At 46.0% G+C, this 286,833-nt stretch overlaps 8 protein-coding genes, 1 long non-coding RNA gene, 1 other non-coding gene and 1 pseudogene across 10 annotated transcripts; 6 read left to right on the forward strand and 5 right to left on the reverse strand.

Moving 5' to 3' along the window:
* Positions 1-69,355: 69,355 nt before the first annotated feature.
* LOC126011389 (uncharacterized) lies at positions 69,356-75,348 on the reverse strand. The gene is given in 10 exon segments (XM_049775191.1): positions 69,356-69,584; positions 70,032-70,080; positions 70,083-70,227; positions 70,229-71,039; positions 71,041-71,369; positions 71,372-73,022; positions 73,024-74,046; positions 74,729-74,828; positions 74,908-75,040; positions 75,226-75,348. Coding segments are annotated over 10 exon segments (4,593 nt in total).
* A 17,391-nt stretch (positions 75,349-92,739) lies between these two features.
* On the forward strand, positions 92,740-105,764 carry SLC31A2 (solute carrier family 31 member 2). Its single transcript, XM_049785023.1, has 4 exons — positions 92,740-92,814; positions 99,758-99,824; positions 103,331-103,520; positions 104,976-105,764. The coding sequence occupies exons 2-4, from the start codon at positions 99,758-99,760 to the stop codon at positions 105,142-105,144; spliced, it is 426 nt and encodes a 141-aa protein (XP_049640980.1). The 5' UTR covers positions 92,740-92,814; the 3' UTR covers positions 105,145-105,764.
* Positions 105,765-107,891: 2,127 nt separating this feature from the next.
* FKBP15 (FKBP prolyl isomerase family member 15) lies at positions 107,892-178,551 on the reverse strand. Its single transcript, XM_049784462.1, has 28 exons — positions 178,403-178,551; positions 165,550-165,665; positions 160,083-160,167; positions 159,475-159,544; positions 150,907-150,981; positions 150,531-150,629; positions 148,531-148,680; positions 147,039-147,107; positions 145,461-145,607; positions 142,218-142,360; positions 141,378-141,435; positions 139,364-139,471; positions 138,696-138,798; positions 137,892-137,998; positions 135,535-135,649; positions 132,610-132,719; positions 132,213-132,320; positions 128,065-128,159; positions 125,860-125,962; positions 123,242-123,413; positions 120,102-120,238; positions 116,830-116,985; positions 115,619-115,771; positions 113,107-113,232; positions 112,525-112,632; positions 111,466-112,145; positions 109,937-110,033; positions 107,892-108,452 (listed from the first exon to the last, which is right to left on the reverse strand). Exons 1-28 carry the CDS (start codon positions 178,453-178,455, stop codon positions 108,375-108,377), a joined length of 3,621 nt encoding a protein of 1,206 aa, XP_049640419.1. The 5' UTR covers positions 178,456-178,551; the 3' UTR covers positions 107,892-108,374.
* Positions 178,552-178,773: 222 nt separating this feature from the next.
* SLC31A1 (solute carrier family 31 member 1) lies at positions 178,774-215,090 on the forward strand. The gene is made up of 5 exons (XM_049784967.1): positions 178,774-178,907; positions 208,204-208,373; positions 210,478-210,550; positions 211,901-212,069; positions 214,225-215,090. Exons 2-5 carry the CDS (start codon positions 208,236-208,238, stop codon positions 214,424-214,426), a joined length of 582 nt encoding a protein of 193 aa, XP_049640924.1. The 5' UTR covers positions 178,774-178,907; positions 208,204-208,235; the 3' UTR covers positions 214,427-215,090.
* A 572-nt stretch (positions 215,091-215,662) lies between these two features.
* LOC126024834 (uncharacterized) lies at positions 215,663-217,383 on the forward strand. Its single transcript, XR_007500938.1, has 2 exons — positions 215,663-216,457; positions 216,674-217,383. It is a non-coding gene; the product is annotated as an uncharacterized LOC126024834 (long non-coding RNA).
* A 260-nt stretch (positions 217,384-217,643) lies between these two features.
* On the forward strand, positions 217,644-226,600 carry LOC126011489 (vacuolar protein sorting-associated protein 28 homolog). The gene is made up of 9 exons (XM_049775297.1): positions 217,644-217,648; positions 219,795-219,857; positions 220,204-220,295; positions 221,269-221,282; positions 222,238-222,345; positions 222,462-222,485; positions 222,573-222,675; positions 225,885-225,891; positions 226,483-226,600. Exons 1-9 carry the CDS (start codon positions 217,644-217,646, stop codon positions 226,598-226,600), a joined length of 534 nt encoding a protein of 177 aa, XP_049631254.1.
* Positions 226,601-232,503: 5,903 nt separating this feature from the next.
* CDC26 (cell division cycle 26) lies at positions 232,504-241,523 on the reverse strand. The gene is made up of 3 exons (XM_049785108.1): positions 241,422-241,523; positions 239,029-239,139; positions 232,504-232,900 (listed from the first exon to the last, which is right to left on the reverse strand). The coding sequence occupies exons 2-3, from the start codon at positions 239,107-239,109 to the stop codon at positions 232,724-232,726; spliced, it is 258 nt and encodes an 85-aa protein (XP_049641065.1). The 5' UTR covers positions 239,110-239,139; positions 241,422-241,523; the 3' UTR covers positions 232,504-232,723.
* Positions 241,524-244,445: 2,922 nt separating this feature from the next.
* LOC126033393 (uncharacterized) lies at positions 244,446-244,734 on the forward strand (annotated as a pseudogene).
* A 3,142-nt stretch (positions 244,735-247,876) lies between these two features.
* PRPF4 (pre-mRNA processing factor 4) lies at positions 247,877-270,677 on the forward strand. Its single transcript, XM_049784619.1, has 15 exons — positions 247,877-247,980; positions 248,889-249,066; positions 252,591-252,777; positions 257,956-258,043; positions 258,462-258,541; positions 259,788-259,881; positions 261,351-261,445; positions 261,953-262,011; positions 262,815-262,938; positions 265,197-265,286; positions 267,547-267,669; positions 267,784-267,891; positions 267,982-268,100; positions 269,672-269,914; positions 270,109-270,677. Exons 1-14 carry the CDS (start codon positions 247,951-247,953, stop codon positions 269,863-269,865), a joined length of 1,569 nt encoding a protein of 522 aa, XP_049640576.1. The 5' UTR covers positions 247,877-247,950; the 3' UTR covers positions 269,866-269,914; positions 270,109-270,677.
* Positions 250,163-250,265, reverse strand: LOC125996202 (U6 spliceosomal RNA). The gene has a single exon (XR_007491230.1). It is a non-coding gene; the product is annotated as a U6 spliceosomal RNA (small nuclear RNA).
* A 6,222-nt stretch (positions 270,678-276,899) lies between the features above and the next one.
* Positions 276,900-277,481, reverse strand: RNF183 (ring finger protein 183). The gene has a single exon (XM_049784975.1). It carries the CDS (start codon positions 277,479-277,481, stop codon positions 276,900-276,902), a length of 582 nt encoding a protein of 193 aa, XP_049640932.1.
* Between the last annotated feature and the right edge of the window lie 9,352 nt (positions 277,482-286,833).

Below are 286,833 nucleotides of genomic sequence, written 5' to 3' on the forward strand. Positions count from 1 at the left end.
TGAGGCAGAGCCAAAAGTAACTCCTGAGCATCGCCAGGGGAGGCCCAAAAACAAACAAACAAAATCTAGGAATGAATTCATAGTAACCGCAGAGGAAAAGTGGTGTTTTCAGCGAATGCAAAGCAAAAGCCCTGCTTTGAGGACTCAAGGAGCAGACAGTAAAGTACCAGGCCCACAGGTTCTCTATGCCCAGCATACGGCTGGGACCTAGCACGAGACGCACTAGGAGAGGAGATCTAAGTCTCTCAGGAGCCTTCAATAGCCCTCACCCTTCCCAGGGCTCTCAGGTTTCTATTCTCAGAAGTTCGGGCTCACTCGCTCTTCAGAGACACCCAGGCCTGCTGACAACTACAGCAGGAGACTGTGGACCTTGGAAAAGACACACCAGTTGGTTCCCAGGATCAGATCTCTCAGTACAGACTACCCAGACCAGGTCCGACCAGAGAGGCTGTATCTGCCCTGACAGACAGAACACACTGGTTCCCTGTCTCTCTGTCTCTTTCTGTCCCTATCTCTGTCAATGTTTCTTGCTGTTTGTCTCTTTCTCTCTCTACGTCTGTTTCTATGTCTCCATCTCTATCTCTGTCTCTGTCTCTCTCCCTCTCACTCTCTCTAGATACAGGTTTCTGTTCTCTGTATCTGCTCCTACTTCTTTTCTGGACATCCTGCTGTTCCAATTCTCACAATCTCTCTCTTTCACACACCTGCTCCCACTCACCACAACCCTTGTTTTCTCTCCAGGCCTGTTATCTTTGAGAAGGGCAATGTCAGGGGCCCTTAGTCTGTCTGAAAGCTAAAGGCTGACTTGAACAGACCTAGTTCTAATGTTCTAGTGTGGGCCCAGGGATGGTTCAGTGGGCAGCAATGCTGAGTCCGGGATCTGGACAGAAGCTGGGGTTATTGCCACACTCCTGGGGGAAGGGGTACCTAAAGGCACAGACACTATTTAAAACCATGAAACTCCAAAGTGACCTGAGTGACAGAAGCCTTCCCTTTCAGACGTGACTGATATCCAGGCAGTGTCTTAGAAGGTTCTAGAACCATTGTGAGGTAGAAGAACCATTGTGAGGTAGAAGAATCTGACTCGGGGAACAATTTATCGCATGATAATCCCTGTGTGGAAACTCCTGCCACCACTCACCACTTCTGTTACAAAATATTCAACAACCATGTGAGATCGAAGAACCTGACTTAAGGGCTACTTTTTATACAACAATAATAATGTCTTTGTGGAAAGTTCGCCACCATTCACAGTCAATGTGATTCTTCCTCCCAAAGGCTGCTGGGAATGGTAGAGCCTCCAAAATGCCCAACAACATGCTGTGTCTCAGAGTTCTGACTTTGACTCTGTCAGAAATGTGGAACACTTAAATGAATAGGACAGAAGTGGAGGCAGAAATGTCTTCTTTGCGGGGAGTAAGGAGTGAACATGGGCCAACCCATATTGGAGGAAGGAGGTGGAAAATGGAGGCATGTACACCTGAGTCACAGAGACAAAGGGCAGCCTCACAATGACTTATTTCTCCCCTCCAAATCTTAGCACTTACATAGTGGACAATGGGCCTCTCAGAATCGGCATGCAGAGAGTGTTGTCAGATTCTAATGGCACTGATGGTTTTGTTTATAGGCACAGAGGAGAGAAGAGGATCATGGAGCTGTGAGGTGGCATGATCACATGTTCCTGCACATATCTGACTCCCCTCCTGGCTCAGTGGCCCCAGGACTCGGTAGAGCACTGTTAGTAGCAATTAAAAAGGTATCAGGAGTTTCAAGATGCTGACTGAGAAGTCCTGAAGTAATTTTCATGAAAGCAGGGGTTCTATGTTTTTTTTTTTCTACTTTGGTTCACAGAAAATAAATATCTTTTATTTCTATGGAGTAATTTGGTTTAGTATGGTGTTAAAGTTGATGCTTTTGGTGTCCAATGTTCCTACCTCACACCCACCAGCACAGGACATGGACCCTCCATCACTGTCCCTGGGTCCTAGCTAGCAACCTTCTCCCCACCCCTTTCCCATCCCTACCCCTGCAGGGTAACTTTAGTTCTGATATTAAAGTATGAAGTTAGTTTTCATTAAAATCTCCAATTTCTGGCTTTGTTTCGAGAGACCATGTTGAGCGAAATGATCCAGTATTTGTTCTCCCTTTTGACACCTTTTTTTTTCTTAATTATTTCTTTGTGAGTAAGCAGTGATCAAGTATTACTTCTGACGTTGCACTCAGGGATCATTTCAGGCAAGCTCAGAGGACCATATGTGATGTGGGGGATAAAACCTGGGTCACCTGCATGCAAGGCAAGTTTCTTGTCTGCTGTATTATCTCTCTGGCCCCCCTCCTCACATCTTTCATTTATATGACACTGTCTACCTCTATGAACCTTTCGGTAAAATGTGTATTTCCATGGGGCTGGAGAGATAGCATGGAGGTAAGGCGTTTGCCTTGCCTGCAGAAGGACGGTGGTTCAAATCCCGGCATCCCATATGGTCCCCCAAGCCTGCCAGAAGCGATTTCTTTTTTTTTTTTTTTTTTTTTTTTTTTTTTTTGTGGTTTTTTGGGTCACACCCGGCAGTGCTCAGGGGTTATTCCTGGCTCCAGGCTCAGAAATTGCTCCTGGCAGGCACGGGAGGACCATATATGGGACGCCGGGATTCGAACCGATGACCTCCTGCATGAGAGGCAAACGCCTTACCTCCATGCTATCTCTCCGGCCCCCAGAAGCGATTTCTGAGCCTAGAGCCAGGAGTAACCCCTGAGAGCTGCCAGGTGTGACCCAAAAACAAAAAATAAAAAAAAATAAATAAAAATGTGTATCTTCTTGGACCGGAGTGCTGGCGCTAGAGGTAATGTGTCCGCCTTGCAAGCACTAGCTTAAACAAGCCGAGGTTTGATCTCCCAGCATCCCATATGGTTCCCCCCAAGCCCGGGGCGGTTTCTGAGCACATAGCCAGAGTAACCCCTGAGCATCATCAAATGGGTGTGCCCCCCCAAAATGTGTACCTCCTCACTCCTGAGAGTGGAGTCAGATTCCTACAGTTTCTCTGCCCAACACTTTTTTTATTGTTTTTGTTTGTTTGTTTGTTTGTTTGGGGTAATTGTTTGAAGTAATTGTTTGGGGTAAGCCCTGGTGATACCCAGGGCTTACTTCTGACTCTGTGCTCAGGAAAGGCTGCTGGGAGTACTTAGGCAACAGTATGGTTTAGTAATGATAATTAAGCCTGTGCAATGCAAGTGCCCCACCCACTGTACCCTTGCTCCAGCCCCTGACCTACAACTTCCTGATCTGCTCCTCTGATGCCAGTCCCAGCAGCTCTTTCCAAATCCTGGCATTGGAAAACAGAGAACTGAGACTAAAGAGAAGATTTTTCCCACTGATCTTCAGCTCACCTCCTCTGGGTATTGGTCAAACATCAAGACAGTGACCCAGTGGGTTCTTCTCCCAAATAATGCCGTGACCCCAGAATCTAACATGCTGATGATGTGCAGAGCTTGTTGGTTTTTAGGGGCTTCTGCATTTGAAGGTGCTGTCCTGAATCCTGAGAGAACTTGAAATCCTTCCTGTCCTGGGAGCCTAATAAAATGGTGTCTTCCACCCTGTGAAAGGTTCTTCATGCTGAGCCATGAATGTTCAGAGGAGGAAGGAGCATCTACCTGGAGTCACACACCATCCGAGTCAGGAGCAAGAATCAAGCCTTTAAGATTTGCATGAAGATCAAACAAGGACAGGAGGTCACAAACCATGAGTGTAGAGAAGGTGACAGCCCAAAAAGTGCACAGGTACAATGACCATGAGATGCCTAAACAGAATGGGAAGTGCTTCCAGGACAGGTTCAGTGTTGAATTAAATAATTAACGATGGGGCTGGATGGCGATGGATTTCTCTCTGCCATCCCAGGCCACGTGGCTCCACAACCCCCATCCAGCCGGTGGGTCTGGGGTTCAGGAAAGCAACGGGTATAGAACTCACTCACAGGCAGGCATTAGGAAGCATCATCTTTATTCATGCCCTAACCACCACAGGTGTGTGGCCTATCTCATAACCTTTCAAGCATTCGGCCATTCTTAGCCCTGCATCTTATAATTCAGCCATCTTCCTTTGGCCTCCATCCTGGTCAAAGACCAAAAGAGGCAAAGAACCTAAAGCCCGCAAGCGCAGCAGGGCTGAGCCCTAATCCCCAGGCTCCAGGGTTTATTTACCTATCCCAAGACCCCTCCCAGGAATGGGCGGGGTCTTGCAGGTAAGGTCACACCTAAATCCAGGGTGGAGTTACAGTTCAGGTGGTTAGGGGCACAATGGCCAGGCATGGGACTTAAGTTACCTGAAATTCTGGCCTTGGGGGGAGGCACCACTAGCCTGAAAGGCCCTGACTGCTGCAGGATCAGGATCACCAAGATAGTATCTGAAATTCTGAACTCAGACTTTCCAGTGTCTTTGGCTCTTCTCATCACTGATGGTTGCATTTCTCCTGGCAGTTTTGGATGATTAGGGTCACACTAGGTGGTACTGAGGATCCACTTCCAGAGTATTAGGAGACCATGTAGTGGTGGGATGACCCTGGATGAACCCTGCCCCTCCAGTCCTTTGAATCTTCTCCCAGGTTTCATGAGCATTTGCCATGTGTCCACCATTTCCTGAGGAAGGGTTTAAAGCACTGAGTGTGTAGAAGAGTGTTGTGTATGTAAATATTTTAGGGGATTATTATGTTACTGACCCTAACCTGATTGGTGATTGTGCCCTACCCTAGGGTGTGACCTGGCATTCTGCCCCCACCCTAGGGTAGAACCTGATTCTGCTTCCACCATTGGTTGCTATCTGATCCCACCATTGGGTGGTACCTGATTCTGGGGGATAAAAACAAGGGTCTGTGGAAGGCGAGGGGCTTTTTGGCAGGAAGTGATGCTGAGGCTTTGGACTTCAGTCTTGTCCACCGAATAAAGCTAATATTTCCACCTGACTGTCTGCGAGCTGTTTACCCGCCGTTTCACCTCAGAACCGTCGGCTAGATAGGGTGGCAGACGCGTGCTCAGAGCTGAAGGGGAAAGACCTCATCCTCCATCCCTCCATCAGTCAACCTCTTCAGGGGCTGACTTGCAACAGAAGAGCCTGTCTTTCTTTGGACCGGAACAAAGCGGATGTTTAGATCTAAGGAGATTCCAAGAGAAACTGTTTGCTTTTGGCAAAGAGCTCTGAAAGCCATTGGGTTTACTAGGAGGGTAATAAGGATGGTGTCTGTGATGTTAAAAAGGAGACTCTGAACAGCACTTGGTGACAGACTCAAGGTTTGGCATCAAATTCTTAGACCTTTTGCTCCCATCTCCAACCTTCCTCTGACCTTTGGCTGTGGAACTGGACTGGAGATTGGCTCTCTGCTGTCTTCATCATGAATCCTCATGCAAAATGGTTTTCAGAGTGGATCTGGCTGGGCAGCTGATGGAGCCAGGGGAGTAGAAAGACCATGGAGCTCTGTGCTCTTCTCCATGTCTCTTCCTGATCATCTTCCTCATCTCCTGATGATGCCACTTTCTAGCCACATCATCTATGAGCTCATGTGGTCTCTAAAACCTAGTCAATGAGATTCTATGAATTCACATGAGGCTGGTCAAAATACCTGCCTGTGGGGTGGACTATTTAATAGGGTTGTGTGAGACAGGGCGTTTTATTGGGGAGTCCAGAGACAGAAGAACCCCTCATTATCTACCCACCTAACTCTGATCCCAGCTCCTTCCTGATGTTGGTGACAACACAATGATAAAAACACTGACAAAGTCCTCCCACAAGTGTAAATCAGAAAAATCAAGGACTGAACCCATTCCCCTAAAGAATTGGGGATCTCTGGGCACAGGATGAGATATGAAGAAACACAAGAGTAGGTCTTGTGTGCAAGTAAATCCTATATTCCAGGAAGGAGTTTCTAGCCCTCACTATCAGGGCCTCAATAGAGCTGAGACCAGGTAGTTTGCAGCTGAGCCTGAAGCATCCAAGTTCCACATCAGACCAGCCACACCATCCCACCCAGCCGGCAGCAGCTGGGAGGAACATGAAGCCCATAAGAACACACAGCTTTGCTTATGTACAGACTTTATTTGTCATTTATCCAAAGAACAGTAAAATATTAGCGGGAGAAGTTATAGAAGAGTCCACTATGGAAACAGAGTCTTCTCCTGAACAAAAGATAAAAAAAGGGAGCTCCTTATATTTCTGCTCACTCCCCTCAATTTGCGAGACAGGATCTGCTTGCCACACTGCTGTCCATAGAAAGTTCCCTGCCTCACAAACTCCGGGGTCCGTGTTCAGGGAGGAATGTGGGCAAGCTTCTCTTTCAGCTGCACGATGCCACCAAGGACTCATGGGGCAGCTGCCTGAAGGTGGGAAATCAGTCTCATTTCGTCCCTAGGCAGGTCTGAATGGAGGATGCTGAGGGCAAGCAGGGTCTTTGTGCCTTCCTAGCTCCAGGCGCCCTGCAGGAAGGACTGCTGCCCCTCGGGTCAGGGCTGCTGTGCCAGCAGGGTGTCCAGGGCACTGAGGGCCCAGTGCAGGTCGAAGCCCGCCTGTGCCAGCTGCCAGGAGAGCCAGGCACGCTGCAAGGCCGAGGGCTGAGGGGCCTCAGCGGTCTCAGACTCAGGCAAGGGCAGGAAGGCGCCCCCAGGAGCCCGCAGCTCCTCCAGGGCCACCTGCAGGGCACCCACATGGATGAGGAGGCTGGACACAGGGGCCGCACAGGACTCTTGGGCAGATGGACACGGGGGTCGGCGGCGCTTGCAGGGAGCAGGCCTGGGCTCCAAGCTGTCATTGCTATGGCCCGAGCTGGCGCTGCCTGCTGGGGATGTGCACTGGGCCCTCTTCGTGGTGTTCGGGCACCCAGGAGGATGAGCACGACCTGGTGGAGAGAGGAGAAAGAAAGGTTTTGAGTCAGACCTCAGGATCCCTCCCCCACAGGCTCCTTCCTCCCTGAATGCGGATCTGAAGCCCCCAGCCCCATTCTCACATGCTCCTTCCCATCAGTCAGGAACAGGAGCAGGTCCTGGTCAGGCCTCTCAGCCCTTTAGGCCTATTGGAGAGCATCTCATCTGCTTCCCTCCACTTCGCCCAGTACTTACTAGCTCTGCGAGGCCGCCCTGCTCTTCTGGACTCAGCCTTGGGCTTCTCTGCCCCTGGGTAGGGCGCGAGCTGACCCCTTGCCTTCTCTTCCTGGGGTCCATATTTTCGGGGGCCACCGCTGTGGCTGTCATCCAGACTTCTGCACCGCTTGTATCTGGCGTCTTGGGACACAAGGCAGGGCCTGGAAAGGGCTGTGGGTAGAGAGGGGACAGGAGTCAGGGGCAGGTGCTGGTGAAGGAGGTCCACCGGGGGAACACCCTTCTCTCCTACTCTACCCCCAAGCGCAGCCCCACCACATACCCACAACCAAGAGGAGCCCCCTCCTGTCTCTCCCCTGAATCTCAGCTGCCTGCTCGAGCTCCAGCCAACCATCCACAGCCTGGCTCTGCTCTGGGTTTTATTGGGGAAGGAACCCGTCTTAGCTTGGTCCCTGCTCCCCTGAAGTTCCTAGATCAGGGACCTCAGGTCTGGGGCTCTACCTCCCAGCAACCCCTTCTCTGGGAATTTCTGGCTTAGGCATCACCACAAAGCGTCTGTGCATATCCCGGGGTCACTCACTCACCTCCAGTGTGCCCAGAGCTGAGCCCGTGATGGCCAGGTGCACGTGGCCTCCACCCTTCTCCTCGAGGTGGGGCTGCTCCCCTTTCTTCCAGGGACAGCTTTCCCCTAGGCGAGGAACCTGTGAGGGACCCAGGGCAGGAATTCTGCCTGCGAGGGAGCTCCCGGCTTGCCCTCCTGCCTCTTGGATGGGCTTCCATGGTCTCTAGCTGCCCCAAAGCAGGAGTGCTCAGCTCTGAGCAGCAGAAGAGACAGTGGAAGGGGCCTGCTACTTGGGCCTTTTATGGCAGCTGGAGACCACGCCCACGGTGCTGGGCGGGGCTGGGGCCCCAAATTGATTGAGTGTAGGGTGCACAGCTGGTGTTTGGACACTTGTTTCTGAGAGAGAACACGGGAGCCCTAGGGCTTTGGGCTTGCACAGAACCCAGAAAATGCGCCGCCTTGGCCTTTCACCCTTCCTCTCTGGGTTCTGTGTTGTGTGCTCAGAGTTCTATCAGCAGGTGCATCTCTGGAGCTGGGGATCCCCCACCTTCTTGCCTGCTCCTTTTTCTCTTCTCAGAAAAGAACCTGAGCCTACCAGGAGGGATTTCTGAGCGCAGAGCCAGGAGTAACCCCTGAGCGCCGCCTAGGTTGACCCCAAAACCAAAGCACAAACAAATCAAACTGGAACCAACCAGTGAGGCCACCTGGGTGTGGCTGTCTCTAAACACTTGGGAGTTTAAAAGCAGAGTGAGAAGTGGAGGTGCCAGTTGAGGGCACCAGACAGCAGAGCCCACCCCCCCCATGCCTGTTTTTTCCAGATACCTCCAGACCTCCCCACCTCCTTTAGGACTTGAATGGCCTGAGGTTTCCTGCTCCCACACATTCTCTCAAGCCCAGAGGATGAGTCAGCTGGCTCCAGTGCTGATCATGGATCCCATGGACGCTCCATTTCTTAGCAGCGTTATAATCTTCTGGAGCCTTCTGCTTCTCCTATGCTCCATCCAATTTCTCTCTCTCTCTCTCTCTCTCTCTCTCTCTCTCTCTCTCTCTCTCTCTCTCTCTCTCTCTCTCTCTCTCTCACATGAGTTTTTGGTATCATAACACAAGTTTATCTCCTCTTTCCACACCATTGATATATATTTAATCAAACCTTTAAAAAAATAAAAGTAAGTATAGTTATAATTTCAAGAGACAATAGAGATAAAAAAAATTGGAGGACCAGTGATGGTAGGAAGCTTGGCACAAAGAGCTGTGAGTGCCGTTAGGGTTGAGAAGAGTCCATTATGACAATGATATTTGGAACTGATCACTCTGGACAAGAACTGGGCGCTGAAAGGGGATAAAATGATGTGCATGGTAACCCTTCATTAACAATAGTGCAAACCACATTATTAAAAAGGTGGAAAAAGAAAGGGAAGTAAAATGCCTGCCTTTGAGGAGGTTGGTGAGTGAGTGGAGGGAAACTGGGTAATTGGTGGTAGGAAAAATCCACTCCTGAAATGTGGTATTCATTGCATGACTGAAACTTCATCACGACTATTTTGTATGCACAGTGCTTAAATAAAGTTAAAAAAAAAAAAACTACCCAAATATTTCCCTAATATAAAAGATTTTTAAAGGTAGAAAACACAATTATTTCATTGATTTCTTCAAATCAAATACTGCTAACTAGCGTTACTTCCTCTCATGCATCATGACAAATAAAAGGATAGCTTCCTTGCTATTTTCAAATAATACAGTATACAAAAATCAAAAAAGTTAAAATTTAAAATGCACCCTGATTAATTATGTACACTGGTAATTTTTTTAAAGCATAACTAATAATTTGATTCCTTTCTTCATAAAATAGAAATTTAGACATTTCTCCTGATAATCTTGAGGTTATCATTATTTTATGAGTAGCACAATGTGTGACACAGTTTCGTCTAGAAAGTCACCTTACACACCTCATGGAACAGAATGTACATGACAAAATGCATCTAGTCAGACAATACGTGATAGAAAGCATGTTTCCAATGTAAGGCAGCGGCGAGGAGGGTCTAAGTTTTTGTTGTTGTTTTGATTTTTGTTTTTTTGGGTCACAGTCGGCAGTGCTCAGGGGTTACTCCTGGCTCTATGCTCAGAAATTGCTCCTGGCAGGCTGGGGGGACCATATGGGATATAGGGATTCGAAACACTGTCCTTCTGCATGCAAGGCAAACACGCCCCTCATCCATGGTATCTCTCCGGCCCCAGGCGTTAGTCTTTTGAGGTTTTGCATTATAATTGTGGCATGAGATTAAGTACACAGAAAATACTCTTTCTTATACACTTGAACCTGAAGATAAAAAAATAATCGCTGCTTGAAAAAATGATTCCAGGTAGCCGTTGGTTTGCTTCTGGAGAAAGTGAACCTACGCAAGCAAGCTTCGTGTCTGCCTAGAGTGGAATATGCCAATTCACGTCAGTCAGTCAGTCAGGTTCGCGACTTGTTTCACGGTGACCGTGCTCGAGGCCCAGCAAGGCCTCTTCTCCGCAGCACTGCAGCCTCTCAGGGATCCCCTAGCCGTGGCTTCCCTTCCCGCCTCCAGGTTAGCTGTGCTTCTGTGTTACTACTTGTCTTCTCACCCTTCATCCTCTCTGGCCCTTCGTCCTGGTGGTTCATCAGACCTTTCAGAAGATCCTCAGAGAATTCCCTGATGGGAAGCTCCTGAGACCCAAGGGAAACTCAAGGGAGGTCGGTTGGAGATGGGAATGCCCTTGGCCTTGTCCTGTTGGCCCGAAGCGGCGGCGGCAGGCTCCAGAGCTCCGATTTCTCGACCAACTGAGTCCATGTCCACCTCCAGCTCCTTTTCCACCTGGCTCTTGCAGAGCCTGGGCCGCTCGGCTCGTAGTAGCCGCTAGTTCTCCTTCAGTCTTCGTTCTCGGCCCTGAGGAGCTCCGCGCGCTTCTTCAGATGAGCGATTGGGGTGGCCCGCTCCTCCATCATCGTCTTGTCGTCCTTGGGGCTTTGGGGGCGTTGCTGCCCCGGCCGGGCTCGGCCGCCTCGGTCTTCCGCTGCAGCAAGATCAGGAGCGTGCCGGGATCCCGGTCCAGCCGCCCTGGATGGATCTCGGGGAGGCGCTTGCTTCTTTCTCCGCAGAGGGGCCGCTCGGGTGGAAGACGAGGCAGCTCTGGCTCTCGGCCTGCTGGTCCAAGGGCTCGAGGGCGGCCTGCAGCCGGGCGGCGGCTTTCCCGTCGGTGTTCTGCTGGGCTTCCAGCCTCTTCGCCCGCTTCCCCGCTCCCGAATGAGTCGCAGCAGCTTCCAGTGACTGTCCCGCTGCAGCTCCATGACAAATGAGCCTGCTCAGACTTTGTCAGCGCCATGGTTCAGGAAGATCTGCTGCAGCCTTTTTAGGACGAGAAATAGCCCCTTCGCACTTCTCTGCAACTGAGGAGCGATCTGCTTGTCCGCTCTGTTGATGAGCCAGGTTGACGGGTCCTTGCATCACTTCCCTAGACCCCGGGAAGGCGCGCGCGCGCCGGGGCCAAGGCGCATGGGGCGGCGGGCAGAAGACGAAGGGGCGTCCGGAGCGCCGAGTCGCCAGCGCAGAGCCCGGGAAGCTCGGAGGGGCGCCCCGGAGCAACCACCGCGCCAATTGCTCCTCGAGGGCCGCGCCTGCCCCCTGCGACGCTTCCTAACATAAAATTATTATTAACACAAAATTATTTTTGGGGAGTGCGGGGAGTTTGGGCCACAGCCAGTCAAGCTCAAGGGTTGCTCCTGGCTATGCGCTCAGAAATCGCTCCTGGCTCGGGGGACCATATGGGACGCCGAAGATCGATCCCAGGTCCGTCCTGGGTCAGCCACTTTCAAGGCAAACGTCCTACCATTGTGCTTCGCTCTGGCCACCTAACAAAAATTTCTAACTGCAAATTGATTCGTGTTCCTTTCAGCAAAGCTCTTACCTCTTTTATGCATTCTGCCTTTGGCCTTCAATTAACCTGAACTTTTACCAAATTTTCCCTGAAGAAAGAAATCTTTTGTTTGTTTGCTTGCTTGTTTTGTTATTGGGTCACACCTACCCTCGCTCAGGGTTTACTCCTGGCTCCGGGCTCAGAAATCGCACCCCATGGCAGGCATGGGGGACCGTCTGTCCTGCATTGGCTACATGCAAGGCAAACGCCCTGTTGCTGTGCTAACTCTCCAGCCCCACATGGACCATTTTTTGAACATTTTTAGAAAGTATTTGTTACTCTGAAAATTTAAGATATTAACATTTTGATATATTTCTGTGCTACTCTGGTGATGCACTCAGAAATTAATCCTGGTGAATTTTGGGATTTGGAGATTGAATATGGGATTTGGATATTGAACCTGGTTTGCTGTGTGCTGTTTCTAAGTCCCCAGATATTAGTGTTTTTAGGACAACTTCCTTTAAGGTAGTATTTCATGAATGACTTCTGTTGTTGAAATTAGCTTTCGTAAGAGGGCATTTGTTTGTCTTGCATTCAACCCAGCCTGGTTCCCTTCCTAGATTCCCACAGAGTTCCCCTAGTCTGCCAGAAATAATTTCTGAGGAGTAACCCAGGAGTAACCCCCGAGCGAGGGCTACCTGAGTGCCCAGGTGTGCCCCTACCCCATCTGCAAAAATAAAATTTTTATTGAGCGTTAAACCAAACTGTCTTTACTTCATATAATAATTAAGTGTTTCAAGACCATATACTCTGCGTGTTGCTTTTATCCCAACAATGACTGAGGAACACTAGGACTATCATTGTCAACATTGGTAATGCACAAAGCCAAAGGGGACTGTGAAGTGGGGGAGATATAGGGGGGGAAGTTGGGAGTGTGGAGGGATGTCACAAATAATTAAGAATGTAGAGACAGTCATAGCACAGCAGTGGGCACACATTCAACATGACCATTATATGCCTAACTAGTTAGTGAGGTGCCTCTTCCTGGACAGGTCCATGCTGCTGGGGCACAATTGACAGTCTTAGGACCAGGGTTAGCTACAGGGTTGGCTCTCCAGAGAAGGCTCCATCAGCCTGAAGGCAGAGTCAAAGCTTCCTTTCTAGGGCCCTGATTGCTGCAGTGCCTGATGGGAATTGAGAAAGGCATGAACGAAGCTGAGATCACCAAGACAGTATCTAAAAATTCTGAAGTCAAGGCCTGAGAGATAAAGTGTTTGCCTTGCATGCAGAAGGACGGTGGTTTAAAGCCCGGCATCCCTATGGTCCCCTGAGCCTGCCATCGGCGATTTCTGAGCATAGAGCCAGGAAGATCACTAAGTGTGTTGTTGGGTGTGATCCAAAAAACAAAACAAAACAATAAATCTGAATTCAGACTTTCCAGTGTCTTGACTTTCACATCACTGGTGGTTGATTTTCTCCTGTAAATCTTGGAGAATGAGGGTCACACTGGGTACTCAGAAACACAACCAGATCCTCCAAGATACCTGCAGTGCTAACAGCCCTCTGGGTCATCTCCCAGCTATCAGGAGTGTTTTCATGAGTTTCCTCTATTTTCAGGAGGGGTTTGAAACACTGAATGTGTGGATGGGCCTGATTCCCAACATGCAGGGCAGTAGGGGAGTGTTTAATGCCATTGTGTTAAATCAATGTTGGTGGGGATTCAATTCTAGCCACTGAAGATCACATGGTTTCCTCCACTCTAATGGGTTTCCAAGAGAAACTGTGTTTTATTTCTTTGCTGGCACAGAGTGCTGAAACCCACTAAATGGTGCTATATGGGCTGGACTGTGAGGTAGGTGTCTCTGATGTTAAAAAAGAGACGCTGGAGCAGCACCCAGGTGAACCCAGGTGAACATAGCATCTTTGTTTAGCACTAGAAGATTGTCCACTTTCAGGCCTCCTGGACATTCAATAGTGGAGAGGGAGTGAATGGTTCAATTCTGATTCATCATGAATCTTTTGAATCCCCATCCACTGTTCTCATTGTTTTTTGTTTGTTTGTTTTTGGGTCACACCCAGTGATGCATAGGGGTTATTCCTGGTTTTTTGCTCAGAAATAGCTGCTGGCAGGCTCCAGAGACCAAAATGGATACCGGGAACTAAACTTGGGTTCATCCCAGGTTAGCCCCATGCAAGGAAAACACCTTACTGTTGTGCTATACCTCAGACCCATCCCTACCCACTGTGGATCTGGGTGTGGAGCAGATTCAGACTGAGGGACCACAACAGGCTGTCTGCCCTTTTTCCTTGTATATCTCTGCTGCACAAATAAAAATGCTTGTCTGAAGCTGTTGCTTTGTATTGCCATTCATGTAGTAACTCATGTATGATTTCAGAGCTGAGAATCACCACAAGAGATCATTTGAAACACCTGCACATGTGATAGGCTTTTAAATTGTTGTGTGAAAGAGTGTGTGAGGGTGTGCTTTGTGCTTTTTTGGGGAAATAAAATCAATGTTTTAATATATATCCACGCAAACCTCAATCCCTACAGGATTGGATAAAAAAAACTGTCAGAAGTCATCAAAGTATCGAATCTATTTTGGATTTAGAGACTTGACATTTCTATCCCTGCTGATCGAAAATCAGGGCTGAAACCATGTGCCAAAATGTTTAAAGATCCGTATAATACAGCCTAAGAGGGGGGAAATGTGAGGCTGTGGCACCCTATCAAATGAGTGGAGGGCCAAGACACTTTCCCAGCCTCTGCTATCAGGGCCTCTCTAGCCCTGAGACCAGTGGTTTGCAGCTCAGCGTGAAGCATCTCAGTCCAATGTCAGACCAGCCACGCCCTCCAACCGAGCTAGCAGTAGCTGGGAGGAACATGAAGCTCATAAAAACACACAACTTTACTTCTTTTTTTTTTTAATTATGTGAACAATGATGGAACTTTGCTTTTGTACAAACTTTATTTGTCATTTGTCCAAAGAACAGTAACATATTAATGGCAGAAGTTACAGAAGATTCCACTGTGGAAATAGGATCTTCCCACACAGCAATTCTCCTAAAGACAAAAGACACAAAAGGGAGCTCCTTATATTTCTGCTCACTCCCCTCAATTTGCAAGACAGGATCTGCTCACAACACTGCTGTTCAAAGAAGAGTTCTCTGCCTCACAATCTCCGGGATCAGGTTCAAGGATGAATGTGGACGAGCTTCTCTTTCGGCTGCAGGATTCCACCAAGGACTCCTGGGGCAGCTGCCTGAAGGTGGGAAATCAGTTTCATTACATCTCCAGGCAGGTCTGAATGGAGGATGCTGAGGGCAAGCAGGGTCTCTGTGCCTTCCCAGTTCCAGGCGCCCCTGCAGGAAGGGCTGCTGCCCCTCGGATCAGAGCTGCTGTGCCAGCAGGGTGTCCAGGGAGCTGAGAGCCCAGTGCAGGCCAAAGCCCGTCTGTGCCAGCTGCCAGGAGAGCCAGGCATGCTGCGAGGCTGAGGACTGAGGGGCCTCAGAGGTCTCAGACTCAGGCAAGGGCAGGAAGGTGCCCCCAGGAGCCCACAGCTCCTCCAGGGCCACCTGCAGGGCACCCACATGGGTGAGGAGGCTGGACACAGGGACTGCGCAGGTCTCCTGGGCAGATGGACACAGGGGTCGGAGGCGCTTGCAGGGAGCGGGCCTGGGCTCCAGGCTGTCGTTGCTGTGGCCCGAGCTGGCGCTGCCCGCTGGGGATGTGCACCGGGCCCTATTCATGGTGTTGGGGCGCCCAGGAGGATAAGCAAGACCTGGAGGACAGAGGAGAAAGCAAGCTGGTGAGTCAGACCTCAGGAACCTTCCCCATAGGCTCCCCCTCCCTGAATGCGGATCTGAAGCCCCAGCCCCATTCCACATGTCCCTACCTTACCTTGGCACCTGCCCACCCCTTCCCGTCAGTCTGGAACCAGAACAGGTCCTGGTCAGGCCCCTCAGCCCTCTAGGCTCATTGGAGCATCTCACTGGCTCCCCTCCACTTTTTCCACAACTTACCAGCTCTGCAGGGCCGCCCTGCTCTGCCGGACTCAGCCCTGGGCTTCTCTGCCCTTGGGTAGGATACGAGCTGACCCCTTGCCTTCTCTTCTTGGGGTCCATATTTTCGGGGGCCACCGCTGTGGGGGCCATCCGGACTTCTGCCACGCTTCTGTCTGCTGACCTGGGACACAAGGCAGGACCTGGAAGGGGCTGTGGGTAGAGAGGGGACAGGAGTCAGGGGCCCTGCCTGGTTTCTGGCAATCTGGCAGGTGCTGGTAGAGAAGGTCTATGAGGGAACACCCTTCTCTCCTAGTCTCACCCCCAAGTGCAGCCCCACCACATACCCCACTGCCTTAGGAGCCCCCTCCTGTCTCTCCCCTGAGTCTCAGATACTTGTAGGACTTCAATCAACCCTCCAGAACCTGGCTCTGCCCTGGCCTTTATTGGGGGAGGGAACCTCCTTAAGCTTGGTCCCTGCTCCCCTGAAGTTCCTAGATCAGGGACCTCAGATCTGGGGCTCCTCCTCCCAGCCTCACTTCTTTGGGGATTCACTGTCTAGGCATCACCACAAAGCATCTGTGCATATCCCGGGGTCACTCACTCACCTCCAATGTGACCGTGATGGCCAGGTGCACATGGCCTCCACCCTTCCCCTCGATGTGGGGCTGCTCCCCTCTCTTTCCAGGACAGCTTCCTCCTGAGCCAGGAGCCTGTGCAGGCCCCAGGAAAGGAATTCTGCCTGCGAGGGAGCTCCTGGGTTGCCCTCCTGCCTCTTGCATGCGCTTCCATAGCCTTCAGCTGCCCCAACGCAGGAGTGCTCAGCTCTGAGCAGCAGAAGGGACAGTGGAGGGGGCCTGCAACTGGGTCTTTTATGGCTGCTGGAGACCACGCCCACAGTGCTGGGCGGGGTGGGGCCCGAATTGATTGAGTCTAGGGTGCTTGGACACTTGTTTCTGAGAGAGAACACAGGAGCCCTGGGGCTTCAGGCTTGCACAGGATCCCGAAAAAGTGTCTCCATGGCCTTTCGCCCTTCCTCTCTGAGTCCTATCAGCAGGTGCGTCTCTGGAGCTGGCGATCCCCCACCTTCTAGCCTGCTCCTTTCATCTCAAACAGGATCCCCCGAGCCTGCCAGGAGGGATTTCTGAGTGAAGAGCCAGGAGTAACCCCTGATCGCCACCTGGTTTGACCCCAAAACCAGAAACTAATCAAACAAGAACCACCCCAATGAGGCCACCTGGGTGTGGCTGTCTCTAAACATCTGAGAGTTTAAAAGCAGAGTGAGCCAAGAAAGTGCCAGTTGAGGGCACCAGGCAGGACAGCTCATCCCCCTGTGCCTGTTTCTCTCCAGAGACCTCCAGACCGCCCCACCTCCTCAGGACTTGAATGGCCTGGAGTTTCCTACTTCCATACATTCTCTCAAGCCCAGAGGATGAGTCAGCAAACTCCAGTGCTGATCACGGATCCGAACATAAATGGTGGTGGACGCCCGTATCTTAAGAGGGTTATAATATTCTGGAGCCTTCTGCTTGTCTCATGTTCCATCAAATCTCTCTCTCTCTTTCTCTCTACATATAAAGAGTTATAGTACCAAAACGCAAGTTTTTCTTTCTCTTTCCACACCATTGATAAATATTTATTCAAACGTTTAAAACGTAAAAGTCGGTATAGTTATAATTTCAAGAGACAATACAGAAAAAGTCAGGAGGACCAGTCCATGGTAGGAAGCTTGCCACAAAGAGTGGTGAGTTTAATAAGAGTCCATTATAACACTGATATTTGGAACTGATTACTCTGGACAAGAATTGGTGTGAAAGGGGATAAAATGATATACATGGTGGGGCCGGAGAGATAGCATGGAGGTAGGGTATTTGCCTTGCATGCAGAAGGACGTTGGTTCAAATCTTGGCATCCTATATGGTCCTCTGAGTTTGCCAGGAGCAACTTCTGAGTTTAGAGCCAGGAGTGTTGTATTAAATAATTAATGATGGGGCTGGATGGCGATGGATGGAGGTGAATTTCTCTGTCTGCCATCCCAGGCCACGTGGCTCAGCAACCCCCATGCAGCCGGCGAGTCGCCCAGGTGAAATCACTCACTCACAGGCAGGCTTCAGGAAGAATCATCTTTATTTAGGCCCTAGCCACCACGTGTGTGTGGCCTATCTCATAACCTTTTAAGCATTCGGCCATTCTTAGCCCTGCATCTTATAATTCAGTCATCTTCCCCCGAGCGCCCAGCAGAGCCAAAAGGCAAAGACCCCTAATCCCCTGGCTTCCGGGTTTATCTACCTATTCCAAGACCCTTCCCAGGAATGGGCCGGGTCTTGCAGGTAAAGTCACACCTATTATCCGGTTCCCAAGACCCCTCCCAGAAATGGGTGGGTCTCAGATAAGTACCCTACACAGGAGTAACCTAAAAACCAAAAAAAAAAAAAAAGAGAGATGCAAGGGGGCAGGAGTGATAGTGCAACACTACAGCATTTGCCTTACTTGGGGCTGATTAAGGACGGATGTCGGTTAGATCCCCAGCGTCCCATATGGTCCCCAAGTCCCCAGGAGCGATTTCTAAGCGCATAGCTAGAAGAAACCCCTGAGTGTCACTGGGTGTGCCCCTCCCTCAAAAGATATTCATGGTACCGCTTCATTAACAGTAGTGGAAACCACAGTGTTTAAAAGGAGGAAAAAAAGAGGGAACATCTGCCCCAGAGGTGGGTGCTGACTAGGTGGAGGGAAACTGAGTAATTGGTGGTGGGAAATATCCACTGCTAAAGTGTGGTGTACTTTGTATGACTGAAAACTCTTGTATGCACGATGCTTAAATAAAGTAAAAAACAACAACAATAACAACAACAACAACTTAAAATCACCCAACAAATTTTCTCCTAACATAAAATTATGTTTAACATAAATTTCTAACTGCAATTGATTTGTGCTCTTTTCAGCAAATCTGACCCCTTTATTTGCATTCTGCCTTTGGCCTTCAATTAACCGAAACCTTTATCAAACTTTCCCTGAAGAAAGGGAAATTGAGCCTAACCTTTCTTCTATCTGGTACCCTGAGCCTACCAGATTTATGACGCAGATCCAGGAGTGACCCCCGAGCATCGCTGGTGTGAGCCCCAAAATTGACAAGGAAGAGAGTACAGTGGATTAATGCTTGCCTTTTACAGAACTGATTAAGGTTCCATCCCTGACTACAGTTATGATCCCCTAAATTCACCAGGAATAATTCCTGAGTGTAGAACCAGAGTGAACCAGCAGGTGTGACATAACATAAAACAACAACAACAACAAAGTGATTTAAGATAGAATATCATTCTAGGAACAGAATGACATATTTTGAAAATTAGGAGGCCAGAGAGACAGCACAGCAGGTAAGGTATATGCCTCCCATAAGTTAGATCCCAGTTCAATACCTAGCATCCCATATGGTAGCCAGAACCTGCCAGGAGTAATTTCTTTTCTTTCTTGTTTTGTTTTGTTCTGTTCTGTTTTGTTTTGTTTTGTTTAGGGGTCACACCCGGTGATGCTCAGGGATCACTCCTCTCTCTACACTCAGAAATTGGCCTTGGCAGACTCAAGGTACCATGTGGAATACCAGGAATTTAACCACCATCAGTCAGGGGTTGGCCGCATGCAAAGCAAATATCCACTGCTGTGCTATCTCTCCAGCCCCATCCAGGAGTAATTTATGAGTGAGAGCCAGAAGTAACCCCTGAGCAACACCATGTGTGCTCCAAAACCAAAAAAAGCAAAAATAAAAGAATACGATACCTAATCTACAACAAGCTATCACAGAGGGGAGCAGTTACACTAGCAGTCCAGGTGGCAAATGAAAGAAATATGGGATGTTGGGCCCAGAGAGATAGCACAGCGGCGTTTGCCTTGCAAGCAGCCGATCCAGGACCAAAGGTGGTTGGTTCGAATCCCGGTGTCCCATATGGTCCCCCGTGCCTGCCAGGAGCGATTTCTGAGCAGACAGCCAGGAGTAACCCCTGAGCAACGCCGGGTGTGGCCCAAAAACCAAAAAAAAAAAAAAGAAATATGGGATGCATGCTGGGAACAGGGGTGGAGTGAGGACGACACTGGTGGTGGGAATGGCCCTGATTCATTGTCACTATGTAACTTAAATATTACTGTGAAAGATTCATAATTCACTTTGGTCACAATAAAAATTATTTAAAAAATAAAAGAATAATAAAAATTATTACCTTTATCACTGTTTTTATTTTTTTATTTTTATTTATTTATTTGGTTTTTGGGCCACACCCGGCGGTGCTCAGGGGTTACTCCTGGCTGTCTGCTCAGAAATAGCTCCTGGCAGGCACGGGGGACCGTATGGGACACCGGGATTCGAACCAACCACCTTTGGTCCTGGATCGGCTGCTTGCAAGGCAAACACTGCTGTGCTATCTCTCCGGGCCCACTGTTTTATTTTTGACTTATTTTGACTCACTATAAACTACTAGCAATAGCCCTATTACCAGTCTTACTTGTTTTAAAAGACAACATTCCTGTAAAAAGAAAAATAAATCATATAGAATTACTTGTTTGTTCTGTAAATAAAGAAATACTAAACAAAGAAACCCTTATAAGAAAATTGGGATAGGGCCTGGCATGTGGCGCTAGAGGTAAGGTGTCTGCCTTGCCAGCACTAGCCTAGGACGGACCGAGGTTCGATCTCCCGGCATCTCATATGGTCCCCCAAGCCAGGAGCGACTTCTGAGTGCATAGCCAGGAGTAACCCCTGAGCGTCAAACAGGTGTAGCCCAAAAAACAAAACAAAACAAAAAAATTGGGGTAAAAACAACAAGCAGAGTATATGGTCTTGAAAAATTTACATATTATATAAAGTAAATACAATTTGGTTTAATGTTCAGATAAAATTTTATTTTTGCAGACGGGGCAGGGGCACACCTGGTAGCCCTCAGGGGTTACTCCTGGATTACTCCTCAAAAATTATTCCTGGCAGACCAGGGGAACTCTGTGAGATGCTAGGAAGGGAACCTGGGTCAACCGGATGCTGGCAAACAAATGCCCTACTCACTGTGCTATTGCTCCAGTCCCTAAAACTTTCTTTGTGGTCTCTTACAATAGCTAATTTTTAAAAAAAGAAGTCATGGGGCCGGAGAGATAGCATGGAGGTAAGGCATTTGCCTTTCATGCAGGAGGTCATCGGTTCGAATCCCAGCATCCCATATGGTCCCCTGTGCCTGCCAGGAGCGATTTCTGAGCCTGGAGCCAGGAGTAACCCCTGAGCACTGCCGGGTGTGACCCAAAAACCACACAAAAAAAAAAAAAAAAAAAGAAGTCATATATGGAATACTACATTAAAGGAAGTTGGAGCCGGCAAGGAGGCGCAAGGGGTAAGGTTTCAGACTTGGCCGCGCTAGCCTAGGATAAACCACAGTTCAATCTCCCTTTGTCCCATATGGTCCCCCAAGTCAAGAGCGATTTCTGAGAGCATAGCCAGGAGTAACCCTGAGCATCATTGGGTGTGGCCAAAAACCAAAAACAAAACTAAAACAAACAAAAAAAGGAAGGTGTCCTAAAAAAACTGGTATCTGGGGCCTTAGGAATAGCACAAAGGATAGGTTTGCCCTCTAATCTCATCAGGATTAATTCCTGAGTGCATCACAAGGAGTGGCCCAAAACTAAACCAAAAATTAGTATCTTAAATTTTGAGAGTAACAATACTCTCTGAAAATTTGCAAAATGGTACATGTGGGGCTGGAGAGATAGCACAGCAGCAGGGCGTTGGCCTTGCATGTGGCCAATCCAAGACAGATGGTCCTGCATGCCTGCCAGATGCGATTTCTGAGTGCAGAGCCAAGAGTAAACCCTGAGCAAGGCCAGATGTGATCCAAAAACAAAAACAAAAATGAACAAAAAAACTCCTCCCCCCAAAAAAACAAAAATGATTCCTTTCTTCAGGGAAAAATTTGGTAAAGGTTCAGGTTGATTGAAGGCCAAAGGCAGAATGCAAATAAAGAGGTAAGAGCTTTGCTGAAAGAAACACGAATCAATTTGCAGTTAGAAATTTTTGTTAGGGGGTCCGGAGCAATAGCACAGTGGTAGTGTTTGCCTTGCACGCGGCTGACCCAGGACGAATCTGGGTTCGATCCCCGGCGTCCCATATGGTCCCCAAACCAGGAGTGATTTCTGAAAACATAACCAGTAGTAATCCCTGAGACTGACCGGGTGTTGCCCAAAACTACCGCCCCCCAAAAAAAATATGTTAGGAATAATTTTATGTTAGGGGAAATTTTTTGGGTAATTTAAAGATTTTTTTTTTTTTGCTTAATTTAAGCACTGTGCATACAAAATAGTTCCTGATGGAGTTTTAGTCATGCAATGTATACCACACTTTAGCAGTGGATATTTCCCACCACCAATTACCCAAATTCTATTCACCCACTTGCCACCTGTTGCAAGTCAGCCCCTGAAGAGGTTGACTGATGGAGGGATGAAGGATGAGGTCTTTCCCCTCCATCTCGTAGCACACGTCTGCCACCCCGTACAGCCAACGGTTCTGAGGTGAAACGGCAGGTAAACAGCTCGCAGTCAGGCTTGTGGAAATATTAGCTTTATTCAGTGGACAAGACTGAAGTCCAAAGTCTCAGCCTTAGTTCCAGCAAAAAGCCTTCCACAGACCCTTGTTTTTATCCCCCAGAATCAGGTACCACCCAATGGTGGGATCAGATACCACCCAATGGTGGAAGCAGAATCAGGTACCACCCTAGGGTGGGGGCAGAATGCCAGGTCACACCCTAGGGTAGGGCACAATCACAAATCGGGGTAGGGTCAGTAACATAATAATCCCATAAAATATTTACATACACAGCAGCCACCCACCTCTAGGGCAGGTATTTTACCTCCCTTTCTTTTTCCTCCTTTTTAACACTGTGGTTTGCACTTTGTTTATGAAGGATTACCATTCATATCATTTTATTTACTGTCAGCACCCAGTTCTTGTCCAGAGGATCGGCTCCAAATATCATTGTCATAGTGGACTCTTCTCGACCCTAACTGCACTCACCAATCTTTGTGGCAAGCTTCCGACCATGGACTGGTCCTCCTGACCCTTTTCTTTATTGTCTCTTGATATTATGACTATACTGATTTATTTTTTAAAGGTTTAAGTATTTATCAATGGTGTGGAAAGAGGAAGATAAACGTGTGTTATATTAAAACTCTCATATGTAAAAGAGAGAAAGAGAGAGAGATTGGATGGAGTATGGGAGAAGCAGAAGATTATATCCTGCTAAGAAATGGAGTGTCCACCATTTGTGTTGGGATCCATGATCAGCACTGGAGCTGGCTGACCATTCTCTGGGCTTGAGAGAATATGTGGGAGCAGGAAACCCCAGGCCATTCAAATCCTGAGGAGGTGGGGTCTACAAAGCCTAGAGGTCTCTGGAAAAAAACAAAAATAGCTGGGGGGGGGGGGCGGATGAGCTCTCTCCTGCCTGGTGCCCTCAACTGGCACCTCTTCTGTTCACTCTGCTTTTAAGCAAACTCTCAGGTGTTTAGAGACAGTCACACCCAGGTGGCCCCACTGGGATGGTTCATGTTTGATTTGTTTGTGTTTTGGTTTTTGGGTCAAACCAGGCAGGACTCAGGGGTTACTCCTGGCTCTGCGCTCAGAAATCCTTCCTGGCAGGCTCGGGGGTTCCTGTTTGAGAAGAGAGAAAGAAGCAGGCAAGAAGGTGGAGGATCCCCAGCTCCGGAGTTGCATCTGCTGAGAGGACTCAGAGCACACAACACAGAACCCAGAGAGGAAGGGCGAAAGGCCAAGGCAGCGCATTTTCTGGATCCTATGCAAGACAGAAACCCCAGGGCTCCCGTGTTCTCTCTCAGAAACAAGTGTCCAAGCACCACCTGTGTACCCTGGACCCAACTAATTCGGGGACCCACCCCACCCAGCACTGTGGGCGTGGTCTCCAGCAGCCATAAAAGGCCCAAGTGGCAGGCCCCCTTTACTTGTCCCTTCTGCTGCTCAGAGCTGCGCATCCTGCATTGGAGCAGCTAGAGACCATGAAAGCCCATGCAAGAGGCAGGAGGGCAACCCTGGAGCTCCCTCGCAGGCAGAATTCCTGCCCTGGGGCCCGCACAGGCTCCTGGCCCAGGAGGAAGCTGTCTTTGGAAGAGAGAGGAGCAGCCCCACATCAAGGGGAAGGGTGGAGGCCTCGTGTACCTGGCCATCACAGCCTCAGCTCTGGGAACACTGGAGGTGAGTGAGTGACCCCGGGGTATCCACAGATGCTATGTGGTGATGCCTAAACCAGAAGGTCCCAGAGAGGGGGGGGGCTGGGAAAAGGAACCCCATATCTGAGGTCCCTGATCTAGGAACTTCAAGGGAAGAAGGACCAAGCTAAGAAGGTTTTCCCTCCCCCAATAAAGCCAGGGCAGAGCCAGGTTCTGGAGGGTTGGCTGGAGCCCATGCAAGCAGCTGAGATTCAGGGAAAAGACAGGAGAGGGCTCCTACTGCCTGTGGGTATGTGGTGGGGCTGCACTTAGGGGTGAGACTAGGAGAGAAGGGTGTTCCCTCATAGACCTTCTCTACCAGCACATACCAGACTGCCAGAAACCAGACAGGGCCCCCTGACTTCTGTCCCCTCTCTACCCACAGCCCCTTCCAGGCCCTGCCTTGCGTCCAAGGTCGCCAGACAGAAGCGTGGCAGAAGTCGGGATGAGAGTGGCCCCCGAAAACATGGACTCCAGGAAGAGAAGGCCAGGGGTCTGCTCGCGCCCTACCCAGGGACAGAGAAGCCCAAGTCTGAGTCCAGCAGAGCAGGGCGGCCCCGCATGGCTGGTAAGTTCTGGGAGAAGTGGAGGGGAGCAGAGGAGATGCTGCAATGCGCCTAAGGGCTTAGAGGTCTGACCAGGACCTGTTCCTGTTCCTGAATGATGGGAAGGGGTGTGTGAGAATGGGGCTGGGGGCTTCAGATCCCCATTCAGGGAGGAAGGAGCCTGTGGGGGAGGGATCCTGAAGTCTGACTCAACAGCTTGCTTTCTCCTCTCTCCCCAGGTCATGCCCATCGTCTTGGTCGCCCCAACACCATGAAGAGGGCCCGGTGCACATCCCCAGCGGGCAGCGCCAGCTCGGGCCACAGCAACAACAGCCTGGAGCCCAGGCCTCCTCCCTGCAAGCGCCACCGACCCCTGTGTCCACCTGCCCAGGAGCCTTGCTCGGACCCTGTGTCCAGCCTCCTCACCCATGTGGGTGCCCTGCAGGTGGCCCTGGAGGAGCTGTGGACTCCTGGGGGCGCCTTCCTGCCCTTGCCTGAGTCTGAGACCGCTGAGGCCCCACAGCCCTTGGCCTCGCAGCGTGCCTGGCTCTCCTGGCAGCTGGCACAGGCGGGCTTTGGCCTGCACTGGGCCCTCAGCGCCCTGGACACCCTGCTGGCACAGCAGCCCTGACCCGAGGGGCAGCAGCCCTTCCTGCAGAGCGCCTGGAGCTAGGAAGGCACAGAGACCCTGCTTGCCCTCAGCATCCTCCATTCAAACCTGCCTGGAGAGGGATTGAGACTGATTTCCCACCTCCAGGCAGCTGCCCAAGGAGTCCTTGGTGGCATCGTGCAGCCGAAAGGGAATTCTATCCACATACCTCCCTGAACTTGGACCCTGGATTTTGTGAGATAGGGAGCTCTTCTATGGACAGCAGTTTCTAGAGCAGTGGCTGTCTTGCAAATTGAGGGAAGTGAGCAGAAATATAAGGAAACTCTACTTTTTATCTTTTGTCTTCAGGAAAAGACTGTTTCCGCAGTGGACTCTAATATAACTTCTCTCGTTAATATTATACTGTTCTTTGGATAAATGACAAATAAAGTTTGTACATAAGCAAAGCTGTGTGTTCTTGTGGGCTTCATGTTCCTCCCAGCTGCTGCTGGATAGTGGGAAGAGATGGCTGGTCTGACAGAAGACTGGGATGCTTTAGGTTCAGATGTAAACAACCTGGTCTCAGGGCTAAGATGTCCTGATAGCAGGTGCTGGGAAAGTGTCTTGGTCCTCCACTCTTTGATAGGGTGCCACAGCCTCACATTTCCCTCCTCTCTGGTTGTATCACATGAATCATCAGACTTTTTGGCACTTGGTTTCATCCCTGATTTTCGATCAGCAGGATAGAAATGTCAAGTCTCTAAACCCAGAATAGGTTCGATACTTTGACGACTTCTGACAGTTTTTTTTATCCAATTCTGTAGGGATTCAGTTTGCATATATGTGTGTGTGTGTGTATTAAAATATTGATTTAAAATAAACATTGTTTTTATTCCCCAATAAAACACAAGACAAACCCTCACACTCTTTCACACGCACAACAATTTAAAAGCCTATCACATGTGCAGGTGTTTCTGACAGAAAACATGGATTCAAATGATCTCTTGGAGTGATTCTCAGCTCTGAAATCATACATGAGTGGGCGTACAAAGCAAGCACTTCAGACAAGATTTTTCATTTGTGCAACAGGGATAAACAAGGAGAAAGGGCAGACAGCTTTGTGGTCCCTCAATCTGCTCCACAGCCAGATCCACTCTAAAAAATGTGGCTGGGGATGGGCCTGAGCAATATCGCAACAGAAGGGTGTTTGCCTTGCATGGGGCCAACATGGGATAGACCCAGATTTAGTTCATGGCATCCCATATGGTCCTGGAGCCTGCCAGGAGCTATTTCTGAGCACAAAATCAGGAGTAACTTCTATGCATCACCTGGCATGACACAAAAACAAACAAACAAAAAACAATGAGACAGTGGCTGGGGATTCAAAAAATTCATGATGAATCAGGATTGAACCATTCACTCCCTCTCCACTATTGAATGTCCAGGAGGCCTGAAATTAGACAACCTTCTAGTGCTAAACATAGATGCTATGTTCACCTGGGTTCACCTTAGTGTTGCTCCAGGGTCTCTTTTTAACATGAGACATCTATGTCACAGTCCTGCTCACTTAGCGCCAATCAGTGGGTTTCAGAGCTCTGTGCCTGCAAAGAAGTAAAGCACCGTTTCTCTTGGAAACCCATTAGAGTGGAGGAAACCATGTGATCTTCAGTGGCTAGAATTGAATCCCCACAAACATTGATTTAACACAATGGCATTAAACACTCCCCTATATGCCCTGCATGTAGGGCATCAGGCCCATCCACACATTCAGTGTTTCAAACCCCTCCTGGAAATAGAGGACACTCTTGAAAACACTCCTAATCCCTGGGAGATGACCCAGAGGGCTGTTAGCACTGCAGGTATCTTGAGGGTCTGATCGTGTTTCTGAGTACCCAGTGTGACCCTCATTCTCCAAAATTTACAGGAGAAAATCAACCACCAGTGATGTGAAAGTCAAGACACTGGAAAGTCTGAGTTCAGATTTGTTTTCTTTTGTTTTGGTTTTTTTGGGGGGGTTTTTTTAGTTTTTGTTTTGTTTTGTTTTGTTTTTGGGCCACAACCAGTGGTGCTAGGGAATACTCCTGGCTATCTTTTCATAAATAGCTCCTGGCAGGCACTGGGGACCATATGGGACACCGGGATTCGAACCAACCACCTTTGGTCCTGGATCGGCTGCTTGCAAGGCAAACGATGCTATGCTATCTCTCCAGGCCCTTTGTTTTGTTTTTTTTTGGGGGGGGGGGATCACACCCGGCAGTGTGCTCAGGAGATCCCCTTGGCTCTACACACAGAAATCGCCGATGGCATGCTCAGGAGACCATAGAAGACGCCGGGATTCAAATCACCTTCCTTCTGCATACAAGGCAAACGCCTTAACTCTTCGACTTTCAGTTCAGAATTTTTAGATACTGTCTTGATGATCACAGCTTCGTTCATGCCTTTAGCAATTCCCATCAGCAAATGCAGCAGGCAGGGCCCTGGAAAGGAAGCTTTGACTCTGCCTTCTGGCTGGTGGAGCTCTCTCTGGAGAGCCAACCTTGCAGCTTACCCTGGTCCTAAGACTGTCACTTGTGCCCCAGAAGCCTGGACCTGCCCAGGAGGAGGCACCTCACTTTCTAGTTAGTTATATTGGTCATGTTGAATGTGTGCCCACTGCTGGGCTATGACAGTCTCTACTTTTTTGTTTGTGTTTTTGTTTTTCAGTCACACCCCGAGACGCTCAGGTGTTACTCCTGGCTATGCGCTCAGAAATCGTTCCTGGTTTCGGGGACCATATGAGACTCCGGGGGATTGAATCCAGGTCCAATCTAGGCTAGCTCAGGCAAGTCAGATGCTTTCCCGCTTGTGCCACTGCACCGCCCCCACCCCATCTCTACATTCTTAATTATTTATGACATCCCTCACCACCCACCACTCCCCACCCCACCCCAACCCCATCCCTGTTGGCCTTGTGCACAACCAATACTGACAATAATAGTCCTAGGGTTCCTCAGTCATTTCTGGGATAAACACAACAAGCAGAGTATATGGTTTTGAAACGCTCACTTATTATATAAAGTAGAGACAATTTGGTTTAATGCTCAAATAAACTTCGAGGCATTTCCAGTAGCTCTCAGGGGTTTCTACTGGGTTATTCCTCAGAAATTATTCTGGTGGGATGCTGGGAAGGAACCAGGTTTTTCAAAATGCAAGTTAAACAAACTGTGATATCATTCTGGCCCCTTTATCCCTTACATTATCTAATTTCGACAACAGAAGTCGCTCATAGAATACCACATTAAAGGAAGTTGTCCTAAAAACACTAATATCTGGAGCCTTAGAAATAGCACAAGGGGGGCCGGGCGGTGGCGCTGGAGGTAAGGTGCCTGCCTTACCTGCGCTAGCCTAGGAGACGGACCGCGGTTCGATCCCCCGGCGTCCCATATGGTCCCCCAAGCCAGGAGCGCCTTCTGAGCGCATAGCCAGGAGTAACCCCTGCGCGTTACCGGGTGTGGCCCAAAAACCAAAAAAAAAAAAAAAAAAAAAAAAAAAAAAAGAAATAGCACAAGGGATAGGCCAATGGCCTTGCACACAGCCAATCCAGGTTCAATCTCCAGTAGTTTATAAGGTCCCCTGAAATTCAACGGATTAATTTCTGAGTGCATCACCAGGAGTGCCACAAAAATAAACAAAAAATTAATATCTTAAATTTTGAGAGTAACAAATACTTCAGAAAAATCTGCAAAAATGGTACATGTGGGGCCAGAGAGATAGCACAGCAGCAGATATTTGCCTTGCATGCAGCCAATCCAAGTCAAATGGTCCCCCATGACTGCCAGGTGAGATTTCTGAGCACAGAGCCAGGAGTAAACCCTGAGCAAGGCCGGGTGTGACTCCCCCGTCCCCCCAAAAAAAGATTCCTTTCTACATGGAAAATTTCGTAAAGGTTCGGGTTAATTGAAGCCAAAAGCTGAATGCAAGTAAAGAGGTAAGAGCTTTGCTGAAAAGAACACGAATCAATTTGCAGTTAGAAATATGTTAGGGGGCCAGAGGAAAAGCACAGCAGTAGTGTATTTGCCTTGCACACAGCCGAGCCAGGCTGGGCCTGGGTTTGATTCCAGGGATCCCATCAGGTACTCCAAGTCAGGAGCAATTTCTAAGTACATAGCCAGAAGTAACCCCTGAGCTTGACCAAGTGCAGCCCAAACCCCTAGCCTCCCAAAAAAGAAATTTACATTAGAAATAATTTTATGTCTGCGGCCGGCGCAGTGGCACTAGAGGTAAGGTGTCTGCCTTGCCAGCCTAGTCTGCTAGCCTAGGATGGACCACGGTTCCACAGTTTGATCCCCCGACATCCCATATGGTCCCCAACAAGCCAGGAGTGACTTCTGAGCGCATAACCCCAAGAGTAACCCCTGATTGTCACTGGGTGTGGCCCAAAAACAAAAACAAACAAAAAAGAAATAATTTTATGTCAAAAAAAGAAAAAAGAAATAATTTTATGTTAGGGGAAGAATTTTGGGTAATTTAAAGGTTTTTTTTTACTTATTTAAGCACCTTGCATATGCATACAAAATAGTTTGTGATAGAGTTTCAGTCATGCAATGTATACCATAAGTCAGCAGTGATATTTCCCACCACAAATTACACAGTTTCCTTCCACCCACCCACCGACCACCTCAAAGAGAGGTATTTTACTTCCCTCTCTTTTTCTTCCTTTTTAACACTGTGATTTGCAATATTGTTTATGAAGGAATACCATGCATATCATTTTATTCCCTTTCAGCACCCAGTTCTTGTCCAGAGTGATTGGTTCCAATATCATTATCATAGTGGACTCTTCTCTACCCTAACTGCACTCACCGCTCTTAGTGGCAAGCTTCCTCCATGGTCTGGGCCGCCTGACCCTTTTCTCTATTGTTCATTGAAATTATAACCATACTGGCTTTTATTTTTTAAAGGTTTGATTAAGTATATATCAATGGTGTGGAAAGAGGTAAACTTGTGTTACGATACTAAAACGAGAGAGAGAGAGAGAGAGAGAGAGAGAGAGAGAGATTGGATGGACCTTGGGAGAAGCAGAAGATTCCAGAAAATGATGACCCTCCTAAGAAATGGAGCGTCCACCATTTGTGTTGGGATCCATGATCAGCACTGGAGCTGGCTGACTCATTCTCTGGGCTTGAGAGAATGTGTAGAAGCAGGAAACCTCAGGCCATTCAAGACCTGAGGAGGTGTTGTGGGGGGCGGGGGGGGGGGGGGATCTGTATAAGGCCTGAGGTGCCTGGAGAGAACAGGCATGGGGGATGGGCTCTGGGTCTGGTGCACTCAACTGGCACCTCTTCTGTTCACTCTGCTTTTAAACTCCCAGGAATTTAGAGGCAGCCAGGTGGCCTCACTGGGACGCTTCCTGTATGATTTGTTTCTGTTTTGTTTTGTGTGTGTTGTTTTTTGTTTGTTTGGTTTTTGGACAACACCTGGCTATGCCAGGGGTTACTCCTGGCTGTCTGCTCAGAAATAGCTCCTGGCAGGCACGGGGGAGCATATGGGACACCAGGATTCGAACCAATCACCTTTGGTTTGATAGGCTGCTTGCAAGGCAAACGCCGCTGTGCTATCTCTCCGGGCCCTCTCTTTTGGTTTTTGGATCAAACCAGGTGGTGCTCAGGGGTTACTCCTGGCTCTGCACTCAGAAATCCCTCCTGGCAGGCTCTGGGGTTCCTGTTTGAGAAGAGAGAAAGGAGCAGGCAAGAAGGTGGGGGACCCCAGCTCCAGACATGAACCTGCTGATAGGACTCAGAGCACACAACACAGAACCCAGAGAGGAAGGGCGAAAGGCCAAGGCAGCGCATTTTCTGGATCCTATGCAAGACTGAAACCCCAGGGCTCCGTGTTCTCTCTCAGAAACAAGTGTCCAAGCACCACCTGTGTACCCTGGACCCAACTAATTCGGGGCCCCATCCCACCCAGCACTGTGGGCGTGGTCTCCAGCAGCCATAAAAGGCCCAAGTTGCAGGCCCCCTTTACTTGTCCCTTCTGCTGCTCAGAGCTGCGCATCCTGCATTGGAGCAGCTAGAGACCATGAAAGCCCATGCAAGAGGCAGGAGGGCAACCCCGGAGCTCCCTCGCAGGCAGAATTCCTGCCCTGGGGCCCGCACAGGCTCCTGGCCCAGGAGGAAGCTGTCTTTGGAAGAGAGAGGAGCAGCCCCACATCAAGGGGAAGGGTGGAGGTCTCGTGTACCTGGCCATCACAGCCTCAGCTCTGGGAACACTGGAGGTGAGTGAGTGACCCCGGGGTATCCACAGATGCTATGTGGTGATGCCTAAACCAGAAGTTCCCAGAAAAGGGTGGGGGGCTGGGAAGAGGAACCCCATATCTGAGGTCCCTGATCTAGGAACTTCAGGGGAAGAAGGACCAAGCTAGGAAGGTTTTCCCTCCCCCAATAAAGCCAGGGCAGAGCCAGGTTCTGGAGGGTTGGCTGGAGCCCATGCATGCAGCTGAGATTCAGGGAAGAGACAGGAGAGGGCTCCTACTGCCTGTGGGTATGTGGTGGGGCTGCACTTAGGGGTGAGACGAGAGAAGGGTGTTCCCTCATAGATCCTTCTCTACCAGCACCTGCCAGACTGCCAGAAACCAGGCAGGGCCCCCTGACTCCTGTCCTCTCTCTACCCACAGCCCCTTCCAAGCCCTGCGATGTGTCCAAGGTCGCCAGACAGAAGCGTGGCAGAAGTCGGCATGGCAGTGGCCCCCGAAAACATGGACTCCAGGAAGAGAAGGCCAGGGGTCTGCTCGCGCCCTACCCAGGGACAGAGAAGCCCAAGTCTGAGTCCAGCAGAGCAGGGCTGCCCCGCATGGCTGGTAAGTTCTGGGAGAAGTGGAAGGGAGCAGATGAGATATTGCAATGCGCCTAAGGGCTGAGAGGTCTGACCAGGACCTGTTCCTGTTCCTGAATGATGGGAAAGGGTGTGTGAGAATGGGGCTGGGGGCTTCAGACCCGCATTCAGGGAGGAAGGAGCCTGTGGGGGAGGGATCCTGAAGTCTGACTCAACCGCTTGCTTTCTCCTGTCTCCCCAGGTCATGCCCATCGTCTTGGTCGCCCCAACACCATGAAGAGGGCCCGGTGCACATCCCCAGCGAGCAGCGCCAGCTCAAGCCACAGCAACAACAGCCTGGAGCTCAGGCCTCCTCCCTGCAAGCGCCACCGACCCCTGTGTCCACCTGCCCAGGAGCCTTGCTCGGACCCTGTGTCCAGCCTCCTCACCCATGTGGGTGCCCTGCAGGTGGCCCTGGAGAAGCTGTGGGCTCCTGGGGGCACCTTCCTGCCCTTGCCTGAGTCTGAGACCGCTGAGGCCCCTCAGCCCTTGGCCTCGCAGCGTGCCTGGCTCTCCTGGCAGCTGGCACAGGCGGGCTTCGGCCTGCACTGGGCCCTCAGCGCCCTGGACACCCTGCTGGCACAGCAGCCCTGACCCGCGGTGCAGCAGCCCTTCCTGCAGGGCGCCTGGAGCTAGGAAGGCAGAGACCCTGCTTGCCCGCAGCATCCTCCATTCAAACCTGCTGAAGACGAATTGAGACTGATCCCCCACCATCAGGCAGCTGCCCGAGGAGTCCTTGGTGGCATCGTGCAGCTGAAAAAGAAGCCTGTCCACATTCCTCCCTGAACTTGGACCCTGGATTTTGTGAGATAGGGAACTCTTCTATGGACAGCAGTTTCTAGAGCAGTGGCTGTCTTGCACATTGAGCAAGAAATATAAGGAAACTCTACTTTTTATCTTTTGTCTTCAGGAGAAGACTCTGTTTCCACAGTGGACTCTAATAAAACTTCTCTCGTTAATATTATACTGTTCTTTGGATAAATGACAAATAAAGTTTGTACATAAGCAAAGCTGTGCGTTCTTGTGGGCTTCATGTTCCTCCCAGCTGCTGCTGGCTAGTGGGAGGGGATGGCTAGTCTGACAGGGCACTGGGATGCTTTAGGTTCAGATGTAAACAACCTGGTCTCAGGGCTAAGATGTCCTGATAGCAGGTGCTGGGAAAGTGTCTTGGTCCTCCACTCTTTGATAGGGTGCCACAGCCTCACATTTCCCTCCTCTCCGGTTGTATCACATGAATCATCAGACTTTTTGGCACTTGGTTTCAGCCCTGATTTTCGATCAGCAGGATAGAAATGTCAAGTCTTGAAACCCAGAATAGGTTCGATACTTTGAGGCCTTATAACAGGTTTCTTTTTTTATCCAATTCTGTAGGGATTGAAGTTTGCATATATATATTATATATATATAATATAATATATATATTAAAACATTGATTTAAAAAAACATTGATTTTATTTCCCCAATAAAACACAAAACAAACCCTCATACTCTTTCACATGCACAACAGTTTAAAAGCCTATCACATGTGCAGGTGTTTCTAACAAACAACATGGATTCAAATGCTCTCTTGGAGTGATTCTCAGCTCTGAAATCATACATGAGTTACTACATGAGTGGGCATACAAACCAAGCACTTCAGACAAGACTTTTCATTTGTGCAACAGGGATAAACAAGGAGAAAGGGCAGACAGCTTTGTGGTCCCTCAATCTGCTCCACAGCCAGATCCACTCTAAAAACAGTGGCTGGGGATGGGCCTGAGCGATATCACAACAGAAGGGTGTTTGCCTTGCATGGGGCCAAGGTGGGATGGATCTAGATATAGTTCCTGGCACCCCATATGGTCCTGGAGCCTGCCAGGAGTTATTTCTGAGCACAAAACCAGGAGTAACTCCTATGCACCACCTGGCATGACCCAAAAACAAACAAACAAAAAACAATGAGAACAGTGGCTGGGGATTGAAAGGATTCATGATGAATCCGGATTGAACCATTCACTCCCTCTCCACTATTGAATGTCCAGGAGGCCTGAAATTAGACAACCTTCTAGTGCTAAACATAGATGCTATGTTCACCTGGGTTCACCTTAGTGTTGCTCCAGGGTCTCCTTTTAACATGAGACATCTATGTCACAGTCCTGCTCACTTAGCGCCAATCAGTGGGTTTCAGCGCTCTGTGCCAGCACAGAAGTAAAGCACAGTTTCTCTTGAAACCCACTAGAGTGGAGGAAACCATGTGATCTTCAGTGGCTAGAATTGAATCCCCACAAACATTGATTTAACACAATGGCATTAAACACTCCCCTATATGCCCTGCATGTTGGGAATCAGGCCCATCCACACATTCAGTGTTTCAAACCCCTCCTGGAAATAGAGGACACTCTTGAAAACACTCCTAATCCCTGAGAGATGACCCAGAGGGCTGTTAGCACTGCAGGATCTTGGAGGGGCTGGTAGTGTTTCTGAGTACCCAGTGTGACCCTCATTCTCCAAGATTTACAGGATAAGAGCAACCACCAGTGATGTGAAAGCCAAGACACTGGAAAGTCTGAGTACAGATTTGTTTTGTTTTGTTTTGTTTTGTTTTTTTGGGTCACACCAGGCAGTGTGCTCAGGTGTTCCCCTTGGCTCTACACACAGAAATCGCTGATGGCAGGCTCAGGAGACCATAGGGCACGCCGGGATTCAAATCACCTTCCTTCTGCGTACAAGGCAAACGCCTTAACTCTTCAGCTCTCAGTTCAGAATTTTTAGATACTGTCTTGGTGATCTCAGCTTCGTTCATGCCTTTCTCAATTCCCATCAGGAAATGCAGCAGGCAGGACCCTGGAAAGGAAGCTTTGACTCTGCCTTCAGGCTGGTGGAGCTCTCTTTGGAGAGCCAACCTTGCAGCTTATCCTTGTCCTAAGACTGTCACTTGTGCCCCAGAAGCCTGGACCTGCCCAGGAGGAGGCACCTCACTTAAAAGTTAGACATATATTGGTCAAGTTGAATGTGTGCCCACTGCTGGGCTATGACTGTCTCTACTTTTTTGTTTGTGTTTGTGTTTTTCAGTCACACCCGGAGAAGGCTCAGGTGTTACTCCTGGCTATGCGCTCAGAAATCGCTACTGGTTTGGGGGTCCATATGAGACACTGGGGGATTGAACCTATGTTCAGTCTAGGCTAGCGCGGGCAAGTCAGACTCCTTCCCGCTTGTGCCACCGCACCACCCCCAACCTGTCTCTACATTCTTAAATATTTATGACATCCCTCACCACCCACCACCCCCCCCACCCCACCCCAACCTTGTCCCTGTTGGCCTTGTGCACAACCAATACTGACAATAATAGTACTAGGGTTCCTCAGTCATTTCTGGGATAAACACAACAAGCAGAGTATATGGTTTTGAAACGCTCACTTATTACATAAAGTAGAGACAATTTGGTTTAACGCTCGAATAAAATTTTATTTTTGCAGACAAGCAGGGGCACACCTGGGCACTCCCAGTAGCTCTTGGGGGTTTCTCCTAGGTTATTCCTCAGAAATTATTCTGGTGGGATGACGGGAAGGAACCAGGATTTTCAAAATGCAAGTTAAACAAACTGTGATATCATTCTGGCCCCTTTATCCCTTACAATATCTAATTTCGACAACAGAAGTCACTCATGGAATACCACATTAAAGGAAGTTGTCCTAAAAAACACTAATATCTGGGGCCTTAGAAATAGCACAAGGGATAGGCCACTGGCCTTGCACACAGCCAATCCAGATTCAATCTCCAGTAGTTTATAAGGTCCCCTGAAATTCAACAGGATTAATTTCTGAGTGCATCACCAGGAGTGCCACAAAAATAAACCAAAAAATTAATATCTTAAATTTTGAGAGTAACAAATACTTCAGAAACATCTGTAAAAATGGTACATGTGGGGCCAGAGAGATAGCACAGCGGCAGATATTTGCCTTGCATACAGCCAAGCCAAGTCAAATGGTCCCCAATGACTGCCAGGTAAGATTTCTGAGCACAGAGCCAGGAGTAAACCCTGAGCAAGGCCGGGTGTGACACCCCGCCCCCCCAAAAAAAGACTCCTTTCTACATGGAAAATTTCGTAAAGGTTCAGGTTAATTGAAGACAAAAGCTGAATGCAAATAAAGAGGTAAGAGCTTTGCTGAAAAGAACACGAATCAATTTGCAGTTAGAAATATGTTAGGGGGCCAGAGGAAAAGCACAGCAGTAGTGTATTTGCCTTGCACACAGCCGACCCAGGCTGGGCCTGGGTTTGATTCCGGGGATCCCATCAGGTACTCCAAGCCAGGATCAATTTCTGAGTGCATAGCCAGGAGTAACCCCTGACTTTGACCAAGTGCAGCACAAACCCCCCACCCCCCAAAAAAATTTTACATTAGAAATAATTTTATGTCTGGGGCCGGCGTGGTGGCACTAGAGGTAAGGTGTCTGTCCCATATGGTCCCCAACAAGCCAGGAGTGACTTCTGAGCGCATAACCCCAAGAGTAACCCCTGAGTGTCACCGGGTGTGGCCCAAAAACAAAAACAAACAAAAAGAAATAATTTTATGTCGAAAAAAGAAATAATTTTATGTTAGGGGAAGAAATTTGGGTAATTTAAAGTTTTTTTTTTTTTTACTTATTTAAGCACATTGCATATGCATACAAAATAGTTTGTGATGGAGTTTCAGTCATGCAATGTATACCGTAAGTCAGCAGTGATCACCACAAATTACAGTTTCCCTCCACCCACTCACCAAACACCTCAAAGACAGGTATTTTACTTCCCTCTTTTTTTCCTCCCTTTTAACACTGTGATTTGCAATATTGTTTATGAAGGATACCATGCATATCATTTTATTCCCTTTCAGCACCCAGTTCTTGTCCAGAGTGATCGGTTCCAATATCATTATCATAGTGGACTCTTCTCAACCCTAACTGCACTCAACGCTCTTAGTGGCAAGCTTCCTCCATGGTCTGGGCCGCCTGACCCTTTTCTCTATTGTTCATTGAAATTATAACCATACTAGCTTTTATTTTTTAAAGGTTTGATTAAGTATATATCAATAGTGTGGAAAGAGGTAAACTTGTGTTATGATACTAAAACTCTCATGAGAGAGAGAGAGAGTGAGAGAGAGTAAGAGAGAGAGAGAGACAGAGAGACAGACAGAGAGAGAGAGAGAGAGAGAGAGATTGGAAGGACCTTGGGAGAAGCAGAAGATTCCAGAAAATGATGACCCTCCTAAGAAATGGAGCGTCCACCATTTGTGTTGGGATCCATGATCAGCACTGGAGCTGGCTGACTCATTCTCTGGGCTTGAGAGAATGTGTAGAAGCAGGAAACCCCAGGCCATTCAAGACCTGAGGAGGTGTTGTGGGGGGCGGGGGGGGGGGGGAATCTGTATAAGGCCTGAGGTGCCTGGAGAGAACAGGCATGGGGGATGGGCTCTGGGTCTGGTGCACTCAACTGGCACCTCTTCTGTTCACTCTGCTTTTAAACTCCCAGGAATTTAGAGGCAGCCAGGTGGCCTCACTGGGACGCTTCCTGTATGATTTGTTTCTGTTTTGTTTTGGTTTTTTTTTGGGGGGGGTTGGTTTTTGGGCCACACCCGGCGATGGTCAGGGGTTACTCCTGGCTGTCTGCTCAGAAATAGATCCTGGCAGGCACGGGGGACCATATGGGACACCGGGATTCGAAACAACCACCTTTGGTTTGATGGGCTGCTTGCAAGGCAAATGCTGCTGTGCTATCTCTCCGGGCCCTCTGTTTTGGTTTTTGGATCAAACCAGGTGGTGCTCAGGGGTTACTCCTGGCTCTGCGCTCAGAAATCCCTCCTGGCAGGCTCTGGGGTTCCTGTTTGAGAAGAGAGAAAGGAGCAGGCAAGAAGGTGGGGGACCCCAGCTCCAGACATGCACCTGCTGAGAGGACTCAGAGCACACAACACAGAACCCAGAGAGGAAGGGCGAAAGGCCAAGGCAGCGCATTTTCTGGATCCTATGCAAGACCGAAACCCCAGGGCCCCCGTGTTCTCTCTCAGAAGCAAGTGTCCAAGCACCAGCTGTATACCCTGGACCCAACTAATTCGGGGCCCCACCCCACCCAGCACTGTGGGCGTGGTCTCCAGCAGCCATAAAAGGCCCAAGTTGCAGGCCCCCTTTACTTGTCCCTTCTGCTGCTCAGAGCTGCGCATCCTGCATTGGAGCAGCTAGAGACCATGAAAGCCCATGCAAGAGGCAGGAGGGCAACCCCGGAGCTCCCTCGCAGGCAGAATTCCTGCCCTGGGGCCCGCACAGGCTCCTGGCCCAGGAGGAAGCTGTCTTTGGAAGAGAGAGGAGCAGCCCCACATCAAGGGGAAGGGTGGAGGCCTCGTGTACCTGGCCATCACAGCCTCAGCTCTGGGAACACTGGAGGTGAGTGAGTGACCCCGGGGTATCCACAGATGCTATGTGGTGATGCCTAAACCAGAAGGTCCCAGAGAGGAGGGGGGGCTGGGAAGAGGAACCCCATATCTGAGGTCCCTGATCTAGGAACTTCAGGGGAAGAGGGACCAAGCTAAGAAGGTTCCCTCCCCCAATAAAGCCCAGGGCAGAGCCAGGTTCTGGAGGGTTGGCTGGAGCCCATGCAGGCAGCTGAGATTCAGGGAAGAGACAGGAGAGGGCTCTTACTGCCTGTGGGTATGTGGTGGGGCTGCACTTAGGGGTGAGACTAGGAGAGAAGGGTGTTCCCTCATAGATCCTTCTCTACCAGCACCTGCCAGACTGCCAGAAACCAGCAGGGCCCCCTGACTCCTGTCCCCTCTCTACCCACAGCCCCTTCCAGGCCCTGCGTTGTGTCCAAGGTCGCCAGACAGAAGCGTGGCAGAAGTCGGGATGGCGCCGACAGCGGTGGCCCCCGAAAACATGGACTCCAAGAAGAGAAGGCAAGGGGTCTGCTCGCGCCCTACCCAGGGACAGAGAAGCCCAAGGCTGAGTCCAGAAGAGCAGGGCGGCCCCGCATGGCTGGTAAGTTCTGGGAGAAGTGGAGGGGAGCAAATGAGATGCTGCAATGCGCCTAAGGGCTGAGAGGCCTGACCAGGAACTGTTCCTGTTCCTGAATGATGGGAAGAGGTGTGTGAGAATGGGGCTGGGGGCTTCAGATCCGCATTCAGGGAGGAAGGAGCCTGTGGGGGAGGGATCCTGAGGTCTGACTCAACACCTTGCTTTCTCCTCTCTCCCCAGGTCGTGCCCATCGTCTTGGGCGCCCCAACACCATGAAGAGGGCCCGGTGCACATCCCCAGCGGGCAGCGCCAGCTCGGGCCACAGCAACAACAGCCTGGAGCCCAGGCCTGCTCCCTGCAAGCGCCACAGACCCCTGTGTCCACCTGCCCAGGAGCCTTGCTCGGACCCTGTGTCCACCCTCGTCACCCATGTGGGGGCCCTGCAGGTGGCCCTGGAGGAGCTGTGGGTTCCTGGGGGCGCCTTCCTGCCCTTGCCTGAGTCTGAGACCGCTGAGGCCCCTCAGCCCTTGGCCTCGCAGCGTGCCTGGCTCTCCTGGCAGCTGGCACAGGCGGGCTTTGGCCTGCACTGGGCCCTCAGCGCCCTGGACACCCTGCTGGCACAGCAGCCCTGACCCGAGGGGCAGCAGCCCTTCCTGCAGGGCGCCTGGAGCTAGGAAGGCACAGAGACCCTACTTGCCCTCAGCATCCTCCATTCAAACCTGCCTGGAGACGAATTGAGACTGATTTCCCACCTCCAGGCAGCTGCCCGAGGAGTCCTTGGTGTCATCGTGCAGCCGAAAGAGAAGCCTATCCACATTCCTCCCTGAACTTGGACCCTGGATTTTGTGAGATAGGGAATTCTTCTATGGACAGCAGTTTCTAGAGCAGAGGCTGTCTTGCAAATTGAGGGGAGTGAGCAGAAATATAAGGAAACTCTACTTTTTATCTTTTGTCTTCAGGAGAAGATTCTGTTTCCACAGTGGACTCTAATATAACTTCTCTCGTTAATATTATATTGTTCTTTGGATAAATGACAAATAAAGTTTGTACATAAGCAAAGCTGTGCATTCTTATGGGCTTCATGTTCCTTCCAGCTGCTGCTGGCTAGTGGAGGGGATGGCTGGTCTGACAGGGGACTGGGATGCTTTAGGTTCAGATGTAAACAACCTGGTCTCAGGGCTAAGATGTCCTGAGTGTCTTGGTCCTCCACTCTTTGATAGGGTGCCACAGCCTCACATTTCCCTCCTCTCTGGTTGTATCACATGAATCATCAGACTTTTTGGCACTTGGTTTCAGCCCTGATTTTCGATCAGCAGGATAGAAATGTCAAGTCTCTAAACCCAGAATAGGTTCGATACTTTGACGACTTATGACAGGTTTTTTATCCAATTCTGTAGGGATTCAGTTTGTACATATATATATACAATATATATATATATTAAAACATTGATTTAAAAAAACATTGATTTTATTCCCCAATAAAACACAAAACAAACCCTCACATTCTTTTACACGCACAACAATTTAAAAGCCTATCACATGTGCAGGTGTTTCTGACAGAAAACATGGATTCAAATGACTCTTGGAGTGATTCTCAGCTCTGAAATCATACATGAGTGGGCAAACAAAGCAAGAACTTCAGACAAACATTTTCATTTGTGCAACAGGGATAAACAAGGAGAAAGGGCAGACAGCTTTGTGGTCCCTCAATCTGCTCCACAGCCAGATCCACTCTAAAAACAGTGGCTGGGGATGGGCCTGAGCGATATCACAACAGAAGGGTGTTTGCCTTGCATAGGGCCAACATGGGAAGGACCCAGATTTAGTTCCCGGCATCCCATATGGTCCCTGGAGCCTGCCAGGAGCTATTTCTGAGCGCAAAACCAGGAGTAACTCCTATGCACCACCTGGCATGACACAAAAACAAACAAACAAAAAACAATGAGAACAGTGGCTGGGGATTCAAAGGATTCATGATGAATCAGGATTGAACCATTCACTCCCTCTCCACTATTGAATGTCCAGGAGGCCTGAAAGTAGACAACCTTCTAGTGCTAAACATAGATGCTATGTTCACCTGGGTTCACCTTAGTGCTGCTCCAAGGTCTCTTTTTAACATAAGAGACATCTACGTCAACGTCCTGCTCACTTGGCGCCAATCAGTGGGTTTCAGAGCTCTGTGCCTGCAAAGAAGTAAAGCACCGTTTCTCTTGGAAACCCATTAGATTGGAGGAAACCATGTGATCTTCAGTGGCTAGAATTGAATCCCCACAAACATTGATTTAACACAATGGCATTAAACACTCCCCTACTGCCTTGCATGTTGGGAATCAGGCCCATCCACACAGTCAGTGTTTCAAATCCCTCCTGGAAATAGAGGACACTCTTGAAAACACTCCTAATCCCTGTGAGATGACCCAGAGGGCTGTTAGCACTGCAGGAATCTTGGAGGTTCTGGTCGTGTTTCTGAGTACCCAGTGTGACCCTCATTCTCCAAGATTTACAGGAGAAAATCAACCAACAGTGATGTAAAAGTCAAGACACTGGAAAGTCTGAGATCAGATTTGTTTTGTTTTGTTTTGTTCTTTTTGGGTCACACCCGGCAGTGTGCTCAGGTGTTCCCTTGGAAATCGCCGATGGCAGGCTCAGGAGACCATAGGGGACGCTGGGATTCAAATCACCTTCCTTCTACATACAAGGCAAACGCGTTAACTCTTCGGCTCTCAGTTCAGAATTTTTAGATACTGTCTTGATGATCTCAGCTTCGTTCATGCCTTTCTCAATTCCCATCAGGCAATGCAGCAGGCAGGGCCCTGGAAAGGAAGCTTTGACTCTTCCTTCAGACTGGTGGAGCTCTCTCTGGGAGAGCCAACCTTGCAGCTTACCCTGGTCCTAAGACTGTCACTTGTGCCCCAGAAGCCTGGACCTGCCCAGGAGGAGGCACCTCACTTACAAGTTAGACATATATTGGTCATGTTGAATGTGTGCCCACTGCTGGGCTATGACCATCTCTACTTTTTTGTTTGTGTTTTTGTTTTTCAGTCACACCCGAGACGCTCAGGTGTTACTCCTGGGTATGCGCTCAGAAATCGCTCTTGGTTTTGGGTGACCATAGGAGAAGCCGGGGGATTGAACCTAAGTCCAATCTAGGCTAGCGCAGGCAAGTCAGACGCCTTCCCGCATGTGCCACTGCACTGCCCCCACCCCGTCTCTACATTCTTAATTATTTATGACATCCCTCACCACCCCCTACTCCCCACCCCACCCCAAACCCATCCCTGTTGGCCTTGTGCACAACCAATACTGACAATAATAGTCCTAGGGTTCCTCAGTCATTTCTGGAATAAACACAACAAGCAGAGTATATGGTTTTGAAACACTCATTATATAAAGTAGAGACAATTTGGTTTAACGCTCAAATAAAATTTTATTTTTGCAGACGAGAAGGGGCACACCTGGGCACTCCCAGTAGCTCTTGGGGGTTTCCCCTGGGTTATTCCTCAGAAATTATTCTGGTGGGATGATGGGAAGGAACCAGAATTTTTAAAATGCAAGTTAAACAAACTGTGATATCATTCTGGCCCCTTTATCCCATACAATATCTAATTTCGACAACAGGAGTCACTCATGGAATACCACATTAAAGGAAGTTGTCCTAAAAAACACTAATATCTGGGGCCTTAGAAATAGCACAAGGGATAGGCCACTGGCCTTGCACACAGCCAATACAGGTTTAATCTCCAGTAGTTTATAAGGTCCCCTGAAATTCAACAGGATTAATTCTTGAGTGCATTACCAGGAGTGCCACAAATATAAACCAAAAAATTAATATCTTAAATTTTGAGAGTAACAAATACTTCAGAAAAATCTGCAAAATGGTACATGTGGGGCCGGAGAGATAGCACAGCAGCAGACATTTGCCTTGCATGCAGCCAATCCAAGTCAAATGGTCCCCCATGACTGCCAGGTGAGATTTCTGAGCACAGAGCCAGGAGTAAACCCTGAGCAAGGCCGGGTGTGACCCCCCCCCTCAAAAAAAAGATTCCTTTCTACATAGAAAATTTGGTAAAGGTTTAGGTTAATTGAAGCCAAAAGCTGAATGCAAATAAAGAGGTAAGAGCTTTGCTGGAAAGAACACGAATCAATTTGCAGTTAGAAATATGTTAGGGGGCCAGAGCAAAACCACAGCTGTAGTGTATTTGCCTTGCACAAAGCCGACCCAGGCTGGGCCTGGGTTTGATTCCAGGGATCTCATCAGGTACTCCAAACCAGGAGCAATTTCTGAGTGCATAGCCAGGAGTAACCCCTGAGCTTGACCAAGTGCAGCCCAAACCCGTCGCCTCCTAAAAAAAAAATTTACATTAGAAATAATTTTATGTCTGGGGCTGGCATGGTGGCACTAGAGGTAAGTGTCTGCCTTGCCAGTGCTAGCCTAGGATGGACCACGGTTCCACGGTTTGATCCCCCGGCGTCCCATATGGTCCCCCAACAAACCAGGAGCGACTTCTGAGCGCATAACCCCAGGAGTAACCCTTGAGCGTCACCCGGTGTGGCCCAAACACAAAAACAAACAAAAAAAAAAACAAATGATTTTATGTCAAAAAAAGAAATAATTTTATGTTAGGGGAAGAAATTTGGGTAATTTAAAGTTTTTTTTTACTTATTTAAGCACCTTGCATATGCATACAAAATAGTTTGTGATGGAGTTTCAGTCACACCGTGTATACCATAAGTCAGCAGTGATATTTCCCACCACAAATTACACAGTTTCCCTCCACCCACCCACCAACCACCTCAAAGACAGGTATTTTACTTCCCTCTCTTTTTCCTCCTTTTTAACACTGTGATATGCAATATTGTTTATGAAGGGATACCATGCATATCACTTTATTCCCTTTCAGCACCCAGTTCTTGTCCAGAGTGATTGGTTCCAATATCATTATCATAGTGGACTCTTCTCGACCCTAACTGCACTCACCGCTCTTAGTGGCAAGCTTCCTCCATGGTCTGGGCCGCCTGACCCTTTTCTCTATTGTTCATTGAAATTATAACCATACTGGCTTTTATTTTTTTAAAGGTTTGATTAAGTATATATCAATGGTGTGGAAAGAGGTAAACTTGTGTTATGATACTAAAACTCTCATGAGAGAGAGAGAGAGAGAGAGAGAGAGAGAGAGACAGCGACAGAGACAGAGAGAGAGACAGAGAGACAGACAGAGAGAGAGAGAGAAAGAGAGAGAGAGAGAGAGAGAGAGAGAGAGAGAGAGAGAGAGAGAGATTGGATGGACCTTGGGAGAAGCAGAAGATTCCAGAAAATGATGACCCTCCTAAGAAATGGAGCGTCCACCATTTGTGTTGGGATCCATGATCAGCACTGGAGCTAGCTGACTCATTCTGTGGGCTTGAGAGAATGTGTAGAAGCAGGAAACCCCAGGCCATTCAAGACCTGAGGAGGTGTTGTGGGAGGGGGTGGGGGATCTGGTATAAGGCCTGAAGGTGCCTGGAGAGAACAGGCATGGGGATGGGCTCTGGATCCGGTGCCCTCAACTGGCACCTCTTCTGTTCACTCTGCTTTTAAACTCCCAGGAATTTAGAGGCAGCCAGGTGGCCTCACTGGGACGCTTCCTGTATGATTTGTTTCTGTTTTGTTTTGTGTGTGTTGTTTTTTGTTTGTTTGGTTTTTGGACAACACCTGGCTATGCCAGGGGTTACTCCTGGCTGTCTGCTCAGAAATAGCTCCTGGCAGGCACGGGGGAGCATATGGGACACCAGGATTCGAACCAATCACCTTTGGTTTGATAGGCTGCTTGCAAGGCAAACGCCGCTGTGCTATCTCTCCGGGCCCTCTCTTTTGGTTTTTGGATCAAACCAGGTGGTGCTCAGGGGTTACTCCTTGCTCTGCGCTCAGAAATCCCTCCTGGCAGGCTCTGGGGTTCCTGTTTGAGAAGAGAGAAAGGAGCAGGCAAGAAGGTGGGGGACCCCAGCTCCAGACATGCACCTGCTGATAGGACTCAGAGCACACAACACAGAACCCAGAGAGGAAGGGCGAAAGGCCAAGGCAGCGCATTTTCTGGATCCTATGCAAGACCGAAACCCCAGGGCTCCCGTGTTCTCTCTCAGAAGCAAGTGTCCAAGCACCAGCTGTATACCCTGGACCCAACTAATTCGGGGCCCCACCCCACCCAGCACTGTGGGCGTGGTCTCCAGCAGCCATAAAAGGCCCAAGTGGCAGGCCCCCTTTACTTGTCCCTTCTGCTGCTCAGAGCTGCGCATCCTGCATTGGAGCAGCTAGAGACCATGGAAGCCCATGCAAGAGGCAGGAGGGCAACCCCGGAGCTCCCTCGCAGGCAGAATTCCTGCCCTGGGGCCCGCACAGGCTCCTGGCCCAGGAGGAAGCTGTCTTTGGAAGAGAGAGGAGCAGCCCCACATCAAGGGGAAGGCTGGAGGTCTCTTGTCCCTGGCCATCACAGCCTCAGCTCTGGGAACACTGGAGGTGAGTTAGTGACCCCGGGGTATCCACAGATGCTATGTGGTGATGCCTAAACCAGAAGGTCCCAGAGAGGAGGGGGGGCTGGGAAGAGGAACCCCATATCTGAGGTCCCTGATCTAGGAACTTCAGGGGAAGAGGGACCAAGCTAAGAAGGTTCACTCCTCCAATAAAGCCCAGCGCAGAGCCAGGTTCTGGAGGGTTGGCTGGAGCCCATGCAGGCTGCTGAGATTCAGGGAAGAGACAGGAGAGGGCTCTTACTGCCTGTGGGTATGTGGTGGGGCTGCACTTAGGGGTGAGACTAGGAGAGAAGGGTGTTCCCTCATAGATCCTTCTCTACCAGCACCTGCCAGACTGCCAGAAACCAGCAGGGCCCCTGACTCCTGTCCCCTCTCTACCCACAGCCCCTTCCAGGCCCAGCCTTGTGTCCAAGGTGGCCAGACAGAAGCGTGGCAGAAGTCGGGATGGCGCCCACAGCGGTGGCCCCCGAAAACATGGACTCCAGGAAGAAAAGGCGAGGGGTCTGCTCAGGCCCTACCCAGGGGCCGAGAAGCCCAAGGCTGAGTCCAGCAGAGCAGGGCGGCCCCGCATGGCTGGTGAGTTCTGGGAGAAGTGGAGGGGAGCAGAGGAGATGCTGCAATGCGCCTAAGGGCTGAGAGGTCTAACCAGGAACTGTTCGTTTTCCTAAATGATGGGAAGGGGTGTGTGAGAATGGGGCTGGGGGCTTCAGATCCGCATTCAGGGAGGAAGGAGCCTGTGGGGGAGGGATCCTGAGGTCTGACTCAACACCTTGCTTTCTCCTCTCTCCCCAGGTCGTGCCCATCATCTTGGGCGCCCCAACACCATGAAGAGGGCCCGGTGCACATCCCCAGCGGGCAGCGCCAGCTCGGGCCACAGCAACAACAGCCTGGAGCCCAGGCCTGCTCCCTGCAAGCGCCACAGACCCCTGTGTCCACCTGCCCAGGAGCCTTGCTCGGACCCTGTGTCCAGCCTCGTCACCCATGTGGGGGCCCTGCAGGTGGCCCTGGAGGAGCTGTGGACTCCTGGGGGCGCCTTCCTGCCCTTGCCTGAGTCTGAGACCGCTGAGGCCCCTGAGCCCTTGGCCTCGCAGCGTGCCTGGCTCTCCTGGCAGCTGGCACAGGCGGGCTTTGGCCTGCACTGGGCCCTCAGCACCCTGGACACCCTGCTGGCACAGCAGCCCTGACCCGAGGGGTAGCAGCCCTTCCTGCAGTGCGCTGTGGAGCTAGGAAGGCACAGAGACCCTGCTTGCCCTCAGCATCCTCCATTCAAACCTGCCTGGAGACGAATTGAGACTGATCCCCCACCTCCAGGCAGCTGCCTGAGGAGTCCTTGGTGGCATCGTGCAGCCGAAAGAGAAGCCTGTCCATAATCTTCCCTGAACTTGGACCCTGGATTTTGTGAGATAGGGAACTCTTCTATGGACACCAGTTTCTAGAGCAGAGACTGTCTTGCAAATTGAGTGCAGTGAGCTGAAATATAAGGAAACTCTACTTTTTATCTTTTGTCTTCAGGTGAAGATTCTGTTTCCACAGTAGACTCTAATATAACTTCTCTCGTTAATATTCTACTGTTCTTTGGATAAATGACAAATAAAGTTTGTACATAAGCAAAGCTGTGCATTCTTGTGGGCTTCATGTTCCTCCCAGCTGCTGCTGGCTAGTGGAGGGGATGGCTGGTCTGACAGGGGACTGGGATGCTTTAGGTTCAGATGTAAACAACCTGGTCTCAGGGCTAAGATGTCCTGATAGCAGGTGCTGGGAAAGTGTCTTGGTCCTCCACTCTTTGATAGGGTCCCACAACCAGTTGGAGGATCTGGTCGTGTTTCTGAGTACCCAGTGTGACCCTCATTCTCCAAGATTTACAGGAGAAAATCAACCACCAGTGATGTGAAAGTCAAGACACTGGAAAGTCTGAGTTCAGATTTGTTTTGTTTTGTTTGTTTTTTTGGGTCACACCCGGCAGTGTGCTCAGGTGTTCCCCTTGGCTCTACACACAGAAATCGCCCATGGCAGGCTCAGGAGACCATAGGGGACGCTGGGATTCAAATCAACTTCCTTCTGCATACAAGGCAAACGCCTTAACTCTTCAGCTCTCAGTTCAGAATTTTTAGATACTGTCTTGGTGATCTCAGCTTCGTTCATGCCTTTCTCAATTCCCATCAGGCAATGCAGCAGGCAGGGCCCTGGAAAGGAAGCTTTGACTCTGCCTTCAGGCTGGTGGAGCTCTCTCTGGAGAGCCAACCTTGCAGCTTACCCTGGTCTTAAGACTGTCACTTGTGCCCCAGAAGCCTGGACCTGCCCAGGAGGAGGCACCTCACTTACTAGTTAGTTATATTGGTCATGTTGAATGTGTGCCCACTGCTGGGCTATGACTGTCTCTACTTTTTTTGTTTGTGTTTTTGTTTTTCAGCCACACCCAGGGAGACGCTCAGGTGTTACTCCTGGCTATACGCTCAGAAATCGCTCCTGGTTTGAGACGCCTGGGGATTGAACCTAGTTCCAATCTAGGCTAGCTCGGGCAAGTCAGATGCCTTCCCGCTTGTGCCACCACACCGCCCCCACCCCATCTCTACATTCTTAATTATTTATGACATCCCTCACCACCCACCACCCTCCACCCCACCCCAACCCCTTCCCTGTTGGCCTTGTGCACAACCAATACTGACAATTATAGTCCTAGGGTTCCTCAGTCATTTCTGGGATAAACACAACAAGCAGAGTATATGGTTTTGAAACGCTCACTTATTACATAAAGTAGAGACAATTTGGTTTAACGCTCGAATAAAATTTTATTTTTGCAGACAAGCAGGGGCCCACTTGGGCACTCCCAGTAGCTCTCGTGGGTTTCCCCTGGGTTATTCCTCAGAAATTATTCTGGTGGATGACGGGAAGGAACCAGGATTTTCAAAATGCAAGTTAAACAAACTGTGATATCATTCTGGCCCCTTTATCCCTTATAATATCTAATTTCGACAACTGAAGTCACTCATGGAATACCACATTAAAGGAAGTTGTCCAAAAAAACACTAATATCTGGGGCCTTAGAAATAGCACAAGGGATAGGCCACTGGCCTTGCACACAGCCAATCCAGGTTCAATCTCCAGTTTTTTATATGGTCCCCTGAAATTCAACAGGATTAATTCTTGAGTGCATCACCAGGAGTGCCACAAAAATAAACAAAAAATTAATATCTTAAATTTTGAGAGTAACAAATACTTCAGAAAAATCTGCAAAAATGGTACATGTGGAGCCGGAGAGATAGCACAGCAGCAGGTATTTGCCTTGCATGCAGCCAAGCCAAGTCAAATGGTCCCCCATGACTGCCAGGTGAGATTTCTAAGCACAGAGCCAGGAGTAAACCCTGAGCAAGGCCGGGTGTGACCACCCGCCCCCCCCCCCCCAAAAAAAAAGATTCCTTTCTACATGGAAATTTTGGTAAAGGTTCAGGTTAATTGAAGACAAAAGCTGAATGCAAATAAAGAGGTAAGAGCTTTGCTGAAAAGAACACGGATCAATTTGCAGTTAGAAATATGTTAGGGGGCCAGAGCAAAAGCACAGCTGTAGTATATTTGCCTTGCACACAGCCGACCCAAGCTGGGCCTGGGTTTGATTCCAGGGATCCCATCAGGTACTCCAAGCCAGGAGCAATTTCTGAGTGCATAGCCAGGAGTAACCCCTGAGCTTGACCAAGTGCAGCCCAAACCCCTCTCCTCCCAAAAAAGAAATTTACATTAGAAATAATTTTATGTCTGGGGCCAGCACAGTGGCACTAGAGGTAAGGTGTCTGCCTTGCCAGCGCTAGCCTAGGATGGACCACGGTTCCACGGTTTGATCCCCCGGCATCCCATAAGGTCCCCCAACAAGCCATGAGCGACTTCTGAGCCCAAAACCCCAGGATTAACCCTTGAGCGTCACCGGGTGTGGCCCAAAAACAAAAACAAACAAACAAAAAGAAATAATTTTATGTTAGGGGAAGAAATTTGGGTAATTTAAAGGTTTTTTTATTTATTTAAGCACCTTGCATATGCATACAAAATAGTTTGTGATAGAGTTTCAGTCATGCAATGTATACCATAAGTCAGCAGTGATATTTCCCACCACAAATTACACAGTTTCCCTCCACCCACCTGCCAAACACCTCAAAGACAGGTATTTCACTTCCCTCTCTTTTTCCACCTTTTTAACACTGTGATTTGCAATATTGTTTATGAAGGGATACCATGCATATCATTTTATTCCCTTTCAGCACCCAGTTCTTGTCCAGAGTGATTGGTTCCAATATCATTATCATAGTGGACTCTTCTCGACCCTAACTGCACTCACCGCTCTTAGTGGCAAGCTTCCTCCATGGTCTGGGCCGCCTGACCCTTTTCTCTATTGTTCATTGAAATTATAACCATACTGGCTTTTATTTTTTTTAAGGTTTGATTAAGTATATATCAATGGTGTGGAAAGAGGTAAACTTGTGTTATGATACAAAAACTCTCATGAGAGAGAGAGAGAGAGAGAGAGAGAGAGAGAGAGAGAGAGAAAGAGAGAGAGAGAGAGAGAGAGAGAGATTGGATGGACCTTGGGAGAAGCAGAAGATTCCAGAAAATGATGACCCTCCTAAGAAATGGAGCGTCCACCATTTGTGTTGGGATCCATGATCAGCACTGGAGCTTTCTGACTCATTCTCTGGGCTTGAGAGAATGTGTAGAAGCAGGAAACCCCAGGCCATTCAAGACCTGAGGAGGTGCTCTGGGGGGGGGGGGGGGGAGGATCTGGTATAAGGCCTGAAGGTGCCTGGAGAGAACAGGCATGGGGGATGGGCTCTGGGTCTGGTGCCCTCAACTGGCACCTCTTCTGTTCACTCTGCTTTTAAACTCCCAGGAGTTTAGAGACAGCCACACCCAGGTGGCCTCACAGGGAGGCTTCCTGTATGATTTGTTTCTGTTTTTGTTTTGTTTGTTTGTTTTGTTTCTTTGGTTTTTGGGCCACACCCGGCGATGGTCAGGGGTTACTCCTGGCTGTCTGCTCAGAAATAGATCCTGGCAGGCACGGGGGACCATATGGGATACCGGGATTAGAACCAACCACCTTTGGTTTGATCTGCTGCTTGCAAGGCAAACGCCGTTGAGCTATCTCTCCTGACCCTTTGTTTTGGTTTTTGGATCAAACCAGGTGGTGCTCAGGGGTTACTCCTTGCTCTGCGCTCAGAAATCCCTCCTGGCAGGCTCTGGGGTTCCTGTTTGAGAAGAGAGAAAGGAGCAGGCAAGAAGGTGGGGGACCCCAGCTCCAGACATGCACCTGCTGAGAGGACTCAGAGCACACAACACAGAACCCAGAGAGGAAGGGCGAAAGGCCAAGGCGGCGCATTTTCTGGATCCTATGCAAGACCGAAACCCCAGGGCTCCCGTGTTCTCTCTCAGAAACAAGTGTCCAAGCACCAGCTGTGCACCCTAGACTGAATCAAATCGGGGCCCCACCCCGCTCAGCACCGTGGGCGTGGTCTCCAGCTGCCATAAAAGGCCCAAGTAGCAGGCCCCCTCCACTGTCCTTCCTGCTGCTCAAAGCTGAGCACTCTGCATTGGGTCAGCTGGACGCCATGGAAACCCATTCAAGAGGCAGGAGAGCAACCCGGGAGCTCCCTTGCAGGCAGAATTACTTTCCTGGGGCCCTCACAGGCTCCTGGCCCAGGGGGAAGCTCCTTGGAAGAGGGGAGCAGCCCCACATCAAGGGGAAGGAAGGGTGGAGGCCGCGTGCACCTAGCCATCACAGCCTCAGCGCTGGTCACACTGGAGGTGAGTGAGTGAGTGAGTGAGTGACCCCGGGGTATACACAGAGGCTTTGTGGTGATGCCTAAGCCAGAAATTCCCAGAGAACGGGTGCTGGGAATAGAAGCCCAGATCTGAGGTACCTGATCCAGGAACTTCAGGGGAGCAGGGACCAAGCTAAAGCGGTTCCCTCCCCGCCTAAGGCCCCCTGAGAGAGCCAGGTTCTAGAGGGTTGGCTGGAGCCGGTACAGGCAGCTGAGATTCAGGGAAGAGACAGGAGGGGGCTCCTAAGGCAGTGGGGTATGTGGTGGGGCTGCACTAGGGGGTGAGACTAGGAGAGAAGGGTGTTCCCCCGTGCACCTCCTCCACCAGCACCTGCCAGACTGCCAGAAACCAGGCAGGGCCCCTGACTCCTGTCCCCTCTCTACCCACAGCCCCTTCCAGGCCTTGCCTTGTGTCCCAGGTCGCCAGACAGAAGCGTTGCAGAAGTCTTGATGGCACCCACAGCGGTGGCCCCCGGAAATATGGACCCCAGGAAGAGAAGGCAAGGGGTCTGCTCAGGCCCTACCCAAGGCTGAGTCTGCTGAGTCCAGCAGAGCAGGGCAGCCCCGCATACCTCGTAAGTGTTGGGAGAAGAGATGGGGAGCAGAAAGGATGCTCCAATGTGCCTAGAGGGCTGAGAGGCCTGACCAGGACCTGTTCCTGTTCCTGAATTATGGGAAGGGGCCTGTGAAAATGGGGTTGGGGGCTTCAGATCCGCATTCAGGGAGGGAGGATCCCCCCGCTTGTGTTGGGGGGATCCCGAGGTCTAACTCAACAGCTTGCTTTCTCCACTCTCCCCCAGGTCGTGCCCATCTCCTGGGCGCCCCAACATCATGAAGAGGGCCCGGTGCACATCCCCAGAGGGCAGCGCCAGCTTGGGCCACAGCAACAACAGCCTGGAGCCCAGGCCTGCTCCCTGCAAGCGTCGCCGACCCCTGTGTCCACCTGCCCAGGAGCCTTGCGCGGACCCTGTGTCCAGCCTCCTCACCCATGTGGGTGCCCTGCAGGTGGCCCTGGAGAAGCTGTGGGCTCCTGGGGGCGCCTTCCTGCCCTTGCCTGAGTCTGAGACCGCTGAGGCCGCTCAGCCCTTGGCCTCGCAGCGTGCCTGGCTCTCCTGGCAGCTGGCACAGGTGGGCTTCGGCCTGCACTGGGCCCTCAGCGCCTTGGACACCCTGCTGGCACAGCAGCCCTGACCCAAGGGGCAGCAGCCCTTGCAGGGCGCCTGGAGCTAGGAAGGCACAGAGACCCTGCTTGCCCTCAGCATCCTCCATTCAGACCTGCCTGGAGACGAAAGGAGACTGATTTCCACCTCCAGGCAGCTGCTCCATGAGTCCTTGGTGGCATCGTGCAGCCGAAAGAGAAGCTCGTCCACATCCCTCCCTGAACCTGGACCCTGGAGTTTGTGAGGCAGGGAACTCTTCTATGGACAGCAAGTGTCATGAGCAGAAGCTGTCTTGCAAATTGAGGGGTGTGAGTAGAAATATAAGGAAGCTCCCTTTTGTATCTTTTGTCTTCAGAAGAGTTGATGTGTGGGAAGACTGTTTCCACCGTGGAATCTTCTATAACTTCTGCCATTAATATGTTACTGTTTGTTGCAAGTCAGCCCCTGAAGAGGTTGACTGATGGAGGGATGGAGGATGAGGTCTTTCCCCTTCAGCTCGGGTCACGGGTCTGCCACCCTGTCTAGCCGACAGTTCTGAGATGAAACGGTGGGTAAACAGCTTGCAGACAGTCAGGCTTGTGGAAATATTAGCTTTATTCGGTGGACAAGACTGAATTCCAAAGTCTCAGCCTCAGTTCCAGCAAAAAAGCCCCGGCCTTCCACTGACCCTTGTTTTTATCCCCCAGAATCAGGTACCACCCAATGGTGGGATCAGATACCACCCAATAATGGAAGCAGAATCAGGTACTACCCTAGGGTGGGGGCAGAATGCCAGGTTACACCCTAGGGTAGGGCACAATCACCAATCAGGTTAGGGTCAGTAACATAATAATCCCCTAAAATATTTACATACACAACAATTCCCCCGTTTGTTTTTAGTAAACAAACAATATTGTCTACAATTTTTAAAAGAAAAACTAGTAAATAATAAAAGAGCGGCTGTTTGCATAAGCACATCACAGGAAAATGTAAAGAAAAACTTCTAACCTAAACACAGGGTGCCCCTCCCTTAATATAAATGAATGATAATAAGCTTTTGCAATCCTGACTCTGCCTTTAGCCAAAGGCAGGTAATATTTCCATAGCAACAACGTAATAAAGTGAAAATCAACATACTAGCCTTTTTCAAAAATATAACATTTCTGCAAAATATACCATACACCTGTAACTTAAAATTCTTTCAATGCTTTCTACCAAGCACTATTCTGGAACTTCTTTTTGTTCCTATACCTTTAAACTATTTTGGGGAACTTTTTGTTCCTATTAACCTTCCCTACACACAAGCACAAAAGCATAAATACAGAACATACATTTTGAAAACAGACTAATACATTAAAATACACAGTAAAACATTTTGCAATTGAAAATATTAACTATGAAAAACAAAACACATTTAAATTATAAAGAAAATGACTTAATCAGGACAGTTAGATGCAGGCGGTTAGAAATCAGATCTTTAAATGGGCTAAGATGTTATTACTCCCCCCCTTTTTTTTTAATTTTTTAAACCACTAACTAAAACTTATCCCATCACCAACTATGTGTAAAATATATGACTACCCACTTAGTCCCTACACCTAAAACCATAAGTCCAGATGCTGGTTTGTCCCATGCTAATTTCACCATGTGGCTTCTTTAAATTTTCTGCAAAACGTTTCAAGTGTATTATAAGTACTGGTGGCAGTTTCCATAAGTACGTTTTCTTTGAATATTGTGTATGTAAATATTTTAGGGGATTATTATGTTACTGACCCTAACCTGATTGGTGATTGTGCCCTACCCTAGGGTGTGACCTGGCATTAGGGGATTATTATGTTACTGACCCTAACCTGATTGGTGATTGTGCCCTACCCTAGGGTGTGACCTGGCATTAGGGGATTATTATGTTACTGACCCTAACCTGATTGGTGATTGTGCCCTACCCTAGGGTGTGACCTGGCATTCTGCCCCCACCCTAGGGTAGTACCTGATTCTGCTTTCACCATTGGTTGGTATCTAATCCCACCATTGGGTGGTACCTGATTCTGGGGGATAAAAACAAGGGTCTGTGGAAGGTGAGAGGCTTTTTGGCTGGAAGTGATGCTGAGGCTTTGGACTTCAGTATGTCCACCAAATAAAGCTAATATTTCCACAAGCCTGACTGTCTGCAAGCTGTTTACCCACTGTTTCACCTCAGAACTATTGGCTGGACGGGGTGGAAGACACGTGCTCCGAGTTGAAGGGGAAAGACCTCATCCTCCATCCCTCCATCAGTCAACCTCTTCAGGGGCTGACTTGCAACACTGTTCTTTAGACAAATGACAAATACAGTTTGTACATAAGCAAAGCTGTTTGTTCTTGTGGGCTTCATGTTCCTCCCAGCTGCTGCTGGCTGGGTGGGAGGGGGTGGCTGGTTTGACATGGGACTGGGATACTTCAGATGCTTCAGGCTCAGCTGCAAACTACCTGGTCTCAGTGCTAGTGAGGCCCTGATAGCACGTATTGGGGAAGTGTCTTCTTGGTCCTCCACTCATTTGATAGGATGCCACAGCCTCACATTTCTCTCCTCTCAGGCTGTATCACAAGGATCTTCAGACTTTTGGGCACTTAGTTTCAGCCCTGTTTTTTCATCTGCAGGGATAGAAATGTCAAGTCTTTAAATCCAGATTAGATTCAATACTTTGACAACCCCTGACAGTTTTTCATCCCATCATGTAGGGAAAGGGATCAGCATGGCTACATATTGAATACATGATTTAGGCTTTTCAATAAAACACAGAATACATCCCTCCACTCTTTCCCACTCTTAAAAGTCCATAACGTGTGCAAGTGTTTCTGACATACAACATGGATTCAAATGATCTCTTTGAGTGATTCTCAGCTCTAAAATCAAACATGAGCTACTACATGAATGGGGTGCAATACAACATCTTCAGGGTGGCCAACCATTTGTGCACAAAGGGCAATGCAAGGAGCTCTGTGGTCCCTCAGTCTCAATCTATTCCACAGCCAGATCCACTCTAAAAATCACTGGTTGGGGATGGGTTAGAGAGGTAGCACAGTGATAAAGTATTTTTTTTGCCTTGCATGTGGCCAATCTGGAATGGACCCAGGTTTGGTCCCGGGCTTCCCCTCTCCCCCCGAGCCTGCCAGGTGCGATTTCTGAGCAAAAAGCCAGGAGTAACTCCTCTGCTCTATCGGTGTGACCCCAAAACAAACAAACAAACACAAAAACAATAACAACAGTGGCTGGGGGTTCAAAGGTTCATGATGAATCAGGATTAAATCATTCAGTCCCTCTCCACTATCGAAGGTTGAGGGAGGCCTGAAAGTGGAAAATCTTCTAGAGCTAAACATGGTTGCTACGATCACATGGATTCATCTGGGTGCTGCTCCAAAGTCTCCTTTTTAACATCACAGACACCCTCCTCACCCCCCTCCTCACTTTGCACCATTCAATGGGTTTCAAGCTCTGTGCCAGCACAGTTTCTCTTGAAAACCCATTAGATTGGAGGAAACAATATGATCTTTAGTGGCTAGAATTGAATCTCACATACATTGGTTTAAATAGGGGTTTCAAACTCAATTTACCTGGTGGCCGCAGGAGGCAAAGTTGGGGTGATACTTGAGTGCAAAGTCAGTAGTAAGCCTTGAACATTGGGGGGTGTGACCCAAACAACTAAAACAAAACAGAACAAAAAAAGATTCCTCTAGGGCAGTGCCACAAAATGTTGTACGGAGTGCCATTTGCAGCCCTTGGGCCGCGAGTTTGAGACCCCTGGCTTAGGTGCTCTGAAATAATTTCATGACAGTTGGGCTCAAATTCATGTTGGGAGATCAAGCCCATCCACACATTCAGTGTTTCAAACACCTCCTGGAAATGGTGGACACGCATGAAAATACTCCTGATACATGGAAGATGACCCAGAGGGCTGGTAGTACTGCAGGTATCTTGGAGGAGCTAGTCTTGTTTCTGAGTACCCAGTGTGACCCTCATTCTCCAAAACTTACAGGAGAAACTCAAGCACCAATGATGAGATGCTGGAAAATTTGAGTTCAGAATTTTTAGATACTGTCTTGGTGATCTCAGCTTTGTGCATGCCCTTCTGAATTCCCATCAGGTATTGCAGCAGTCAGGGCCCTGGAAAAGAAGCTTTGACTCTGCCTTCAGGCTGGTGGAGCCTTCTCTGAAGAGCCAACCCTGCAGCTAACCCTGGTCCTAACCTTGTGCCTCAGCAGCCTGAACCTGCCCAGGAGGAGGCACTTCACATACTAGTTAGGCATGTAATAGTCATGGTGAATGTGCGCCCTCTGCTGGGCTATGACCGTCTATCCTTCCTTCCTTCCTTCCTTCCTTCCTTCCTTCCTTCCTTCCTTCCTTCCTTCCTTCCTTCCTTCCTTCCTTCCTTCCTTCCTTCCTTCCTTCCCTTCCCTTCCTTCCTTCCTTCCTTCCCTTCCTTCCTTCCTTCCTTCCTTCCTTCCTCCCTCCCTCCTTCCCTCCTTCCTTCCCTCCTTCCTTACTTCCTTCCCTCCCTTCCTTCCTTTCTTCTTTTTTTCTTTCTTACTTCTTTTGTTTTTGTTTTTGTTTTTGGGTCACACCCGGCAGTGCTTAGGGGTTACTCCTGGCTCTATGCTCAGAAATCACTTCTGGCAGGCTCAAGGGACCATATGGGATGCCGGGATTCGAACCACCATCCTTCTGCTTGTAAGGCAAATGCCCTACCTCCATGCTATCTCTTCGGCCCCACAGTTTCTACATTCTTAATTATTTGAACATCCCATCTCAACCCCCAACCTCTATCCCACCCCCAATAAAACTGCCTTCTGCACTACCAATGTTGACAATAATAGTCCTAGGGTTCCTCAGTCATTGTTGGGATATGGTCTTGAAACGCTTACTTATTATATGAAGTAGAGACAATCTGGTTTAACGTTAGGATAAAATTTTATTTTTCCAGAAGGGACAGGGGCACATCTAGGCATACCAGGTAGCCCTCAGGGGTTATTGGTTTTTGGGTCACACCCTCAGTACTCTGGGGTTACTTCTGGCTCTATGCTCAGAAATCGCTCCTGGCAGGCTCGGAGGACCATATGGGTGCCGGGATTCCAACCACTGTTCTTCTGTGTCTAAAGGCAAACGTCCTACCACTGTGCTATCTCTCTGGCCCCAGACCTATTTTTTTTTCACAGGAAAGTTTACATGCACAAAGCCTCTGTCAGAATAAGAGCTGAATCCTTATCCTTTTGGTGAAGAGGATAGAGATATTTCTCCTGATACCTATGTGAGAGCTAGTGACCATGTGCTTTGTTTATTTTGTGTTCTGGTCTGTATTCAGTGGTGGGTTTTTTTGGTTTTTTTTTTGTGGGGGGGGGGGTGGGTTTTTTTTTTTTTTTTTTTTGGTTTTTGGGTCACACTCGACAGCACTCAGGGGTTACTCCTGGCTCTACACACAGAAATCACTTCTGGCAGGCTCAGCCGGGATTTGAACCATTGACCTTCTGCATGCAAGGGAAACACTTTACCTCCATGCTATCTCTCTGGCCCCCTACTTTTAGTTCTGCACTCAGAGACCACCCCCTGGCAGCGTTTGGGAGACCATATGGAGTGCCAGAGATTGAATCTGGGTCAGCAACTTGCTAGACAAATGCTTGCCTGTTGTATTATTGCTTTGGTCCTAAGACCTATCTTTCATACCCTAGCCAATATCAGAGCTAACATACTCTTAGACATACAGACTTTCAAAAAGGATAGGAGAGCCCAGCACTCCTAAAGATACTTAAATGTAACAGCAAAACCTCATGCTACAATAAACAAAAGTTAAATTTCTCTCTCTGAAGGGAGAAAGATACAATAGCAATTATAATTGGAGAATGTTCAGCTTGGAAGAAGGAATCAAATAATTAGGCAGACAATAAGCAAGGGAGAAAAGATTTAAGTTGCACGATTTAAGTCGTGGCCACATAGGGAAGTAGAAAATAGAAATAAATGTCCCTCAATACTGCTGCTGTCCTAACACAAGGCTTTATGGGATCTTAGGTCTTGATATTGTATGGCTGTTCCTTTAAATTGCTTGTAGCTAATCACTTTAAGCATACACCTTGTTTTAACGTCCAGAGCACATACACTGCTTTTCCCTAATCCCTTTACCCTGTTTTAATCCCCTCTCACATCCGACCCTATTGGCTGACAGAGTCCACACCTTACTCTCCACCTTACTCTCCCCTAATATAAATATCCCTTTCACATCTACAATAAACTGAGTTACTCTCCCACGGTGGCTGGTGCATGCTTCTGTGTGAGTGCTTCTCACTTGAGATCTGAACTACCAGTGAGTTCTACATCTTGGAATCTAACCTTACCAGCTTCATTTACATCAAGAATGTCTTTTTTTGTTTGTTTGTTTGTTTTTGTTTTTGAGTCACACCCCAGGCGCTCAAAGGTTAGTCCTGGCTCTGTGCTCAGAAGTTGCTCGTGGAAGGCATGGGGGACCATATGGGATGCTGGAATTTGAGTCACTGTTGGTCCTGGGTTGGCTGCTTGCAAGACAAACGCCCTACCACTACCACTCTCCTATCTCTCCGGCCCCAAGAGCTTGATGTGGGCCAGAGGGATAGCACAGCAGTAGGGTGTTTGTCTTGCATGCAACTGACCCAAGACAGACCTGGGTTTGATCCCTGGTGTCCATATGGTCCCTCAAGCCAGGAGTGATTTTTGAGTGAAGAACCAGGAGTAACCCCTGAGCATCACCGGGTGTGGCCCCAAAACAAAAACAAAAAAAAGAGTGTCTTGATGTAAGTCACTCTTGTCATCAAGATTTAATTCAGAAGCCAGATGCCTTATGCACTGTCCCCAGCACACATTCCTACACCATTGTTGAAGACTAGGATGCTATTTGGACTTAAAAAAAAAATTTGTGTGTGGTGCCAGAGTGATACAGCAGTAGGGAGTTTGCCTTGCACACGGCTAACCCAGGACAAACCCGGGTTCAGTTCCTGACATCCCATATGATCCCCTGAGCCACCAGGAGTGATTTCTGAGCACAGAGCCAGGAGAAATCTCTGAGTGTCACCGGTATGGCCCCAAAACAAACAAACAAACAAAAATAAACTTTTGTGTTATTTGTTTTGTAGTTTTCATGATTGTAATCTTTGTTGAATCTCTTGTTATGGACATTGGGTTGGACATTGGAGTCTTTGCCCCCCTATATTTTCCCCAAGGGCAAAGGTTATGGATATGACAGAAAATCAGATAGCCACACACTTTCTTCTGATATGAACTTTTGAAAAGATGCCCCATTTTTGGTGAGGCTAAAATGGGTGGGTTTCAACCTTTCATGGCTGATATATTGAGAAAAGAAATGGCCAACCAGGAGAGCTTGTCTGAAGCTTCTATCCAGTGGGTGTGTCCTGGATTGGGATGAATGGCAATGGTGTTGGCAGAGGTGGAAAGAGGGTTGGTGGTGATTTATCACTTTATATAGTCTAGAATTAGTCCTGTCTAAAGAAGTTCAACCCCTCTCCCTTGCCCCTAGCTCCTAATACAGCTCCTCTAAGCCTTGAACTGTGCTTTATGCCAGATAGTCCTTACTAAACACGTGACTTGTGAAGAACCCCTTGAACCAAGTAGTGTCAGGTTGACAACTAGGAGGGGCTGGAGATAAAGGTCAACCCACAGGAACAATTTTCCATGTTTATATAACTGTCTCCCAATGAAAGCACTGGACACCTAGAGCTAGAGTGATAATACAACGGGTAAGGTGCTTGCTTTGTGAGCGATTGATCCTGGTTTGATCTCCAGCATCCTGGGGATTCTTAAGTGATTCAGGAGTAACCCCTGAGCACTACCATGTGTGCCCCCCCAAATAAGACAAAAAGAAAACACTGGACAGAAAAACTTGACTATAATTCTCTAGTAAGAAATGTAATATTGTTGGGACACATAAGCACCCTGCATACAATTACATGGCTGGGGATGTGCAATAGAGGAAGCTTATACCTAGAGCTCTTCAAGATTCTGCTCTGTGTGTTTTATTTTCTTGGGCTATTTTTACTCTGTACTTTTTCACTGTAATAAACTATAATAGTATAATTGCCCTTTTTAAAAAAAATGAATCCTGGGACTGGAGAGATAGCATGCAATATGGTGTTAGCCTTGCACATAGCCTATCCAAAATGGACAGTGGTTCAAATCCTGGCTTCCCATATGGTTTCCCCGAGCCTGCCAGGAGCAATTTCTGAACACTGAACCAGGAGTAACCCCTGAGCACAGCCGGGTGTGACCCCAAACAAAACAAAGCAAAACAAAACAAAAAAAGTGAGTCCCAGGGACTAGAGAGAAGAAATAACAGTCGGGCATTTGCCTTGCATGCAGCTGACCCAGAAAGAACCCAGATTTGATTTCTGGCATCCCATATGGTCCCCTGCCAGGAGTGATTTCTGAGCACAGAACCAGGAGTAACCCCTCAGTGCTGCAGGTAAAGGGTAAAGGAAAGATGAGGAATAGAGTTTTATAAACTTTGCTCTCTGAGAGGCCAGAGGTCACCTATAACATGAAGTTATCTTTACTGGAAAGAAGAGCTACCAATAGAATTTAGGAAAAATAATCCCAACTCCCAAGAAATTTGCCCTCTGGATACATAGGAAGTGAATTATAACAAGGTGTAATAGATCTACAATTATTTGTGGTTATTTGTGGTGTGGTAAATCAAAAACAAAGGAGAGCAGAAGCCAAAAGGAGATACAGAAATTAAGTTAGAAGGTCCTTGCTTTAAATGCAGCTGATACAAGATCAATTCCATACCACACAGAGTTACTGAGCACTCCAACAGTAACACCACTGAGTGTGGTGCTCCAAAAGTAGTTAAGAAAAGTATTGGGATCAAATCCAAGCATGGAGTTTATTTTAAGCTATAGCCACAAGGGCCAAACTGTCACCACAAAGAAAAATTATATATTGCTAAGGAAATTTGAGGAAATTTGTGAAGAGAATGGGGTAAGGCAAGAAGCGAGCTAAGGAAATCATTCCAGCAGGAGAGAAATTTTATTTTTATTTATTTATTTATTGGTTTTTGGGTCACACCCGGTAATGCTCAGGGGTTACTCCTGCTATGCACTCAGAAGTAGCTCCTGGCTTGGGGGACCATATGGGACGCAGGAGGATCGAACCAAGGTCTGTCCTAGGCTAGCGCTGGCAAGGCAAACACCTTACCTCTAGCGCCACCGCGCTGGCCCCTGGGAGGAAAATTTTAAATAAGAAATGAAACATTAGGGGCTGGAGAGATAGCACAGTGGTAGGGCATTCACCTTGCATGAAGCCTACCCAGAACCCATGATTCCCAACATTCCATATGGTCCCTCGAGATTGCCAGGGGTGACCCATGAGGGTTGCTGGGTGTGACCAAAAAAAAAAAGGAAAAAAGAAATGAAACAATGGAGCCCAGAGAGATAATACAATAGGTAGGGTAATTGCCTTGTATGCAGCTGACCTGGATTTGATCCATGGCATATTATATGGTCTCCCTTGTACCACCAGGAGTGATTCCTGAGCACAGAGTCAGGACTAATCCCTGAACAAAACCAGGTGTGGCCCAAACCACCATCCCCCAAAAATGAAACACTTGTGAGTTGGAGAGATGTACAGTGGGTAAGGCATTTGCCCTGCATCTAACTTTGGCTAACCTAAGTAAGATCTCCAGTATTCCACCTGGCCTCCAGAAACAAAACAAAACAAAAGAGATGAAACATTCTGAAAAGCATGTAAGATGGTATAGACACTATATAAAAACAGCCCTTTAAAAGGTAAACATAGGGGCCGGAGAGATAGCACAGCAGTGTTTGTCTTGCAAGCAGAAGATCCAGGACCTAAGGTGGTTGGTTCGAATTCCGGCATCCCTTATGGTCCCCCGTGCCTGCCAGGAGCTATTTCTGAGCAGATAGCCAGGAGTAAACCCTGAGCGCCACCGGGTGTGGCCCAAAAACCAAAAACCAAAAACCAAAAAAAAAAAAAAAAAGGTAAACATAGCATTGATATATGGTTATTTTTTTTTTTTTTTTTTTTTTTTGGTTTTTGGGCCACACCCTGTGACGCTCAGGGGTTACTCCTGGCTATGCACTCAGAAGTTGCTCCTGGCTTCTTGGGGGACCATATGGGACGCCGGGGATCGAACCGCGGTCCGTCCTAGGCTAGCGCAGGCAAGGCAGGCACCTTACCTCCAGCGCCACCGCCCGGCCCCGATATATGGTTATTTTTATTTTGGCGGGGAGGGGGGGAGTCCACACCCTGTAGTGCTCAGGGATTACTCATGGCTTTGTGCTCAGAAATCACTCCCTGAGGACCATGTGGGATGCTAGGCTTTGAACCCAGGTCAGCAATGTGCAAGGCAAATGCCCTCCCTGTTGCGCTATCGCTTCAGACCCTACCATATGGCTATATAATTCAATTCCTGAATCTATACCCCCATGAGGAATGAAAACATACATTTACTCAGAAACTTTATATATATATATATATATATATATATATATATATATATATATATATATATATATATATATATTGGTTTTGGGGCCACACCCAGTAACGCTCAGGGGTTACTCCTGGCTATGTGCTCAGAAGTTGCTCCTGGCTTGGGGGACCATATGGGACACCGGGGGATCGAAACGAGGTCCATCCAAGGCTAGCATAGGCAAGGCAAGCACCTTACCTTTAGCGCCACTGCCCGGCCCCAACTTTTTATATTTTTAATTCATTTTTATTTTGTTTTGTTTGAGGGCCCTGCAGAATCCAGGACCATGAACCATGAACTGAGTTTATGGTCCTGGGTTCAATGCCCTACCTGCTGTACTATTGCTCTGATTCCAAATGAAAATGCTTTTAACAACAGCATCACACTGGCCAAAAGGTCTAACAAACCTGATTAGTCATCAGTGGATGAATTGATAAGTTGTGGGATGTACATTCACTAGAATGTTATTCATCTGTAAAACTGCTTTTATATAATATAAGTTGGATGCACCTAAAAAAATTATACTGGGACAGGCCCAAACACAAACTGACACGCCAACCATTATATCAGTGACAGAATTTAGATACCCCCCACAAAAATCCACATATTACCATATTTTTCGCTCTCTAAGATGCACCTGACCATAAGACACACATAGTTTATATATACATATATATGTACCTGACCATAAGACGCACATAGTTTATATATACATATATATGTATATATGTATGTATGTATATACATATATATAAGACGCACATAGTTTATATATACATATATATGTATATATGTATGCATGTGTATATATATATATATATATATATATATATATATATATATATTGGTTTTGGGGCCACACCCAGTAACGCTCAGGGGTTACTCCTGGCTATGTGCTCAGAAGTTGCTCCTGGCTTGGGGGACCATATGGGACACCGGGGGATCGAACCGAGGTCCGTCCAAGGCTAGCGTAGGCAAGGCAAGCACCTTACCTTTAGCGCCACTGCCCGGCCCCAACTTTTTATATTTTTAATTCATTTTTATTTTGTTTTGTTTGAGGGCCCTGCAGAATCCAGGACCATGAACCATGAACTGAGTTTATGGTCCTGGGTTCAATGCCCTACCTGCTGTACTATTGCTCTGACTCCAAATGAAAATGCTTTTAACAACAGCATCACACTGGCCAAAAGGTCTAACAAACCTGAATAGCCATCAGTGGATGAATTGATAAGTTGTGGGATGTACATTCACTAGAATGTTATTCATCTGTAAAACTGCTTTTATATAATATAAGTTGGATGCACCTAAAAAAATTATACTGGGACAGGCCCAAACACAAACTGACACGCCAACCATTATATCAGTGACAGAATTTAGATACCCCCCACAAAAATCCACATATTACCATATTTTTCGCTCTCTAAGATGCACCTGACCATAAGACGCACATAGTTTATATATACATATATATGTACCTGACCATAAGACACACATAGTTTATATATACATATATATGTATATATGTATGTATGTATATACATATATATAAGACGCACATAGTTTATATATACATATATATGTATATATGTATGCATGTATATATATATATATATATTGGTTTTGGGGCCACACCTGGCAATGCTCAGGGGTTACTCCTGGCTCTGTACTCAGAAATCGCTCCTGGCAGGCAGAGGGGAACCATATGGGATGCCGAGATTTGAACCAACATCTGTCCTGGATCAGCTGCATGCAAGGCAAATGCCCTACTACAGTGCTATATCTCCAGCCCCGCACACATAGTTTTTAGATGCTCTCCTCCCCTGTACTTAGGCTTCAACTCCAGGTGGCATTCGCTCCATATGATGCATCTTTGGGGAGAAAAAAAAATGTGTCTTAAGGTACAAAAAATAAAGTATATGATTCCTTTAATGTGGTATATCCAGAACAATAAAATTTCATAGAAATACAAAGAACATTGTGAACATTTTTATGAATGGGGCAGGGGTTGGGAGACAGGGAGATAAGGATCCGTTACTTGATAGGTACCTGATGTTTTTTAAAGGAAGTTTTAAAATGAGTGGCTTCACAACACTATGAATAAGCTATACACTATGAATTGTTACTTAAATACTATGTGAATGTTACCTCAATAAAATTGTTTTAATGTGATGAGTGAAGAGATCATGGATGAAGCCAAGACTCTGAACAAAAGTCTAAGTAAGTGAAGGATACCTGGGAGACTGAGCATGTCCATGGGAGTCAAGAAAGGCTCATTAAAAGGTTGCTTTGTTCTATTTGTAAAGAATCTTTAAAGCGGGCCCGGAGAGATAGCACAGCGGCGTTTGCCTTGCAAGCAGCTGATCCAGGACCAAAGGTGGTTGGTTCGAATCCCGGTGTCCCATATGGTCCCCCGTGCTTGCCAGGAGTTATTTCTGAGCAGACAGCCAGGAGTAATCCCTAAGCTCCACAGGGTGTGGCCCAAAAACCGAAAAAAAAAAATCTTTAAAGCAAATATGAGGTGAAGAGATAGTATACGGATTAAAGCACTTGCTTGCACCTGGCTGACCCTAGTTTGATCCCTGGGACCACTAAAGCTCTTCTGAACCCATCAGGAATAATTCCTGAGCACCACCAATTGGTGCCCTCACCCCCATGACAGTAAGAAACCTGATCTCAAAAGACTTGGGCCACTGGCCATACAAATTAACAGGCATAGAAACCAAAGATAAGGGGCAGAGCGATAGCACAACAGGAAGGGTGTTTGCCTTGCACGAAGCTGACTTGGATTCGGTCACCACATCCCATAGGATTCCCTGAGCCTGCCAGGAGTAATTTCTGAGAACAAAACCCTTGAGTACAGCAGTTTGTGGCCCCAAACAAACAAAATTAAAGAGCAGGGAGCCGGAGAGATAGCCTGTAGATAGGACATTTGCCTTGCATGCAGAAGGACGGTGGTTAGAATCCTGGCATCTCATATGGTCCCCCAAGCCTGCCAGGAGTGAAGAGCCAGGAGTAACCCCTGAGTGCTACCAGGTGTTGACCCAAAAAACAAAACAAAACAAAAAAAGAACAGACCAGACCAGAGAAATATTGTAAGAGTTAAAGTACTTGCCTTACAGGCAGCTGACCCTAGTTTAATCCCCAGCACTCCTATATGATTCCCCACTCAAATACCACTACACTAATTAGCAGAGAGTCATGAATAACCCTGAAACACCACTCACTGGATGTGTCCCAATCCGTCCTCCCTATACAAAGAAGAGAATTGAGAAAGACCCCTTACTTCAACCCCTGACTTAGTCTTCAAAGCCAGAAAAAGATGTAGATGAAACAACCCAAGGGCCAGAGAAGCATGTTTCTGGTAGTCCCTGACAGGGAACCCAGAGCAAATGAGACTCTAAGCTCACTGGTGGCCTGAAGAACAGCGCGACCAAACCCAGTCTAGCCACTCACCAGGCAGAGACCGACATTGGAGACAACAGGTGGTATGAGAAAAACAGGTTTATGCAGGTCCTAGGAACCTGAGAACAGGGAGGATTTGTCCTGAAAAATCATGTTACTCTTGATGCATGGTTGGGTTTTCCCAAGGGCTGATGGAGGAAGGAGGCAAAAGCAAAAAATGGTGGATGGGAGGAGGGGTCAGTCCTGTTCCAGGTCGTGCCAGTGATTAATCCCAGTGATTAAGGAAGTCACAGGAGGAGTAGACTGTCTAGCCCTTGGTCTACAGGTGGCGCCATTGCGCCAAGCCAGCCTTCAAGGGTAACACACTCATCCGTGTCCTCTCAGTGTCCTCAGCAGTGGTTGGATCCATGCCTGCCCAAATACAGGATAGAAGGGGGGGTGGGGGTGGGGGGAGATGTTGGGCCATACCCGGAAGTGTGGATGTGGATTATTCAGGCTTTATTCCTTCAGGAATCACTCCTGGCAGACTCAGGATATCATATGGGATGCCAGGAATCAAACCTAGGTTGGCTGTATACAAGGCAAGCACCCTATCCATTGTACTATCACTCCGGCCCCAGTGTTTTATTTGGTTCTTGGGCCACACTGAAGGACCCCCGCAGGGAGACCCTCTCTCTAGCCTCAGGATCTGCGCCGCACCCAAAGAGACTCAGAGACCGAACTTGCTGCAATCACACGAGGATTTATTCGAGCAGAGAATCACACCAGCATGCTGGGACCAAATCTCATACCTCAGAGTTGAGTAGAGGAGATTCGGCCCCGTTCCAGAATTTAGCAAAGCTTTTATAGGGCAAGAACCATACATATCATAAAAAACATACATGTCAGGAAGGAGGTATTTTTCTTTTTTTTTTGGTTTTTTGGGCCACACCCGGTGACGCTCAGAGGGTTACTCCTGGCTATGCGCTCAGAAAGTCCGCTCCTGGCTTGGGGGACCATATGGGACGCCGGGGGATCGAACCGCGGTCCGTCCTAGGCTAGCGCAGGCAAGGCAGGCACCTTACCTCTAGCGCCACCGCCAGGCCCCTAGAGGTATTTTTCTTATCTTACGCCATAGAAGTAGTTACGTGTCAGAGTCCAGGAAGGAGGTAGCTTGTTTATCATGTGCAACAGATGGGGTTGTGTCCTGCCCCTGGGGGCATGTGCGTATCTATGCCCTTCCCCTGACGACATGTGCGTACCTAAAGTGGGTTAGGGGCTTTCCAAGAATTGTTGCCCAGATCTGGCTATCTGGCATTCATTTGGTCAGTTCAAAGGGAGGGGGGAGGTGGGGAGTTCTCATTCAAAGGGTGGGGAGGTGGGGAGTTCTCATTCTACTTGTAATTTTCCAGTCCTTACTTTCATTTCACACTCTTTCATTCCCCACTTTTTTTTTTTTTTTTGCATAGCTCTAATCTTAGAGCGACCCTTCATCCTGCTGTAAGGTATGGTATTGTTGTCTGAAGAACCATTACATGGACTGTATCTATTCTTTGTTTTACAAAACTAACTAACTTATTTAAAATGCAAGGACCGAAAGTAAGCAGGAGGAATAGAATTATCAGAGGTCCTGTCAAGGTGGAGATGAGGGTTGTAAACCAAGGGGACTTGTTAAACCATCCCTCAAACCAGCCTTGATGGGAGTCCCTTTCTTTTTGGCATTTGTCCAATCTTTCTCTTAATTTTGCCATGGAGTCTCTGATGACTCCGGAGTGATCTGCATAAAAACAACATTCCTCTTTCAAGGCTGCACACAGCCCTTCTTCCTTTAAAAACAAGATATCTAGACTCCTTCTATTTTGGAGGACTACCTCTGATAGAGATGTGAGAGATTCTTCGAGCTTAGTGATGGACTGCTCTATTATTCCTAAGTCTGCATCCATGGCAGCACGTAGCTCGTTGTAGTAGTGGGGCATTTGCACTAGAGCGGAGGTCCCAGTTCCTATCCCTGCTGCGACTCCCAAGCCTAGAAGGACTGCCAGGGTAATGGTTAGAGGTTCCCTCTTCCAGCGGGTTCTCCTGTCAAACTCATCTACAAAAGACTCACTATCATGATACAAGAGTCGGGGGACTAGCTGAACTAAAATACAGTAATCCTGAGATTCGTTGAATACGCTGGTGGAGATACATGGGGTGAGTCCTGTGTTACAGGCCCAGACCGTGTCTGGAGGGGGGGACGAGGTATCGGTCCCAATTGAAAGATGATTGTAGGATTGAGTTGCAAAGGTGCTGTCTTTCGGGGGAACTGTACCCAAACAGAGGCCTTGCCCGAACACAGCAGCTAAGGTTAGCTTTCTGCTCCCTCCCCAGGCGCATACAGAGGAACTTTCACTTTCGTTGAAGGTCCTGTTCTGAGCAATCCCCTCATAGTAAGGGGGGCCTGAGGCATAGCAGAGCCAACAGGATCGGGTGATATCAGGATTAGTTCGGTTGAGTACCAAAAAGGCTCCTTCTACTAAGCTTAAAAGGCGGTTCTCCTTCCCGGGGGGGGGGGGGTGGCAGGGGTGTCTCCAGGTGCGTGGGTTACTGGGTCCGAGTCTAGCGGCTTTAAGGAAGCAGGAGTAACAGGGACTAGTGTAGGCTTAGGTTTGGGTAAAGGCTGGGTGTCCGTTAGGATGGGGTTGGGCCCTACCGGTTGAGAGGGAGGATTTTGAATTTTTAGTCTAAGTTTGAACGTGAACCCTGGATCGGTTCCAGAGACATAAAATCTAAGGCCCCACTGTTTCCCTTTTATCCAGCCGCTTTTCCCCCCCTCCCTTTCTGTGTGAAGGTGATGTTCAGGGTGTCACCCTTACTGCCTCTAGTTACTGTAATAACGTCCCAGCTAATGAGGGGTTCCAATAAGTAGTGCCGGTGGTTTCACATCCCCATGCTTTACAAAAGAAACTCTATTCCCCCACACTGGCGACCCTCCTTCTTAGACTGTTTTTACCTAGGACAGACATAGAACGTTGCCTGTCGCAACTTTCTCTGCTTGGCCAAGGTACTGCACCCTGGCAAGTCTGCCACGTACTGGCCTCCAGTATACACCCCCTGTGTGAGAGCCCATTTCTGAAAGACGATTTTTTCCTGGGGAACAGTTTCAGATGACTCTTCAGGGATGTCCCATGCCTCTACACCAGCAATGAGGGTGCAAACCTCTGGGTGTAGGGGTGGCCACCAAGTATATGGGGGGGGGCTACCTTGGAAGTGCTCCACACAATGTCCCCAGCTTGGGAAATGACTTCCCAGGTCAGAGTCATAGGAGCGTGGGGATTACCGTGCTGGGCAGGGGTGATGGCGTAGGTGAAGCGTAAGAGGATTATCAGTTGTCTCCACATTCCATTCATCATCAAGCTCTCCGGGAGGGGCTTTCTTTGCGTGTGACTCGTGGACCCAGGCAGCAATCCCATCTACTTTCACAGCTGTTGGGGTGGTCAACAGTACCAGGTAGGGTCCCTTCCACCTGGGCTCGATGTCTCCTGACCAAGACCAGGTCGCCGACCTGGATCCCGTGGGGTACGGCAGGAGTCCCAGGTGAGTAGGCTTCCTTAATCTGGTCCCAAATCTGGGTGCGGACAGCCTCTAGAGCTTTAAGGTGAACAAACAAAGCAGAGGGTGAATGGGAATCTAAGGCGGGGTTCAATACCCCGTCTGGTCTGGCCAAAGGGGGAGGTCCCCCAAAAAGGATCTCATAGGGAGTAAGCCCGAAACGTCCGGGTGTGTTTCAGGCTCTGAGGAGCACAAAGGGAAGGAGGGCCACCCAGTCTTTCCCGCCAGTCTTAATAGCCAATTTAGTGAGGGTCTCTTTTAGAGTCCTATTCATTCTCTCTACCTGTCCTGAACTCTGGGGTCTATAAGCACAATGCAATTTCCAATTGGTCCCCAGTTGTTTGGCCAGTCCCTGACTTACCTGGGCGACAAATGCGGGCCCGTTTTCAGAGCCGATTACCTTGGGGTATCCCAAGCTGGGGCAGAATTTCTTCTAGAATTTTCTTTGTGACTATCTGGGCGGTTTCGGACTTTGTAGGGAAAGCTTCAATCCATCCTGAAAAGGTGTCTATGAAAACTAAAAGATACTTATTGCCATATTTACCAGGTATGATCTCTGTGAAATCTACTTCCCAGAAGACTCCTGGTCTGTCTCCCCCGCAGCCATTTTCCTGGTTCTACAAGCAGGTGGTGGGCATTTGTTAAAGCACAGGCTTCACAAGACTGAGTTACTTGTTCTGTTATAGTCTGTAGTTTGAGTATGTGATAATTGGAAGCTTTCACCAGTTCGCACAATTTCTTTCTTCCTAAGTGTGTCAGGTGGTGAATATTTTTTACATAGGATTTACCTTCTTAATAAGGTAAAATGCTCTTGTTATCTTTATTTTTTGCAATCCCGTGGCAGTCAAATCCGCTGGATAATCCTTTTTCTTTTAGGCTTTCAATTTCCTCACAGTCCTTTGGTGTGTAGTTTAGACTGAAATTATCTTCCTTTGGTGGAGGGTTTTCTTGTCGCACACATAAGGCGCAGGAGACAGTTCCTTGTGCAGCTATCTTAGCAGTGTGATCTGCCATTCTGTTCCCGGTTGCCACGGAGTCAATTCCTTTTTGATGTCCAGGACAATGAATAATAGCTACTTTCTTCGGCAAATGTATGGCTTCTAAGAGAGCAAGGATCTCTTCCTTGTTTTTAATTTCTTTTCCAGCGGATGTGAGGAGCCCTCTTTGTTTGTAGATTGCTCCGTGAATGTGAGCGGTGGAAAACGCATATCTGCTGTCAGTGTAGATGTTAATAATTTTGCCTTCTGCCAGCTCAAGGGCTTTTGTCAGGGCTTGCAGTTCAGCTTTCTGCACCAAAGTTCCTTCAGGAAGGCTGCTAGCCCATATTACTTGCTTTCTGTCCACTACGGCTGCTCCGGATTTCCTTTTTCCATCCACTATAAAGCTACTACCATCTGTGTACCAGTTCGGTGCCCCCCTGCCAGGGCAGATCTGTCAAGTCTCTCCGGGTCCCAGTTTCCTCAGCTAAGATGTCCGTACACGAGTGTACTGGCTGGGATCCGTCTGCCTCTGGGAGCAGGGTGGCGGGGATGAGGATGGCAGGTGGCCCGAAGGTTATGCGGTCGTTTAGCAAGAGACTCTGGTAGTGTGTCATTCGGGCATTGGTTAACCAACGGTCAGGGGGCTGCCTGACTATACTCTCTAATGTGTGGGGAGCGACTATAACAACATGCTGCCCCAGAGTAAGTTTGTCAGCGTCTTTTACCAGGAGGGCAACCGCCGCTATTACCTTTAGACATTACCTTTAGGCAATCCGCTTGCCACTGGGTCAAGTTTCTTTGATAAGTAGGCTACCAGTCTTTTCCATGGTCCCAAGGTCTGGGCTAGCACTCCTCGAGCCACTCCTGCACATTCGTCCACGTACAGGGTAAATGGTTTAGTTAGATCCGGCAGAGCCAGGGCCGGTGCTGTGAGTAAAGCAGTCTTGATTTTTTTCAAAAGCTTCTTGATGCTTTTGTATCCAAGCAAAGGGAGCTCGGTCCTGTGTAGTGGATACAGGGGAGCGGCTAGAGAGGCGAACCTGGGTATCCAAAGTCTACAGAAACTGGCTGTCCCCAGAAATTCCTGTACCTGCCGTGGAGTCTTGGGGACGGGAATGGTGACCACAGTCTTTTTCCTGGCTTCTGTGAGCCACCTCTTGCCGCTTTTCAGGACATACCCTAGGTATGTCACTTTGGTGTGGCACAACTGAGCTTTCTTGGCCAACACCCGGTAGCCCAACTCACCCAATTCCTTTAGGAGTTCTCTGGTTCCTTCTTCGCATGTTTCCTTGGTGGAGGCTGCGAGTAACACGTCATCAACATACTGAAGAAGGGAGATTTGGGGGTTCCAGGTCCTGAAAGGGGCCAGGTCTCTATGGAGCGCCTCGTCGAAAAGCATGGGGGAGTTCTTAAATCCTTGGGGCAATCTAGTCCATGTTAGTTGCCCAGTGTGTCCCCCTTCTGGATCTCTACACTCAAAAGCAAACATCAGCTGGCTGCTGGGGTATAATTGGAGACAGAAGAAAGCATCTTTTAAGTCTAGCACTGTGTACCAAACCCGCTCTGGTGGGAGAGAGCTCAGTAGATTGTAAGGGTTAGGCACAGTAGGGTGCAGATCCTGGACCCTTTTATTGACTTCCCTTAAGTCTTGTACTGGCCGGTAGTCACCGGTGTCAGGTTTCTTCACTGGCAGCAAGGGCGTGTTCCAGGGAGATCGGCAGGGTACTAGAACTCCTTGCTGCATCAGTCTCTGGATGCGGGGACGAATGCCTTCCCTTGCTTCTCTATTCATGGGATATTGTTTTACCGAGATAGGTGAGGTGTGCGCTTTGAGTTCCACCACTATTGGGGGTACTTGTTTAGCCTTGCCGATTCCTGCCTGTTCAGCCCAGACCTCAGGGAACTGGGTAAGCCACTCTGAAGCAATTGCCTCTCCAGGCTTCATTTCGTGGAGTCAATATTCCTCCTCGATTTCAACTACCAGACAAGTCACAGGGGCTTCCCCCCAAGTCACTTTGGGTCCCTCAGGGGTAAACTGAACTTGTGCTTTTAATTTGGTCAACAAATCTCTTCCTAAGAGAGGCGCAGGGCACTCAGGGATGACCAGAAAGGAGTGAGTTACTTGGCCCTTCCCAATGTCCAATTTCCTTTCAGTAGTCCAGGGGTAGAATTTGCTGCCCGTGGCCCCCACAACCATAGTCTTTTTCATTCCTAATTGTCCTAAGGACCTGGTCAATACTGAATGTTCAGCTCCTGTGTCCACCAGGAAGTTGATGGGTGTCCCCTCTACTGAAAGTGTTACCCTGGGCTCGGGGAGGGGGACGGAGCCCTGTCCCCCCTAATCATTGAAAGTCAGGACCTTGGTCTTCCTGGGTTGCTTCTTCGGGCACTCCCTGGTCTTTTTCGAGCGGACGGTCTTGGCTTCTCGGGATTCTTCTTGCCCTGTCACCCAGGTGCCCTGTCTGCCTTTTTCTTTCTCTTTCTGCTATACTATCCCCTACCACTGCGGCCAATATTCTAGTTAAATTTCTCTCCTGCCGGCGATCACGCCAGTTCTCTCTGTCCTCCATCTCTTTCTTTTCTCTTTCCTTCTTCTCCTCCTCTGTCTCTCTCCTGTGAAACACGTTCTCTGCTTCCTTCACTAAGTCTCCCAACGAATAATCCTGAAGCCCCTCTAGACTCTGTAGCTTACGTTTTATGTTTGAGGCTGACTGTCCAATGAAGGCCATTGCTACAGCTGCCTGCTGCCCCTCTGAAGCTGGATCAAAAGGGGTATACCTCCTATAAGCCTCCATTAGGCATTCTAGGAAGACCGAGGGCGGCTCAGCTGGACCCTGGATAACCTCTCTTACCTTAGCCAAATTGGTGGGGTGCCTTGCGGCTCCCTTGAGACCTGCCACTAGAGCCCAGCGGTAGACTGTGAGACGCTCCCTACCTTTCGCTGTATTGAAGTCCCAAGATGGCCTGGTCAGTGGAAACCCTTCATCTATGAGGTTAGGGAGATTGGTGGGAGTGCCATCTGCCCTTGGGACATTTTTTCTGGCTTCTAGGACGACTCTTTCTCTTTCCTCCATTGTGAAGAGGACCTGGAGCAATTGTTGACAGTCATCCCAGGTGGGCTGGTGAGAGAACATAAGGGACTCAAGGAGTCCCGTCAGGGCAGAGGGATTATCTGAAAAAGAGGGGTGCATAGTCTTCCAATTATAGAGATCTGCTGAGGAAAAAGGCCAATACTGTAAAGGGGGGGAGCTGGTCGTCTCCTGGCGGGGGCCCCATTGCCCAGAGGGGGAGGGCAAGGGACCGTGGTTCAGAGGGGCGATCAGTTTCTGGACTGCAGCCCTTCTGGCTCCGGGTTCCCCCGGCTGGTCCTGGTTCGAGCGGACCAGCCACCAAGGGTTGCCCCACAGCAACGTGTGGCTCATTTGGTCGTGCCGGCTGGGGAGAGGATTGAGGTTGGGAGTACGGAGGAGGAGAGAAGTCAAGAAGGAGATCGCTGTCTATCTCAGGGTAGGGGGCGGGGGAGCTGAAGGTCGCAAGGAGGTAGGCAGTTTGGGCTCGGAATCTGAGGCTACTGCTATTGTAGTGGAGGTTGGCTCAGGACGGCCCGAGATCCAAGGCTTGACCCATGCTGGTGGGTTTTGGACGAGGTCTTGCCAGACGAGAATGTAGGAGATTTGGTCCGGGTGTCCCCCTTCGGACTAAAAAATGACCTTCTTTACTGCGGAAATAGGAGAAAGGTTAAAGATACCTTCTGGCGGCCAGCCAACCCCAAAGGTCGGCCACTCGGAGGTGCAGAAGGTCTGCCAGGGGCCCTTCTGTACCCCAACAGATAGATTGTGAGCCCTAGCTTTGACATCAGTCCAGTGGTTGAGGGTAAGAGTCAGGGGAGTCGTCACTGTTTGTCCCATCTTAGTCCTAATTTCAAGAAAAACCGACACAGAAGTAACAATTAAAAGAAAGATGAACCAGAACAAGCGCCGTTTGTGCGTTGCCCAGAGGCACTTGAGGGAGTCAGATGACCAGGGCCTCTGCCACCAGCCTAGCCCAATGAGGAAGCTGCTCTCCTCGAGACTCTTCAGACAGGGGTACACCAGGCCTCCCTGGTCCTCCCCTCTACCTCCTGGGACGTCTCCCAGGGTGATCAGACGGTGGACCCCCGGACACGTCTATCCTTATCCACGAAACCTCAGACTCGCTGAGCATCCGTAAAACTAAAACTGCGATCACACCAATACAGCCAGAAGCACAACAGTAAACGCAAACCAGACTAGAGCAGACACAGACACAAAAGCTCACCTCCAAGTGGGTCTGGGGTCTCTGGGTGGTCGCAAGAATCCCGGAAGAGCCCCCAAATGAAGGACCCCCGCAGGGAGACCCTCTCTCTAGCCTCAGGATCTGCGCGCACCCAAAGAGACTCAGACCGAACTTGCTGCAATCACACGAGGATTTATTCGAGAGAATCACACCAGCATGCTGGGACCAAATCTCATACCTCAGAGTTGAGTAGAGGAGATTCGGCCCCATTCCAGAATTTAGCAAAGCTTTTATAGGGCAAGAACCATACATATCATAAAAAACATACATGTCAGGGAGGAGGTATTTTTCTTATCTTACGCCATAGAAGAAGTTAAGCGTCAGAGTCCAGGAAGGAGGTAGCTTGTTTATCATGTGCAACACATGGGGTTGTGTCCTGCCCCTGGGGGCATGTGCGTTTCTATGCCCTTCCCCTGACGACATGTGCGTATCTAAAGTGGGTTAGGGGCTTTCCAAGATTTGTTGCCCAGATCTGGCTATCTGGCATTTGGTCAGTTCAAAGGGTGGGGAGGTGGGGAGTTCTCATTCTACTTGTAATTTTCCAGTCCTTACTTTCATTTCACACTCTCTCAACACCCAGCAGAGCTCAGGGTTTATGCCTAGCTCTATGCTCAGAACTCAGTCCTAGCAGGGCTTGGGGGACTAAAGATGAAGTGACAAAGATCAAACTGGCTTCAGCTGTGTGCAAGGCAAGCATTCTACCTGCTATTATATCTCCCCAACCCAAAATACATAATTGAAAAAATCTATTTATAGGGACAACTCCCAGTGGGGCTTTGTGGGGACCCAGAGCCATTCTCTTGATGCTCAGCCCTACTGTGTGAGCTCAGCTAGTAGACCTTCAGACCCAGCAGTACTCGGGACCTGCAGGGATATACGTGGAGGTATTGTGGGATGCGAAGGGAAGGCAGAGTTGTGGCTAGGACATGATTAAAGGCTACCTCCCTGTCCATCTCAAATCTCTATTCCTACCTAGTCCTCAGTCCAAAACTGAAGTTTTGGGTGACAAAAGCAGTAATGATCCCTGAGCAGGAAACTCTAACTACTTTTCTCAAAGGAAGAGGTGTTGGGATTACACCTGGCATTGTTCAGAGACTTCTTCTGGCTCTGTGTTCATGGGTCACCCTTGGTGATGTTCAGGAAACTACAGACAGTGCAAGAGATTGAAGCTGGGTCAGCCACCTGTGAGACAAGCTCTTCAGCCCCTGTACCACCTCTCTGGCTCTCTCTAACCAACATCAAACCTTTATGAAAAATCTCTAAGGGCCTGGTGCAGCTGGATTGTGCCTTCATCTTTCAGGGAACATTGGGAGTGAATAAAAACCAACCTGTTTGTGTGTGTGTGTGTGTGTGTGTGTGTGTGTCTGTGTGTCTGTGAGAGAGAGAGAGACCACCTCTCCCTGGACCTATATTACCTTCTACAAGAGGAAACAGGCTGAGGGCAAGAACCCATTGGACTAGTTTTGCTGCCAGGCAAGCTGAATTAGCACAATGACCTGACCTACCATCTCTTCCACACAAGTTTGAGTAAAAAAGCAAAGACAAATTGAGAGGGGAAAAAAAGGCCACAGAGGGCAAGAAAGGGCAGAAGGGATGGTACAACCAACTGTGTCACCTCTAGTCAGTACAAAAACAACAAAGGGAAGGGAAACAGGAATACAAGGTTATGCAATGAGAGAAGATCCAGATTACATCACTGCTTCAAGGAAGTTCAGGGCATGGAATGGTCATGGCTCTAAGCTGTTGGAAGGTGTCCCAAGAGGTGAAGCCTGTCCAGCCTGGCTTGGGGACCTAAGACTGCCATGAGAAGCCAGTTGTGTGGCTTGCTGGGGGCACTTTTTGATCAAGCAACAGAAGATGATCTGGACCAAAGACTGAGAAAATAATAGAGTTCTTCTGTTCCAGTATCTTTGTTTTATTTTTGTTGTTGGGGGTTAGGGAGAGACATACCCAGTGATGCTCTGAATTTACTACTCAGGAATCTCTCCTGGTAGATTAGGGGAACCATATGGGGTGCCACTGAGCTAGCTCCCCACTGAAGAGGAGGGACCTTATTGTAATGCATGTATCACACACAGAGGCACACATGGACCATAAAGGGACAGAAGGAACCTTTCAAAGTGATAGATGTTTGCCTGTCTTAGATTATGGTGATGGTTCAATGGTTGTTCTACTTACCTCCAAACTCACCATGTTCTACATACTAAATATAATCTAATTTTGTTTTGTTTTGCTTTTGTTTTGGGGCCACACCCAGCAATAATTGGGTTACTCCTGGCTATGTGCTTAGAAATCACTCCTGGTGGGTTTGCGATGCTGGGGATCGAACCCAGGTCAGCCACATGAAAGGCAAGCACTCTCTCTTCTGTGCTATCACTCCAGCCCCTATAATCAGATATTTTAAAGTAAATCACACCTCAATAAAATGGATTTTGGGGAGGAAGCCACACCCAGAAGTACTCAGGATTTATTTCTGAATCACTTCTGGACCATGTGGGGTGCCAGGGATTGAGCTCAAGTCAGCCACATGCAAGGCAAGTGTCCTGACTGCTATTCTATCTCTCCAGCCCTTTTGTTTTATTTATTTTTTTATTTTTGGGCCACACCCAGTGACGCTCATGGATTACTCCTGTCTATGTACTCAGAAATCGCCCCTGGCTTGGGGGACTATATGGGACACCAGGGGATCTACCCGTGGTCCGTTTTAGGTTAGCACATGCAAGGCAAATGCCCTACCCGCTTGTGCCACCACTCCAGCCTCTCTCCAGACCCTTTTAAAGTAAAATTTTAAAAAGTGCTTTTTCTATATATCAAGAAATAGTAGAGCTTTTGGGACTGGTTACAAGTACAACTTGTAGGGCCAGAGCGATAGCACAGCGGTAGGGTGTTTGCCTTGCACGTAGCCGACCCAGCATCCCATATGGTCCCCTGAGCCTGCCAGAAGAGATTTCTGAGTGCAGAGGCAGGAATAACCTCTGAGCACTGCCGGATGTGGCCCAAAAGTAAACAAAAAAACAAGTACAACTTGTACCGGCTATATACTGCCTGACCAGTCAGAGCACTTACTTATCATATGCCAAACCAACAAGGTACTTTCCTTGCACTTTGCCAACCTGGATTTGATCTCTGGCATGGTCCCTTGAACAACACCAAGAGTAGGCTGTGAGCATTGTCAATTGTGTCCTCCCCAAATAAGTTTGAATGTCTCTGTTGTTTCGTTTGTTCATTCCCTACCAAGTGGAAGAAGAATAGATTGGGGGAGAGGAGCTTGACTTTCTGCTTCTCACAGGTACCCAGACACAGAGCCAGGAGTAACTGCTAAAGGCCACTGGGTGTGTCCCCAAAACAATAACAAAACAAAACAAACTCTAAGGGGGCAAGATCAATAGAACAGCAGGAATGGCCCTTGTCTTGCATGAGGCTGACTCAGGTTCAATCTTCAGTGCAGATCCAGGAGTTAATTTCCCCCCTCCCACAGGAGATAATTTCTGAGTGCAGAGCCAGAGTAAGCCCTGAGTATCTCCAGCTGTGCCCCAAAATAAACATGTAAAAAATTAAAATGGACCCAAAGACAGATTCTGACTTAAGTGCATGTTTTTGCTATATGCTTTTAAGTAACATAGTTAAAATAGGGTTAATATTTATGATGATGTATTATGATGATATACAAAGTTACTGCACACCACCACCACCAAAGTGCCCAAGGGCCCTCCCTGCTGCTCCTATGTCACCTCTAGTTCACCTTTCTGTACTGCCCTCCCACCCCCTCTTCTGTTTGGTAATCTGAGTTCCATAATCCAAAACCAGGTGTATGGAGTTTGTTGTGCTAGGGAATGATTCTCTTGTGGCTTTAAGGGGGTGAAGATCCTGGTGCCCTTATTGTTGGGATAATGCCACTGGGAGGGTCATCCGAACAGGGATAATGCCACGGGAGGGCCTGGTGGACAAAGATGTATTGTCCCTTCAGTGTGACCTTGCCCAGACACCCTGAGAAGACAGATGAGTTCTCTTGACGCCCTCTGGAGGTAAGACTCAGATTTGCTCTTGGCTTCTGGCCGGCAGCCCTGTGCGGAGCATCGAGTTGCAAAGACTGTGGAAAGAGGCTGCTGAAACACAAAGGAAAAAGTAGAGACTCTCAGGAGCACTTTGAGAGCAGGATTGCACATGACTACCATGCATGGAGAAAGACATCTGCCATCGTGGCAGCAAGGATGCAGCAGGGCCAGGTTTTGACTTGCTGAAGGCTCCACATTCATTCACCCATTCCCCTGTCTCCCAAAGTGTCCATCCAAAGTGGGCCAGAGTGATAGCACAGCAGTAGGGAGTTTACCTTGCATACTGCTGATCTGGGACAGACTGGGGTTTGATCCCCAGTATCCCATATGGTCCCCTGAACCTGAGAGGAGTGATTTCTGAGCTCAGAATCAGGAGTAGATGTGCCCAAAAATAAACAAACAACAACAAAAATCCCCACCAAAGTCCCCACATGGATCTGTGTCCACATACCATCCCAACCCAGCCCATCTCCTTATCATACTATGTCCACATAACATCTCTCTCTCCCTCTCCCCCTCCCCTCCCTCTCTCTTTTCCTCTCTCTCCCTCTCTCTTTCCTTCTTTCTCTCACTCAGTCTGTGAGTACACCTGACTCTGCACTCAGGTATTACTCCTGGAAGGCTCAGTGGACCACCACATGGGATGATGCTAGGAATCAAACCCAGGCAATACTATCTCCACAGCCCCTTTAACTGACATTTTCAATGCATACATGAGTTGACAGAAACTCTGGCTCACACACACACAGTCATCATTCATGTGTATGATGATACATCCCTTCTCATATACACAATCCCCATTTCTCAACCATTCACAGATAGGCAGCTCTACTTCCACATTGCTCCTGGCCTCTCCCTGCCAATCTCCTGCAACCTCTCAGAGAACGTTGAGGCACATTTGGAAGACAGGCCTGAAGTAAGAGTACTCAGAGCAAAGTTTCTCCCTAACATGGCTTGCTCCCTTAGACCCAAGTTGTCTCTCTTTTTCTTTTCTTTTTTTTTTCTTTTTTGTTTTGGTTTTTGGAACATACACAGAGGTGCTCAGAGGTTACTTCTAGCTCTATGCTCAGAAATTGCTCCTGACAGGCTCAGGAGATTATATAAGATGCCAGCGATCAAATCTGGGTCCCTCCCGGGTTGGCCGTGTGCAAGACAAACACCCTACCCACTATGCTATCACTCTAGTCCCCATTCAGTTTTTTTGGAGGGGGCCACACCAGTGGTGCTCAGGGGTTACTCCTAGCTTTGCACCCAAAAATCACTCCCAGCAAGCTTAGGGGACCATGTGGGATGCAGCGGATCGAACCAGGGTGCGTCCTGGGTTGATCATGTGCAAGGCAAACACCCTATTGCTGTGCTATTGCTCTGGACCCCTAAGTTGTCTTTTTGAACATATATCACACTTGCTTGTTCTTTCAAGCTCATGTGCTCTCTTGTTCTCATGTTCTCTTGTTCTCTTGTGTTCCTTTCCTTATTTCCTACTCATTTTTTTTTCTATTTCTAAATAACCTTTGTTCAATTAAAACAATCTTGTAGAATTAGAGAGACAATACAATAAGTAGGATATTTGCCTTGCATACAGCTGACCTGAGTTTGGTCCCTGGTATCCCATATGGCACCCCAGCATGGCCAGGAGTGATTTCTCAGTATATAGCCAGAAGTAACCCCTGAGCACTGCCAGGTGTGCCCCAAAACAAAACCATCCAAATAAAGGATTCATTCTGCCATATATACCTTAGAGTGGAAAGAGAGCTCAATGCACTGAGCACACATGCTCTTGCTTGATGGGTGCTGGGATTCAACCTTCAAGATGTAAGGTCATCCCTGGCTCTGTTGGGAGTGGCTGCTGAGCATAGAACTGGCAAGTAGTCCCTAAGCACAATTGGGCCTGGTTCAATACAAACAAACAAAAATATATACACCACGTGGCTCTTTATCTTGTCCTATCTGAGACTCTAACAGTGCACAAATTCACCAAGTGAGAAATCAAGCATCAACTCCTACTGATTGTTCAGATTTGCCCCCAAGTTGCTGTTGTGACAGGACATTTCTTAGCTATCATCCTCTGTGTCCCTGGAAAGTTTCACATTCATCCTGTCCAGTTAAGTCTCCCTTAAAACTCACCACTTAGGAAAGAAGAACAGGGGGCCAGAGAGACAGTGCAAAAACCAGAGAAATAGTACAGAGGCTGGAGAGATAATACATGGACCAGAGAGATAGGAGAGAAAGGATAGGAGCCAGAGAGATAGGAAAGGAGTTAAAGCACATGCCTTACAGACGACAGCACCAGACAGATCATAACATCATGGAACAACATGGTTCCCTCAGTATCACCAGTGCAGCCCTGGAGGTGCCCCTCCACCCCAAGTACCACTGATGTAACTCCACTGATCTCTAATGCAACACAAAACCCTCCAACTGTCACATGAGCTACCTGCTCAGTTAGCTGGGGTTTACTGGAAAACAACCCCCCCACAAGCTTCCTAAGCACTGCAAAGGAGCTCCCCACAATGAGAAGGCTGAGACCTAGGGAGTATGGGCAACAACATAAAGGAAAAAGTGACACTGAATATCCAGTGTTGACCAGGCCCTCAGCAGTGGTTGGAGATTTGAATTCTAGACATGCTGACTCAGGATGAGGCTGCCCGGAACAGACACAACTTAAAGGTTTCCCCCAAACCCACCATCACCATTGCTGCCGGAGACATCAGCATTGCCTTTCCTCCATGGTTTCATGCTGGGTGCGTATAACTATACCTGCCCCACTGGCACCAGCTCTAGGACATGCTCACCACACACATACCTCTACACCTGAAAAACAACCTGTTTTTTGAGAAGGTAGGCAAACTTGGGTTGCTTGGGGATTACTGTGTGTCTCTGTGCTCAAGGACTTTTGCTTGACTGGCCATAAAGAAAACCTGGTTTCCATGTAAAACTTGTGCTCAATCCAATGAGCCCTCTCCCAGAAAACCAGCCCCCTGACAGCAAATGCAATGTTGCCCTACTCTCTCCCAAGGCAACTGTGTGGATTCTTGTAACGTGTTTTTCTCACCTCAGAGCCAGGTATGAGGTCTAATTCTCATTGACTTGGATATTGCTTGAGATGGCCATTGTGGGGAGAGGAGACTGGAGGTTTGGATCACACCCATGAGTGCTAAGGGACTTTATCCTGGCTCTGCACTCAAAGGTCACACTCCTGGTGGTGCTCGGGAACTATGTGAGATGCTGGGGATTGAACCAGGGTTGGCCACATGCAACGTAAGTGCCCCAGCCCCATCTCTGAGGGTTAACATGGTCACATGTCAGCTGTATTATATACTTCAAATAAATACTGGGCCAAACTTCCAGAGATAAGGAGCATTTTTCTGGTTAGTTCTTTCTTCCAGGACCAAGAGTTTATTTAGTTATGATATTTTATGGACAAATATACAAGTGAACAAATATATGAAGTGAAGCTAGATGCCCTTGTTGAACCTGTTTTGAGGTTCATCCGAAAGAGAATATGTTTCTTTCTTACCCAGAAAAGAAAAATCCACTGCAAAGGAAAATGTCCATCTCCAAGTTAAAACCAATAGGCCTAATCTTCTCCTACCACCAGGAGCTACTATAGACAATATTCAGAAACGCATCCAAAACTGCCCCAAAACACAGATCTTACAGTGGGAAGAGGTGAGATCACACTTTTTATCCTTGAGGGCATAGCCAAGATTCATAATAAACTCTTATAGAAGAGCAACTGTGTGCTTGTAAATTTATCAGAGTAGTTTTGTTCTCAGTCAGGAAAATGTGGAAGAGACCCAGGGGCCACAGGCATACGTTGGGATTAACAACACATGGTTTCTGCATAAATGGGGTATTGTTGAGTCTTCAAAAGAAATGTGACTCTGAATAAAGATATTTAAAAGAACAAACAAACAAAAAAAAAACAGTAAGAAGGAAAGTGACTCTGACTTTCTACCAGGCAATGGTCCTAGAGGACATTCAGCAGAGGAAATAAAAGACAACTGCTATGTGATTTCTCTTATATGACAGATCTTGCAGTGCAGTTAAATCTTAGAAACACAAAGTAGAGGGGCGGGAGCAGTGGCACAAGGGGTAGGGTGTCTGCCTTGCACACGGTAACCTAGGATGGACCACGGTTCATCTCCCACCGTCCTATATGGTTCCCCAAGCCAGGAACAATTTCTGAGCACATAGCCAGGAGTAACCCCTGAGCTTCACCAGGTGTGGCCCCCCAAAAAAAAAAACAAAATAAAAAATAAAGAAGAAGAAAAGAAAAGAAAGAACCACAAAGTAGAATAGTCTCCAGAGCCTAGGCAAGGGAAAGGGAGGAGTTGTTACCTAACAAATAGTCAGTTTCATAAAATGACGAAAGTCCTAGAGATTCATTGCACAACAATGGAAATTTTAAAAGTGTCTTAACCCTTGAAAATGGTTAAAATACCTAAACTGCAACCACCAAACTTTGTCATGAGCCTGCCAAAGGTGAAGGTGATGTGTGTGCATGAGTATGTGTGTGTGGGGGGGGTGTGGGTATGGGGGGGGTGAGTGAGTATTAGAGGGGAGGGGGATGGAATATGGATAATATGGGTACACTGGTGGAGGTAAGTTGATACTGGTGGTGAAATATTGGTGCTGAAATATTATATGCCTAAAATTCAACTATCAGGGGCCGGAGAAATAGTACAGTGGTAGGGTGTTTGTCTTGCACGCAGTCAACTCAGGACAAACCCGGGTTCAATTCCTGGCATCCCATATGGTACCCTGAGCCTGCCAGGAGTGACCCCTGAGTGTAGAGCCAGGAGTAAACCCTGAGTACAGTCAGGTGTGGTGCAAAAGCAAGAAAGCAAGATTAAAAGTGTAGGATGGGGGCCAACGAGGTGGCGCTAGCTAGAGGTAAGTTGCCTGCCTTGCAAGCGCTAGCCAAGGAAGGACCTCGGTTCGATCCCCCAGCGTCCCATATGGTCCCCCCAAGCCAGGGGCAATTTCTGAGTGCTTAGCCAGGAGTAACCCCTGAGCATCAAACGGGTGTGGCCCCCCCAAAAAAAATGTGTAGGATGGGGAGACAGTTAAACATGCTAAGTGAATGCAATGCATTTGTTGCATTAGGAGGCTCCAGTTTGATTCCTGACACCACATGCTCCCCCAAGCACTGCTGGGAGCAGCTTCTGAGAATGATCCAAAAGCAAAGCAAAACAAACCCCCCCCCAAAATAGGAAAAATGGAAATACATGAAAAATCAACTATCTTTTTAAAAAATGATTAAGTGGGAGCCGGAGAGATAGCACAGTGGTAGGGAGCTTGCCTTGCAAGCAGTCAATCCAGGACAGACGGTGGTTCGAATCCCGGCATCCCATATGGTCCCCCATTCCTGCCAGGAGCGATTTCTGAGCGCAGAGCTAGGAGTAACCCCTGAACGCTGACGGGTATGACCCAAAAACCACACACACACACACACACACACACACACACACACACACACACACACACCCCACCAGCCTCCCCGAAAATCCCAAAAGATTAAATGGGCAAATGGGCTAATTTACCACAATTCAAAAAACAAAAATGCAGGGGCTGGAACGGTGGCACAGCAGTAGGGCATTTGCCTTGCATGTGGCTAACCTAGGACAGACATTGATTTGATTCCCCCTGCATCCCATATGGTCCCTCAGGTGCGATTTCTGAGCATATAGCCAGGAGTAGTCCCTGGGCATCATCAGGTATGGCCTAGAAAGAAAAAAAAATGCACATATGAATGAGCTGGATTTGTGATTCAGCTGTATATAAAATGGATAACTCTGTCAAGGGAGAAGTGGTTTGGTTTGGTAGGCTACACCGAATGTTCAGGGACTACTGCTCTTTGCTTCGGAAATGCTGGGGTAAACTCTGGTAGCTTCCAGCAAGCAAAACAAGCATTCTAATCCAGTAAATCATCTCTCTGGTCCTGTGCAAACAAACAAACAAAAAAAACTATAAAGTTATGACAATCATGTGGTAAAATGTGGTAATTCCTGATGCTGTTTAGGCAATCTTCCCCCCCCCCCTTTGGTTTTTGAGCCACACCCAGCAGTGCTCAGGGGTTACTCCCTGGCTCTAAGCTCAGAAATGGCCCATGGAAGGCTGGGGGACCATATAGGTGCCAGGAATTGAACCACCATCTGTCTTGGTTGGCCTTGTGCAAGACAAATGCCCTATCACTGTGCTCTCTCTCCAGCCCTGTTTAGGCAATCTTGAAGGTCCTGAGGTATTTCATCCAGGGACGGTGTTGGGGAATGAACCAATATATTACCAAATTTCCCCTTCCAGTGAGGTCAAAGTAAACTTCTTTTCTTTCTCATGGTTCTGTAGTCCAGTTGCTTGCCCAGATTTAGAGAAAGACCCTCCTAAAGAGAGTGAGCAATTACAGATGTTGACATAATTGATCAGCTGGATTCTGGCTCTAAAAATCACATCATCTGATAGGGCAGAGGAGACTTTGTATGTATGATGAAATTAAAGATCCAGAGCTAGGAAGTCAGCCCTGAATTAATCAAACTTTACAGGTAACCATAAGCACCCTCAAAAGGGGAAGCAGGGATGGAAAAATAGTATGGAAATTAAAGCATTTACTTTGCTTGCTACTAACCTGGCACCCCTTGTGGTCCTATAAGTAAACATCAGGAGTGATCCCTGAGCACAGAACCAAAAATAAGCCCTAACCATCACAGGATGTGGCCACAAACAAAAAAATGGTGAAGCAGAGGATCCCTGACAGAGTGAGAAGTCAGTAAGAGAACTGAATAGAGACTTGAAGCCATCATTGTGGCTTTGGAGATGGACAATGGGCTCTTGCAAATCAAAGACCCAGGAAGGAGGTTCTAGACGCTAAAAAGATGGCAAAATACAAACAGCATAAAATGACCACTTTATCTACTTGAGGTGTTAACTGCAGTGTTGAATATATTTTCATTAACCTGCCCCCAATTTCCAGAACTTTTTTTCTTCTAGAAAAACTGCTTTAGGGCCATAGCCTCAGTACTCTCTAGCATCCCTTTGCTAGAGCCTAATGATGGAGAATCACTGAGAATGAGCCAAAGAGAACATAAATACTACCTCTATGGGGAGAAATGTTAAGGCACCCAATTTTCAAATTATTATGAAAGATTTCTCCAATAACTAAGACTAGAACTGCCATTTGATCCACTGATTCCACCTCTTGGTACCTGCTATTAAAACTCAGAAACATTTATTTGAAAAGATATATGCAGTGCTATGTTCATAGCTATGCCCAGATATGGAAACAACCCAAATTTCCAATGACAGATAATTAGATCAAGAAGTTGTGGTATCTAAAGGCAATAGAGACAAGAGTCAGGAGGTCTAGTCCATGGTTGGAAGCTTTTCACAATGAGGTAGGATTAGGGCAGAGAAGGGATTACAATGACAATGACAGTTGGCCTGTCCCACAAGTTTTGGCCCTGTTGCCATTTCTCTTGTGGCCCTTCTCTGGTGAGCCCACTGAAAGCTGACCTGTGCCTTGGGTCTAGGATCCTCCCATTTTCTCACTCCATCCTTTCTTTCTTTTTTTTTTTTCTTTTGTTTCTTTTTTTTTTTTTTTGGTTTTTGGGCCACACCCGGCATTGCTCAGGGGTTACTCCTGGCTGTCTGCTCAGAAATAGCTCCTGGCAGGCACGGGGGACCATATGGGACACCGGGATTTGAACCAACCACCTTTGGTCCTGGATCGGCTGCTTGCAAGGCAAACACCATTGTGCTATCTCTCCGGGCCCTCACTCCTTCCTTTCTAAGTGGAGGTAACTGGGCAGCATGAAGGGAGAACAGCTCTACTTTCCTCTTCTACACACCCCCAGCTCCTCCAGAAACTGTCTTCTCACTTCTCCCATTCACCACCCTGACCAGACATAGCTCTCAGCTCTCATTGAAGCAGCACCACACTGTGGGCCTGAGGTGACCTCTGATCCAGCTTTGTCCTGCCTCTTCACTGCCTTCGTCCTAAGGCAGAGACTCTGCTGGGATCTCTCATGAATTCACTCATTCATTAACAGTCTGGTCTATGACATGGATAGTCTGGTCTATAGACATGGTCTATGACATGGAAGGCGCTAGGGTGCCTTCTTGAACAAAACTACTTTTCTTGTTGAACTTCCACTGAGTGGAAAGAGAGGGATAATGAATTGATCAAATTAAATAGCACGTGGCAAGATGATTTTTAAAAAGTAATTGGACAAGGATACAAGAGAATTGTAACTTTTTTACTTTTTGGTTTTTGGGTCACACTCAGCAATGCTCAGGGGTTACTCCTGGTTCTACACTCAGAAATTACTCCTGGCAGGCTTGGGGGATTATATGGGATGCTGGGATTCGAACCACAGTCTTTCTGCATGCAAAGCAAATGCTTTATCTCCATGCTATCTCTCCGGCTCCCTGAGAATTGTAACTTTATTTTATTTTATTTTATTTAGTTTGGGTTGTTTTTTGTTTGTTTTTGAAGGGAATATACATATGGTAGTGCTCAAGGACTACTCCTGATTTTGTGCTCAGAGACCACTCATGGTGATAGAACAGGGTTGGCCACAGGAAAGGCAAGTATCTTAATCCCTGTGCTATCTCATTTCCTATGACTTTTCATATCATATAATATATAATATGTAGGGGATGAGAAGGTGGGTGGGCAGAGAGAAAAACATATATTAAAAAACTGAAGATGGGGCCAGAAGATACCATAGTGGTAGGGTGTTTGTTTGTCTTGCAAACCAGGACTGACCTCAGTTCAATTCTCAGTATCCCATATGGTCTTCCAAGCCTGCCAGGAACATTTTTTGAGTGCAGAGCCAGGAGTAATCCCTGAGCACCACCGGTTGTGGCCCAAAAAACAAACACAAAAAAATTCTAAACTAAACTAAAAAGTTGAGGCTTTCAGAAATCAGATTAGCAGTTAAAGAAGTAATGTGTTTGCCTTGCATACAGCCATCCCCTATTAGAATATTCAACATGACATATGCACCCCTGAATAGTGCCAGGGATCTCTCCAGAGCAAGAATAGAGTCAGAAATAGTTCCTGAGCATTTGCTGGGTGTGGCCTGAAACCAACCAAACAAATTAAAAGTCCTGATAACCTTTGAGTTGTTTGTGGCCTAGGTTTGTTTTCCCTAGTCTTATCAGCTAAAATGTTACTACAACACACACATACACACACACTCACAACACACGTACATACACATAAATATTCATACACATATATACACACATGTCTTTTTTCCACACTCAGACCCCCCCCTCCTTGGATGTACCACTTCTTTTGTGCCACACATGGCAGATGCAACTACAGTTCAGCCTAAACATAAAATACAAGTAGAAGTTGGTTTGAGATCAAGGCCAGTGAGCAGTATGGACTCTGTGAACACTTGTGGTATCCTCACCTCTGCTGGTTTCTTCCTGTTCCCCTCCCACCTCAAGCTCACTTACAACTGCAGTTGAGCAGCATGAAAGCAGGCAGCTAAGATCACTCATTTTGCCCTTTAGTGGGGGCCAGGGAGGACCTATGCCATCCTTGGGGTCACATGCCCCTGTGTCAGATGGCAAAGGCAGAAGTTCTGCAGCAACACTCTTTGGCACATGCTGTCTCTTTTCCGGAGACCTCAAGTTCCTTTACTGTGCCTCAGAAGGAGAAACGACAGGTTGGATTTCCCAGAACCAACTGATCTCAGAGGAGCTAAGCGCTCCTTTAAAGGGCTCCTTGCCCATCTCGAAACAGGAGCTGACACAGTCTTTCTTGGCTGGTAGCTGCCCAGGAGCTCCTGGAAGCAGGGTACTGCCAAATAAAGGGCAGCCTCTCTTGTCTAACTTGGACAAGGGGAGTCCAAGGACAGGCCACCCACAGAATCTGGAAAGGATTTGCCACGACCAGTGACTGGGCCAGGCATGGTATGATCTCAGGAGCAGTACCTGTAATCAGCACCCTAGATTTTCTGCCTGAAGAGGGACAGGAGGAGGGAGATCATCTCTGGTGGCTCAGAAAGAAAAGAGGCAAAGTTTTTTTTAACTACCACAAATTAGGAAGTTGGAACGAAAAGGGAAGGTCATCAGATTGTGATAGAGCCAACACACACAGTCAGAAAAATGAAGCTGTGTATAGATGTTTCATGGGGCGTGGTGGGAGGTGGGAGTTGGGGGATGCACCCCAGCCTGTTTGGGTGAGGGTCAAGTGTTCTTACACCTGCTTCCAGGAGAGATATACTTGAAAATCTTCAGAGCTTTTGAGCCCAGAAGCTTCCAGAGTATCCCATCCCCCCTACTGGTCACTTCCTCTATGTCCCACAGAAGCTGACTTAAAGGGGCCAGAGCAATAGCACAGTGGGTAGGGCATTTGCCTTTCAGGAGACCGACCCGGGCCGGGCTCGATCTCCAACGTCCATTTGATCCCCTGAGCCTTCCAGGAACAATTATTTTGGTTGTTGTTGTTTTGGGCCACACCGGGTGACGCTCAGGGGTTACTCCTGGCTATGCGCTCAGAAATCTCTCCTGGTTTGGGGGACTATATGGGAAGCCGGGGGAGGGGAGGATCGAACCGCGGTCCGTCCTAGGCTAGCGCTGGCAAGGCAGATGCCTTACAGCTCCGCACCACCCCTCCGGCCCCTCCAGAAACAATTTCTGAGCACAGAGGTAGAAGTAACCCCTGAGCGCTGCCGGGTATGTCCCTCCCAAAAGGAAGCCGATTTAACCTCAGAGTTCCTCATGGCACCCTACCCCCTCTTCTTTCCCCCAGTAACTGGGTTACCCCATCATTGATTGCTCTGCTCTCTTACTCTTGCTCACCCCTGAATATCAAAGATCTGACTTTGAGCAAGTCATTGGATATTTGCAGAAATTTTTTTGTGTGTAATGAAAATATTAGCCAATGGCAACAACAGTCACTATTACTGAGCAAGTTTATACTGCCAGTTTCTAGGTTAAAAATTAAAATATGGGGGTCGGAGAGATAGCATGGAGGTAGAGCGTTTGCCTACCCAGCAAAAAATCCCATGCGGTCCCCCGAACCTGCCAGGAGCGATTTCTGAGCATGGAGCCAAGAGTAAGCCCTGAGTACTGCTGGGTGTGACCCCCCCCCCAAATAAAAATGTAACAGGGCCAGAGTGATAGCACAACAGATAGGGCATTTGCCTTGCACATGGGCTACCCAGGTTCAATTCCCGGCATCCTATATGTCCCCCACGCCTACCAGAAATAACTTCTGAGTGCAGAGCCAGGAGTAAGCACTGAGCACTGCCAGGTATGGTCACACACACACACACACACACACACACACACACACACACGAATTAAAATGTAGGATGGGGGCCTGTGAGGTGGCGCTAGAGGTAAGGTGTCTGCCTTGCAAGCGCTAGCCAAGGAAGGACCAAGGTTCGGGTTCGATTCCCCGACGTCCCATATGGTCCCCCCAAGCCAGGGGCAATTTCTGAGCGCTTAGCCAGGAGTAACCCCTGAGCATCAAACGGGTGTGGCCCAAAAAAACAAAAATAAATAAATATATAAACCCAACAACAAAATGTAGGATGGGGGGGGGGGAGCCAGAGCAGTAGCACAGCAGTAAGGTGTTTGCTTTGCATGTGGCTAACCTAGGACGGACCTCAGTTTGATCCCCTGGCGTCCCATCTGGTCCCCCATGCCAGGAGTGATTTCTGAGCACATAGCCAGGAGTAACCCCTGAGTGTCACCAGGTGTGGCCAAAAAAAAAAAACAAAAAAATTTAATAAAATAAAATGTAGGATGGGAGGCTAGAGTGATAGTACAGTGTGGGTAGGGTATTGACCTTGCAAGTGGCCAACCCATGTTCAATCTTCTGCATTCCACATAATCTTCCAAGCTTTGTCAGGAGTAATGACAGAGTACAGAGGCAGAAGTAAGTCTTGGGCACCACTGGTGTGCCCCTAAAACCTTAATAAATAAATAAAACAGGGGCTGGAACAGTGACGTGGCGGTAGTATTTACCATGCACACGACTGACCCAGGACGGACCTCAGTTCGATCCCCCCGGCGTCCCATATGGTCCCCCATGCCAGGAGCGACTTCTGAGCACATAGCCCCTGAACGTCACCTGGTGTGATCCAAAAACCAATAAATAAATAAATGAAACATAAAATGAGATCAGGAAGATAGAGCAGAAAGTAAAGATGCTTGCCTTGAATTTAGCCAACCTAGTTCAATTCCTCAGCACCACCTATAGTCCCCCAAGCACCACCAGAAATGATCCCTGAGCTAAGTGCCAGCTCAGGATTTGAACTGAAAGATAGTACAGTAGAAAGAAATTGGCTTGCAAATGCCAACCTGGGTTCAATCCTGTAAAACAAACGGTCTCTGGGAGCATCTTCAGGAGTGATCCCTAATTCGAGAGGGGTGGGGAGAGGGAGATCTATTCTCTGTCTCTGGTTCCTCTAAGCAGAAGCAGATTGAAGGGTTATTAAAGGCATTTTTGAGACTTCATGGGGTGAGGAGATAGCTCAGCAGTTATAGTCCGGAGCATGCAGCAGGCTCAAACCTGTGTTCAAACCCTGGCACTGTGGTTCCTCCTCCTTGCTGCACTGCAGGGACTGATGCCCAGTCTGCTCACAGCTCCTCATCCTCAAACCCTAGCAATACACTGGTATGTGGGATTGATCTATCCTGGGAGACAGTGCCTGAGCTCTCCTGGGGTTCCCTAAGAACTGCTTGGGTGCATCGTCACCAAAATAAATAAGTAAATAAAAATAAAGTACTGTTCAAAATTCCTTGGCACTCTGGAAAGTTTCCCAACCAAAAGGTTGACAGGTGAAATGAACAAACACTATCAAAGATAAACAAAAATGGAAATAGCAGTGAAACAAGATTTACTACCCTATTAATCAAAGAAATACACATTAAAATTACATATACAAATAATTTTTCCCGATTGGATTGATAAAGGCATTTTTAAAATATTTAAAACAAAATCCTGTCTCGTAGTATATAATTCCATTTATCTCGTAGAGTTTCCTTTTCTCTCTGTTAGCTCTGTGTCTGTCTGCTGTCTGTCTCTCTTTCTTCCTAAGTAAAACTTTTTTTGTTTGTTTGTTTTTGGTTTTTGGCTCATACCCGGCAACGCTCCGGGGTTCCTCCTGGCTTCACGCTCAGAAATCGCTCCTGGCAGGCTGGGGTTCCATATGGGATGCCAGGATTCGAACCACCGTCCTTCTGCATGCAAGGCAAACGCCCTATCTCCATGCTATCTCTCCGGCTCCCTAAATAAAACTTTACTTCATTAAAAATAATAATAAAGAAAACAGGACCATAGATAATTTAGGGGTTAAGGCACTTTCCTTGTTCATTGATATGGTTTGATTCTCCGCCTCTCACCTGGTCCTGAAGCTTTTCCAGGAGCGATCCCTAAGCACAGAGCCAGGGAAAAGCCTGAGCATTGCCGGGCGTGACCCCCAAAACCAAATAAAAACAACAACAAAAAATCTGGGAGGTCTAGGTCTAATTGGTTCTAATTTGCTGCTAGTATACTTAATCATCTAGGTCATTGATTCTAATGTGCATAGGTCAGAGGTCCTGATTTAGGGCCCAACTCGTGCTAAGCTTTGCATGCTTGATGGCGAGGCATAGCATAGCACAGTGGACGTTTTTCCCATCGCTAGTCGTGGAGCGAGTGCAGCAGTGCCGGGACTACAACTCCCAGGAGCCCGCGCGCGCCTCCCGGGCCATGTGACCGCCGGTCCCGGTGGTGCCGTCGGACCGTGCCGAGGCCGGACTCGGAGCCCGAAGACCCGAGCGAGCGGACGCAGGGCCGGGGTGGCCGCTGCTCACTCACAGCGCCACGGTGAGTCCCGGGGCGACGGCTGGAAGCGGAGCTCTGTGTGTGCGGGGGGCGTCCTGGGGCCCAGGGCTGGGGAGGTGGGGGTGTCCCGGCAGGCAGCAGCGCCCACCGCGCGATCGAGCCTGCGGAGAGGTGGAGCCGCCCGTCGGGGGCTCGGAGCATCAGGGTCCCCGTCCCGGGCTGTGAGCACCTGCTGGGGCGCAGCCGGGGTAGGGGTGCGATGGGGGTGTTCAGGTACACCCCGGTCCTGGGCGCTGTGATTCAGGGAGCAGGAGATCGGGCGCCCTGCAGCCCGCGGTGGGCGCTCACGCTCAGCCCCTCAGTCCCCGGGACAGTTTCTGCTTCGTGGTCTTGATTGCTTTGGGGACAGACAGGAGTTCGGGACAGACGCAGCTACTTTGCGTTGGGTTTGGGTTCTGTTTTGTTTCGGTTTGGGGGCCACACCCCACGTTGCTCGGGGTTTTAAACTATTGGCTCTGCACTCCGGGATCGCTCCTCTTGGTGCCCGGGGTAGGAACTATATATGGGATGCTGGGATGGAATTGGGGAGGGGGGGGCCCCCGCACGTGCAAGACAAGCGCCCTTACCGCTGAACTTTAGGCGCTGGCCCCGGACCCAGCCACTTTGGATCGTCCAGGCATTTTCCAGATAAACTATTTTTCTTGGTCTGGTCCACTGGGCTGGAGACAATGACAGCTTGCTCTTTGCTTTTTGAAGAGATGATAATGTTGTGTTCTTTCAGGATGAATGCCATGCAGGAAATCAGTACAGGCCAGGTAGTCAACAGTCTTCCTTCCAACACACACAGACACACTTCTTGACAGGCCAGGCAGTCAACAGCTCATTCCTTCAACATATATACACACATAGACACAGACAGACAGACAGACAGACAGACAGACACACACTCACACCCTTGCCCCTTCAATCAGTAAAGTTAGCGGGAAGAGCTTACTTATTTATCTCCCTCTCAACTTTGGTTTGTAAAGGAGAACACTTTTCTCAAACTGCAAGCAACCCCAATGAGCAGATAAGGAAGCTGTCACTTCCTCACACCCCTGCCCTGCCCTACCCTGCCCAGAGTGAGGTCTGTTGGAGGCCCAGATAATTCAACTCAGCTGCCAAAATGGGGGTCCGGATTAGAGGCCTGCTTTCACTCCGGTCTCCAGAAACTGCAACCCCCATTAGGGTGTGACCATCTCAATCTTACAGTGACAACACAAGATCTTAGCCTCTTAGGTCACTGCCTACCCAGAAAAAACCAGAGTCTTGCAGCTGGGGACATATGGGGGAGCCAACTTTCCCAGCCACTGGCGCAGCACCCCACCACCACTACCACCACTCACCTGCCTGCCTGACCTGGTTAATTGTCTCCCCAGGGCTTGTCACGCACACACAACACACCAGGGCTTTGTGCCCCTGTGCACCCCCCCCCCATTGGAGTGACCTGATGGTTCACTTTCATCTCTGCTGAGAATGTTGGTGCCCAATGGGCCAACAACTTCTCACCTTTTCCTCCCGGCCTGCACAGCTCCGGCACAGCTAGAGCCAGTGCTTGTATGCAAGAAGGTGTCCTATGAGTGTCCAGTGCACAGCAGTGCTGGTTGGAGGTTGGGGATATCTGGCCTGTGCCCAAGGATGATAAAAGTCACCCAGTTATGGAATCTTGCTGATGAATTCACCTTGGGACATTCCAGTCCTACTAACTGCTTCATCAAGTGAACTGGGGTTGATGGGTTTGAGAAATGGTACAGCTCCCCGAGTCCCACATTCCTCCCATGAGAGAGAGAGAGAGAGAGAGAGAGAGAGAGACAGAGACAGAGACAGAGACAGAGAGACAGAGACAGAGAGACAGACAGAGAGAGGAGAGATGGGTTTGAGAAATGGTACAGTTTCCCTGAGTCCCACATTCCTCCCATAAGAGAGAGAGAGAGAGAGAGAGAGAGAGAGAGAGGAGAGAGAAGAGATGGGTTTGAGAAATGGTACAGTTCTCTCCGAGTCCCACATTCCTCCCATGAGAGAGAGAGAGAGAGAGAGACAGAGATAGAGACAGAGAGAGAGACAGAGACAGAGAGAGGAGAGATGGGTTTGAGAAATGGTACAGTTTCCCTGAGTCCCACATTCCTCCCATGAGAGAAAGAGACAGAGACAGAGAGAGAGAGAGAGAGAGAGAGAGAGAGAGAGAGAGAGAGAGAGAGAGAGGGAGGAGAGAGAGAGAGAAGAGATGGGTTTGAGAAATGGTACAGTTCTCCCCGAGTCCCACATTCCTCCCATGAGAGCCACAGAGTTTAAGCATAGCCCCCATGTAGGTAGAGCTTTGGGTGGTTATTTGTGCCCATTTATTGACACATGGAACTCGGGGAAAACACTTACCCTTGTCAGCAAACATCTTTATGTTTGTTTCAGTTTGGGGTTTTTGGAGGGAGGGGGGCATGCCCAGCTGTGCTTAGGGCTGCTTCCAGACTGGTGTGCAGGGTACTCCACTGCCATGCACAGGTTCAGAGGGAGAAACCAGCAGGTTGGAAGCTGGTGGACTCCAGTCCCCAAGGCAGCCATCTTGTCTGTATGAGCTCAAGAATGGGTTTCCCAGGAAGAGAACAGGGGACATATTTTAGGGAAAGGGTTTCCAGATTGGACAGTCAAATCCCCATCCCTCGAAGCCCATTTCATCATACTTGTAAACCTCAAAATAAGGGTTAAATCTTTACCAAAATGAGGAAGACTTTTCCTCTTCAGGCTTTTAGAGAAAGGGTAAACTGGGACCTCAATTTTAGGCTTGGGCAAGAGCAGTGGTATATATATTATAGTGATCTTTGCTTGGTTTCAAGAAGACATTGCTGTGCTCACATAGAACCCAGGACCTCATATGTGAAAGACCAAAGCCTACCACTGAACCACATCTCAGCCAGCAAACCATCTTCGTCTTACAGGATCTATTTTTCCCCACCTCATGCAGCAGTACTTTGAAACTTGCTCCCAGCAGTGCTTGGAGGACTGTGGTATATAGACTTCAGCATGCTCAGCCTAGTGCAAGCTGCTAAAAATCCTGGTTTTTTTTTTGTTTGTTTGTTTGTTTGTTTGTTTGTTTGTTTTTTGGACCACACGTGGTGGTCCAGGGGTTACTCCTGGCTTTGTACTCAGAAATTACTCCTGGCATCCTCCCAGGACTATATGGGATGCCAGGGATCAAACCCAGGTAGGCAGTGCGCAAGGAAAATGCCCTGTGCACTGTGCTGAGCTGTGCTATCGCCTAGGTCCCCAAGAATCTTAACTATGGGGGACTGGAGCACTAGAATAGCAGGTAGGATACTTGCCTTGCACAAAGCAGGGTATTTGCCTTGCATAAAGCCAGCCCAGATTTGGACCCTGATATTCCAAATGTTCCCAGAACCCCTAGAAGTGATCCCTGAGCACAGAACCAGGCATAAGTCCTGAGCACTGCTGGATATGGCCCCCAAACACACACAAAATATCAACAACATTTGAGCTGTGAGGCTCAAAAAGTTTCACCTTCTGGGGCTGGAGTATAGCAGGTAGTATACTTGCCTTCCATGCAGCTAGGTTCAATCATGGGTTCAATTCCCAGAATTCCATATAGTCCCCTAAGTACTACCAGAAGTAACCACTGAGCACCTCTGGTGTGGCCCCAAAACAAACAAAAATGATTTTCACATTCATTTTAGTGCCCACTGAGCACCTCTGGTGTGGCCCCAAAACAAACAAAAATGATTTTCACATTCATTTTAGTGCTCTTTTAGCTTTCTATGCAGAGCAAAACATCTTCATATTAGGAGATTAAAAATATTCTTTGGGGGTGAGAGAGATAGCACAGCAGTGGGGCATTTGCCTTGCACGCAGCCGACCCAGGACAGGCGATGGTTTGAATCCTGGCATCCCATATGGTTCCCCAAGCCTGCCAAGAGTGATTTCTGAGTGCAGAGCCAGGAGTAACCCCTGAACGCCGCCAGGTGTGACCCCAAAACCCAATATATATATATATATATATATATGTGTGTGTGTGTGTGTGTGTATATATGTATATATATGTGTATATATGTATATATGTGTATATATGTATATATATGTATATGTATATATATTAAGCACTAAGTTACATCCCCTAGCCCCTAAAAATGGTTTTCTTTTTTTTTGGGGGGGGGGTAGGTAGGACACATCTGGCTGTGCTTAGGGCTTACTTCTCACTCTGCACTCAGGACTTACTCCTATCAGGGCTTAGGGGACCCTATGAGGAAATGAACTGAGATCAGCTGTGTGCAAGGTAAGCACCCTACAGCCCTTGGAAATGAGGTTGTTATTTGTTGTTGTTGTTGTTTTTAATTCTTCAGTATGCTTTTTAAGACTGCCTAGTTTCCTTATTCTTCTTTCCAGCTCTTATCCTCTTAAAACTAATTGGAAAAGGGGTGAGAACGGTGGTGGTAGAGGTAAGGCATCTGCCTTGCAAGCACTAGCCTAGGATGGACCGCGGTTCGATCCCCTGGCGTCCTCCCATATGGTCCCCCAAGCCAGGAGTGATTTCTGAGCACATAGCCAGGAGTAACCCCTGAGTATCAATGGGTGTGACCAAAAAAAAACCAAAAACCAAAAAACAAAAAGCTAGTTGGAAGAGACAGGGTTGGGGAGAGACTAGAGTTGGACCAGACTGAAGTTTTCATACACTGAGTCTAAGCAGAACTCAGTCTTCTCTCCCCTCTTTCTACAAAACCATTTTATTTGGGAGGGGGAGGTGTCATACCCAACAGTCTTCAAGATTTACTCCTGGCTATTGTGCTCAATGATCACTCCTGGTGGGGCTTGGGTACCATATGGGAGAGAGTTATAAGATCAAACCGAGGTTGGCCATGTGCAAGGCAAGCACCCTACCTGCTCTACTGGCTCTCTGGCTCCCAGTAGAGTCCTTTTTAAAGGATGGTTTTATTTGTCCATCTGTTCCCTCATAAAAGGGTTGCAAAACTGGGACCTGAAAAACTCAGAGAAAATAAATAAGCCCTGGGAACATAATGAACAACACGGTGACTATTGTTATTGCTGCCTTGTACATTTTAAAATTGCTAAAGATTAGATCTGGAAGGTTCTGATTACAAGAAAAGAGAATGTATACTTGTGTGGTGATAGATAATAGTTGGGTTTACATACAATTATTTCACAATATGGGCACCTGATTCATTGTCTCATATACCGGAAGCTAGCATACTGCCAGCTCTGACGAAGGGTGGGGGGACACTCTAATATGTGACCATTGGTTGTCTTAGAAGGTGAACATTTTCTCCAGCCAGAGTCACCTTAGCCAGGGTACATGGCAGTGCAGTCCATAAAGGTCATCTCACAGGTGACTAGAGGGGACTTTTCCTGAAAGGGACACTGATCTAGCTACCTTTTTTCTTTAATTAAAAATTTTTTTTAAATTTGGAGTCACACATAGGAGTTTACTTTTGGTTCTGTGTTTAGGGGCAGGAGGGCTTCCAGAACCAGTTGTTGTTCCAGGGACTGAATCCAGGTCAGCTGTGTGCAAGGCAAATGCCTTCCTATCCTCTGTACCATTGCTGTGGCTCCTACTTTATATATAGTTTCTGGAGTATAGGGATTGAGCCCGGGGTCTCATACATGCAAAACTCGTGCTCTACCCCTGAGCTGCCTCCCAGACTTCCCAGTGGGCTTCAAGTGTGTCATGAGGCCTGCTGGTACAGACGGGCATTTGGACCTGGCAGATACCAAATCTCAGTTTCTTTCTTTCTTTTTTTTTTTTTTTTTTTTTGGTTTTATCGTGTTTTTGGGAGGTGGGGTCACATCCGGTGACGCTCAGTGGTTACTCCTGACTATGCGCTCAGAAATCGCTCCTGGCTTGGGGGACCATATGGGACGGTCAAGGATTGAACCGTGGTCTGTCCTAGGCTAGCGTGGGCAAGGCAGACGCCTTACTGCTTGCACCACTGCTCCGGCCTCATCTCTGTTTCTTGCCTGGTGACATAGCAAAGGTTGTGTGGGGTACATGTGATTTTTTTGTTTGTTTTTTGTTTTTGAGCCACACCGGCGGTGCTAAGGGTTACTCCTGGCTCTGCTATCAGAAATCCCTTCCAGCAGGCTCTGGGGGACCATGTAGGATGCCAGGGTTTGAACCTGGGACCATCCTGCGATGATGACATGCAAGGCAAATGCCCCACTGCTGAGCTATCACTCTGGCCCCTGCATGGATTTTTATAGTGCACCAGGCTGTGCTCTGAATCCCAGCACTGTGGCCTTCAGCCCATGACTGTATATCACCCTGTGAAATATGGTCCATGGTGCAAATGCTCTTTGAAAACATCCAGCTGGTACTAGGGCCTGTTCATCTCTCTATTCCCACCATCTTCCCAGGCTGGGTGTGCCCCTCACCAGCAGAGACATCTACCCCATGCCATTCTCTGGACACGGAAGTGAGCTCTGAAAGTTGAGTGAGGGAAGAATCAGGTGCATGGCACACACTGGACAAGTGCCTAGGGCCCCTCCATGGCAAGCACCACCTGCATCCACCTGTTGCCTTGGGACAGAAAGACCCTGGGCTCCCAGTGTGAGAGCCAGGACAGAGGGCCTGGGATACAGAGCCAGGGGTAAGAAGTTCTTCATGCCACTGTGGCCCACTGGATTTGGAGAGCACTAAACATACATACAAGCCTGTTCCATGCACTATTGGTGTGAGCTAGCCACCTAACTCACACCTCCACTTCCTCTCCACCCACATGGGGCCCTCAATAGTCCTTGAGCCTAAAAAAGAAAAATAGTCCTTGCACCTCTACTGATCTTGAATGGCCCTTCTAGTACTCACATGCAGTGTGCCACCTCATACCGCCCATTGTCCTACAACTCCATTCATTTCTGGGCCTTTGAGAAAGTGCTGAAGGCAACAATCTGCATCCTATGACTCCATAATGCAAATTCCCATGTCTTGCAGATGCATTTCATCTTCTCAAACAAGGTCATGCTTCTCTTTGATTTCTGGAGTGTTCACACCCCTGCAGGTAAGCACTGGGACGACTCAAGGGCAGTGTGGGCCTAGAGAACCTGAATTTTATTGTTGCTCACTGGTAGTTTGCCTCTTGGGTAAACACTGCACAGGAACCTTGCATTTAAAACTCAATTGGCAGCTCCCATTTGCTCATGGACCTCACTGAGGTCCCAGGTCAGATGGCGCTTAGTCTTTCTAGCCTGTCATGCTTGGAGATGCAGCCCAGAGATGGGAGGTGACTCATCCAGGGTCCCAAAGCAGGTAAGCTCCAGAGCCAGAGCCAGAATGAGATCAAAGTCTCCTGCTGACATCTCATTTCCCTCCCAGGACCCTGTGTACAGGTGCTGCAGCCTTGAACTTTCCTTTGAAAGACAAGATTCCTTTGAGTTAAAAAGGCAGAGTTGGGCAGTTATTCATGAGGGAATTATGTCTCTGTATAAATAACTACATTTTAAAAGGACTGAAGGTGCTGAGGTGATAGGTTATGGCCATCCTGCTTTGGATTACCTGCCAGTACAGTATGCAGAGTAAATTGCAGCAGTCCTCAAACTTTTTTTTTTTTGGTTTTTGGGTCACACCCGGCGGTGCTCAGGGGTTACTCCTGGCTGTCTGCTCAGAAATAGCTCCTGGTAGGCACAGGGGACCCTATGGGACACCGGGATTCGAACCAACCACCTTTGGTCCTGGATCGGCTGCTTGCAAGGCAAACGCCGCTGTGCTATCTCTCCGGGCCCCTCAAACTTTTTAAACAGGGGGCCACTGCACTGTCCCTCAGACTGTTGGAGGCCAAACTATAGTAAAAACAAAAATTATGAACAAATTCCTATGTATACTGCATATATCTTATTTTGAAGTGAAGAAACAAAACAGGAAAAAATACAATACTGTATTTTCCAGCGTATAAGACGACTTTTGAAACAAAAAAAGTCAACTGAAAATTGGGGGTCGTTTTATACGCCGAGTATATCCCGAAAAATGTTTCAATATGCCGCTAAACGAAAATTGTCTGAATATTGCCACAAAACGAATTTTCCAACTCCATCCTGCACCAATCACTACAAAGCTGCTCAGACCGCCTCTCTAACTCAGCCAATCCAAGCAGGCTTTTTGTGCATGCAAGTTAGACAATGTTCTGGACCCGAATCTACACTGTAAAAAGCCTGCTCAGATTGGCCAGAGTCGAGAGGAAGTCTATGACAGTATAACCTTTGAACCTTTGCTTGTTGTGATTGGCTCACTGTGGTACATACAGTTGCAGCACAGGAACGTTCTGTCTGATACAGGGAATATAGGCCTAAACCTATGTTTTAACTGTAAAATTAGGGGGTTGTCTTATACGCTGGAAAATACTGTATGTGGCCTGCAGGCTGTTGTTTGAAGACCACTAAGAGGGTGTTGAACAACAGAAGCACTTCAGGTCCTGAGTTGCCTTGGGGGCCCTAATTTGTCTCACAAGGACCTGTCCAGAAGTCCTCTCTGTTCTCTTGTGGCTGTTAATGAGACCCTGAGAGCAGTTATGTCCATGGCCTGGCTTGCTGGTGTCTGGAAGGCTCATTTCCAAGCATGCGGGAAAACCAAGAACAAGCTGCATGGGCTGTGGGGGCAGGAGCAATAACATAGGGTAGGGCATTTGCCTTGCACACAGCCAATCGGGATGGACCCGGTTTCAATCCCCAGCATCCCACATGGTCCCCCTAAATGCCAGGAGCAATTTCTGAGTGCAGAGCCAGCCTGAGCGCTGCCGGGTAAGGCCCAAAAACCAAAACCAAACCAAACAAACAAAAAGCTGCATAGGCAGGTGAGTTCCAGATTCCCACTATGCAGTCTTGCTGCTGCATGGTGGTATCTAGGACAATCCCAATGGTACCCAGATAGTAATAGGGCAAGAGGTATGGACCTACTTTATGGTAGGAGTGTCTTGTTTTGTTTTGGCCACACCCAGCAGCAACCAGGGGTTATTCCTGCCTTTTGGTTTTTTGGGCCACACTTGGCGGTGCTCAAGGGTTACTCCTGGCTCCATGCTCAGAAATAGCTCCTGGCAGGCATATGGGATGCTGGGATTCTAACAAACCACCAGAGGTCCTGGGTCAGCAGCTTGCAAGGCAAACACCACTGTGCTATCTCTCTGGCCCCTATTCCTGCCTCTTAAAAATCGCTCCTGGCAGGTTCCATATAGGATGCTGGAGATGAACCAGGTCAGTCTTGTGCAAGGCAAATGGTCTACCTGCTGTGCTATTGCTCCACCCACCTGGTCGGAGTTTTGACATTGTAAGGAGACATGAGCGGTGGGAAAGATTAGGCTGGCCCTCCAGAAAATCACCTCGAGCAGATTTTCTCAAGCCACTGGGGAATAAAACAAGTGGATCTGTAGGAATCAAGGGGAGCCCCTACCTGAGGTGGGGTGATAATGTGGGAGGCAGAGGTATCAGCACAGATCCAATGGGATCAGTAAAGTGCTGGAGGGAAGGCATTTGCCTTGCATGTGGCCTGACTCAGTTCTATTTCCAGCATTGGATATGGTCCCTCAAGCACAGCCAGGAGGAAGTCCTGAGCACTGCTGGCGGTGGCCTAATCCCTCTTTCCCCACCGAAAGGCTCTTGGAGACAGCAGTAGAGCAATGCTTAACTTGTTAGCAGAGGGTAGCTAGGGAAAAGGAGTGGGAAACCAGGGCAAACCAGGGCCACCTTCCAACCTCAGCCAACTGCACTGTTGCTTTTTAACTTACACTTGCCTTCACCAATAACGTTACGTGGTTGCCTCTTGGAGCCAGACCGCAAAAGCAATTTCCATCCACTTGTAAAAATAAGTAGCAATTAACAGTTTATGTGTGCAGTGGTAATAAGCAGTTCCTATATTCTATAAAATAACTTATTGGTTCCCCTCTATAATCCAATAAAAGAGCAAAACTAGAAGAAACTAGAAAATTCATTGAAAAGGAAATAAACAGGGGCCAGAATGATAACACAGCAGTAGGGTATTTGCCTTGCACACAGCTGACCAGGGATGGACCCAGGTTTGGTCCCCTGCATCCTATATGGTTTCCTGAGCCTGCCAGGAGCGATTTCTGAGTGCATAGCTCAGAGGAGTAACCCGAGCTCTGCCAGGTGTGGTTCCCCACCACCACCACCCCCCCAAAAAAACCCCACACCAACAAAGAATTACCATAACTTAAAAGAAAGGAAATAAACAGCTCCTATATCCTAATTTGTTGAGATGTGTGACTGCTATGCTGCACCTCCTTCCTGCATGGAAATGGATCTCTGCCCCACCCACTCTCCTCTGAAAAGTCACTGGAGATTTGTGCCACCTGCTGGGGACAGTGTGGCTTGTCTTCACCCTCAGCCAAGTGGCTTGCTCATTTCCACTTGTGCAGCTTCTGAGAAGGGGCCGGAAGGAGAGAGAAGGTAGACTAAGGTAGGGAGGAGTTGGTGGGGATCTTGAGGCCCTTGGGAGAAAGTTCTCTTTGCCACTCGTGCCAGCCTCCCTGCCAAGGTCCCCACAACTTGGCTTCTCCCACAGGCATGGCCCTTTCAGTGCTGGTGGTCCTGCTCCTGGCTGTGCTGTACGAAGGCATTAAAGTTGCCAAAGCCAAGTTGCTCCACTGGGCCCTGGTGAGCATGCCTGCCTCCAACAGCCAGCAGCTCATTGAGGACACAGACCAGGACTCTGTAGCCTCCAACCTGCCCTCCCGTGGCACAACTCGCCTCAGGTAAATGACTTGGGTGTGGGTAAAGGGTGTCGTCCCTCTTCAGCCAGCCAGGTAGACAGACCTACAGGCTAGGAGCCCCAATTTCATTGAAAGAAAACCGAGATGCCAGGAAGGACCAGGACTTGGCAAGGAGCCTCTAGTTAGGAGGAACTGGATGGCAACTCCAGGGTGTTGTAAGGGTGAAGACTGCTGGACTAGAGCACTCTTTAGGGAGGCTCCAGCATTCAGAAGTCTAATGCACTGTGCCGGAGTGATAGCACAGTGGTAGGGCACGGGTGGTTTGCCTTGCACAGGATCGATCCAGATTTGATCCCCGGCATTCCATATAATTCCCCTAGCATGCCAGGAGCAATTTCTGAGCTCAGAGCCAACAGTAACTCCTTGGCGCCGCTGGATGTGGCCCCCAAACAAAAACAAAACAAATAAATCGAAAAACAAGTCTGGTACAGGTCCCATAACAGGTATTAGCAGCCCCCCCAAACCGACCTCTCCCCCTAGTCTCACCAGGTCTCTGGAGGTCATTGTGGTTCCCTAGCCTCGGCTGGACACATCTGCTGTCCTGACCCAGGTGAGGAGCATCACTGTCAGCAGGGCTACAGGTGAAGACATCCTCTTCTTTGCCCCCAAGATAGGCCCTGCTCGGGGTGCCCCTTTCTTCCCCCTCTCAGTTCCAACCTCCCCTGGCCTTTCCATCAGCCATCCGGGTGTGTATGTCAGGTACTCATAGCTACCTATGAGGATTCCTTAGTCTTTTTTACTGGTGAGGCTTTAAGAACCTCCTAAAGGACATTCATGTATGCCAGGATGTAGTGAGCAATAATAACTAGAGGCCAAGTGGGGCCAGAGTGATATAGTACAGCAGACATTTGCCTTACACATGGCCAACCCAAGTTCAATCCTTGGCATTCCATATGGACCCCCAGGAGCACCACTCGGTGTGGCCCAAGAACCAAAATGCAATCCCTGACACCATGAAAAAAATTTAAATATTGCTTTACTTAGTGTTTCAGGAAGAAAAAAATCTGCCTGATGATTTTCTGCCTTAAGCATGATCAGTTACATACTATCACTTGCTCTTTTTTCACCTAGAATTATCAAGAAGCTCATTGATAAATATATGATTATTTAAATAATAGGTATTATTCTAGGTTCCTTATACATGTCTCCCTGTACCGTCTCTACCAAGGAATTGACAGGGATACTTAAAACCGATCTTTTGTGGCTGGAGCAATGGTACATAGGGTAGGTGCTTGTCTTGCAGGCAACCAACCCTGGTTTGATCCCTAGCACCCTAGATGATCCCGAGCACTGCTGAGTGTAGACCAAAAACTGAAACCAAAACAAAAGATCTGTTCTGGGTGTAGCACAGTTTAAATAAGTTGGTCTCTTTCTGCTGATGTCAACTCTCAGCCTGGAGCTTATAACCAGCACTAACGTGTTTCCCTTCTCTCCTAGGTGGTTCATGTGTCACTCTGGCCAGTCTGTACTTCACATCTTGCAGGTAGTCATCAGCTACTTCATGATGTTGGCTGTCATGACCTACAACACCTGGATTTTTTTGGGTGTGGTGCTGGGCTCAGCTGTGGGCTACTACCTTGCCTACCCACTTCTCAGCTTAGGTTAGCTGGTGAAGGCTGTGCAGTGAGCTCTGGGGCCCTCTCTCAAAGGCCTACTTCCAGGCCCATATCTTTGTCTTCCAGCTCCTGAAAAATTGCAACCAAGGTAGCAGTTGCCCCTCCCAGGGATGAGAGACCGCTTCCCCTCCTGAGCCAGCCTGCATAGACCCTGGCTTAGGCTTGTGCCCTAATAAGGCTGCTGTGGCCAATTCAAGGAAGAAGTCCTGGGGGCAGGGTTGCTGGAGCCCACAGTGACGTATCACTGTGACTCAAAAGTTAAGCATTTCCAAAGATCTTCCAGATGGATAGAACCAGGTGACGGAAGCCATGTATCCAGCTCCCAGTCTGCTCTGATTTGTGCCTTATTGGGAGGAACATCTGCCTGAGTTTTGGATCTCTTGGGAGGCCAAGATCACACGAACTCCTGATTTCTACCCAAGCGTCTCCGAAGAGTATCCCCTCTGGATCATGTTGACAGAATTCTCACTTTTCCCTTGGAATTTCTGGTTGGCAGTTTTGTACATGCACCAAACATGATTTTTTAAGAAAAATGAAGTCATTTCAACTTCATTTACTCTTAAAGGAGGCAGCATCTGCTGACACCTGTTTCCCTTTCTCTGGGGGACAGAGTAGCAGAGATGGCCAGTCAGTGCCATTTCCTCTTCCCCAGAGCCCATATGCACCCATGACTGCACAGCCTCAATTTTTGTGAGGTTTAGGAATGTTTTTCGGCCTTCATGCTCCTGTGCACAAAGACAGCTGCAGTGGATCATAGGCTGCACTTGGTGTCTTCTATTATTACTAACAATGTGATGAGGAAACCTGATTCATCCAGTTCAAATGCAGGGAACCCTGGGGAAAGTGGAGGGATATGAAGGGGGGGAGGGGGGGAGAGAGATGCTGCCACAGGGACTAAAATAAATCATTTTAATAGGGGCTGAAGACATAGCACAATGGTAGAGTGTTTGCCTTGCATGCAGATGGATGGTGATTCAAATCCCAGCATCCCATATGGTCCCCCGAGCCTGCCAGGGGTGATTTCTGAGCACAGAGCCAGGAGTAAACCCTGAGTGCTGCCGGGTGTGACCCCCCCCCCCAAAAAAAAAAAAAAGACAGCCTTAAACTGCCGCTGGCTTGTTACAGCTACAGGAGCTAGCTGAACTGAGCTAGCAGGCTGGCCCATTTGCTATCACAAGACTGTATTAGGAACAAATTTATCCATCTGCTATGAAGACAACAGCTCTGTGCTCAGGGAAATCCTGTTCTGTGGGTCTGTGCCCACAGTCAGACACCCACAGTGCCAGCAAAGCCAATTCTCAGGTTCATAGAACAAATTACTGATCAGATGCCTCCATGTGTAAAGGGATTGGATAGTGAACAGTGGATTGTGAACAGCGGTGTTGACACAGGTGTTCTCTCCCAGAAAGCACACAGATCAGAACCACTTTTTAAACATCTAAGAAAGTGTTGTATGTGACATTTTCAGGGTGAAGTTTCCGTGTCCAATGGAACCTTATTACTAGCCTGGGTATGGCCCCTCTGCTCAGGCTCTCGCCTAGAATAATAACAGCTGGCATTTAGATAACGTAACACAGTGGAGAATTACAGCTTAGGGGCTCTAACAACATTCCAGATCAATTAATACACAGCCACCGTGGGCATTTCAGCATTCTTCAGAGCCAAGTCATAAAGGTGATGTTATATTACCACACCAACTCTTTTGTAGTATATGCCAGGCAGTGCTCTGAGCACTTTAACAATATTAGCTCATTTAATCCTCAAACAAGGTAAACTAAGTCTGTTCCCATCAGAGGTGAGGAAGCTGAGACAAAGCAGTCTGTAGCTCACCGACGTTGGCCAGCAGTGACGTGGCAGAGTGGGCAACCAGGTCCGTCTCTCTTCTCCCACAGCTCAGATGAGGGGAAAGTCACAAGAGTATCCAGCCGTGCCCACAAAGCATGAGTGGATATGGGCTGTTCACCCAGTAAATAGGTCATGGAGACCGGAAGGCACAAGCGTGAAATACTCTTCGAGATCTAGGATAAGAACTTTAACTTCTGACGGGCATGACCACTTGTTTCCCCTAAACCCATGCACATCAGGCAAGAGGGTGAGGTGGGTGGCTGAGAACCCCAAGTTGGGAATCAGGTAGTCTAAATTCTTATTTTGCTACTTAATGGCTCTATAAATGTGAACATGTCACTTTACTTCTCAATGTCTCTCTTCCCAAGAAAAGTCTTCTGCTACAGGCTGCATAGTGTTAAAAAAAAGTGTCTGCCAGATAGCAAAGCTTAGTCTGTGGTTCTCAGGCAAGCGCAAAGCTGTCATCACAGGGAATGACATGGCCAGGGAAGTGGGATTTAGGTTCCTGTCTTGTAAACAAATAAAACAAATAAATCAAAGATTATTTTTTATTAAATTTCATTATGCTTTTTAAGACTGACTGCATGGTTTCTCTTCGTTGGTCTCATTCCCAAATTCAGATGGAACATAAACAACTCCCAAAGTAATGGGAAATCATGCAGGTGCCAGAGAGATATTGGTAGACATCTAAGGCCCCTTCCCACTTCTCTGCATGGCCCCCAAAGTGTGGGTCCAGGCCTGGAAAAGCTGAGCAGACTACAGGACAGTTCTTCAGATAATTTCAATGCCTGTGTTTTCATCTGTTAAATGACCCTACTCTGCATCCCCTCCTACTGAAGCCCAGATAGCCCCTCAGACCACATAAACTTTATCCCCCCCCCCAGAGCTGGAATCAAGTGTAAGTGCACGCATTTATTTCAGTATTGTTCATTTCAAATATTCATCGACCTTTTGAATCAGGTTTAAGGCAGAGAACAGATACATGTCCCAGACTGCAGCTGAGGCTGGTAGGGGTTTGAATGGAGTCATCTGTCCTGGGCTCATTCCAGGTGATGGATTCTGTGGCTGGAACAGAGGGAGAAGACTCTTGTGTTCCCTGGGTGGGTCTCGGTGAAGAGTAAAAAGCTTGGCAGAGGGTAAAACTCGTGTAGGGGAGGGACCTGCTGGAATCTTCCAGCTCTCCCTCTGCATGGGACTCGGCAGGTCCCGTCAGCAGCCAGGCTCAGGCTCTGGGCTGTGGCAGGCTCAGAAGCAGGCTTCCTGGGTACCTCAGCTGCTGTCCTCAGAACGAGCACTTCACTGCACCCTGGGATTGGCCTCGGCCATGCTCAGGGAAGGGCTGGCAAAGAAACCTTCCCACTGGTTTCCCAGGTCTTCATCCCAGCCAGTCAATATCATCATCATCGTCATCATCTCCAAAAAGGGGGGCAGGGGGCGGGCGTCCCTTCATGCTCTGACAAAACAGGAAAGAGTAGTCAGTCCTCACTGACCCTGCCCCAGAAGAAGGGTCCTCCCCTGTGACCAGCACGCCGAGGCTTCTAGACAGAATGGAGGTCAGTGCAAAAACCAGAGGCAGACTTTCAACAGAAACAAGATCAACATGGTTTGGCTAATGTCATTTATTTGTGTAGCACATGGACTCATCAAAGGGTAGTTTACATGTTGTATGTGGGAAATGGGTGGGAGGGAGAGACAGAAGTGAGAAAGAGAAGCAGAACCATTGAGAGAACAGGCTGTGGGACAGTGAATGGAGGCTGAGAACGAGCCGTTGTTGGAAGAGACATGCTAGGATCTAAGGTAGCTCTGGGCTTGGCCTCTACACAAGCTACATGCAGAGTTCGGCTCTTCACCAATTAGAGAAATCCCTCAAATTGAAAGCCTTGGAGACATGGTGGGAGCTTCCACAGTTCTGCCCACTCCCAGGGATCTATAGGCTCAAGAACTAGAGCAACTGTAAGCCTAGCTCTTCCTCTGGCCAGGGTCTATGTAGAAAGCAGAGACATTGTGACTCTGCATGTGTTCTAAGGTTCTGAATGCTCGGTAGAGCCTCTAAGGCAGGGGTTTCAAACTCGAGGTCCGCAGGCCGTTTGCGGCCCTCGTACAACATTTTGTGGCCCGAGGCCAGCCTTCAAATATCGCAGTATTCACGATTATTCGCTTACCGAATAATTGCAATAAAAATCGCATTAGTAAGAAAAATATTGCATTAAACATTCGCATACCCCGAGCAGTTCCGTTAGGGGTATGCAAATGTTTAATGCAATTTTTTACTATTTTTTTTCTTACTAGTGCGATTTTTTATTGCGAATATTTGGTAAGCAAAATTCCTTATGCAGCCTTGCCTCACCCCAACTTTGCCTCCTCGGCCCCCAGGTAAATTGAGTTTGAGACCCCTGCTCAAAGGGAAGGGACCAAAGTATAATCAGTCCACCTTCAACATGAACACCTCCGGGTATTAGTTAAGAGATCTCGGAATTCAATGGCACAGGATTTTTTAAGATGGGTCCAGCTTGTTTTGTTTGTCTCCACTTTACATGATCATATCTTGGACCAGTTTTGTAACCTAGGGCATGCTATTTAACCTTGGGCCTCAGTACTGTTTCCTATGAATGTAGTGAAACTGCCTAGCTCACTGCATCAACAAGACAGGACCGAAGATATTTTTAAGTCCTTCCCAGTTCTAAAATACAAACCATAGCCCAGATGATCTGAGGAAGACTGAGGCTTTAGCTGCCTCTGTTCTCAGGAGTAAAGGGGAAGGTCCCCACCACGTGTACAGAGTGGCTCCCGTCCAGCCCCAAGCCCACTGCCACAGGGCCCTGCACACAGAGCCCAGGCGACTGGCCACCAACAGACTCGGGCTCTCTTCTCAGCGCCAGTGGGGATGGGTCCCCAGGTGGTGGAGGGAAGATTGGGCAATGCCTGACAATTTCTTACCACCTCATCTTCATCCTCATCCTCAATTTGTGCTTCGGAACGTGAAACTTTGAGAGTTGCTCCTTTAAATAGTTCATCATCTTCATCCCCAGACAAACTGAAAGAAAAATCCAGAAAATCAAGTCATGGAGCTGGAGAGACAGCTTAAGTGTGCTCAACACATATGTGGGAGTACTGGGTTTGGTCTCTGGCATAATAAATGGTCCCCCTATCTCTTCCAGGAACAAATCACTAGTACTGCCAGGTGTGGTCCCAAAACACACTATAAAAATCAAGACACAGAAAGGGTGATTCCTGCTTTAGGTCACAATGACCCTGGGCTTTGAGCTCTGAACCACCTGTTGTGTATAACCCGGAAATTTCTCCCCCTCCATGCTGGTCTCCTGGTGCCAATTCCTTTCATCATCTGGAGCCAGAGCAGTCTTTTAGACTAATAAATCAGAATACAGCTTAAATTCCTGTCACCGTTTCTTGATAGAGTTAAAGTGAGAGCATCTAACATTAAATAGACTCTTAAAACTAGGCTCTGCCTGGTTTCCCAGCCCATATCCTACTACTCTCCTAACCACTGCTCCTCCTCTTTTTTCTTTTTTTTTTTCCTGGTTTTTGGGCCACACCCGGCAGTGCTCAGGGGTTACTCCTGGCTGTCTGCTCAGAAATAGCTCCTGGCAGGCACGGGGGACCATATGGGACACCGGGATTTGAACCAACCACCTTAGGTTCTGGATCGGCTGCTTGCAAGGCAAACACCGCTGTGCTATCTCTCCGGGCCCCTCCTCCTCCTTTCTTGATTTTCCATATCCCCTTACTCAGAGGCCTTTTCATGTGCCAGTCTCATTTTGTTTGTTTTTGTTTATTTGGGTCACACCCAGCTGCTCTCAGGGGTTACTCCTGGCTCTATGCTCAGAAACTGCTTCTGACAGGCTCAGGGGACCATATAGGATGCCGGGATTGGAACCACCATCCTTCTGCATGCAAGGCAAATGCCCTACCTCCATGCTATCTCTCCGGCCCTGCCAATCTCATTTTGGAAGTTCGTCCACTCATACAAAGCAAGGAAGGTTCCCTTTCTCCATCTCTATCCAAAGCAGAATAACTCCCTACTTATTCTCTATTAAATCCTGTTTCTTTCTTTGGCACTGAACATCCTTTCCTAGTAGGTAAGTATCTGTTAGTCTTCCCCACTAGCTCAACGCTCCTCAAAAAAATTCTGGGTTAGCTAGAAAAAGGCACCTGCCATGCATGAGCCCAAGCCAGAGTAGATCCTTAGCACCACATATGGTCTTTCAAGCACTGCTATGAGTGACTCCTAAGTATAGTCAGAAGAAGAATTTGAGCATCACTGAGTATGGTCCCCCCACAAAAATAAAAAAGTCTGCTTTACCAAGCAGAACATGCCTTTTTGTAGTAAATGTCACATGCATGTGCATGAGGGAGAGTAGGCTGATTGGTCTCTAAGGGGTGAGCCATAGGCTCTGGAACAGGAACCACCTCCAGTCCCTGCCTCTGGACTACTTAGGGGAACACACCTGGCATGGAGAGGACAATGGTCTGGCCCAAGGGCAGTGCTGATAGTAGCTGCTCCTGCCTCTGTGCTCACTGGCTCCATGGCAGAAGTGGTGGGGATTGTGGCAGCCTCTTCTTCCTTCAGCTCTGGAGGCTGAGGTGCGCCTGGACTTACAGCCCTCGTGGCCAAAGGGTCTTCCTGAGGGTCTGAGGTCAGGGGCAGTCTCAAGGGAGCATCCTGTGTTTCATCACAGGGGGGTCCCAGTGGGTCATCAGGCTTGGTGACCATAAGGCTGGCAGCAAGGATCTCCTCACACACTGAGTCCACAACAACAGGGCCTGGAGGCTTTGGGGGGATAGAAGTTGGGGGCCCCGGGACTGAAGTGAGTTGGGGGGAGAGGCAGTCATCTTTTCTATCTGAGTGAGTCTCTGCTTCCAGGGGCTCTCCTTTCTTCTGAACATCATCCTGAGGTGTGGAAAGAGCTGGGGGATGGAATGGCATGACTTCTGCCTCTGGCTGTATCCCAGGAGTTTCCTGCCTCTCCTGACTCTGGAGCTCTGGAGATGGACCCCCAGAACTGGCTGAGACAGACTGCTCCAGAGAGGGACTCTCAGGCTGCTTTTCTTCTTCCTCCTCCTCTTCTTCCTGGATATTCTCCTCCTTTTCTTGCTTATGTTGGTTCAACAGCTCAAGAGTCACCATCTGAACAAAAGCCAAGAGGAAACAGGCGTCCCAGCCCCTCAACCTGAGGAATACACCCACACCAGCCTGTTCCAAGGACTCTGCTTCTCCCTTTCACCAGGCTGCTCACTTCAAGCCAGGTAAAAATCCTCTGGGCAGCAGGCTCAAAGAGCTGGAGCCCTGGGTTTCATCTTCAGCATCACCCCAAGAATGACCCTAAGCATTGCTGAGTATTGCCCCACATCATAAACAAGACAAGTCATTGCAGGCATGCTTGTTCCTAACAAATAGTCTGGAATAGTTTTGCTTTTTTTTTTTTTTTTTTCCCAAATCATTATCCTTTGGAAGAGGCTTAGGAAATAAGACCCCATTTTGATAAACCCATCAGTGTTGAGTGTACCTTGATTGTATTCATGATGGTCCCCAGAATGATCCTGCCCTCGTATGACTCGTCCAGCTCAAATTTGCCTCGCAATGACTGGAATACCTGGTTCATAATCTTCTTGACCTGAGGAGATAAAGTCTCTAAATCTATTACCAGACACAGGGCATCAATGAAAGCACTCATTTCCAGAGACAAGTCTGGAAAACTGTGCAGGCCTGCTAGAACTCTGCAGGGGACATGCTGGCCACTGAGACACTGAGGCCATGAGAGGATGCTGTTAAGTAGTCAGTAGCACTTTAACAGAAGGGCTACCCTGAGCGAGTCCTCTGTGGAACAAGTGCCACTGCCTGAGGACAGACCACTTACTGATCCCTTCCCTGCCTTGGGGCCACGACAAGAGCTGCCAGGGGCTCAGGAGTCAGTGCCTACTAAATGCTTCTAAGACTTCTAAGACTAACAGGAACTCCCATAGCTGTGAAAGCTTGGGACAGGCTCCAGGGGGATAGTGAGAAAAGGCTATCAGGACAAGAAACAAGCTGGTTCTTCCTGAATGCCTGAAACTATCTGGCTGCTGCATCTCTGAAAGGACCAGCTCACCGCCTCGGAGGGATCAGGGGCAGTAGCTTCAACCCCAGACATCTGGGACTTGCTCTTCTCCAGGGCCCGCAGGTGCTGTTTATGTTGCTCTGTCAGGACTGTGACCTGAGACTGGAGGGCTAAACACTGCAAAATAAAGCAATCACAACAACTGAGGCCTCAGTAACCTGGAGTATCAGGTGATACTCAGCAACTTTTGAGGATACCCATCCTAAGCCCCAAGTTTCACCTGATGTTGCTCTTCGGCACCAGCCCCATCAGCCCTCTTCACACCTGCTGACTATTTTCTCTCACTTGATCTCAATTTACATTACCACCTTCTCCTTCTCAAACTTCTTTCTCAGCATGCCCTGTTCCTAATCAGATCAAGATTATTATGGGGCAAAGATAAAGGAGCTTTAACTCTAGTTACATAGACATATGAACATGGAGCATCTATAGTAACTTGGGGCTCACAAGACAGTCTTCATCATCTGAGTCAAGAATTTTCAAGTGGGCTGGAGAGATAGCATGGAGTAAAGCATTTGCCTTGCATGCAGAAGGTTGGTGGTTCGAATCCCGGCATCCCATATGGTCCCCCGAGCTTGCCAGGAGCGATTCCTGAGTGTAGAGCCGAAATAACTCCTGAGCGCTGCCAGGTATGACCCAAAAACCAAAAAAAAAAAAAAAAAAGGAATTTTCAAGTGGGGCTGGGTGGTGCTTCAAATGCCTGAGTGTGTGCTCCCCCAAATACCAATGGGAGTTAACTCCTATTACCTAGCAAAGAGTAGTTGCTTAGTACTGCCAGTTATGGCCCCCAAATATAAATAAACACCAACAACAACAACAAAAGATTTTCAACTGGATAGTTTAAGGAAAGAAATGGTCACATCTATACCTGAGAAAGTTCACATATGGTGGACCCATCACTTCTCTCTCATCTTTATGCCAAATGAGCCCTCCATACCCAAAGCTCCACTTCACCTTTGTTCTTCTGCTCAAGACAGGCTGCCTATTTCCCCACACTACCTGAGTTTCTGGCCACTCAGGATTCTGCTCGAGTTTCATCTCCTTTTGGGAAGCCTTACCCCAGTAATCTGGGATACACTTCTTTTTGTTTCTCTGTCTCCATCTCTGAACTGAGGTGCTTTTTTGATTTGGTTTGGTTTTTTTTGGGGGGGTGGAGGGAGAAGCCAACATCCAGGTGTGCTCAGGGATTACTCCTGGGATCTACACTCAGAAATTACTCATTAGCAGGGGCTAGTGCCCCCACGCATACAATATATATTGATAGTATTATATGCATATAGTTTATATATGCATAATATCCATCTTGTATTGTGACCTTGATACTGCCCTACAAAGCTCATTTCTAATCTTTTACTGCCTCGATCCCAACCATTATTTCCCCCCATTTACCCATGTAGGTGCAGCTCATGACATAAAGCTCACCACATAGAGTGATGAGTGCAGTTAGAGAAATAACTACACTGAAAACTATCATAACAATGTGAATGAATGAGGGAAATAGAAAGCCTGTCTTGAGTACAGGTGTGGGTGGGGTGGGGAGGAGGGAGATCTGGGAAATTGGTGGTGGGAATCTTGCACTGGTAAAGGGGGGGTGTTCCTTTTTTTTTTTTTTTTTTTTGGTTTTTGGGCCACACCCGGTGACAACCAGGGGTTACTTCTGGTTATGCGCTCAGAAGTCGATCCTGGCTTGGGGGGCCATGTGGGACGCCGGGGGATCGAACTGTGGTTCGTCCTAGGCTAGCGCTGGCAAGGCAGACACCTTACCTCTAGCACCACCGCACCGGCCTGAAGGGGGGTGTTCTTTACATGACTGTAATCATACAACTACAATTATATTTGTAATCATGGTGTTTAAATAAAGATAATTTAAAAACACACACACAAAAGAAATTACTCATGATGTAAAATCATGGGAAATGTGAGATGTATGGAATCAGACCCAGGTTGACCATGTGCAAGGCAAACACCCTGCCCATTCTACTATCTCTCTAGCCCCTATACTAGATTATTGAAGGCAGAGTTCTTTGTAAGCCCTTTCCCTACACAGTTTACAGAATATAGCTGGTATTTAACAAATATTTGTTAATAATAATGGAGGCCAGAGCAAGAGCACCGTGGGTTGGGCGTTTGCTCAGCATGCATCCGTCCTGAGTTTGATTCCCAGCATCCCATATAGTCCCCTGAGCCTGACAGGAGAGATTTCTGACTGGAAATCCAGTAGTAATCCTTGAGCACTGCCAGATGTGGCCCAAAAAAAACAAAAAATTTAACTAAAAACAACAAACAAATAATAGAAATCACAGTCCAAAACAATAGCACACTTCTTTTTGTAGGTTAGTGATGTGTCATCCCAAATAAGTATTAGGATTGACTGCTGATAAAACTGGGGAATTGGACAAGTGTAGCTGTATTTTCAAGTTATTTATACCTGGTAGGACTCCTCTGACCTGTTTGCCTCAGATTAACTTGGCTGCCTGTACTGCCTGGCCCAGGGCACGCCCACCTTTTTCTCCAACTGGAGCAGCTCCTGCTGGCTGGCGTCTCGCTGTGCACACACTTCTCGGTACTGCTGCAGGTGTTCATCCTTGGCAGATGCCAACAGTTGTTCACATTTAGCTTCCCACTGGGTCTGGAGCTCAGACTGTACTAGAGACAGCTGCCAAGAGAAAAAAAAAAAAACCAATAACCATTTCCATGGGGATCCAGTCACATTCAGGAAAGCCCAGTTTTCATGAAAAGGGGGGTTGGTGGTAACAATTGTCCAAAATTAATAAGGAAACTCTTTTGATCTTCACTAGGAAAACACTAGCTCAATGGATTGGGTCACATGCTCAGAAAACCGGGTTCATCAATCCAAGCACAAGACTTCTGTCACTGGATGTGACCCAGAAAACAAAAAGACTTTTCCATTTTACTTATATGATTAAAATTTCACTAGAGTTTAATAAAGAAAAAGTGGAGCCAAAGAGATTGTATAGTGGTAAAAAGGGCCTGCCTTGCATACAGCCGACCCAGATTCAATCCCTAGTACCCTATTTGATTCACCAAGAACTTCCAGGAGTGGATGATTCTTGAGTGCAGAGCAACGAGTAAGCCCCAAGTACATCTGGATGCGGCTCCAAAACCAAAATAATAATTACTAAGAAGAAAAAAAATAGGAAAAGAGATTTCTTCATTTTGTTTTTGTTTTTGTTTTTGGACCACACTCAGTGATGCTCTGGGGATACTCTTTTTTTTTTTTTTTGGGGGGGGGGGGTCACACCTGGCGGTGCTCAGGGGTTACTCCTGGCTGTCTGCTCAGAAATAGCTCCTGGCAGGCACGGGGGACCATATGGGACACCGGGATTCGAACCAACCACCTTTGGTCCTGGATCGGCTGCTTGCAAGGCAAACACCGCTGTGCTATCTCTCCGGGCCCTCTGGGGGTACTCTTAACTGCATTCAGGAATCACTCCTGGTAGGCTGAGGCATCATATAGGATGCTAGTTATCGAATCTGGGTCGGCTGCACACAAGGCAAGCACCTTCCCAGCTGTACTGTCTCTCCAATCCCTGGTTTCTCTATCTGACTGACTTCTGAATCTGTTCGAACTGCTCTTTTCTACTGCTGACCACACTGGATAATTTATGCTAACAGACAAGAAAGAAACCAGCAGCTTTTGTGTTTATTTCATGTCTTCCTTTTTATTTCAAGCCTATATCAGGTTCCAAATACCTGCTCTGCATTTGTTTGATCTGTGGACACCCGAGCCTTTTTCAAGAGCTGCCGAAGTTTGTCCAGTTCCTCTTGGTGTGCTTTGCGGATTTCATCCATCTCCTCCTCGGCCTGAGAGCGCTCCTGGGCAGACTTTTTCTTCCTTTCTGATAGGTTCTTAGGAAGAAGAGAGTAACAATCAGCTTGAACTGCTTACAAGGAGATGGGAGGGTGGCAGCAGCTACCAACATTTCTAGGTCCTGAGCTCATTTCTGGAAATGATGCTTTTTTGGTTTGCTTTTCTCTATTTACTTATCACTTTTCAATATAAGATGACAAAAATAAGGAAAAAATAAGAAAAAAGCTTCTCTTCCTCTTTTAAGACATGGGACAAACATTTTTAGCTTTCAATATTGAGGGCATCAGGAAATGAACACTTTACACGTGGTTGGGAGAGAAATGGGCTTTCTCCTTGAATGGTAGTTTGGCAATTACATTAAAAAAATAAAGATTATCAAAAGACACACATTAGGAATTACTCAAATGACTACTTCTTTTTACTTAAGGCACCATAATTAACAAAGTTGTTTGTAACAGAGTTTTAGACATACAGTGTTATATAGTAAACCTAACCCCAATGTGAACTTTCCTAATTTTTCAGGAAGCACTAAGTCAATTCTTTTATTTTTGTTTTGTTTTGTTTTTTGGGTCACACCCAGCAGCGCTCAGGGGTTACTCCTGGCTCTACACCCTGAAATCGCTCCTTGCAGGATTCGACCACCATCCTTCTGCATGCAAGACAAACACCTTACCTCCATGCTATCTCTTCGGCCCCAGACAGACATTAATGATCTATTCTTTTTTTCTTGGGAGGGGGTGGTCACATATAGCAGTACTCAGGGGTTACTCCTGGCTCTCTGCTCAGAAATCTCTCCTGGCAGGCTCGGGGGACCATATAGAATGCCAGGATTTCAACCAACATCCTTCTGCAGGCAAGGCAAACGCCCTTACCTCCATGCTATCTCTCCGGCCCCAAGCATTAAGTCATTCTTACAAAGTCTGCTCCAAGGACTGGAGAGAGACAGCAGAGAGAAAGGTAAGATTGCTCCTCTGTACTATATATGGTCCCTCATTCAGTAATGCTAGAAATGATTACTGAACAGAGTTAAGAGAAAGCTTGGTGCACAGTCAACTGTGGCCCTCAAACAAAACAAGAAAACCCATGCTACAAAGATTGTCACTGTTGTGGTATCAATGAAACACTAAAATGCCAAAAATACAGAGGGAATTGACTTGTTCTTAAAAAAAAAAAACAACAATCTGGTTAAATGACAGAGGGTACTAAAACTATAGAGTAGGACCTAGATCCTAAAAAGGCACTAAGCCAGAAGAGTTTTATTGATGCCTAAAAACACTATTCTTTTCTTTTTCAGCAGATAGCATTTGCTCCGATCCAGTGATTATAACTCAAGTCAAATCAGCTTATAAAAATGCCCAAATTATAAAAAATAATACATAGCAAAATGGTCACAATGTTTTGTAGTAAAATAGTAAAAATCATAAGTATCTGTTAACAGATACTAGTTACATAAATCATAATGGCACATTGTAGTGGACTACTCTGCAGTCGTTAAAAATTATATAGGGGCTGAAGAGACAGAATAAGGTTTTAGGCACTTGCCTTGCATATGGCTGAACCTGGTTCAAATCCCTGGCACTATGTACAGTAAACCAAGTACCACCAGAGGTTATTCCTGAGCACAGAGCCAGAAAAAGACTGGCCTAAACCTCTTTCCCAAAAAAAGAACAAGAATTTAGTTTTATTGGTCCAGTGTCCAGGATATGATAAAAGTATTAAGTGGCCAGAGAAACAGAACAAGAAGTAAATTATGTCTTGCATATATGGCTGACCCCAGTTGGATCCCAGCACCACATATGGTCCCCAGGAGCAATGCCAAGGGTGATCCCTGAGAACAGCCAGGTGTGGCTTTCAAACAAACAAAACAAACAAAAAAGGCATTCATTAAGCAGGTTATCATTATCACTAAAATGTGGTCAGTGTATTTTATCTGATAGCTGATAACAAAATAACAAATCTGGGAAATAACAAAATAACAATCTGGGAACCAGAGCAATAGCACTGTTGGTAAGGCATTCTCCTTACTCGAGGCCAACCTGGGTTCAATCTCTGGCATCCCATATGGTCCCCCAATCCCGCTCTGGGTCACACTCTTGGCTCTGCACTCAGAAATCACTCCTGACAGGCCTGGGGAACCATATGAGATGCCAGGATTTGAACCTGGTTTGTCCTGTATTGGCCTCATGCAAGGCAAGAACGCCCCCTACCAGAAGCAATTGCTGATCACAGAGCCAGGAGTAATCTCTGAGCTTCACTGGGTGTGGCACAAAAAAAAAAATCTGAATGGGGCCAGAGCAATAGCACAGCAACTAAGGTGTGTGCCATGCAGTAGACCTGGGTTCTGTCCCTGGCATCCCATATGGTCCCCCAAGCTTCCCAAAAGTTATTTCTGAGCATAGAGTCAGGAGTAACCCCTGAGAGCCACTGGGTCTGGCCCTCAAAACAAAACAAACAAAAAACAATTCTGAAAAGATAATCCTATAGTGTTTATAGTTGTATCTCTACTACATGAGATTAGAGGAGGGGGGGAGGTAATTTTAAGTTTTAAGTTTTATAGCTTTATTATTAAAGTATTTTATTATTTGCATTGGCTACAATGAGTACCAACTATTATTGCCCCTTAAAAGAAAAGATGGTTGGGGCCAGAGAAATAACACAGTGGTAGGGCGTTTGCCTTACATGCAGACAAACCAGGACAGGTAGCGGTTCGAATTCCAGCATCCCACATGAGCCTGCCAGAAGCAATTTCTGAGTGCAGAGTCAGGAGTAACCCGAGTGTCGCCTGGCTGGGTATGACCTCTCCCCAAATGAGTGAGAAGAGGGGAGGGGAGGGGAGGGGAGGGGAGGGGAGGGGAGGAGAGGAAAGGAGAGGAGAGGAGAGGGGAGGAGAGGGGAGGGGAGGGGAGGGGAGGAGAAGGAAGGGGAGGGGAAGAAAGGAGAGGGGAGGGGAGGGGAGGAGAGGAAAGGGGAGGGGAAGAAAGGAGAGGAGAGGGGAGGAGAGGAGAGGGGAGGAGAGGAGAGGGGAGGGGAGGGGAGGGGTGGGGAGGGGAGAGGAGAGGAGAGGAGAGGAGAGGAGAGATGTTTCACTGAGCAGCAATCCATGTGGCTCCAATGGCCACTGAACTGGTGGGGAAACACTGGGTGGGGAACACACCTTTTCCAGAGACTCCTTCTCAGTTCGAAGGTCAGTCAGCAACTCTTCCAGGGCTGTCACCTTGAGTTCCAGTTGTTTCCGGCTTTGCTTTTCACTTTTGACTATGGACTGTGCTTGCTCAGAGGCTTCTTGGAGCTCTGGGATAGAACAGCAGAGATAGAACTACAGAACAGAGCCACAGGCAATCCACAGCAAGCAGCACTCCTTCCAAGTTGTCAGCCATCTCCGGGTCCTGCCCTATGCGCTTTCCTTATTTGAACATCGATTTCTTCACCCCAACACTATGTCTTCCTCACAGTTCCCTCTCAGCTTCCACCTCAGCACATCGGACACATCTCTAACTCAGTCTTAGTCCAGGCCTTTTCTTTTCTTTTTTTTTTTTTTTTTTTTTTTGGTTTTTGGGTCACACCCGGCAGTGCTCAGGGGTGATTCCTGGCTCCAGGCTCAGAAATTGCTCCTGGCAGGCACGGGGGACCATATGGGACGCCGGGATTCGAACCGATGACCTCCTGCATGAAAGGCAAACGCTTTACCTCCATGCTATCTCTCCGGCCCAGTCCAGGCCTTTTCTTAGAGACTGGATGAGATACTCTAAATTTTCCTAGGAGATGGGACATTATGCAGCATTTGCTTCCAATATCTGTTTTCAAATAAACTGTGGGGCTAGAGTGATAGTACAGTAGATAGGGGCATTTGCCTTGCACATGGCAGACCTGGATTTGATCTCGGCATTCCACAGGTCCACCAAGCATCAATGATTCCTGAGTCACAGTCAGGTGTAAGCCCTAAGCATCACCAAAAGATGTGAGTCCCCCTCCGAATTAAAAATAACAAATCAGGGCCAGAGCGATAGCACAGTGGTATGGTGTTTGCCTTGCACACAGCTGATCCAGGATGGACCTCGGTTCGATATCTGGTGTCCCATATGGTCTCCCAAACCAGGAGCGATTTCTGAGAGCACAGCCAGGAGTAACTCTTGAGCATCACCGAGTGTGGCCCAACCCCCCCCCCAAAGAAAACCCCCAAAAAACATAAAACAAATCAGGAGCCAGAGCAATAGCACAGCGGTAGTGCATTTGCCTTGCATGCAGCCAACACAGGACGGACCTGAGTTCAATACCAAACATTCCATATGGTCCCCTGAGCCCGCCAGGAGCAATTTCTGAGCTCAAGCAAGCAGTTAACTCCTGATTGCCACCAGGTGTGATCCAAACAAACAAAACAAAACCAACCAAACAAACAAAAACAATCAAATAAACCTATCTAAAAATAAATTGGGTGTGGTAGACTGGAGTCACACCCAGCTGTGCTCAGGGCCTACTCATGTCAGTGATGGGGTGGAGGCCATCTGTGGTGCAAGGGATTAAACTGGGGTTGGCCATATGCAAGGCAAGTTGTTTACCCACTGTATTAATCTCTCTGCTCCTTGAAGTATTTTTTTAATGTAATACATGAATTTTTTTCTTTAAGGAATGCCAGGGATTAGACCCACAATTTCACACATGCCAAAAGTATACCACTAAGCTACTACATTGCCAGCCTGAAATTGACATTTTTGAAAAATGTAAACTTCTGCGGTATTCTTGAAGTAACTGTTAATGGGTACCCTGAAAACAGAAAAGATGAGGTATGTAAAACTACACTGACCTCATCTCTTGAGATGCTCTCAATCAGGAGTGAGGAACCTATTTCCTGTCCAGTATTACTTGGCTATTTCTATCATTCACCAGCCATAGAATCCAGGCAGACAGGTGGCAGGCAACAGATGAGAAGCACATACCAGGGCCAAACCATACAATTTGTAGACTTTTATAGTCCATAGGCCAGAAAACCCCACCTTTGCTCTAAAAGGGAAGTCAATGATCTTCAAGGCATCATAAGCTGACATTAGTGATTTTTAACACTCCCAATAAATAGCATGTCATTTCTGTTTCCTCTCACCTCTGCTGCTGCTCCAGCTACACCTATTGGTCCCATCTGTGCCTTATACAGATGTCTATAAACTGATATGAATCAATAGAGAGGCTGACCTTCAAATATCTTCTATTCAAGTCCCAGTCTTGAGCACAGAACTAACACTGAAGTGGAGTTAGGCCTTTACAAAGACGAGCAAGACACATACTGTGCCCTTCAGGATAGCATTCTACAGGGGAAAAAAAGACCAGGCAGTGGTACTGTCAAAGGCTAACCATGACAAAGCCCTCAGAGAACAGATTTTTTGTTTTTGTTTTTGGAACACACCAGGCAATGCTCAAAGATCACTCCTGGCAGTGCTTGAGGGATGATGGAGCTCAAACTCAGGACGGCCACCTACAACATAATCATTCTACCTGCTGTATTATCACTCCAGTCACAGAGATTTTAAGGATGAACTAATGTTCTGTAAGAAACCAGAAAACTCCTATAAAATAAAGCTAAGCTTTACGGAAAACAGAGGCAAATGTCAGTGGTGGCAAACACACCAGGGCCAGAGAAGAGAACAGACAAAAAGGAAAACAGGAAGTACAGGACTGTGCTGAGGCAGCTGAAAGCTGGCTGATATCCTGGATGAACTGGGTAATGGAATGAGAAATGAGTCCCAAAGGGCGCCTGGAGTGTTGGGAAGGAAGGAAGCACTCCAGCAAGTTCTTGCTTGCTGCTGCTGCTGCTTGTTCTTTTTTTGGTTTGGATTCACACTGACCAATGCTCAGAGCTTAATCCTGGCTGTCTTCAGGGGTCACTCAATGCTGGGTAGGGGAAATGAATGTGGGCCACCTGCATGTAAGGCAAGTGCCCTACTAGCAGTTACTACCTCTCTGGTTTCAGCAGTGACTTCTTAAACTTTGCATATAGACAAAGGAAAATACAAGTTCCTTAGACCTAAGGGGCAAATAAATCATTAAGTAGCCAACGCTACTGATGCTAGCTAGTGTCTGCCTAAGTAAAGCCTGACCACTATCAGACCAATGGAAATGAAGAATCAATGCTTTGCTTGTTCATTCGGTAAACAAAATATATGGAAACCTGGGCCACCTTCATTTTTGGCTTAGTCCTATACAAAAGTCACAAGGCATGTGTCAAAAGAATTAGGAGGAAGAATAATTCGCTAAGTTTCTCAAGTTTAATGGCTGAAGTGCCTGACTCCTTTGCCCAGGGCATACCTGAGTGATCTGCTTGTAATTTGGCCAGCTGGGCTCTCAGGAGGTGTGTCTCCTTCGCACTGTCGCTCAGCTGCACCTGCAGCTCAGTCTCTTTCTTTTGGTGCGCTGTTACTTTTAGCTGCAGGTGAGAGACCTGTGCAGTGGCTGCTGCTAACTCTTCCGTCACCTTCGCCTGAGAGTAAAACAGTATGACATCAATTTTGAATGGGTGAGTGCTAAGTGATCACCAACCTCACGTGCAGGCTAACCAAACTGGTAGAAAGAAATACAGACTGACTTTAATTAAATAAAAACCGGCAAGGGGCTAACCCCAGTGAGAGCCCTAGCACCACAAATGGCCTCCCAAGCACCACCAGCAGTGACTCCTAAGCACAGAAGTAAAAAGTCTTGAGTGCCCTCCACAAAACAGACCAAAAAAAATAAAAAGTTTTCAAAATGTGTAATCTGGGGCCAGAGAGATAGCATAGAGGCAAGGCATTTGCCTTGCATGCAAAAGGACAGTGGTTCGAATCCCCGCATCCTATATTGTCCACCGAGCCTGCCAGGAGTGATTTCTGAGCACATAGCCAGGAGTAACCCATGAGTATCACTGGGCATGGTCCAAAAATAAACAAAAAAAAAAATGTGTAATCTCTAACTTGAAATTTTCTTGAAGAAATCTGTCCCTAGGAAATAACATATAAAATTGCATGTTGCTATGAGGATATTTGAAGAAGCATTGTTCATGGTTACAAAAGACTAAAAGTCAAAAAAAAAGGGTCTGATCAAACAATTTATGATCTATTTATCCTGTATGTACATAATAAAAACAACACTGTGAGGGGCTGGAGTGATAACACAGCAGGTATGTTGTTTGATTTGCATGTGCCCAACATGGGTTCGATCCCTGAAACCCCATATGGTCTCCTGAGCTTGCCAGAAGGGATCCTTGAATGCAAAGTTAGGAGTAGCATTGAGCACAGTTGTGTGTGGCTCAATCAAACAAAACAAAAACCAACAAAAAGAACAATGCTAAAACATAATTGATTATACAGAATATAGTGACATGGTACACTGAACACTGTAAATAAATGCAGATAGGTCATCCATTTATATGTCTGATGTAATTTTATTTTATTTTTTGTTTTTGTGTCACACCGGCGGCACTCAGAGTTACTCCTGGCTATGTGCTCAGAAATCGCTCCTAAGGGGCTGGAGAGATAGCATAAAGGTAGGACATTTGCCTTGCATTCAGAAGGACAGTGGTTCGAATCCCGGCATCCCATATGGTCCCCAAGCCTGACAGGAGCGATTTCTGAGAATAGAGCCAGGAGTAACACCTGAGCACTGCTGGGGGGGACCCCCCCCCCAAAAAAAAAAAGAAATCACTTCTGGCAGGCACAGGGGACCATATGGGGTGCAGGGATTCAAACCACCATCCATCCTGGATTTGCTGCTTGCAAGGCAAACGCCCTACCACTGTGCTATCTTTCTGATCCCGGATGTAGTTTTATTTTTGTAAAAAGAATATTTATGTGAAGAGCAGAGCTTGAATGATGTAGTAAGTAGTAATCTAGACAGAAGAGTTATGGTTGCCTTATATGTATGTATATATATATGTGTGTGTGTGTGTGTGTGTGTGTGTATATTTTTTTTTTTGCTCGTCATTTTATATATACTTTTTTTGTTTTGTAACTTTTCTTGAAAAGACTATGTTTTGAGTCCTGAGTGATAGCACAGCAGTAGAGTGTTTGCCTTGCATACTGCCGACTCGGGATAGATCCAGGTGCGGTATTTGGCATCCCATATGGTCCTTCGAGCCTGCCAGGAGCAATTTCTGAGTGCAGAGCCAGGAGTAACCCCTGAGTGCTGCCAGTTATAACCCCCTACCCCCCCCCCCAAAAGACCATGTTTTGGTAGCTCAAAAATTAAAGATATAAAAAGTCCAAAATAAAAATTCTGGTCTTGGGGCTGGAGAGATAGCACAGGTGATCCAGGACAGACAGTGGTTCGAATCGTGGCATCCCATATGGTCCCCCGTGCCTGCCAGGAATAATTTCTGAATACAGAGTCAGGAGTTACCCCTGAGCACCACCGGGTTGACCGCGCCCTAAAAAAATTTCTGGTCTTGGGGCCAGAGTGATAGCACAGCAGTAGAGCATTTGCCTTGTACTCAGCTGAATCAGGATGGACCTGGGTTCGATCCCCAGTGTCCCAGATGGTCTCCCCAAGCCAGGAGTGATTTCTGAGTGCATAGCCAGGAGTAACCCCTGTGCATCACGGGTGTGACCCAAAACAAAAACAACAACAACAAAAGTCTGGTCTTGTCACCCTTTTCCCTTTATTTTCCCTTGTCCTATATGCGTGACCACGCAATGGTTTATATTTCATTCCCTATACAATCACCAATACACCTTTTCACATACTAAGGTAGCAAATTATGTACTCTCTATTACTTCATCTTATCTTCTTTCCTTTTAAAAATAAGCAAATCAGGGGCAGGGTGGAGAGGGAAGAGAATACAGAGAATGCTAGGAAGCAGAGGGGTAAGTAGGTTCAGAGGTAGAGAAGGAAATACATAGAGGAATGCTCCCAAGCTCTACACAGCCTGACCTGGGCGTCTCTCCCAGCTATTTTACCTTCTCTTGCTCAGCATGCAATATTCTTGCCTGTGTGTTTTCAGTGGCTGTTAGAAGGGACCTATTCCTCTTCTCCATCATCAAGTTACTCTGCTCAACATACCTGTAAAAATGATGGAAAATACAAATCGACCATTAAACGCATAACAGGTACAGAGCTAATGCCTGGTTGCTCCTTGCCTTCCTTATTCCTCTATGCTTTCGTAAGAAACACTCAGAGGATCAAGAATGTGGTTCCCTGGTGTGTCCCAACCTAAACTAGGCAGTCGCAGAAAAAAACACCTTTCTGAAAGCCTTTGCTTTCCTTAGTTCTTTGGTAAAGGGAGAATGAGGATTCCGGGAAAGAGGCCAACTGTTTTAAATTGTGTTAAGAAGGATACTTAAGGCTACAGGCGAAGCTGATTGAGAACGAAAAGAGAATTAGGAAGGCTGCAAGGAGGAAAAGCCACACCTCCTTCTACCCAGCCCCTTCCAATCTGGAAGAAACGAGACAGGTTTTTTTTCTTTCTCCTTTTTGTTTGTTTGCTTGGGAGCCATCTCTGGAAGTACTCAGAGAATACTGACACCTTAGTGCCCAGTGGTCACTCCCCATTGTGCTCAAGAGTAATACAGTGCAAGGGATCATACCTGGGGATCCTGTATGTAAAGTGTCTAATTATTAGACCTAATAGACCTTCGATGCACTGAACATTTATGTAGCCTAAGATTGTTTTGGTTGTCTTGAAGTCATATGTGGTCATGCTCAGGGACTATCGTGGCTCTGTGCTCAGGAGAGAGCCCTGGTGTTGCTCAGAGAACCAAATGTGGGGCCATTAAAATAGAGTTGACTGCATGCAAGACAAGTGCCTTATCAACTTACAGAACATTTTTTTCTTTTTCTCTTTTTTTTTTTAATTTTTGGGCCACACCTGTTGACGCTCAGGGGTTACTCCTGGTTATGCACTCAGAAATTGTTCCTGACTTGGGGACCATATGGGACGTCAGGGGATTGAACAAAGGTCCGTCCTAGGTTAGCACAAGCAAAGCAAATGCCCTACTGCTTGTGACACTGCTCCAGCCCCCAGAATAATTTTTTCTTTTTTTTTTTTTCTTTTTTTTTTTTGGTTTTTGGGCCACACCTAGTAACGCTCAGGGGTTACTCCTGGCTATGTGCTCAGAAGTTGCTCCTGGCTTGGGGGACCATATGGGACACCGGGGGATCGAACCGTGGTCCGTCCAAGGTTAGCGCAGGCAAGGCAGGCACCTTACCTTTAGCGCCACCGCCCGGCCCCAGAATAATTTTTTCATGCTAAATGCCATGACAGGTTTTCCTGACAACATGCTTGGATCTTAAGTGTAGAGTTCTGGCTGGTAAAATGTTTTGATCACACAGAAGAGGGGAAATGTATCACTGTTACCAAGGACGATATTAGGGACAGTAAGAATCAATAAAATGTCTAAGCCCCACATGACAAAATAAGGCCCACGAGGCAGTTGGGCCAGGGAGTTAATACAGAATGAGGATACCTGCCCAGATTCAATCCCCAAAATCAGCATAGGTCCCCAAATATAACCAAGTGGTACCCTGAAGCTGAAGGTACCACCAATGTAGCTCTGGTGGTAGCATTGTGTAGCATTGTGGTGCCTAAGAAACACCACATAATCAGACCTTAACACTGACCATCCCTCCTAGTGGCCAAGAATTAGGAGGAATGGCCCCTAGCTTGACCCAAACACTGCTGGGGAGTCCCTTACTCCTCTCCCCAAAAGAGCCAGAAACACATCTGCCTTTTATCACACAATCGAGTGTGATACAGGGAATGCTAGGAAGTAGATGGGTAAGCAGGTTCAGAGGCAGAGAAGGAAATACACATAGAGGAATGCTCCCAAGCTCTACATAGTCTAACTGGGCTTATCTCCCAACTATTTTACCTTCTCTTGTTCAGTATGCAATAGAACATCTTTTTAGAAAATAAACCATAGGGGCTGGAGCAATAGCAGAGGGTAGGGCATTTGCCTTACAAAACTGGGTTTGATCCCCAGCATCCCCTATGGTCCCTAGAGCCTGCCAGGAGTAATCCCTGAGTGCTGCTAGGTGTGTCCCCCAAAAGCCATAATTTACATGACAGAAAAGAAATAAATACATATTAATAACCCTAAATGAGCACATTTAGGCATTTACAAATGTGACCCTCTTGTCAGTCAGTGCCCCGTACCTGTCATTACCTCTGATTTCGTTCAATTAGTTCACTAATCTTGTCATTCTGTTCTTCTATTCGATTACTCTTTTCAAGGACTTCTTGCTTCAATCTTTCATTTTCCTAAATTCAAAATATAATATACAATTTAACTTTTTAAGAGGGAAGTGCCAGATAAAATAGAAACAACATGGATTGAAAGATGACATTATGGGGCTGGCGAGATAGCATGGAGGTAAGGCATTTGCCTTCCATGCAGAAGGACGGTGGTTCAAATCCCAACATCCCATATGGTCCCCTGTGCCTGCCAGGGGCGATTTCTGACTGTAGAGCCAGGAGTAACCAACCCCTAGGCGCTGCCGGGTGTGACCCAAAAATCAAAAACAATAAAACAAAACAAAAGAAGATGACATTATAATACATTTGAGATTAAATGTATGCCACATGGATACAATTCTTACACCATCAATCACATTAGACCTAATAGATACATAACACCATGCCTGATGTGTTAGCTTGCAACTGACTAAAAAAGCAAAATTCTGAAAGAGGGTTAACAAGAATGACTTTCTTCTGGATATAAAGTGGTAAGATATAATTAATGTATAATATATAAGATATGTATTATATATAATATGCTACATATTATATATAAGATATATAAGATATAATATATCTTCTGGATATAAAGTGGTAAAGGGGCAGGAGAGATAGCACAGGGGTATGGTGTTTGCCTTGTACGCAGCTGATCCAGGATGGACAGTGGTTTGAATCCTAGCATCCCATATGGCCCCCAAGCCTGCCAGGAGCGATTTCTGAGTGCAGAGCCCAGGAGTTAACCCCTGAGCACCGCCGGTATGACCCCAAAACAAACAAACAAAAAGTGGTAAATGGCTTGTTTTGTTTGGGTTTGGGGGCCATATTTGGCCATGTTCAGGGGGTGACTCCTAGTTCTGTGATCAATGATCACTTCTGACAGAGCTTGAAGGATAATTAACAGCCAATTTCAGTATTATGATTCCTGTATTAATGTGATAAGATTTGCCTATGCTTTGTAACCTTCAGAAACACATTCTCTTTTGGGAAGTATTTGATTGTTAAGGAGTTTCAAGTTACTACCTCAATGTAGTGGTTTCATTTTTATTTTCCTTTAGTGCTGCCAAAATAAAATACTCATTTGTGCATGAGAGAGGTAGATAGACAGACGGACAGAACTGGGCTCAGCCACTTCCAAAGCAAGTTCCATAAACTGCTATAAGTGGTTTACACCAGATTAAGTAACAGTGGCCTTTCCAGAATTTCTTAACAGAGCAGTATTTATCACATGCTCTCTACTTCTACTATGTAACTTTCAGTTACTTTTCCCATTGATACCCTTTTCTTTTTTTTTCCCTACCCCAACGCATTGATCCCCTTTTCATAAGCACACAGTAACCCTGTAAGACCCACTTCACACTGGCCCCTACCACCTTCTACTTTGGAAACTTCAGTTTGTTATTACTGTTGGTTTATTTGCTTTGTTTCATGATTTATACTGAGTACATAGGTAAAAATCAACTAGTATTGTTTTTTTGTTATTGTTTTTTATTTTTTGGTTTTTGGGTCACACCTGCTCAGGGATTACTCCTGGCTCTACGCTCAGAAATCGCTCCTGGCAGGCTTGGGGGACCAAATGGGATGCCAGGATTCGAATCACTCTCCTTCTGCATGCAAGGCAAACGTGCTACCTCCAGGCTATCTCTCCAGTCCCTGGTGTTCTTCTTTTGACTTAATTCACTTTACATAATCCCCTTGAATTTCTTCCTTTTATTTACAAATGGCTACGTGTGTGTGTGTGTGTGTGTGTGTGTGTGTGAGAGAGAGAGAGAGAGAGAGAGAGAGAGAGTGAAAGAGAGAGTGAAAGAGAGAGTGAGAGAGTGAAAGAGAGAGTGAGAAAGAGAGAGAGAATGAGAACAAATTTGGACCACACTGAGCAATACTCAGGGGTTACTCCTGACTTGGTCCCCAGGGATGATTCTGGCAATGTCTGGGAAGATCGTCTGGTACTTGGAGAGTAAACCCAGGCTTCCGGCAAGCAAAGTGTACACTGTGGCCCACTGAATCATCTATCTGGGAAACTTTTATTTCTTTATTAAAGCCACAGCTGAAGATGCTTGTCAAGGAGGGGCTCACTGTATCTGACATCAGACTCACATTAGACAAATGCTCTATCATTTCAATCACACACCCCAGCCCCATTCTTCAATTACATTTGTATAAGGAGTTTAGAGAGATCCAGGTTCATTCTTTTCTTTTTTTTTTTTTAAACACCTTGATTACATACATAATTGTGTTTGGGTTTCAGTCATGTAAAGAACACCACCCATGGGCCGGGCGGTGGCGCTAGAGGTAAGGTGCCTGCCTTGCCTGCGCTAGCCTTGGACGGACTGCAGTTCGATCCCCCGGCGTCCCATATGGTCCCCCAAGCCAGGAGCAACTTCTGAGCGCATAGCCAGGAGTAACCCCTGAGCATTACCGGGTGTGGCCCCCCCAAAAAAAAAAAACACCACCCATCACCAGTGCAACATTTCCATCACCAATGTCCCAAGTCTCCCTCCTCCCCACCCAACCCCCCGCCTGTACTCTAAACAGGCTCTCCATTTCCCTCATACATTCTCATTATTAGGAAAGTTCAAAATGTAGCTATTTCATCCATGTCCAGTTCTTTCACCATCATTTGTTGAAGAGATTATCAGATTATCCTTTCTCTATTGCATGGTCATGGCATCGCATCACTGTCCTACAGTAAGTGTTACTATATGGTCGTTTTTATTTCTGGGTTTTCAATTCTATTCCATTGATCCATGTGTCTATTTTTATTCAAGGCAATACTGTTTTAGGTACTGTCACATGTAGTACAAAATTTGAGCAAGATACCACCATTCCTCCATTTCTTTTTTTTTTTTTAAACAAAATTACTTTTCTTTTCTTTTTTTTTTTTTTTTTTTTTTTGGTTTTTGGGCCACACCCGGCAGTGCTCAGGGCTTTCTCCTGGCTGTCTGCTCAGAAATAGCTCCTGGCAGGCACAGGGGACCATATGGGACACCGGGATTCGAACCAACCACCTTTGGTCCTGGATCGGCTGCTTGCAAGGCAAACTCCGCTGTGCTATTTCTCCGGGCCCAATATTACTTTTTAGGGTCTTTTGTGTTTCCACATTGTAAACCTACAATATTTTTATGTATTTCCTTAAAAATATTTTTTTCGGGCCAAGGAGATAATTCAGTGGTCAGGAGTACATACCTTTCATGCATAGGGACATGAGTTTGATTCCTGACAAATGGTCCCCAAATAGCATTGGGTGTCACCTGGGAGACACATAAACATTGGGTGGCCTGGGAAGTACCGCACTACTGGACCCAAGCATTGGGCTACTTGTGTATCACTGTAAGTGGTCCTGGTTTCCTGAGTACTTCCCCAGAAGCCCTCTTCAGCCCCCCAAAACAGAATGTTATTGGTTTTTGTATTACACCCAACAATGCTCAGGGCTTACTCCTGGCTCTGCACCCAGGGACAACTCCTAACAGCGCAAAGGGAATCATTTGGGGTGCTGGGGATCAAAACTAGGTTAACGGGCCAGAGAGATAGCACAGTGGCGTTTGCCTCGCAAGCAGCAGATCCAGGACCTAAGGTGGTTGGTTTGAATCCCAGAGTCCCATATGGTCCCCCATGCCTGCCAGGAGCTATTTCTGAGCAGACAGCCAGGAGTAACCCCTGAGCACTGCCGGGTGTGGCCCACCCTCAAAAAAAAAGAAAGAAAAAAAAAAACTAGGTTAACTACATGCAAGGTCAAAACTTATCCACTGTGCTATTATTCTGGTCTCCAAAATATACAATTTTTATATTGTATATTCATATATAATATATTATATGATGTATTGGGGCTGGAGCAATAGCACAGTGGTTGTGCAATTTGCCTTGCATGCAGCCAACTCAGAATGGACCCGAATTCAAGCCCCAGCATCCCATATGGTCCCATGAGCCTTCCCAAACTGATTTCTAAGCACAGAGCCAGGAGTAACTGCCAAGTATGCCCCCCCCCCAAAAGATCTTCATATATTTATGATGTGGTGATGTCAGAAGGTAGTATATTTGGGGAGAACACAAGATTGAGTGTCCTGTTCTCAATCACCTCACCTGAATGATTCGCTGAATGTTGTTCATAATCATGCTTGTTTCCATGGTAACTGACATGCTAGGAATGAGCAGAGAATTGCCAGCACCATGTTTCTGTATCTCATCAACCTATAAAAGAATACCAGAAAAAACTTGTAAGAAATGTTGAAGTTTCTGCAAAGATCTGACTACCTTTTTTGAAAGAACTAATGAGATTTCTACAAGATTCTCTAATGTACTCTTGAGTTTCTACTTGCTGGATCCTAAAATAATGCTAACTAGTCTAGAGAAGTGACTACTTACCATTATGAATATATGAAACCAATGCAAAGATGATCAATAAATACTGGCTTCTCCTTGATCTGAATCCCATTCTGAGTATCCTCACTTTCATCTGAGCTCCAACCATGATTCTTACCTTAGTCATGAGATGATCCACTTTATCAGCCATTTTGCTGACGGCCATTCGAATTTCAGTGTTATGCTGTCGGGCTTCAGTCATGAGAAATGAAGCCATGTCACTTGATCCTAAACAGACATAAGCCAAAGACAGACTTACAAAACAGAAACAGAGGATATTGTGTAAGAGATTCCAATAGTTCTTTCAGCAAAGGGAAGAAAGAAATCAGTTTTCAAAAAAAGAAAAGAAAAGAAAGATAGATAGATAGAAATCAGTTTTCAAATAGCAGAAAATGTGGGTAACTCGCTGCTAGAAGAGCAATAAGAGATACAGGCAACTGGGCATCAAAGCAAACAACTAAGATAAGTACACCAAGGGCTACCATTCTGGTTCAGGAGTCCAATAAGCTCCCTAAGTTTGCCAGCTCACATTGATTCCACTTTAACCTTTTGTAAGTCAACCATTGCACTAGGTACCAGGTACAATGAATAAAATATAGCATGCCTGGTATGCTAACAGCCTGGCTGGAAGACTGGCAAGCTAGCTCTCCCAAAAGGTATTTAAAGCATAAAAAATGAGGGGTTGGAGAGATAGCATGCCTTGCATGCAGAAGGTCAGTGGTTCGAATCCCAGCATCACATATGGTCACCCAAGCCTGCCAGGAGCGATTTCTGAGCATAGAGCCAGGAGTAACCCCTGAGCACTACCGGGTGTAACCCAAAAACCAAAAAAAAAAAAAAAAAAAAAAAAAAGCATAAAAAATGAACTAAGGACAAGGTGCAGAGAAAAAGCAAGTTGAACTCTTTGGGTCATATATACCAACTACATCTCTAAGAGAAAATAAGGAAGAGATAGTTTCACAGAGGACATGGACTTCTGATATCTTTCCAGATGGAGGAGGGAGGAAAAAGGAGCAGAGCTTCTAGACAAAAAGCTGCATTCCAGGAACCCTCACTGAGTGATAGTACAGCAGGTAGGGTGTTTACCTTGCACATAGTGGGCCCAGGTTTGATTTATGGCATCCCTATGGTCCCTGCCTGTATTTCACCAGGAGTGATCCCTGAGCACAGAGTCAGGATCTCTGAACATTACCAGGTGTGGCAATAAACAAAAACAAAAAAAGCTAAATTCCAGAAACCCTGAAGATAATCCAGGACCATTCACTATATGGCAGGTCCTTCTTGTTTCTACCACTAATCTAATACCATAGGTGGTGATTAATTATTATACAAAAGACCATCTAGACAGAGTATATGAGGCCCTGGGGTAACTTCACAGCTATTACATTTTATCTGATTTTTTTTAAATATACATAGCCACCACTAGCTGTGGCTGAGCTTATGGATAGTTCCCACAGTGGCGATTTCAGTGACAGAGGAGAACAGCTTTTCTTTTTTTTTTTTTTTTTTGTGGTTTTTGGGTCACACCCGGCAGTGCTCAGGGGCCACTCCTGGCTCCATGCTCAGAAATTGCTCCCGGCAGGCACGGGGGACCATATGGGACGCCGGGATTCGAACCGATGACCTTCTGCATGAAAGGCAAACGCCTTACCTCCATGCTATCTCTCCGGCCCCAGGAGAGCAGCTTTTCATTTCATTCCCTTTCATGCTATTCGACTTTCTGATAAACATGTTGTTTTTGTAATTTAAAAATCTTAGGCTAGTGATGGTGTTCTGAGGAGGGGCATGAATGAGGCCCTGGGTTCAATTCCTAACACCATCCCTAAAATTAAAATAATTAATATAAAATTATTAATAATAAATATTGGGTTTTGGGTCATACCTAGCAGTGCTTAGGGTATAATCTTCGATCTGCAATCAATCCTGGGGGTTTGGGGAACCACATGGATGTCAGGGATTGAACCCAGGTTGATTATATGCAAGGTAACTAAGTATAAACTGTAATTAAGTAGCTCTGATTTGATATTGAACTCGCATAATTATTATGCTTTCTTCCAGTTTCCTTCCGTCTCTCACTCTTCTACTCTTCTCTATAAACACAAGACATTCTGTCATAGAAACTAGACAGGACATAATTTGAGAGAGGTCAGAGGGATAGTTTAACAGCCTGAGCACATGTTCTGCATGCAGGAGGCATAGAATAAATCCATCACCATATGGCCCCTGAAATAACACCACGATTGACCCTCAATCAGCCCCTGAACACTCATGGGCAAAAATAAAAATATGAAAAATTATTCCCGGCATCCCATATGGTCCCTGAGCCTGTCAGGAGCGATTTCTGAGCGTAGAGCCAGGAGTAACCCCTGAGCGCTGTCGGGTGTGACCCGAAAACAAAAACAAACAAAAAAATTAAAAGGAAATTGTTTTTTGGGCCCGGAGAGATAGCACAGCGGCGTTTGCCTTGCAAGTAGCCGATCCAGGACCAAAGGTGGTTGGTTCGAATCCCGGTGTCCCATATGGTCCCCCGTGCCTGCCAGGAGCTATTTCTGAGCAGATAGCCAGAAGTATCCCCTGAGCACCGCCGGGTGTGGCCCAAAAACCAAAAAAAAAAAAAAAAAAGGAAATTGTTTTTTAAGGAAAATGAGAGAAAACAAAACAATGTGGGAATAAGGAATTTGGGGAATGGTGTAAATATTCTAAAATTAAAACAACAGTTGCAACTCTGTAAAATTACTAAAAATAAGTGAGCTATACACAAACAAATGAACTATATATGTAAGTTGAATCTCAAGAAAGCTGCTTTTTAAAAAGGCAAAAAAAAAAAGACTGGAGAAATAATATCAGTATTCATTATGGACCCCACGCCTGCCAGGAGTGATCAGAGCCAAGAGTCAACCGGTACAGCCCCCAAATCAAATAAATAAAAAATCAAATTAAAAGGCCATATAGCATGAAGATCTGCTAGAGAGAAAATGAAAATGGGAAGGAAGGGAGAAGAGCAAAATATGTGCAGAAGAGAAACCAAGGGCACACTTCCTACCTTGGTAATGGGGAGACTGGGAGAGTGGAGCTGGGTATAAGGGCCGCACAGGCTGCAGCTGTGAGGTGACGGGGCTGGCGTGTGGATAAGCATAGGACTGCACACCTGCATAGGGCTGAGATGATGCCAAGTTACAGCTAGTTTATAAAACACCTACGCTTATTTCTGCTCCTATTTGTGTTTGAAGGAAGGAAGCGGGCTACCTAAAAGAAGACACAAACTTATAGAAGCTGGAAAGGGATGGGAGCAGGGCAGGAAACAGAAGAGTTATCTATGAAACCCAGCAGCACCTGGCAACTGAGTGATTTTTCCACCCAGAAGTGAGAGAAGAGAGTATCGTCCCACCCAGTCTTTTTACAGGACATTTTCTTCATAGGAGCATATTCCCCAGACATTGGTCTTACGGATTTTCCTTCAACATTTTTTTAACTTTATTTCTTTATTTATTTCTTATTTATTTATTTATTTATTTATTTATTTTTGGGCCACACCCAGCGATGCTCAGGGGTTACTCCTGGCTGTCTGCTCAGAAATAACTGCTGGCAGGCACGGGGGACCATATGGGACACCGGGATTCGAACCAACCACCTTTGGTCCTGGATCGGCTGCTTGCAAGGTAAACGTCGCTGTGCTATCTCTCTGGGCCCAACTTTATTTAATTTTAGTGATTGATTGATTGATTGATTTTTGGGCCATACCCGGCAGCACTCAAGGGCTACTCCTGGCTCTTCACTCAGAAATTGCTCCTGGCAGGCTCAGAAACCATATAGGATGCTGAGAATCAAACCGGGTCCCTTCCAGGTTGGCTGCATGCAAGGCAAATGCCCTACCACTGTGCTATCTCTCTGGCCCCTACCTTCAATATTTTAAAAGATAGCAAACTCCACCTAGTTTCACTGAGTTAGGAGAGGAAAGGTATTCGTAAATACTACAAAGTTGCTTGTTTGTTTTGGAGCCACACCAAGGGGAGCTCAGGGCTTAATCCTGGTTCTCTGCTCAGGAATCACTCCTGGGGGGCTCAAGAGACTACATGGGGTGCTGGGGATGGAACACAGGTCAGCAGTGTGTGATTGCTGTACTCTTTTACCTGCTGTATTCTCTCTCCAACCTGATACTCCAAATTAAGTCCTCCTTTCCCCTGCTTAATTCTGGACTAATCTGTGAAAAAAAGCTCTCAGTTTTCTCTCACCTCAACCATATGATAAAAATAGTATTGGGTTCAGAGCAATAGTACAGCAGATAGGAAACTTGCCTTATATGTAGTCAATTCTTGTTTGATTCCCAGAATTCCCTGAGCCCACCCAAGAGTGATCCCTGAGTGCAGAGCCAAGGTTTACTAAACTCTGAGCACAGCCAGGTGTGACATCAAAACAAACAAAAAATGATAATGGGGATGGTGATGATGATGATGATAATTCTTAGGGTTGGATAGACCAGCCTAAGTGATATGCGCTAAATTTCCCAGTAGAAAGTTAAGTGCCTGACAGATAATAAATGCTAATAACAAAGTTATTATTTGAATATTGGTAATATTCCTTCAAAAAGAAAATTCAACTCATTTCCAAGAATAAACTCGTCATCTATTATATTAAAAAATTATTTCAGGGGAGTAGAGAGATAGCATGGAGGTAAGGCAATTGCCTTGCATGCAGAGGGACAGTAGTTCGAATCCCATTATCCCATATGGTTCGCTGAGCCTGCTAGGAGTGATTTCTGAGCATAGAGCCAGGAGTAACCCCTGAGCGCTGCCAGGTGTGACCCCAAAACAAAAACAAAACAAAAAATTATTTCAGACGCCTGAGTGATAGCACAGTGATTAGGTGATTTGCCTTGAATTCAGCCGACCCAGGTTTGATCCCTGGCATCCCAGATGGTCCCCCAATCTGCCAGGAGTGCTTTTTGAGCACAGAGCCAGGAGTAACCCAAGTGCCACCAGGTGTGGCCCAAAAAACAAACAAACAAACAAACAAACAAAACTATCTTTGGGTTTAAGGCCACACCTGGCAATCCCCAAGAGTTACTTTGGCTCTACACTCAGTGATAGTCCTCGTGAGCTCAGGAAACTTGTGGTGCTAACATCAAATCCAGGTACACTATGTGCAAGGGAAGTGTTTTACCTGCATCTTCAGCCAATAAAAAAATTTAGGGGCAAGAGAAACAGCGTAACAGGCTGAGCAGATGTTTTGCACATACGAGGTCCAGAGAGACCCCCAGCATTGTCTGAGATCTTGAGCATAGAGCTAGTAGCAGCCCCAGATCACCACTGGGTGTGGAAATCTCTGCAATACAAGTGGAAGCAAAAAAGGTTATTACTGGAGTCATAATCAATTGCAGCTTATAACTAACAAGGTTGTTACCTGAAAGGACGGGGTATTCCCAGACACGGCAGGATGGGAGTCGAGAGATGTAATGGGCATTAAGGCAGCAGAGGGTGCTTGGAGCCCAGCAACAGGTGGTGGAGGTGCTAAGACAAAGAACGCAATAAGTTGTCACTGGTGCCGCCCCCACCCCAACTTGCTGCTAATCTGAGCAGCACCAGCACCTTTTATCCCTGTCTCCATAACACTGCAGAGTTCATCTTTCTCACCTACTCTTAAAGTTGACTCTACGAGAGTCCCCATAGTGGGTCACTGAGAGGAAAGAGACACCATCATGTACTCAGGGACCTTTGACTCATGCCCCCAGCAGACATGAAGTATAATTTTTTTTTTTTTTTTTTTTTTTTTTTTTTTTTTTTTTTTGGTTTTTGGGTCACACCTGGCAGTGCTCAGGGGTTATTCCTGGCTCCAGGCTCAGAAATTGCTCCTGGCAGGCACAGGGGACCATATGGGGCGCCGGGATTCGAACCGATGACCTCCTGCATGAAAGGCAAACGCCTTACCTCCATGCTATCTCTCCGGCCCTGAAGTATAATTTTTAATATAATAACTATACACTGGGAGTTGTCTCACTGGCTGCAGAATTCCCAAGCTGACTCTATAACACAGCAGGAAATACAGCAAGTGAACCAAATAGATGTTCTAGCCAGGAACTGGCTCTTGAGGTGCCCATGCTGGTCCCCAATTCACAGTTCTAAACCCACGAAATCTAACAACTCCAGGAACAGACTGCTGTGCTCCTGACCCAATTCAAGGCCACCAGGTGTCAGAGCACTGCCTTACCTTGTGAGGTCATCTGTGGTAAGACTGGCTGAACAGGCTGAAGAGAGGGCTGAAAGGATGGAGCTGTCAAGGGCTGCACAGTGCCCCGAGGACCCATCGCATCCTGTAACACACCCAAGAGCACTACTGGCTACTAGATATGTAGGTGCTGTGTTGAAGAATGAACCTGACTGTTCACATTCAATCTTCTTACTGTGTTGTTAGGCAAAGAAAGGGAAAGATGGGGCCGGGCGGTGGCGCTAAAGGTAAGGTGCCTGCCTTGCCTGCGCTAGCCTCAGACGGACCGCGGTTCGATCCCCCGGCGTCCCATATGGTCCCCCAAGCCAGGAGAGACTTCTGAGCGCATAGCCAGGAGTAACCCCTGAGCGTCACAGGGTGTGGCCCAAAAACCAAAAAAAAAAAAAAAAAAAAAAAAAGAAAGGGAAAGATGGAAAGGAATGGAAGGCAGAAAGCACTCTTCCTTTATTCATTACTAATGTATCTCGGAGAGGGCAATGCCTCCCCCTCCCTGCCCACATGTCTCCTGAGTATCACTGGGAAGACCCCTACCAAAAATGGAGGGAAGGAGAGGGAAATGGAGAAAAGAAGAGAGGGAAGGGGAGGGGAGAAGAAAAACAAGAGAATGCAAAAAGTGCCCTATTCCTTTTCAAAGAGTAAAACAAATATACTTCTATTTCTGAATCGGTGGAATCCAACTGTGGTGGAAGGATGGGCAACATAGGCTGGCCCATTTTAGCCATTCGAGAGATCAACTTGGCCTTGATTGTATCGGGACCCTAAAAGAGAAAAGTCACACACACACACACACACAAAAAAAAATCACTACGACCTAGGTTCATTACTTCGTCAGTTCTATCCCGTTAGCTCTAAATAGATCTTTTTTTTTTGTTTTGTTTTGTTTTGTTTCATTTTGTTTTTTTGGGTTATACCCAGCGGCAGCACTCAGGAGTTACTCCTGGCTCTACATTCAGAAATCGCTCCTGGCAGGCTCAGGGGACCATATGGGATGCCGGGATTCGAACCACTCTTCTTCTATATGCAAGGCAAGTGCCTTACCTCCATACTATCTCTCTGGCCCCTAAAAAAGATCTTAAAGGATCTTAAAGTTCTAGTTCTATCCCGTTGGCTCTTAAAATATCAAGAGGATCCTTTGCTTTATCTATTTGAAATCAAGCGTTCTAGAAACTAAGAATTAGAGTTTCACAGCACCCAGCAGTGCTGTGCCTAGGGATCACTCCTGGTAAGGCTCAGGGGACCATAAGTGGTGCCAGGGATTGAACCCAGATCAGCCAGGTATAAGGCAAACTCCCCACTTGCTCATTTTTAACTCATTTTAACTATACAGCTATTTAGCTCATTTTAACTATACACTGTCACAATTAATAATGGAAGAAAAATAACTGTTCGGAATGAATAAAATGGCCTTAGATGTATAATTTAATTTAATAAAGTCTTTCCACTAGGCATTACTACCCTCATTTTATAGTGGAAAACTATCACATATATTAAGAAGGGAGGCATCTTCGATGAAGGTACCTGCTCAAAACCCAAGGAGTAATTCAGTGCATAGACAATCAGAGGTGAATTTCAGGAGAGATTCCTCATTCCAAATTCAGGGGAATTTAACTGCCATAGCCTTGACTCTAAACTAGCCCCTAAGCTAGAAACCTCTCTTTGGTCCAAAATATAGCTATCAGTGTAAAAAGTACATACCTTTGAGGATGTATTGAAGATAAAAAAAAAAAAGATCATAATCTCTATTTCCTCCTTGTTTTTAAGCTACATTAAACTTGTTTAATGAATGATCTGTTGGGTATAGAACAAAATGATTGCAATCTACTTCAATTGTTTTTAAGCTGCTTTGCTCAAGGAAACAGAGCACTTTCTGTACTATATGTTCATAAGCTTCTTCCTAATGAATAGGGAAAACTAAAAATAGGGGGCCAGTGATAGCACAGTAGTAGGGTGTTTGCCTTGCATGTGGCCAACCCAGGACAAACCCGGGTTCAATTCCCAGCATCTCATATGGTCCTCACAGCCTGCCAGGAGCGATTTCTGGGCACAGAGCCAGGAGTAACCCCTGAGCAACTACAGGGTATGGCCCCCCTCAAAAAAACAACTAAAAATAAAAGTTGGGTCTAGTTATATAAAGCATATGTGGATAATATACAGCATAGTGAAAAAACTTTCTATATTTAGTTCATTACTCTTCAATCCTCTCCAAAAAGAAGGGTGGATGGAATAATTTCCATTTTAATAACCAAAATGCTGAAAGATCAGTTCAGTAACTTTCTTTTACCAATAGATATCAGAACCAAATAGCTAGTACAGGTGATAAAAAACATTTCCCACTGACCCCAGTTCAAATTCCAAATACCACATATGGTCCTTGAAAAAGACAGACTTGAGGGACCAGAGAGATAGCACAGGAATCATGGCACTTACTTATACACAAACAATCCTAGTTTGAACCCCAAAACAAAAACTAAAAACAAAGACTAGAGTTAAACCCAAGTCTGTCTATGCAAAAGTCCAGGCCGATTTATACTAAATCCCAAGTATGAGGAAATAAACATCCATTTCTAGCCTCAATCGTTTTAGCATTTATTTTCACTTTAGCCTACTGTAGGACACACCAAACCTCAAAAACCTGGGGGAAGGGAGACAAACTCATATACTCACTGCATGAGCTGAAAGCTGTTCACCGATGGAGTTAGATTTGCTTCGCAGAGCTGGCTCCCTGAAAACAAGTAAAGACACATCCTGACATAAAAACAAAATCAAGGGGGCCGGAGCGGTGGCACAAGCGGTAAGACGTCTGCCTTGCCCTTGCTAGCCTAGAACAGACTGTTGTTCGATCCCCTGGTGTCCCCAAGCCAGGAGCGATTTCTGAGCACACAGCCAGGAGTAACCCCTGAGAGTTACCAGGTGTGGCCAAAAACCAAAAAAAATTAAAAAATAGAAAATAAAAAAATCAAGACACATGAGTCTAGATTATGCTAGATAAAATACCTGCCAATCTAATGGCTATAAAACAAAAATATTATTTTATTTTTAAATTTATAAATTACTGGGCCCGGAGAGATAGCCCAGCAGCGTTTGCCTTGCAAGCAGCCGATCCAGGACCAAAGGTGGTTAGTTCGAATCCCGGTGTCCCATATGGTTCCCCGTGCCTGCCAGGAGCTATTTCTGAGCAGACAGCCAGGAGTAACCCCTGAGCACCGCCGGGTGTGGCCCAAAAACAAAAAAAAATGTATAAATTGCTTTTTTAAACTATCACCATGATACAGTTACAAGTTTGTTGAAGACTGAGTTTTAATCATATAATGCACAACACATTTCACCAGTGCACAGTGTCCCAGTTTTCCTCCCCACCCCTCACCCCCCAAGCATTTCCCCATTTTCTTCAACTCTTGCTCTCCCCAGTCCTTAAATAACTTTGCTTTTAAATGATATACCACTTTTGGATATCTGTCCTTTTCAGGGATCATGCAAGAGCCTACCATAGCTCCAGTTTCTTACCCAGGCTGGGAAGGCAATGATGTGGGCAGTGAGGCCAGAGAGGCAGCAGAGACACAGTCAGCAACAGGCACTGGAGAAGGGGCTGCCGAGTCCCGGGACCCGACACTGTGCCCATCAGAGCCCGCCTCTCGTGCCAACTTCACCTAGGAAAAGACCAGTCACATGGGACACCTGCACCCCTGCACACCCCTCCCTTCCTTTCCACTACTCTCTCTCCCTCCCTCTCTCTCTCTACACCACTCCAGACATTGAAGTTTAATGTTTTTCTACCACACAGTCAACACATCTGAATAGTAGCTCTGTACATAATTAATTCCCAAGCATAAATGTCCAGAAGTGAAAATACTGAATAAAAGGATATTTTTTAAAGACTTCTTATGTATAACTAGAGCGATAGCACAGCAGATAGCACAGCAAGCATATGCTTGCCTTGCATATGGCCAACTCAGGTTTAATCCCCAGCACCCATATGATTCCCCTGAGCACTGTCAGGAGTAACTCCTAAGTGCAGTCAGGGGTAACCCTTGAGCCCTGCCAGGTATGGCCCAAAATATGAAAAACACGCTGAAAAATAATCTGATATGGGGACAAAGCGATAGCATAATGGATAGGGTATTTGCCCTGCACACAGCTAGCTGACCCAAGTTTGATCCCTGGCATTCCATCCTGACTACCACCAGGAGTAATTCCTGAGTGAAGAGCCAGGAGTAACCCCTGAGTAACACCAGGTATGGCTCAAAAACAAACAAACAAAAATAATCTGATATATAAAAATTATACTTCATAGCAGTTGAGTTGTATTCTATATTCCACAAGTAGCACACATGGGTTTTATTATTTTGCATCAATGTTGTCAGTGTATATATATATATATTTGCACATCCAGTGACACTCAAGGGTTACTCCTGGTTATGCATTTAGAAATTGCTCCTGGGGGCCTGGAGAGATAGCACAGCGGCGTTTGCCTTGCAAGTAGCCGATCAGGACCAAAGGTGGTTGGTTCGAATCCCAGTGTCCCATATGGTCCCCCGTGCCTGCCAGGAACTATTTCTGAGCCAACAGCCAGGAGTAACCCCTGAGCACCACCGGGTGTGGCCCAAAAACCAAAAAAAAAAAAAAAAAAAGAAATTGCTCCTGGGGCTCGGAGAGATAGCCCAGCGGTGTTTGCCTTGCAAGCAGCCAATCCAGGACCAAAGGTGGTTGGTTCAAATCCCGGTGTCCCATATGGTCCCCCGTGCCTGCCAGGAGCTATTTCTGAGCAGACAGCCTGAGCACTGCCGGGTGTGGCCCAAAAACAATCAAACAAACAAACAAACAAAAAAAGAAATCACTCCTGGCTTGGGGGACCATATGGAACACCAGGGTATCGAACCACAGTCCATTCTGGGTCAGCCGCGAGCAAGGTAAACGCCATTGCTCTGGTCTTTCACTGTTGTCAATTTAATAAGCATGTCAATTGTAGTATTTTACTACTGAGACCTTTTTTGTGTGTGTGTGGAGGGGGGAATCATACCCAGTGGCACTCAGGGGTTACTCCTGGCTCTAAGCTCAGAAATTGCTCCTTGTTGACTTGGGGGACCATATGGGGTGCCAGGATTCGAACCACCATCTGTCCGAGGTCAGCTGCGTGCAAGGCAAATGCCCTACTGCTGTGCTATCTCTCAGGACTGAGACCATTTTTTTCTTATAAAAGGTCATCAGTCTTGGAGGCTTGGGAGATAGATCAGCAGTCAGGGATGGCTAAGCACGTGGCCCATCTGGGTTCAATCTGGGGTACCGCAAGTGGTTCTCTGAACCCTCTCTGGAGAGAACCCTGAGTTGAAGAGCCAAGAGTAAGCCCTGAGCACCACTAAGTAAGCTCATTTACTTCTCACTCTCCCAAAAAAAGAGAAAGGAAAAAAGAAATTAGACAAAGGTAGCTGGAAACACATTGAATCAAGAGGGCTGAGAGCCTGAAGAGAATAATACAGGGATACAGCACTGGCTTTCCCTGAGACCACCAGGAATAACTCCTAGCACTGCTGGATGTGGCCAAAAACAAACAAAACCCATGGGGGCCAGAGTGGAAGTACAGTGGTAGGGTATTTGCCTTGCACATGGCTGACCCAGGACAGATGCAGGTTCGATCCACAGCATCCCACATGATCCCCTGAGCCAGGAGCTATTTCTGAATGCTGTGCCAGGAGTAACCCCTGAACACTGCCAGGTGTGTTTGTTTTTGTTTTTTTTTGGGCTTTTTGGGCCACACCCGGTGATGCTCAGGGGTTACTCCTGGCTATGCGCTCAGAAGTCGCTCCTGGCTTGGGGGACCATATGGGACGCCGGGGGATCGAACCGCGGTCCCTCCTAGGCTAGCGCTGGCAAGGCAGACACCTTACCTCTAGCGCCACCACACCGGCCCCAGCACTGCCAGGTGTGACCCAAAAAATTTAAAAGAATAAAAATCCATGTCCTATATGTTCTGGGGAAGTACTGGTAGCACTATCCCTATATCCAGGCAGCTATACAGTCTGCAGTTTCCAATGCCATTGTGATTGGCTGCATCACAGTCAGGTGTGTATGTGCACCACAAAAGGGGCATGACCCCCAGGGAACATCATAACTAAGAAGATGTGTTAGTGCTGCATAGCCAGGAAGTACAACCTCTGGCAAGAAGGGTGTGAACATGTGAGCACCATACCAGCCAATGAGCACAAGCTTCAACCAAGTGCGAGTCCCAGCAGGCGATGTGCTTAAAGCAGCACAAACTATAGCTGAGTTTACAAATGCTACAACATGGTGTGTGTCCCCAGGGGAACCCACAGTTAAAACTGTGCAAGTTGCAGGACTAGAGCACAGTGGGCAGCGTGCTTGTGGCCAACAGGGTTTTAATCCCTGGCACCATACATGGTCCTCTGTACATCTCTGCAAGCGATCTCTGGTCAAAGAGCCAGGAAAAACTCTAAGCACTGGCAGGTGTGGCACAAATAACAAAACAATAGCATGAAAGCACCACAGCTAGGTGGGTGTACTATCCCTGGTCCCTGCAACAATAGCTATGAAGGGAGCTGAGGGTGGGAAGGAATTATTTTTAAAAGAGATAGAGCTAGAATGGCCTAGCAAAGACAGTCTAATCAGGAGTCACTGAGAAGAAGTGTATCATTTCTCTGTGGTAGCAAAAATAATAGCTCCATGAAAATGACCATGCAACTTATTATCTGAGGACTGACTCAGCAAGCATAACACTGTTAAAATTTCACTCACCCGTCTAACCTCCACTTCAAACACCAGAATTGAGTCTGTTGATGAAGTCCATCCAATCACCCCTTCAGAGCCAACAGCACAGGACGGAGGGATAATAAGTAAGCGCTTTCCTCCTTTCTTCATGCCCAGCATTCCATCCTCCCAGGCCTTTACCATTCAGAGAAGAAAAAAAGTTCATCAGGTACAAATTCCTCATAAGACAAGATGAAACATAGGATCATCAGGTTTCAATCATCTGCAGTTTTAGGTCTGGACCAAAGAGATGTCAAATTCAATTATCCCCTTCCCTTGCTCTGCCATTGAACAAGATGATCTATAATACAAATTGAATTTAGTTTAGTTTGGTATCAAACAGTATTTGGGGGCTACTCCTGGTTAAGCTTTTGTTGGTTACTCTTGGTTGTATTCAAATTATAAAATGCTTGAATTAAAACTAGCACTTCTTTTGGTTTTGGGGTCACACCCGGCAGGCTCAGGGGTTACTCCTTGTTCTGTATTCAGAAATCAATCACTCCTGGCAGGCTTGGGGGACCATATGGGATGCCGGGGATTGAACCGGGATCCATCCCGGGTCGTTCACATGCAAGGCAAATGTCCTAATGCTGTGCTATTGCTCCAGTCCCTGAAACTAGCACTTTAGCATGCAAAGCATACACCAACACTTTAACTATCATTTTGGCCCTAAAATAGTGCTTTTTTAATTCACTTGTAAAAGCAAGCATATTCAAGGGCCGGAGTAGTAGCACAAACGGTAGGGCGTTTGCCTTACATGTGGACCTAGGAAGAACTGAGGTTCAATTCCCCAGTGTCCTATACAGTTCCCTAAGCCAGGAGCAATTTCTGAGTGCATAGTCAGGAGTAATTCCTGAGAGTCACCGGGTATGGCCCAAAAACCAAAAAAAAAAAAAAAAAAAAAAAAGCATATAGCATATTTAGTATTGGTTGAAATAGATTTTTCTTAGATAATTGGGGAAAAAATGGGGGAAAAATAGCTTTAATAGAGAAGCAGAAAAAAGCAGGTGTGACTATATAGAGGGTAGGGCACTTGCCCTGCACTTGGCTGACCCAGGTTCAGTCCTTAGCGCATCATATAGTCCCCTGAGTACAGAGCCAGGAGTAAGCTCTGAGCACTTATGGGTATGGCCCCATTATACATACATACATACATATATATATATATATATATATATATATATATATATATATCTGTTTAATGAATAAATAAAAATAATCCTCACAACTTGAACCCACATTCCAGGACTTTAATCTCAGTGCTACTCCAGGTTGCAACTGCTTCTTACATTAGGAATGCTAACTCAATGATCCCAGATAAAGAAGAGTCACCAAGTAGGCCCAAAGAGTGAGAGAGAATTTTAAGGTTAGACCACAGTCATGCAGAAGATCTGGCTTTCAATCTCTGGCACTACCTGCTCCACTGAGCACTAAGTTGGAAGTAGCCCCAGCATATGTCCTCTAAGAATCACTAAGAGTAGTTCTAAGCACCACCAGATATACCACTCCACCCCCACAGAAAAGGCTGTTTCAGTTGATAAGCCATGTAAGAAAGAAGGCAATTACCTTAATGACTTTTCCTGATCCTAATTTCAGGCGAAGTGGCTTATCTTTATTAGCAGAAGAGTCAATAACCTGCAATTTGATCAAAGTAAGTAAGGTCAGCCAGTTTCTTTTCTTTCTTTCTTTCTTTTTTTGGTTTTTGAGCCCCACGCAAAAACACTCAGAGGTTAATCCTGGGTATGTGCTCAGAAATCGCTCCTGGCTTGGGGGACCATATGGGATGCTGGGGATGGAACCAGGATGGAAATGGATCAGCTGCGTGCAAGGCAAACGCCCTATGCTGCACTTTCACTCTGGCCTCTCTTTCTTTTCTTTTTTTTTTTGATTTTTGGGCCACATCTGGTGGTGTTCAGGGATTACACCTGACTGCTCTCAGAAGTCACTCCTGGCAGGCTCAGGGGACCATATGGGATGCCTGGGATTGCATCTGGGTCCGTCCTGGGTTGGTGGCGTGCAAGGGAAATGCCCTACTACTGTGCTATATCGTTCCAGCCCCATGATCAGCCAGTTTCTAAAGTCATTATGCTATTCAATTATTACATGCAAGTACAGTGCATCTAAAAGTGTAATACCAAATCTAATGGGAAAATTTACTTTATAAAACAACTGAAAAGGGGCCGAAGCATAGCACAGCAATAAGGCGTTTGCCTTGCACGCAGCCAATTCAGTACGGTTGGTGGTTCGAATCCTGGCATTCCATACTGATCCATATTCAATCCCTGTGCCTGCCAGGAGTGATTTCTGAGCACAGAGTCAGGAGTAACCCCTCAGTGCAGCCTGGTGTGACCCAAAAAACAAAAATAAATAAATGAATAAAAATAAATAAAAGACCTGAAAAAATAGGACCATGACATTGATAAAAAGGGAGTAATAATAGTGCCAGAGATACAATGCAGCAGGTAAGGCTCTTACCTTGAACCCGGCTGACCCCAGCAACCTATATGCTCCCCACACTCCACAAGTGTACTCTAAGCAAGCCACATTTCTAGAAATGGCCTCCAAATAAACAATAAACAAAAACTGACATAGGAGTTTAAAACACACATGTATACAATTAGCAAAAATATTTTAATATTCATTTCTGTTTTTTCTAAGTAGAGGCATATAGCAGGCATTATTTGAGTATTTCATGAACATTTCATGAACATGAACATATTTCAGAAGCAATCATCTACAATTAAAAAGCAGAACTACTAAAAGATCTCTAGTCTGAAATAGAAATGCAGTCCAAATACCTTACATTGGAATAGCCTTATTGTGCTCTACAGAAAAAGAAGCTAGTGTGCAGTTTCTTTTTTCTCTTGTTTGTTTTTTTGGTTTAGGGCCACACCCAGTGATGCTCAGAGGTTACTCCTGGCTATACTATCAGAAACTACTCCTGGCAGGCTCAGGGGACCAAATAGGATGCTGGGGATCAAACCCAGGTCAACCATATGTAAGGCAAATATCCTATCCACTGTGATATCACTCCAGCCCCTAGTGTATAGTTTCTTACCTGACCGAGCACATGATTCTGGAAGAGCCAGCTGGTGTAGGCCACTTCCAAAGAATCTCCAGTTTCTACAGCAGGGCCCTCAGTGACAACAAGATCCTGTGAAAGCACTGCATCCAAGGAAGCTGTGCTGTTGCATTTGGCAATGCACACCTGCAAGGCAAAATGAAAGCAGTAGAAGTTTAGGTTAAACTCATTAGCTACATATCCACTACTGACAATGCTTTCCAAATAGTGGCATCTACTAACAAAACAGATGACATTTTCAGACATCAACTATGCCAAGATCAGTAGTCTTACCAGGAATCAAGGTACCTACAGTTTGGCTTTAGACTTAAGCTATCTGGAGACTGACTCAGATACTGCTATTTATTAACTTGTGACTCCACCAAACAACTTTTGAACTTACGTCATAGATTTTTATAAGACAGAAATAAAAGCTTTGCATTATCTCCTTAGTTATGAACACTGAGCTAATATATTTTTGACACAGGAAAATAATATGTATATAATTAATTCATTATCATAATGATACTAATGTGCTATTTAATTGCTTGGGAACTTAGGAAAGAGTCAAACTTAAAAAATTAAAAATTAAAAAACTAGAGAAATAAGCAAAATGGGTAGGGGGCTTCCTTTGCATACAGCCAACCTGTTAAAATGCTATTTATAGGGGCCAGAGCAATAGCACAGCAGGTAGGACATTTTTGCCTTGCACATGGCTGATCTAGGTATGATCCTTGACATCCCACATGGTCCCTGAGCCTGCCATGAGTGATTTCTGACATTGGGAAACTGTAGAAGGAAGCAGGTTCTTTTTTTTTTTTTTTTTTTTTTTTTTTTTAGTTTTTGGTTTTTGGTTCTTGGGTCACACCCGGGAGCGTTCTGGGGTTACTCCTGGCTCTATGCTAAGGAATTGCCCTTGGCAGGCACAGGGGACCATATGGGATACCAGGATTTGAACCACTGTCCTTCTGCATGAAAGGCAAATACCTTACCTCCATGCTATCTCTCCGGCCCCGGAAGCAGGTTCTTTTTTTTTTTTTTTTTTTTTTTTTTCGGGTCAAACCTGGCCGTGCTCAGGGGTTACTCCTGGCTCCATGCTCAGAAATTACTCCTGGCAGGCACGGGGGACCATATGGGACGCCGGGATTCGAACCGATGACCTTCTGCATGAAAGGCAAATGCCTTACCTTCATGCTATCTCTCCGGCCCCCCGGAAGCAGGTTCTTGATGGTGATGGGGATGCTATAGGAATGATGTATCTACACTTGATCTTAGCCAAAAGGCCGAGAAGCGATGTGAATGATGTATCTATCCATAAGTGTTAGCAATAATTTTCTGAATCTGGTACCTCAATAAAAATGGTAGTTTACATTATACTTTTTTTCTGTTATGTCTCATTTTCAAGCAATTTTAATAAATATTGGTATTATTTCCCTGAATTAAAATAGGCTCAAGTGACAAATTCAGTGGGTTTTTATATTTATTACTAACAAAACACAATAGCTGATGTGTTTTCCACATAATTTCCTAAAATTATTACAGTCCCTTAAATTTTCTTTTTTTTTTTCTTTTTTTTTTTTTGGTTTTTGGGCCACACCCTGCGGTGCTCAGGGGTTACTCCTGGCTGTCTGCTCAGAAATAGCTCCTGGCAGGCACGGGGGACCATATGGGACACCGGGATTCGAACCAACCACCTTTGGTCCTGGATCGGCTGCTTGCAAGGCAAATGCCGCTGTGCTATCTCTCCGGGCCCTAAATTTTCTATAAAGAATAATATGGTTTTGGGGCTGGAGAGATAGAACAGTGGTAGGGCGTTTGCCTTGCACACAGCCAATCCAAGATAGATGGTGGCTCGAATCTCGGCATCCCACATGGTCCCCAATGCCTGCCACGAGTGATTTCTGAACATATAGCCAGAAGTAACCCATGAGCGCTGCCGGGTCTGACCACCTCCCCCCCCAAAAAAAAAAAAAAAAACATGAATAATATAGTTTTACCTGTTTATTGAACTCCACAGCTGCCTCTTCTGACTCAAACAGGATGGACCAGTTTTGTCTCCGGTCATCATAAAAGGTGCTATAGTTCTTGGGTTGAACCTGGGGAAAGAAATGTTGAGAACTCAACAGCACACCCAAAGAGAAGGACCTTGTCTCAGGAGACCCTTCAGGGCAAGAGCAGCAAAGCTTCAACTTTCCCACCCCACCTTTGAGTTCACCTTTACGAAGGGAGCAGAGGCCGTTGTGCACCTTACAGTTCCCATACTGAACTCCAGAGCAACAAAAAGATGCTAAATCCCGCAGGTATGCTTAGACTTAGATCCCCAATAAATTCCCATGGGGAAGGAGATAACCATTTCAATATAGAAATTCTTACCAAAAGTTCAAAGTTCAGATGAATCCTTGCAACGGTAACTGGCTGTTGCTTAGTGATATAAAGAAGAATCTTATACTGTATTCAAAGATAATCAGAAAAATGACATTCAAATTAGTTAAAAAACAAAATAAAGTCAACAATAAGATATCAGGAATAAAACTCCAAACTCAGGGCCCAGGATGTGGCTTAGATGGAATAGTTGCCTTGCATGAGTAAGAACAAATAACCAAAAAAAAAAAAAAAAAAAAAACTCGGAAATTACTTCAAGACTCAGCTCATCTGGTAAAAATCTCTATTTCTTTTTTTTTTTGGTTTTTGGGCCACACCCGGTAACGCTCAGGGGTTACTCCTGGCTATGTGCTCAGAAGTTGCTCCTGGCTTGGGAGACCATATGGGACACCGGGGGATCGAACCACGGTCCGTCCAAGGCTAGCGCAGGCAAGGCAGGTACCTTACCTTTAGCGCCACCGCCCGGCCCCAAAAATCTCTAATTTTTTGTTCGTTTGTTTTGGGGCCATAACCTGCAGCAGTGATCAGGGTTTACTCCTGGTTCTGTGCTCAGAAATCACTCTTGGCAGGCTTGGAGGACCACATTCCATCCTATTCTACAACTAAGAGACACTCAAGTGGCCAATAATGTCATGATCAGATGCTCACTATCATTAAGCACTAAAGAAACAAATCAAGGGGCCAGAGAGATAGCATGGAGGTAAGGCATTTGCCTTTCATGCAGGAGGTCATCGGTTCAAATCCCTGCACCCCATATGGTCCCCCGTGCCTGCCAGGAGCAATTTCTCAGCCTGGAGCCAGGAATAACCCCTGAGCACTGCCGGGTGTGACCCAAAACCCAATATAAAAAAAAAAAAAAAAGAAGAAACAAATCAAGGGGCCAGAGAGATAGCATGGAAGTAGGGTATTTGACTTGCATGCAGAAGGATGGTGGTTTGAATCCCGGCATCCCATATGGTTCCCCAAGCCTGCCAGGAGCGATTTCTAAGCATAGAACCAGGAGTAACCACTGAGCGCTAATAGGTGTGACTCAAAAACAAAAAAAAAAAAGAAAGAAAAGAAAGAAGGAAGGAGGGAGGGAGGGAGGGAGGGAGGGAGGGAGGGAGGAAGGAAGGAAGGAAGGAAGGAAGGAAGGAAGGAAGGAAGGAAGGAAGGAAGGAAGGAAGGAAGGAAGGAAGGAAGGAAGGAAGGAAGGAAGGAAGGAAGGAAGGAAGGAAGGAAGGAAGGAAGGAATCAAAACCACAATGAGATCCACTTCATAAGGGCCAGAAACAGAAAGTGACTTCATATGACTGAGCATAGGATTTGCAGGTGGGAAGCTTGGATCAATCTGTGGCATAGTCCCCCAAGCAATCCCTATACAGAGCTGGGAATTGCTCTGAACACTCCTGAACACTGGGAATGCCACCCTGACCAATCCACTTCATACCCATTTACGCTGCATGGAGCCAACCTGGGTTCAATGCCCAGTATTACATATGGTCCCCCAAGCACTGGAAGGAGTGACCAACAGTCAGGAGTACCTCTAAGCACAGCAGTGTATGGCCCAACCCCCTCCTACCAAAACAAAAGTAGATGAGGGGTTGTCAAGTAAGAAGGGAAAAGGAAATGGGAAGTTATTGCTTAATAGTTAAAGATTAAGGGCCCAGAGAGATAGCACAGTGGCATTTGCCTTGCAAGCAGCTGATCCAGGACCAAAGGTGTCTGGTTCGAATCCCGGTGTCCCATATGGTCCCCTGTGCCTGCCAGGAGCTATTTCTGAGCAGACAGCCAGGAGTAACCCCTGAGCACCACTGGGTGTGGCCCAAAAACCAAAAACAAAAACAAAAAAAAAAGTTAAAGATTAAGAAAAGATTAAAATTAAAATAGTTAAAGGTATAATTAATGCAACTGAATTATACATGTTAAAAATGGGAAGTTTTTATGTGATATCTATTGATAATTTATATTCCTATATAGTATGTACAAATGTTTTATTATGGGGCCCGAAGTGATAGCACAGCAGTAGGGCATTTGCCTTGCACGTGGCCAACCCTGAACCTGACCCAGGTTTAATTCCCAGCATCCCATATGGACCCCTAAGCCTGTCAGGAGCGACTTCTGAATGCAGAGCTAGGAGTAAACCGAGTGCAGCCAGGTATGATCCAAAAACCAAAATAGAAAATTTTATTATGTACTTATATAAAACATTGGTAACACATTCCCAATGTCTACATACACTTTTATATTCACTATACATACATGCACTCACACACAAATCAAAATCACCCCCAAAGGTTAAGGCTTTGCATGTGGTTTGTGGCTAATTTAGATTTGATTCCCAGCACTGAATATGAACCATGAGCAGAGCCAAGAATAATCCCTTAGTAATGACAGATGTGTGAGGAGAAGGAACCATCCATCCCTAGAAGTCAAGAAAGTGCTAGAGAGCTCAAAGAGCTGAGTAAATGTTTTACAGTAAGGAGCCCTAGGTTCAATTCCTGGCACCACATGTTGTAAACCGCAAGCACTGTTAGGTGTAGCTTCCAAAAATAAGAAAGAATGTGAGGAACTATAAGGGCTTATATATAATCTTTGGGGGTGGGGGATCACACCAGAGGTGCTCAGGGATTAATGCCAGCAGTAGTTGGGACAAAAAATTGTAGCAGGACCAGCCTTAAGTCATCAGAGAGACTTAACCAGTTACTTTTCCAGTGCTGGAAGACCAGTGAGAGGCCTACCACAACAGTCAGATCCCCTCAGATTAAGTAAACTCAAAGAAAAAACACAATTTAGGAAGTCAGTCTGTGCCTGAATTGTCCTGTTCTCAGATCTGATCTTTTTAGGTATCTTCCCCTTCACTGTTAAAGACCAAACACAGGAACTCACATGTAGGACACACTAGTCATGCGCCCTACCACTGAGCCACATCACCCACCTCCTCAGAACTGAAACTGCTACCAATCACAGGCTCTGAATCTCCTCCAAATGAGAATCAAAAAACCCGATAAGCAAATGCTTCTGCTTGTTGCTCACTGCACCCCAAATCAGAACTTCAAACAGCAAACCATCCCATAACTCAGTGACACCCCCCCACAGTGAAGTCCAGCCTCGAGTCTGAAGCTTCTCTCGATTTGGCCAATGTTTCTCATCATCACAAGTCTTTCTGGAGTTCCTAACTGATGCTTAGCTTGCTCCTTGATATTATTGCAAGCCAGGAAAACCCATGTTTTGGGCCTCTTCTTTTTCCTAGATTTTAGTTCATCTAGTCCCATTATTTTCATACCACTAATTTTTTTGTTTGTTTTGGTTTTTAGGTCACACTCAGGAGTGCTCAGGGGTTACTCCAGGCTCTGCACTCAGAAATCGTTCCTGGCAGGCACAGGGTACTATATGGGATGCCGGGATTTGAACCACTGTCAGTCCTGGTTCAGCTGTATGCAAGGCAAATGCCTTACTGCTGTGCTATCTTATCTCTCTGGCCCCTCATACAAATTTTATAGTGCAATTTTTTTGTTTTGTTTTTCGTTTTGTTTTTTTTCGTTGTTGTTGTTTTTGGGCCACACCATTGACGCTCAGCAGTTATGCCTGGCTATGCACTCAGAAAATCGCTCCTGGTTTGAGGGGAACATATGGGACACCAGGGGATCAAACCGTGGTCTGTCCTAGCTAGCGTTTGCAAGGCAGATGCCTTACCTCTAGCACCACCGCTCCAGGCCCTATAGTGCAATTTTTAACTATTTGTTTTTTGTTGTTGTTGTTTTGGTTTTAAGATCACACCAGCAGTGCTCAGGGGTTACTACTGGCTCTACGTTCAGAAATCGCTCCTGGCAGGTTTAGGAGACCATATGGGATGCCAGGATTTGAACCACTGTCCTTCTGCATGCAAGGCAAATGCCTTACCTCCATGCTATCTCCCCAGCCCCCGATTGGTTAATCTTGTTATTGTGGAAATTCTGCCTGTCATAGATTACGAAGTCCTCAATATTGACAGCAAAAAATCAAATGTTAAAGATTAATTCAGGTGTGGGCTAGGAAAAAAATGATTAATTCATAAAGGAAAGACAAGCTAAGGTATAAGACAAGTAAAGCCATTAAGATTATTAATAATGAAAAGAAAATAAATAAATTAAAAAAAGATTATTAATAATGCCATTTTTTAAACTCCACAAGACCAAATCACAAGCTGAAGCTCTTCTCTGGATTTAAACACACACACACACACACTCACACACACAATTTTAAAAGACTTAAAGGGGACATGTATATCTCCTTTAAATATTTCTTTATGTATTTCCTTAATAGGGATAACCCCATATTGAATATCTTCATTTTTTTGTTTTGTTTTGTTTTTGGGCCACACCTGGTGATACTCAGGGGTTACTCCTGGCTATGCGCTCAGAAATCACTCCTGGCTTGGGGGGCGGATGCCAGAGAATCAAACCACAGTCCGTCATTGGTTAGTGCATGCAAGGCAAATGCCCTACTGCTTGTGCCACAGCTCCATTCCCTTGAATATCTTCTTATGTAGCAGCAATGACCCCCATTTTTGGGGATCTATTTAGTAGGGAATTCTAGTAGATAAGTTTCTCTAGTGTTTAGAGTTCATGTTAGAACCAGGTTATGGGGACTGTTGGGCTTGTTACTCTGCTCCCATATGCACCAGTAATACTTTGTGACATTGTTCCTTTTTGCATAGGCACATGAATATGGGGAACTCTTATGAGTATTAACAAGTTTTTAAGTAATAGAGATAGGAACTCATAAATTTTATACTACAATGGGGCCTTACACCCTGAACACCTGTCACAGTGATTTGTCTTTGGCTTCAGAAGATCTGACATTGACCATTCACCCCTGAACCTTGGATCTCATTTATGGAAATAACCACAGTTTTTTACACCATCACCAGGAATCGAATTTCTACCAGGAAAGGCCCTACTGCTGCCATGGCATCAGCTTACTCCAAAGAGAGTTCTTATGACACCCTGATGACTTAGGTAATAGCAACAACCAGCTTTCAGGGTAGGATTCTCTGCATTGCCACCTAATGGTGAGATGAAACCAGAAGACACTCCATGTCACCCTGACTGACATAGGATCTATACAGAAACCAGGATCTCTAACTATAGAAACCTGACAGCAACAACCGAGATTGTGAAGAGTTTTTACTGGACCACAGAAAAAGACATTGGGGTTGGACAACCTAGTATGCCTGGAGCCTGGAGTTGCTTTTATGCCAGAATACTTCTTGGGTAAGGTCTCCCTTACCCATGTTCTTAGGCCAAAAATTTTTCCTTTCTATTTCTCCCATATTTTGCTGTGCCTATGCAAACAACAACTGTGCCTTTTTAAATGTATTTTTATCTCTTATCTTTATTTTTTTTAGGAGGAGGAGGAGGTGGAGGAGGTTTTATCTCTTATCTTTTTTTAATCTCTTATATTAAAGAGCTTATTAAACCTTCTACTATTTTATTAATGATTTTATTTAAGATACATAATTTTCACAAATATACTTGCTACTGAACTTTTTCTTTTTCCTTTTCATACATTTTTAAAGTATTTTTTACTTTTTTCTTTCTTCTTTCTTTTAGTTTTTTTGATTTTTTGGGTCACACTCAGCAGTGCTCAGGGGTTACTCCTGGTTCTACACTCAGAAATCACTCCTGGCAGGCTCAGGGGACATTATGGGATGCCGGGATTCGAACCACCATTCTTCTGCATGCAAGGCAAACACCCTACGTTCATGCTATCACTCCAGCCCCTCTCTATTTTTTCTTTCTTTCTTTTTTTTTTTGTTTTTTTGTTTTTGGGCCACACCCAGTAACGCTCAGGGGTTACTCCTGGCTATGTGCTCAGAAGTCGCTCCTGGCTTGGGGGACCATATGGGACACCGGGGGATCGAACTGCGGTCCATCCTAGGCTAGTGCTGGCAAGGCAGACACCTTACCTCTAGTGCCACTGTGCCGGCCCCTCTTTCTATTTTTTTAATAACTTTGTTTTCCATCATCTTGAAACTAATGTATTATGATCAGCTATGTGAACTATGTAATGCATTTTCTTTAAAAAAATAAGTTAAAAGGGGGCTGGAGCAGTGGCGCAAGCGGTAGAGCATTTGCCTTGCATGCACTGATCTAGGACAGACCATGGTTCGATCCCCCACCGTCCCATATGGTTCCCCCAAGCCAGGAGCAATTTCTGAGCACATAGCCAGGAGTGACCCCCGAGTGTCACCAGGTGTGGCCCAAAAACAAAAACAAAAAATTTAAAAGGGGACTAGAGAAATAGCACAGTGGTAGGGCGTTTGCCTAGCAAGTGGCCAACCCAGGACCAACAGTGGTTCAAATCCCAGCATACCATATGGTCCCCTGTGCCTACCAGGAGCAATTTTTTTTTTTTTTTTTGGTTTTTTTGGGCCACACCCAGCGTTGTTCAGGGGTTACTCCTGGCTGTCTGCTCAGAAATAGCTCCTGGCAGGCACGGGGGACCATATGGGACATCGGGATTTGAACCAACCACCTTTGGTCCTGGATCGGCTGCTTGCAAGGCAAACGCCGCTGTGCTATCTCTCCGGGCCCCAGGAGCAATTTTTAAGCAGAGAGCCAGGAGTAACCTTGAGTGCCACTGTGTGTGGCCCAAACAAACAAACAAAAATAATAATAATAATAAATCTTAAAAAAGATTGTTAATGGAAAATCTGAGAACACATTATTCTAGTTTCACTATATTTGCATTTCTAATTTTTCAAGCTTTTTTGTTTCTTTGTTGGTTTTTTGGTTTGATTTTTTGGGTTTGGGCTACAGAGTGGTGCTCAGAGGTACCCCTGGCTCTGCATTCAGAAATTACTCCTGGCAGTCAGGGGATCATTATGGGAGACCAGAGATTGAACACAGGTCAGTCACATGCAAGGCAAGCACCTTATCAGCTTTATTATGACTGTCCCATATCTTTAATAGAAGTAGGTATTATCTATTAGTTACTCTGACCAGGTCTTCTTATCTCTGTCTCAGAGTCTCTGACATATGTGAACTTCAATACAACTTTTTGGACCTCTGACCACGTGGTACCAAGTGCCAGAGCTCCCATGTGCAAAACATGAGTTCCAGCCCTATGAGCCATTGGCTAGCTTTGAAATTCTAGCAGTTCCATTTTTGAAAGATACATCAGAGTTATAGGGAGTTCTTCCTGGCTCTGTGCTCAGAAGTGATGTCTGACAGTGCTCAAGGGACTACATATGGTACCAAAGATTGAACCAGTCATGGCTAAAATGTACATTACAAGCAATGTACTCTTGACTCCTATACTCTATTCATTTTCTTTTTTTTTTTGGATTTTGGGTCACACCCAGCAGCGCTCAGGGGTTACTCCTGACTCTATGCTCAGAAATCACTCCTGGCAGGCTCGGGGATCATATGGGATGCCGGGATTCGAACCAATGACTTTCTGTATGAAAGGCAAACACCTTACCTCCATGCTATCCCTCCGACCCCAAATTTTCTTTCTTTTTTAAAGAAATAATTATAGTGGCTGAAGTGATAGCACAGTGGTAGGGTGTTTGCCTTGCATGCGGCCTATCTGGGATCGAGCCAGGTTCAATCCCTGGTATCCTATATAGTCCCCCAAGCCTGCCAGGAGCAATATCTAAACACAGAGCCAGGAGTAACCCTTGAATGCAACCAAGTGTGGTCAACTCCTTCCCATATTTTAGATGATTTATTATGCTTATTTTAAAAATATTTTAAAAAATCTTCTGGAACAGGGGCCAGATTCTTAAATCCTTTTTTTTTTTTTTTTGGTTTTTCGGCCACACCCAGCCAAGCTCAGGGGTTATTCCTGCTCAGAAATAGCTTTTGGCAGGCTGGGGGGACCATATGGGACGCCGGGATTCGAACCAACCACCTTAGGTCCTGGATCGGCTGCTTGCAAGGCAAACGCAGCTGTGCTATCTCTCTGGCCCCAGATTCTTAAATTAGATTCATATATCACAATGTTTTTGCGGGGAGGTGTTTTGTTTGGGTTTTTGGGTCACACCGGTGGTAATCAGGGTTTACTCCTCGCTCTGTGCTCATAAATTGCTCCTGGCAGGCTCGGGGGACCGAGATGGGATGCCGGGAACAGAACCAGGGTTGGCCACATGCAAGGCAAACAACCTACTGCTGTGCTTTCGCTCTGGTTCCTATCACAAATTCTTAAATTCATATATCACAAAGGTTAAACAAAATATTTTAGTGGCTAAATTTTAAAATCTAGCCATAAATGTTAATATATTACCTAATTTTTTACTCTTTAAATTTGGGGGGGATCATACCTGGCAATATTCAGCAGCTTATTCCTGTCTCTTTGCTCAGGAATCTCTCATAGAAGTATGTGTAGGACAAATACAGAATCTGGAACCAATCTGGATTAGCTGCATACAAGGCAAGCACTCTACCTACTATCGCTCCGGCCCCTATCACCTACTTTTAAAACATCCCCATTGAAACAATCTGATACACAGGATGCTGGGCAAGCCTAGAGAAAGCCAGTCCAGCAGAATGACTGACAACACTGAAAAAACAGGAGACGTGGGGGCATGCTCACCTCTCTGGCTGCATGATTCCCCAGGACTGCAGCACCAAACTTTCCCTGCTTCACATACTGATCATTTTTACTGTGGAAGCAAGGAAAACAGCACGTATTAATACTTCCTAAACTCAGCCAAACATGCTCTTCTCTCTGCTCAACAGAAGTGAGCTATCTAATTATTCAGCCTCTAGCAAGGCATAGAAATGAACAGTAGGACCAGAGAGATAGCATAGTACATTGGCCTTGCATATGGCCAATGGGAGGGACTCAATTTGATTCCTGACATCCCGTATGGTTCCCCAGCCTGCCAGGGGCAATTTCTGAGGGCAGAGCCAGGAGTGGCCCCTGAGAGCCACAAGGTATGGTCCAAAAATCAACCAACCAACCAATCAATCAATCAAGTTAAAAAAAAATGAAGTGAGTAGTATATAACTTAGGGCTTTAATACAACTTCTTTACTCTTCCAACATCTGCTCATGGAGGCCTTTCTTTGAGCAGTTTTGGAGAGCATGAGTACAAGCACTTCTAAGAGAGAAGACAAAATCTTGGCTCTTCAAGATTTTCCTTGAGAAAAGAGAGGTGGTTACTCCACCCATTTCCGAAATGTTTGTCCAACAACTTACTATTGATAGGCATGCACTGCTGTTGCTATCAACAAAGTAAGGGCGTCTGTAGAGGAGGGTGCAGCTTTCGGGATCCCCTGGTTTCCTGAAGACAAAAAGAAAGACAGTTATCTTTCACTTCTTGCTTGAAACTACATTATAACCATTATACCCTCTTCACAATTCTTCTATACATCTAATTTAGTAGTTCAATGGTTTCACGAGCATTACTTTCCTTTGACCCACAGAGCTGTTCCATAACTTGATCTGGGGATGAAGAAGCTGAGCTCTAACCCCCCCCCCACCCCAGTGCACTATACAATGACAGTGGCAAGCCCCTCAATAGATGAATGGTTAAAGAAACTATGGTACATATACACAATGGAATATTATGCAGCATCAGAAGAGATGAAGTCATAAAATTTTCCTATATATGGATGTATATGGAATCTATTATGCTGAGTGAAATAAGTCAGAGGGAGAGAGATAGACACAGAATGGTCTCCCTCACCTATGGGTTTTGAGAAAAATGAAAAACATTTGTGTAATGATTCTCAGAGACAAAATAGAGGAGGACTGGAGGGTCCAGCTCCTGACATGAAGCTCACCACAGGGATCTTTTAGTGCAGTCACAGAAATAATTACACTGAGAACTATCATAACAAAATGTGACTGAACCCTGTATCTCCTAGGCCAAGGGAATTCCCTCTATAATGTCCTCAATAGTTACTGTGCCTATGCAGGGGGGGAAAAATAATCCTTTTATCCACATATTGATTGATTGATTGATTGATTTTTTTGACTTCTTTATTTTGATGTAGATATTGAAGTTGATGTCTCCAATTTTATTTTTTTTTATTTTTATCTTTCTCTTTTTTCTTGCACTTGGCATAGTTTGAATTCAGGACCAAGACTATTATGTGGTGCTTGTCTTTATTGCTGTAGTGCTCACTGGATATTTTTTTTTTTTTTTTTGGTTTTTGGGCCACACCCTGTGCCGCTCAGGGGTTACTCCTGGCTATGCGCTCAGAAGTTGCTCCTGGCTTCTTGGGGGACCATATGGGACACCGGGGGATCGAACCGCGGTCCGTCCTAGGCTAGCGCAGGCAAGGCAGGCACCTTACCTCCAGCGCCACCGCCCGGCCCAATTGTTCATTTCTAAAACTAAATTGATATAATTTGACAAGCTCTTTTTTTTTTTCACTTGCACAGGAATTTCCTTATATTTTCAAAACAATTTCCTGAGTCCTAACCGTGCTTTTTTAGTAGCTATATAAAATATTGTATTATCCTACTAATTAATCAAATTTCCTTTGACTTTTCCCCTACCTTCATTGGTTTGGGCCACACCCTACAGTACTCCCAGCACAATGCTGAGAGGGATGCACCTAGCAGGGCTTAGGATGGGACCCTGCCTCAAGCATGAAAAGCATGTGCTAGGCCATTCCAGTCATCTCCTGGCCCTATCTGAGTTTCTTCAGGCTGTTTCAATATTCGATTTTCTCTTCAAGGGTATCATTAAAGGACTAAACAAACTGCTGTCTCAAAGGTCAGCCTCAGACCCTCTTTTCAGGAGAATTCAATTTCCCAGTGCATATATGGTTTGGTTTGGTTTGGTTTGGTTTGGGGGCCACACTGGTGGCACTCAAGATATACTCCTGGCCCTTGTTCAGAAATTACTCCTGGCAGGATGGGGGGGGGGGGGGATATGGTGGGATGTTGGGGATCAAACCTGGTTAGGCAGCATACAAGGTAAATGCCCTACCTATTGTGTGTTCCAGCCCCTTCCAGTACACTTTTAATCTCCTTAGCTGAGCCTCTGAAAAATGAAGGTTCTGGATAAAAATGCCAAGAAGCAAGTTACTTAATGGATGCACTGGCACAGCAGTTCTTGTTTTGTTTTGTTTTAGTCCTGGTGGTGCTTGGGAGGTCATATGAAAGACTGATGATCAGGTCTAGGTTGCACATTCAAGACAAAGTGCCTTAGGCACTATACTATCTCTCTGGCCCTATTTGTTTTGGGGCCATACCCAGTATGCTCTGTGATTACTCCTAATTCTGGAGCTCAGAAATTACTCCTGATTTTGGCCCAGGGGACCATTTGGGATGTCAGGGATCAAACCCAGGTCAGCTACATGCAAGGCAAATGCTCTTCTTGCTGTGCTATCCCTCTGGCCTCAGCTATTAATTATTTTGTAAAAGTTTTTTGAGGGACAGAGGAATAGTATAGCAGGTACCGTTTTTGCCCTGCATTCAGCCTAGCTGGGTTCTATCTTTGGCAGTCCCTATAGTCAGTCCCCTGAGTACCACCAGGTGTAATTCCTGAGTGCAGTGCCAGGAGTAAGCCAAGAGCACTGTCATGTATGGCCCCAAAACCAAACAAAAAAAATTTTTTTTTGAAGACAGAAGATGGGTTTTGGGCCATACCTGGCAGTGCTCAGGGCTTACTCCAGGTTCTACACTCCAGGATAACTCGTGGTGGTGTTCTGGGGACCATCCTCCCTTCTCCCCCTACCTCCCTCTCATATTTTCAGCACTCAAGATCTCAAACCCAGGACTTCATGAACACCACAAACCCTGGTACTCATAAGCACATGTTGTACTATGCAGTCTTCAGTCTTTTTCCAAGGACATTTTTCTTTCTTTTTTTCTTTTTTCTATTTTAGGTAGTGATTTACAGTTCTGTTCATGACAGGGTTTCTTGCACACAATGTTCCAACATCACATTCTATATCAGTGTGGCTACCATTCACCATTGTCTCAGGATCCCTCATATCCTCCTTGCCCCCACAAAGTTTCTCTTCTCTTTTGGGTTTGAGCCACAGGTGGCTGTGCTCATGGTTTACTCCTAGTTCTATGCTCAAGGATCATTCTTGGTGGTTATGAAACCATAAGTGGTTCTGATGCATACACACTGTACTATCACTTTGATCCCCCACATAGTTTTTTTGTTTTTTGTTACTCCTGGCTCTGTGCTTAGAAATCACTCTTGGCAGGCTCAGGGGACCATATGGGATGCCGGGATTTAAACCACCGACCTTCCGCATGGAAGGCAAATGCCTTACCTCCATGCTATTTCTCTGGCCCCAGTTTTGTTATTGTTTTTATAAATTTTTTGGTTTGAGGGACACACTAGGCAACCCCTGAAAACCCAAAACAAACAAACAAACAAAGAAAAGAAAGCACATTGCTGATGAACAAATATGCCATGAAAATGTAGAAGCAGGGCCATCGTGTTAGTACCAATAGTGGAAGGGTGCCTTGAATGTGGGCAACCTATATTTGATCCCCCACACCCATATGGTCATAAGGAGGATTAGAGCGCAGATTAAGCCCTGGGTGCTGCCAGGTGTGGGCTTTCCCTGCTCCAAAAAAAAAAAAAGATGAAGAGAAAGAAAGAAAATGTAGAAGTAATCTGGCCAGTTTATGGCTTAGAAAACAAAATCAGGGCTGGAACATAGTTCAGTGGGAAGGGTGTTTGTCTTCCATGCTGTTGTGTATGAAAAATCCAAGAAAAAATAAATTTCAATAGAGAGCTGATAGTCCAAGGAGAGTAGCAAAAGAGATGATTTAAGGACTTTTAATTTGAATTACCTGAACCAAGGCATCAGCAAAAAATGCTTTGTTGCACAGAATCCTTTTTCACTCCTGTAGGTCACTCTCCCAGAGGAAGACAATCCAGAGACTATGCCCTAGCTTTCCCTCCCCTCCACACACCCCTTTTGAGATGTAAAGACCTATTCAGTCTGGGTTAGCAGTAGATAGGTACTTTTGTCTGTTAACAACATCAGCTTTTCCTCCAAGGTTAATTGACACTGAACAATAAGTATCTTACCTGGAGGTCATTCTTGGCAGTCAGTCCATGAGGCCAGGAGCCTCATAGACTTTTCTATATTATTTCTTTTGTTTTTGGACCACACCCGAGGCACTCAGGGGCTACTCCTGGCTGGCTCAGGGAACCATAAGGTGTACCAGGGATTGAACCAGTCAGTCCAGGGTCAGCCACTTGCAAGGCAAATGCCTTAACTGGCTTCCAGACTTTTCTATATTATTTCTGTCTTTTTTTTTTTTTTTTTTGAGGGGGGAGGGAGCCCCACACCCAGCGGTACTTCTAGCTCTGTGCTCAGAAAATCACTCCTGGCAGGCTCAGGAGACCATATGCAATGCCAGGAATGAAACCAGGTTTGGCTACTTTCAAGGCAAATGTTGTGCTATCACTCTGGCACATCTAGTTTTTTATTTGTTTGTTTGTGTCACACCCGACAGTGCTCAGGCGTCCCTCCTGGCTCTATGCTCAGAAATTGCTTCTGGAGCCCGGAGAGATAGCACAGTGGTGTTTGCCTTGCAAGCAGCCGATCCAGGACCAAAGGTGGTTGGTTTAAATCCCGGCGTCCCATATGGTCCCCTGTGCCTGCCAGGAGCTATTTCTGAGCAGACAGCCAGGAGTAACCCCTGAGCACCGCTGAGTGTGGCCCAAAAACCAAAAAAAAAAAAAAAAAGAAAGAAATTGCTTCTGGCAGGCTGGGGGAACTATATGGAATGCTGGGAATCAAACTGTGGATCCATCCTGTGTTGGCCTTATGCAAGGCAAATGCCCTACTGCTGTGCTATCGCTCCAGCCTCCATCTAATTTTCTTTTTTTTTTTTGAGGCGGGGGGGGGGGGGGGGGGGGGGAGGAATTGTGCTACATCCAGTGACGTACAGGGATTACTCCTGGCTCTGTACTCAGAAATCGCTCCTAGCAAGGGGACCATATCAAACCGTGGTCCGTCCTAGGCTGGTATTCACAAGGCAGATGCCTTACGGCTTGCACTACAGCTCTAACTCTCATCTAGTTTTCTTCATCCTTGCAGCGCGCTCCTGCTCCTGGCCAGTTCTCCTGGGGCTAAACTCTGGCACTATGCTGACAACCTGGGTTTAATCCCTTTCTTAGCATTCTGTATGGTTCCTTGAACATTGCCAAGATTCCTGAGTGCAAAGCCAGAGCAAGCTCTGAAAATTGCCAGGTGTGGCCCAGAAAAATTGAAAAATATTTTTTTTGTTTTGGTTTTAGTTTTTAGTTTTTGGGTCACACCCAGCAGTGCTCAGGAGTTACTCCTGGCAGGCTCAGGGAACCATATGGGATGCCGGGATTCGAACCACCATCCTTCTGCATGAAAGCCCTACCTCCATGCTATCTCTCTGGCCCCAAAACTGAAAAATATTAACAACAAAATCCACTGAACTTGCCTCCTCTGAGGGATGTGGGTAGAGTTGTTGAGTCCACATAGAACTGAAAGGATTTCCCATAAAGACTATTGGTTTCCAGCAAAGGTCACACTAACTGACCACTGAGATTCAGAATCTCAGACTTAAATCAAACATCATTGCTGGTAAGGTTGGCTAGACTGAACCAAGAGAGATAACTTGACATACTATCCAGATTTGGAAGGCTATTGTTTATCCTTCCTACTAATTTATCAGCAAGAAAGTCCCAGTGTCAACTTACCTGTGGTTGCTTTTCCCTGGCTTTTTTTAGGCTGCTTTGGGGCTGTGTACTGGAAGAATTCATTTCCATGGCCAGCAGGTGCCTGATCCAGTCCAAACAAAGAAGCCAATCTGGCACTGTTGATAGAAAACAAAAATGAAATTTCATTTACTGTATCTCCAATCTGGAATCATTATGAAAGCAGCTCACCTCTGACATAGGTGCAAATACCCCAACTACGAATATTTGATACTGGAGTGGCAAACAGTGCCTTTGAAAAAAAAAGTGTATTTCTAATCTGAATGGCATCAGTTGGCCTTGTCCATCCACAGGATTTCAATCAACACATCTTAAAATTTATAAATTGTAGTGATTAGGGGCCGGAGTGGTGGTGCAAGCGGTAAGACCTCTGCCTTGCCCATGCTAGCCTAGGACAGACCGCAGTTAGGTCCCCCGGCATCCCATATGGTACCCCAAGCCAGGAGTGATTTAGCCATTTATGCGATTTAACTGAGCGCATAGCCAGGAGTAACTCAAGCGTCACCAGGGGTGGCCCAAAAACCAAAAAAAAAAGAAAAAAAAATTGTAGTGATTAGTCTATATATTCTCTCCTATTTTATTTTCTAAATCAGACACTGAGGATCAAACTCAGGATTCCCACCTATATAAGGCAAATGTTCTATTGTGAATTCCTCAGCTCTTTTGCTAATTCCTCAACTCTTTGAGGCCTTTTTAAACTGCATATCTTTGATTTTTTTTTTTTTTCAGATTTTAGCATCTTTTTTTTTTTCAAGCCACACCTGACAGTGCTCTGAATTTACTCCTGGCTCTGCACTCAGGAATCACTCCTGGAGGGGTTGGTGGACTATATGGGATGCCAGAGATGAAACCTTCAAGGCAAGTGCCCTACTTGCTTCACTTTGACTAATTTATTAAACTGAAATAAAACTGTAGTACAATGGTTGGACTATTATTTCAAGCAATAATCCTTTTTTTTTTTTTGGTTTTGGGGTCACACCCGGTGACGCTCAGAGGTTACTTCTGGCTATGTGCTCAGAAATCCTTGCTTGGGGAACTGTATGGGATGCCGGGGGAACTGCAGTCTGTCCTGGGTCAGCCGCATGCAAGGAAAATACCCTACCACTGCATCATTGCTCTGGCCCCTTTTATTCTGTTTTTGATTTTGGTTTTGGGCCAAATCCTGTGGTGTTTGGGGCTTACTCCTTAGTTCTGTGCTCAGGGCTTATGCCTGGCACTACCCCAGGCAATCATACTCAGCACTGGAATTTGAGCCCAGATGGTTTGCATGCATGGCAGAGGCCCTAACCTCTGCAATTTTTCTCTGGACCTTGTTGAGTATTTACAGCAGGGCTGAGCATTACCTGAGTTATCATTATGTTCATGTGGTGTTGGAGATTACACCAGGAGCCTGTGCATGCCAGACATGTGCTCCCTCTCCCCATATTGGGCACACTTTTGAATTTCTTTTTTTTTTATACTTATGCCAGAGGGAAATTGTGAGGATAAAATTAGTGGTACTTTTTTTAGATCATAGTCTGCCTGGTATAAAGTAAGGTGTCTCTAACTCTGTTATTATGCCAACACAATAAAAGAAACTCTTCACAAGGTCCCTGATATATTGAATGGTATACCGTACTTTTCTTTTTTCTTTTTCTTAATATCTTTATTTAAACACCTTGATTAGCACAGCGGCGTTTGCCTCGCAATCAGCCGATCCAGGACCTAAGGGGGTTGGTTCAAATCCCGGTGTCCCATATGGTCCCCCGTGCCTGCCAGGAGCGATTTCTGAGCAGATAGCCAGGAGTAACCCCTGAGCAACGCTGGGTGTGGCCCAAAAACAAAAACAAAAAAATAAAATAAAATAAACACCTTGATTATAAATATGATTGTACTTGGGTTTCAGTCATGTAAAGAATACCCCCCTTCTGGTACAACATTCCCACCAATGTCCCAAATCTTCCTCCTCCCCAACCTCCCCAACCTGTACTCTAGACAGGCTTTCCACTTTCCTCATTCATTCACATTGTTATGATAGTTCTCAGTGTAGTTATTTCTCTAACTGTACTCACAAGCCACCCCAGCACTCAGCTGGGTCATCAGGTACAACCCAGAAAGACTCTCTCTCTCTCTCTCTCTTTCCTCTCTCTCTTCTCTCTTAACCCAGACTCTCTCTCTCTCCTCCCTTAAACCAGACTCTCCTCTCCTCTCCACTCTTCCCCACTCCTCCCCTCCCCCCCAGCACTTATATTTAACTATAAGATTGTTCCTGATAATTTGAGTTAGAGCACTTTTTCTCAGGAATAGGTGAGGCTCAGGACACATTACACAGAATGACAAAGAATCTTACAGCAGGTATGGCATTTGTCTTGGACATGGCTGACCCGGGTTCAATCTCTGGTCCGTGAATTGACCCCAGTACCTCATATATGCAAAGTCGGTGCTCTATCAGTGAGCCACATTCCCAGTACCCATGAATGTCCAACATGTTTTTACTGGGAGCTGACAGTGCAGACACATTTCAGCATGCAGCAAAATTTTGACTCCCAAATTCAGTACAAATCATATTGTTTAGAGCCTGGGAGATAGCTTAAAAGGGTGGAGCAAATGCCTTGCATGCTTGAGGTAAATCTCCTGCACAGCATAGCACCTTGAGCACTAACCAGGTGTGGCCCCTAAGGCCCCCAAGCACTACCCAGAAAGCACCAGGATCATCAAATCCTTACCATTTGTCTGAGTATGCTAAGTGATCACTGGCCTCCCCAACCACTATTGGAGAGACTTCTAAACTCAATCCAATTTTAAAAAAACACAGCTTGCACAGCTTAGACATAATAAGCTGTTGTTTATAGAAAGTTCAATTTGCATGAACAACAGTTTGGCATTCAAGAGCAAGAGCCAACGGTGTAAGCAAGACCCTCTGTGCCCACTCTTCACTATAAACCTCCACAACTGGGCATCATCCTTGTCTTTTCCCCCAGTGTTCATGGAATCAAACTGTTTGATCTGACTTGACACAACAGTTCCTTAACGAGTTTGTTTTTCATCCTCATTGCCATTTCCCTTCTTCAGGTCACCATCCTATCTATGGAGCTTTTTTTCTTTTTTGGTCACACCAAGTGGCACTCATAGGTTACTCCTGGCTCTGCACTCAGAAATCACTCCTGGTAGGCTTGGGGAACCACAGAGGATGCCAAGGATCGAACCTGAGTCAGCTACGTGCAAGACAAAAGCCCTTGGCTTAAATTTTTGCTACTATCTCCCTGCCTGTTCCTGTCTGCTTCTCCCACATGGCTCCCACAAATTCTTTTCCAAAGTCATCTTTCTAAACATCAAATTTGATCGTGTTTCTCTCCTGAAAACTTTTTTTTTCTTTCTCTTGAAAACGTTCAATGAGCCAGGCATGCAGCTAAGATCAATAGCAGAGCATATGCCTTGCATGTGTGAGGCCTAGGTTCAATTCCTTGCCTACTGCATCAGTATTCCCAGAAAAAATGAAACTCCACAAGACAGCTTTATAAGGCCCTTCAGGATCCCAGTTCTTATTTCCCTAGCTTCCTGTGGGGCCATTTCTCATCTCCATGAGATGCAATAAGAACCTTAAACAAGGCAAAATCTTTCTACTTTCTACTCTACCCTTTGGTCATAATGGCCCCTCTATCTAGATTAGATTATCTTCTTAGGAACACCCATAAATTTCCCTAGCACAGCAGGGAAGCAAAGCTATGCCTCAAAAGTCTTAGACAAAAAGGTGATTTAATGGGAGGGGTTCTGATGGCTGGGCACTGGATGCCTTTGAGATAGTATCTATTAACCTTCCCCAAGAAAGGTTTCCTTTATCTTTCCACTGGAGGAAAAAAAAAAATCTATCTGCATACTTTGGCTTTATAATGCTTCCCTTTCAAGTGAAAGTCAGCAGACTGAAGTTCCTATTTTCCTGGTCTTCAGCTTTAGATAAACTTTTTTTTTTTTTTTTGTGGTTTTTGGGTCACACCCGGCAGTGCTCAGGGGTTTTTCCTGGCTCCGTGCTCAGAAATTGCTCCTGGCATGCACGGGGGACCATATGGGACCCCGGGATTCGAACCGATGACCTTCTGCATGAAAGGTAAATGCCTTACCTCCATGCTATCTCTCCGGCCCCTTTAGATAAGCTTTTTAAAGATGCTTTCTAGGCCTAGGAAAATGGCTCAACCCATAGAGCACATGTCTTGTGGGCGTGAAGGGTTGATCCCAGACATGACCAAACTTGATATTACTGACTGGAACCCAGTATGGCCATGTTCCCCAAACAACCAAAAAAAAAAAAAAAAAAGATTTTTTTTTCTGCATCTTCTTGTATATAGCAGATATAAACTGTTAGTAAATTTACTTTTATCAAGCTGTAAGTGCTTATTTAGTTGTCCAGATTTAAAGAATCCAGATGGGTGCAGGATGACTTTTTTTGCATCCAAAGATTACTTTCATTCAAGTATCTGCTGGATATGACACTAAGTGGTGGATATAAATTGTTGAGCAAAACTGGACTTTCCATATGTTAACAAAGGAACAAGGCATTTAGGCATACCAGATTTTTGCAAGTAAATTTAATATTGGAAACTAGTGCCTTACTTTCTCTTAGGTAATAAACTCTTAAGTTAGCTTCCTTTGAGTTTTGCCAATAGTCTTTTTTTTTTTTTTTTTTTTTTTTTGGTTTTTTGGGCCACACCCAGCGTTGCTCAGGGGTTACTCCTGGCTGTCTGCTCAGAAATGGCTCCTGGCAGGCACGGGGGACCATATGGGACACCGGGATTCGAACCAACCACCTTTGGTCCTGGATCTGCTGCTTGCAAGGCAAACACCGCTGTGCTATCTCTCCGGGCCCGAATTTTGCCAATAGTCTTAAAAGACTAAAGTTTTAAATGTAATTGCAATGACACAAAAGCAGTATTGGCTATGAGCAAATGCTAACGAAATTCTGGAGTTGAAGGTTTCTCCCTTTAGGTGGGGCAATCTCAGCAGATTCCTTAAATGAGTAAGATTCTGAACTACTTGGGCAATGACTTTAGTGCACTGAAAATTTTAGAGTGCTTATAATCTAGTTAAGATATTTAAGCTTACTTACAGATAGCAGATAAGAAAAGGAAGTCCTTGTTAGTTTTAGTAAACTCTAGGTATAAGATTTGCAGATTTTTGTTTGTTTAGTTTTAGCTTTTGTTTTTGGGCCACACCAACAATGCTCAGGGGTTACTCCTAGTTCTGCACTGAGGAATTACTCCTGGCAGTGCTTCAGGGACTATATGCGATGCTGGGGATCAAATCCAAGAAAGTCACATGGAAGGCAAACACCCTACCTCTCTAGCACAAGAGTTACACTGTTCTACAAACTTGTGTTCCCCCCTGAACATGTATCTCATTTGCTTGTCTCTATGTCTCTTTACTTTTCTCCTTCTGGTAGAAGTAGTATTTTCTTTCTATTTTGGGAGGGGGCATTCAGGGGTTACTCCTGACCCTTTGCTCAGAAATTGCCCCTGGCAGGTTCAGGGGTCTATATGGAATGGCAGGAATCAAACCAGAGTTGGTCCTAGGTTGGCTGTGTGCAAGGCAAATGCCCTATCACTCTGTGCTATCTCTGGCCCCAAGAAGCTTGTATTTTTTCTTTTCTTTTTTTTTTATTTTTGGTTTTTGGGCCACACCCGGTGATGCTCAGGGGTTACTCCTGGCTATGTGCTCAGAAGTCACTCCTGGCTTGGGGGACCATATGGGACGTCAAGGGATCGAACCGAGGTCTGTCCTAGGCTAGCTCGGGCAAGGCAGACTTACTGCTTGCGCCACTGCTCTGGCCCCTGAAGCTCGTATTTTCTTGAACATTACTCTTCCTCTCTTTCTCTTCCCTCATATTTCTAAGTAAGTTTAAACTTTTTACTTAAACATTTTGTTTGTAGTTTTGTTTTGGCAGGGTCTTTCCCCGCTAAACAATAGACAAAATGTCACAGGAGTAAACTTACGTTTCTAGAGATATCCTGATGGGCAACTGATGATGGCAAAAATAAAATCAAGAGCTAAGTCAACTAATCTTTCACATCAATTATATTTTCAATTAATATTTTAAGACAAATACTACATACATGTAGTAGCCTTAGAGGCGAAAAGTTTTATAAATTGTTACTATTTATTCACCTCTAAACTATTCAATTGTACAATTTTAACTATGTTAGCAAGAGAAGACTGGTTAACTCTGAACTTGAGTGTCTATGATTACAGACCAAGGGAAAAGTCATTTAGCATTAGTTACACTTGAAGAACAAAGTTAGGGCCAGAAAGCTAGCCTTCATGCTCTTCATGCTACTGGATGACTGGTTTAATCCCCAGCATTCTGTATGTTTCCAGGGCATACAGACCCCTTGAGTACTACTGGGAATAACCCAAGATATATTCCCAACACCCCAGGGTCATAGCAGCAAATTCTCACTTTGAACTATTAGCCAAATTGGCCAAAAATTACCAGGAGAATCCCACTACCTCTCTTCTGATATCACCAGATGGTGCTTAATTAATTAATTAACTTAGGGCCCAGAGAGATAGTACAGCGGTGTTTGCCTTGCAAGCAGCCGATCCAGGACCAAAGGTGGTTGGTTCGAATCCCGGTGTCCCATATGGTCTCCCATGCCTGCCAGGAGCGATTTCTGAGCAGACAGCCAGGAGTAACCCCTGAGCACCGCCGGGTGTGGCCCAAAAACCAAAAAAAAAAAAAAAAAAAAAAAATTAAAGCTAGTAAGGGCCTAGAGAGATAGCACAGCGGTGTTTGCCTTGCAAGCAACCGATCCAGGACCAAAGGTGGTTGATTCGAATCCCGGTGTCCCATGGTCCCCGGTGCCTGCCAGGAGCTATTTCTGAGCAGACAGCCAGGAGTAACCCCTGAGCACCACCAGGTGTGGCCCAAAAACCAAAAAAATAAAAATAAAAATAAAAAAAATAAAGTTAGTGAACTAGAGCATGCGGCCAACCCAGAACGGGCCCTGGTTCAATTCCCTGCATCCCATATGGTCCCTAAGCCTGCCAGGAGTTATTTCTGAGTGCAGAGCCAGGAACAACCCCTGAATGCCATCAGCTGTGGCCCCAAAACCAAAAAAATAAATAGTTAGGAACCTGGTAAATGTTTCTAACAATTGAAGTATATCTTTTGCATGGAAGAGTAGGGCTCATTCCTAGCACAGTATAAAATGAATAAATAAAATTTTGAAAATTAAAAATGAAAGGGTCTGGAGAGATAGCACAGCAATAGGGCGTTTGCCTTGCACACAGCCGACCCAGGACAGATGGTGGTTCAAATCCCAGCATCCCATGGTCCCCTGAACCTGCCAGAAATGATTTCTGAGTACAGATCTAGGAGTAACCCCTGAGCACTGCCGGGTGTGACCCAAAAACCAAAAAGAAAAAGAAAAGAGTTAGGGACATGAGAGATAGTAGAGCAGTTAAGGCACTTTCCTTGCAATGCAGTCAACCTGGATTCCATCCCCAGTACCACACAGTGTCCACTCCCCAATCCCTAGCCCACCAGGAGTAAACCCTAAACAAACTCAAAAAAGAATTAGTTTTTTGTTATGAATGTAGGAGGCCCAGGTTAGATTCTCAGTGCCAAATGCTGCCCCCACCACCACCACTGAGAATAGCTTTTGAGCACCATCAAATGTGCATCTCCCCCTTCAAAAACAAAACAAGGGGCCAGGGAGATACTGTTTTTGTTCTGGTTTTGGTCTGGTTTTGACTTTTGGGTCACACCCAGCAGCGCTCACACTCCTGGCTCTGTGCTCAGAAATTGCTCCTGGAAGGCACAGGGGACCATATGGGATGCCGGGAATCAAACCAGGGTCTGTCCTGTGTTGGCCGGGGTCTGTCCTGTTTTGGCTGCATGCAAGACAAAAGCCCTATAGCTATGCTATCTCTTCAGGGGACAGAAAAATAGCTCAAGGGGTACAGCACACATTTAGCATATGCAAGTATCTGACTCTGAATCTCTAACACTGAATGGCTCTCTGGGCATCACCAGGCATGACCTTGATGACTCCTGAGCATGGTTCCTATTTAAAAAAAAGGGGGGGGGGCAGAGCAATAGCAAAGTGGGAAGAGTTTGATCCCACATAGTCCCTCCAGCCTGCCAGGAGTAATTTCTGAGTGCAAAGCCAGGAGTAACCCCTGAGGAAGACTGGTGTAGGGGAGAGGGGGGAAGCTGGGTGAGAGAGTTAGAGACAGAGAGAGAGGGAGAGACAAAGTCAGAGACAGAGAGAGGACAGAATAGTAGATAAGGTGTTTGTTTTGCAAGTAGCCAGATTGAATCCATATCTTCATATATGATGCCCCAAGTAACCACTAGGAGTAGTCTATGAGCACACACCCGGGGGCAAGCCCTGAGCACAGCCAGGTGTGGCCCTAAAACAAAACAAAGAAAACTGAGCTGGCCAGCTCCAAGGACTGGTGCACATATTTTGTAGGCTGGAAGCTTCAGTTCAATCTCCGCCAATGCAAGGTCTCCTGGTACCTCGTAGTCCTCAGAGCAGTGCTCCAGGAGTAGCCTCTGAGCATCACCAGGTATGACCCAAAAGCAAATAAAACCAAGTAACATACATTCATACTATCTCAAACACTGAGAACTGCTAAAGTACTTTTGGGGGGGGGGGGGGTGCACCCAATTCTCAAGGTTTACTCAAGGCTCTGCATTCAAGGATCACTCCAGGTACTGAACTCAGGTAGCCATGTGCAGAAAATACACCTTACCCGCTGTACTATCTCTTTAGTTCCTCTAAAACATTTATTTTATTTTTATTTTTATTATTTATTTTTTGGTTTTGGGGTCACACCCAGCAGCACTCAGGGGTTACTCCTGGCTCTATGCTCAGAAATCGCTCCTGGTAGGCTCGGGGGACCATATGGGATGCCCAGATTCGAACCACCGTCCTTGAGCATGCAAGGCAAACGCCTTACTGCTGTGCTATCTCTCCGGCCCCTAAAACATTTCTTTTATAAACCATAACATCAAACATTTACTCTATACTAACAGACAAATGCGGTAAAAAATCAGCCTGCCTAATTTCACCTCCAGGTTCTATCACTTTCCAGTTGTGTGACCTGAACTACTTTTCTGAACCTTAACTTCCTATTTGTAAATGAGTACAACAGCAAAACTTCCTCACATAGTGGAGAAAAGTAAAGAAATAATGCAAACATGTTACTTAGAATACTGCCTTACACTGCATAAGAACACAGTGTATGTATCATAAACAAATGTGTATGCCCAATGATCTGGAAGGACGAATTCACTTCATGTACTGTACCCCTCTAAAGAAAAAGTACACACTAACTAACCTACAACTATAACCCATATTAATATAAATACCATAGATCTGGGAATATGGGAACATCAAAGATCTTATAGGCATTGAATAAATGGGTAGGAATCAAAGGATGAACAGCAAGCGGGCAGAATCAACACTAGAATCTAAGTTCCCTATCACTTCTGGAACTTCAAATGCTTTCTCATTAGTTCCGAATCACTTTTCCTACACCTCCACGGAGGCAATTTATCACTACTATGCTAATCAGGTTTTCCTGCATGTATCTTCTATAAGCACGTAGCTAAAACACATATAACTGATTCCTCAAAAAAAAAAAAAGCTTTATGGGGGCTGGGGTGACAGCTCAGTGGTCAAGACCACTTGCCTCATCTACACAGGAATCTGAGTTTGAATCCCTGCACCAATTAGGTTTTCCGGCACCACTAGGTACAGCCCTGGAGTCCCCTAACACTGCTGGGCAGAGCAGCACCATAAATAATAATACCATGGTGTTATACTATCCAACATCGAGAGATTGAGTGTTGCTTGGAGTGGCCCACAGAGATGCCTTGAGCATACCTTGAAGGACCCTCTTCCTCATTTCTCTTAAATTTAAATTATTTTGGGATTATTATTGAATTGATTTTATTCCACTACTAATTAAACAGGGAGTTTCTTAGGGGAAGAAACTGTGCCTCATTCCTATCTGTATTAGCTGTATAATGCACTTAGGCAAGCACTTGCCTTTTTCTTCCTTTTATTGATTGCAGTGCCAGAGATTGAACTCAGAGCTTCATACATGCAAGTCAAGAGCTCTACAACTGAGCCACATCTTTGGTTCTTGTTCCTTCATTTCTAAATTACAATGATAGGGAAAGGGTTATGATGTAGAAAAAAAAGTCTTATAATTACTAGTTTCTGGTTAAGCATGGGCTTTCAGAGGCTTGTAAAGAAAAAAAAATGTAAATAGTGTTAAAGATTAAACCCAATATCAAGAACACATGTGGCTTGTGCTTTACCACTGAGCTTGATTCTCAAAAGGTGGAAGACAAGCCCAGACGATGGTATAATAGGTAGGGCATTTACCTTGCTTACAGACAACCCAAGTTTGATCTCCAGCATTCCATATGGTCCCCCAACCCTGCCAGAAGTGATTCCTGAAGAGAGCCAGAAGTAACTCCTGAGTACTGATGAGTATAGCCCCCCAAAAACAGTGGAAGACAGATAATTACTAGCCTAGACAGTCAGCTGTTCTGGCACTAATCACTTTTTTTTTTTACTAATCACTTCTAATAGGTCTGAATTTACTAAAAAGAAAGATATATATAGTTTTATATAAATACATGAACATTATGTATATAATATATATATTGTGATATATAATACTAGGTGTGACATTTAGGTCACACCTGGTATTACTTGGGGGCTACTTCTATTTAGAGTTCAATAAACCATGAGGTAATGCCAGAGAGATCAAATAAGCTTCCTGAATGTAAAGCCTGCACTTAACCCTCTAAAATATCTCTCTGGCCCAGAAGTCATATATTTATGTCAAGATAAGTGAAAAGTGGGGCCAGAGAGAGAGTATAGTGGGTAGGGTGCTTGCCTTGCATACACCATCCCAGGTTTGATTCCCCAATCTGGACTTGGGCATCCCATGCCTCCTCCCGTTCCAACCTGCCAGGTGTAATTCCTGAACACAAAGCCAAGAGTAATCTTTTAGCATGGCTGGATATGGTCCCACAACAAAACACAACAAAAAGATAGCTGAAAAGTATTAAGGAATAATAACTAAAGGAATAAATAAAGGAAGTCTAATTATAGTAAATTATAAATGAGGAACTGAAAAGCAGATCCAGTGCTCAATGTCATCCATCCTACTTCCTTTAAAAAAAAAAAAAAGGAATAGCTGAATCAGAGAGAATATTGCTGAGACTTTATATTCTCCATCTAAAATTTGTTTTTTCTAGTCATTAGGGAAACAAAAGTAAGTTATCTGTACAACCTTACTTATGAAGCTCTTTATCATTCAGTTAGCTGGTATCTACCTAAAAGCAATGTCACATGCCTGGAATTGAGGAGTTTCAAGTCCTCAAAGAGCACATGATCATCATTCCCTACATTATCGGAATTTCAGTCAGCAGGCGGGATGCTTGTTGGGGGAAGGGTGGAACAGGATTGAGAAAGAAAAGAGATTTAAGGATAGGTCACTGAGAGCCAGTCATGGGTAAGACAAAAACCTATTTACGAATAAAAATATCGTTTTATGGTCTTGCACGTTTTGAACTCTCCAAACTGAAGTCACAAGGGAAGTTACAACAGTTTAATCAGGTCTGACGGGACGGGTTATACCACACTCTTCTCTACATTTATTGGTCCTGTTAAACAGAAATTGTAAGAATGGTTCTGGGATGCAAGTTTGGCAGCTCACCAAGTGTGAAGGGAGTTGAGTTGTGCTAACTTAACACTAAAGTCTACTGGTGAAGGAGAAAAGCAAACCACGCTTCAAGGAGACTTGTATCCCCAAGCATTAAAATAGGGGGTGGAGCCGGAGAGATACAGCAGCAGGTAGGGTGAGGGGGGGAGGAGAGGGAGAGAGGGGGGCAGGGAGGAGAGAGGAGAGAGAGAAGAAAGAGACAGGGGAGGGGGGATAAGGGGTGGGAAGAGCAGTCCTTGACATTGGTTTTAAACTTTTTGTTTTCTTTTGTTCTTGGGCCACACCCCGCAACGATCAAAGATTACTCCTGGAGGCTTGGCGCTCAGAAATCGCTCCTGAAAAGAGAAAAAAAGAAAGAAAAAAAGAAAGAAATTGCTCCTTGCAGGCTCGGGGGGAACCATATGGTATGCCGGAAATCCAACCCGGGTCCATCCTGGGTCAGCTGCCTGCAAGTCAAACGCCCCTACCACTTGTGCTATCTCTTCCGCCCCTTGGTTTTAAACTTTAGTGTGCAATTTCACAGCCGAATACAACATACATTTGCTGAACATTGAGGTCCTGTGCCAGATATTGCTCTGGGCGCTAAACTAGCACCAACACCCCAATAAAGCAAGCTCAGTCCTCTTAGGAATCACCAGGTAGCGGGGAGTGGATAGTTGATGTTTCTAAACATAAGCATGAATTTTAGCAAGGATGGAAAAAATAAATGCGCCTAACCTGGAGACTAAGGACTCTTACAAAAGGCAACTGATTCTCACCACACAGGCCAAGCCTGGCTGGGCCTTGCAAGGTGCTGAAGCCGGCCCAGGCCCACCAGGGTCAACCCTAAATGTTGTGTGCAGGGACCAGTCTCATACTGACGCGTCAGAACCCCTTTGCAAGGAGAAACGGACGCGGCGGGAGAAGGCTAAGAAAGGGGTCACGCCAGTGAACAGAAAAGCAAAAAGCAAAAAGCAAAACACGCTTGGAGCTCCGCGGGGATTCTGGCCGTGCACAGGCCCAGAATGGTCCAGCAGGGTCTGGACCCGGAAGTGGCGAAGCGATGCACACCCCTCTGCAGCCATTCGCCCAGCCAGCACTCCGGCCCACGCTCCTTCCTCGAGTCACTCACCCGCCGCTGGGCGAGAGAAAATCGGTGTCATCCTCGTCGCCCGCACCGAACATCGTGCTTAGCTTTCGCCCAGCCGCGGGAAGGACTTCGGACTGACTCCTCCAGGGCGTTCTTCGGGGCCGGCCGGCGACGTCGTGAAGCGCCGCGACGACGGGATTGCTTTCCGGCAGGGAGAATCCCGCACGGCCACACGGAGGGGGCGGAGCCTAGACTCCGGGGGGAAAGGCGGGCCAAAGGGCAAGGGGCGTGTCCTCGAGCACGCGCTCGAGTGACGTCAGGCCTCTCCAGCCCGCCGAGGCGGGAGCTCCGGAATCCCGAGCGGGGATTGGTCGTCGCGGGCCGGGGGCGTGTCTGGGGGCGGGACTCGGAGGCCTAGGTGGCGGCGGAGGACACGTCGAGCCCGGCATAAGGCTTAGGGGACTTGGAGGTGTCTCGAGTTGAGTTGGTGACAGCTCTGGGTTCGGAGAGGGAGGCTCCCGCGGCGGCGCTCGATCTTCTTTCCGAGGTGGGTCTTTCCTTGTCCTTTCCGTCTCCGTCCTCGCGGCACCAGTTCCCGGGCAAGGTCCTTTTCCTTCAGGGCCAGGACCCTCCACCGTTCTCAGCCCGGCCGGAAGGGCCCGTGTGACTGGTCAGTCCTTTGGAGACTGGAGCTTTCAGTCCTGGCGAGTGGCCTGTCTACAATGACCTTGGGGCCAGGCTGCCGGATGCCTCAGTTGCCCCGTCTGTCAAAACGGTCCTTGCAGCATGGCCCGCCTGCTTATTAATACATTTCATGATCATTTATTAAACGGGCCCGTTTTTCCCCCTCAAGGCCAACTAGCATGTGTCGGGAAGCTCTTTAGATTTGTGGTGGCCAAGTGAGTTCATCAAGACCTACCGGTCTTGGAATCTCAGAATTCCCAGCTAGGAAAGCGAAGAGTGGCAAGTCCGAGGTCACAGAGTAAAGGGCAGGCTTGGGGCGCGATCCCTGGGCCTCCCGATGCAGGACTTGAGTGAGCAGGCAGCCCAGGGGGGAACCCTGCCTGCCTGCCTGCTTTTGTGCGATTGGAGCTGTTGTGGAGTGTGGCTCTTGCTAGCTTGGCATACACATCTTGAAAGAAGTCCTTTGCCAGAATTTGCATCTTGAGCTGAGACACGGCTCTTGCCTTGAGGTTCTGACTCTGCCGGTGAGCAGCCCTGGTGATTGGAAATATATAAGCTGGAAAATCCAGTCCCAGCCCTGGCCTGGGTTTTGCTTAACTTCCTGCCACAGACTTTAAATCAACAAGATTGTCCCTTGCCTTCAGTTTCCACCCTTTCTGTATCTTATGTAAGTGTTTCTTTGGTAACCTGGTACAATTTTTGGAACAGTCTCCAGGTCTGGCTTTTGACAAGGTTTGGATAAGCAGATAATGCCCTCCCTCACACATGCTTTTTTCCAGAGAACTCTCTGGAATTCTTATTTAAAGGCTTTCCAGTTTGGGTTTCCAGTTTCCAACTGGGGCTCCTTTTCTGAATGTTTTATTCCGACTATGAAATTGCAGTGGTTTATGGTTTCCTCCCAGACAATTTCATGCTACTTTGCACCTCCTTTGTCCTGTATAACTTTGTGTGTCACTACCCAGTATTAAACTCAAGGATACGAGCTTTTTGTACTTTCCTGGAGGAAAGCAAATCCTGCTCCTTACCCTGTGAGCTGTTCTCAGCCCATTAAACTCTCAGTCTGGCCCTAGGAGCTTACATTCTCATTCATATTGGTTTCTGCTTTAAGAGACAAGGTATAATGGTTGTCATTAATTCTTTGTTAGATTGAATAAAGTAATTCATCCTATTCTTGGTTTACTCTCCCTGGCCTTTATTCTCTCCTCTCATGTGATCCAGAAAACCTAACTAGCTTTTATAGATGTCTTCCAGAAAAATTAAAAAATGTTGTACTTGTGAACTGTGTGAATTTTGTTAAAAAGCTCTAGGAGAGGGGGGATTCTGGGATTAGATTGAAAAAAATGTACACAGTGCTTATTTTCTCTTTCAACTGGTAGTATCTTTGAAAATGTGAATTTAGGGCCAGAGAAGTAGCTCAATAGATTGAGTGCTTACTTTACATGCAGAAAGTCCAGATTTAATCCTGAGCACTAGTAAGAATAGCCCCTAAGCATTGCAGGTTTGGCCCCCCAAAGAATGTGCTTTTAGCCATTTCTGGGAGAGAAGTGGCTCCACAGCTCAAGGGGTCAGAGCCATAGTAAATGGGTAGGACACTTGCCTTACACATGTCCTACCGGTTTAATACCTGGCATCCCACATGTCTCCCCAAATCCGCCAGGAGTGATTCTTGAGTATCGCCAGTTGTGGCCTCCATAAAAGTAAATAGCTCAGGAGCTGAAAAGATAATAGTCTTTATGGCCTTGCATGCAGAGGACCTCAGTTTAATCCTTACATTACATAGTTCAAGCACCACAATGAGTATTGTGGAGAAAGCACTGAGCATTGCAGAAAAACCATAGCTTATTTGCTACCTCCTCTCCCCTTTACTCTAAACATCTTCAAAATGGCCCTTAGTTGTATCACAGTAGTAGAACATGTGCTTAGGTGGATGAGGGTCAGGATTAATCTAGCACCAAACAACCTCAATCATTAGGCTTTTTTGTTTGTTTTTTTCCTTTTCGTGATTCAGGGGATCATTCAAGACAGAGCTTTACACTCAGGTACTACCACAGAACTACTAGAGCTGCTAGATCTAGGCCTTACATTCAGACCTGGCCAGTTCTCCTATATATTCTTATCTTACATTCTTTTCTTTTTTTTTTTGGTTTTTGGGTCACACCCGGTGGTGCTCAGGGGTTACTCCTGGCTGTCTGCTCAGAAATAGCTCCTGGCAGGCATGGGGGACACCGGGATTAGGTCCTGGATCAGCTGCTTGCAAGGCAAACGCCCTGTGCTATCTCTCCGGGCCCTATTTTACATTCTTCAATAGGGGCTTTAGATAAACTGCAATCCTAAAGTCTGAATCAACCACAGATTAAAAACTGAAGATCACTGCTAAAGGAGAAGGTCTTAATTGTAGGTCTCCTAGTATAAGCAAAGGCAACATGAAGGTGGCACTGAACAATTCTGACAATGTCAGAGAGGGACACCGTAGGTGATGAACCATCTTCCTTCCTTGGTAAGACTGCCCAGCTCTCAAAACACAGGTGAATGTCTTATCCTAAAGCAAATCCCTCCACTCTTAGTTTTAGATGAAGGAGGAAAGTTTAGAGGAGGCAATATGAACTTGAACTTTCAGCTTGGCTCTATAGTGGCGTAGTGCTGTCTGTTTCAGCAGATAATGTTTTGGGGGTTTGTTTTTCTTTGGGGGGGTTAGGTCACACTGGTGGTGCTAAAGGTTACTCCTAGCTCTGCTTAGAAATTACTCCTGAGCTTGGGGACCATATGGGGTTTCAGGGATCGAACCCAGGTTGGTTGAATGCAATGCAGTACCTGCTATCCTATTGTTCCAGCCTATTTCAGTAGATAAAAATTTATGGGAACTGGGGTGGAGAGATAGCATGGAGGTGTAGGGCATTTGCCCTGCACGCAGGACAGTGGTTCGAATCCCAGCATCCCATATGGTCCCCCGAGCCTGCCAGGAGTAACCCCTGAGTGTCGCTGGGTGTGAACCCAAAAACAAAAAAACAAACAAAAAAATTTTAAGGGAACTCTCCCACACTCTTATATTGTTTGCTGTTAGTTTAAGGTTTGGGGGGGTGAGAAAGACCAATAGTGCTGCAGATTAAGTACTTGCCTTGCATAGCCTGTCCCCAGGCTCCACCCTCAGCCCCACCTGAAATAAAACCTTAGGGCCCTCTAGGTGTGCACTCCCTTCTCCAATAAATAAAAAGTTACTGGAATGGCCAGTTGTGGAACTCTGCTCACAATTTCTTTGCATGTGTGGATTCCTGGTTTGGTCCCTAACTTCAGCAATAAAAAGGGTTGGAGAAATGGAACAAACCAGCACAGCGGCCTGCCAGGAGCTATTTCTGAGCAGATAGCCAGGAGTAACTCCTGAGCACTGCCAGGTGTGGCCCAAAAACCAAAAAGAAATGGAACAGGCCTTAATGTACATAGTAGACAAACAACCTGGCACTATACATTGAGTATCAAAAGTGAACTTGGTTTTACAAAATCTAGTACAGAACAGGCCTGTATTATAACTAAGGGCTTTGGTTTGGAGAGGTGTTTTGTTTTTTAAGTTTTGCCTTTTGGACCACACCTGGGGGCAGTGTTCCAGGATAGAACCCAAGGCTCCCTCATACAAAAGTCTGTGGCTTCATCCTTTAAAGCCATCTCCCTGGCCCAGTTAAACTCTGGGAGGCATCACAGAGATAGCTAAAAAATATGTCTGTAAGACATATGTCTTACAGAAACAAGCCCTGCAAGCACCTCACAGCCCCAAGAGAATTTTTAGGCCCCTATTAGAACAAATGTTTTTAAGGCTGGAGTTAAATTGCTTTACCATTTATTGTCAAGTTTTTGCAAGTTACTCAGATTATTCCTTAGGGTTCTTTGGGGGTGGGGGGGGGGGAACCATGCAGTGTTTCTTGGTGGCTGGCTACTCCCAATGCTCCCAGTGCTCAGGGGATGCTCCTAGCAATGCTCATGGGACCACATGGTGCCAGCTATTTTCCCAGCCACAGGACCTGAGTTTCTTGGGAAGAGAATGCATTAGTTTGTGTGAAGTACATAGAGTAATGCCTGAAAGTAGGACTGTGTTGGCTGCTGCTTTCAGTTTTCTGCACTCATTTACAAGCTTATGTTCATTTCTGTGGTTTGTTTTTGATTATAGGTGTAACCTGGCAGCCTGGGAATTGCTGCCAGCTCTGCTCAGGGGTCCTGCCTGCAAGAAGGACTGTGCTTACTGACAGGGTGAACAAAGATAACTGAAGTCCTTGACTTAAAAAAAAAAAAAAAAAACTTACTGGGGGAAAGCAGAAATAGTATGTATCAGATGAGTATTGTAAGAGATTTTTAAGGCTACTTCGCTAAGCTTAAAAAGCCACACTATCCATGAGGAAATTGTGACTTAAAAATGACCAGTAGGGGGGCTGGAGAGATAGCATGGAGGTAAGGCGTTTGCCTTGCATCCAGAAGGATGGTGGTTTGAATTCCGGCATCCCATTTGGTCCCCCACGCCTGCCAGGGGCGATTCCTGAGCCTAGAGCCTGGAGTGACCCCTGATTGCTGCAGGGTGTGACCCAAAAACCAACCAAACAAACAAAAAACATTTGCTTGGGGCAAATGAGATAGCACAGCACTATTTGCCTTGCCAGCAGCCGATCCAGGACCTAAGGTGGGTGGTTCAAGTCCCTGAGCACCACCGGGTGTGGCCCAAAAACCAAAAAAAAAAACAAAAACAGACCAGTAGGGGGGCGGAGAGATAGCATGGAGGTAAGGCATTTGCCTTTCATGCAGAAGGTCATTGGTTCAAATCCCGGCATCCCATATGGTCCCCTGAGCCTGCCAGGAGTGATTTCTGAGTGTGGAGCCAGGAGTAACCCCTGAGCACTGCCAGGTGTGATCCAAAAACCAAAAAAAAAAAAAAAAAAATGACCACTAGGACTGGGGAGAGTGCTGTGAGCACTGACTGAAATGTATTGTAGGAGGGTCAGATTCAATCCCAGACATGTCATGGTCTTCCAAGCACCTCCAGTTGTGAGCAACCCAAAACCAAGAATTTATATTTTGACTTTGCTTAGGAAGAAATACAAGAGTAAGTAGTTCAGAAGTGTATGAAAGGGGCCTGAATTATAGCACAGTGGGTAGGGCTTGTGCCTTGCACAGGGCAGATTCGGGACCTACCAGGGTCTCTGGTATCCCATATGGTCCCCCAAGACTGCCAGCAGTGTCTGAGTGCTGCTGGGTGTGGTCCAAAAAAAAGAAAAAGTATATGAAAGAGTATAAAAATTTCACTAACCCTGGGGTCAGAGCAGTGGTGCAGGGCGTAGCACTAGCCTAGGATGGACCGCAAGCTAGGGTTGATTTCTTTTTTCCTTTTTCTTTTTGGTTTTTGGGTCACACCTGGCGGTGCTCAGGAGTTACTCCTGGCTGTCTGCTCAGAAATAGCTCCTGGCAGGCACCGGGGGACCATATGGGACACCGGGAGTCGAACCAACCACCTTTGGTCCTGGATCAGCTGCTTGCAAGGCAAATGCTCCTGTGCTATCTCTCCAGGCCCGCTAGGGTTGATTTCTGAGCATATAGCCAGGAGTAACCTCTGAGTGTCACCACCCCCCAAAAAAAATTTCCCTAATCCCACTCTTTTTGAATGAGTGGGCACTTCTTTTTTGTTTTGTTTTGTTGTTGTTAGTTGTAAGATAGAGCAATGAAGATTTTATGAAATAAGCTATGGAAAATGCAGTTTGACACTGATACTGATATGTTAAAAAATCTCCATTGAATTTTTTTTTTGGAGGATTAGATTATTTTGACCACATCATTCAGTTTATTTAAAGTTGAGTAATATAAAGGTTCTAGACTTAATGCAAATATGTTAAAATAGTGCATTTGATGACAATAATGTGTGCAGGGGAGGGTGCTTGCCTTAGACCTGACCGCCTCCGAGTGTGTTCCCAAAACCAAAAACCAACTTCACACATTAAATTGGAGTTTATGGGGCAGGAGCGGTGGCACATCTGTATGGCATTGGCCTTGCATGAAGCTGACCTAGGACGGACCACAGTTCCATCCCATATGGCCCTCCCCAAGTCAGGAGCCATTTCTGAGCGCATAGCCACAAGTAACCCCTGAGTACACTGGATGTGGCCCAAACTCCCCCCCCAAAAGACAAATAAATAAATAAATAAATAAATTGGAGTTTACAGTTTGAACTTTTCAGTTTATGTGAACTTTAACAACTTCAAAAGTCTGCCTGGTACTGGAATACTTTAAGTGGCAATGAATGTCTAAAGGAATCTTGCAGTAGCTACTGGGAAGGAAATGCTTTTGAAGTTCTATTGCTTTGAGTTCTACCATTTCTTGATTTAGGTAACATCCCCAAGCAGAGGAAGGGCCCATCTTAGGAATGCAAAGCCCTGCAGAGAAGGAAAGGCTTGAGAAGGGTCCGCCCTACTTCTTTTCCTTTACACAAAGCCCTAGTCTTGTATACATACAGTCTGCTTTTGTAGGCTGATGAGTTTGTACAACCTAGCATAATGAGGTGGAATCCTGCACAGCAAAAGTCAGTAAGAAAAATAATTTAGAAGGAACACACTGACATAGCAAACTGATAGCAACCAGTGAAATGTTGGCTGTTTCTCAGTCAGGTTGAATCTTTGCCTAAATGGAGAGAATTCTTTATGTCTGCTGAGTGTTGGTGCAATGTTGAAGCTGTGAAAATACCTAGAGCAGCCATTCATTCTTTCATCTTATGAAGGGATGAAATGAATGCTGTTAGCTCTATATCCAGAGGCCCCAATTTCTCACCTACTTCTAATTTCTGCTTCCATAAAGACATAGATACAGTACATTTCATCCTGTACTTTGGTTATTTGTTTTTGTTTTGGGGCCACACCCAACAGTGCTCAGGCTTTACCCACACCCAACAGTGCTCAGGCTTTACTCCTGGCTGTACTCAGGGGTAGGGTATCCTCCTCATACCTGGTAGAGATGCCAGGATCTATCCCTAACCAGCTGCACAAGCTATACTCTCTCTCCAGTCTAGTACTTTAGTTATTTATATGTCATACTCGGTTACCAGACTGGATTTTGGAGATTCTCACCTTTACTTAATCCATCAATACACAATAGATACTGAAATGGATGAATCAATGGATGAAGAATGAGGTCTTTGTTCCTAAGGTCACACAGTTTCAGTTCACATCTTTTTGTTTGTTTGTTGTTTTGGTTTTGGGATCACAGTGCTCAGGGTTACTCCTGGCTCTCTGCTCAGAAATCTCTCCTGACAGGCCCCGGGGGACCACGTTGGAATGCCAGGATTCAAGCCACTGTCCTGCGTGCAAGGCAAACGCCCTACCTCCATGCTATCTCTCCGGCCCTAGTCCACAGCTTCTGATTCTAAGCCCAGTTGTTTCCTAACCACATCTTGCAGCATGTTGAAGTTTGTTTAGTTGGTTAGTTTTGGTTCAGGTGCGTACCCCGTAAACAGCCTCAGGGGTTGCTACTTCTTTTGTTTGTTTGTTTGGCGCCATACCTGGTGGAGCTCAGGGGTTCCTCCTGGCTCTGCACTCAGAAATAGCTCCTGGCAGGTTTATCTCTGGCTCTTGGGGGGTTACTTCAGGTTCCGCACTATATGTGACTGTGAGCACTAAGCCAGGAATAATCCTTGAGCACCACTGGGCATGGCCCAAAAATCAAATAAATCAACAATCCTTTATTAGGGAGAAAGGAGCAGTTGCCTTAGGTCAAATTAATCCCTAGTATTCACAGAGAAACCAACTATATATATTTATATATTATATACATTATATATTTATATATAATACTGATTTAGACCATTGAAATTCTTACATAATGTAACTGAAAGGAAATTTTACACAAAGACCTTTGAATGCCTTTGTCTATCTATTTTTGGGTTTTGGACCACAGCAGGCAATGCTTAGGTACTACTTTGGGGGTGGGGGTTTGGGGCAATATCGAAGTTTGAACATTTTTGAACATTTTGGGTTTATTTCTGACTGCTTGGAAGTCATTCCTGGGCCACATGCAGTGCAGTGTGCTGGCCCTCATGTGTTACTTCTGACTCAGTGCTTGGGGTTTCTCAGAAGCCTAGAAGTGCTCAGGAGACAATGCCATGCCAGAGAGTGAATCCAAGTCTCTGTGTGCCAAGCATGTGCTCAGGCCATTAAGCTACCTCTCCTGTCCCTGACTAGTGTTTTAAATCAAACTGGAAGAAAATAGTGACTTGAAAGTGAGCCCTGTGACTTGGACCCTCTCCCAGAAATGAATTTGGGGAGGTTAGAGTGAAAGCAGGTAAGGTGATTGCCTTGCATACAGTCAACCTAAGTTGGATCCCCAGTGCCCCATATGGTCCCTTGAGCACTGCTAGGTGTGACCCCCCCAAAATAAGAATTTTGTCATCTAATGAACAAGTGTTTTTTTATTGTATTTATTTACTATTAGTTAGAATTAAAAGACTTTGTTTCAAAAAAAAAAAAGGGCCCGGAGAGATAGCACAGCGGCCTTTGCCTTGCAAGCAGCTGATCCAGGACCAAAGGTGGTTGGTTCGAATCCTGGTGTCCCATATGGTCCCCCGTGCCTGCCAGGAGCTATTTCTGAGCAGACAGCCAGGAGTAACCCCTGAGCACCGCCACATGTGACCCAAAAACCAAAAAAAAAAAAAAAAGGCTTTGTTTCACATAAAATGTGATTCTAACCTTGGAGTCTCACAACTGAGATAGTTAGGATTGTTTTTATTGTTGTTTTAAACATTTTGCAAATAAAGAAATATGTACTTGGGGCCGGGCGGTGGCGCTAAAGGCAAGGTGTCTGCCTTGCCAGCGCTAGCCTAGGACGGACCGCGGTTCGATCCCCCGGTGTCCCATATGGTCCCCCAAAGCCAGGAGCGACTTCTGAGCGCATAGCCAGGAGTAACCCCTGAGCGTCACTGGGTGTGGCCTAAAAACCAAAAAAAAAAAAAAAGAAATATGTACTTGTAGAATTTAGAGTAGTTTATTTAACGTCATCAGGCTGGAGAGATAATGGATCTCAAGCTTAGAACTTTTCTTCACTCTGTCACTAAAAACTGAATGGGAGATTAGAACCATAATACAGGGGAGGGCATTTGCCTTGAATGCAGCTGACCCTGATTCAATCCCCGCATCTCATATGATTCAAAAGCACTGCTAGGAGTAACCCCTGAGCACTGCTAAGTGTGACACCCCACCCCAAAAGAAACAAAAATAAAAGTACTGAATGGGCTTGGATGTGGCTCAATGGTAAAGCATATATATATACTTTACCTGCATGAGGCTTGCGTTCTATCTAACCTTGTAACTGTGTGTGTGTGTGTGTGTGTAATACTTGTCTTTATATAAATTATATTAAAATACCCATGACTAGTCCATTGAAAATACATGGAGACTCTGCAAAGATCCAAGAGGAAGAAACTGAAAGGCTTTATCACGATTACTTTATTCCAGCAACAAAAGGTATTAGAAATGGAGTATAGTTCGTGGTTGGGAGATCCTTCCTCATTGGACTTAGACCTTTCTATCATTGCATAACTAAAAAGGCATTTTGAGTTTGTTTGTCTGACATATCAAATTTGAGTTGTCCTAGTCTAACTAAGCAAATAAATGCTTTTCTAAAGCCTTTGTAAAGAATGTAGTAGTATAATTGATCTTCTTTGTACAGAAAGGTGAGAGTGGGCTAGAGAAACAAGTTTTCATGTTAACTGCCACCAAACAGGATATATAAAGCCCTGAAACCCCTCCCACTTAGCGGCTTCCCAGCAAAGCCTTGTAAGAAAGAGATGTTATGGGTACAGTTTACTAAGTAGCATATTATTAGTGTCATTATTAAATAACATGGGTGTCAGTTTCTCTGTAAAATAAAGGCATTGAACTTAGCTCACAATATTTATTAGGAAACGACTTCACATGATTCAAAACACAGATCGTGGGAAGTTTCCCTTCTTTTTTTTCAAGTGTAGAGTTTTTTTGTTTCTTTTGGGTTTGGGATCACACCCGGAAGTGTTCAGCAATTACTTCTACTTCTGCACTCAGAATTAATCCTGTGGAGCTCATGGGGAATATGGGATGCTGGAGATTGAACCTGGCCCTGCAGTGTGCAGGGCAAGCACCCAACCAGCTGTACTATCTCTTTGGTCCCTAAGTGTAAGGTTTTTTTGGTTGTTTTTTTGGGTCACATCCAGCTCAGGGGTTAATCCTGGCTATGCCCTCAGAAATCACTCCTGGCCTGGGGGACCAAAAGGGACACCAGGGGATCCAACCACAGTCCATCCTTGGCTAGCGATGGCTAGGCAGACACCTTACTGATCCTTGCCACCGGTCTGGGCCCCCTTCAGTGTAAGTTTTATAAGAGCAGTGAGGGGCCTATAAATTAAGTACAAAACAAACGGGGCATTATTTTCGAATGCAGAATTTTATTTAGTAAATATGAGAACTGTGAGAATCCTATAAAGCACATTGGGTTAGTGAAAAGCTTTTCTTTCCCTTTTTTTTTTTTTTTTTTGGTTTTTGGGCCACACCCAGTAACGCTCAGGGGTTACTCCTGGCTATGTGCTCAGAAGTTGCTCCTGGCTTGGGGGACCATATGGGACACCGGGGGATCGAACCGGGGTCCGTCCAAGGCTAGCGCAGGCAAGGCATGCACCTTACCTTTAGCGCCACCGCCCGGCCCCTTCTTTCCCTTTTTTATTCTTTGTTTTGTTTTTGGGGTCACACCCGGCGCCGCTCAAGGATTACTCCTAGCTCTATGCTCAGAGTCCTCCTGATAGATTCAGAGGACCATGTGGATGCCTGGAATCGAACTGGAGTCCTTTGGGATTGGTCACATGCAAGGCAAACCTCCCTACCTCTGTGCTATCTCTCCAGTCCCCTTTTTTTTCTTTTCGTTAGTGCAAATTTTTATTTAGTAAATATGTGAGAGGACAGAAAGTCTAATAAAGTGAACACATTCCAAGCAGGAGTGTGTTTTACTCCAGAATGGAATGGGGAGGGGATTGAATTGCAACCCACATCTAGTCAACTTCCTTCCCTTCCCTTCCCATCACAGTGTTACACTTTGCTCTCCCCTCTTTAAGGTATTGCTAAATGACGTTGTTATCCTTTTCCTGTATAAGGTTATTGTATCAGGTGAATGCAGGCTTTGTCTTAGGAAAGGCTTTTGATTAGTGTTGCCTTTTCAGATTTACAATAAAGGCATTTGTGAGCCATCTTGGGCACTCAGACTTTGGGATAAATGATTAAAGCCTTTATAAGCAACTCCTGGTTGGGCTGGAGAGATAGCATGGAGGTACGGCATTTGCTTACATGCAGATGGCCGGTAGTTGGAATCCCGGCATCCCATATGGTCCCTCGAGCCTGCCAGGAGCGATTTCTGAGCTTAGAGCCAGGAGTAACCCCCGAGCGCTGCCGGGTGTGACCCAAAAAAAACAAAAACAAAAAAAAAGAAACTCCTGGTTATAGATTGAAGCTTTATAGGATCTGACATAAGGTTCAACCAGGCACGTCCCACCTTTACAAATGAAGGTACTTTTTTTTTTTTTTTTTTTTTTGGTTTTTGGGCACACCCGTTTGACACTCAGTGCTTGCAAGGCAGACACACCTTACCTCTAGCCCCACCTTCCCGGCCCCAGGTACTTTTTTTTTAAGGCAACTAGCTTCCCAGGATAAATCACCACCAGGTAGCACCAACTAAATGTCTCCTTCACTTCTTTCTGCATATTTGGACAAATGGGGAAAGGTGGCCTATCAAGTTTAAAGGATATGCCATAAGTATGTGGTACTGTGTTTGTGTCTTAGAATTTAGTATTAGGAACAAAGGATAGAGGCCAGGGAGTGAAGCACAAGGTAGAGCACATATGGGAATTCCGGGTAGAATCCCAAAACTGCCCTTCCCCTAGGTGTGGAACAAGTGCGCCACACACACACTAAGGAGTAGAATTATCACCCTTTCAAGAATGTAGGACAAACAACAAGGTGGGGGTAATACTTATTTGCATTTCAAGATGGTGGTTTTGTTTATTTGGTTTTTGTTTTGAGGTCACACCCAGCAGTGCTCAAGACTTACTTGCTCCTGGCTCTTACTCAGGAATCACTCCCTACTGGCTCAGGGGTTCCATGCAAAGCAAACACTCTACCTTGTACTATCATTCTGACCCTTCAATATGTTGTTTTGAGTGTGGTCTTTCACAATATAGAAATGAGAAAGTATGATACTTTAATTACATTTGTGTTTTTCCCTATAATACAGTGTTTTCTTTATGGTACACCAGTTTAGTTTTTGACACATTTCTGACATAGTTCCTAAATCTCTCAGAATTTTCTAAATGGTATGTCATGGTATCTTTTATGTTAGTGGATTTGGGGAAGCCTTTAGGCACCCCTATCTGATATGGGGACTGGTAGTGCCTGGGTAGCTTCCTTCACATTCTCTAGGAGCAGGGGGGGGGGGTGCTGTCACTGTCACCTACACACAATGAAACACCTCCAGTAAGGCTCCTAGGTGGGGTTTGAGAGTTTTCAGGTGGTGGAACCAGAATGCAAGCTGGACTAAAAAGGTCTTGTGATTAGGCCTGGTCCTATGTTATCTTCTGGCTATTGGTTCTAATTTAATACCATAAGTCTCCAGGAATAAATTAGATTTCTGAGTTGTGTGTGAGCTAATCTGTGCTCAGCAAATGTTTATAAATATTCACTGAGCAGATTGTTGCTCAAGAGGCAGTTGCTGTTGTCTTTACTATTTTTTGTTTTGCTTTCTTTTGTTTTGGGGAAACACCGAAGTGCTCAAGGGCTATTCCTGGCTTTACACTGAGAAATTACCTTGGCAGACTCTGGGGACCTTGTGGAATGCCGGAGATCGAACCTGGATAGGCCACTTACTAGGCAAACGCCCCAGCCTCATCTTTTTTTTTTTTTGGTTTTTGGGTCACACCCGGCAGCACTCAGTGGTTACTCCTGGCTCTACGCCCAGAAATCGCCCTTGGCAGGCTCTGGGGACCATATGGTTATACAGGGATTCAAACCACCGTACTTCTGCATGCAAGGCAAACGCCTTACCTCCGTGCTATCTCTCTGGCATGCCTCATCTTATTTTAAAGGAAATTTACTTTCCCTTTTAACTATTATACTGACATCTTAGTGAATACATCATAATGGTCCTTAAAGCAGCCCAGTGAGACAGGCTACTTGTTTTGACCTGATTTTTAAAGCTGAGACAGATGTTAAATAATTTGCTCAAGAGCTGGCAACAAGTAGGCACAGTTTTACAAGTTGGAGAATGAATGTAACTAGTTCCCTCACATACTTGGAAAGCCTCCATTAAAAAAGAAAGGAAAAAAATTAATAGCCACAGTTTTATCACACACATACACACACCCCACACACACACACCCTTGGGCAGTTTAGGGTTTCAAGCTTAAATTTTGTTCCCAAACTTAATCTCAAAGGCTCTTGGTGGTTACAAACAGTGCGTTTGTTTTATTGTTCATGTTGGGAACTACATCCAACCATTTCTTTACACAGTTAGGAAAACAGTACTTAGCCTACTCAAAGTCTGACTTTCGGGTAGTTCAATTCCTGTATTTCACAACTAATCTAGAAAAAATAAACCAAAGAAAATAGATCATTTCCTCTTGACTGTAACTTGGATTCTAATCACAGTATATTAAATTACCTTTCAAGTCCCAAAGATGAACCATTGGACACTAAATTCAGCAATAGCTCAGAGGTCCTTTTATTAAAGAGGGATATGTGTAATTTTTTTTAATTTTCGTTTGTTTGTTTTGAGTCCAATACCCAGTGAAGGGGTTTATCCTAACTCTGCACACAGAAATTACTCCTGGAGGCAGGCTCCAGGTATCATATGGGATGCCAGGGCTCCAATCCAGGTTCACTGAATGCAAGACAAATGTTTTCCCTGCTGTGCTATCTGACTCCTTATATGTGTAAATTTTTTTTTTTTTTTTTTGGTTTTTGGGCCACACCCGGTGACGCTCAGGGGTTACTCCTGGCTATGCGCTCAGAAGTCGCTCCTGGCTTGGGGGACCATATGGGACGCCGGGGGATCGAACCGCGGTCCGTCTCCTAGGCTAGCGCAGGTAAGGCAGGCACCTTACCTCCAGCGCCACCGCCCGGCCCCACATGTGTAAATTTTTTTGTTTTGTTTTCACCCAGTAGTACTCAGGGGTTCCTCCTGGCTATGTGTTCAGAAATCACTCCTGGCAGGCTCGGGGGACCTTATGGGATGTCAGGATTCCAACCACCATCCTTCTGCATGCAAGGCAAATGCTCTACCTCCATGCTATCTTTCCGCCCTATAAATTTTTTTAATTAAACTGGAAGGCTTTTGCCCAGTGGGAATATCAAAATTCAGTTTTTAATTCTGGTTGGCTTGTTTTGTTTGTTTTGGGGCCATAATTGGCAGTGCTCAGGAGTTACTTCTGCACTCAGAAATAGCTTCTGATAGGGTGGAGGTGGGTGTTGAACCCAGTTGTGCTGCTTGCAATTCAGACACCCTAACTGCTGTGGCCCTCTGGTTGGCTTTTCTGGTGGGGGCGGGGGTTTGGGCCACACCTGGTGATGCTCAGGGGTTACCCCTGACTCTGTACTCAGAAGTTGCTCCTGGCAGGCTCTGAGGACCAAATGAGATGCCAGGGATTGAACCCGGGTCTATCCTGGGTCTGCTACATGCAAGGCAAACACCCTAACGCTGTGCTAATCACTCCTCCCTCTCTGGTTGACTTTAAAAATAAAAAAAGTTGGGGCCGGAGAGATAGCATGGAGGTAAGGTGTTTGCCTTTCATGCAGAAAGTCGGTGGTTCAAATCCCGGCATCCTATATGGTCCCCAGAGCCTGCCAGGGGCAATTTCTGTGCATAGAGCCAGGAGTAACCCCTGAGCACTGCCGGGTGTGACCCAAAAAAAAAAAAAGTAATTTTTTTTTTTATTAACTCACTGCAGGACACAGGGTTTAAAAGTTGTTGATAATTGAGTTTTGGTTATATCCCTTTACCAGTGTTCATTTCCCTCCATCAATTTGCCCAGTTACCCTCCTGTCATCCCACCCTTTCCCATCCTATATCCAGCCTGCCTCTATGACAGATACTCATCACCGTCCCTTTGGTTGATTCTTATTTTTTATTTGGGGCCACACAGTGATTTAGCACCCCTAAATCACTCTGGGACTCTGTGCTCAGGAATCACTCCTGGCAATATCACAGGACTCTGTGGGATGGATCTTAACTGGATTAAGCTGCATGTAAGGACTCCCTCCCCACTATCTGGCTTCTGTTTGGTTGACTCAACATTTCTTTTTCTGATGCAGACTAACTTAATTACATACACATCAAGTTATACCCCAAGTAACCACCCTTATCCTTCAAATGCAGTTAAGTTTGGGAAATGTTCTCCAGTGTTCAGGCTCAGTCAAAAAAAGATCTGAAGATCTCTAAGACATCTCCTGAACCCAGATTCCCAGCTTAGAAATCATTCCCTCAAGCATTTACTGAATATCCACCCAAAAGCATAGTATTAGGTGTCACATTAAATCTCAGTCTCACAATGCATTCGATAAATACGTGAGTGGGTGTCTTTAACATTTAATATAGATGTCTTTAACATCTAGCACATAACTATTATAATTCACAGTAATAAAGTTTTCACGTGTGTCATAGTCTTCTTTTCTCTCCCACCCCCAGTTTTAGGTTGGGAGTTGAAAATAAAAGAGGCTCAAAAAGATAGTACAGCAGGGAATGTGTTTTCCTTGCATGTATCTAACCCAGGTTCAATCCCCATCATCCCATGAGCACCACCAGGAATAATTCCTGAATATAGAACTAGGAGTAACCCCATGAGCATTGCTGGATGTGCCCCCAAAAACAAATATAAAGTGTTTTATCAAAGACATAGGATAATAGTGTCTTGCCTCAGCATATCCCTCTGGAACTTTGGAAAGGTCTAATGGGATACTTGAGAAATAGCAAAGAGGTTAAAGGTGCTACCTTGCCTTCAGCCAAACCCAATTAAACCCTTTCCCTGCACTGGAGAAAGGGGAGAGGGGGAAAGATCGAACAATAGAATTTCAAGAAATTTGTTAAAGGAAAATCACAAGGATTTAATAGACTCAATAACAGGACCATGTAATTCTGTTACATTGTACGTGCTATAAACATTATAAATATTCAGAAATGGGAGGACAAAAAGGAATTTTACAGGGAAAGACATGCCAGAAAGAAATATAAGGACTAGGCCGGAATAATAGTAGAGGTTGTTTGCCTTGCATCATTGACTCAGGTACGAATGCTTCCAGGAATAATTCCTGAGCACAGTGCTAGTAGTAGCCCCTGAGTATAGCTGGCTGTGGCCCAAGCACCCCTCCCCAAAAAATATTGGGCACTTGCCTGGCATACAGCCAACTTGGGCTCAACCCCAGCACCTCTATGGTCCAGGAGTGGTCCCTGACTGTGGAAATAGTAGTAAGCACTGACAGATAGTCCAAACACAAAACTAACAGAAATATACAAGAATAAGTGTGTAACACAGGATGCCAAACAATGAACAACAAATAAGTATTTCACTGACAAAAGTTTCTACTACTAAATAAACTTTTTTTTTTCTTTTTTTTCTTTTTCTTGATTCTGGAGACCAAATTCAGGACCTCCTTCATATGGAGCAAGTGTCAATTCCTGGGCTACATTCTGGCCTCTCCTTATTAGAAGCTGAAGATACTGAGATTTCTTTTCTCTTAGACAGAAATTAGTACAGCTCAAGATAAGAATTACAGCTTGCATGGGGCCTGATCGGTGGCACAAGCAGTAAGGCATCTGCCTTGTGCACACTAGCATAGGATGGACTGTGGTTCGATCCCCCAGCGACCCATATGATCCCCCAAGCCAGGAGCGATTTCTGAGCACATAACCAGGAGTAACCCCTGAGCGTCACCAGGTGTGGCCAGAAAAAAACCTATAGCTTGCAAAAATACAAGCAAATGGTCAGCACCTAGGGAATGGTCTGTCATGTGTGGTTCTGATTTGATTACACTCTCTACTTATGAAGCCCAACATAGAGCAGGCGGTAGTTGTGGGGGAAAAGAGCGCAACTCTGATTCATTTGGCTCATCTGTATTTGTTTTCTTATGAAGGAGGGTTCTTGCCTGACAAATTGCCTAATGACATTTCAACAGTTACATAGAGACGCTCCATATAGTGACTTCAAAGTTTCTTGTTTATATTTTTATTGAAGTAATATTGGTTGATAACAGGTATAGGTATATGATATGGTAATCCACCCCTTTATCTGATTTACCTTCTCTTCCCTCTAAGGATTTACTGCATTGAAAGAAGGTAGGGTGATATACCAGGTGGAAGCAACAATATGAACAAAGGTATCAGAAAAACTGGGATCTGCCCTTGGACTACTAAAAACTTATCTATTGGGCTGGTTGAGCTGGAACACAAACTAAGCAGAAAGGTTGAATGAGAGTTATATTTTACAGGAACCTGTGATTTCAGAACGAAGAGGTCAGTAAACAATAGAGTAGTTAGTAGGTAATAGAATTTTTTTGAGCCATACCATAGGTAGATTGATTTCTCCTTGTCCTGTAGAATAAGGGCCCTGAATATCATTGGACAAATCCATGTTTGTGATCGAGTAGTTGGGGTGAAAAAGTCAGGCTAAGTGAATCTTCAGATTAGGGATTGAAAAAGAAGAATTATCCTGTAACTAGAATAAGATCATGGAATTTGTATTTGTAGGAAGGAAATACCATTATTTCTTAACATCAGTTGTTACGGTGGTATGTAATTATTTGCTTTATAGGTATATTGTGTAAAAACTTTTTTTCCAGTTTTTTGGTTTTTGAACCATACCCAGTAGTGCTAAGGGCTTACTCCTGACTCTACTCCACTGTCAGGGGAAGATATCAGGGTGTTAAGGATTGAACCTTGGTTGACTGTGCAAGGCACACACCTAATCCACTGTTCTGTATCTCTGGCCTCACACACAAAAAACACTGAAATTGATCTCATCTTGCTGTTTTTATAATGCAGTTTCCCTTATTATACTTCGAACTGTTTAGTGTCCTAGAAATAATCTAGAGAATCTGCATTGGGGGCAGGATAGGTAGCTGAAATAACCCCCGAGCAATACCCAAAACACTTGTAAAAAGGAAAAAAGATTCAATGTTTGACATTTTAATCCACTTAAAGATTATTAGTAGACAATGTATTTTCTTCCTCCTTTCACTTTTAGAAATGGATAAAAAGTTGGGGCTGGAGAGATAGCACAGTGGTAGGGTGTTTGCTTTGCAGGAAGCCGATTCAGGATGGACAGTGGTTCAAATCCCCACATTCCATGGGACCATGCCTGCCAGGAGCGATTTCAGAGTGCAGAGCCAGGAGTGACCACTGAGCACCACCAGGTGTGACCCAAATACCAGAAAAAAATAAAAAAGAAATAGATAAAAGCTTTTGGTTAATCTGCTCATTTGTTTTGTTTTGTTTTGTTTTGGTTTGGTTTGGTTTGGTTTTTGGGCCACACCCGGCGGTGCTCAGGGGTTACTCCTGGCTGTCTGCTCAGAAATAGCTCCTGGCAGGCACAGGGGACCATATGGGACACCGGGATTCGAACCAACCATCTTTGGTCCTAGATCGGCTGCTTGCAAGGCAAATGCCACTGTGCTATATCTCCGGGCCCAATCTGCTCATTTGTTATAAAACAAATATTTGACTGTACAAATTTAAATTAGGATAGAATATGGAAATGTTAGGTGAGCTCTCCACAGAGCTCCTACTCTGGTCTTCCACAAAATCAGAACAAAATGAATTTGTAATAACCTTCGAACACTTCATTTGGAAAATCTCAACTTACCTATTTTTAATATATCAGCTCTACACGCTGCTACTCAATATAAAGTATTATATTGATTAGTTTCTAAGCATCTGTCAAAAAAAATCATTTCAGACTCATTAAGATAGTAGAAAGGTAATCAAATTTTACCTAGTATGTTATTCACAGAGTAGGAAATTTATCTTTTGTCTAAGGTTCTAGGGGAAAACAGAGGAAAACCATTTATTTCAGCAAACATTGATTGTAATTTTTTTTTTGCATAATATTAGAAAATGCAGGGGACTAAGAGATATAATCTAGGATAGGGATTGTGCAGTGCATAGGGCACTTGGCTTATATGTAGCTCACCAGGATTCCCAGCATCCCATTTAGTCCCCAAGTACTGCCAAGTATGACTCAGAAACTTAAAATTAAAAAAAAAAAAAAAAAAAGGAAAAAGGATGATGATAGCAAAGCATTCTGTATGGAAACTACAATGAAAAAAATAGAATTAAGTTTTAGGTGTGGGTATTAATCATATGAGACTTGGTGTTTTGTGTTTTTTGGGAGGTTTTGTTGTTGTTGTTGTTTTTGGTTTTAGGGTCACACCTGGCAGGCTCGGGGGACCATATGGAATGCCAGGATTTGAACCACCGTGTTTCTACATGCTATCTCTCTGGCCCCATGACTTGGTGTTTTTACTGTTGGTAAAAATAAAGTCCTAAAATATAAATTGGTTTGCCTTGTACAGTCCTCATTCACTAGTTTAAATTAGTTAGGGGCCGGGCGGTGGCGCTAAAGGTAAGGTGCCTGCCTTGCCTGCGCTAGCCTTGGACGGACCGCGGTTCGATCCCCCGGTGTCCCATATGGTCCCCCAAGCCAGGAACAACTTCAGAGCACATAGCCAGGAGTAACCCCTGAGCGTTACCGGGTGTGGCCCAAAAACCAAAAAAAAAAAACAATAAATAAATTAGTTCTTTTTGTTTCACTGCTCAAGCGGTAATAGCTTGTGCCATGCATGGTTACCCAGAGATGTAGATGATTTGGAAATTGGACAGAGGCTTTTTTAAAAGTTTGTTTCTTTTGGAAAACAATTGCCCTCCAACAGGTTTCTCATCTCCTTTGCTCAGTCTGAGCAGCTTCATAAGGTAAAGTGGAATGTGGAAAGATGAAATTTATGATAGGAAAGGTTTACCTTGAACCAGTCAGTAAATATGATTATTTTGGGGCCACACCCAGTGATATCCAGGCAGGCTGGGGGACCATATGGGATGCCTGGAATCAAACCGGTCCCTTTCTGTCCTTTTTATAGATGGTTATAATGCATTTCCTTACCTTTTACTTTTAATGAAATAGATGAAACATTTGGTTTTAACCAAGAACATGAGTTAAAGATCCACTCTAATTCATAGCTGCTCTTTTATTCTAGAAACTTGTCAATCCATGCAGCTTTTCTTGTTCACCTAGATCATTGGCCTCATAAATGAAGGCTTTTTAACTTTTAAGTATAATTGTTTGAAGTAGTTTTTCCCTTTATGTCTTTGACAGTTGGTTACTTTTGATGCAGCCTATTAGTCTGGTAATGAGTAATTCTACCGCTAGACTCTGCTATTATTTGAGAGTGCATAGACTATTGGTTTCTTTTCGTGAAATGTGTTCTCAAGGGATTCCTTTAGACCAGTGCTTCTCAAATAGTGGGGCATGCCCCCCCAGGGACTCCATAAAGGGGGGCACATTTGACCTTGGCAAATACTGTCATAACAAGCTAAGCCCCGTGTTTATGTCTCTGTGTGTCTCTGGACTTGAATGTTGCTGTGTCCTGCTTCAAACCCTGCTTCGAAAAGCTATGCATTGCAAAATGTGCTCATTGTAGCCATTAATCCAGACATCACCTATGATTAAAAAATCATCTCAAATTATTATATATATTTTTGTTTTGCAGGTTAAAGTTTTTTTTAATAAAGATACTATTTACAGTCGCACGGGGGGCATGAAAAATGTTTTCTTCTTCCTGGGGGGCATGACAGAAAATAGAGAAGCACTGCTTTAGACTAAAATAGTATACTTTGTAGTGCTAGTTCACTATATACCCTGCATTGTTTTACTTACTGCATTTAGTACAATGATACAGTGGGTTTGAGGGAGCCTTGGGCTTGGTAGTGAATCTATGCAAATCACAGTGTATTCAGTGTCTTTTTTTGACTCTTTTTGGGGTGGGGGGCTTGTTTTGGTGTTAAGGCCATACACAGCTGTGCTCAGGGCTTTCTCCTGATTGAACTCAGGGATCACTCCTGGTAGGCTTGGGATTAGACAGGGTTCTAGGTATCAAAGTTGGGTCAGCAAGGCAAGCATCCAACCTACTATACTCTTTCTCTGCTCCATTCAATTCTTTGAGGGTGGGAGACACCTAATGGTGCTCAGAGATTACAACCCCTGGCTGCCAGGGATCAAACCTGGGTCAATCTGCATGCAAGGCACAGTGGGACACTGTGCTATTGCTCTGGCCCCTTCATTAAAATTTTAATACCCTTTGCACATGATTACTAAATTAGGCACCTTATGATCACTTCTCCAGGATATGAGCCAAGAAAAGATAGCTAAAATATCCAAAAGGATTGTGGGGCTATAGTCATATAATTATGAATATGAATTATAAGGCCAGGCCTAGGGGATGAATGGAACAAGAGGAGGCTCCCATTTGCTGGAAACTATTTCAGAACAGAACACAAAGTTATGGGCAGACACTCAAATCCCACTTACTGTATAGTATCGAGTTCTTTCCTTTATTCCTGTCACCTTTACCTCTTCCCTAAAGAGCAACACAAAGGTAGCATTAATAAAGTCATCAAGAAAATCTTTATTTCACCTACATATGATTACTTAACTAAGCCAGATTCGTTTCTCAGAATTTCTGCTGACTTCTTATGGATTATCGAAAGAGCAGGATTAGCTCATATAAACTGATCACTTGATCTTGTGAACATAGTCCAAAAGTATGAATCTCCCAGTTTATGGTAGTGCACTGCTTTTTACTTTGAGTTTTTCCATATCTTTGCATGTAAGTCACTATATAATCATTTAGACTAAGCATAAGAGCAAATAGAGAGCTCTCTTCGTTTACTTCACAGGAACATGACCCTAATAGATTTTTTCATGAAAACGCCCTTCTTGAAAGTCAGGGAAGACAACTGCAGGCAGTCTGTCTGTCTCTTTCCAGGCTCCAGATTACATGGGAATTAAAGGAGAATGTGGCAGATGTGACCTCTGCACCTTATTTTTTTTAAGACTAATCCTCATGGGTTGTCTTAATGAATTATTGTTTCTTATTCAACATTGTGCAATACTAGGAAAATAAAGAATGAAGTTGACTACTCTAAACCTCTTAGAAATAAAATCTGACCCTGTGAAAGGGCATCAGAATTTTAACCTTCTTGCTAAATTCCTACTTGTCCCTAAATTAGTTTTTATTAGAAAGACTATGCTTTTAGATGGGGCCAGGCAGATAGCACAGGTAGGGTGTTTACTTTGCATGCAGCCGACCCAGAACCTATGGTGGTTCAAATCCCAACATATCAAATGGTCCTCTGAGCCTACCAGGAGCAATTTCTGAGCAGAGCCAGGACGTGTGACCCCCCCAAAAAAGGAAAGAAAAAAAGAAATACTATGCTTTTATAAAACAAACAAACAAACAAAAACGACTGTCTAGATGAACTTTTCAGTATGTCTGGTGGCAGGAAGAGAGGAAATCTTTTTTATTATTCTCCAGCAAGTAAACCCATCCATCCTGGATCGGCTGTGTACAAGGCAAACGCCCTACCACTGTGCTATCTCTCCAGCCCAAATTTTTTTTAAGTATATTTTTTTATTTAAGTAACATGATCATATTTGGGTTACAGTCATAACCAGAACAACCCCTTCACCAGTGCAACATCACCCCCTCCCCCCTTCCCATCCCCTGCCTGTATTCGAGATAGGCATTCTACTACAGTAATTTGTGTTTTGTTTTGTTTTGGGGGGGGTTTTTTGGTTTTTGGGCCACACCCGGCGTTGCTCAGGGGTTACTGCCAGCTGTCTGCTCAGAAATAGCTCCTGGCAGGCACGGAGGGACCATATGGGACACCAGGATTCGAACCAACCACCTTTGGTCCTGGATTGGCTGCTTGCAAGGCAAACACCACTGTGCTATCTCTCCAGGCCCAGTAATTTGTTTTTTAAGTTCAGTAAGTTGTATTTTTTTCCTTAAAGGATAAGAGTAAAAAATATATAGTAAAGGTGTGATAGTGGCAATTGCCAATGTTTGCATAGGTCCAGAAAAATGGAGAAAATGGAAAAAAAAAATCCTTGACCTGATTACAAAAAGGCCTCACCCCAGAAGTTTATTGGCATAAGACTGACTCTGGGTTCCAGGCATACCAGTCTATCCAACTCCAGTCATTCTCAAGGTCCCGGTGAAACTTTTTCATACTTTAGCTATTGTTGGTATCAGACTCTTATATTTAAAGACTCTGAATTCTGTGTGTTTCTTTCATTGATGTCAGGCTGATGTGGAGCATCCTCTAGTTTCAGCATATCATTAAATGCAGAGCGATCTGCCCTGCATGTAGACTGTTGCTGAGTCCCCTGGGTGTTGGGAGCACTCTTTGGAGTAATTCAATGCCAAAGCAGTGGTAGGTCTTCTCTGGTAGAGGCTTGGATCCTGGTAATGTTAAAGACAATTGTGGTTGTTTCCATAGATGGTACCCATTGTTCAGGTGTGTGTGGGCAATGCCCATTCTTCTGAGGCCTGAGCCAAATCATTATGCCAATGTTCAGGGTAAAAGGCCTAATTGCATTACCAAATTTGTGTTCCCATCTCTATTAGATAAGAACTTGTTTGCATATGTATTATTTTCCCATTTTAATGTGCCTATGCAAAGGAGAAGCAATGCCACAAGATATTGTTGGTGCATCTGGGGGCCAACAAATAAAGTCCAACATTTTCCGTAACTTGGTATAAACATGAAATCTATACAGAGTTACTTTTCTACCAGTATTGCTTATAAAACAGATCTCACAGGGGAAAATCGAACAAATAACTAATATAGTGGGCAAAATTGTCACTATATGAGGATATTCGAAAAGAGTTATAGACGTTAAGGGAATACATCTGAGATATACAAAAGAGATACATGTGACTCTTTTATGTTTTAAAAAGAAAGCAAAGAAAGAAAACAAGGGTATTTGAAGACAACAGGTGATAGTTGAGTTTTAGACATGTTTTGCGGCTTTATGGAACCCTATATTGTCCTTGAACTAGGGGTTTTGTCCAGCCCAAATTTTAAAGGATCTTTAATTTGTGATTTTGACTAGATGGAATAAAGAAAAGAAGAAAAGGGGGTGTGGTAGTTGTTTTAAACATGAATGGGGAATTTTATACTGGCTTTGACATGCATATAAATTTTCTTATACAGAAATCCATTTACGGGCCCGGAGAGATAGCACAGTGGCGTTTGCCTTGCAAGCAGCCGATCCAGGACCAAAGGTGGTTGGTTCGAATCCCGGTGTCCCGTATGGTCCCCCGTGCCTGCCAGGAGCTATTTCTGAACAGACAGCCAGGAGTAACCCCTGAGCACTGCCGGTGTGACCCAAAAACCAAAAAAAAAGAAAAAAAGAAATCCATTTAGGGAGGGGTAAATAATCCACTTAATTAATAGAATATAAAGTTTCTGCTACCTTCCTGTCTCAACATTACCAACTTTTCCACAGAAAGTAAATCAAGAAACTTTAAGGTACTATGCAACTTCCTGAAGAATTTTGCACTTAATTCTTAGAAAGAGAATGGAGGTGTGGAGCTAATTAGAACTTTTTTTTTTTTTTTTTTTTTTTTTGGTTTTTGGTTTTGGGGTCACACCTGGCAGCACTCAGGGGTTACTCCTGGCTCTGTGCTCAGAAATCGCTCCTGGCAGGCTTGGGGGACCATATGGGATGCCGGGATTCGAACCGCTGACCTTCTGCATGAAAGGCAAATGCCCTACCTCCATGCTGTCTCTCCGGCCCAGAAAAACATTTCTTGAATAACACTCTTGGATAAAGTTAGTAGGTGTCCTTTAAAGAAACTTGAATGAACCCAAAACAAAACATAGTATGAGGTCTCAAATGAACATCACAATCTTTCTGTTTTCCTGGGGTTTGGTTTGGTTTTGGGGCCACACTTGGTTACTCCTAGCTCTGTGCTCAGAAATCACTCCTGGCAGGCTCAGGGACCATATGGGATCCCAGACAGAGAACCTGGGTTGGCCATGTGCAAGGCAAATGTCCTACCCTATCCACTGCTATTCTATCATTCTGATCCCATTTGTTGTTGTTTGCTCAGAAGATTCTTTGTTTTTGTTTTGGGGTCATACCTGGCAGCGCTCAGGGGTTCCTCCTGGCTCTATGCTCAGAAATCGCTCCTGGCAGGCTCAGAGGATCATATAGAATGCGGGGATTCAAACCACCGACCTTCTGCATGTAATTGCGGCAAACGCCCCACCGCCATGCTATCTCTCCCCACCGCCATGCTATCTCTCCGACCCCTGCTCAGAAGATTCTTGAATTTAGCCTCGATAGTATGGAAGTTGGAGGCTCATTTAGATGTGTGAATATTCATGATTTTGAAGTAAACCTACTCACTGTATCTAAAGGATTACTTTTCACCTTCCTTCCCCATATTAATCACACCAGGGAATCTTCCTCTTATTTTTTCTTTCTCAATAACCAGTTTGTCTTACTGTTGAATTAGTGGCTCTGAACTGTTTGGCTCTGTAAGAACAGGATCAATATTGGATTAAGTGAATAACAAGGGGTACTCTCAGGCTTATGATAATGAGTCCCAGCCTCAAAGTTTCTAAACACCCTTCCACAATTTTTTTAAGGGAGTTATGATTTTTTTTAATTTAAAGGGATTTTCAGAGGGATTTGTCTTAAAAAATGAAGCTTGCTTGGCTTTATTGCAATTCTGGAGTTAGACAACAGTAAAAACAGGCTAGTAAAGAAAATGGATTGTGGGGCAAGATAATAGCAAGTAGGATGTTTGCCTTCTACACAGCCAGCCCAGGTTCGATCCCTGGCATCCCATATGGTCCCCTGAGCCTGCAGGAGTAACCTGAGTCCTGCTGGATGTGGCCCAAACATGAGAGACAGACTGAGACAGAGAGGATTACATGAAATGGCACTTTGTATCAATGAGAGAATATTGATCCGGTTATAAGCAAAAATTGAGATGCTTTCATGTCAAGGTACCTAGAGGAGGAAGGTACCAGATAAAGACTTCACTAGTCTTTTTTTTTTTTTTTTTTTTTTTTTTTTGGTTTTTGGGCCACACCCGGCGGTGCTCAGGGGTTACTCCTGGCTGTCTGCTCAGAAATAGCTCCTGGCAGGCACCGGGGACCATATGGGACACCGGGATTCGAACCAACCACCTTAGGTCCTGAATCGGCTGCTTGCAAGGCAAGCACCGCTGTGCTATCTCTCCGGGCCCACTTCACTAGTCTTGATCCTGGTAAAGTCCTGATGGGTTAAAGATTACTAAGAGTAAGGTTGAAGGTTAAATTAGATATTAAGTTTTACGTTCAGCCAAGCTTGAACCACTCCATCTTGGACCTGTTTTCTCTGATTTTTAAATTGGTTTTGTTTTCTTTGGTTTGGGTTCATACCCTGTGAAGCTCATGAGTTATTCTTAGTTGTATTTTGGCGACAATTTGCCATGCCAGGGAGTAATCTGGTCAGCTGCCTGTGAGCAAATGTCATATTCCCCTAAATGCAGTCATCTTTGCAGTCCTGTTCTATCAGTTTCTAACAGGGACAAATACAGGGAACCCACCGATACTTACCTCTCCTCATTTTTCAGCATCCCAATCTCCAGCCCCTCCCAACCTACTGACAATGAGAGTCTTTGGTTGGGCATAGATGAACTTATGTGGTCCAGCACTCACATGGGATCAAGGCTGATGATGCACTTGTATTAGATTTAATTGAATATAGGTTATCCAATTTCTACCTTGTTTGGTGCTTTTTGCTTTGATACCAATCTCTGTTCTGAGCACACTGCTTGCCTAGGGCATCAATTGACCTTTTCTTCCATTTAAATTAGCTCAAGCCCTGGTTGTCCTACGTGAAAATGTATTCTTCACATTCTGATTAAACATACCCTCCTTTTGAAGTAAATTATCTGACTGCTTGTTTATATTATGACATTTAGGATTTCAGTATCTTGACGGTCTTCATTGCATTAATCACATCCTTTATCCATTTATTTCCTGCAACTCAAGACATCTTAGCCCTGTTTAATTTGAACATACAGTTGAACATTTGTATTTTTGTTTGGTTTGGTTTTGGTTTTGACGCTCAGAGGTTAATTCTGGCTATGAGCTCAGAAATCACTCCTGGCTTGGGGGACCATATGAGATGCTGGAGGATTGAACTGTGGTGAACATCTGTATTAAAGGAAGGAATGATTCTGCAAAAATATTAAGTGTTTAGATTTTAAATTCTTGGTCAGTTAACCATAATGATCCTTATGCATACTATCTCTCCAGCTCTGTCTGTAGCTTTTGTTAAAAAATATTTTAGGGGGCCCAGAGAGATAGCACAGTGGCCTTTGCCTTGCAAGCAGCCGATCCAGGACCTAAGGTGGTTGGTTCGAATCCCGGTGTCCCATATGGTCCCCTGTGCCTGCCAGGAGCTATTTCTGAGCAGACAGTCAGGAGTAACCCCTGAGCACCGCCGGGTGTGGCCCAAAAACCAAAAAAAAAAAAAAAAAAAAAAAAGACTAGTGAAGTCTTTATCTGGTACCTTCCTCCTCTAGGTACCTTGACATGAAAGCATCTCAATTTTTGCAGACAGCCAGGAGTAACCCCTGAGCACCACCGGGTGTGGGCCAAAAACCAAAAAAAAAAAAAAATTTAGGGGAACAGAAAGATACAATAGGTATGGCACTTGCCTTGCTTGTGACAGACCCAGATACAGTCCCAGCATCCCTTATGGTCACCCAAGCAGAACCAGGAGTAATCCCTGAGCATTGTTGGGTGCAGTGCAAATGCACTTTTTTATAGACAACTTTCTACCCTTTTTCCCTTTATAAACCTTCATCAGATGTATGGTGTGTAAGAATCTTCTCCCATTTAGAAAACTATCTTCTGAGCATAAAGCCAGGAGTAACCTCTGAGTGCTGCCAGGTGTGACCCAAAAACAACAACAAAAAGAAATCCTCCTGGCAGGCCCAGGGGACCATATGGAATGCCAGGAACCAAACCTGGTCAGTCCAGGATTGGACGCATGCAAGTCAAACACCCTACCGCTGTGCTGTTGCTCTTTGTTTTTTCTTTTTTTTTGTTTTGTTTTGTTTTGTGTTTTGTTTTTGTCTTTTGTTTTTGCTATTGCTCTTTGTTAGTATGTTTTGTCATACAAAAGCTTTTTAGTGGGGGTTTCCAGGCTGTACCCACCAGTTATCAGAGGCTACTGGTGCCAGGGAAGGGCCCTCCATATGCCAGGTCTGGACTCTAGACCTTTAACTTATTTTCCCATCCTGCACTAAGCTTTATTTTAAATAGTCCCAATTATTTGCATTTTCCTTGCCACAAGTCTCCAAAAATATCTCTAATCCGGATGTCAAGAACAAACATTAAAGAGTTAAATTTCAACAGTTATTCTGCATCCTCCCCACCCCCCCAAGTACTTTAAATGAACTAACAGAGTACCACCCCGTTTCCAGGCATCTTATATCAACCACTATGAGAAAGACTGTTTCGTTCAGTGTGTTACATTAGTTGTTGGATCCTTGGAATAATGGCTGGAATAAACCCACTTGGTCATGTTATGACCTTTTTGATATTTAGTTCAATCTGCTAGCATTTTGTTGAGAATTTGTGTACCTGAATTTGTTTTTGATATTGGGGAGGGGGTGTTTTTCTGTTTTAGTTTTATCTGGAATATTGGTCCTATTATGTGAGGATGTATTTCCTCTTTGTTGTTTTTTTTGTTTGTTTGTTTTTGAGCCACACCCATTTGATGCTCAGGGGTTACTCCTGGCTAAGCACTCAGAAATCCCCCCTGGCTTGGGGGGACCATACGGGACGCTGGGGGATCAAACCTCGGTCCTTCCTTGGCTAGCGCTTGCAAGGCAGACAGACATCTTACCTCTAGCGCCACCTCACCAGCCCCTCCTCTGTTGTTTTCTATAGAGTTTGAGACAAATTGCTGAGCAGATGACGAAAACTTTGAGTGGTGTATTTAGTTCATTGAACTAAATTCTACACCAGAAAAATGAGATTTTGTAGCCTTAACTCATTATGAATTTTCTTTTCAGAATCTTCTGCTTACTCAGCTTTTACTGGAAAAATGGATCATCATTCCCACCACCACATGGGGATGAGCTCCACGGACCAAAATAGCACTATGCCACCATCTCACCATCACTTAACGACCTCATCCTCACACCACGGAGGAGGGGAGCATGGTGACGGACATATGATGATGGTAAGTATCACTGAGGCAGCCAGGGCTAGTAAGTGGGCACACAGATAGAGACTTTAGGGTTTGATTAGTTTGAAGCTCATGCCTGACTTCGTGTTGAGGAACTACTATGCCCCATGTTCAGTGCTTGTGGGTCACACCCATGCCCTAGATCAATGTCTGCAGCTAATATATCCTGTGTAGTCTTCTGGGTGTGGCCCAACACCAAAAAATGGAAAGTTGGATTCAGCAGGTAGGGCACTTGCCTTGCACGAGGCCTAGCTAACTTCAATACCCAGCACTCCATATAGTCCCCCAGGAGATCTCTGAGAGCAGAACCAGGAGTAAACTCTGAGCGCCATAGATATGGCCTAAAAAGTTGAGTTGTTGTTTTAATATAAAATATAAAGTCTAATATCCATGTGTTTGAGTGAGGCCTTTCTCAGCATGGCTCCTTTAGCCCTTTCAACATGCAGTTGGTTAAAAGTTTCATTAAGACAGCTCTGTTGGTGGTGGGAATGTTGCACCGGTGAAGGGGGGTGCTCTTTACATGACTGTAATCATACAACTATAATCATGTTTGTAATCACGGTGTTTAAATAAAGATAAAAAAAAAAGAAAAAAAAATACAAAAAAAAAAGACAGCTCTGTTTATTCTATGGCCCTACCCATCATGTGCATTTCCTCACATGGATTCTATGCTCAGCTTATTTCAAGCAGCTTCTTGCAAGCTGCTTCTCCTCTAGCTCCCTGCTTCTGTCTTTCCTCCCTTCCCCCCAGCCAAACTCTATTGCTCTTTATTCATATTCAAGATACCCCTGCTCATCCAGGTATGGGCAGGGGGGTCTGACCATCAACAGAAAGCTTTAGGAGGGCCCGGAGAGATAGCACAGCAGCGTTTGCCTTGCAAGCAGCCGATCCAGGACCAAAAGTGGTTGGTTCGAATCCCCGTGTCCCATATGGTCCCCCGTGCCTGCCAGAAGCTATTTCTGAGCAGACAGCCAAGAGTAACCCCTGAGCACCGCCGGGAGTGGCCCAAAAACCAAAAAAAAAAAAAAGCTTTAGGGCATTGAGGGTAGGGAACCTTACAACGAATAATCTTTGTTTGGGGGTCACACTTGGATGGCACTCAGTGATTTCTCTTGACTCTGTGCTCAGAAATCTGCTCATTGGGGCAGGAGAGAGAGCATGGAGGTAGTTGTTTGCCTTGCATGCAGAAGGATGGTGGTTTGAATCCCAGCATCCCATATGGTCCCTGAGCCTGCCAGGAGCGATTTCTGAGCACAGAGCCAGGAATAACCCCTGAGTGCTGCTGGGCATGACCAAAAAAAAAACCATAAATAAATAAATAAATAAATAAATAAATAAATAAATAAATAAATAAGTAAGTAAATAAGTAAATAAATAAAATAATTATTAAATAAAAGAAAGAAATCGCTTCTGATAGGCTCAGGGGACCATATGGGATGCTGGGAATTGAACCCCGTTCCGTCCCAGGTGAGATACATGCAAAGCAAATACCCTATCACTGCTATCTTGCTACCTCTCTGACCCCTGGATAATAAATTTTGAGTTTAGTTCTGGCCTAAGAAAAATAAAGAAAAGATTTTTTTCACTTCAATAAATATTTCTTTGAGGGGGGTTGGGCCACACCCATTTGATGCTCAGGGGTTACTCCTGGCTAAGCACTCAGAAATTGCCCCTGGGGGGACCATATGGGATGCCAGAGGATTGAACCTCGATCCTTCCTTAGCTAGCACTTGCAAGGCAGACAGACATCTTACCTCTAGCGCCACCTCACCGGCCCCAATAAATATTTCTTTCTTTTTCTTTTTTTTTTTTTTTTTTTTTTTTTTTTTTGGGTTTTTGGGCCACACCTGGCAGTGCTCAGGGGTTACTCCTGGCTGTCTGCTCAGAAATAGCTCCTGGCAGGCACGGGGGACCATATGGGACACCGGGATTTGAACCAACCACCTTTGGTCCTGGATCGGCTGCTTGCAAGGCAAACGCCGCTGTGCTATCTCTCCAGGCCCCCCAATAAATATTTCTAATGTATTAGTTTCTTTACCTAAAATTTCATTTAGAACTTTCTCTCATTTCTGAGTGAATATTTTGGTTTTTTTGGCAGCCTATGGCCTTCTACTTTGGCTATGAGAAAGTGGAAGTACTGTTCTCTGGTTTGGTGATCAATTCAGCTGGAGGTAAGTAAGCTACCTTTAATGTTTGAGGTGACAATCATGTGAAGAGACAGTGAAATTAAGTCTTAAGTCATGGCAGAACCATACAGGGACCCAAACCCTTTGAGCCAGGTAGTTCCACTGCTGTTTTATTTTTGTTTTTGGACCACAACTGGAAACACTCAGGGGTTATTCCTAGCAGGCTTTGGGGAACTTATGGGAGCCAGAAATTGAACCCCAGTCTGTGGTGTACAAGGCAAACGTCCTTACTTCCTTCACTGCTCTTTTGAGTATCAGTACAGTACATTCTTCCTAATTAGTGTTCATCTTTTTTGGGGGGGGGCCCACACCCATTAACACTCAGGGGTTACTTCTAGCTATGCGCTCAGAAGTCGCTCCTGGCTTGGGGGACCATATGGGACACCAGGGGATTGAACCGCAGTCCGTCCTAGGCTAGCGCTGGCAAGGCAGACACAGACACCTTACCTCTAGCGCCACCACGCTGGCCCCATTGGTGTTCATCTTAAGGACAGACTGCCTTAGCTTTGAGGCAACCCTTCCTTTGTGTCTATAATGCTGAGTAGGAGCAGCTTAATTCTGATTTCACAGGCTCTACCACAAAATACAAGATCTGTCTTGTACTTATAAGTTTGGAGAAGAAAGCATTTGTCTCTTTTTTTTTTTTTTTTTTTTGGTTTTTGGCTTTTGGGTCACACCCGGCAGTGCTCAGAGGTTACTACTGGCTCTACACTCAGAAATTGCTCCTGGCAGGTTCGGGGGACCAAATGGGATGCCGGGATTCAAACCACCATCCTTCTGCATGGAAGACAAACGCCTTGCCTCCATGTTATCTCTCCAACCCCAAATCATTCTCTCTCATCTTTACAGATAACTTTACAGTGTGAAAAATAGTCAGCACCTTGCTTACCTAGTTGTGTATAGCAAGCTGTCATCAGTCAGGTTACATGAAAATTTCTTTCTTTTATCTGAAATTAAAATGGGGCTGAAGCCATAGTACAGCTGGCAGGCTGCTTGCCTTGCATGTGGTAAACTGGGTTCAATCTCTGCTTCCCATGTGGTCCCCAAGTCTACCAGGTGTAATTCCTAAGCAAATGTTTTTTTTTTGGTGTGACCCAAAAATAAAACAGAAAAATCAGATAATGAGTTCCTTCATGAAGACGATGGTTTTCATTACTACTGGCTTAGTGGTTTTCTTCTGTGAAGCAATCACTATTGTAAAGAAGTGTCTACCTGTTTGTTGTATCAGAACTTTACAATATCACCCTTTTCTTAGTGTCTGTCTAGTTGGAACAGCACTCCCAGTTTAATAGTTTTGCACATCTCATGATCTTCATCTCTTCCTTTCCTACTTAGAAATGGCTGGTGCTTTTGTGGCAGTGTTTTTACTTGCAATGTACTATGAAGGACTCAAGATAGCCCGAGAGAGGCTGCTTCGCAAATCTCAGGTCAGCATCCGCTACAATTCCATGCCTGTCCCAGGACCAAATGGAACCATCTTGATGGAGACACACAAAACAGTTGGGTAAGAAGATTAAAAAGTTCCAGGTTTGGGCCAGAGTAATAAAATAGTGGGTAGAATGCTTGCCTTGAACATCACTGGCATGATTTTGACCCCAGCATTCATATTGTCAGAGCCAGGAATAACTCCTGAGAACCACCAAGTGTGGCCCAAAAATATAAAAAAAAAGTTCTAGGTTTTGTCTAATTTTAATCATGATTTATCTTTAACTATGACTATATTGATTGTTTTTGAAGAAGGTGTGAGAATAGATTTCTAAATATTTAATAAAATAACAACAACTTGAGGGCTAGAGCAATAGTAGAATGGGCAGAGTATAGGATAGCCTTGCACATGGCTGACCTGGATTTAACCCCCTAGATGACATATGGCTCCCTCAGCACTACCAGGAGTGATATATGAGAGCAGAGCCAGGAATAATCCTTGATGATAGCCAAGTGTGGCCAAAACTGAAAAATAATAACTTGAGAAAAGATTGAAATCAGGGTATAAACAGCATTTAATTTTGGTTCTCTTTGTCTCTGCACCTAGCAGTGCTCAGGGGCTACTCCCAGTCCCTTTGTCATGATATCTTGTGGTACTAGGGATTATCACTCAATTCCTACATGCAAAGCCCTCTGAGATATCTCCCCAGTCTTGATTTTATTCTATAAAAACTTTTCGTTGGACTAGAGAAATAGTTTAGTGGATGAGGGGCTTGCCTTCCATTTGGCCTGCTTGAGTTGATCCCCAGCATCCCATATGGTTCCATGAGTACCACCAGGACTGATTTCTGATTGCACAGGAATAATTTCTGTGATGACTTTTCCCACAAGTTGGAAAAATGCTTGAGATTTTTCCTTAGAAATATAGATCATGTGTGTGTTTGAAGCTAGATCATTTTTATTGAAACTTACTTAGAAAGATGTGAGGAGAAAGAAAAAATACATGTTCAAGAGAGCACATAGGCTTTGTCAGAGTGGAAAAAGCAAAGAAACATAGAGATGGGCAAGTGAGATACATGTTCAAGGGAAAACATGGCTTGACAACCAAGCCAGAAATATAGGTCTTAACACTAAATTTAAGAAGAGTTTGGGGGCCCGGAGAGATAGCACAGCGGTGTTTGTCTTGCAAGCAGCCGATCCAGGACCAAAGGTGGTTGGTTCGAATCCCGGTGTCCCATATGGTCCCCCGTGCTTGCCAGGAGCTATTTCTGAGCAGACAGCCAGGAGTAACCTCTGAGCACTGCCAGGTGTGGCCCAAAAACAAAAAAAAAAAAAAAAAAAAAAAAAAAAAAAAAAAAAAAGAAGAGTTTGGATTAGAAAGATGGTACCAGGGTTAAAGCACTACCCTTTCATTCTCATCACTACATATTGTCTCCTGAGCACGACCAAGGGTTTCCCGTGAGCACAGAGCCAGTAATAGCCTCTGGCCATCATCAAGTGTGGTGCCAAAACAAGCAAGTAGGGCCAGGTCAATAGTATAGTGAGGAGGGCATGTTTTGCCTAACATGCAGCTGTCCTAGGCCCCAGCATCCCATATGGTCCCCTAAGCACCACCAGATATGGCCCAAGAACAGGGGCAAGGGACTCTTTTTACCAATATCCATCTTTCTTTCCAACTTTCTGGTTTTATAGAACTTTTGTAAAGTCAGATAGTAAATCAAAAAAATAATTAGGAAGGCTTAGGGTATCCCTCTCAGAATCCAAGGCAGAGTCAATTCAGGGAATTCTTTCCTTTTATTCCAAAAACATTCTCCTACTGAAAAAAAAAATCACCCCTACTTATCTGGCCAGTGCCTATAAGACAGACAGGAACCATTGAGCCACCCACATCAGTACCCATGAGTTGCCAGGGTGACAGTGAGGCACTCCAATTCAAATTGGGCTTGTGGGGGGGTGGGGTGGAGAGATAGCATGGAGGTAGGGCATTTGCTTTGCATGCAGAAGGACAGTGGTTTGAAGACCAGCATCCCATATGGTCCCCCAAGTCTGCCAGGGGCAATTTCTGTCCGTAGAGCCAGGAGTAGCCCTTGAGCACTGCCGGGTGTGACCCAAAAACAAACTCACAAAAAACAAATTGGGCTTGTGATTCCAACTGGTGCCTCTGCCCACACAGTGCTAAGCAGTGTGCCAGAGACCTTCTAAGGGTCCCCGACAGTCATCTCTTTACCTTCTAGGCAGCAGATGCTGAGTTTCCCTCACCTCCTACAGACGGTACTGCACATCATCCAGGTCGTCGTCAGCTACTTCCTCATGCTAATCTTCATGACCTACAATGGGTACCTCTGCATTGCTGTGGCAGCAGGGGCTGGCACTGGCTACTTTCTCTTCAGTTGGAAGAAGGCAGTGGTCGTGGATATCACGGAACATTGCCATTAATGGCAAATCCCATGGTGTGGCCTTATCCATTGCAGCGGGAAGCAGTACAAGACTGGAAGACATATTCCCACTCTCATGTCTCCTCTTTTGCTCCTTGTCTAAACACACCACACAATCAGAGCTGTTCAGTAGAGGTTTAGCCTATGATCTCTGAGCTAATGTGATCGTCTCCTTTACTATTTTCTAATGAGCTGAAATTCCCTGTCTTGATGAAGACACCATGAGATGTCCTTCCCCTTCCCTTTTACATCGAAGTATACATTCTCATCTAATCCAGGTAGCTTTCTAGTCAATGACTTAATCACCTACTTTCTTTTTTATTGTTCGTGGTTTTTTTAACAAATGTGTAAATTTGTTGGGATTTTTTCCCCTTAACCAGGATTGATCACAACTGTTGGAAATTCTTGTCCAATTAAAACCAAATTTTGTAATAAAAGAAAAACTCGAGTTTTAGAAATGGTGAGTGGAAAATTCACTGTCCTCCCTGATGATGATTGTTGAACTGAAATCCTCTGGTGTAAATAGCACAGTTGTGGGGTGCATGAAAGTATGTATTCTTGGCTGGCTGCCTCATTAACTGTGATTAGGTTAGAATAATTTAGTGGCTAAAAAAGTTGACAATCAATTGAGCCAAACGTTTTAAAATAAAATAATTGGTATTTTACTTTGACTTGGTACCTTGATGTGTTACAGCTAACTGAAGCAAGAGTTTGAGGATCTTTTTTTTTTTTTTTTTTTTTTTGCCTTTGTTTCTTAAGATGTCTGCTTCTAAATCAGAGGTTTTCAAGCTCCAGACTCATCTGGAGGGTTTGCCAAGACACAAGTTGGTGGACCTCAAATCCAGAGCTAGTGCCCCCAGTATTGGCATTTCTAACAGTTTCCCAAGTGGAATTGGTAAGCAACGAGGAGACATCACATCAGAGTTCCTGCTTGAGACTATGGAAGCATCAACTGGTGTTGACATGGGTGTGTAATGGCCAGTAGTTCTGTCTGGACTTAAAAACTCATCCCCTCAACAGTGGCTGATGAATACTTCATCATTCCACACACACTCAGACCCAACTCTTTAGTCAAGTGCATCCACACAGGGCTATAGCCAAAATGACTCATCATGTCTGAAATCACTCTGGTATTTTTAAAGATCTGTGGTTTTTCAGGAGTGTTTTGAAGTTTGAGAGAGACCGCTCATCTTGATCAGCAGCTGTGTAAAGATGACCCATTTTCTATTTTGTCCAGAAAAGTAAAACCTCAGCTCTCACTGAGGAGCTTTATGTGGTGTAGGCTGCTGATGACCAGCTTTTCCTCATCCCCTTACATCCATGTCTGCTCAAGGGTAACCCTTCTCTACGGGACCACCTTTGTTACTCTTTGAGTTGAATTAAATTGTGAGTAGCCAAGACCCATCTTTCCATCAAGAATCATGTTGGAGTTTCATTCTGTTCCAGTTGTTAGTCACCAGTCTTGATCCTTTTCCAAACTACCTCTGCCAGGTGTTGAACCCTCCCTTCCTTGGTGCTAGATTCCAAGTGTGCCTCAGGATAGAGGAGATAAAACAGCAATACTGTTGGCCTTTGTTGTGGTTTCCAAGTTTATGCTTTCTCTGTGGGTGCCAGTTTATTGTGGAGGGTAAGGAATGTGGCAAGTCTACTGAATTGAAGTGAAAATATAAGAACCAGCATTTGAGGTGTGTTTCCTCTCATTTCAACCCCTCAGAGTGCGAATGACAGGTACTGACGAGTTCAACATGAAGGTGCAATGTAGCCTGTCATTACTCTCAGAAGCCAAGGAATAATAAAATCAGGGTTAATATTCAGTGACCCTGGTGCTCTAGAAATCATGGCATGAACTGCTATAAAATATCTTTTCTGGAACAGGACTTAAGGAATAAAAAAATAGAGGCTAATTCCGACAGGGTAAGATTGAAATCCACTCAGTGTGAGATAAACCTTCAGATTTTCAAGATTGCCTTAATGAATAGCTTGTATGTCTGAGACTTGAAACAGACTGCCAAAGGAACTGCCAAAGGAACGGGTTAGTGAAGAAAAGAAAGGATTGGGCCCGGAGAGATAGCACAGCGGTGTTTGCCTTGCAAGCAGCCGATCCAGGAGCTAAGGTGGTTGGTTCGAATCCCGGTGTCCCATATGGTCCCCTGTGCCTGCCAGGAGCTATTTCTGAGCAGACAGCCAGGAGTAACCCCTGAGCACCGCCGGGTGTGACCCAAAAACCAAAAAAAAAAAAAAAAAAAAGAAGAAAGGATTGAACCTTATATTCCTTATAATCCTGAGCTCTAGGATTATGGTTTTTATTATCCCATTGACCTTCATTTCTGATTCTTGTCTATTCAATGCATGACACTATTGTGGTTCCAAATTTTTCTTTTCCTCACCTGTGAAGACCGACTTAACTCATTTCTTTGTTCCCCTTTCCTGCTCTCTTCCCCTGAATTTAGTCTGTTACATTCTCCCTAGTCCTGGGGTAGGGGACCTTGCTGTATAGCTCATATTATCAATCAGAGTAAAACTTGGCCAAGGTTTAAGCTTACTTTCAAGAGCTGCTCTCCTACTGAAAATTCCAGAAGGCTGGGTACCTTGCATTGTTCTCACACACAGTTCAAGTCTTGGGTGCTGTTTCCCATGTAGAGGAACATCCCCTGGTTTCTACCGGGGAATGGGAGATTTGGGGTTCTGCCATAAGGGATTCCTTATAAGGTAGCTGGGAGGTGTAGAGTCAAGGAATACACTTCATGTCATTTGGTTTTAATTCTGCCCTCCAGCCGCTGCTTTCAAAAGATAGATCTAAAGATACAAAATATGCTTATTCATATAATGCCTTAATTATTGGGTCTACAATTACTGTTGACTGTTAGATTGTAAGCTCCCGGAGAGCAGTATTACTATAGTAGGAATGTTTTAACACTGTCATGTGCTAAAGAACAAATAAATATTTTGATTTTGTGATTCTCTGCACATCTGTTCTTCCTAGGGCTATTGTTCAGACAGTCCAAGCTGAGCCTGACCAGTCAGCCCTTTAAAAAGTCGCAGCATCTGCGATAATGGGCTAGGAAGATGGCCCAGAGGCCAGTTTCATCACGTGCAGGGTATGACCAACACAGCAGGACCTGACCAGTAACCGCATCACCAAGAGCCCTCCCACCCTGAAGTGGCCAGCTAGTCAAGAGCATGTCAAGAGGTCCTTTTGCACTGGGAACTGGGTCTCAATGACGTGCCCTGGATTCCTGAATTTAAAAGCTCTTGTCATTTCCTTCCTTGCATTTAAGCCTTCAGTTAAAAGACTGAGCTCAGTTTCTATGAATGGAAGTTTACTGCCAGGCTTTGATTGGGGCAAATCGCTACAAATTGAAGCAGTGGTTCTTCAGAGAATGCTAGTATCATTTGCCCTTCCTCCAGGCTCCCAAGACCTATTAGCATATTAGCATTCTAGTCTCCTTGAGTACAGTGAGTTTGAGAGTCCTGTCATCCTTGTTAGAATTCAGACTCCACCTAACTGGATGACTTTAGTAGTTTTTCTTTAAAAAAAAAAATTGGGGATGTTGAGCCTAGCATGCAATCCCTGGCATCCCAAGCCTGCCAGGGTAGTTTCTAAGCATAAAGCAAGGAGTAACTCCTGAGTGCCATCGGGTGTGGCCCCAAACCAAAATGAATAACTGGGGAGAGGGGGTAGTGGTTAGGACCACATCCAACAGTGGGTAGTGCCCAGGTGACCATATGTAATGCCAGATGTTAAAACCCAGTCAGTCACATGCAAGCAAGCAACCTTACTCTGATCATTGCAATCGTACAGCAGGTAGGGCATTTGCCTTGCACGGGGCTGACCTGGATTCAATTTTCAGCATCCTGTATGGTCCTGGAGCATCTCTAGGTGTGACTCAAAAACCAAAATAAATAAAACAAAGCTGGAGAAATAGTTAAAGTTAGGTTCTATCTTTGGCATCCCATAAGGTCTTCCAAGCACTATCAGAAGTGATCCCTGAGGGCAAAGCCAGGAGTAAGCCCTGTATGACCCCAAAACAAAACCCAAAAAATGCAATAGTACATATTTGAATTTGAATTGATATACATACATATATATTTATGTATGTATATATAATATATATATATAATGACTGGAGCAATAAATCACACAGCAGTAGGGTATTTGCCTCCACGTGGCTGATCTAGGACAGATCCAGGTTTGATCCCTGGCATCCAATACGGTTCCCTGAGCACCGCTGGGTGTGGCCCAAAAACCAAAAATAATGCACATATATATCTATATGTATAAAGCAGGGCTTCAATTTTTCCCACTTGTAACACCTGCCTAGGAAATGCTAGAGACAAGCAGTGCCAGATTCTTGAACTAATTACACATTTGGTTTGGAACTAATTTTTGGTTGTTGCTCAATCAGAAACCTTTAACTGTTGCCAATGTTTTTGTGGTTCTTCCCCTGCCCAACCCCTCATTCAACTACACAACCTGGTTTGTTGGATTTTGTTTTGGGAGACCAACACATCCAGCAGTGCTCAGAGACTATTTCCATCTTAGTGTTTGTGGACCATACAGTCCCAGGAACCTGGGTGTTAGGAATGCAAAGTATGTGCACTAGTCCTTGGGCTATATTTAAGAAGTTAGGGTATAGGGGCTGCAGCGGTGGCACAAGCGGTAAGGCATTTGCCTTGCACATACTAACCTAGGATGGACCATGGTTTGATCTCCCTGTGTCCCATATGGTTCCCCAAGCCAGGAGCAATTTTTGAGCGCATAGCCAGGAGTAATCCCTGAGTGTCACCAGTTGTGGCCCAAAATCCAACAAAAAAAGAAGTTAGGGTATAAAGCAGCCCAGAATATAAGACATACAAGAGATAGTAAAATTTGCATGAAGACCATAAACAGCAATACTCAGGAATCACTACTGGTATGGCTCAGAAGACCAGAGGGGGTGCAACCAAATCAGATTTGGCAGGGACAAGTGTCCCACCCAACAATACTTTCTAGCTCATAAATAGTTTTATTATCTGTTGATTATAACTCACTTTTCATGAAAATTAATCGCCCAGATAAAGTTGATTTATCTTAACAGGCACTAGACCATGGTCCTAAATGTGATAATTCAGAAATAAACACTATGGGCTATTTCCACTTTTGGGAAATCTGTGCATGTGCTCTCTCTCTCTCTCTCTCTCTCTCTCTCTCTCTCTCTCTCTCTCTCTCTCTCTCTCTCTCTCTCTCTCCCCCCCCCTATTCCCTTTCTCCCTCTCTCTCACCCTTCTTCCCTCCACTCCTGCCCTCCGCTCTCCCCTTCACCCTTCACAGGGGTGTGAGAAGTTAGAGACACACCAGCACCAGCCCTGACTTGCCCTACCCAAAGCAGGGTGAAGACCATGTATGATGTGGCCCTGGAGAAGGCCTATATCAAGGACTGCATCACGCACAGGTGAGCTTCTTGCAGATGCACCTAGGGCCCTGCAGGAGCTCCTGGTGCTCCTGGGACTGGGAGGGGAGCATCCCCATGGGAAGTGCCACCTGCTTCTTCCTGTGCCCAGGTATTGCCAACGGGAAAGGGCTGCAGGAGGACACCCCACCCTCACCCCTGTATGGCAGAGAAACCACCTGAAGAAACTCTGGTTCTGCCTTAACCCTAAAGGTTCCTGCATTGTGCAACACCAAGTAATCCTCAGCCTCTCTCCTGCTCTGTACAAGTCGTTTTTAGAACAATATAAGGTCATGGCTGCCCATCATCCTGCATGAGGGCAAGGCTGAAGGTGTGACTGATGCCCCAGGTATACAGCCACCTGTTCCTGCCTCCTGGTCCAATACAAAGCTGCCTTCCAGCAGGTCCAGGCCTCAGAAATGAGCTTCATCAATGAGTTCTGCTGCTGCAAGTTCCTCATGAGAAGTGGTTGTGTCTAAGATTTAGAATGAACTTTACCTAAATGTTTAGGTTAGAATATGTTATGCTGGGGCCGGGCGGTGGCGCTGGAGGTAAGGTGCCTGCCTTGCCTGCGCTAGCCTTCAAGGGACCACAGTTTGATTCCCCGGCATCCCATATGGTCCCCCAAGCCAGGAGCAACTTCTGAGTGCATAGCCAGGAGTAACCCCTGAGCATCACCGGGTGTGGCCCCAAAAAAAAAAAAAGAATATGTTATGCCTTTATGGGGCCAGGAAGGTGGCGCTAGAGGTAAGCTGTCTGCCTTGCAAGCGCTAGCATAGGACGGACCACAATAGTCCCAAATGGTCCCCCCAAGCCAGGGGCAATTTCTGTTTTGTTCTTGTTTTTTTTTTTTTGTTTTTTGGGCCACACCCGTTTGATGCTCAGGGGTTATTCCTGGCTACGGCTCAGAAATTGCCCCTGGCTTGGGGGACCATATGGGATGCTGGGGGATCAAACCATGGTCCTTTCCTTGGCTAGCACTTGCAAAGCAGACACCTTACCTCTAGCGCCACATCGCCGGACCAAGGGCGATTTCTGAGTGCATAGCCAGGAGTAACCCCTGAGCATCAAATGGGTGTGGCCCAAAGACCAAAAAAAAAAAAGAATATGTTATGCCTGTAGAGATAACATTGTTTTGGCTTCTGTCCTCTGCTTGCCTGAGGAATTTTTTTTTTTTTTTTTGGTTTTTGGGCCACACCCAGTAACGCTCAGGGGTTACTCCTGGCTATGTGCTCAGAAGTTGCTCCTGGCTTGGGGGACCATATGGGACACCGGGGGATCGAACCGCGGTCCGTCCAAGGTTAGCGCAGGCAAGGCAGGCACCTTACCTTTAGCGCCACCGCCCGGCCCCTGCCTGAGGAATTTAACTGCTATAAACAAGGCTTTGCTGTGAATTTAAGTACAGCAATAACAGGCTGCAGTTTTAAGGTAGAAAGATTAGGCCCAAAAGAACAGCCAGTTCCTGGAACCAGACCCTAGGGTTAAATGCCAGGAAATACATCCATATAAGGCTAAACAGCAGCTGACAGATAGCCAGATGACAACTGGCCCCTGAGTCTGTAGCAGTAGACAGATCGCCAGATGAAACTGCACCCTGGATCTGGAGATGCTTCACTGAGCTGACAGCCCACCATAACCTGATGCTACATTTGATTTTTGTTTTGTGGGTTACACCTGGCATCACTCAAGGTTACTCTTGGCTCTGAGCTCAGAAATTGCCCCTGGCAGGCTTAGGGGACCATATGGGATGTCAGGATTTGAATCACCACCCATCCTGGATCTGCTGCATGCAAGCAAACACCGTACTGCTGTACTATTTCTTTGGCCCTGATGCTACATTTGAACTACAAACACTCCTAGCCCAATCTTGTACTAAGGACCAATAATATATATATTGGTCCTTAGTAATATATATATATATATATATATATATATATATATATATATATATATATATATATATTTGTATTTTGGGACACACCCAGGAGCACCTGGTTACTTCTGGCTGTGCATTCAGAAAATCCTCTTGGCAAGCTGGGGGTATCACATGGGATGCCAGGGATCAAACCGGGTTTCATCACGGATCAGCAGCATGAAGGGTAAATGCCTTATTGCTGTGCTATCATTCCAGCCCCATGGGACCAATAATTTTAAAAGATCAATTCCCAGAGGTGAGGTGTCCCTTTAAATTTGGCCTGTGAGCCATTCTCAGGGTCCTCATTTCTTAGGAGATGTTGGACCCCAGCATGCTGGAATAAATTCCCTTATATTTACATTACTGCCTGTCTCCCTGGTGGTCTTTTGGATGGTAGATCTGACTTCTGGACTTAACACGAGCAGTGGGGGGAGGCTCATCTCCTGCCACAGTGTCCCTCCCCATCAGCTGGACTGTTCATTCGCCATGGAGAGGATCCAGGAGGACTGGCCCATCACTATCAAGGATGACAATAGCCATCTGAATCAAAATTGCTGCATCGCAGACATGGTTTCTGTGTGCTCCCAGGCAGAAAGGGCTCAGCCAGATCCCTATACACTGCGCAGGCCAGAGGGTTGGCTCTCAGAGGCCCCAGTCTCCCAGACCAGACCTCAGCCTGCTCTCACCTTCAGCTCTTCATCACGATGATGGACAAGGTGCCTTCTAGAGATTTGAGCCATGGTCGAGGTACCGCCGGCAACCACTGAGGGGGACCAGGACCAGGCTCGAGGTTGTGGGCCCAGCTACTGTGGCGTTTGCAGATACAGCCTGACCTACAGGAGCTAATGGAGACAATGCATCACATGAGCCACCTACCCCGGAACTTCAAGGGCCACCAGACCTTCAGTCTGTGACTGCATGTCCTCCATGAGTGACTCCATAGTGACTACATGTCCTCCAAAGCACACAAGCACCGCAACCTCCATGGCAGCACACACAGTAGGGGAAGTCATCGTAGAAAAACCCCAAATGGGGCTGGAGAGATAGCACAGCAATAGGGCTTTTGCCTTGCATGCAGCTAACCCAGGACAGACTCGAATTCTATTCCCTGCATCCCATATGGTCCCCCTCATCCCATATGAGCCTGCCGGGAGAGATTTCTGAGCTCAGTCAGGAGTAACCCCTGAGTGCTGCCAGATATGGCCCCAACCTCCCCCAAAGAAAGACAAACCCCAAACCTTTAGAGGTCAAGGTGTCCAAGAGAAAGTACAGATAATGAGCCGAGGCTCTTAATGTAAATTATTGGAACATCTATGCCCACCTAAGGGTGGGAAACCTGTATACAGTTTCCTATCTGTTACCCTTCTCTGGAAAAAAACTTTCAGAAATTATTATCCTGAAAACCTCCTCATTCCTCATAGTCCCTTATGAGATTGTAAACCCCCATAAGTTTAGCTAGCATTGAGAATCTGTTATTTGCTCTTCTTTCTATGACTGATTATTGCTGAACAGTAAATATCCAACAGAGGATAGTTCCAACAGACAGCCCCTTGACACCCATGCTTTCTCTCTAATGTCTGTCTTGGTTGTTTCTTTGTTTTTTAATTTAACCACCATGTTTACAAAAATTTTCTCTTTTTTTGTTTTTTGTTTGTTTGTTTTTGTTTTTTTTATTTTGGGTCATACTGGGCAGCGCTCAGGGGTTACTCCTGGCTCTATGCTCAGAAATTGCTCCTGGCAAGTTCGGGGCACCATATGGGATGCCGGGATTCAAACCACCGTCCTTCTGCTTGAGAGGCAAACACTCTATCTCCATGCTATTTCTCCAGCCCCAATTTACAAAAATTTTCATATTGCAATAGAATGTACACTATCCTTCACCACTGCCATCTTCCTACCACCAATGTCCCCACCCCAAACCCTTGCCTGTCTCTCAGACAGATATTCTGCCTCTCTCCCTCACTATCATTGTCATGGTAGTTTTCTTTGTGGTTAGTTTTCTTGCCATTTTTTGTGGCAAGATTCATGTCATGAGTTGGTCCTCCAGGCCAGTACTTGTTGGGTCTTCAGAACCATCATCTTCATTCTCTCTTTTTTTTTTTTCTTTTGGTTTTTGGGCCACACCCGGTAACGCTCAGGGGTTACTCCTGGCTATGTGCTCAGAAGTTGCTCCTGGCTTGGGGGACCATATGGGACGCCGGGGGATCGAACCGCGGTCTGTCCAAGGCTAGCGCAGGCAAGGCAGGCACCTTACCTCTAGCGCCACCACCCGGCCCCCTTTATTTTTTATTGATTTGTTTTTTTTGATAATTCGATTTGCTCTTATTACAAGCAATATAAAGTAAATGCCTTTGTGCCTGCTAAGACAGCATACTTGTATTTTGTTTTGTTTTTGTTTTTGTTTTTCGGCCACACCCGTTTGATGCTCAGGGGTTACTCCTGGCTAAGCACTCAGAAATTGCCCCTGGCTTGGGGAGAACCATATGGGACACCAGGGGATCGAACCGCAGTCCTTCCTCAGCTAGCGCTTGCAAGGCAGACACCTTACCTCTAGCGCCACCTCACCGGTAAGGCTCTCTTTTTTTTTTTTTTTTTTGGTTTTTGGGCCACACCCAGTGTTGCTCAGGGGTTACTCCTGGCTGTCTGCTCAGAAATAGCTCCTGGCAGGCACGGGGGACCATATGGGACACCGGGATTCGAACCAATCACCTTTGGTCTTGGATCGGCTGCTTGCAAGGCAAACGCCTTTGTGCTATCTCTCCGGGCCCCATCTTCATTCTCTAAGCATGGTGATGTTCTATGATGCTTTCAATAGTGTCCTTTGCAATGTGGTTTGTTTCCACATGTTCTATGTGTTGTGCTGGTGTACACTGATTTTGTTTTCTCAGTCGAGTGGCTTGTGTGCGCCTCTCAGCTTAACTTTGTCCTTTGGGGAAGGGGGAAATCACCCCTTTGTTTCTCAGGGCTTCTGCCACCCTTGGCCGAGCTAGTGTTCCTGCTGCTTTTGTGTTTCTGGGCAGGTGATGCCTGTTGTCTTGTTTTCTTAATCCTCATGGTGATCCTGCTACAAGATAGGAGCTAGCCTCTGACAGATGGTAATCTGATGGAGATCTGGAATAGTAAGAAAAGTCTGCTGAACAACTTGGATTGGTGAAACTGAAGAAACCATGAGGATCCAGAACTGAAAGAGGGATACCCCCATCAAATGAATGAGTGTTCTGGGAATTTGTCAATCAGGGTTATAATGGGGAATAGTACTTCTAGAGAAGATGAGTACATTCATATCATAAAATCGCTAATGTGCAGTATGGGAATAAAAAATAAGGAAGCCTATCAACAATTATTTCAGACTATTAAGCATCATTGTAATCTGCTATCTTTACGAGGCTCCTTAGGTTTGAAGCAATGGAAGAAATTATCTTAGAATTGAGAAAGGGCATCCGACAATGGACATCTATATCAATTACTATGTGGTCCCTTAACAAACTTAATTTAGTTAGTTTTAAATTCATTACAGTCAGGAGAAGGTAGACTTCAAAAAATAAAAAAAAAAAGAGGGAAGAAAAAGTAGTGATAGTAGTGAAGAGGGGGAGAATAAGTCCCTCTCCATAATTGCTAATAATCATCAGTATTCTCACAGAGATCAGAGATATGAACAAATAAAGAATACTCATCCTGAGTGTGTAATTAAAGAAAAACACTCAGAGATCTGGTAGATGCCAGGACACATCCTTGACATCTTAGTCAAAGCCTGCTTAAGAAAATGCTTAAAAACCTGTTAAGGCAAGATCTTGATGAAAAAAAAATCTTTAACCAGGGCTGCTATGGCTATTTATCCTAAACCCATACACTTGGTATGAAATTTCACTTCAGTCATCTTCGTGGTACAATGTTGTTGGTGGTGCCATAGTAAACTAGCATTTTAGCGCCAATTCTCAACAAAGTGGACAATTTGTATACCCTGGAAGGGTGTTCCAGAAGCAATAGCAGTGGCAATTAATGCTATTAGTCCCATGATTCCCAAAATGAGCAATGATATAAGTCTTGGGAAATTTTCAAATCTTGTTTAAAAGGCTTTTTATAATAAACATTGAATGTGAAGGCTGGAGTGATAGTACAGTGGTAAGGTGTTTTTGCCTTGCACACCCAGGATGGACAGGGTGTTTGCCTTGAATGCTGCAAACCTGAATGGACCTGGTTCAAACCCGGGTCTGTCAGGTTGGCCGCTTGCAAGGCAAATGCCCTATCACCTATCACTTCAGCCCCTGTCATGTTTTTATTTTTTTATTTATTTTTTGGTTTTTGGGCCACACCCGGCATCGCTCAGGGGTTACTCCTGACTGTCTGCTCAGAAATAGCTTCTGGCAGGCACGGGGGACCGCATGGGACACCGGGATTCGAACCAACCACCTTTGGTCCTAGATGGGCTGCTTGCAAGGCAAACACCGCTGTGCTATCTCTCCTGGCCCCCTGTCATGTTTTTTTTTTTTTGTTGTTGTTGTTGTTGTCATTTTTTTTTTTACTTTTCACAGTTACCCTGTTTTAGGCCCATTCACTTGACGCTGGACTCTGACAACACACTGCCCACAGCATAAACTACAGCACATATCCTCCAGACCTTGGCAACATATAAACACCTTCCAGCCCACCTCAGCATAATGCACACTTACATACCCCATGCACACTCCCAGTGACCCACCCTGTGCCCTGCAGGATGCAGACCCTGAGCGGCATGTCACCTTCCAATGAACTAGATGACTCCCAGGTGTGCCTGATGCTATTTGACCTAGAGTCAGCCTACAATACCTTCAACCTTTTTCTGCATGCCTGAGCCCACTGCCAGGCCCTCTGAGGCTCTGCTCTTGGCACTGCCCACCACCCCACAATAAAGAGAGATTTCCCCCGCTTCCCTGCTGTGGGTTGCTTGTCCCTGGCTGGCCCTGCCCTCCTGGCTGCTTCTGGTCTAGTGGCTTCCCTGCTGTGGGTTGCTTGTCCCTGGCTGGCCCTGCCCTCCTGGCTGCTTCTGGTCTAGTGGCTTTGGTTTTGACCACAGTTGTCCCCAGGGGAACCTGCCTTAGATTCCACATGATACATCCCAAAGGCTATGGACACGCCTGCCCCACAGCTGCAGTGAGCCCAGCATAGGGCCACATACCCCACCCATGACAGTTAAGCTGTGTAGGAGTCCTGGCTACAGTTCACTAGAGACTATGGGTCTGTGTTGGGGAACAGCCACCTTCCCCACCCTGTGGCCTCTCCCATGGGAGGAGAATGGGGGCCACTCAATGCTATGCCCTGCTGTCAGCACCATGTGGGGTGAGGGCCATGGGAACAGGGGAAATGGTGCGACACTTATCTTAGAACTCAGGTTCCTCCATTAAAATACAGAGGCAGATTTGGGGGCTGTGCCTGTCCACATATTCGGTGGACAGGGGCCTGAGTGACTACTGACCTCTTTGCAGGGGGATTGATCTTGAGACTGACTCCGCCCCTATCCTGACTGCCTTGGTTTATTAACTCTTCCCAGCTACCCTTGTTAAAGAATTAGCCCTAGGTGTGGTAGGCATTTTTTTCGGACCCAGAGTGGGAAAGATTCTAGAACCCTGGGGCCGCAGAGATAGCATGGAGGTAAGGTGTTTGCCTTTCAAGCAGAAGGACAGTGGATGGAATCCTGGCATCCCATATGGTCCCCGTGCCTGCCAGGGGCGATTTCGGAGTAACCCCTGAGCACTGCCAGGTGTGACCTTAAAACCAAATATATATATATATATATATATATATATATATATATATATATATATATATATATGTGTGTGTGTGTGTGTGTGTGTGTGTGTGTATATATATATATATATATATATATATATATATATATATATATATATATTCTAGAACCCTATGTTGTTCTTTCCACCACAACAGCTATTTACTGTTGGGAACTGCCTTTCTCCTTGCAGTGAAGTCCTAGCCTGATTGAGAAGGATCCCCTGTAGATTCAGCTGACTCAGTTCCCAGAACCAGGGTTGAAAGCAGAGTCCCAATGCTCCTGCAGACGGCAATGACTGTAAGATAACTGGCAAGAATGAATACCCATTTGTATTGGACTATATCTGGATTCTTAACAAACTGTGGATGGAGGGCTTGTGGTCAAAATGTCACCCCAGGGATTCCTCTCCTATGTGATTTTGTTTGCAGTTTTTGATTATGCTCCACAAGATTTCCCACTACTGAAGTGAAACAAAGTGTTAAGAAAAGAAGTGTGTGTGTGTGTGGGGGGGAGAGGCAGAGTGATAGCATAGCAGTAGGGCGTTTGTCTTGCATGCAGAAGACCTGGGACGAACCCAAGTTTGATTCCTGGCATCCCACATGGTTCCCAGAGTCTGCCATGAGTGATTGCTGAGTGCAGAGCCAGGAATAATCCCTGAGCACTGCCAGGGTGTAGCCCAACCCCCCCTCCTTAAAAGAAGTGGATACCATTCCATGGGTGAGTCCCGGGATGGGACAGTTGCCCTGAAGTGGAACAACTGTACAAGTGTGGTCAAGATTGACCACATGTACAAGAAGAAAGGGGGAACATTAAAAGCAAGAAGAGAATGTAAGTTTGGAACTAACTTCTGATTTCTTCTGTAACCCTGGCTTTGTTTTAGACATAAGACTGCTATGACAGGTCTCAGATACGTGACAAGAAAAGACGAGGCTGGGCCAGAACAGCCAGTTCCAAGAACTGCGAGGGCATGTACCAAGACAGTTAGATAAACTAGAAATACCCAGAGGCCTGCAAGCAGACAAGGTCATAGGTGCCCACTGGGTATCAGAGCCCCTCCTCTACTACTTCAGCTGATGCAGACTCTGAGACTCTATAAAGCATAATAAAGCACTCTAGATATCTATCCATAAAAGGAAACACTCTAGATAGCAGCCAATCAACTTAAAGGTTAATGGTGATGGTTTGAAGCCTCTGTAACCCAATAAAAGGATTCAGAAAGGCCAGTAAGGGATTGTTGCCTAATGAGAGATGATCCCAGCATGACAGTAAATAAACTCCTCCCTTATGTATTTTCAGACTGTTCATCTCATCTGTTCTGTGGGATGGATCTTGAATTCAGAGCTTACACCCTATCTGCATCAGATCTGTCCACTTGGGTGTAGAAATACTGAGTGTCTACATTTTATTGCTTTGGGGAGTTGGGCCAACCCATCAGCACTCAGCGGTCACTCCTAGCTCTGCACTCAGAAATTACTCCTGGCAGGCTGGGGGACCATATGGGATGCTTGGAAATAAACCTGGATTGGCTACATGCAAGGCAAACATCCTACCCACCGTGGTATCTCTCCGGCTCCTATGTTGCTATTTCTTTTTTTTTTTTTTTTTTTTGGTTTTTGGGCCACACCCTGTGACGCTCAGGGGTTACTCCTGGCTATGCACTCAGAAGTTGCTCCTGGCTTCTTGGGGGACCATATGGGACGCCGGGGGATCGAACCGCGGTCCGTCCTAGGCTAGTGCCGGCAAGGCAGACACCTTACCTCCAGCGCCACCGCCCGGCCCCTATGTTGCTATTTCTATGTTAAATAAATAGTAATTTTATAGTTGTGGATCCTCTGATCCTCTCCCCTTGCTCCTATTTGGCTTTACTGATGATTTTTCTTTGAACATTTTTTTTTTTTTACTGAGTCAGTTGTCTCAGTAACTGTTTCATGTTCTTTACAGTGGCTAGGTGGCTTTAAATAATGAGAAATGTCCATTTTAGGACATCAGTCAACCATGGTTATGTTAACTGATGAAAAAGGAAGGAGAAGAGGAGCCGGTTATTGATGCTCGTCCTTCCACCTGCAGCTTTTTTTTTTTTTTTTTTTTTTGTGGTTTTTGGATCACACCAGGCAGTGCTCAGGTGTTATTCCTGGCTCCAGGCTCAGAAATTGCTCCTGGCAGGCACAGGGGACCATGTGGGACACCGGGATTCAAACCGATGACCTCCTGCATGAAAGGCAAATGCCTTACCTCCATGCTATCTCTCCCGCCCCCCACCTGCAGCTTTTAACACAATAAAGTCCTTTGACCAGAGAATGCAGGGGAGAGTGACCACTTCTGAGTGTGTTTCCCAAACCAAAAACCAACTTCACACATTAGAGTTTACAATTTGAACATTTTCAGTTTGTGTGCACTTTGAAAACTTCAAAAGTCTGCCTGGTACTGGAATACTTTAAGTGGCAGTGAATGTCCAAAGGAATTTTGCAGTAGCTACTGGGAAGGAAATGCTTTTGAAGTTCCATTGCTTTGAGTTCAACCATTTCTTGATTTAGGTAACATCCCCAAGCAGAGGAAGGGCCCATCGTAGGAATGCAAAGCCCTGCAGAGAAGGAAAAGCTTGAGAAGGGTCCACCCTACTTCTTTTCCTTTACACAAAGCCCTAGCCCTGTATACATACAGTCTGCTTTTGTAGGCTGATGAGTTTATACAACTCAGTATAATGAGATGGAATCCTGCACAGCAAAAGTCAGTAAGAAAAATAATTTAGGGGCCGGAGAGATAGCATGGAGGTAGGGAGTTTGCCTTGCATGCAGGTCAGTGGTTCGAATCCCAGCATCCCATATGGTCCCCTGAGCCTGCCAGGAGCGATTTCTGAGTGTAGAGTCAGGGTCTCCTGAGCCTTCCAGGAGCGATTTCTGAGTGTAGAGTCAGGAGTAATCCCTGAGCGATGACAGTGTGATCCATATGGGAGACCAAGCATCTATGCCTAGCACTAGCATTTAAAAACAGAAATTATAAAATACCTCACAAAGTGCTTTGGGCTCTTTTAAGTTTTTTTTTTTTCAGTTCTTTGCAGTGCTGAGAAGCACATCCAGCGCTTCATACATGCAAGACAAGTGCTCTACTGCTGAGTTTCAGCTCTAGATAAGACTCCTCCCATAGCTGTTGTTCCCTGTGGCTGAACTGAGTAGTATAAAAGTCTGACATCATTATAACATCATCCTCTCAGCTCCCTCTTAAATTGGCTCCAGGTGGCAGAAATTCTTTGAAAGGTCCAGAAAGAAAGGAAATTTGGAAACATAGGACCAAGACAGCTTTAAAAACCATTCTGAAATAAGAGTGAAAACTTTTTTTTTTCCATGGTGGTGGTGATAGTGGTGGTGGCGGTGGTTGGTGGAAGAGTGAAAACTCTTAACTTGGTTACGTTCGTAGAAATCTCACAAGGGCAAAGGTCTTTGTTGGGTTTGTTCACCTAAGTCAGGGGTGGCCGAACAAGTTCGACACAAAGAGCCAAAATTTTAAACTGTGAGAGTCAGAGAGCCACATCACGCAGTGACCTGCCAAAACAGATAAACACTCACACAAAAGCATATAATTTTAATAATAATAATAATAATATATTAAACACATATTGCATTTTGCCATTTTGAGTGAAGGTAAAAATCCTGTTCGCCAGCCCTGATCTAAGTACTTAGAACAGAACCTGACACATAGTAGGTGCTCAGCAAACGCCTTCTGAATAAACTTTGTTTTTAGCAAAAGGATCATATTTATTTTTCTGCGCCCATTTGGTGCTAGGAATCAAACCCCAAGGTCTCTCAAATATAAGGTACATTCTCTGCCCAGTCCTGAAGAAGTAGTGGTTTAAATGAAAATAACAGGAACCAGCCACAATATTTCTGTGCTTAGTGTCTCTTAAAAAAGATGGAAAGAGGGGCCGGGCGGTGGCGCTGGAGGTAAGGTGCCTGCCTTACCTGCGCTAGCCTAGGAGACGGACCGCGGTTCGATCCCCCGGCGTCCCATATGGTCCCCCAAGCCAGGAGCGACTTCTGAGCGCATAGCCAGGAGTAACCCCTGAGCGTTACCGGGTGTGGCCCAAAAACCAAAAAAAAAAAAAAAAAAAAAAAAAAAAAAAAGATGGAAAGAGGGGCCGGAGAGATAGCATGGAGGTAAGGCATTTGCCTTTCATGCAGAAGGACGGTGGTTCAAATCCCGGAATCCCTTATGGTCCAAACCCGGAATCCATTATGGTCCCCTTTGCCTGCCGGGGCGATTTCTGAGCATTGAGCCAGGAGTAACCCCTGAGCACTGCCAGGTGTGACCCCCTCCCAAAAAAAAAAAAAAAAAAAAGAAAACAAAAAAGATGGAGAGAGGGGCAGGAGCAATAGCACAGCGGTAAGGTGTTTGCCTAGCACGAGGCTGACCTAGGACAGATCATGGTTCGATCCTCCAGTGTCCCATATGGTCCTCCAAGCCAGGAACAATTTCTGAGCTCAGAGCCAGGAGTAACCTGGTTAACCAGGTGTGGCCCAAAAACCAGAAGAAAAAAAAAAAATGGAAAGAGGGGCCCAAGTGATAGCACAGTGGTAAGTTGTTTGCCCTGCACGTGGCCAATACAGGACGGAGCCCAGTTGGAATCCTGGCATCCCATATGTTCCCCCAAGTCTGCCAGGAGTGACTTCTCAGTGCAGAGCCAGGAGTAAGCCCTGGAAGATCCCCCAAAATAAAAAGATGGAAAGAATAATAATACTTATGTAGCATTATTTTTTTTTTTTGAGGAGAGGCCACACCAGTGATACTCAGGATGGATTCCTGACTCTGTGCTCAGGGATCACTCCTGGAAGTGCTCTGGAGAACCAAATGGGGGTGGTTAGGGATTAAATAGGTCAGTTGTATCCAAGCCCTACCTGCTATACTATCATTCTGGCTCCACAATGAGTCTGGGATGAACAGTGCTATTTACTCCATTAAAGAAGCTGCACAAATTTCCAAAAATAAATTTATTTCTAAAAAAAAAATCAGACATTTTCAAGAATCAAATTTGAGTTTGGATTTCAGATTACAGGGACAGTTATACATCAGTAATCTTAGACGAAAGTATTTCTCTCGGCAGGAGGTAAACGAGGCTGCTTCTCTGAGCCTTGTTTGTGCTTTAGCCGTCCTTTCACTTCATGCCTGGGCTCTGGCATGCAAGATAATCCACCTTTAAAATTCAAAACTTCCAAATTGAGAGGAACGGTTGTTTGGCTTGGGTTGGGGTTTATAACCAATTCGATCATTAATCATTTGTTCCCGGCTCTTGGGGTCATTGCCAAGTCCAATGGCTCCTTCTCCATCACTGCCCCCTACAACTTCCACATCTTCTTTTTGTTTCTTTCGCGTCTGAAAGCATAAAAGTTTTAGGTTCAGATATGATTCTTTCAAATTACCAAATTCCATTTGTATTGTTAAGCAAGGACTCAGAAGAAAGTGGAGGATAGGATTAGGGGAGACAGAACAATATACTAAAATGCCAGGTTTAGATGGCTAGAGGTATAATGGGAATATGTGATAAAAGATGGAACCTCTCCTCCAAGATATCACATTCTAGCAAGAAAATGAATTCAGAACTGTGACAGAGGGAAGGACAGATAAGGGTAAGAATAGGAGTTTTAGCCAAAGTCTATTCCAGAGACTAATGAGAGAATACAAGTAACTGTAAAACTGCCAGAAATTTACAACTTGACTAAGGAGCAAAAAAAATAAGAAGTGAAGCAGATTTCTAAAGCAGAATATCTTCCTTTGATTATTTCATTTGGTGGGGTGGGGGGGGTCACACCATTGGGCACTCAGGAGTTACTCCTGCTTGTGCTCAAAAATTGCTCCTGCCAGGCTCCAGGTACCATATGGGGATGCAGGGATTTCGAACCACCATCTGTCCTAAGTTGGCTGCATGCAAGGCAAATGCCCCACCACTATGCTATTTTCTCCAGTCCCTTCATCTATCCCATTAACTTCTACTACCTTGCTGTAAATATATTAGATAATATAAATTTCCTGGGAGGTCCTTACTGTGTAGTGCTCAGGGACTGTGTGGTACTCCCTGACTCTGTGCTCAGGGATCACTCTTTTGTTTGATTTCTTTTGGGCCATAAGCGGCATGCTCGGGGGTTAGCTTCTGGCTTTGCACTCAGGTGGTACTTGGCAGACCATATGGATGTTAAGGATTAACCCAAGTCATGCCATGCGCTAGAAAAGCACCCTACCCATTCTGTTAACTCTCCTGCCCTCAGTATCATTCTTTTTGTTTCGTTTTTTTTCGATGGGATGATTCTTCTTTTTTTTTTTTTTTTTCAGCCCCTCAGCCCTGTCCTTCAGGGATTATTCTTGACAGTGCATTCAAGTGCCTAGGAATTGAACAAGGGTTGGTTGCATTCAAGGCAAGCACCTGAGCCCTTTATGTATCTTTTGGGTCCCATAATAAGCTTAAGAGATGTAGCTCAGTGACAAGAGTATATTGCTGACATGTATGAGCCCCTAAGCACTAGTTCCAGACACCAAGCATTAAAACCTCAATCACTCAACCACTCCTCTCTCATGATGGTTTGGGGAATGAAAGCAAAAAAAAGGGCCCAGATTATTATCCAGAATTTTTTTTTTGGTTTTTGGGCCACACCTGGTGGCACTCAGAGGTTATTACAAATTGATTGTGGCAAGCTCCAGGGACCATATGGGATGCCATGGATCAAACCTGGGTCTGTCTGGGTAAGGCAAACACCCTACTGCTGTGCTATCACGCCAGCCCCATTCCAGAATTTCTTAGTAGAAGAATAGCTCCACTCATCACTGGGCTCACCACCATCCTTTAAACACTTTCTACGGAGCCACGATTTTTTATTTATTTTTAGTTTCTGTTTGCTTTTCTATTTTATTTTATTCTAGCTAACCCAAGGACTGAATACAAGACTTTATGAATAGTAAGCAAGCACGCAGAGCTATACTGAAGGTGCTTGGGTTCGAACTTGGGGTCCCTCTGCTGAGCTGTTTTCTCCAGTCCTGCAATATCAGTTGTTGCTGGGGTTTTTTTAATTTAAAAAAAAATATTTTTTTAAAAACAAATGGTTTTTTTGGGTTGTTTTTTTTGTTTTTGTTTTTATTTTTTGGGGCCACACCTGGTGATGCTTAGGGGCTTACTCCTGGCTATGCACTCTGAAGTGGCTCCTGGCTTGGGGAACCATATGGGATGCTGGGGGGAATCGAACCTCAGTCCATCCTAGGTCAGCGCATGCAAGGAAATGCCCTACTGCTTGCACCACCGCTCTGGTTCCTGGTTTTATATTTTTTAAGCAAAAATTAAGGCCAGGAGATAGTACAGCGGTTAGTGAGTACTTGGCTTACAGCCAACCTAGGAATTTACTCCTGGCGCCACATATTGGCTCAAGCACAGGCAGGTGCAGCCACTGGGGAGCTCTAACATGGCTGGGGTGGTCTGGGTGTCTGTGGCATTGTAGAGGCCAGCCAACCTTGGCTCTTTGGATCCTTATGCTGAAGCAATGGCCTGGTGGGGCTGAAAATTGCCCTGTGGGGCCCTTGGCAGTGGGAGGTCTCTTCCTCCAAGAAAGACAAAATTATGCTGCTTACAGAACATTACAGGGAAAAGCAATCTGTCACTTCATTACTTATTTTAATTTTTGGGGGGGTTGGGGGGGGGCCACACTCAGCAATGTTCAGGGCTTCTCTTTGGCTCTGGTGCTCAGAAATCGTTCTTGGCAGGCTCGGGAACCATATGGATGCCAGGGATCAAACCGGGTCCTGTCCAGGGTTGCTCATGTGCAAGATAAACACCCTACCGCTGTCCTATTGCTCCAGCCCCGCTGTCACTTTAGTTTTTAGTCACACCTGGATGTGCTCAGGGATCATTCCTGGAGGGGCTCAGGGGACCATATGGGGTCCCAGGGACCAAATCCAGGTTGCCTATACCAGCTGTGCTCTCTCTCCAGCCTCTGGGATTGGTGTCTGTAAGAAGTATACACAGGGAATGAGGGCTGGGAGAGCCTTGCATGTGTAAGGCCTGGCGTTTGATCTCCAGTACCACATGACCCCTATGCACCACTGAGGTTAATTCCCAAGTATCACCAGGTGTGGTCACCAAAACAAGACAAGCAGCAGCTTATGCACTGTGTATGGTAAAGTACGTAGATATCTGGGAGCTGTCATACCCTCTTCCGCTGGGAACAGAATCCCCCATTGGGCTTTCTCCTGGCTCTGTGCTCAGGGATGTCTCCTGGTAGGGCTCAGGGATGATATGGGATGCCAGGGATCAAACCCAGGTCTACCATATGCAAGTCAACTATCCTACCCACTGTTCTTTCTCTTTAGCCCCTATTTTTGTTTTTGTTTTTGCAGTGCTGACAATCATGTACAGCACCTGGTACATGCAAGATAAGTACTCGACTGTTGAACTACATATCTCCTTGAATATACCCCATGTCGTCTAAGTAGACAGTCTAGACTAGAGCCTCGATGATGAACCTATGGCATGCGTGCCAGTAGTAGCACGCAAAGGCCTTGCAGCTGGCATACGAGAAGAGGTCCACAATTAAGATATGCGGCGTGGCGGGAGGAGAGTGTGCGGTGTCTGCTTTGCAGCTCACCTGGCTACAGGGCCGGACTGGCCATTGGGAGGACTGGGCATTGTGCGGCAGTTTGGGCACTCGAGCTCAAAAAGGTTAGCCATCACTGGCCTAGAGGCAAAAACAGAAAACAGCAGGTAGGTGTTTGCCATGCATGCGGTTGACCCTGGTTCAATCCCTAGCATCCTATATGGTTCCCTGAGCCTGCCATGAGTAATATCTTTTTTCTTTTTTTTTTTTGCAGGGGGGCCACCTGGTGGTGCTCAGGATTACTCCTGGCTCTATGCTCAGAAATCACTCCTGGCAGGCTCAGGGGAACGTATGGGATGTTGGGGATTGAACCCAGGTCTGTTTCGGGTCATCTTCGTGTAAGGCAAATGCCCTACTGCTGTACTATCGCTCTGGCCCCTGCCATGAGTAATTTCTGAACAGAGCCAAGAGTAAGCACTGATAACCACCAGGTGTAACCCCCCCCCCCCAACACAAAATAGTAGATGGTCTGTCTAGTGAAAGAAAAACAAAAAGACTATTAGAACTGAGAGGGGAAGTACCTAGCAAGACTAAGCAACAGGGGAAAGAGTTGAACCCAACTCAGCAGGAAGCAGGTAGTCCAGAAAAATTTCTGGAAGGTGCTGAGCCAAGGAGAAGCTGGAGTTATCTTAGCTGGCAAAGAACAGGAACAGGCAGTGCAGGCAGAAGGCAAGCTGTGCATTCCAATGATGCTAAAGATAGCCCAATGGAGGAAAGTAAAGTGGCGAAGGAGCAAGGAGTATATTCACAAAGAATCTAGGTACCATTCTAAGAAACTAGATCTTTTTTTTGGGGGGGGGTGCCACACCTGGCAGCGCTCAGGGGTTACTCCTGGCTCTATGCTCAGAAATCACCCCCTGGCAGGCACAGGGGATCATATGGGATGCCGGGATTCGAAATACTGTCCTTCTGTATACAAGGCAAATGCCTTACCTCCATGCTATCTCTCCAGCCTCACGAAACTAGATCTTGAGGCCAGAGAGATAGCACAGTAGCCAGGACAATGCCTTGGACTCCACCAACCTGGGTTCATCCCTGTAACCCCAGGTGGTCCTTGAGCCTACCAGGAGTGATCCCTGAGTGCATAGCCATGAGTAAGCCCTGAGCACTGCTGAGTATGACCCAGAAAATCAATAAAAGGGCTATTACACATACCTGGCACATACAGGGTTCAGTTTTATCTCCTAGTAACAATCTCAGGTATAGCCCTGGTGGCCTCCCTCCATATCAAAATGTCCATTTAGGAAAGATTGACTAAAAAGGATAAAGGAGGCGCTGGAACGATAGTACAGCAGCAGGGCATTTGCCTTGCATGCAGCCGATTCAGGACGGATGGTGGTTCGAATCCCAGTGTCCCATATGGTCCCCAAGCCAGGAGCAATATCTGAACGCATAGCTAGAAGTAACCTTTGAGTATCACTGAGTGTGGCCCAAACACCAAAAAGAAAAAAAAAAGACTGAAGGAGGTGGGGCTGGAGTGATAGCACAGCAGGTAGGACGTTGGCCTTGTACACACCCAATCTAAGTTCAATCCCTGGTATCCCATATGGTCTTCCGATTCTTCCAGGAATAACTTCAGAGTGTATAGCCAGAAGTAAACCCTGAGCACTGCTAGTCGTGGACCAAAAACAAAACAAAACCAAAACCAAAAAGGGTGAAGGAAAAGGAGAGGCTGAGAATGGCTCTGATGTTATTGACTTGAACTATTTGAGGAAGCATCCAGAAGTTTGTTTTGTTTTGAGCCACACTTGGCAGTGCTCAGGGCTTACTTCTGAGTCTACATTCAGGGACCACTCTTGATGGGTCTCATTCTAGATGGGACCATCTAGTATGTTGTGGATTGTTAGCTGTGTGCAATGCAAATGCCCTATCTATTATAGTACTCTCTTTGGAATCAGCACCCAAGAGTTTTTTTAAATTTTACCATATTAAGCATGATAGACTGACTAAGACCTATTCCTGATCTGTTGATCTATACATATTTCTTGACATGGGAAGAGTCTCTAAGATATGACTAAAGATTTTATGTTATAGAGATGTCTGGATTACCTGGCTGCTGCCACTAGGCATCCTTCTCAGAGGAGTTAGGGAGATTGCTGAGGCAGAAGAAGAGGCAATGTGGGGAGTAGAGAGATAGCTCAGCAGTAGAGTGTTTGCCTTGCATGCAGCTGACCTGGAACAGACCCGGGTTCGATTCCCAGCATCCCCGTATGGTCCCTCAAGCCTGCCAAGAGCAACTTCTGAGAGTAGAGCCAGAAGTAACCCCTGAGTGCCACCAGGTGTGGCCCAAAAACAAACAAAAAAAGAGGCAATGTGATCAGAGCAGCACAGATGATAAGGGAGTAATGCCCTGTATCCACAAGCCACAAGCCAAGACATGCCAGTGGAGTCTGGAGCATTGTATAGAGAGTAGGGCACTTGACTTACATATAGCCATCTGGGTTTCATCCTTATATGGTCCCCTAAGCCCACCAGGCATGATCCCTGTGTGCAGAGCCAGGAATAAGCCCTGAGCACAGCTAAATATTACTCTCCCAAATACAATAAAACAAAAATGTTTTGAGACATGCAAGTGGTCACCAAAAGCTGGAGGGATCAGAATGGCTCCTCCTCAGAACCACTGGAAGGAGTAATGACCTAGATACTGGTTTCTGGCCTGATGAACTGTGAAACAAGAATCTCTGCCCTTTTAATCCATCCAATTTGTGGCAGTTTGTTATAGTAGAAAAAGGAAATGAATATATGTTAAGCCTAAAATGTCTAAAAAATATTACAAGCATAGACAACTGATGAAATAAAGAGAGCGGAGCTCTCTAGTTAAAATTACTGTTTTAAGTAGTCTCAAAGGTTGGAGAATTGTGCTCTGACCTCCAGGTCCTTTCGAATGCTCTCAAACTCCTCAATGTCATCAAGCTTCAGCTCCAAGCGGGTTGGTTTCCTTCGCAGCATACTGAAATCAACACAGAGGACCAGATCCAACTGTCACAAAGAGAAGAGAGGAAAAATCAGAGGGCATCTCAGGTACAAATAATAAAAAGAAAAAAATCAGTGCCAGACGGATAATACGACAGAGAGGACAATTGTCATGCATGGGGCCAGGACAGGTGCAATCCCCAGCATCCCATATGGTCCCAAAAACCAAAAAAAAAAAAAAAAAACAAAAATTTTTTTTTTTTTTTTTTTTTTTTTTTTTTTTTTTTTGGTTTTTGGGCCACACCCTGGGACGCTCAGGGGTTACTCCTGGCTATGTGCTCAGAAGTCGCTCCTGGCTTCTTGGGGGACCATATGGGACACCGGGGGATCGAACCGCGGTCCGTCCTAGGCTAGCGCAGGCAAGGCAGGCACCTTACCTCCAGCGCCACCGCCCGGCCCAGAAATCAATTTTTAAGCATGGAAATTTAAGTTTGAAAAATAACTGCTCTGCTGTTTGTTTCAATTTACCTAGACAATTGTTTCCTTTGTTTTGTTTGAATGGCTATTCCCACTGGTATTCAGTGGTGACCTGGCTTGGTGCTCAAGAAGCCAAGTGGTTGACATGCAAAGCATGTGCTGTAGAAGTGACTCCATCTTTCTGGCCTGACATTTTGGGGAACTGGGAAGAAAAGGGAGAGGAGCACACCAAGGGATGCTCAGGCAGGGTTTACTCCTGGCTCTGCACTGCTGGCTTGCACTCAAGAATTACTCCAGGCAGTGTTCAAGGGAATAAGTTGGATACTGGAAATTCAACCAGATCCATCGCATTCAAGGAAAGCACTTTACCCTCTGTCCTATTTTCTGGCCCCGCTGCTAAACTTTTTTTTTTTGTTTTGTTTTTTGGGCCACACCCAGCGGTGCTCAGGGGTCACTCCTGGCTGTCTGCTTAGAAATAGATCCTGGCAGGCACGGGGGACCATATGGGACACTGGGATTCGAATCAACCACCTTTGGTCCTGGATTGGCTGCTTGCAAGGCAAACGCCAATGTGCTATCTCTCCGGGCCCCTAAACATTTTTTTTAACACAAAGACTTCTAATTCTTTAGATATATGTGATAAAGCTCGACAATACTATAATTCTAAGAAAGAATTTACCTGACTTCTTTCTTCATAAACCTGAAACAAGCTGCTTGAGAAAGAATTCTAGATAACAATCACTTTAATCTCATGATGCAGTCACTTTCAAAGAAAATTCTACAAAAAGCAGAAAATTTGGGGGGATTGGAGTGATAGCATAGTGGTAGGGTGTTTACTTTGCATGCTGCTGACCCAGGATGGACCCAGGTTCGATCCCCAGCATCCCAGCTGCCTGCTGGGAGCAATCCCTGAGTACCACTGGGTGTGACCAAAACCTCCCCGCCCCCCAAATTTTTTTTTCCTCTCTTGGGGCCAGGATAACAGCTCAAAGGGTGGAACATGGCCTTGGACTCATGGGACCAGAACTCAATTGCAAGTTCCACATGTCCCTAGCCTTCACCCAGAACCAGTGGGGTGACCCTAGGGTGGCCCAAGGAACCTCATTACTTCACGGAACCACCAAGCCCAGATGCAGAACTGAGTATTGCTAAGAGTAGATCCGGGGGCCGGGCGGTGGCGCTGGAGGTAAGGTGCCTGCCTTGCCTGCGCTAGCCTAGGACGGACCGCGGTTCGATCCCCCGGCGTCCCATATGGTCCCCCAAGAAGCCAGGAGCAACTTCTGAGCGCATAGCCAGGAGTAACCCCTGAGCGTCACAGGGTGTGGCCCAAAAACCAAAAAATAAAAAAAATTAAAAAAAATTAAAAAAAAAAGAGTAGATCCGAGAGCTGGAGCAATAGCACAAAAAGTAGACCACCACTTGGTGAGGCTCCTATGAAAAATAGCCATTTTGGTCCGAGGATATTGCTCAGTGGTAAAGCAATATATACATATAAGTTATATACAACTATATAATATCTTGGGCCCGGACAGATAGCACAGTAGCGTTTGCCTTGCAAACAGCCAATCCAGGACCAAAGGTGGTTGGTTCGAATCCCGGTGTCCCATATGGTCCCCCGTGCCTGCCAGGAGCTATTTCTGAGCAGACAGCCAGGAGTAACCGCTGAGCACCGCCAGGTGTGACCTAAAAACAAAAACAAAACAAAACAAAACAAAAAAACTATATAATATCTTAATTCGGTCTAGTTAGGGGGGGAGTGTATATAAGCCATTACATTTAGTCAACTATACGTAAAAACCGTGAGAGATTTATGACCACTCCCAAATGCTAAATTAGGCTACAGAATCTCATAAAAACACTTTCTCACTTACCAGTCCCCCGGCTTCTCTCTCAGATACTAAATGGATAGGTCATTCATTAAACAAATACTTCCTGTTGCACCAGATACAGAGTTAAAAGGTGTAATCACTTCTGTGGGGAAAATAAACGAGATTGAAATATAGTGTAGTCAGAACTCTGACAGTTAATGCAGCAGCAACATACAGAACCCAACCTTAGATGTTCCACACTCAAGTGGACAGAGATGTGGCCAACTTCCTCCTTGGAGGAAGCTTCTGATAAGTAGAGAAATGGGACTAAGGGGGACCAGAGCGGGGCACAGTGGGTAGGTCATTTGCCCTACTGAGGTTCGTTTCCCAGAATCTCATATGGTCCCCTGAGTCTGACAGAAGTAACTTCTGAGCGCAGAGCCAGTAACCCCTCAGCACTGCTGGGTGGGCCCCCAAAACAAAAGCCAAAAACCAAAAAAAAAAAAAAAAAGGACTAAGGGCAGTCAGCAGAGAAGACAAATAGGTGATGATGGGACCAACGTGAGAAAACCTAACTTAAAAAATAAAAAGAAGGGCCGGAGAGATTGCACAGCAGTGGGGCATTTGCCTTGCAATTGGCAGACCCAGGACCAAAGGTGGTTCAAATCCTGGCATCCCATATGGTACCCCGGGGCCCGTCAGGAGTGATTTCCGAGCAGAGATCCAGGAGTAACCCCAGAGCGCCACTGGGTGTGGCCCCTCTCAAATAAATAAAAAGTGAAGTTCTTTCTTTTTTGGGGGGAGGGCACAACCGGTGATGCTCAGGGGTTACTCCTGGCTATGTACTTAGAAATCGCTCCAGGCTTGGGGGACCATATGGAATGCTGGTTGATCTGAGGGATTGAACTGTGATCTGTCCTAGGTTAGCGTGTGCAAGGCAAACGCCCTACCGCTTGCGCCAGCGCTCCTGCCCCAAAAGTGATGTTTCTTTAACACCATGCTCAAAAGTCAAATCAAAATGAATTACAGACCTTGATATCAGACATGAAACCATAAGGTACATAGGAACACTTCATGACATTGAACTAAAGTTATCTACAAGGATGAAACACCACTGACCAAGAAGAGAGAGCAAAGATAAACAAATGGGATTACTTTAAACTAAGGAACTTCTGCATTTCAAAGGAAACAGTTACAAAAAAACAGGACACAAAGACAGCCAAGCAATAGGAGAAACTATTTACCAAATACCCATCTGATAAGGGATTAATATCTAAGTTATATGAGGCACTGGTAGAATTTAACAAAAAAATAAATCTAACACCATTGAAAAGTGGGGAGATGAGTTGAACAGAAAATTCCTCAGAGAAGAAATACAGATGTCCAAAAGGCACATTAAACAAAAAGTTCCAGGGCCCGGAGAGATAACACAGCAGCACTTGCCTTGCAAGCAGCCGATCCAGGATCAAAGGTGGTTGGTTCGAATCCCGGTGTCCCATATGGTCCCTGCTGTGCCTGCCAGGAGCTATTTCTGAGCAGACAGCCAGGAGTAACCCCTGAGCACCGCCGGGTGTGGCCCAAAAAACAAACAAACAAAAAATAGTTCCACATCATAAATCTCCAGGAAGATGCAAATCAAAACGAGATATTATCTCACACTAAAAAGACTGGCATACCTCATAAAGAACAAGAACAAGGGGCCTATGAGGTGGCGCTAGAGGTAAGGTGTCTGCCTTGCAAGTGCTAGCCAAGGAAGGACTGCATTTGATCCCCTGGTGTCCCATATGGTCCCCTCAAGCCAGGGGCAATTTCTGAGCTCTTAGCCAGGAGTAACCCCTGAGCATCAAACGGGTGTGGCCCAAAAAAACAACAAAAAATAGAACAAGAACAACCAGCACTAGTGAGGATGTGGGAGGACGGGATTCATTCGCTGCTGGTGGAAATATCGACTGGTCCAGTTTTTAAGAAAACAAGGGGGGCCCGGAGAGATAGCACAGCAGCATTTGCCTTGCAAGCAGCCGATCCAGGACCAAAGGTGGTTGGTTCGAATCCCGGTGTCCCATATGGTCCCCTGTGCCTGCCAGGAGCTATTTCTGAGCAGACAGCCAGGAGTAACCCCTGAGCACCGCTGGGTGTGGCCCAAAAACCAAAAAAAAAAAAAAAAAAAAGAAAGAAAAGAAAAGAAAACAAGGGGAGGGGGGGAAACAGAGAGATAGCATGGAGGTCAGGCATTTGCCTTGCATGCAGAAGGTCAGTGGTTTGGATCCTGTTATCCTATATAGTCCCCCAAGCCTGCCAGGAGCGATTTCTGAGCATAGAGCCAAGAGTAAGCCCTGAGCGATACCGGGTGTGACCCAAAAACAAAAACAAAAACAAAAAAAAAAAAAGGAAAGAAAAGAAAACAATACTGGAAGGGGGACGGAGAAATAGCACAGCAGTAGGGCATTTGCCTTGCACTTGACCAACCCAGGAGATGGTGGTTCAATTCCCGGCATCCTATACAGTTCCCTGAGCCTGCCAGGGGCAATTTCTGAGTGCAGATCTAGGAGTAACCCTGAGCGCTGCCAAGTGTGACCCCAAAACCAAACCAAACCAAACCAAACAAAAAAAAACAATATGGACATTCCTCAAAAAACTAGAAAATGAACTTCCATATGATCCAGTAATATTGTTCCTGGGAGGGCCAGAGCAGTAGCGCAGTGGTAGGGCGTTTGCCTTGCATGCGCTGACCCAGGACAAACCTTTGTTCAATCCCCAGTGCCCCCCGAGCCAGGAGTATAGAGTATATAGAATGCAGATATAGAGAATGATCACACTCATTTGGGGGATTAAAATATATATTATATATAAATATAAATAAATAAATATATATATATATATATATAGCATGATATCCAAAGGCAGGGGCCAGGAAAATCAGTCTATGGTAGGAAATTTGCCACAAAGAGCAGGGAAATGCAGTTAGGGCAGAGAAGGGCCCACTGTGACAATGATAGTTGGAAATGATGGCTCTGGACAAGTACTAGGTGCTGAAAAGAAGTAAAGTGATGTGATTGAGACCCATTCAGTAACAATACTAAACCCCACAATATCTAGAGGTAGTGCAGCCTGGGTGTAGTGGCTGTATGTGGTTCTGTCGTGCAGCATGGAAGGCCCATGCAACTGTATGTGTGTGGTGGTGAGTGTGAATGCCCCTGCGCTCCTCCCCCTGCCTTCACCTTGATCTTATTTGATCCTTTGAACCCTAGCACTGCGGGGCTGACCCAATATGAGAAAATGCCCTCCTGTGAAGTCTGCATGGGCACTGTGCATCGAAGCCTTTAAGGGTGGTGGCATCACAGAGGCCCTGTAGGTCTGGAGAAAACTACATGTCTAAAAGGTAAAAAAGAAAAGAGAGAGAGAGAGAGAGAGAGAGAGAGAGAGAGAGAGAGAGAGAGAGAGAGAGAGAGAGAGAGAGAGAGAGAGAGAGGACAAATATCTGCCATAGAGGCTGGCAGGGGAGAGGGTGGAGAAGGAAAAAAAATTAGGGACTTTGGTGACAGGAAATATGCAACTGGGTGTTGGACTGAAACTCAATTATGAACGATTTTTTAACTGTGTTTAAAAATAAAAGTGAGAGGGCTGAGAGATAGTAAAATAGGTAAGTTGCTTGCCTTGTACACCACTGACCTGGGTTCAATCCTGGCATTTCATATGGTCCAATAATGGGGCTGGATTAATAGCACAGTGGGTAGGATGTTTGCCTTGCACACCTCCTAACTCAAGTTCAATCCTCAGCATCCTATATGGTCCCCTTAGTGTGCCAGGAGTGATTTCAGAGCACCGAGCCAGGAATAACCCCTGAGAGCCGTGGGTGTGGCCCCCAAACTAAAAAAACATAACAACATCTGGTCCAACAAGCCTGCCAGACATGATTCCTGAGTGCAAAACCAGGAGTAAACCTGAACATCCTGGGTGTAGCTCAAAACTAAAACAAAACTAAATAAATTAAAAGATAAAGAAAAATTTTTGCGGGAGACATTATCTCCTAGTGCTCAGAGTTTACTCCTGACTTTGTATTCAGGGGTCATATCTGTGTTTGGGAAGAACTATAAAGGGTGCAAGGGAGTGTGCTTCAGTGCTGTACTATCTGTACTATCTCTCTATCCCTGTAACTTTTTATTTAGTAGTCTGTTTGATTTGGGGTCATACCTGGCAGTGTTCAGGGGTTAACTCCTGGCTCTGCTCTCAGGGGTCATTCCTGGTGGTGCTCAAGGGACCACACTGAATGCTGGGGATGAAACCTGGGTCAGTGGCATACAAGACAAATGTCCTACCCACTGTGCTATCTCCCCAGCCCATATCTTTAATTAATTGGGGGGGGGGGTTGCTGGTTACTGGGAACTACTTCCAGCTATTGTCAGGAAACTATGTAATTATCAGGGAGATGCAAATCAAAACAACATTGAGGTACCATCTCATGCCACAGAGACGGGCACACATCACAAAGACCAAGAACAATCAGTGCTGGCAGGAATGTGAAGAAAGGAACTCTCAATTACTGCTGGTGAGAATGCCGTCTAGTCCAACCTTTATGGAAAACAATATGGAGATTCCTCAAAAAACTGGAAATTGAGCTCCCATATGATCAAGCTATACCACTCCTAGGGATATACCCTAGGAACACAAAAATGCAATATAAATATCCCTTCCTCACACCTATATTCATCACAGCACTATTTACAATAGCCAGACTCTGGAAACAACCAAGATGCCCTTCAACAGATGAGTGGCTAAAGAAACAGTGGTACATATATACAATGGAATATTATGCAGCCATCAGGAGAGATGAAATCATGAAATTTTCTTATACATGGATGTACATGGAATCTATTATGCTGAGTGAAATAAGTCAGAGGGAGAGAGGGTCACATAGAATAGTCTTACTTATCTATGAGTTTTAAGAAAAATAAAAGGCATTATTATAATAAAGCCCAAAGATGAGGGCCGGAAGGACCAGTTCACAATATGAAGCTCACCACAAAGAGGGGTGAGTGCAGTTAGAGAAATAACGACACTAACTACTACCATGACAATGTTAAGAAGTGAGAGAAGTAAAATGCCTGTCTTGAATACAGGCAGGGGATTGGGGAGGAGTGAGGTGATGGCATTGGTGGTGGGAATGTTGCACTGGTGAAGGGGGTGTTCTTTTTATGACTGAAACCCAACTACAATAATGTTTGTAAATACAGTGTTTAAATATATTACTAAAAACGTAAAAATAAAAAGTAAACTATGGAATGTGTGTATGTATGTGTGTGTGTGTGATGTCTATCCAGGGCTCTTGCGTGCAAAGCGAGTTCAGCCTCTTGAGTTATCTTTCAGTGCATACCCTTCACACGTTAAGAGCTTACCTCTATCTCTGTGTGCTCAAGGCACCCTACGGGTACTAGGGATCAAACCAGTGGCATGCAGGGTAAAATGACCTACTCCCAGTACTATTTCTCAGTCCCCATATGCAAGTCATTTTAAGTACGTATAGCTAATAAATACTCGTTTTTGAATGGTGTCATTCTGGCCCCGGGGAGCGCTCAAATTTAAGAGCACCTGAGGTCACAGGTTCTATTCCCCAGCAGCACCGACTGCTGTTTGGGAATTGGACACAACTAAGTGTTTGAGCGAGACCAGGCAGCACCCAGTCAGTCCTGAAACTACTAAAGGAAGGGGCCTAAATAAAATAGGATCTACAAAGGAAACAAATACCATTATTATTGTAATTATTCTTGGGCTCTGTCCTGCACCAGTGCTTTGAGCATTTCCACAAGCCACAGTGGGGCCCAGCCCCGTTTGCTTCAGGGCGGGCTCCCCAGACACCAAATGCTACCTGGCCGTCGGGGCTACCTGACACTTTCCTAGCCATCACCTTGCTGGGATCCAACTCCAGGCAAGACCCTGCAGACAAATGCAGGCCACGGGCTTTAAATGCCTCCGCCCGATCTTGATGCCACTCGGGCGCCAGAGGGCTCTTTGCGTTTCCTCATCCGTGTCTGTGTGCACCCAAATCCATCCAGCTCAGAGGCAGCTCCTGGGGGACCTTCCGGGCAGATGATCGGCAGGCGCAGCGCCCAGAAGTCCCGAGCGAGGGTTTCCATGGCAACACGGTCCCTACTTAAAGCCTCCTTCGATCCTCTTTATAGCGTTCAGCCCGGAGCCGCCAGGTTCCACGCACTTACCTTCCTTCCTGCGAGCCGCCTTCGGATTCTCGCGACACACCACGCACAGGCCACTCAAGTAGCTGAACTACACTTCCCAGAATGCTCTGGGCCTCTTACAATAGGCTGGACTACACTTCCCAGAATGCTCTGGCCTCTCTCGCCGAGAATCTCGTCCTCGGCGTGATTCCTCCCCGCCCCCCGTAGGAAACCTTTACGACTCGCCCTTATGAAAAAACGCCGCACGACGCAGTCGTACTACAATTCCCATCATGCCTCGCGGCTCCCAGGTTCCCTTGCGGTAGGTCACTTCCTGCTCATGACGTACTTCCTCTCTGCTGGGCGCGCTGGCTGGAAGGTCTGAAACGTAGAGTGGAAGTTGCACTGGAGAGAAAGCCGGCATGGCTTCCTCACGCACGTCGTCTTCCACGGTATAGATCTGTGTTCGCTCTGGGAGTGAGCGTGGAGGGCTGGGAGCGCCCCTGCGGGAAGCGGCCGTTGGAGAACTAGGGTGGTGGAGGATCTTGCATTGGCAGAGTGGCGTTTTCTCAAATTCTGAGCGGGGTCATGGGCGGGTATTATTGTTGGTTTTTTTTTTTTTTCCAAAAAATTCCATTGCACAACCCAGTACAGCCTTGAAAAGGAACGATCTTTCCCTGCTGGTCCAGAGCTCTGGGGAGAAGGGTCTTGGCCACCAACGATTAGATCTCTTCTTCGAGCCGAGGCCTTCCCTTTAACTCCATCCTTCTACCTTCCACCCGAAAATCCCATCCTATCATAGCCTTCCCCTTAGCCTCTCTCCTCGGTGGATTCAGTTGTCTTTGATATGTCCATGGTGATGATCTCTATGCTGGGAAGTTAGTTTCATGAAATTCCAGCAGAAATTGTATTTCCAATCCCATGAAATAAACCTGTTCCAAAGCGAACTTTTGATTGGAGAAAAATTCCCCAATTCAGTCCCGCCTCTTCCTAGGCTCTTTCTAGGCTAAACGTTAGGTCCTCAACATCTCCTTTCTCCCCATCCCTTAAGTCAGTGAATATACACATTCTATTGGTTTGCTTGATTTGGGTTATTTCGGACCTCACCCAGAGGTGCTCAGGACTTACTCCTGACTGCACTCAGGGATCATGCCTGACAGGCTCAGAGTGCTGGGGGATTGAACCTGGACCTGCCGTACGCAAAGCAAGAACGCTATCCTGCTATTCTATCACTCAGGTTACAGTGAAGACATTTCTTGGCCATTGTTTATTTGGAGTTGACGTTCCAAAGGGCAGCTTTGGGAAAAGCTAACCAGTTGCTGAAATTGTTGGGGGTTAATGGAAGCCTTTGATTTTGCAGGCAACCAAAACGAAATCCCCTGATGACTTGGTCGCACCTCTAGTGAAGAAACCGCACATCTACTATGGAAGTCTGGAAGAGAAGGAGAGGGAACGGCTGCTTAAGGGCGAATCTGGGATTTTGGGGAAAGAAGGACTTAAAGCAGGAATTGAAGCAGGAAATATTAACATCACCTCTGGTAAGATGCAAATTGTGAGACCACCTTTTGTTTTGGCTGCACTCAGGGGTTACTCCTACCTCTGCACTCAGAGATCTCTCCTAGCAGGCTCAGGGGACCATATGGGATGCCCAGGGTCAAACCCAGGTCTGCGTGTGCAAGGCAAATGCCCTACCTGCTTTGCTATCACTCTGGCTCCTATGAGAGCATCTTTACCTTTGGTGCTCAAATTCTCTAATGAATATGTTCATTGTTTTGGTGCCACACCTGACTGTGCTCAGGAGATCATAATGGAGTGCCAGAGATGGAACCCTGAGTTGCCACATGCAAGGCAAGTGTCTTACCCATTGTATTATCTTGTTGGCCCCCTAAGTACCTTTTTTGGGGGGTTAGATCATACTTGCTGGTGTTCAGGGGTTTCTCCTGACTCTGCACTCAGAAATTATTCCTGGTAGTGCTTTGGGACCATATGAGATGCCAGGGATTGAACCTTGGTCGACTATGTGCAAGGCAATTACCCTACCTGCAGTATTAATGCTCTGCCCCTCAATATCTTTTACAATATTATTTGGGGCTTGCTTGAAGCCTGTATCTTGAACATGTATCTCATTTGTTTTATGTTTCTATGCTTATTTACACTGTGGAGAAGCATATATTCTCTTTATTCGTGTAGTTGTGTTTTGGGCCACATTTACCAATGCTCAGGGGTTACTTTAGGCTCTGTAGTCAGAAATTACTCTTGTCCATACTTGGGTGACCATATTGGTTGCCTGGATCAAACGGGATTAGGCATGTGCAGTGCAAACCCACTTGTACTATTATTCTGGTTTCTGCATTCTCTCTTGAACACATTTTTCTGTCTCTCAAATCTTTTTTTCCCCCTTCATTTTTCTGTGGGGGCACATCCAGCAGTGCTCAGGAGGCTGTAAGGGATGCTGAGTATAGATCCTAGGGCTACCACCTGCAAGGCAATCGCCCTACTATCACTCCAGCCCTACTTTAATTTTTATAAGGAAGTTTATTTCTAGGTAAGCAGCCTACTGGCTGTACTTGTTTTCTGGCCCAAATCTTGACTGTTTTAAATAGTGCTATTATTATTATTATTATTTTTAGACAGAAAAATACGGAACGCTTTACGAATTTGCGTGTCATCCTTGTGCAGGGGCCATGCTAATCTTCTCTGTATCGTTCCAATTTTAGTATATGTGCTGCTGAAGCACATAGGTGTTCAGGGACCAAAGTGATATTACAGAAGTTAAGACACTTTGCATGCAATGACCACGGATTGATTCTGAGCTTCGTGTGTCCACCCACACCCCCATTGCCAGCTATGGTCCCCGAACCAAATAACACATTGCTGTATATGTATCTTTTCCAATTAATCTTTGTGTGGTCTTGGCTACTCAAGAGTGGAATTATTGGGTCAGTTTTTGTTTTGGGGGTAGGATTTGGCTATGTTTTTTTGGGGGGATCACAGTCAGCAGTGGTAAGGACTTCTGGCGCTTGCTCTCTCTCTCTCTCTCAACATAAAATTAGGTATAATTCAGGCACTGTAGAGGAACTTGAATTTCTCGTTTGAACTTCATCCTTTTTTTTTTGCGGGGGGTGCCGTTGGGCCAGCAGCACTCAGGGGTTACTCCTGTCTCTGAGCACAGAAATTGCTCCTGGCAGGCTCAGGGGACCATATGGGATGCCAGGGATCGAACACAGGTCCATTCTGGGTAGGCCACGTGCAAGGCAAACACCCTACTGCTATGCTACTACTCTAGCCAGAACTTCAATTTCTTCTTAAGATCGTTTGGTAATGTATTTTTTGTTTGTTTTGTTGTATTATGTTGAGACACCTGGCAGTGCTTGAGGTTAATTCCTAGTTTTGTGTTGAAGGGACGGTGCAGTCCTGGGGATTGAACCAAGCTCCTGCTTGCAGGGTATATACATTAGCCTCTTGAGCTCTCTCCCTGGGCCCTTCTTTCTTTTCTTTGGGGGGGGGGGATTTTTGGGCCACACCTGGTGACACTCAGAGGTTACTCCTGGCTATGCACTCAAATCGCCCCTGGTTTGGGGGACTATATGGGATGCTGTCCTAGGTTAGCACATGCAAGACACATGCCCTAACACCTGTGCCACCGCTCCACCTCCCCTTCTTTCTTTGGCTTTTGGGCTATACCTGGCAATGCTCAGGGATTACTCACGGTGTTCCTTGGGAAACAATTTGCGATGCCAGGAATTAATACCTGATACCAGTTGGTCAGGTGTAAGGCAAATAGCTTATATGCTATAATACTATTACTCCAGCTCCTGTGTTTTGTGTTTATGGTTTGTTTTTATACCTGGTTGTACTCGGGCTACTCCTAACAGTACTTAGGAAACTATGCAGTATATAGCATTGAACCTAGGCCTCCTTTATACAAAGCACAAACTCGGCTATCTCTAGATCTGTCTCTAGATCTCTGTCTCTAGATCCTGTGGAGCTAGAGATCCCATGTGTATGTGTTTTTTGTTTTCTTCAGTTTGGAGGTCACACCTGGTGGCACTCAGGAGTTACTCCTGGCTCTGCTCTAAGAAGTCGCTTTTGGCAGGCATGGGGGACCATATGGGATGCCGGGATTTGAACTGGAATCCATCCTGTGTTGGCCACATGCAAGGCAAAATGCCTTACTGCTATGCTATCACTCCGGCCCCCAATGTATGTGTTTATTTAAACACTTTTCATTTTATCCAAATGCTTGTATTTGGTGCAGATTTTAAAACTAGCTTCTAATGCCAAAAAGAAAACACCAAATAAATTCCAGGAAATATCACTTCTGTGGTAATATTTATTATGTTTATTATAATATACTTGGACTGCTTTAGAGAGTAGCTTGGCAGTTGTATTTTGAATTTTGCCAGGGTCACAACCAGCAGAACTTGAGGTGCCATTTCCATCTTTGTGCTCAGGACTCACTCCTGACTATTAGGGGACTTATCTGGTTCTGAGAATTGAGCTAGGGCTGGCAATATATAAGACAAGCCCCTAAATCCCTGTGCTCTTTCTGGTCATAGAATTGTTTTTGTTTTTTTGGTTTTTTGGGCCACAACCAGCGGTGCTCAGGGGTTACTCCTGGCTGTCTGTTCAGAAATAGCTCCTGGCAGGCACGGGGGACCGTATGGGACACTGGGATTCGAACCAACCACCTTTGGTCCTGGATCGGCTGCTTGCAAGGCAAAGACCACTGTGCTATCTCTCCGGGCCCCTGGTCATAGAATTGTTGAAATGACATTTCCATTTTATCTCTTAGATAGTTTGCATTACTGAACTTCGCTAGAATTTGTGCTCTTATTATCTCATTCTCATTTAAGCAGTGTTTATGTGGAAGTATAAGAACGCCAAATGCATTAGGCTTTGTGTGTCATGATTTAACAAATTTAGAAATAATACCTATAAAGTGAACAATAAATTCAGTGGTTTAACTAGGGACACACACAAAATCCATTCATTAGAAACATAGTTTCCCCCATCTTTGAAGAAAAGCTGGTGCTTATGCTATTGTTCCTTCTTTTTATAGGCGAAGTGTTTGAAATTGAAGAGCACATCAGTGAACGCCAGGCCGAAGTGCTTGCTGAGTTTGAGAGAAGAAAGCGAGCCCGGCAAATCAATGTTTCCACGGATGACTCCGAGGTCAAGGCTTGCCTCAGAGCCTTGGGGGAGCCCATCACGCTTTTTGGAGAAGGTCCTGCCGAGAGACGAGAAAGGTGCCCTTCTAAATATTTGCTCTTCTCAATCATAGGGTGCCAGTTCCAAATTCCATTTGTTTTTTTTGTTAGTTTGTTTGTTTGTTTTTGGGTCACATCCAGGGGTGCTCAGGGGTTACTCCTGGCTCTGCGCTCAGAAGTCACTCCTGACAAGCTCGGGGGATCATATGGGATGCCGGGATTCTAACTAGGGTCCGTCCTGTCTTGGCCTCATGCAAGGCAAAGGCCTTACCACTGTGCTATCGCTTCAGCCCCTCCCCTCCATTTCATATTTTTATCTAGAATGTTTAATGCAGTATCTTAAATAACATAATAAAAGATAAGTTGTGTTTGTGTTTTGAGTCTTAGGCCACTTTTTGCCCCTCAATAATTTAAAAAAAAAATAGAGTCTGATGAGGATGCTAACACTCCCCCCTCTTCTCTCCCCAGTGTGGAATTTATAAAACATATCATTGAACTTAAACCATTTTTTGTCAAGGGTGAGAGTAATTAGTACAGCAGGTAAAGCATTTACCTTGCATGCAACCAACTTGGATTTGATCCCTGGTATCCCTTAGCTCCCCTGAGTCTACTAGGAATGATCTCTGAGCTCCATGGGATATGTGTCACTCTTTGCCTCCCATTCCCATCTCCCCAAAAATTGTATTTATCTCATTTGTTCTCAGGAACTGAAAGCATAACAAGTGCCTATTTCAAAGGATGCTGTCCTTAGATGATACTTTTCTGTGAGTTGGAGGGCACACCATCTTTTGGTGGTAAACTAGTTATCTACAGTTATGAGAGTCACCTTTCCTTTGCTTTTTTTTTTTTTTTCCCAAGCTCTTTCCTTCATCATCAGGCTTGGAAATTGTGTTTTGGTTTTGGTTTTTGGGCCACACCCAGTGGCACTCAGGGGTTACTATTGGTTTTGCACTCAGAAATCATTCCTGGCAGGCTCGGGGAACCATATGAGATGCTGTGATTGAAACGGGGTCGGCCTCATGCAAGCTAAACTCCCTACCCACTGTGCTATCTCTCTGGCCCAGGCTTGTAAGCTTTGTACCCTGACTCTCTGGGGTTCATATCCCTCATTTACTCACCTCTACAAAATAATTGGTCCCTATCATATTATAGTCCCACTTCCTAGGTTTGCATTTCATCAGTCCTAAGTAAATAAATTTGCTATAATACTGTCAGCAACTCTCTTTCAAACCTTCTTACCTTCACTCTCATGACGCAGTGACCTTTTGCTTGTCTTTCTGTTTTTGAAGTTAATTCTCAACAACAGAATCGCTTTTTTATTTTTTTGTATAATCCTCATAAACTGCAGGAATGTGTATAAACTTCATAAACTGCTCTTGTGCGCGTGTGCATGTGCGTGTCCCCACGTCTGGAGATACTTAGTTGGTACTGCCAGCCACAAGGTTTAGTACTCAGTGCTTGGGGCCAGGCCGAGTGGAGTTTATGGGTATTGGGGCTATACCTGATGGTTCTTGGAGAGCCATATAGTACTGGAGGTCAAAGTCAGGGCCTTGTATCTGCCACACTTTTGCCCTGGCTTTGAGTCAGATCCCCATCTCTATTTTATTTATTTATTACTGTTATTATTAATGACTGTTTTGGGATCACACCTAATGATACTTAGCAGTTATTCCTGGCTCTACACACAGGAATCACTCCTGGCAGGACTCAGAAAATCATATAGGTTGTCAGAGCTGGAACCTAGATCAACTGCATGCATGGAAAGCACCCTACCAGCTGTGCTGTTGCTCCTTCCCTCTCCACCTCTGTATTTTAATATAAACCCACTTTTAAAGATATTAGGAGGGGGCTATGCGGTGCTGAGTATCAGATTCAGAACCTTGGTTGTCCTCGGCATGTGCACTCCATTTATCCTATCCTGCATTAGCACAGGCCATCAGTCCAAACTCACTGTTTGTTACTGTGCCTGATGTCCAGCTACCAGATTGCTGGAGCCTGTACTTTCTATACTTATTGAGGGGTGTGGATGTAGGGAACCTTGCAGCCATATCCAGCTGTACTTGGGAGACAATATTTGATTGGACTGAGTTAAGGTTAAGCACCCTGATCCTTGCTCTCTCTCTCTCTAACCTCCATCTAGCCCCATCTCTTGTCTTGGATTATATTTCTGCATAGCTTTCTGATGAGTATCTGCTTTATGAAGCAGCAGCATGGTCTAGCTAGTTTGTCTCTTCTGCAATAGACCAGTGTCTTTTCTATTGCCACTTTTGCTATCTAGATAGCTGCCCATTGGTATAGCTTCACACATCATGGCAGCTGTTGTACTTTCCTGGAACACTGAAACTTTTTTTTTTTGTTTGTTTTTTGAGTAACCCCCGGTAGCGCTCAGGGGTTACTCCTGGCTCTGCTCAGAAATCACTCCTGGCAGACCTGGAGGACCATATGGGATGCAGGGGTTTAAACCACCATCCTTCTGCATGCAAGGCAAATGCCTTACCTCCATACTATCTCTCTGGCCCCTGAAACACTTTTTGACATGCTTAATTTTCTCTTTTTCTCTTTCATGTCTTTTAGAGTCCTCATTCTCTGAATTCAGCATACATGCTACTTCCTCAGATATCTTTTTTTTTTTTTTTTTTTTTGGTTTTTTGGGCCACATTCGGCGGTGCTCAGGGGTTACTCCTGGCTATCTGCTCAGAAATAGCTCCTGGCAGGCACGGGGGTCCATATGGGATGCTGGGATTTGAACCAACCACCTTAGGTCCTGGATCTTCTGCTTGCAAGGCAAACACTGCTGTGCTATCTCTCCGGCCCAAGTTACCTCTTTTTTAAAACACCTGACCCCTTGTGGCGAGAGCAATAGTAGAGCAGGTAGGGTGCTTTTGCCTTGCATGCAGCCAACCCAGGTTCAATCCCCAGCATCCTATGTGGTCTCCCCAGCATATCAGGAGTGATTTCTGAGTGCAGAGCCAGAAGTAACCCCTTAGCATCGCCTGGTGCAGCCCCCAAAACCAAAAAAATAATAATAACAAAAAATAACCACCTGATCCCCTTTAAAGTAAGAACCCCCAGTGATGTCCCTATTTTGTTGTTGTTGTTGTTGTTTTTTGGGCTATACCCAGCAGTGCTCAGGGGTTACTACTATCTCTGCGCTGAGAAATTACTCCTGGCAGACTCGGGACCACATGGGATGCCAGGGATCGAAGCCAGGTTGGCCGCGTGCAAGGCAAATGCCTTAGCACTGTGCATAATTCTGGCCCCTATATTTATTTTTGAATAAATATTGGAGCCAGAGCAATAACTCAAGAGACTAGAGTGCATGCTCTTCATATGAGCTCCAGGTTTAATTCCTGGATTGCATGGTTTCTCGAGTATTGCTGGATGTGACCCCATAATCATCTATTTAAAAAATGTAAGAATTTGGAGCCAAAGTGACAGTCTGGTGAATAGGGTATTTGCCTTGCTCGTAGCTGACCCAGGTTCAATCTTTGGCTCCCCATATTGTCCCCTGAGAGCTTGCCAGGAGTGATCCCTGAGTGTAAAGTAGTAAGCCCTGAGCACTGAAGTTTTGTTTTGTTTTTAACCACACCAGGCAGTAGTGGGCATAAGCCCTGGCTAGGTGGTTCTGACAATACTTGGGGCACCTTGCAATGCCAAGGGTCTAGCTTGTTATTCCTGCATCTAAACCAGGGATCCCAGCCCTTTGAGTTAACTCCCTACCATCCGCCCCAGTTACTTTCTGTACAATTATTTAATTCCCAGGACTGTTTGAATCCAAGAATTGTTTCTTAGTCACTGTTGCATGCTAAGCACATTGTTCAATAGCAGTACATCGTGGTCATACTTGAGGGTTGACTGCTTGCTCAGATCATGTGATAGCTAGTGTGCTGGGGCTGGTTGATTCTAAAAGAATAGGATCATTATTTATAGGTCAGCTCAGGGAACCTTCAAATAAAGAAGACTGAAAGAAATCACCCTGCAGATCTCTTCTTGGGGCCACCTTCCCTGCCATATTTGGCTAACAAGTGTGGAGATTCAGTGTTTGAGCTCCACCCAGCAGTAGTTGGGGTCCAAATGGCATCATATCAGAGAACCCATTTGAGATCCTTTGAGCCGCTTCCAGACTCTGACAACTTGGTTCTTAAGATTGCGAGGGCCCAGACTGATAGAACAGCAGGTAGGGGGCTGGGGTGATAGTATAGCAGGTCAGCACTTCCTTATATGTCACTGACCCAAGTTCAATCCTCAAATAGATCTCAAATAGATCCTCAAGTTCACCAATAATAATTCCTTAGTCCATGACTGGGATAACCCCTGAGTATTGAGCTGTCCCCCCACAAATAAAATTAATTAAAAAATAAGAACAGCAAGTAGGGCACTTGCATATGGCCAACCTGCTTTTGATCCCAACACCCCATATAATCCTCTGATCCACACTGGAAGTGATTCCTGAGCCCTGCCAGATATGGCCCAAGCACCCCAAGGAAGAAAAGATTGCTAGGGGTCTGACTGAGGAAAGGAGGAGGGGAAACTTGCTTTTCTTTCTTTCTTTTTTCTTTTTTTTTTAAATTTCTTTGGTTGGGTGTCACACCCAGCAGCACTCAGGGGTTACCCCTGGCTCTGCACTTAGAAATTGCTCCTGGCAGGCTCGGGGGACCATATGGGATGCCAGGGATCAAACCCAGGTCTGTCCCACGTCAGCCATGTGCAAGGAAAATGCCCTACTGCTGTGCTATCACTTTGGCCTCTGCTTTTGTTTTTTCAGTGTCAGCTCTATTTCAATTTTTTTTTTTTTTTTTTTTTTTTGGTTTGATGCTCAGGGGTTACTCCTGGCTAAGCGCTCAGAAATTGCCCCTGGTTTGGGGGGACCATATGGGATGCCGGGTGATTGAACCGTGGTCCTTCCTTGGCTAGTGCTTGCAAGGCAGATACCTTACCTCTAGCACCACCTCACTGGCCCCCTCTATTTCAATTCTGTTTTTTTGGTTTTGTTTTGGCCACACTCAGCAGCGCTCAGGGGTTACTCCTGGCACTGTGCTCAGAAATCGCTCCTGGCAGGCTCGGGGGACCGTATGGGATGCCGAGGATTGAACCTGGATCTGTCCTGGGTTGGATGCATGCAAGGCAAATTCCCTACCACTGTACTATCACTCTGGCCCCTCTATTTTAAGTCTGAAATTTTTTAAATTTCATTTTAAAAAATGTTTTCTGTTACAGATTAAGAAACATCCTCTCAGTAGTCGGTACTGATGCCTTAAAAAAGACCAAGAAAGATGATGAAAAGTCTAAAAAGTCCAAAGAAGAGGTAAATATGCTGGGCCTCAGAATATTAGCAATGAAAATGCAGGAGTTGTTCATCACCCATTTTTTTGTTTTCGGGTGGTTTCATGGCTTAGAAGGGGCATAGATGTCTTTGAGGAAAACTTTCAGAAAGAGTTCTTAGTTGTTGACAGTAGTGATAGTTTGTGGGTTTTGTGTAGGTCTAGAAGGCGATATGAGATTTTCCCATTTAGGAAAGAACCATAGAATTTCTGGTGTAACTTACTTGTAACAATAGCCTGGAAATCATCAACTAAGAGGAAAAAAAAAGAGCACAACAAAGTGCTTCTGAATACTTTGTCTCACTTCCCAAAGAATTCACATTCCAGACAGTTACAGTAGAGAATTGAGGGGAGAGTGGGCCAGGAATGTTTCAGAACTAATGTTTGTTCTTTGACCTTTAGTATCATCAGACTTGGTACCACGAGGGACCCCACAGTCTAAAGGTCGCTAGACTGTGGATCGCTAATTACTCTCTGCCCAGGTAAGGAGAACTTCTGGAATGTAGGTTCCCAAGTTTAATTGGCCTTTTCAGGAAAATAAGTCACTTAACATCCCCCTTGACATCTTCCTTTATCAGTTAGGAGGAGGGGCCATGCCTGGCAGAGCTCAGCTTTCTCAGCTTTGCCTTCAGGAATCCCTCCTGTGTAGGTCTAGGTATCCACCCTGTTTGACCACATTCAGGACCAAACTATACTGCACTGTCTCCAGCCCCTTTTAAATGTTTTTTTTTTGTTTGTTTGTTTTTTGTTTTTTTGGGTCACACCCACACACACCGTAAGGCCTTTGCCTTAGACGCAGAAGGATGGTGGTTCAAATCCCGGCATTCCATATGGTCCCCCGAGCCTGCCAGGAGCAATTTCTGAGTGTGGAGCCAGGAGTAACCCCTGAGCGATGCCGGGTGTGACCCAAAACAACAACAACAACAAAAAAAAAACAAAAAGAAATCACTTCTGGCAGGCTTGGAGGACCATATGGGATGCCAGGATTCAAACCACCATCCTTCTACATGCAAAGCGAACGCCTTGCCTCTATGTTATCCCTCTGGCCCCTGAAATCTATTTTTTGTTTGTGTTTGGGCCCACTGGTGCTCAGGGTGTATTCCTAGCTCTGTGCTCAGGTCTTATACCTGAGAGTGCTTGGTGGGACATATAGGGTGCTAGGGATCCAACCCAAACACATATTGGCTGCATGCAAGGCAAGAGCCTTCCCTCTGGACTATTTCTCCGCCCGCTCAGATTGCTTTATTTAACCCAGGGGTTTCAAACTCAGTTTACCTGGGGGCCGCAGGAGGCAAAGTCGGGGTGATCCTTGAGTGCAAAGTCAGTAGTAAGCCTTGAACATTGGAGGGTGTGACCCAAATAACTAAAAAACAAAACAAGAAAAGATTCCTCTAGGGCAGGGCCACAAAATGTTGTATGGTGGGACGCAAACGGTCCGGGGGCCACGAGTTTGAGACCCCTGATAACCAAACCACATCTTCTCTCAAGTTGTATCAAGGCCACTGTCATCCTCCCCTGGATCATTCCAGTGCTTGCCTTTCCCCTCCTACCCTCAGGCTAATATTACCTATTTTGGAAAATACTGCTGTAGAGGAATAAAGCAGCTTTTTTTCTCATTTCCCCTTTGGGTGTGAGACTTTTATTAGTGACTGGATAGGAAATGGTTGCGAGGTGTGTAGGTTTCCCTATCTACATTTGCTTGCAATCCTGATGCTATTTCTGTCACAGAGCAATGAAACGCTTAGAGGAAGCGCGGCTTCATAAAGAGATTCCTGAGACAACTCGGACCTCCCAGATACAAGAACTGCACAAATCACTTCGGGTAAGATGCTCCTTACAGTTGGTTCTCCAGTATCTTTGTTTCCTAAGTTCTTTTGGAGTGGGGGTGGGGGAGGGTACATGTATAAAGTGGGAATTAGATCATATCTGGCAGTTGTTGGGTGCTACTCTTGGCTCTGGACTCTGGGTCATCCCTGGTGGTGCACAGGGGACTGTGTGCTGTTGAGGCTCCAGCCCTGCCCTTCGTGCAGAGCATGCACTCAGCCACTTGTGCCAGCTCTTCGGCCCTCAAATATTTGTTAGACTTCATTCATCAGCTCATGCTTAAGAAGATCAGTGTAGCTAATACTGTTTTTCCTGTGTTTGGCTGTTACTACTTGGGAGGAACCTTCAGTTACAGTGACAGAACCTATTGTACCTTGTATTTGGCAGAAGTCAAAGATTCTACCTTTTGGAGGTTGCAGGGATGCCCTGCAGATGGTGTTTAGGGGACCAGCACCACTTCTAATGCTACTAGGGCTGGCTGTATAGAACAGATGGTTCCATGCTCAGGCCCCATAGTGCTAATGGCTACTTCTAGCTTTGTTCAGGGACTGAGGTACCAGGGATAAAACTGACAAAAATGTACTCCAATCCTTGGAGCTATTTCCCAACCCTTAGTTCTGCTTATCTTTTTTTTTAATAGTGAAACAAAGTAGTTTTTAGTGAACCAAACTTACTCAGAAAGGTGACAGGAGAGAAGGAAGGGAAATGATGTATTTAAAGGGAGACACAGACCTCTCCAGAAAGGAAATAAACAAAGAAACAAACAAGCAAGTGAGATTAAGAACACAAACGTGGGGGCCAGGCGGTGGCGCTGGAGGTAAGGTGCCTGCCTTACCTGCGCTAGCCTAGGACGGACCGCGGTTCGATCCCCCGGCATCCCATATGGTCCCCCAAGAAGCCAGGAGCAACTTCTGAGCGCATAGCCAGGAGTAACCCCTGAGCGTCACAGGGTGTGGCCCAAAAACCAAAAAAAAAAAAAAAAAAAAAGAACACAAACGTGAAAAGCAAGCCTCTACTTAAATCTTTTCAATGTGTCATAGCTGTATGCTGGATCTTTTAGGGTTTTGCTATTCATATTTCGCTAATATAGGAGCTCATTAGGAATAATAGGACTATACATGACAACATGCAGAGTTCCAATAATTTTGATTTCATTCTTTGAACAGCATAAAAATTTCCTGGGCTGGAGCGATAGTATAGCAGGTAGGGTGCTTACCTTGCATGCAGCTGCACCAGGTTCAATCCCCAGCTTTCCATGTGGTACCTAGCACCTCCAGGAGTAATTCCTGAGTGCAGAGCCAGGAATAATCTCTGATCTCCACCAGATGTAGCTCAGAACCCCTGCAAAAAACTCCCTAACATGAATTTTGGTGGGGTATAACAATAAAGCTGTTTTTTTTAATGGTGGAAAATCCAGGAAGCCTTTGTATTAGCCTGTTAACCACTGTTTATCTTTTTCTTTTTAAGTCTTTGAATAATTTCTGCAGTCAGATTGGGGATGATCGACCTATCTCCTTCTGTCACTTTAGTCCCAATTCCAAAATGTTGGCTACGGCTTGTTGGTAAGTTTCTTTGTATAGTGACATTAGAAGTCTTATTTCTCCATCCTCTTTCTTCACGTCTTCAGAGAACACCAGGCATTTCCAGGTAGACTAAAGTTTGAGTAGTTCAAATTGTATAAGAGACCTCAAGATCCCTGGAATGTTCTAGCATTTTCTGGCACTAGTATTTCAGAGCAGGTCATAGAGCAAGTTAGCTTACTGAACCTAAGGGTGGGGTGTGAGGGAGATGTAGGCTACAATCTAGTGCTCAGTGGCTGCTCTCAGCTCTGGCTCAGAGTTCACTCTGGCGAGTGCTGGGAGACCATGTGGTGTTAGGGATCAAACCAGAATGACCTTGTGAGTGTACAATCTCTCTGGCCCCAAACACTAAGCCTTGTGTTGTTACTTTTTGTTTACCATGCTGAAGTTTATTGGGGGAGAAGATACTGTTCCTTTAGTAATATCACCTGGGAACCTTTTCCTTCTCAGACCAAACCTGGCTGAGATGCTTTCCTTTGTATTCGATAGGAGTGGACTTTGCAAGCTCTGGTCTGTTCCCGACTGCAATCTTCTTCACACTCTTCGAGGTGAGTTAGAATCATCCTTACTGTCTGTATCATTCCCAGAATGAACCCTGGCAAGCAGTTGAACTACATGACCTGACTATCAGTTTTCAGGAGTCATTCTGGATCTGATTCTACCAGCATGGGTTTTCTCAGGGTGCAAAGCTGATGCCAGTACCCATAGCACACCCTCTTGGTTCTATATCAGGCTTGGTTCCATTGATGGCACGTGGCCATCTGTTACTCAACCCAAACTCTGGTTTGTTTCACCTTTTTTTGTTTGTTTGGTTTTTGTTTGGGGCCAAACCTGGTAGCACTTAGGGTGTATTCCTGACTGTGAGCTCAGAAATTATTCCTGGCAGGCATGGGGGATCTTTTTGTTTGTTTTTGGGTCATACCCGGCAGCACTCAGGGGTTGCTCCTGGCTCTATGCTCAGAAATTGTCCCTGGCAGGCACAGGGGACCATATGGGATGCCGGGATTCGAACCACCGTCCTTCTGCATGCAAGGCAAATGCCTTACCTCCATGCTATCTCTCCGGCATGCATGGGGGATCTTAAGGGATGCCAGAGATTGAACCAAGTTCGCCTGTGCAAGGCCACTTTACTATTGCTCCAACCCATTTTGTGTGTGTGTGTGTGTGTGTGTTTTAAGTGATTTTAATATTAGAATATACTAGGAGTGGGTGTGGGTTAATACTTGTTCACTTGAGTACTTACTGTCATCTCATTCCCTAACATATATCTACAGTATTCATTATAGTCTGTGTATGCACCAGTTTAAAGATGGTAGAAGCTCATAAACCTTCTCTTTTAACACTCCATCAGGCCATAACACAAATGTGGGCGCCATTGTGTTCCATCCTAAATCCACTGTCTCCTTGGACCAGAAGGCTGTCAACTTGGCCTCTTGTGCTGCTGATGGGTCTGTGAAGCTTTGGAGCCTGGACAGGTGAAAATTAGCTGTTGTGTTGTCTGTCCCATATTCAGTGGAACAAATATTGCTTGTTTGGCCCTTGGCTCCTGAAAACCTGGTCTTGAACACTAGAGATGCTCTGAGAGTCGAGGTTCCTTTCTGTGAGGAAATAGGCCACACTTGTCACCAGGAGCTGTGCCCAAGCTTTCTTGTTCATTAACTTTGGTTCTGGACTTTTGCTTTCTAGAGCCCACTGTTTACTGTTTCTAGTCATTCTGGAAAGATCTGTTACACCTCCTGCAGAGTAAATTGACATTGGAGAACTGCACTATTTGGTAGATTAACTAAAGATAATATTCTTGGCTACGCACAGGTTCTTAGTAAACAGCCACCAGGGAGAGGAGAATGAGGTGGTGTCTGGCAGCATCACCAAGGAAATGAAGTCTCCTCCCAGCAGTGGTGGCCTTATCCTGGTTGTATCTTCCAGTTGCAGCCTTTTCATATTAGTATGTTTTTTCATATTAGTGTGATGGCTTCCCAAGAAGTCAGGAGCACCCTATTGGCTAAAAGACCTCAATTCACTTGCTTCATTTTCTTTTTGCTGAAAAAGCTCACGTAGCTTTTATTCCAAGGTCTGGTAAAGAGCTTATTAGTGTCTCTATGTTGCCAGACAGGATCTTTTCTATGAACACAGAAAGTTTTAATTGGCTTTGGTAATACTTAGCAATATTGGTCTCCCTCGGGCTTTGATTAGTCCTATGTATGCACATTAACAAAGTTTCCTTTTTAATTGCCCTCTTTAGGGTTCATGTTTATTTCCTCTTGCTGCTGTTTCAGATCTTCTTTAGTTGCTGGGTCGTCGAATTTAATGGCCTTCTAAAGGAGACTAAGCTTCTGCCCATTTAGGGTTCCTTGTTCCTTTATCTCCAGACTCAAATTTGAGAAAGATTTCTCTGTAATCTGTTTGCATTAAAACAGTTTGATATCTGCAGCCTTGCATCTCTGTCAGAATGTTCTCTTTCTACAATCCTAGCACTGGTTTGTTGGGGGTGTGTGTGGGTTTTATTTGTGTTTGTTTTTATATTTAAATTATTAAATCACCATGTTACAAAGTTCATGATTGAGTTTCAGGCATACAGTATCCAACACCCATCCCTTCATCGGTTTCCATTTCTCTCCACCAGTGTCCCCATTTTCCTCCTGCCTGCAACCTTCTTCTCTGGCAGACACTTTTTCTTTTCCTTTTCCACATACAGAGTATCATACAGATCACTTTCACTCCTCGTAGCACCTAGAGTGACCACTTTCCTCTATTGTTGTAGTGGTCTCTTCCCTGTCCTATCCCATCCCCCAGTGGCAACTTCGGACGTAGGACCAGTCCTCCCTCTCTTCATTGCCATTATATTTGGGCGTTATTTATTCCCATATTACTCTATTGTGTTTCTTTAATATCTCGCAAACCCAGCACTGTTTTATTTCAGAGATTTTCCCACACACACCCCTTTTCCCCAGTTTATTCTTTACCCTTTCCATTGTTTTTGTTCTTGTTATGTTGCATACTTAGTTGTGATAGTCTTAAGCTGCATCAGATTTCAGTGGCAGCACCCTGGCCACATTCCCCTCATGGTGGTGCTTGCCCCAGCTCTGATCAAGGGCAGGGTCTATGGGGGCCTCACTATTGACTTGTTTGTTGTACATTGTGGTTGTGCCACTGACCGGGATTTTCTGCAGGAGCTCTACTTTCTAGCCTTGGTGTCTGCACACTTCCAGTGATGCTCACCAGGATCAGTCACTTGTGGTGACCAGACTCACAGGCAGAGCTGTCAGGGTCCCTCTGCTCAGGTTGGTGCCCAAAGGATTTGACTCTTATCTCTGCATATGAGGCACTTGCTCCAAACCATTGAGCTCTTGAATCAGACTCTCAAGTTCTTTAAAACCTTGGAAAGGGGTTCACAATTATTAGCTATAAAGTTCTAACAAAATACATGTTTACTTGTGTACATCTGTATGCAAGAATATACTTAGTGGTCCATAAATTAAATGAGTCTTGTTTGTTTTGTTTGTTTTCTGTTTTGTTTTGTTTTTTTTTTTTTTGTGGGGGGGATTACACCAAGCAGTGTTTAGGTGTTACTCCTGGTTCTGCACTTAGGAATCACTCTTTGGAGGGAGATTGAACTCCATTTAGCCATGTACAAGGCAAGCCTCCTATCCACAGTATTGTCTTTCCAGCTCCAAATTGAATGAATCTTTGCCTAACAATGGAAGAGTTTACTAGCATGTTTGTTTCATTTTAGCGATGAACCGGTGGCAGATATTGAAGGCCATACGGTGCGTGTGGCCCGGGTGATGTGGCATCCATCAGGACGGTTCCTGGGCACTACCTGGTAAGCTGCTTTGTTTCTGTTTTGTCCTGTCCACACAACCCTACTGCAAGATATTCTCCTCTGTTGGCTCTTCAAGTAGGATTCTCTTAAATAGCAGTGAATCGAGGAGACAGCATGTGATAACAGTAAAAGCTAATTATATTTAATTTTCAGTTGTAGTTATTTTGAAATTTCAGAGTTACTAAGAGCTAGTTTGACTCAGCCTTTATTAGAGAGGTGTGTGTTCATGTATTTTTGTATTTGTTACACACCATATTTTAATTTCAGTGTTTACAAATTGGTTTCCCTTTCTGGTTCTGAGTTTAGTGAGTTTAAACTCAGTCAAGGAACTTTTTGATTGTGCCACAGAGGTAGTACAGAGGCTAAGGTGTTTGCCTTGCAGGCAACTGACTCTGCTTTAGTCCCAGCACTGCATATGATCCCCTGACTCCTGAGTACCCTAGGTATGGACAGACAGCTGGACAAACAGGCAAGCAGGTAGACAGGTGCACGCACACGCGCGCGCACACACGCACACACACAATATTTTTCAATTGAGATGTAATTTACACAGAGTAAAATGGATTCATTTCACACTTCATTTCAGTTTGTTTTGCAGGGGGGTTGGCTGTGGTATCTCTCAGGCAGTGTTCAGACGAAACAAGACCATTCAGTCCTTGAGCCCTGCAGTAGGCTGCAAGATGCTGCCAGTGCTAAACCTCCTCGTGCTTAGACCCAGATAGTGCTGGATTCCCAGATATCAAGTCCAGCGTTCTGAGCACTCTCCTTGACCTCCTGTTCATTGAATCTTGACAAGTGCTTCCACATGTCCTCCTTGTATTCTTGTCAGGAAATATTTCCATCAGCCCTAAGATTCTGTGCTTACTGTAGTTAAGAATGATTCATGGGCCCGGAGAGATAGCACAGCGGCGTTTGCCTTGCAAGCAGCCGATCCAGGACCAAAGGTGGTTGGTTCGAATCCCGGTGTCCCATATGGTCCCCATGCCTGCCAGGAGCTATTTCTGAGCAGACAGCCAGGAGTAACCCCTGAGCAACGCCGGGTGTGACCCAAAAACCAAAAAAAAAAAAAAAAAAAGATTCATGGGGCCGGGCTGTGGCGCTGGAGGTAAGGTGCCTGCCTTGCCTGCGCTAACCTAGGACGGACCGCGGTTCGATCCCCCGGTGTCCCATATGGTCCCCCAAGCCAGGAGCAACTTCTGAGCGCATAGCCAGGAGTAACCCCTGAGCGTCACAGGGTGTGGCCCAAAAACCAAAAAAAAAAAAAAAAAAAAAAAGATTCATGTTGCTTGTATCAGTATTATATTCCCTTTGGTTGCTGAGACAAAATTGATTATACAACTCTGCTGCAATTGGTTTATCTATTTTATATTGATGAACACAAGCTATTTTCAGGTTTGGGCTTGTGAGAATAAGTTTGCCATATATATTCGTGTACAGAGCTATTTGTGGATATGTTTTGTCTCTGTTTTCTCCTTATTAAACACTTGTGATTGTAATTTTTAGATCATGGGATAAATGTATCTAACTTAATTTATCTTGTTTGGTTGGGGGCCAAACCTGGCTGCACTCAGGGCTTACTCCTGCCTCTGTATTCAGAAATCACTCCTGTTGGTGCTCAAGAGACAATATGGGGTACTGGGGATTGCATTGAAAGGCAAATGCCCTACCTGCTATACCTTCATGACTACTTAAATACGTATTTAAGTTTTGTTTTTTTGGGGTTTTTTTTTTGTTTTGTTTTGTTTTTTTGGGTCACACCCGGGGGTGCTCAGGGGTTACTCCTGGCTGTCTGCTCAGAAATAGCTCCTGGCAGGCACGAGGACCATATGGGACACCGGGATTTGAACCAACCACCTTTGGTCCTGGATCGGCTGCTTGCAAGGCAAACACCGCTGTGCTATCTCTCCGGGCCCGCATATTTAAGTTTTAAGAATTTTCTAAGAGGTCTCTTAAAGTACTTGTATTATTTTTGTTCTCAGTATTACCAGCACTCGGTGGTGACTATCTTACCACCTCATTTAACAAGTGTTTAGTAAAACTCATTGGCTTTTGTTTACTTTATGGTTTGGGGTTCATGTCCCCAAATGTGCTTGGGGCTTACTTCTGGCGGAGTGTGGCCTTGAACCGAGACTGGCCACAGGCAAGGCAAGTGCTTTATTTGCTGCATCATTGCTCTAGCCCTAACAGCCACTCTTTGTACCTCTTGTGCTATAGGCACTGAGTGTCACCTGCTGGTTTGCTATCCTTTTTGCCATTGCAGTTATGACCACTCCTGGCGCTTGTGGGACCTGGAGGCTCAGGAGGAGATTCTGCATCAGGAAGGCCATAGCATGGGCGTACATGACATCGCCTTTCATCAGGATGGCTCTCTAGCTGGCACTGGGTAAGGTTCTATCACACAGCCCTGGCAGCTCGGTCCTCCATGCCGACTTATTTCTGCCTCCCCTGTGCCCCCAAGGTTTGACCTCCAAAGTAAATTCACATGTTACTTTATTAGGGGCCTAGATGCATTTGGCCGAGTGTGGGATCTGCGCACAGGACGCTGTATCATGTTCCTGGAAGGCCACCTGAAGGAGATCTATGGAATAAATTTCTCCCCCAATGGGTAAAAGGCATCCCCTGACTGCAGGGACAACTGGGGAGGTCACTGGTCCAGGAATTTGTCTCTCACTTCACTGCTGCATCTGCTTCACAGCTACCACATTGCAACTGGGAGCGGTGACAACACCTGCAAAGTTTGGGACCTTCGGCAGCGGCGCTGTGTCTATACCATCCCGGCCCATCAGAACTTGGTGACCGGGGTCAAGTTTGAGCGTAAGCTTTCCTATGTTGTCTTTGTCCTTGTTAGGAAGTGGACAGGCAGTGCTTTTGTGGAATGTAGGCCAAGCTTTAGCATAACTCAGAAGTGGAACAGCAAAGAATTCATACTTTAATTTCTTTCTCTCTGCCATGCTTCCAGAAGGAGCTGTGACATAACATTCTTTATGGAACTAGACGTCTTTGAGTGTTTTGCTGGTTTTTTTCCTCTGTGGAAGCACTAACTACTGAACAGACTGTTCTTGAATGTCAGGGGAAATTAGACACAAGGCTTTAAGGGCTCCTTGGGTTAGCCCAGAGTTGACCCTCATTTGGTGGTGGTTGTATTGTTTTGGAGCCACACCCAGTGGTGTTCAGGGCTTACTCCTGGTTCTGTATTGAGGGATCACTCCTGGTGGGGCCTGGAGGACCATATGTGGTGCTGGGGATCAAACCCTGCCCAGGTACATTCAAGGCAAACACCCTACCCACTGTACAATCTCTCCAGCTCCTAGAGTTGTCCCTTTTTACTCAGGCTTAATAGGAATGTGGATCCACAAGGTTGGGTTTTTCTTTCTGGTGACTCTGCAAATACCTTCTTTTCCCAAATAGTATGTGCTGTCAGCTTTGGGGCAGTGTTTTTTGTTTTGTTTCGTTTTGTTTTTTTTGCTTGTTTGTTTGTTTTGTTTTTGTTTTTTTTGTTTTTTTTGGTTTTTTTTTTTGGTTTTTGGGCCACACCCGTTTGACACTCAGAGGTTACTCCTGGCTATGTGCTCAGAAATCGCCCCTGGCTTGGGGGGACCATATGGGACGCCGGGGGATCGAACCGCGGTCCGTTCCTTGGCTAGCGCTTGTAAGGCAGACACCTTACCTCTAGCGCCACCTTCCCGGCCCCTTGTTTTTGTTTTTTTTGGGCCACGCCTGGTGACTCGGTGACACTCCTGCTATGCGCTCAGAAATCGCTCCTGACTTGAGTGATCATATGGGATGCTGGGGATTGAACCCAGGTCCGTCCTGGGTCAGCTGTGTGCAAGGCAAACGGCCTACTGCTGCACCATTGCTCCAACCCCTGGGGCAGTTTTATATATATATATTTTGGGGGGGGGGGCTTTTGGCTTTTTGGTCACACCCGGTGATGCTCAGGGGTCACTCCTGGCTATGTACTCAGAAATCACTCCTGGCTTGAGGAACCATATGGGATGCCAGGGATTGAACCGAGGTCCGTCCTGGATTAGCTGTGAGCAAGACAAATGTCCTACTGCTGTGCTATTGCTCCGGCCCTATTTATTTATTTATATATATATAATTTTTTTTATAATTTATTTTGGTTTTTGGTTCACACCCGGCGGCGCTCAGGGGTTACTCCTGGCTCTGTGCTTAGAAATCACTCCTGGCAGAAACAGTGGACTATATGGGATGCTGGGATTCAAACCACCTTCTGTCCTAAATCGCCTGCATGTAAGGCAAACACCATAGCTCTGCTATATCTCTAGCCGTGTGTGTGTGTGTGTGTGTGTGTGTTTGTGTGTGTGTGTGTGTGTATTAAATGTATTGATTCCTCCAGTAATTTTTTTTCTCTTCTCTCCCAGCTATCCATGGGAATTTCTTGCTCACCGGTGCTTATGATAACACAGCTAAGATCTGGACCCACCCTGGCTGGTCCCCACTGAAGACCCTGGCTGGCCATGAAGGCAAAGTTATGGGACTAGATATTTCTTCCGATGGGCAGCTTATAGCTACGTGCTCATATGACAGGACCTTCAAGCTCTGGATGGCCGAATAGGCAAAACCATGGGGAATGGAATCAAACCTCAGGCCCTCCCTTAAAAGAGCTATTTTCGGGCCCGGAGAGATAGCACAGAGGCATTTGCCTTGCAAGCAGCCGATCCAGGACCAAAGGTGATTGGTTCGAATCCCGGTGTCCCATATAGTCCTCGTGCCTGCCAGGAGCAATTTTGAGCAGACAGCCAGGAGTAACCCCTGAGCACCGCCGGGTGTGGCCCAAAAACCAAAAAAAAAAAAAGAACTATTTTCAAAAGAAAGGAATGGAGTCTTTGTGTTTCTCCAGTCTTCAAAAACAGAACCTCAACAGAAGGGATTCCCATGGGTGCACCTACTGCAGACGGGTTTCCCTGTCTGTGTGTGTGGGTCAGACCCCTTTTGTGGTTTGAGGTTTTCGTGTTCATCTTCAAGCTCTGCCTCAGACAATGTAGATAGTGTTTTTATGAATCTTTTGTTTGAATACCTGAGTGCCTACTTCACAGCACCCAGACTCTAGTTTGAGAGACTTTAGCTTCCCATGATGGCCTGGGAGTCACAAAACAAGGCAGCTGGACTATCATCTGGACCGTGGACTGTTTCACAGAGTTGGGCAGAGGCAGTTGGCTGCTCTGATAAGGATGAGAAGGCTCACATAGACCAGTTCTTTGGGTTCTGCAATGAAATTCATGGAATACTGAGAACCGTATCAGGATGCTCAGTACTGAATGTTGGCCTTGAAGTTTGTATTTGTGTGATCCCCTCCTGGGTCACTGTCGGGAGTCCCTGGAATGTTGAGGGATCAAACCTGTTTTAGCTGTGCCACCACCTTCGGTTGTATCTTGCTTGAGCTCAGCAGTGGGGTGCTTGTGAAGAGGAACTTGTCCTTTTTTTTCCCCATTGTATTTCATATGTTCTGCAGAGTAAAGTCCTATTCTAAAGGCTGTCCTTTTAACTATTTTGTTATAGTTAAGCTTCTCCTAAATCCCATGGGGCCTTTTGTCAATAGAGGTTCTCCACCCCCTTAATTTTGAGTTTGAGACAATGACAAATTGACCTCAAGTATGAGTTATTCCACTTCTGTTCTTAAGAAGCACTCTTAGTTTTGCTTCATTGGAAGAATGCTTTTTTGGGCCTGACTATCAGTGAACTGCTCCAGAGTTCTGTAATTCTACTTGTTGGCCATTCAGCAGTAATCTTGACCTCTTCCACTCCAGCTTTATAACCTCTGGCCACAAAATACACTGTAAATTCAGAAATATAGGACATTTGAAGGACAAGTATAGAGAATTCAAGAAGGGCTCATATGTAGATCCTTGTTCAAAACTTTCCATTTATTGTTTGAGTGACTGAGTTAGTCTAAACTATGTGTAATGTGTCAATAAATGTTCATCTGATTTAAGTCAAACCAACTCTATAACCTTTGTATTTGCTATGCTTCAGGATGGTCTATTGAGCACTTCACTATTTTATTTGTGCTTGAGTTCTGTCACAGTTGGCCATCTATGAAAATGAGTTCTTAGACCACATGTGGCATTGCACAGGGTCACTGCCAGTGGTACTTGGGAACCATATAGTGCTGGGCGTTGAATTTGGGGGCTCCATCATGCAAAGTGTGTACACCAGCCTATGAGCTACTCCTGAACTGGAAAAGTTTTGTTTTTGTTTTTGGGTCACACCCGGAAGCGCTCAAGGGTTACTCCTGGCTCTACACTCAGAAATCGCTCCTGGCAGGCTCGGGGGACCATATGGGATGTCAGGATTCGAACCACTGTACTCCTGCATGCAAGGCAAACACCCAACCTCCATGCTATCTCTCCAGCCCCATCAACTGGAAAAGATTTTTTATCACTGTCTTCATAAGTATAAAACAGTAATGGACAATTAGTATGAAATTGGTGTAAATTTTTAGTTTAAATTTTATTTCCATTAGATTTGTCTGTAGTGTTAGGTTTGTGCTAGTGTTACTGGTAGTCACATGAAGAGACTCAGAACCCTAGAAAAGTTTAAGAATTTCAAGAAGTTTTATTAGGTGGCAACTGCACTGTGTCTCAGACCCAAGTCATGCAGCCTTTGTAAAAAGTAGAGCAGTCAGTCACCTATAGTAGTTGTGCAAACAGATAAGCAGTATCTTTAAGAAGTAATAATCGGGGCCGGTGAGGTGGCGCTGGAGGTAAGATGTCTGCCTTGCAAGCGCTAGCCAAGGAAGGACTGCGGTTTGATCCCCCGGCATCCCATATGGTCCCCCCAAGCCAGGGGCAATTTCTGAGCACTTAGCCAGGAGTAACCCCTGAGCATCAAACGGGTGTGACCCCAAGAACCAAAAAAAAGAAAGAAAAAAAAAAAAGAATAGTCACAATGTACTAAGCAATGCAGTTAAAATTTCAAGATTAGTGGGCCGGAGAGATAGTATGGAGGTAGGGCGTTGGCCTTGCATGTAGAAGGACGGTGGTTTGAATCCTGGCATCCCATATGGTCCCCGTGCCTGCCAGGGGTGATTTCTGAGCGTAAAGCCAGGAGTAACCCCTGAGTGCAGCCGGATGTGACCCAAAAACCAAAAAAAAATTTTTTTTTAATTTTAAGGTTAGGTAGTAAACAGAAAATCCCTATCTTTTGTCTTGATTGATTATTCAGTGTTATGATTTTAATTAATACTTCCCAGGAACTTGCTAATCAGTGTTCACAATCACAGGATTATTTATGGAGTTTGTTTTAAAGAAGACAAATGGGCCAAAGCAGTAGCACAGCGTCAGGGCATTTGCCTTGCATGCAGCTGACGAGGGACAGAGCTGGGTTCAATTCCCGGCATCCCATATGGTCCCCTGAGCCAGGAGCGATTTCTGATCTGGCTGTGAGGCCTTGATAGTTCAGTGTTCAAGTTAATGATCACACACAATGTCAGGGTTACTTATGTCTTACAAAGATACCCTAGAGAGAACCTTACCTTAGAACATATTGGTTACATGAATTATACAAGGGCCTCACTGGCAATCTGTAAAGTACAAAGCATAAGCACTGGAATCAAAGATATAGAAGATACAGGATTTAAGGCATTTGTTACTTTTTGTTGTTTTTTGTTTTTGGGCCACACTCGGTGACACTCGGGTTACTTCTGGCTATGCACTCGGAAATCGCTCCTGGCTTGGAGGACCATATGGGACATCAGGGGATCGAATCGAAGTCCGTCCTAGGTCAGTGCATGCAAGGCTAACGCTTTATGGCTTGTGCCACCACTCCAGCCCCTCCGGCATTTTCCTTGTGTGTGGTCAACCCCAATTCAATACTGGCATCACATGGTCCACCAAGCTCACCAAGAATGATCTCTGAGCACCACAGGATGTGGCTCAAAAACCTTAGAAAAAGCTAATAAGCATTTAGCCTTTTATACTCTTCTTTCATTAAGTTGCTGCATCTCTTTTTGTGATTCATGCCAGAGGAAGCTAAATTAATAGCACTGCTCCTACCTCAAGAATTTACTTTTGTTTGGGGGGAGGGTACTGTGTCAGGGATTAAATTCAGACCTCCCATCAGTGTTTGTTAGTCAACAGGAAACTACATTTCGGAAGAGGCGAAGCTGTACTTCTTGAGCATAGCAGCCTGCCTTCAAAATCACGGCCCCTGAGTGCTGAGACTCAAGCACTACTACCACCAGGTGCCCCTGAGGATAATGTCCCAAGTAGGGCTCCTAACATGAACACGGAAGGACACTTGGGTGGGTACATTCCTCCTAGCCAAACTCAAAACTCTGTCTCCTCTTATTAGGGGAACTAGGCACTCTCAAGAGTTTCCATTCTGCTGTGAGGGAGAGGTTTCCGGCCTTACTAAATAGGTGTCAATGAACATGGTCACTGGCACTCAGGTGCCTCGGTTTCATTTTGAGAGTGAAGCTTCCTTGGAGCAGAATAATCTGGTGCAAAGATCAAGCTTTCTCCTGAGTTTGCCACAGCCCTTCTACCTGTTCCTCCTGGCTTTGAGAACACGGTGAGGTCATCACCTGACTTAGCTATCACAGGGTTAAGCAGTAAGGACGTGTAAAGAAATGAAGTCAGCGGGGAGAGATGGAGTCCCAGCCTGAGTGTAATTATCTTTGATGGCGCAAATGAGTCAGGATCAGTTCCCCTGGTGGGAGATGGCTGTCACGTTCCAGTCTCACGAAGGTTTGACCTTCACATGGAGTATAACTGGCTCAGTTTCTTTTTTTTTTTTTTTTTTTTTTTGGTTTTTGGGCCACACCCGGTAACGCTCAGGGGTTACTCCTGGCTATGCGCTCAGAAGTTGCTCCTGGCTTGGGGGACCATATGGGACTCCAGGGGATCGAACCGCGGTCCGTCCAAGGCTAGCGAAGGCAAGGCAGGCACCTTACCTTTAGCGCCACCGCCCGGCCCCCATCAGTTTCTTAACTTTGAAAACTTACTCAAGAAAAGTTTAAATAGCCTGATGGGAGCAAACAGCAACAAGAGATAATAATACAGCAGGCAGGGCACTTAAACCTGGTCAACTCAGTTTCAGACCCCAACATTCCATATGATCCCCCAAGCCCAGCGTAATTTCTAAGTGTAGATCTAGGAGTAATCCTTGAGCACTGTTTGGTATGCCCACCACAAAAAAAAGATAGCTTAACCAAAAGAAAAAAATAACATGACAATTCTGAGGGTGTTTAGCCACTTTAGATGTTCCAGAATCCTGAACCCCCAGACTGATCAACTGGGGGAGTAGACACAGGTGGACAAGTGACACTGGAAACATCCAGATTCATTTCATTGCTTCCTGGTTCCCAGATTTTGTTACAAAATGAAGTCTAGGGTCAGGGAGACGGTGCCGAGAAGTCCAGAATGTCCGCTCCATGGTGCTGGACACCAAGGTTTAATCTCCAGCACAGCAAGAACCCCTAAGCACTGCTGAGGGTGCTCTCTATGGTATACTCAGAGGAAGGAAAACACAGGTCTGCTGTCTGCAGAGCTAGGAATGGGAGCCAAGGCTTTCTATCTAACCAGCCTTTTCTCTTAAATAGAGGCACCCACGGGGCCGGAGAGATAGCATGGAGGTAAGGCATTTGCCTTTCATGCAGAAGGTCGGTGGTTCGAATTCTGGCATCCAATATGGTCCCCTGAGCCTGCCAGGAGTGATTTCTGAGTGTAGAGCCAGGAGAAACCCCTGAGTGCTGCCGGGTGTGACCCAAAAAAAAAAAAAATAGAGGCACCCAGCACTGCATAGGGATCACCAGGGTTATACCTAGTGGTGCCCATGTGGGAGTTGGAATCAAACTCAAGAACTTGGTTGAGCCACTCAAGCTCTCCCTGGCCAGATTCCTTTTCTTGTTGGTTTGTTGAGGGAACTCCTAGCTAGATGGTCAAGGGATCACCTAAGCCTCTACATGCAAAGCATGTGCCTCATTTGAGCTCTCATTAAGCAATGCCTTACTTACCCTTTTTCTGTTGTTTGGTTTTTGGGCCACACTGGGCGGCACTCAGGAGTTAACTCCTGGTTCTGTGCAAATCCCTCCTGGCAGGCTCAGGGGGCCATATGAGATGCCTGATCCATCCCAGGTCAGCAAACACCCTGCAACTGTGCTCCAGGCCCTGCCTTACTTTCTTTTGAATCTCAGTGCCTGTGACAGGAGCTCTTGCTTCAGCTCCAGTTCTTCTGGTCCAGCCTCTGCACCAATAGGGAGACAAAAACTTTTCTCCCAAGTTCTTCTCTTTCTTTCTTCTTTCTTTCTTTCTTTCTTTCTTTCTTTCTTTCTTTCTTTCTTTCTTTCTTTCTTTCTTTCTTTCTTTCTTTCTTTCTTTCTTTCTTTCTTTCTTTCTCTCTTTCTTTCTTTCTTTCTTCTTTCTTTCTTTCTCTTTCTTTCTTTCTTTCTTTCTTTCTTTCTTTCTTTCTTTCTTTCTTTCTTTCTTTCTTTCTTTCTTTCTTTCTTTCTTTCTTTCTCTTTCTCTCTTTCTTTCTTTTCTTTTTCTTTTTCGGTTTTTGGGCCAAAAAAACCGGCGGCGCTCAGGAGTTACTCCTGACTATCAGCTCAGAAATAGCTCCTGGCAGGCACGGGGTACCATATGGGACGCCCAGGATTCAAACCAACCACCTTAGGTTCTGGGTCTGGCTGCTTGCAAGGCAAACCCCGCTGTGCTATCTCTCTGGCCCCCCAAGTTTTTTTTAAAGGGTTTTTTGGTTTGTTTGTTTTTGGGCCACACCCAGTGACGCTCAAGGGTTACTCCTGGCCATGCACTCAGAAATCGCTCCTGGCTTGGGGGACCATATGAGAAGCTGGGGATTGAACCCAGGTCCGTCCTGAGTCAGCCGCGTGCAAGGCAAACGCTTTACCACTGCGCTATTGCTCCAGCCCCCAAGTTCTGATAACTTTGCTCCTACCCTGGCCATAGACACCTCCCAGTTATATTTTGTCACCCCATCTATCACATACAGACAAGAAGTGTTGTACAAGAAGCCACTAAGTGAGCCTGCAACTTAGTGCTCTGTCCTCCTGGATACATTCATACACACACACACACCTTTGACAAACAGCTCACCAAATAAGAGGCTGTTGAATGAATATATTGTATACATGCGTGAATGCTGGACATTTTTACTGGGTCCCCTAGCAAGACATCCAAAGAGAGAAAACTGAGAAGAGAGACACATTTTCTCTGAATGGAAGCTCAATTTTCAACTTCGTTAGCAATATCATAAAAATATTTTTGCTTTATTTTTTTTTTTTTCAAAATCCTGTGAACTGAGTTCCAACTGTGACTGGCTCTTTGACTAGTCAGGTGCCTGGATCCTACTGTTACCCCTTTGGCACAAATTTGCTACAGAGTTTGGATCGCCCTTCCTTGATCCCTAGGCTCACAGCCAGAGACCTCTTGCCCTCTTTCCCGGCCCTTGTGCTGTCTGAAGCGTCCATCAGAGTAGAGCCATATCTGTTCCTAGGAGCAACCACAGCCTCTAGCTGATCCCTGAATTGTAAAACTTGAGCAATACTACACAAGGAGTTGCCCCCGCGACCCCCATCAGCAGCAGTGTCGGCTGAGAAAGGCATAGTTCCACGGGTGGAAATAGAGGGTTTCACCCCACACCCCAGAGAAACTGCTTGGTCCAGAAGATGGATAAGATGAGCAGCAGTGTGACACTGAGGATGACAGCCATCAGGTAGGCAAAGATGCGGAACTGGGGGTTGCGGAAACACTCCCTCAGAGAGTAGTGGCTGGGGATAGCCCTGGGCCTGCGGCTGGCCACAGGGGTGGTGGCCGGTGGGGGTCCTGTCTGGCTCCCAGGCTCTGGGCCCAAGTTCAATGTGTAGACCCGAGGCTGGCGCAGGAAGTAGCGGCTCTTGGGCTGGTCCTTGAGGCACAGCTGGCGGCCTTCCAGGATGACGTGGTGGGGCTCCAGGCGGAGCAGTGTGAGCATGGTGGTGTCCGTGGGCAGGTCGGTGACCGGCTGGCCTGAGGCTAGCACGGTGGGCTGGCGGCAGAGCGGGCACAGGAGCCGGCGCTGGGCCGGGGTCACCAAGCTGAGGTGGGCCAGGCATTCCACGCAGAAGGAATGGCAGCAGTCCAGCATTTTGGGGGTATGGAACGTGTTATTGAAGGGGTTCCAACACACGGGGCACTCGGCCTCCGGCTCTCTGTGGCCCTGTGGCTCGGTCATCCTCACACCCGATCCTGAGGAGTCTGGCAGGAATCGTTCTAAAAGGAAGACAAGAGGAGCAAAGGAGCATCTAGGAACCACAACTGTGTCAGGGAGCTGGGAATCAAAAAGACAGCTCTTCTCCATCACATCTTACGGATGGAAAACACTTGGTGCAAAGGGTGAGGGCTTTAGTATTTCAGCACCCCACTCCTCATGCTATGTCCCCTCTCTTTGGACTTAGGCATGAGCCTCCCACCCTTGGAGAAGACTGCACCCCCATTTTGAGGACAGACACAAATGCTCCTCATGCTCTATGTGATGCCTCGGTTGGCCCTGCCTCCTGTGAGAGAAAGGAGGGTCTCTAGATGGTGTGAACTGGGGGCCAGTGTCCCTTTCTCTGTCACCTCAAACCCCGTGAGCAGGAAGATGGGAGCTAAGAATTCCCTGGTCTGGCCACCTCTGTGGACTCACAGGCCTCCCTCCGTCCAACCTTTCTGTGCCCTGCGCCTGATCTTCCTGTTAGCAAGGGGCTCTAGGCTTGACCTTCCTTTCCCTTGGGGCTGGTAGCTTGAAGGGGCTCCTGTGCAGACTCCAAACAACCCATTCCCGATCCTCTGGCCCTACTGGCTGCTCTTCCACCCCTTGGTCTCTGGGAGCTCCCGAGGCACCCACCTGTGCTTCCCTTTGTGGGGTGGTCAGGGAGATCGCCCTGGAGGGCCTGAGACTCCGTCTCTCCCGTCCTGAAGCTGCACAGCTCAGAAACCTGCCTCCTTGCCAGCTCGGGCTGTCACCATGGCAGCACACACGCAGCACCTGGAGCTGCCAGGTGGCCTCCGCCTCCTGAGCACCTGTATGATGCAGAGGCCGGAAGCTCCCTTTGTAGTGGCTGGTGGCCTGATAGGTGTCAGGGTGGGACCAGCATTCCCCAGGGCATGGTAAACCACCAACCTCCCAGTAGTGGCCAAGAGCCTGCAAGACTATAGGCCAAGGCAGCAATTTCCTGTTTCTAGAAGGTATAGAAGGTTAGGAGGTCTGGCCAGTCCCTCTCCTCAGTCTCTCTTGTCCATGTGGCTGAAACATCCTTCCCCATGGCATGCCCACCCTGTGTGGTGGACATGTCTCCCCTCTTGCAATGAGGCTTTCATATTTTAGAATGGCCATTCTTCTTCCCATTCTGGAATATCCCTATTTGGGTTATGCACTTTGTATTTCTCTGCTCTGGAGAAGTTTATGTTCTCTCAAGTAAATGGGAATGCCCTTCATTCATTGTCACTATGTAACGTAAATAATTCTGTGTAAATAAACTTCAGTCACAATAAATAAAAATAAAGAAATCTTTTTTTTTTTTTTTTTTGGTTTTTGGGCCACACCCTGTAACGCTCAGGGGTTACTCCTGGCTATGCACTCAGAAGTTGCTCCTGGCTTCTTGGGGGACCATATGGGACGCCGGGGGATTGAACCGCGGTCCGTCCTAGGCTAGCGCAGGCAAGGCAGGCTCCTTACCTCCAGCGCCACCGCCCGGCCCCAAAATAAAGAAATCTTAAAAAACAGAAGTGTTATTTTAAACTACCCAATAAAGCTAAAGAAGGAAGGGGAAAAAATATCTAAATCTACTTCTCTCCTTCCCTCCCTTTATTTACCCAATAAACCTGTTCTGCTTCAATATTTGTCTCCTTCTGAAATTTATTTTGAGAGGTGGCCACACCCAGCAGTGCTCAGGGGTTACTCCTGGCCCTGTGTTCAGGGATCACTCCTAAAAGGACTTAGGAAACCTTATGAGATTTCAGGGATCAAACCCCAGTTGACCATGTGGAGGCCTTGTGCCCTCCACAAGGTGCTATTGCTCAACTATACCTATTATGTTATTGCTCCAGCACCCCTCCTGATATTCTTTCCTGTGAAGAAGAGGCAATGGACTTAAAAAAAATTTAGGACTGACTTTTTTTTTTCCTGTAAAACTCAATTCCTGCCTCAGCCTGAGACTATGACTCCTAGAGAAATCTGGGGTGTGTGGGGTGGGAATCTTCTCCCACACTGGGTAGAACAAGTAGACTTCAGGTGCAGCTTGACAGCTCATGGAGCTGGGGGGAATGTGAATGTCAGTATTATGAAGGGGTTCAAGGCATACTTTTTTGGGGGGAGAGGGGAGCAACAGCCAGCAGCACTCAGGGGTTACTCCTGGCTCTGCACTCAGAAATCAGTTCTGGAAGGCTCGGAAGACCAAATGGGATGCTGGGAATTGAACCTGGTCTATTCCGGGTTGGCTGCTTACAAGGCAAATGCCCTACCACTGTGCTATCTGGCTCAACGCATACTTTTGTCATCTTTCCAAGCCCTTCTCTAGATAACCAAGGTAGGGAGGGGCATGTCATGGTAGTCTCAGGACACCTAGGGATGGTTTTTGTTGCTGTGGATCATCATTTGGGTCCCTGGTTACATTTGCTGTTACATTTGCCTTTTATCAGCATTTCCTCTGGCTCCAATAAATTTCTCATTGTGGGAATCTAGGAACACTGCAGCATGGTGGATCCAGGGGCAGCAATGTTCTTGCACTCCTGACTGACATTACCTACCCAGTTGGGGGAAGCCTACTCCCTCTCACTCTTACCACCCCAGTTTTTCGCTAGGCCTTACACCACACCCCCTGGGAGTAGAAGGAGGCCGGGACGGCTCTGTCCAAAGCTTGTCTTTCTCATCAGGTGTCCCAGCTCTCTGAGGCTCCCTGCTCTTGAAGTCTCCCCCTCAATTAAGATTCTTTGCTCTCCAAGGTGGCTTTTGTGGCCCCTTCCACAAAACTTACTTTGCAGGGTCTTGCTGTATGCTAGGTGTTGCACCAGGCTTGGGAGATAATAGTGGAACCCCCCTAGAGTCAAGTAAAGGTGTGAAATGTGCTGGAGAAATTTATACAGTAGTGTAAGCCCATGACAAATCAAATGTAAACTCAAAAAAAAAAAAAAAAAAGACAAATGGGACTAGGAAAATGACTTAACAGGCTGGACATGCCATGTCTGCAGAAGCCCCAGGTTTTATCCCAAACATTGCATGGCCCCCATAAAACCCCATGAAGTGTGGCCTTGATAACCCCAGGGAACATGAGAGTGGCCCTAGTGACACCCCAAGTCCTGACATCCTCCCCACCTACTGAGCCCTAACAGTGCCGCAGACTGGAACAAGATTGAGCATCTCCTCGAACATGCTTGGAAACACCCCACCTAGGTTATTCCAAAAGTGGCCAAAACAGACACAGTCTCTAAGTTCATGATACTTTTTTTGTTTTTTGTTTTGGGGCCACACCCGGCGGTGCTCAGGGGTTACTCCTGGCTACCTGCTCCTGGCAGGCACGGGGGACCATATGGGATGCCGGGATTTGAAACAACCACCTCAGGGATGCCGGGATTCGAAACAACCACCTTAGGTCCTGGGTCGGCTATTTGCAAGGCAAACACCGCTGTACTATCTCTCCAGCCCTAAGTTCACGATACTTAAGAGACTAGTGAGGACAATGACATTTGATGACTAATGGACAATAAATACATGGTGTCAGCGAATGCTATTAAGAAAGAGAAAGGAAAGTGGGCTCAGAGGGGTGGGCTGCCCCAGGTAAAAGGACATGGCAGATTTCTACCCCAAGACTGGCAGAAAAGCTGAGACAGAAGGAGAAACGGAATCTAGCCCTATTCAATGATGTTCCAGGTCATTCCTCATGCTCTGAAAGGTGCTTCAGGTGAGAAAAGCCTGGCAGGAGGCTGCAATAAGGGGCAGAGGTGGAACTAGCTGGGGAGTTGGCTCAGGAGTCAAGCCTCAGAGAAAGAAATGCACATAGACTTCACTCCAGGGGGAGGGTGTACTCTGGGGCCAGGCCCTGGACAATTGCTACTTGCTGTAGAGCAGAAAACAGACCAATAAGGTCAGGGTGGAGATAGAGTAGAGGGTCGGGTCTCTCGCCATATTCCAGGTTGGGACAGAGGTCATGCTAGGCTCAGGGAGGAGGTAGCAAAAAAGACCAAGGCAAGAGGCAAAAGGTCTCTTTGGCCATGAAACCCAAAGCACTTGCCAAGAACTGGGGAGCAGCAGTGGCTCTGGAAGCAGCTGCTCATTGGGATGGGGGCCACTTTTACAGTGGTATGATGGCCTCTGGATCCTAAATGTCTTCCCCTTCACAAGAAGTTGAAAGCAGGACAGCAGGGTCTAAGGAAGAAGCTCTTACAAAGATCCTGGAGAGCTGGAAGGAGGAAAAGTTATACACACGAGAAGCTGGAGAGATAGCATAGCGGTAGGGCATTTGCCTTGCACGCAGCCAACCCAGGATAGACCTGGGTTTGATTCCTGGTATCCAGGAGTGCCCCCCCCCAAAAAAAGCATGATATCCCTTCAGTAATGATATTGCAAACCACAGTGTCTTGGACAGACAGACAGACCAACAGAGAAATGTCTGCCACAGAGGCAGACATGGAGGAGAGTGGGGAAGGTGGGAGAGAAAACTGGGGACATTGGTGGCAGGAAATGTGCACTGGTAAAGGGTGTTGTACATTGTATGACTGAAAGTCAATCATGAATAACTTTGTAATTGTGTATCTCATAGTGATTCAATTAAAGAAATTTTCTGTATTTTGGGGGATTGGTTTTGTGGACCACACCCAGCGGCACTCATGGGTTCCTCTTGGTTCTGCGCTCAGAAATCGCTCCTGGCAGGCTTGGGGGACCATATGGGATGCCGGAAATCAAACTTAGGTCTGTCCTGGCCAAGTGCAAGGCAAACGTTCCTGCTCCAGGCTCGGGGGACCTTCCAGGGATTGAACTCAGGGTCGGTTCTGAGTTGGCAGCATGCAAGGCAAACATCCTACCACTATCACTACCTGCTATCACTCAGGCCCCAAGATATTATTTCTTAAAAACCAAAGGTCCAGGGCCCGGAGAGATAGCACAGCGGCGTTTGCCTTGCAAGCAGCCGATTCAGGACTAAAGGTGGTTGGTTCGAATCCCGGTGTCCCATATGGTCCCCCGTGCCTGCCAGGAGCTATTTCTGAGCAGACAGCCAGGAGTAACCCTTGAGCACCGCCGGGTGTGGCCCAAAAACCAAACCAAAACAAACAAACAAACAAACAAAAAAACCAAAGGTCCCTAGAGTCAGGAAAGGCTCTTAGTGCAAGAGGCATGACCCCTGCAAGGCAATTTGAGACTGAGAGGGTCAAGACCTGCACTGAGGTGACTGAAAAGCTGTCAGCCTTGAGCTTAAAGGCTGAATTTTAGCATGTGTGAGAAATAGGCCCTTATAGCAAGCTCAAAAAGTCTCCAAATGCACACTGCTTAGAGCAGCTCCCCAAAGGAGTGGGTTCCAGTGAAATCAGTAAGGTTCCATGCAAGGAGGTGATGCAGAACTGTGTATCTGAGCAGTGAAATGCCTGAGAACTACTTCATTCTCCAGACACTGATGAAATCGTCTGAGCCTTCCATGCCATGAGATACTCTGCAGGTGTTCAAGTATGGTAAACAGCTATGAATATGGAAATGTGTTCAGAATATGTCACTAAGTAAAAAGAAGCCAGCAATAAAACCATATTACAAAGTCACCCAAGCTTCCAATGTTTGTGTGTAATGGAAAAAAGCTCTAGAAAGATGGACACTCACATGTCAGCTGTGGTTATCTCTGGGGATCAGAGTGCAGGTGCTTTAAAGAAATTCTCTTACCTGAAAAGGAAAATTTTACAGGCGCCGGAGAGATAACATTGAGGTAAGGCATTTGCCTTCAATGCAGAAGGTTGGTGGTTCGAATCCTGGCATCCCATATGGTCCCCTGAGCCTGTCAGAAGCGATTTCTGAGCCTAGAGCCAGGAGTAATCCCTGAGCACAGCTGGGTGTGACCCAAAAACCAAAGGGAAAAAAAAAAAAAAGGAAAGGAAAGGAAAATTTTACCAAAGTCATTTCAGTTTTGAGTTAGGAGCATACCCAGCAGTGGCTCTAAGTTACTCCTGCAGTGCTCAGGGGACCAAACGTAGGTAGGTGGTGCCAGGGATCAACATGGCAAGCACCTACCTGAGGTGCAATCTTTCTGACCCCTAAAACCAGCTGTTATGGCTGCTCCCTAAAGGTCTCCTCTCCCTCCCAAGGACTCTGGCATTTCCAGAAGTCCCAGGGTGAAATCTATCAGGCACTGTCCAAGAGAAGGCCCGCTCTCTACTGCAGTGCTCTTAGCTGCTAAGGGCCCCCAGAACTCTACTGTTGTTTTAGGGTCAGAGTCCAGCCAATTCAGGAGAGACTCTGGCCACGAAGTCAGCCACTGTTCATCACCACATCATTCCCAGCACCACCTAGAGGGATCGCCAGGAGGGATGCATCACTAGGAAGGATCACTAAGAACACAGCCACAAGTAAGTCCTAAGCACAGCCAGGTATGTTAAAACTTCCACTGTATCTCCACAAAAGCAGGATAGGGAGAGAAAGGAGTGCAAGTAATAGAACCAGACTTAGACCCAGACTTATTTGCTGTGAAGTTCATTTTCTCTGTACACCAGACAAATGATTTCCCCCCTTTGAAGTGGCTGTGAGGAAGGGGTAATTAATGTCTGTACCCCAGCAAAGCACATTAGGTGTTGTGTCCAAAAGGATCTTTTAGGAATTGAGGTGACACTAGTTTACAGTAGAGAAAATATTTATGTATCAGGGCTTACAAGGAACTCAAGCCACACCTGCTAACAAAGTGCCAGTCCCTCGCCTCATGCTCCAATGCTTCAGTGTTATTCTGCTGGGTTGTCGGTGGGGGGTGGGGGTGGGAACCAGCTCCAGATCCCAGTGAGGAAAGAACACCCCAAGACACAAACACTACCCCACACACTCTCTCTCTCTCTCTCTTTCTCTCTCCGCCATCGCTCCACAGCCCACTGCCCTGCCCTGCCTGCTCCTTACCTGCCGCTCTGCTGGCCTCCCATGCCCGCTCAGGCAGCTTGTGCTCCAGCTGCCTTCTCTCCCTTTCCAGGCCTCTGTGGGCGTGCCTTATTTGCCTGGCAGCTCAGGGCCTATGCTGCTTCCACCACCTCATGAAGACTCTGGACTGTCTGGACTGACAGGCGACAACAAGAGGAAGCCCGGGAGTCACATTTGCTTTTGTTAACAAAATGGAAGTCTTTCCCTCTGGACTGGGCCCCAATATGCCATAGGTCAATCACCTGCCTTTATGCCTCAGTGCTCCCAGTTCTAAGTGCTGACAAGCCTGAGTACGTCAGCTCTGCTGGGTGGGACTTGGTATCTCCAAAATCACATTTGTTCCTGAGAAAAATCCTCCCCTCTTATAGTCAAAATGTGAAGACTACTGCAAAATATTAAGGAAATTCTAATCACTTGACAGAAAACTCTAAGGGGAGAAAGCTTGAAATATAAGTATACCGGGCTAGGGAGATGTTTAAAGAATTGAGTTATATTTGGGTGAGGGGGCACACCCAGCAGTACTAGATGACTGCTCTCTGCTCTGCACTCAGATATTACTACTAGCAGCCTCAGGGGACCATATGGGAGGCCGAGGATCGAACCCTGGTTGGCTGAATGCAAGGCAAATGAGAGCACACCTGCTGTGCTATTGCTCCAGTCCCATAATTGAGCATTTTTGTTTGTTTTTGGTTTTGTTTTGGGGCCACACTTGGTGGTACTCAGTGATTATTCCTGTCTCTGCACTGAGAACTCACTCCTGACAGGTTCAGGGGACCATATAAAATGCTGTGGATCAAACCCAGGTTGGCCACATGCTAGGTAAGCAACCTACCCACTGTGCTATAGCTCCAGCTCCTAAAGGACTGAACTTTGCATGAGGAAACCCAGGATTGTCACCACGTGAGTCCTCAGCAGTGCTGGGAGTGATTCAAAGCATCAAATCAGGAAAAGCATCAGATTACCATAAAATGTGGCTGCAAAACCAAAATAATAATGACTAAAAAATAAGTCATAGTCCCTTGGTCCTGTTGGATAGTGAAGACAAGGAAAGAAATAGTGGAGGAAGAGAAAGACAGGTGAAAAATAATGGGGTCAGGGGTCAAGGAGATTCAGATACATCAGTGTGTTAAGGAAGAACAGAGCTAAAGAGCCAGCCCAGAGTCAATAACACTGAAATCATGAGTCTCAAACACTAACAAGCAAACTTAAAAAGGTGCCATTCAAGATGGCAAAATGGGAAGGGAGAATGAGAAAGAACTTGGGAACATTGGTGGAGGGAGGTTGACACTGGTGATGGGATTGGTACTAAAACTCAATTATAAATAACTTTCTATATTTTGGTATTTTTTTTTTGTTTTGTTTTGTTTTTGGGCCACACCTGGTGTTGCTCAGGGGTTACTCCTGGCTGTCTGCTCAGAAATAGCTCCTGGCAGGCACGGGGGACCATATGGGACACCAGGATTCAAACCAACCACCTTTGGTCCTGGATCGGCTGCTTGCAAGGCAAACGCCACTGTGCTATCTCTCCAGGCCCTATATTTTGGTTTTTTAACAAAATAAAATAACAGGGGATGGAGTGATAGCACAGTGGTAGAGCATTTGCCTTGCATGCAGCTGATCTGGGACAGACCAGGGTTTAATCCCCAGCATCCCATATGGTCCCCGAGCCTGTGAGGAGTAATTTCTGAGCACAGAACCAGGAGGAACCCCTGAATACCGCCAGTGTGACTAGAGCCTCCCCAATATAGTAAAATAAGTGATAGTGCAGGAGAGAATACAGTGGGTAGGGTGCTTACCATGGACATTGCTGACCCAGGATTAAACCCTGGCACTTGACCCATGCCAGGAGTGATTACTGAGAACCAAGAAGTGTGTCCACCACTAAATAGTACCATAAGATGTGGGAAACAGTAATTAAAATAAATGACTAGAATAAAATAAATGACTATACAGTGTCTTGGTTCTCAATTGTGTTGAACTTCTGAGTTGAGTCGCATCTTCACTCAGAACTCATGCAAAACCAAGACTCTAGTTACTACATAGAGACTTAAACAAGTTCACCTGGGCCGGAGAGATAGCATGAAGGTAAGGCGTTTGCCTTTCATGCAAAAGTTTGGTGGTTTGAATCCCGGCATCCCATATAGTCCCCTGAGCCTGCCAGGAGCGATTTCTGTGCATAGAGCCAGGAGTAACCCCTGAGCACTGCTGGGTATGACCCAAAAGCCAAAAGCCAAAAAATAAAAAAATTTTAAAAAAAATAGGGGCTGGAGAGATACTTGCGTACAGAAGGTCGGTGGTTTGAATCCCGGCATCCCATATGGTCCCCTGAGCCTGCCAGGAGCGATTTCTGAGCGTAGAGCCAGGAGTAACCCCTGAGCACGGCCGGGTGTGACCCCAAAAAATAAACAAACAAACAAACAAGTTCACCTAATTCCTGACATTGTCACTT

The sequence above is a fragment of the Suncus etruscus genome, chromosome 1, assembly GCF_024139225.1.
Source record: "Suncus etruscus isolate mSunEtr1 chromosome 1, mSunEtr1.pri.cur, whole genome shotgun sequence".
Taxonomy (NCBI): domain Eukaryota; kingdom Metazoa; phylum Chordata; class Mammalia; order Eulipotyphla; family Soricidae; genus Suncus; species Suncus etruscus.

Bases quoted from the DNA above. Each gene is read 5' to 3' on its own strand.
- SLC31A2 (XM_049785023.1), top strand. From the start codon at position 99,758: ATGCATTTCATCTTCTCAAACAAGGTCATGCTTCTCTTTGATTTCTGG. The intron at 99,825-103,330 runs GTAAGCACTGGG...CTTCTCCCACAG, and splicing joins GAGTGTTCACACCCCTGCAG to GCATGGCCCTTTCAGTGCTG. The intron at 103,521-104,975 runs GTAAATGACTTG...CTTCTCTCCTAG, and splicing joins CGTGGCACAACTCGCCTCAG to GTGGTTCATGTGTCACTCTG.
- FKBP15 (XM_049784462.1), bottom strand. From the start codon at position 178,455: ATGTTCGGTGCGGGCGACGAGGATGACACCGATTTTCTCTCGCCCAGC. The intron at 147,108-148,530 runs GTAAGAAACTAT...ATCAAATTGCAG, and splicing joins AGAATCATGTGCTCGGTCAG to GTTATTGACTCTTCTGCTAA. The intron at 125,963-128,064 runs GTAATGACAGGT...TCATTTTTACAG, and splicing joins CTAATTGAACGAAATCAGAG to GTATGTTGAGCAGAGTAACT.
- SLC31A1 (XM_049784967.1), top strand. From the start codon at position 208,236: ATGGATCATCATTCCCACCACCACATGGGGATGAGCTCCACGGACCAA. The intron at 208,374-210,477 runs GTAAGTATCACT...TTTTTTTGGCAG, and splicing joins GTGACGGACATATGATGATG to CCTATGGCCTTCTACTTTGG. The intron at 212,070-214,224 runs GTAAGAAGATTA...TTTACCTTCTAG, and splicing joins GAGACACACAAAACAGTTGG to GCAGCAGATGCTGAGTTTCC.
- LOC126011489 (XM_049775297.1), top strand. The intron at 219,858-220,203 runs GTGAGCTTCTTG...CTGATGCCCCAG, and splicing joins AAGGACTGCATCACGCACAG to GTATACAGCCACCTGTTCCT. The intron at 222,486-222,572 runs GTGCCTTCTAGA...TTGTGGGCCCAG, and splicing joins TCATCACGATGATGGACAAG to CTACTGTGGCGTTTGCAGAT.
- CDC26 (XM_049785108.1), bottom strand. From the start codon at position 239,109: ATGCTGCGAAGGAAACCAACCCGCTTGGAGCTGAAGCTTGATGACATT. The intron at 232,901-239,028 runs GTCAGAGCACAA...TTATGCTTTCAG, and splicing joins GCATTCGAAAGGACCTGGAG to ACGCGAAAGAAACAAAAAGA.
- PRPF4 (XM_049784619.1), top strand. From the start codon at position 247,951: ATGGCTTCCTCACGCACGTCGTCTTCCACG. The intron at 249,067-252,590 runs GTAAGATGCAAA...TTCTTTTTATAG, and splicing joins AAATATTAACATCACCTCTG to GCGAAGTGTTTGAAATTGAA. The intron at 252,778-257,955 runs GTGCCCTTCTAA...TTTCTGTTACAG, and splicing joins CCTGCCGAGAGACGAGAAAG to ATTAAGAAACATCCTCTCAG.
- RNF183 (XM_049784975.1), bottom strand. From the start codon at position 277,481: ATGACCGAGCCACAGGGCCACAGAGAGCCGGAGGCCGAGTGCCCCGTG.